This window comes from Saccopteryx bilineata, chromosome X (assembly GCF_036850765.1).
Source record: "Saccopteryx bilineata isolate mSacBil1 chromosome X, mSacBil1_pri_phased_curated, whole genome shotgun sequence".
Classification (NCBI taxonomy): domain Eukaryota; kingdom Metazoa; phylum Chordata; class Mammalia; order Chiroptera; family Emballonuridae; genus Saccopteryx; species Saccopteryx bilineata.
This window is the reverse complement of record NC_089502.1, coordinates 143,039,810-143,325,685: the sequence shown is the minus strand read 5'-3', so window position 1 is coordinate 143,325,685 and position 285,876 is coordinate 143,039,810. Positions and strand designations below refer to the sequence as shown.

Sequence of the window (285,876 nt, the reverse complement as noted above, 5' to 3'; positions counted from 1 at the left end):
GCAGGACATGCCCCCAGCAGTGCTGACCGCTCCGTCAGTCTGGTCAGTCTGGTCTGTCTGTCCATCCTCCATCCCCGGTGCAGGAGGTGCCCCCGGCAGTGCTGACCGCTCCGTCAGTCTGGTCTGTCTGTCCATCCTCCATCCCCGGTGCAGGACATGCCCCCAGCAGTGCTGACCGCTCCGTCAGTCTGGTCAGTCTGGTCTGTCTGTCCATCCTCCATCCCCGGTGCAGGGCATGCCCCCGGCAGTGCTGTCCGCTCCGTCAGTCTGGTCAGTCTGGTCTGTCTGTCCATCCTCCGTCCCCAGTGCAGGGCATGCCCCTGGCAGTGCTGACCGCTCCGTCAGTCTGGTCAGTCTGGTCTGTCTGTCCATCCTCCGTCCCCGGTGCAGGACATGCCCCTGGCAGTGCTGACCGCTCCGTCAGTACCCTTCCCTGTCCGTCCTTTAAGCCCAAGCGGCCTCGCTTTCATAATGACTATGACGGGGAAATTCTCCTAACAGGATTGTGTCTGTGCCTGTCCTGTTTGGAGTCAGCCCAGCAAACCCACCACGCCCCGCACTCCGCACCCCGCACGCCCCGCACCCCGCACTCATGCCTGAGCAGGTGCGACAGCTTAGCTCCCCGTTCCTCAGTGCATCACGCTGATTCGCCGCGCATATGGGTGGGAAGTCACAGACTGGGCCTAAACCCTCTGTCTGCCCACTGGGCTCGTCCTGGTCTCCCCAGGACGGTCTTGAACCAAAGACTGCCGGTCAGGTGTGTTTATGAGGTCACTGTGTCCGACTTCCTCTGGATGCTGTGTTCCTGGTGGGTTGTGTGTGTCTCCTCTGGGCTGGGGACACCCCCTCTCACCTCCGCTCGGCAAAGTGAACCATGACACGCTCTTTGTCAGGAGGAGAACTGGGCCTCTTGACTTGAGAGGAAGTTTTCCTTACCCCCACAAATGTGGTCCTGCCTCCCACAGGCAATTTATCAAAACAAAACACACCCTTCAGCGTGAATGTGCTTCCCACATTGGGCTGTCTTTCCTGCTGGTGTGGTGTGCTCAGCGGGCCATTTGTTCCATGAGGAACGATTTGCAAATAGGACCAAACCCAGAATTTCCATAAGTTTCTTTGGTTTTTTTGTTATAGAGACAGAGTCAGAGAGAGGGATAGATAGGGACAGACAGACAGAAATGGAGAAAGATGTTTAGCCTCAATCATCAGTTTCTCGTTGCAACACCTTAGTTGTTCATTAATTGCTTTCTCATATGTGCCTTGACCGTGGGCCTTTAGCAGACCCAGTAACCCCTTGCTCGAGCCAGCAACCTTGGGTCCAAACTAGTGAGCTTTTGCTCAAACCAGATGAGCCTGTTCTCAAGCTGGCAACCTCGGGGTCTCAAACCTGGGTCCTCCGCATCCCAGTTCGATGCTCTATCCCAGGTGTTAGGAACCTATGGCTCGTGAGCCAATTGTCACTCTTTTGATGGGGCCTCTGGCTCGCAGACAAATCTTTAATAAAAAAATAATAACATTAAAAATATAAAACATTCTCAAGTATTACAATCCATTCATTTCCTACCGCTCATGTTCATGATTGCGGGTGGCTGAAGCCAATCACAGCTGTCCTCTGGGACAACACCACATTTTTATTGGATAAAGCGTCACGTACACGGATCGTTGTATGGGTCTCACGGAATGACATTTTAAAATATGTGGCGTTCATGCCACATATTCTCAGCCCAAAAGGTTCCCGACCCCTGCTCTATCCACTGCACCACCGCCTGGTCAGGCTCCATAAGTTTCTAAACGTAACCAGGGCCGCTAAGGGGCTCTGTCAGCAGGAGCACAGGAACTCTTGGGAGTACCGTGAAAAAGCTATTTTTCTTCCCCCAGAAAGAATTCTGTAGAAAAACGTTACAGGAGAGTCAATTCTGTCTGTTTTGTGGTATCTGTGTTCAGTGTGGATTTCTTGTGTCTTTTCCACGAGCTCACTTATTTTCGTTGCTTGAAACGACTCACCCGAACCCCTGTTCGTGTGAGGGGTACGAGAAGGCCAACCTCGCCGACGTTAGTGATGCTCGGAGGAGCCAGCGACCACACGCTGGAGGGGAAAGGAGAGGGTGGCCCCCGCTGGAAGCCCAGCAGCGAGCTTTGGGGCACCATGCTTGGTGAAACAGAGCTCGACAGAAAGCTTCTGCTCTGTTGCCAACCAGTTCTTCCTCGTTTTCCTTTGTTTCTGGAAAAGACATCCGTTAAATTGCTATTTCTCAGGTTTCTAATCCTTCAGCCCTGTCTCTCAAATCTCTTCCAAACAACAGAGCAGTGACAGTGTGTGGTTCGGGGATGCAGGCATTGTCTAGAACAGGGGTCCCCAAACTATGGCCCGCGGGCCTCGTGCGGCCCCCTGAGGCCATTTATCCGGCCCCCGCCGCACTTCCGGAAGGGGCACCTCTTTCTTTGGTGGTCAGTGAGAGGAGCATAGTGCCCATTGAAATACTGGTCAGTTTGTTGATTTAAATTGACTTGTTCTTTATTTTCAATATTGTATTTGTTCCCGTTTTGTTTTTTTTTACTTTAAAATAAGATATGTGCAGTGTGCATAGGGATTTGTTCATAGTTTTTTTTATAGTCCAGCCCTCCAACGGTCTGAGGGATGGTGAACTCGCCCCCTGTGTAAAAAGTTTGGGGACCCCTGGTCTAGAACGTCATGGGCACGTTTTATCCATGCACAGTCGCTGAGCTGTGAGGATGCATGAGGTTCCTGGACACGCTGCAAGCAGAGCAGAGGGAAGGTCGCCAGGGACCCCATAACTGCCCCAGGAGAAGCAAGGGCATCTCCTGACCTGATAGGCAGAGGATAAAACGGCGCCCTTGGGCGAGAGGCTTGCTTTTCCCCGGCGTTCTTGCGTGCAGAGACACCCCTGCCCCCGCCTGCCCCCGCCCGCCCCTGACGCACACTTGGGGGCCACTGCACACCGCTCGGGGGGTGTCCCCACCGTGGTCAGATGCGTGAAGGAGGCGTCACAATTCCGAGACTGGAGGGCAGGCAGTGGTCCACTCACAGGAGCAGGGGTAGACATCTCCTCTGCCCCCGGGTAGACTGGTCTGCTCACCACCTCCCTGCTTCACGGTTCCCTCACCCGGTTCCCCCTGGGGGGGGCTCCCTCCAGGGCCCCAGATTTGGTCCCGCACCTGTTTGTGGGTCACACAGCACTCGCTGACTCACGATGATGTCACAGCGTGACACTCCTCCTCACGATGCCTGCCGGTGGTGGCTTGCTGTGTCTCCCAGGACAAAAGCCCACAGTGTGCCATGGCTGAGGGGGGGGTCTGGGTGACAGGTCCGTGTCCCCCCATCTCCGGCCTCCTCCCCTGGGACGTGCATCTTGTCACTCCGTGCAGGTACGGGCTGGCCCTTGGTAAAGGAAGTCACGTCCTGCACGCACGACGTTCATTTCAACTCCCCCCACCCGGAGCCCGCTCTGCACACGCCCACCTGACTGCCCCCCGCCTCCCGCCAGCCCCGGGCCCAGATGTTGTTGAATCAGAAAGGCCACCACGCTCTCTAAAACAGGCAATGTCTCTTCTCCACGAAGCTTGCTGTGCTCACACCTGTCATTGTTTTTCTCCTGAGTCCCTCTCACTCTGGTGCGTGTGTGTGTGTGTGTGTGTGTGTGTGTGTGTGTGTCTGGGCGAGTGTGGGTGGGTGTGTGTGCACGTTGCTCCCTGCTACAAGCCCGCAAGCTTAGAGCAAGCCCGCTCAGGACACAAGACGGCCGTAAACATGTCCGAGGGCACGAGGACATCGTTGGGTTAACACCTAGAATACAGAAGGCAGGGAGGTTCAGGGTCCGAGTAGGACAAACGTCTCTGCCCCAGGAGAACCACCTGTGTGTCCGTGGCAGGCACAGTGCAGGCGCTGGAGTTTCCGTCTAAGGACCCCCGGGACCCCGAGGAGCTGTGTGCCTCTCCCCACGTCCATATGTGGTACTCTAAGTAGTTTCCAGGTAGACTTCTTTACCTCTGTTCCAGACAGCCCCAGCTTTGAAGAGATGACAGGAGAAACAATATTCTCTGAAAGGCAACAAAATACTCTTTGAAATAATGAAACCTTCAAGACTTGCTTTGAAAACACAGCAGCCTGGAAAAAAAAAATTGCATTGATGGTCCTACGACACACAGACACACGCACGCACTCGTAAACACACTCACACTGTTAGGGGCGTGACTGTGTCCCCGAAACAGCCACATGTGGGAGACCCACCCCAGTGTCTCAGAATGTGACCATAGGAGATGGACCCTTAAGGAGGTGATTAAGGTTAAACAGGGTCGTTAGGATGGGTCTTAATCCAACATGATGGATGTCTCTTGCTTTACATTTTTATTGAGTTTCTTGGTTGATTGATTTTAGAGAAGAAGGGAGAGAGAGAGGGGGAGAGAGAGAGAGAGAGAGAGAGGCATCAATTTGTTGTTCCACTTCTTTATTCATTCCTTGGTTGATTCTCATATGTGCCCTGACCGGGGTTTGAACCTATAACCTTGGCCTACCCAGATGAGACAATGGTCAAAGCAACTGAGCTACTCGCCCAGGGCCAGGTGTCCTTTTTTGAAAAAAAAAAAAAAATGATCTGTAGCTGACATATGGTCAGTGTCCTTCTAAGCGGAGATCGGGACACAGAAAGACAGCAGGATCGTGCCCACCGAGAACACGTCAGCGCAGGAAGGAAATCTCCTTCATTCCCCTGCCTTCAACCTCGACTGCCCATCTGCCCTGCGGCCTCTTCATATCGTCCAAGGCAAAGCAAACGGGAAAGGTCAGCGGGCTTGGAGGGACAGAGTCGTGCCTGAATCTCAGCTCTGCTTGTCACACGGGCCACCTTGTCTGAAGTCCCTGCACGTGGGAAGCCCTGTGTTACCATCCGCTTCTTCTCATAGCCCAGGGTTTCTGTTAACAGATGCTTGTCCTGCACACACTGATGACACACGGGTCACCTCGTCTGAAGTCCCTGCACGTGGGAAGCCCTGTGTTACCATGTGCTTCTTCTCATAGCCCAGGGTTTCTGTTAACAGATGCTTGTCCTGCACACGCTGAGGACACACTGGCCACCTTGTCTGAAGTCCCTGCACGTGGGAAGCCCTGTGTTACCATGTGCTTCCTCTCATAGCCCAGGGTTTCTGTTAACAGATGCTTGTCCTGCACACACGGGCGCATGGGTCACCTCGTCTGAAGTCCCCGCACGTGGGAAGCCCTGTGTTACCATCTGCTTCCTCTCATAGCCCAGGGTTTCTGTTAACAGATGCTTGTCCTGCACACGCTGAGGACACACTGGCCACCTTGTCTGAAGTCCCTGCACGTGGGAAGCCCTGTGTTACCATGTGCTTCCTCTCATAGCCCAGGGTTTCTGTTAACAGGTGCTTGTCCTGCACACACGGGCGCATGGGTCACCTCGTCTGAAGTCCCCGCACGTGGGAAGCCCTGTGTTACCATCCGCTTCCTCTCATAGCCCAGGGTTTCTGGTAACAGGTGCTTGTCCTGCACACGCTGAGGACACACTGGTCACCTCGTCTGAAGTCCCTGCACGTGGGAAGCCCTGTGTTACCATGTGCTTCTTCTCATAGCCCAGGGTTTCTGTTAACAGATGCTTGTCCTGCACACGCTGAGGACACAGTGGCCACCTTGTCTGAAGTCCCTGCACGTGGGAAGCCCTGTGTTACCATGTGCTTCCTCTCATAGCCCAGGGTTTCTGTTAACAGGTGCTTGTCCTGCACACGCAGAAGGACACACAGGTCACCTCGTCTGAAGTCCCTGCACGTGGGAAGCCCTGTGTTACCATGTGCTTCCTCTCATACCAGAGGGTTTCTGTTAACACACGAGATGGTGTTTCTCAGGACAACAGCTCTGGACCGAACTTACTCCAAGTCGTTTTCACACAAAGCCTCCTGGCCGTCCCGTGGGGATTCTTAGTGGCATTGGGCATCTCTCTCCCTGGAGGCTTCGAGGCACTTAAATTTGGGTCATGTTGGGCTCTGATCGGGGACGGAAGCTTTTTCCTAAATGTCATCAGACGCCCAGGACTGGGGGGACAGGCGTAGATAGGGAGGTGAGCGTCGCCTGCCTGTTTGAAACGCAGGATTGGTGTGCCAATTCCTTCTGGCCAGAGGCCCCCCAGCCTTGCCAGTTCAGCACGTGAGGTCACGTGTGTCCCCAAAGCACCCTTTTCTTCCCAGCGGGAGCCGTGAGGTCCACGAGGAATGAAATGAGGTCAGTGAACGGCATCCTAGTGGGTGGCATTTCTTTGGAAAGGCCAGGATGGCGTGTGACCGGGCCAGTGTTTTCATGAAAGAAGATAGATTCATTTTTATGTTTCCAAGCATTACTCTGCTTGAACACCCTGGGGGCTCCTTCTTTTTCTCAGCAAAGGGCACAATGTATTTCTTCACTATTTCGCTGATACGCCGTATGTAGAAAGGGATTCTGGCTGCAAACGAATGAGGCAGAAATCGATTTTTGCCTCCTTTCTTTAAAATGCCTTTACAGCCGTTTTTTGTTACTGTTGTTGTTAAAACGGGACATCTTACGACCTCCTCGGTAATGGGGACGTTTTAGAGGATTTAATATGGCCATTGTGGGTCCTGGCTGGTTGGCTCAGTAGTAGAGCGTCGGCCTGGCGTGCGGAAGTCCTGGGTTCGATTCCCGGCCAGGGCACATAGGAGAGGCACCCATCTGCTTCTCCACCCCTCCCCCCCTCCTTCCTCTCTGTCTCTCTCTTCCCCTCCCGCAGCCGAGGCTCCATTGGAGCAAAGATGGCCCGGGCGCTGGGGATGGCTCCATGGCCTCTGCCTCAGGCGCTAGAGTGGCTCTAGTCACGACAGAGCGACGCCCCGGAGGGGCAGAGCATTGCCCCCTGGTGGGCAGAGCGTCACCCCTGGTGGGTGTGCCGGGTGGATCCGATCCTGGTCTGTCTGTCTCTCCCCGTTTCCAGCTTCAGAAAAATACAAAAAAAGAAAAAAGAAAAAAAGAAAATGATTTACAGTCCTTTCCCCCTGTAAATTGCAGTAGGAATTGAATCAGTTAAATTTGGATCACATTAGAATACGCCCGGGGAACAGAAGCTTCCCCAAATGTCATAAATAAGTTTGTTGCATAAATAGTTCCTGAGTTTTTTATTGTCTACTCTTGTGCTGTGTACTTTTTTTTTCCCTCACTTTATGTGTTTTACAAATAATGTGTCGCTGTCTGGATTACTGTGGCTTTATTGGGTGTCTTGATATTGGATAAGCTAAGCCCTTGACACTGGATCTTCTTCCAGTTACTTTGGCTAATCTAGGCCCTGTGTCTTGTCAAAGAGCTTCGGAGAAGTCAGCTCCTCCAATGAAATATTGATAGGGATTTCATTAAACTGATACATCAAGCTGGCCAGAATGGATGTCTGAAAAAGAATGAATCCTTCCACTCATAAACATGGTACAATTCTATCTTTAGGTCTTCTTTAAATTCCCTCAGCATTTTTTGGTTGTTTTCTGTGTTGAGTTTCCACATGATGCCATTATTGGTGTTGAGTGTATCTTTCGTGCGGTTGCATAGTACGTATACCCATTCATTACCTTACATTTAAAACTTTAATTCATTGTGTCCATGCCGTTGCCAGTTTAACTCAGTCATGAAAGGACCATCTGGCCCTCCCCTTTGGTCAAGCCAAAAATAACTGAAGTGATTTTTAAACTCCTCTCTCACTGCACAAACATTTATTAAGATATAGAGACAGGCCCTGGCCAGTTAGCTCAGTGGTAGAGCATAGGCCCGGTGGAAGTCCCGGGTTCGATTCCCAGTCAGAGCACACAGGAGAAGCGCCCGTCTGCTTCTCCACCCTTTCCCCACCCTTTTCTCCTCCCCTCCTGCAGCCATGGCTTAGTTGGGGCAAGTTGGTCTCAGGCGCTGAGGATGGCTCCGTGGCCTCCACCTCAGGCGCTAAAAAATAGCTCCAGTTGCAATGGAGCAACAGCCTCAGATGGGCAGAGCATCGCCCACTAGTGGGCTTGCAGGGTGGATCCCTGTTAGGGCGCATGCTGAAGTCTATCTCCTCTCCTCTCACTAAAAAATAAATTAAAAAAAAAAAACATTTATTAAGATATAGAGATAGGCCCTGGCCAGTTAGCTCAGTGGTGGAGCGTTGGCCTGGCGTGCAGGAGTCCCGGGTTCGATTCCCGGCCAGAACACACAGGAGAAGTGCCCATCTGCTTCTCCACCCGCCCCCCTCTCCTTCCTCTCTGTCTCTCTCTTCCCCTCCTGCAGCCAGGGCTCCACTGGAGCAAAGTTGACCCGGGCGCTGAGGATGGCTCCATGGCCTCTGCCTCGGGTGCTAGAATGGCTCTGGTTGCAACAGAGTGACGCCCCAGATGGGCAGAGCATCGCCCTCTGGTGGGCAGAGCATCGCCCCCTGGTGGGCGTGCCGGGTGCATCCCGGTCGGGCGCATGTGGGAGTCTGTCTGACTGCCTCCCCGTTTCCAACTTCAGAAAAATACAAAAAGGAAAAAAATTTAAAAAAAGATGGAGACAGCACTCTTCGTGCATCCTGTTTTTCACTCTCATTTCCTTTTCCCAGCTTCACAGCCACACCATTGCTCAGGAGGTTTCCGTGACGGTCCCCAGTGAGTCACACGTCAGGGGTCACACCGGTCTGACCCCACACCGCTGTTAGATGCATCGTTAGTAAGCAGGGGTCTGATCACAGCACTTTCTCATCAAATCTTCACAGCACCCTAATACTTGTCATTGTCAGTGCACCCTTTTCCCAGCTTTATCTGGTTTTTTTTTTTTTCTCTTTCTGTCGTTCAGACACCTAAGCACAGCGTCCACTCGAACACGCCTTGGGTGTGACCTTGGCTCCCGCCCCTCGGACTCTCTCTCCACACCTGTCTCTTCTGTGGCCATCGTCAGGAAATGTAGAGACCATCACACCATTTTAAATAAGCTGATTGTTAAACCACATAGAATCAAGTGCTCTGTTGAACCCAGGTGGATAGATTCTGAAATCAGACAGTGCCCACGCTCAGTGTTCACCAGGGGTCCCCAAACTACGGCCCGCGGGCCACATGCGGCCCCCTGAGGCCATTTATCAGGCCCCCGCTGCACTTCCGGAAGGGGCACCTCTTTCATTGGTGGTCAGTGAGAGGGGCATAGTTCCCATTGAAATACTGGTCAGCTTGTTGATTTAAATTGACTTGTTCTTCATTTTAAATATTGTATTTGTTCCCATTTTGTTTTCTTACTTTAAAATAAGATATGTGCAGTGTGCATAGGGATTTGTTCATAGTTTTTTTTATAGTCTGGCCCTCCAATGGTCTGAGGGACAGTGAACTGGCCCCCTGTGTAAAAAGTTTGGGGACCCCCGGTGTACACGGTAGACTGCTCGTTTGAGGAGATAGACCCCCCACACACTTCTGCCATCGTTCACTCCAACTTCCTGTCCCCAAGGGTAGTCAGCGTAGTCTTGGACTGATAATACATAATGTAGATATGTTGACTGCAACGTAGCTTCTGTAAATGCTAACAGAAAACCATCATGCACTTAAAGTCCTTTTCCGAGTCTTTCTCCCACCGTGGGCTCCTGAGCAAACCTTCTGAGGACGTAAAACAAACAAAAAAACAAAAAAAGGCCCTGGCCGGTTGGCTCAGTGGTAGAGCGTCGGCCTGGCGTGCGGAGGACCCGGGTTCGATTCCCGGCCAGGGCACACAGGAGAAGCGCCCATTTGCTTCTCCACCCCTCCGCCGCGCCTTCCTCTCTGTTTCTCTCTTCCCCTCCCGCAGCCAAGGCTCCATTGGAGCAAAGATGGCCCGGGCGCTGGGGATGGCTCTGTGGCCTCTGCCCCAGGCGCTAGAGTGGCTCTGGTCGCAACGTGGCGACGCCCAGGATGGGCAGAGCATCGTCCCCTGGTGGGCAGAGTATCGCCCCCTGGTGGGCAGAGCATCGCCCCTGGTGGGCGTGCCGGGTGGATCCCGGTTGGGCGCATGCGGGAGTCTGTCTGACTGTCTCTCCCTGTTTCCAGCTTCAGAAAAAATGCATAAAAAAAAAAAAAATAAGCCCGACTCCGTTCTGCTCTTGCTACAGTCTCATTAAAGAATGCTGAACTGGCGTTCTCTCTCTTTAAGGCATGTAATTTATGTGCATTATAAAACAACCCTTTGCTTTCACAAGTCTACATTCTTAACGCTATCCGTCAAAATGCCTTCTCAGGAACGGCTTTGATGAACAGGCCAACTGGTCCCTTTTTTTTTTTTTTTTTTTTTAAGGGAAGAGAAGAAAGAAAAAAAAAACACAACTTATGTGGCAGCAAAAAAAAAAAGAAAGAAAGTAAATAGAACAGGTCTGGACATTGCTGCATATTTTTACATCCAAGGTTGCAGATAATTTGGCTTCCCGGGCTCACGAGCCAGGACTGGGCCTGTATATTTGCAATTGAAAAGCTCTGATTTTGTCCAGAACAGGTACACAGTGCCGAGGTCAGCGTCTGTCCTGTGTCCCTGCGGACGCAGTCGCTGGCTCCCGGGTCCCAGGCAGGCACACAGGGTCGTGGTTTGAGAGCGGGCGCGCAGTCAGCAAGGCGGCGCTCAGCTCCAAGCTCGGGCCCTTGGCGGTGGCGTGGAAGTCTCCTGTTCCCGGGGACCCTACGATAAACCTCACCCCCAGCACCTCGGGGACTGGGCGTCGGGGAGTTTTGGAATGACCGTTCTACGTGCAGGCGTGGGTATAGCTCATAGAACGTAGTCACACTTTCCTGGACCATATGAAACAAAATCGTCCTCTCCCACTGGGGTGGGGGTGGGGGTTTTTGTGAAAAGGTTGGAAAATAGGGCAGCAGAGAGCTCCCTGTGCTGTCTGTCCCCTAACAGCAGCTTTTGTGGTGCATTGACATTTAGCCTTTAAAAAAAACTGCCTGAACGGCCCACCCCTCGCCACCTTGGGGACCCTCTGGATGTCACACCACTGTCCCCCAAGCCAGGGAGCCCTGTCTGTGTGGGGGAGCACTGTCCTGACAAGAGTCCAGGCTGGACGTGAGCTCTGCCCCGAGACAGTGAGCAAGCACTCACTGACGGAAGGGACGGAGGTGGACAGACGCGTGCGTCCACTGTGGGGTGGCGAGATCCCTCCCGTGGGACCTGGCCTGCAGGTGGCCCGCCGCTCCCCGGGGTGGGAGGGACGACTGTCCACCTCCCTGCTGACCCGGAGAGGCGCGGGTCTGGGGCAGGAGTGGAGAAGTCAGAGGAGAAATGTCTGGCCGGTGGCTGGGGCGTGTCCTTTCCTCTTTGGACATTACGGAATTCCGTTCTGGGAACAGAGACGTGTCCAGCTGGGCCCCTGGAGGTGACATGGGTCGGTTTTTTTGTTTGTTTGTTTTGTATTTTTCTGAAGCTGGAAACGGGGAGAGCCAGTCAGACAGACTCCCGCATGCGCCCGACCAGGATCCACCCGGCACGCCCACCAGGGGCGACGCTCTGCCCACCAGGGGGCGATGCTCTGCCCCTCCGGGGCGTCGCTCTGCTGCGACCAGAGCCACTCTAGTGCCTGGGGCAGAGGCCAAGGAGCCATCCCCAGCGCCCGGGCCATCTTTGCTCCAATGGAGCCTTGGCTGCAGGAGGGGAAGAGAGAGACAGACAGGAAGGAGGGGGGTTGGAGAAGCAAATGGGCGCTTCTCCTATGTGCCCTGGCTGGGAATCGAACCTGGGTCCCTCGCATGCCAGGCCGACGCTCTACCGCTGAGCCAACCGGCCAGGGCCTCTATTATTTTTTTATAAACTATAATTTAGGTTTAGTACTGTCCTTGCAATGTGCCCCTTAAGGAAATCCACGAAACTCGAAACTTGCTGCATCTAGACTCGTCTCACAGTCAGCGTGCAAGCACAGGTCGGTAGGTCCCAACGTTTCTGAACGTAGGCATGTGTGACCCGGGCACACTCGTCCTTAGACGTGACCTCTAATCCCAGCGGTGAGCTGACATCTCCACTCTAAGCCCCTGTCGGTGGTGGTGGATCTCACTCTGCAGAAAGCACCCCCAGAGCCCTGTGGGAACCCCCTTCAGCGGGGACACGAGGGACACCAGGAATGATGAGGTTCTGGTGAGTGAGGGGGCCCTGGGGGCAACCCACCCAGCTCTGCAGGCCTGGTTTGAGTTTCGGCGGCCTGTGTCCCTCAGTTGACATCACGGTCAAGTGGGCTAATGCTTATCCTCTTCAGGCGACGCTGGCATACTCTACATGCCTGGCACGCTCGCCTGCAGCGAGCACTTGGAACGGGCTCAGAGTTCCTGAGATTCCGGCGCGGGCCAGCAGTGTGGCAGGGGGCGGTCTGAATGCGGAGCATGTGAAGGGCTTTGCAGATTTGCAGCCGGGGCACGGTTCGAAGGCTTCACTGCTCACGGCAGACGTCTAGGGTAACAGCAAAGCTTCTGTGCTGGGTTTACCTTTTATGGACATTCAGTCGACCTCTCATGACTCAACTGAATTCCAGGGGTCTCAGATCTTCAAAATTAAAAAGGATTGCATGAGATTATCTTCAGAATTACTGCCAGGGTATAAACCCAAGATTTATTTGTGAATGGGGAGAAATCCGACATGTATCTGCTTAGGAATATAAAGTATTCACTCTTTTTTTTTTTTTTTTTTGTATTTTCTGAGGTTGGAAACAGGGAGGCAGTCAGACAGACTCCCGCATGTGCCCGACCGGGATCCACCCGGCATGCCCACCAGGGGCAATGCTCTGCCCATCTGGGGCGTTGCTCTGTTGCAACCAGAGCCATTCTAGCGTCTGAGGCAGAGGCCATGGAGCCATCCCAGCACCCGAACCATCTTTGCTCCAGCGGAGCCCCGGCTGCGGGAGGGGAAGAGAGAGACAGAGAGGAAGGAGAGGGGGAGGGGTGGAGAAGCAGATGGGCGCCTCTCCTGTGTGCCCTGGCCGGGAATCGAACCCGAGACTCTCCCGCACACCAGGCCGATGCTCTACCACTGAGCCAACCGGCCAGGGTCTAAAGTATTCACTCTTATCAGACAGTACAGCTCTCGTTCTGAACCTCATGGTTTTATGGAGGGAAAGGTGAATTTCAGCTCAATGTACCTTTAAGATACATTACTATAATAATGGCGCGTTAAAATAGAGACGTTATTACAGTAACATACTACACAGTATTAGAATGAGGTATCTTTAACCTAACATTGTTTTAATTGTTCCACTTAAAAATATTTGTTTCCCAAGTGTTTGGGTAGAGCAGCGCTATTATGTAAGTAAACACAGGCCCACAATCATCATTGTATCTTAGATATTTTTCAACCTCTTGAAAGAGGATTCATGCGAGATGAGCTATGCGCTTTGGTAAATATTCCGTCATAAACAATATATCACTGTGTCAAATGCCCCAAATTGTTTCCGTTACTCATCAGGCTCACAGTATAAACACTCCTGTGCTTGTGCCGTGGAAACAGTCCTTGCTGAGAGGCTGGAGAGTGGATTCCTGGGACGGCTCACGCCTCCCCGGGGACGGCAGACGCCATGACCTCATTTGCATGTGGTTTCGCTTGTTGTTCCAGAGTCCCGCAGCCGTGGCCCAAGGATACAACAAACGACATTTGGACACTGTTTATGTTCTTGCATGGCTGATACGAGACACCAAAGCATGCCTGCAAAAGCGGAGGACAGTAGACCATCAATTTGTTCCCTGTATGTATGAGTTTTTCTGCTTTGTGTGTTCATTTAATTTATCCTCTTAGATTCCACATAATAAGTGAAATCATATGGTATTTATCCCTGTTTGATTTATTTCACTGAGGGTACCACCCTCTGGGTCCACTCATGTCACAAATGGCAAGATTTCATTCTTTTTGCCCCGGCTGTGTAGCTCACTTGGTTAGAGCATTGTCCCAATATGCAAAGGTCGTGGGTTCGATTCCTGGTCAGTGTACATACGGAAACCGATTGATATTTCTGTCTGTCTGTCCGTCTGTCTCTCTCTCTCCTGTCTTCTCCATCTGTGGACACTGGGAAAGCCTTGCGGAAATTATTCCCTCATCGTGAAAGAGTAACAGCTGTTTTAAGCAGTCAGTATTCGCTAATTCACTTACTCACCTTACAAGGAGTATTTCTTAAGGTTCTGCTCTGTGCCTGAGCATTGCAGGGGTAAGGAAGTGATACAAAAATGTGAATTATGCATCTATTGCCTAACAGGAAGAATTAACTCGTGTGACACACACTTGGGGCTCAATGAGTCATACTGTGTGCGTGCAGCACTTGAATTGACATCAGGAGTTGCACGGTAACTTCACTGTCAGGGGAGTCGTCTAAGCGATTCCACGGCCACTCCGTGAAGGAAGTTCTCACGTGTCTGAAGGAGGCAGTGTGAGACCCAGGGCTGACAACCCAGTCGTCCAGCTCCACATCTGACTAACTGTGCCCCTCACCTCACATTTTCTCCCCAGTCATGAGATTTGAGGAAAAGGTTTCATTAAGTTGCAGTTTCTTTGGCTTAAGTTTTTGGGGATGTTCGCTTGCCTTTCTTCTGTGGAGATTTTAATTTATATGTGTGCTTAGCACTTGATGGAAGTAAATTATTTTTTAATCAAAATCAATTTGCAAATCCTTTGAATAACTCTCTAACTCCACTTGATATCCTTTAAATTCATGCTGTTAAAACAGCAAAGGAACACTGGTCCCATCCAGGAAAATGCACAGCTCAGAATGAGCTTGACCTCCCGAAACACACTTTAGCATGCTGAAATGTGTGTAGTAGCCATTTGCTTCTACTGACAGGAACAAAGACAGAATTATCTAGAGATTTATTGGCACAGCATGCTTTTGTGGCAGAGAGAGCGTGAGTCTAACCTCTGAGACGTACATAAAATAGAACAAGAAACTGCATTTAACCTATCTTTTACAAGTTAGAGATTTAAAAAGTAGTAATTAATATATAATACTAGAGACATAATCATCTCTGTAAATGTTAGACAACTCAGCATTCTTTCATGAAAGGATTTTTAGGTCTACATCAGAAATGAAAACAAAATTGAATTGTGAAGATTGGAATTCTTGAAAACAAAATTTATACTGTTGCTTTTGATCCTGATACCATCTAAACGGGACGCTCAGTTGAATTTGGGGTGTAAACAAACACGTTTGCCGTGTTAAGCTCATGTGCTCTCAGCCACAGTGGATCGGTGAGAACTAGAGAGCACTGGGTAAGCAAGGTCCTCCATTCTCTGTTTCTGTGCTGATGTTTTCTGCGGAGGGGATGGTCGTTTGCTCTGCTAGAATCGTATTGCCAACTAACACCTGCATGACAGGTCCTATCAGTATTTATTTTCAGCAGGAGTCTGTGTCCAAAGGTACCACCATAATGTTAACAATGTAGCAGTCTCAGGCTGTTCTGTGAGTGCTAGACCCCTTCTAGAACGCTATCTGTGTCCAAACTGTACCACCAGAACACTAACAATGTAGCAGTCTCAGGCTGTTGTGTGAGTGCTAGACCCCTTCTAGAACGCTATCTGTGTCCAAACTGTACCACCAGAACACTAACAATGTAGCAGTCTCAGGCTGTTCTGTGAGTGCTAGACCCCTTCTAGAACACTATCTGTGTCCAAATGTACCACCAACGTTAATGATGTAGCAGTCTCAGGCTGTTCTGTGAGTGCTAGACCCCTTCTAGAACGCTAAACCCCTTCTAGAATGCTATCTGTGTCCAAACTGTACCACCATAATGTTAACAATGTAGCAGTCTCAGGCCGTTGTGTAAGTGCTAGACCCCTTCTAGAACGCTAAACCCCTTCTAGAATGCTATCTGTGTCCAAACTGTACCACCAGAACATTAACAATGTAGCAGTCTCAGGCCGTTGTGTGAGTGCTAGACCCCTTCTAGAACGCTATCTGTGTCCAAACTGTACCACCAGAACACTAACAATGTAGCAGTCTCAGGCTGTTCTGTGAGTGCTAGACCCCTTCTAGAACGCTATCTGTGTCCAAATGTACCACCAACGTTAATGATGTAGCAGTCTCAGGCTGTTCTGTGAGTGCTAGACCCCTTCTAGAACGCTAAACCCCTTCTAGAATGCTATCTGTGTCCAAACTGTACCACCATAATGTTAACAATGTAGCAGTCTCAGGCCGTTGTGTAAGTGCTAGACCCCTTCTAGAACGCTAGACCCCTTCTAGAACGCTAGACCCCTTCTAGAACGCTATCTGTGTCCAAACTGTACCACCAGAACACTAACAATGTAGCAGTCTCAGGCTGTTGTGTGAGTGCTAGACCCCTTCTAGAACGCTATCTGTGTCCAAACTGTACCACCATAATGTTAACAATGTAGCAGTCTCAGGCCGTTGTGTAAGTGCTAGACCCCTTCTAGAACGCTATCTGTGTCCAAACTGTACCACCAGAACACTAACAATGTAGCAGTCTCAGGCTGTTCTGTGAGTGCTAGACCCCTTCTAGAACGCTATCTGTGTCCAAGTGTACCACCAACGTTAATGATGTAGCAGTCTCAGGCTGTTCTGTGAGTGCTAGACCCCTTCTAGAACGCTAAACCCCTTCTAGAATGCTATCTGTGTCCAAACTGTACCACCATAATGTTAACAATGTAGCAGTCTCAGGCCGTTGTGTAAGTGCTAGACCCCTTCTAGAACGCTAGACCCCTTCTAGAACGCTGTGTCCAAACTGTACCACCAGAACACTAACAATGTAGCAGTCTCAGGCTGTTGTGTGAGTGCTAGACCCCTTCTAGAACGCTATCTGTGTCCAAATGTATCACCATAATGTTAACAATGTAGCAGTCTCAGGCCGTTGTGTAAGTGCTAGACCCCTTCTAGAACGCTATCTGTGTCCAAACTGTACCACCAGAATATTAACAATGTAGCAGTGTCAGGCTGTTGTGTAAGTGCTAGACCCCTTCTAGAACTCTATCTGTGTCCAAACTGTACCACCAGAACCAGAACGTTAACAATGTAGCAGTCTCAGGCTGTTGTGAGTGCTATACCCCTTCTAGACACTATCTGTGTCCAAATGTACCACCAGAACGTTAACAATGTAGCAGTCTCAGGCTGTTGTGTGAGTGCTAGACCCCTTCTAGAACGCTATCTGTGTCCAAACGTACCACCAGAACATTAACAATGTAGCAGTTTCAGACTGTTGTGAGTGCTAGACCCCTTCTAGAATGCTGTGTCCAAACTGTACCACCAGAACGTTAACAATGTAGCAGTTTTCAGCTGTTGTGTGAGTTCTAGACCCCTTCTAGAACGCTAGACCCCTTCTAGACGCTATCTGTGTCCAAATGTACCACCAGAACACTAACAATGTAGCAGTCTCAGGCTGTTCTGTGAGTGCTAGACCCCTTCTAGAACGCTATCTGTGTCCAAATGTACCACCAGAACGTTAACAATGTAGCAGTCTCAGGCTGTTCTGTGAGTGCTAGACCCCTTCTAGAATGCTAGACCCCTTCTAGACACTATCTGTGTCCAAATGTACCACCAGAACGTTAACAATGTAGCAGTCTCAGGCTGTTGTGTGAGTGCTAGACCCCTTCTAGAGTCTCTAGACACTTGGTTTGCGTCCTAGAGAGGCGGTTTTTCGAGTGCTGTGCTAGGAAGCTGGAAAGGAGAGAAAGGGCTGTGGAACGTCCTTGGGCAAGGCCAGTGAGAGGATGACCTACAGACAGCCGGCTACGCGTCCTGGGTCCCGCCTGGCTTGGGCCCTCCTCACCTGCACTGGAGCGGGGAGCTCAGCCTCCCCTGATGCCCGAGCCGATCCTGATTATGCCCCGGGGGCATTTTACAAGGCCCCCTGTGGCCTGAGGTCGGTCAGGATTGGGAACTGATGTTGCTAAAGGTACCATAGGGTCTGTGGCAATCCATCCATCGGGCTTGTCTCCCAGGCCCCATAGTCCCACCAGGTCCAAAGTGGGGACTCTGATGTGAGCCCAAGAGCAGTGGGGTGAGCACAGCCCTGCTCCCCCGTGCACTGGGTCCTGGGACTCATGCATCCTCCCTCCCTCACGATGCCCAGTCATCATTCATCCTGTACGGCGGCGTGCTTAGGGACATATCCTGAGAACCCCTGATTGTTACCATTTCCAAGCCCGGAACCTGCAGGTGTCTCCTCACGTGGGCTCACAGGCGGTGGGAGGCAGGAAGGACTGGGGAGCCTCTCTCCTGCAGTCACGTGGCGTAAGCGTGTATCCAGAACAGGACGAGCACGCGCAAGGTGGCACGTGCCCCCCCCCCCCCCCGCGACGGGCTCCAGAGCCCTGGGACCCTGGGAGCGCGTGCGCTTGGGCGGAGGACAGCAGGGCGGGCGGACTTGTACAAACGACTGGCCACACCCCCTCCCCCCAGTTCTCTGCCAGACCAGGGACCAAGCATGCTGAAAACTTCATGGAGCTGCTGTTAACAGAGAATAAGGCCTAACTCTGCCTCGTTTCACGTGATGAAACCTCAAACGTTTAAGCACGGTTCTCCCATCAATCCAGAGAGGGGTGACTGATAGGACAAAACTGTGTTGAAAGGGCTCCAGCAGACCTCCTACGTAGATGGTGATGTTCACGGCAGATTTCTGGGTAGGCCCTTTTTTTTTTTTTATTTTATTTTATTTATTCATTTTAGGAAGAGGAGAGAGAGAGAGAGAGAGAGAGAGAAGGGGGGAGGAGCAGGAAGCATCAACTCCCATATGTGCCTTGACCAGGCAAGCCCGGGGTTTTGAACCAGCAACCTCAGCATTCCAGGTCAACGCTTTACCCACTGCGCCACCACAGGTCAGGCTGGGTAGGTCCCTTTAAATCAGGGGTCCCCAAACTATGGCCCGTGGGCCGCATGCAGCCCCCTGAGGCCATTTATCCGGCCCCCGGTGCACTTCCGGAAGGGGCACCTCTTTCATTGGTGGTCAATAAGAGGAGCATAGTTCCCATTGAAATATTGGTCAGTTTGTTGATTTAAATTTACTTGTTCTTCATTTTAAATATTGTATTTGTTCCCGTTTTGTTTTTTTACTTTAAAATAAGATATGTGCAGTGTGCATAGGGATTTGTTCATAGTTTTTTTTATAGTCCGGCCCTCCAACGGTCTGAGAGACAGTGAACTGGCCCCCTGTGTAAGAAGTTTGGGGACCCCTGCTTTAAATCATGTGCTTTCAGTGATCTTGGGGGCTCACGTCTCCCTATGAAGACTCCACATGGAGCGGAGGTGAATTATTCTACTTCTAGGAGGCTGTGTTACCATGCAGTCCCCACTGGGGGAGGGGCATCAGAAATCCCGACTGGACAACTGACAGATTGCCGTGGAAAGCTGGTTTCGGGGGGCGCTGCTCTGCACTGGGCTTTCTCACGCTGCACGCCTGGTACAGTGACACGTAGGTACCTGGGGACAGCGCACAGTGCTTGATCCTTTGTCTCCTGGGAGAGGAAGTGCTGCTGTCCTTCGAGGGACGTGCCCCTGGGGAGTGACACCGCTTTGGGGGAGGAAGCACACCCTGGACTGAGAGGGGAGAATACACAGAGGCGATTTCTATCTAGAGGGTTGGTGCTGGCTGGTGGCGATGTCCTGCACGGTGGGCGTTACCCCCCTGAGGGCCGGGGGAGGTACCAAAGCTAAGCAGAGAAAGCCCGCTTGTATCAAGTTCATCCATTTCATTTGGGTTTCAGGTTTGGGGGGGAAAAAAAAGAAACTTGGTCACTTTAAGAAGTTTGCAAGTAATTTAGTCCGTGGGTTTGCCTAGGTCAGGCACACTGCCGTTTCCATTGGAGAGGAGACTCGAAATGGTCTCTTGGGTACTGTAAAGCAGGGGTAGTCCACCTTTTGATACCTACCACCCACTCTTGTATCTCTGTCAGTAGTAACATTTTCTCACCGCCCACCGGTTCCACAGTCATGGTGATTTATCAAGTAGGGAAGTCACTTTACTTTATAAAATGTATAAAGCAGAGTGACAGCAAGTGAAAGCATATCATAATAATTACTTACCAAGTACTTTATGTCGGATTTTCCCTAAGTTTAGCAGAATCCATCTTTATAAAACAACTTACTCTAGTGAAATCTATCTTTTTATTTATACTTTGGTTGCTCTGTGACCACCCACCATGAAAGCTGGAACGCCCACTAGGGGGCGGTAGGGGCCAGGTTGACTACCGCTACTGTAAAGGCACAGATTTCTCAGGAAGGTAGCCTTGTTTGGAGAAGGGCTTCAAATTACAACTTAAAATTTTTTTTTGTTTGTTTTAGTGAGAGAGGAAGGGAAAGTGAGAGGGGGGGAGAGAGAGAGAGAGAGACAGACAGACAGGAACATCGATCTATTCCTGTATGTGTCCTGACCGGAGATCGAACCAGCAACTTCTGCATGATGGCTGGACGCTCTAACTAACCGAGGTATCAGGTCAGGACCTCAGATTCCAACTTTTGAAGATATTTTAAGTGTCAAAAAAAACAATCTAACAAAGATATGACAATTCACTTCATTGGGAAAAAAGAAACATGCATGAATGCAAGAAGCGAAACAAAATCTCAGCTCATAGAAACTGTTTCCTTTCTTCCAGGGTTTAGTTTCTGTAGTCAGTCTCCTGCGCGAGAGCCAGGACGACCTGGTTCAAACACAGACTTGGGGGAGGGAGGCGGGGGCGGAGGGGCGCAGGGCGGGGAAGTGGTTGTGAGCGGTGTCACTGGGGGTGCCAGCCCCTAGCGAGCCCTAGTGTCAGGTGTGGCCCGTGGGCGAGGGTGAGGGGATGGTGCAGGCGCAAGCTTGGTAACAGATGCGGCATCTGGTGGGGGGTGCTGCTGATGGGGGGGGGTGCTGTGCACGGTGGGGGAGGGGCGTGCGGGAAACCTCAGCACTGCCACCCAGTTCTGCTGTGACGTCTGCAACTGCTCTGGCACAGGAAGTGTACTTGATCTATCTGTCAGGTGCGACCACAGCCCTGTTTCTACAGCGTCGTCTGGAGGGAACGTGTGGGTTCTGTCAGGCGGCCTGGCGAGCCTGAGCCGACCCCTTGCTCAGGGCTGGGGACACGGGTTTTAGGGGCGGGGCCCTGAGGGAGGATGTAGAGGCGGGGCTACCGCAGCTGCCCACGGGGACTGGGCTGCAGGGTGCGCGGCTGTCCGGCAAGCGCAGTGCCGGTCTCAGAACGGACCCACTGCCAGGCCGGCGCGGTTTGCGTTCGTACGCTGTCAAATGTCAAAGGCAACTAGTGTGGAAACTACGCGTATTTAATTGTAACACATATATTTTAAACGGTGCGTATAAACAGACCAGAAATAGGGCGCGTTGTTTAATTTAGGGTAGACAGAAAGCCGGAGAGGCAAACGGCCCCAGAGCCAGCTTTTTCTTTGCTGCCTATAATTCTTATTGACTGAACTGGCGGACCAATGAGAAATATGAACAGGATGTAGTCTTTCGCTGTTTTTATGAAGAGTAAAAAGGTGTGCCTACCTCTTAGGTCAGTGGTTCTCAACCGTTCTAATGCCGTGACCCCGCAATACAGTTCCTCATGTTGCGGCGACCCCAAACCAAAAAATAATTTTGGTGGCTACTTCATCACTGTCATTTTGCTACAGTTATGATTCGGAATGTAAATACCTGATATGCATTATGTATTTTCCGATGGCTTTAGGCGACCCTGCTGGGGTCGCGACCCACAGGTTGAGAACCGCTGTCTTAGGTAGCCCTCCAGCTCACCTTCTCTCATCTGTCCAGTTGGGACAGAGCCCAACTAACTCTCTGAGGAGCAGAGGGAAGAAACCACGTCATCTGGCTGTGGCTGTTCAGCCCACAAAGTGGGACGCTGTGATTTTAAGTGTCAGTCCTCATTGCCAGCCGCTTAAGTCAGACGAGCTTCCATTTAATAACATAAAACTTGTTGCCCCTCAAGATGTTTTGAAGCAACATTTTTAGCCCGCGCTTTTGAAACCGAGAATGGAATGTACCTCTTTAAGCATAAGATGGAGCCTGTGAAGTAGGTGTCGGGCATGAGGGATGGAGTGTCCTCTGATTTATTGCCTGTAGTTGTTTGCTTGGGGCTTTGCCGCAGGAAGGAGTGGACCGCTGTGTTTGGCTCCCTGTGGTCTGCTGTGCAAGCCGTTCGGCCGTCCTTGTTTCTCATTCATGTGGACTGATGGCGGTTTGGGAGCCCGTCGCCTGTGGTCACCGCAAACTCAGCCGCAATTCCATCACCAGGACCGAAGGGAGTCATCTATAAACACCGCCCGCCTTCTCCGTGTCCCACAGCCAAGACAGACCCTGCTGTCAAGTTCCCTGACGGATCGGCCCGCTGCATGGAATGGCCGGAACGCCCCCTTGGCTGATGGTAGGTCTGTGAGTCACTTGCCAAAACCTGCGGTTTGAGGCCCTGGCCGGTTGGCTCAGCGGTAGAGCGTCGGCCTGGCGTGAGGGGGATCCGGGTTCGATTCCCGGCCAGGGCACATAGGAGAAGCGCCCATTTGCTTCTCCACCCCCCCTTCCTCTCTGTCTCTCTCTTCCCCTCCCGCAGCCGAAGCTCCATTGGAGCAAAGATGGCCCGGGCGCTGGGGATGGCTCCTTGGCCTCTGCCCCAGGCGCTAGAGTGGCTCTGGTCTCAGCAGAGCCACGCCCCAGAGGGGCAGAGCATCGCCCCCTGGTGGGCGTGCTGGGTGGATTCCGGTCGGGCGCATGCGGGAGTCTGTCTGACTGTCTCTCCCCGTTTCCAGCTTCGGAAAAATACAAACAAAACAAAACAAACAAAAAAAAGCCCTGCGGTTTGATTTCAACCTCGGCAGACCGGGCGGCTTCTCTGTTCTGGTGCCGGCTCACCGAGCACCATTCGTGTGTCTCCTGCCCATGGTAAGTAAGCGAAATCAATGTCACAGCACGCACGAGGCCGGCCCGGGCGTGGAATACGTGTGCGCCTGGGGGGGCAGCTTCAGAAGAAATTCCTGGCCGCCGTGAGTGTCCCAGGTGAGTGTCGGAAAAGCAAACGGTGTGGCCGTTGTGAAGTGAGATGAATTTAAGGTTGCTGTGATGAAACAAATACATACCTACTTTTATTTATTTATTTATTTATTTGTATTTTTGTATTTTTCTGAAGCTGGAAACGGGAAGAGACAGTCAGACAGACTCCCGCATGCGCCCGACCGGGATCCACCTGGCACGCCCACCAGGGGCGACGCTCTGCCCACCAGGGGGCGACGCTCTGCCCCTCCGGGGCGTCACTCTGTCGCGACCAGAGCCACTTTAGCACCTGGGGCAGAGGCCAAGGAGCCATCCCCAGCGCCCGGGCCATCTCTGCTCCAATGGAGCCTTGGCTGCGGGAGGGGAAGAGAGAGACAGAGAGGAAGGAGAGGGGGAGGGGTGGAGAAGCAGATGGGCGCTTCTCCTGTGTGCCCTGGCCGGGAATCGAACCCGGGTCCCCCCGCACGCCAGGCCGACGCTCTACCACTGAGCCAACCGGCCAGGGTACTTTTAGGCAGTTTAAACAATGTCTAGTTGGCTAGCTGTTGACAATCATTATCTTTGTACGTGGCTTTCCACAGTTATTAACATAATTGCTTTGTATGTATCAAAACACATTGATCCATTGATCGTCTTATGTTATCAGAGCCCGACCAGGGCTTTTCGTAAGGGCGTAATATCACACCTTCTGTTTTTACTGACACATGTTCTGTTGCTAGATGTTTCCTATTTTGGGGTAACATTTAGTGTTTTGGCTAAGACCCTGACAACTTTCTGATTATTTGTTGATCTTGATATTTGACATTATGGCAGCTTTTTATATTTACTATCCTAGGATTCATTTCCAGATGCGAATTTTCCAAATGAAAGGGCAAGCCCTTTATCTTAGGTACTTGACACACATTGCTGAAACGCGTACCAAACTGCCGTGTACACTCAGTAGACACACACAGCCGACTTCTGAGTTTGACCTCAAAAGTTTTGCCAGGGCCCTGGCCGGTTGGCTCAGCAGTAGAGCGTCGGCCGGGCGTGCAGGGGACCCGGGTTCGATTCCCGGCCAGGGCACATAGGAGAAGCGCCCATTTGCTTCTCCACCCCCCCCTCCTTCCTCTCTGTCTCTCTCTTCCCCTCCATTGGAGCAAAGATGGCCCGGGCGCTGGGGATGGCTCCTCGGCCTCTGCCCCAGGCGCTAGAGTGGCTCTGGTCACGGCAGAGCAACGCCCCAGAGGGGCAGAGCATCACCCCCTGGTGGGCAGAGCGTCACCCCTGGTGGGCGTGCCGGGTGGATCCTAGTCGGGCGCATGCGGGAGTCTGTCTGACTGTCTCTCCCTGTTTCCAGCTTCAGAAAAATACAAAAAACAAAACAAAAAAAAAGTTTTGCCAGGCCCTGGCCGGTTGGCTCAGTGGTAGAGCATCGGCCTGGCATGCAGGAGTCCCGGGTTCGATTCCCAGCCAGGGCACACAGGAGAAGTGCCCACCTGCTTCTCCATCCCTCCCCCTCTCCTTCCTCTCTGTCTCTCTCTTCCCCTCCCACAGCTGAGGCTCCATTGGAGCAAAGTTTGCCTGGGCGCTGGGGATGGCTCTGTGGCCTCTGCCTCAGGCGCTGGAGTGGCTCTGGTGGCAGCAGAGTGAAACCCCAGATGGGCAGAGCATTGCCCCCTGATGGGCGTGCCGGGTGGATCCCAGTCGGGCGCATGCAGGAGTCTGTCTGACAGCCTCCCTGTTTCTGGCTTCGGAAAAATACAAAAAAAGAAAAAAAAGAAAAAAAAAAAGGTTTTGCCAGTTTAACCAATCAAAAGGCTAGGATTTTTTTTTTTATGCAACATGTGCTTCTTTTAATAGTGAGGTTAAACATTTTCCTGTTTTTTAACCCACTTTATGGAGGTACAATGGATATGTTAAAAACTGCACGGTGAACATCCCCAGCTCGAGAACGTGGACAAGTGAACAGTTATAAAACCACCACCACCGTCAAGGCCAAAGATGTATTCATCACCTCCTAAAGCCCCTTCTGCCACATTACTGTTATCCTTATTGTTACTGTTGCTGTGTGGTAAGAATACTTAACACCAGCTCTGTCCTGACAGCAACGTTGTTAGTTAGCTACATGGTCTGCACTGTATGGTGGATCTCTGGGCTTACTCACGTTGACGAACTGAACCTTTATCCCCGTGAACAACAACTTATCCCCATCCCCCCTCACCCCGGCCTCTGGCAAACCCCCTTTCTGCTTCTATGAGTCTATTGTATTAGGTTCCACATGGAAGTGAGAACATGATGTATGTTTAACTGTATCCACTTAGAAGTGTGTGTGACCGATTTATTTTAGCTAACAGCACCAGCTGTCTTTGTGGTACTTGTCTTTTGGAAGCTAGACTTAGTGTATTTCCTGCCGTATGCTAGACATTTTGCAGCTTAAGAATGAGGAAATGAGTGTATTATTTTCCTCCAATGTGATAAATGAAAAGCTGTTAAACAGGGTACATTGTATATGCAAGAAAATCACAATTAATTGGACTCAGTGGCTTGAGCAAGATGTGGACTCGGGCAAGATGTTTAGTTTAGTTTGGTTTTTTTTGTATTTTTCTGAAGCTGGAAACGGGGGGGGGGAGACAGTCAGACAGACTCCCGCATGCGCCCGACCGGGATCCACCCGGCACGCCCACCAGGGGCACCGCTCTGCTCACCAGGGGGCGAAGCTCTGCCTCTCTGGGGCGTCGCTCTGCCGCGACCAGAGTCACTCCAGTGCCTGGGGCAGAGGCCAAGGAGCCATCCCCAGCGCCCGGGCCATCCTTGCTCCAAGGGAGCCTTGGCTGCGGGAGGGGAAGAGACAGAGAGGAAGGAGGGGGTGGGGGTGGAGAAGCAGATGGGCGCTTCTCCTATGTGCCCTGGCTGGGAATCAAACCCCCAGGTCCCCTGCACACCAGGCCGACGCTCTACCGCTGAGCCAAGCGGCCAGGGCCTGTTTAGTTTTTGTTATGTAATTAATTCAGTCATGCTCGGGTGAGCCGACATGTCTTGGGAATCTCACCTTAGAATTTTCTTCAAGAACTCAGACATTGCTTTAAATAAGCAGTTGAAAACAAATCTTCTTATAAAGATGGGTTGGGAGCTCTGAAAAAAGATCTTACGTTATCTGCAAACAATTCCATGGGAAGAGTGGGAAGTATTACCCGGAAAGAAATAGGGAGTCTTTAACGTCAAGAAATAGAGCTAGTTTTCACGTCATCGTTGGCAGTGAAATGTTGCCTGCACGGTCGTCATTCTGCCACCGAGTCAGCAAAGCTGGCCCACGGGGACGGGGCCTGAGTGTGAGCAGTCCACCCACAGTCACAGACTCCTCGAAAGTCAGACGGGACTAGAGATTGTGTTGGATACACGCATTCAAATTAGTGTTTGGTGTTTTGTTTTGATATAAGCCCAGAAGTGGAGTCACTGAGACACACGGCAGCTCCATTTCTAATTTTTTTTTTTTTTTTTTTGTATTTTTCCGAAGTTGGAAACGGGAAGGCAGTCAGACTCCCGCATGCGCCCGACTGGGATCCACCCGGCACGCCCACCAGAAGGCGATGCTCTGCCCATCTTGGGGCATCACTCTGCCACAATCAGAGCCATTCTAGCGCCTGAGGCAGAGGCCAAGGAGCCATCCCCAGCTCCCGGGCCATCTTTGCTCCAATGGAGCCTTGGCTGCGGGAGGGGAAGAGAGAGACAGAGAGGAAGGAGAGGGGGAGGGGTGGAGAAGCAGATGGGCGCTTCTCCTGTGTGCCCTGACTGGGAATCGAATCCGGGACTCCTGCACACCAGGCCGACGCTCCACCACTGAGCCAACTGGCCAGGGCTCTAATTTTTTGAGGAAACTCCATGCTGTTTTATACACTGGCTGCACCAGTCTGCATTCCCACCAGCAGTGCAGGAGGGTTCCCGTTTCTCCACATCCTCGCCAGCACTGGTGAGTGACTGATTAGTGATGACTGCAGAGAGGTTTCACAAAGCACACGTGCACGGGTAAAAGACTCGGACGAGTCCCGTTTAGCTGCTCTTCCTCAGAAGTAGCGGTGGCCGTAGGCGGGGCGGGCCCTGCAGGCTCCGTGTCCCCATCCCAGCTGGGTCCTGCATGTCCACATGGACCGTGTCGTGAACGCCACCGCTGCTCAACCCCGGATGACGTCCAAGATCACCTGGGACCAGAGCAGTGGTTCTCAACCTTCCTAATGCCGTGACCCTGCCATACAGTTCCTCATGTGGCGGTGACCCCAAACCAAAAAAATAATTTTGGTGGCTACTCCGTAACTGTCATTTTGCTACAGTTATGATTCGGAATGTAAATACCTGATATGCATTATGTATTTTCCGATGGCTTTATTTTCCGCGACCCACAGGTGGAGAACCGCTGGACCAGAGCAAGTTGAGAGAGAAGCTGACGGATTCCCAGGTGAGCCTGGGACATTGGGAATGCTTTTCCACCCACGTCCTGCGTGTTAAGTGAGGCTCAAATTCCAAGCTGAACTTGTTTGTTCTTGTGGGAGCCGGTGGTCAAGAGGTCAGGATGCCCACAAGTGTCTGATGTGGGTCCCAGCGGTCAGGATGCCCACAAGTGTCTGGTGTGGGTCCCGGCGGCAGCGTCCGGCACTCCAGCCCTCCTCGGGGCTCCTGCAGGGGGTCCACCTTCACAGAGGACGGGGGGTGGAGTTTCCGTTTCCTAGCAACCGCCTTCCCTTGTTTTCAATAACAGAAAACAGATGCCGTCCCTCGTCCCTCGTCCTTAGCAGTCCGTAAATTTCACAGAGAATGCGTTCCTGGTTTTCTTTTTTTTTCTTCTTTCTTCCCTTCCCCACAGAAGGCAGCCGAGGTCGGCCAGGTGTCCAAAGCCCTGGCTCCTGAGACCTACGTGACCCCTCTGCCCCGGGTGCTGCTCAGCGGGAGACCCTCCCGCCCCCCCCCAGCGGTGCACCTGTCCAGACCATCTGCAGAAGACAAACAGAATAAATTTCCCTCACACTTCATTTGCACCACAGACTTCCCTTGGGCCAAGCTGCCTTCTTCAGTCAAGACCTCCTCCGTGGGACGTAGCTAGCTAGCTCTACCCCAACTCATCGGCACGGTGAGCACCACTCACCCTGGTCTCCGTTAGAGATCTTCCCCTGACGAGCTCCTCTTGGGGAGGAAGGCGCGGCAGCACCAGACCCTCAGGTGACGGGCAGACACAGCTGTAAACATCTGCACGCTCTGTAGGTGAGCTTGCCGCCCACCCTGGATTTTCCTCTGGGAAGCACGCCCGCCCCGTGTGGAGATGGGCGTACGGGCTCCATCCACCAGGGGCACTTTGTTGGAGGATCTAAAGACCTGGGTCACACCTACAGCTGAGAATACGGGGTGAGGGTGCCCCGCTGCTGCTGCGTGAGTGTTGTTTAAGAATAACTCGCCATTCCTAATCCACTCACTTGCAACGTCAGACAGGACTTATATTCTAATGCGGACCACTTAGCTGCTAGGGTCAGCTGGCCTCCGGACTCCTCCCTGTGGATGTATTTATGTAATGATGTGGATTCTCAAGGAAAGAAGAGAGCCTTTCCTAAGGTCCTAAAGCTCGGGCAAACCTTCCCTCTCTCTCACCCCCTGGTCCCTCTGTCCGACCTCACTAAGACCTTCCCTCTCCCTCAGCCCCTGGTCCCTCTGTCCGACCTCACTAACACCTTCCCTCTCCCTCACCCCCTGGCCCCTCTGTCCGACCTCACTAAGACCTTCCCTCTCCCTCACCCCCTGGCCCCTCTGTCCGACCTCACTAAGACCTTCCCTCACCCTCACCCCCTGGCCCCTCTGTCCGACCTCACTAAGACCTTCCCTCTCCCTCAGACCCTGGTCCCTCTGTCCGACCTCACTAACACCTTCCCTCTCCCTCACCCCCTGGTCCCTCTGTCCGACCTCACTAACACCTTCCCTCTCCCTCACCCCCCGGTCCCTCTGTCCGACTTCACTAAGACCTTCCCTCTCCCTCACCCCCTGGCCCCTCTGTCCGACCTCACTAAGACCTTCCCTCTCCCTCAGGCCCTGGTCCCTCTCCTCCGACCTCACTAACACCTTCCCTCTCCCTCACCCCCTGGCCCCTCTGTCCGACCTCACTAAGACCTTCCCTCTCCCTCACCCCCTGGCCCCTCTGTCCGACCTCACTAAGACCTTCCCTCTCCCTCACCCCCCGGTCCCTCTGTCCGACCTCACTAAGACCTTCCCTCTCCCTCACCCCCTGGACCCTCTGTCCGACCTCACTAAGACCTTCCCTCTCCCTCAGCCCCTGGTCCCTCTCCTCCGACCTCACTAAGACCTTCCCTCTCCCTCACCCCCTGGACCCTCTGTCCGACCTCACTAACACCTTCCCTCTCCCTCACCCCCTGGTCCCTCTGTCCGACCTCACTAAGACCTTCCCTCTCCCTCACCCCCTGGCCCCTCTGTCCGACCTCACTAAGACCTTCCCTCTCCCTCACCCCCTGGCCCCTCTGTCCGACCTCACTAAGACCTTCCCTCTCCCTCAGCCCCTGGTCCCTCTCCTCCAACCTCACTAAGACCTTCCCTCTCCCTCACCCCCCGGTCCCTCTGTCCGACCTCACTAAGACCTCTCCTTCAGGTCCGAGGGCCCCCTGCAGCTTCTCCGGGAGGGAGGGAGCGTCCGAGGCATGCCTGACCTCTCTCACCGGGGGTGGGCTGTGTACGGCCCCACCTGACAGTGGTTTCCACCTGCTTAAGACAGAACAGAACAGAGCCCCGGCTGGTTAGCTCAATCAGTTAAGAGCATCATCCCGGTACAAGGTTGCGGGTTCAACCCCGGTCAGTGCACACATGGGAAGCCACTGGGGAGTGCACCAGTGAGGGGAATAAAGGTGGATGTTCCCTTTCCCCTCCCGTGTTCCCTTTCTCTGTCACTAAATAAATAAATAAAGAAAGAAAGCTGTGTCTGGATAGCATGTTGGAGCATTGTCCAAAGTGCAGAGGTTGCTGGTTCAATTCCCCGGTCAGGGCACACACAGGAACAGATTGATGCTCCTGTTTCTCAAGAAAGGGAGGGAGGAAAGGGGGAGGGAGGGAGGAAAGGGGGAGGGAGGGAGGGAAGGAGGGAGGAAAGGGGGAGGGAATGAGGGAGGAAAGGGGGAGAGAGGGAAGGAGGAAAGGGGGGGAGGGAGGGAGGGAGAAAGGGAGGGAGGGAGGGAAGGAAGAAGGGAAGGGGGGAGGGAGAGAGGAAGGGGGAGGGAAGAAGAGAGGGAGATGGGAGGAAGAGAGGGAGGGGGAGGGGGAGGGAGGAAGAGAGGGAGGGGGAGGGGGAGGGAGAAAGAGAGGGGGGAGGGAGGGAGGTAGGGGGGAGGGAGGGAGGGGAGAGAGGGGGGAGGGAGGGAGAGAAAGGAAAGGAGAAAAGGAAAGAAAAGTTTAAAAAAGAAAAATGAACAAAAGCAGGGATGTGCAACAAATTTCGCGTGGCCCCCGGACCCCAGAGCAAGCCCTGCCTGGCCATCCACAGAGAAACCGCTTCTCTGACTGTCACTGCACACCTGATAAAACAAAAGATGTCAGGGACACCACAAACAATAAACGTCAAATGAAACTTTGGCAAGAGGAGGATTTGAAACGCGTTAAAAAACTCAGGCTCTTTCCTACAAGAAGAAACACGCACGTGTTAGCTAGTTTAGCTTTGGTCTTGCGCAGAGGGGCTCTCAGAGGACGTGTAAGTAGCTAATACCACTCTCACTCATCGTGTATTTTTTCTGAATGTGATTTTATTAATTACAATTTATCATATTTTCTCATTTTTAAAAAAATAAGATTGTTCTACACACTGTCTGCCACTTGCCAGAACCGAGAAATAACAGTGTCAACACTTTGGGTCCTGCAGATAAGAAAATGGGTTGAGTACCCTTAAATTCCTAAGTCGTATCGGGCAGTGGCTTTGGTGTCGTGGCGACAGCCAGGGGCAGGTACACTGAGGGGCAGTCCCAGGATTCCGAGGCCGCCTGAGTACAGTGACTGTCCACTCCTGTCCTACTGAGGGCTTGGGCCGGCCAGAGCACAGAAGTGCGGAGGGGAGACCCCCAATGGGGTGTGTGACCAGGTGTTGAGCGTGATCACCTGTGAATTCTTGCTGTTATTTTATTCAAAGACTCACCTCTTCACGCGTTTGTGTCTACCGTGCGCCCAAGGCCGCCGCCAGTAGAGTCCCCAAGCCCGTGTGTGACACTAGCAGGCACGTCCCTGTCCTGTCAGAGCCGGCCCGAGCTCTGTGCTGTGCCCGCTTCCCGTGTCGGGCAGTGATCCAGAGCCCCCGCGTCAAGCCATGCTTGCGTCCTCAGACTTTTCTGAAGGGAGGGAAATACATAAACTGAGTTTTAAAAAAATTAATAATTGGTTACATCTTCTTTTTTTTTACTTGCCTTGGTGTCTGGGTTTTACCTCCCGTATGTGGAGAAACAAATTATTTCCATCAGAGCACTGCACACACTGTTTAACGTCTATATTTGTAATGACTGCATATTCATGAAGAGGCACATACCCCCAGTCAACATAGATATGACTGCGGGAGTCACCGGAAAATATAAATGTAATCCTTCTTCAAGGGACAAAACATTTTAGTTCATTGATTAACTGAGAGAGGGCTTTTTTATGTCATTGCTGTTCCTCTGTCTCTTTTTAAAATCAGCTTCTGAAAACCGTCACAGACACAGCACGAAGGTGATTACTCAAGAGAAAGGGGGAGGAGGAGGGGGGAGGGGTGACACAAGGTGACAGAGGGGAGACCTCACTTGGGGTGGTGAACACACAGTGATGATATGTGATAAAATTGCACACCTGACACCCGTATCATTTTATGATCCAGTGTCACTCCAATAAATTCGATAAAACAAAACCTGAGGCCCTGGCCGGTTGGCTCAGCGGTAGAGCATCGGCCTGGCGTGCAGGGGACCCCGGTTCGATTCCCGGCCAGGGCACATAGGAGAAGCGCCCATTTGCTTCTCCAGCCCCCCCCTTCCTCTCTGTCTCTCTCTTCCCCTCCCGCAGCCAAGGCTCCATTGGAGCAAAGATGGCCTGGGCGCTGGGGATGGCTCCTTGGCCTCTGCCCCAGGCACTAGAGTGGCTCTGGTCGCGACAGAGCGATGCCCCGGATGGACAGAGCATCGCCCCCTGGTGGGCGTGCCGGGTGGATCCCGGTCGGGCACATGCGGGAGTCTGTCTGACTGTCTCTCCCCGTTTCCAGCTTCGGAAAAATACAAAAAAAAAAAAAGTAAAAGAAAAGAAAAAAAACCTGAAAAGTATTTTAATGAAATGAAATGTCTTCTGAAGTATAAAAGCAGCACTCTGAAAACCAGGTATTAATAACGCCCACGCTGCTGCTGGGCGTCCGCGATGCAGCCGGGCGTGGGGGACGCAGGTGTGCGCACAGCGGTGTCACAGACCCAGTGATCTGACATGGATTCCCGCAGCACGGATGGCCCGTCTCCTGCTTTGCTTTGGAAACTAAAGATGCCACCGCTCTGGTTTATTTATTGACGAGCAAGGCCACCACTGGGGGGTGGTGGTGGGGGAACGACGACCTCTGACCAGGTCACAGCAGCTGGCCGAGTCCGAGGGGCCGTTAGGGCGAGCCCTGTTCCGGGTCACCAAAAGCACCTGAGCGTCGCTGTCATCGGCAGGAACTGCTGCGTTCTGACCGGCTCCCGGCCCTGCGGCTTCCGGAGGCTCAGGACGCTCCTGGCACTGCCCTGCCCTGCTCTGCTCGGTGGCTCTCCAGACACCCAGCATCCCTGGGTCACTCTAAAATGTCCTCCCCGAAGACGTGCAAGTTGGTGTGTAGGCGCACGCGCAGTGACGCCCCGCTGGGGAATTTCCGTGTGTTCTCAATGAGAAGTGAAGTCTTATCGTCAGAACAATAATGATGGTTCAGAAAGGCAAAGTGGAGATGCTTTGTAAACGAACAGAAGCGTGCAAATGTGTTCTTAGAAATGAAAATAAAATGACAACAATACTAATAGTAAAGCCTTGATTTTTTTTTTTTTTTTTTTTGTATTTTTCTGAAGCTAGAAATAGGGAGAGACAGTCAGACAGACTCCCGCATGCGCCCGACCGGGATCCACCCGGCACGCCCACCAGGGGGCGATGCTCTGCCCCTCCGGGGGGGTCGCTCTGCCAAGACCAGAGCCACTCTAGCGCCTGGGGCAGAGGCCAAGGAGCCATCCCCAGCACCCCGGGCCATCTTTGCTCCAATGGAGCCTCGGCTGCGGGAGGGGAAGAGAGAGACAGAGAGGAAGGAGAGGGGGTGGAGAAGAAAATGGGCACTTCTCCTATGTGCCCTGGCCGGGAATCGAACCCGGGTCCCCCGCACGCCAGGCTGACGCTCTACCGCTGAGCCAACCGGCCAGGGCCTTTTCTTTTTTTTTAATGAAAGAGAGAGAGGGACACAGGGACATACAGACAGGAAGGGAGAGAGATGAGAAGCATCAACTTGTAGTTGCTTCATTTTAGTTGTTCATTGATAGTTTTCTCATGTGTGCCTTGACTGGGGACTCCAGCCGAGCCAGTGACCCCTTGCTCAAAGCAGTGACCTTTGCGCTCAAGCCAGCAACCATAGGGTCATGCCTGTGATCCCACGCTCAAGCCAGCGGCCGCGCGCTCAAATTAGTGATCCCACACTCAAGCCGGATGAGCCCGCCCTTGAGCCGGTGACCTTGTGGCTCAAACCTGGGTCCTCAGCAACCCAGGCTGATACCATCCACGGCTCCACTGCCCACTGATTCACTGCAGGAAAGCCTTGATTTTTGCAAGGGGTGTATACCCTGACATCTTTACAAATGAATGAGTTTCCACAGCCTCGGGGTGACGCTTATGGGAGGCGCATTTGCCATGGAATGCAAATTCCACAGGGAAATCTATTAATCCACTGACAAGTACAGTGTGTCCGTAAAGTCATGGTGCATTTTTGACCGGTCACAGGAAAGCAACAAAAGACGATAGAAATGTGAAATCTGCACCAAATAAAAGGAAAACCCTCCCAGTTTCATACCTATGCAGTGCAGTTCCATGTGGGCTCACACACAGATTTTTGAGGGCTCCTTAGGTAGCTGTCCCGTATAGCCTCTACAGACTCGTCACTGAATGATGCCTACCAGAACGGGGTTTCTCCACCAAACTGCCGGTTTCCTTCAACTGCTTATCCCACCGAGTCATGTGATTCCTATGTGGTGGCTATATCGGCTTCATTATAAACGCGCTGATATTCATATTGCACTTTGGTCATGGATTCGAATTGAGCGAGCCACAGAACACACTGAACTTTCCTCTGTACCATCTACATCTCGACTGGCATGGCCGTGGGCTGCTCCGCTGTATACACGGTATTGCATCATCATCTGCGCATGCGCACATGCTGCCACATCATCCTACAGAAACCGGGAGGGTTTTCCTTTTATTTGGTGCAGATTTCACATTTCTATCGTCTTTTTGTTGCTTTCCTGTGACCGGTCAAAAGTGCGCCATGACTTTACGGACACCCTGTAGGTCTTGATAAAGAGGCTCGAGGTTAAGGCTGCCTCCCAAACTTATTTTAGAAGAAGTAGTGCCTTGTAGCCAGGCTGGCATGCCTTTGGAGGAGAAATCTCTCACGGCAAGGACTCTGTAGGATTCGTTTTGAAAATGTGTCTTGCTCCGCTTAACACTTTGCTGGTAATGCTAGACCAGCCCCTCGTGCTCAGAGAAGCAGAAGGGAAGCAGGAGTGGACGAGCTCACAGAAGCGGGGGGGGGGGGGGCGTGGAGCCGTCTCCCGTGGACGTCACTCACAGCCGGGGTCGTGTGCACCGGGTGGAGCGCCGCGTGTAGACAGGCGACAAGCAGAAATGACCGCAGAAGGCGGCGCCCTCGAGGTCAGAGAGAGCGCAGAAAAGGTTTCTGGGTGGTTTTAAGGGACAAAGGGATTGGTTCCCAATTGGGATCGCTTTGCAACTAACCGGAAGGCTATTTCATGTTGACTTAACTCAAGTCACGTCAGCCGTGCTTTGGCAGAAGAAAGAGGATTCGGCGAGTGAGGACGCTAGCACCCTCGGACGGAAGGGCTCGCTCACATCGCCCGTCCCCTGCGTGTCTCTGGGCTGATTCCGACAGACGGACATAGGTTTGCGCCGGGCAGGGCTTCGGTGACAGAAAATCGGGACATCCCGGGGCAGCGGCAAGGACCGTTGCGGGAAACACGAAATCCCTAAGCGAAGGGCGAGGCGCCGAGGACGTCCCACGTGTGTCTGGGACGGAGGGGCGCAGGCACCCTGGAAGCAGGCTGGGTGCAGCTGTGAGTGCGTCCGCAGGCTGTGTGTGCATCCTCTAGGGGGTCCCCAAACTTTTTTTACACAGGGGGCCAGTTCACTGTCCCTCAGACCATTGGAGGGCCGCCACATACAGTGCTCCTCTCGCTGACCACCAATGAAAGAGGTGCCCCTTCTGGAAGTGTGGCGGTGGGGGGGGGGCGGATAAATGGCCTCAGGGGGCCACATGCGGCCCGCGGGGCCGTAGTTTGGGGATGCCTGCTAGGGAAACAGAGCAGGAGGCAGGCGGGGAGGTGATGGACGTCGATTTCAATGGATCCACATCACCTAACGCCTGGATGTGGGGTTGACGATGAGGGCTTGCAGTCCCATGACTGCAGAGGCTGAGAGGCCCCCCTCCCCCACACCTGCGCCCTGCGAGCTGGCGCTGCCACTCAGTGTGAGCCCGCAGGCCCGAGAGCCATGGCGGCAGGTGAGGCGAGCCGCAGTCCGAGGGCAGGAGGAGATGAATAGGGGTCCGGGGCAGCAGGTGAGGCGAGCCACAGTCCGAGGGCAGGAGGAGATGAATAGGGGTCCGGGGCAGCAGGTGAGGCGAGCCGCAGTCCCAGGGCAGGAGGAGATGAATAGGGGTCCGGGGCAGCAGGTGAGGTGAGCCGCAGTCCCAGGGCAGGAGGAGATGAATAGGGGTCCGGGGCAGCAGGTGAGGTGAGCCGCAGTCCCAGGGCAGGAGGAGATGAATAGGGGTCCGGGGCAGCAGGTGAGGTGAGCCGCCGTCCCAGGGCAGGAGGAGATGAACAGGGGTCCGGGGCAGCAGGTGAGGTGAGCCGCAGTCCGAGGGCAGGAGGAGATGAATAGGGGTCCGGGGCAGCAGGTGAGGTGAGCCGCAGTCCCAGGGCAGGAGGAGATGAATAGGGGTCCGGGGCAGCAGGTGAGGTGAGCCGCAGTCCGAGGGCAGGAGGAGATGAATAGGGGTCCGGGGCAGCAGGTGAGGTGAGCCGCAGTCCCAGGGCAGGAGGAGATGAATAGGGGTCCGGGGCAGCAGGTGAGGCGAGCCGCAGTCCCAGGGCAGGAGGAGATGAATAGGGGTCCGGGGCAGCAGGTGAGGCGAGCCGCAGTCCAAGGGCAGGAGGAGATGAATAGGGGTCCGGGGCAGCAGGTGAGGCGAGCCGCAGTCCGAGGGCAGGAGGAGATGAATAGGGGTCCGGGGCAGCAGGTGAGGCGAGCCGCAGTCCCAGGGCAGGAGGAGATGAATAGGGGTCCGGGGCAGCAGGTGAGGCGAGCCGCAGTCCCAGGGCAGGAGGAGATGAATAGGGGTCCGGGGCAGCAGGTGAGGCGAGCCGCAGTCCGAGGGCAGGAGGAGATGAATAGGGGTCCGGGGCAGCAGGTGAGGCGAGCCGCAGTCCCAGGGCAGGAGGAGATGAATAGGGGTCCGGGGCAGCAGGTGAGGCGAGCCGCAGTCTGAGGGCAGGAGGAGATGAATAGGGGTCCGGGGCAGCAGGTGAGGCAAGCCACAGTCCGAGGGCAGGAGGAGATGAATAGGGGTCCGGGGCAGCAGGTGAGGCGAGCCGCAGTCCCAGGGCAGGAGGAGATGAATAGGGGTCCGGGGCAGCAGGTGAGGCGAGCCGCAGTCCCAGGGCAGGAGGAGATGAATAGGGGTCCGGGGCAGCAGGTGAGGCGAGCCACAGTCCGAGGGCAGGAGGAGATGAATAGGGGTCCGGGGCAGCAGGTGAGGCGAGCCACAGTCTGAGGGCAGGAGGAGATGAATAGGGGTCCAGGGCAGCAGGTGAGGTGAGCCGCCGTCCGAGGGCAGGAGGAGATGAATAGGGGTCCGGGGCAGCAGGTGAGGTGAGCCACAGTCCCAGGGCAGGAGGAGATGAATAGGGGTCCGGGGCAGCAGGTGAGGTGAGCCGCCGTCCCAGGGCAGGAGGAGATGAATAGGGGTCCGGGGCAGCAGGTGAGGCGAGCCGCAGTCCGAGGGCAGGAGGAGATGAACAGGGGTCTCGCTCAGGCAGGAGGCAGAAGGAAGAGGGGCACATCCCCCCTCCCTTGAGTCTCTGCTTCCTCCCGGCTCTCCGTGGACCAGACGGTAATGGCGGAAGGCGTTTTGCAGAAGGAGCTTGACCTGTGCCTCTGGGCTGCCCGGGGAGGGGTGACCAAGGACCGAGTCGCAGAGGCCGGACGTGCTGCACCTGGGGGCCTGCCTGGGCTCCGGGCGGTGTCGTGGACACAGACGAGGCCGACGGGGGCACGCAGGCAGGAGGAAGAAGGATGCCGTCTGGGACACGCTGAGGGAGCACAGGGCAGACTTCCGTGCACTGGTGAACGTGGTGACTTGGCCCAGCTTCAAAGGGAGGTCGGTCGGGTACGACACAAGCAGAGTGGTGTCGGCTGTGACCCCTCTGGGGAGGAACAACGTCTGGCCATAAGCTGGACACCTTCCAGCACCACGGTCGGTCACATAGCAGGAGTCACAGTCTGGAGGAGGGAGGCTGGGACTTCGGGGAGACCAAGAACAGAGCCCAGGGCTCTGCCCTATTGCAGGACACAGCCCCGGCAGAGCGAGCAGCCGTCCCGGGAAGCCAGCCGTCCAGCCATGATGCCCCCCGGGCCCTCCTGGGGTACAGAGCGCTCACAGCCAGAGCTCCTGGAAGTGAGATTTCCATGCCGTGCTGAGCACGGACCCACACTGGGAAGGGAAAAAGAGGCATTAGACCAGGGGTCCCCAAACTTTTTACACAGGGGGCCAGCTCACTGTCCCTCAGACCGTTGGAGGGCCGGACTATAAAAAAACTATGAACAAATCCCTATGCACACTGCACATATCTTATTTTAAAGTAAAAAAAACAAAACGGGAACAAATACAATATTTAAAATAAAGAACAAGTAAATTTAAATCAACCAACTGACCAGTATTTCAATGGGAACTATGCTACTCTCACTGACCACCAATGAAAGAGGTGCCCCTTTCAGAAGTGCGGCGGGGGCCGGATAAATGGCCTCAGGGGGCCGCATGCGGCCCACGGGCCGTAGTTTGGGGACCCCTGCCTTAGACAGAAGGAGGGACGGAGGCACAGAAATTATGGCCCCAAAGGTTTGTGAAGGAGACGCAGAAGGTGAGGAATCGGTTCACCCAGGGGCTCTCGCCTCTGCACTGCCCGCACGTGGGGCTGGTGGTTCTCTGCAGTGGGGGTGTCCTGTGACGTGTGGGGTGGTGAGCAGCATCTCTAGTCTCCCCCACACTGAATGGCACTCTCCCCACTTTCCCGGCCAGGACTAAAATCTCCAGACACTTCCACATGCCCCTAGGGAGGGCAGTCCGCATGGTTGAGAACTGATTCGGACTTAAACCTAAGTTTGTGAGGGAGACAAGCATGGAGTGTAAAGGGGGCAGACAGAAGGAGTTATCCGTAGCTGTCCCTGCTTTGTGAAATTCTCCGAGTCCAGCCTCCTGCTCTGGGTGGTGCACGTGGGAACACCACCCCGTGACAGCAGTGGGATGAAGTTCATAGACAGGGTTGTGTGTGCCCTTTCAACCAAGCTGGCATTTCACGGGTGTGCCCTCCCTGTCAACACGAAAAGAGCTATTCTCGGTTTGCACGCCCATGTCCCAGGCACGCATGCCCAGAGGAGTGAGTGTACTGTGGGTGTAAGGAGCATCTTGGGGAGAGGAGGACCAGAGACTGGGGTGTGAGGAGCAGCTGAGGGAGAGGAGAAGCTGCACTGTGGGTGGGAGGAGCAGCTGGGGGAGAGGAGAAGCTGCACTGTGGGTGTGAGTAGCAGCTGGAGGAGAGGAGGAGCTGTACTGTGGGTGTGAGGAGCAGCTGGGAGAGAGGAGCAGGGACTGGGGTGTGAGGAGCAGCTGGGAGAGAGGAGAAGCTGCACTATGGGTGTAAGGAGCAGCTGGGGGAAAGGAGGAGCAGTGTCTAGGGTGTGAGGAACAGCTGGGGGAGAGGAGAAGCAGGGACTGGGGTGTGAGGAGCAGCTGAGGGAGAGGAGGGGCAGGGCCTGGGGTGTGAGGAGCAGCTCGGGGAGAGGAGAAACTGCAATGTGGGTGTGAGGAACAGGTGGGAGAGAGGAGAAGCTGCACTGTGGGTGTAAGGAGCATGTGGGAGAGAGGAGAAGCTGCACTGTGGGTGTGAGGAGCAGCTGGGAGAGAGGAGAAGCTGCACTGTGCGTGTGAGGAGCAGCTGGGGGAAAGGAGGAGCAGTGTCTAGGGTGTGAGGAACAGCTGGGGGAGAGGAGAAGCAGGGACTGGGGTGTGAGGAGCAGCTGAGGGAGAGGAGGGGCAGGGCCTGGGGTGTGAGGAGCAGCTGGGGGAGAGGAGAAACTGCAATGTGGGTGTGAGGAGCATGTGGGAGAGAGGAGAAGCTGCACTGTGTGTGTGAGGAGCAGCTGGGGGAGAGGAGAAGCTGCACTGTGCGTGTGAGGAGCAGCTGGGGGAGAGAAAAAGCAGGAACTGGGGTGTGAGGAGAAGCTGGGGGAGAGGAGAAGCTGCAATGTGGGTGTGAGGAGCAGCTGGGGGAGAGGAGAAGCTGCACTGTGGGTGGGAGGAGCAGCTGAGGGAGAGGAGAAGCTGCACTGTGGGTGGGAGGAGCAGCTAGGAGAGAGGAGAAACTGCACTGTGGGTGTGAAGAGCAGCTGGGGGAGAGGAGAAGCTGCACTGTGGGTGTGAGGAGCAGCTGGAGGAGAGGAGGAGCAGGGACTGGGGTGTGAGGAGCAGCTGGGGAGGGGAGAAGCTGCACTGTGGGTGGGAGGAGCAGCTGGGGGAGAGGAGGAGCAGGGACTGGGGTGTGAGGAGCAGCTGGGGGAGAGGAGAAGCTGCCCTGTGGGTGTGAGAAGCAGCTGGGGGAGAGGAGGAGCAGGGACTGGGGTGTGAGGAGCAGCTGGAGGAGAGGAGAAGCTGCACTGTGGGTGTGAGGAGCAGCTGGGGGAGAGGAGAAGCTGCACTGTGGGTGTGAGGAGCAGCTGGAGGAGAGGAGGAGCTGCACTGTGGGTGTGAGGAGCAGCTGGGAGAGAGGAGCAGGGACTGGGGTGTGAGGAGCAGCTGGGAGAGAGGAGAAGCTGCACTATGGGTGTAAGGAGCAGCTGGGGGAAAGGAGGAGCAGTGTCTAGGGTGTGAGGAACAGCTGGGGGAGAGGAGAAGCAGGGACTGGGGTGTGAGGAGCAGCTGAGGGAGAGGAGGGGCAGGGACTGGGGTGTGAGGAGCAGCTGGGGGAGAGGAGAAACTGCAATGTGGGTGTGAGGAGCAGGTGGGAGAGAGGAGAAGCTGCACTGTGGGTGTGAGGAGCAGCTGGGAGAGAGGAGAAGCTGCACTGTGTGTGTGAGGAGCAGCTGGGGGAGAGGAGAAGCTGCACTGTGCGTGTGAGGAGCAGCTGGGGGAGAGAAAAAGCAGGAACTGGGGTGTGAGGAGCAGCTGGGGGAGAGGAGAAGCTGCAATGTGGGTGTGAGGAGCAGCTGGGGGAGAGGAGAAGCTGCACTGTGGGTGGGAGGAGCAGCTAGGAGAGAGGAGAAACTGCACTGTGGGTGTGAGGAGCAGCTGGGGGAGAGGAGAAGCTGCACTGTGGGTGTGAGGAGCAGCTGGGGAGAGGAGAAGCTGCACTGTGGGTGTGAGGAGCAGCTGGAGGAGAGGAGAAGCTGCACTGTGGGTGTGAGGAGCAGCTGGGGGAGAGGAGAAGCTGCACTGTGGGTGTGAGGAGCAGCTGGGGGAGAGGAGAAGCTGCACTGTGGGTGGGAGGAGCATCTGGGGGAGAGGAGAAGCTGCACTGTGGGTGGGAGGAGCAGCTGGGGGAGAGGAAAAGCAGGGACTGGGGTGTGAGGAACAGCTGGGGGAGAGGAGAGGCTGCACTGTGGGTGTGAGGAGCAGCTGGGGGAGAGGAGAAGCAGGGACTGCTGTGTGAGGAACAGCTGGGAAAGGCAGAGACACAAGGCTGCAGAAGCAGCGGTGCAGATAAGCAGAGGTGTGACCTGGAAAGAATCCGGCTGCTGGAATATCAGCTCCACCAGACACAAACTTTTTAAAGGTAAGGAAAGCCACACCTGTAATTCACATTCCTCTTATGTTAAAAACGAACGGTGCTCAAAATGCAAACTCCATACTCTCCTCCATACCGGCCTTCAACCCGGTAACTCACAGTGACCCTGCCGTCTGGTGACCGGCCAGCGTACAGGGCGCACCGAAGCGCCAGTCTGTTGCCCGTCAGAGGAAGCCCAGATGCAGCCGGCTGGGGCACCTGCATGGTTTCCTGCGGGCACCGCAGTGACCACGAGAGAGCTTGAATGCAGAGGCCGTGCCCCGTCACACGGACCAAAGCAGACCGACCGTGAGCCACGCCCTCTGCAGCTCACTCCAACTCTACCACCGCGCCGCACCGCGCCCTGTTGACGGACACCTCGTCCCCAGAGGAACACAGCTGGTGCCCATGTGCGGCGCGGAACACGGGGCCAACCACACGCCCAGCACAAGGTTCCAGAATAAATAACGGCCATGCTTCAGTTTCAACAAGTAGCGGCCCTGTTTCAGTCCATCCCCAGTGCCAGAGCCCTCTCCGCAGCTGCCTGATTTCTCGGTCAGGGCGCGAGGGCGCGGCTGACAGCTACCGGGTGGCACACCCACACCGGAAAGAACACAAGCACGGCTTTCAGAAACTGCCAGGGGGTCTCGCATTCAAGAGAAAAAGAAAGTTGCTTTTTCTGGCGAAGATGGATGGTTTCCAACCCTGCTGGTAAGCCGAGAGTCTGCTGTGGGCCGCGTTTCTCTGGAAATGCCCAGTGTGCACGGCAGTAAAGGCAGAGAGGTGCCCTGGGTTCACACGTCATCACGCCGGGTGTCAGGGTCTGGAAGCAATGAGAACGTGGCCAGGCTCCAGCACGAGGCTACAGTGTTGCATTTGGGCGGCGCAGGCAGACCCCACCATATGCATCTCTTTCCAAAGGTCCCTAAACCATATTGAAGGCACCACACACTTACAACGTGTGTGCGGTGTTTCCTCCCTTGACTCATTAACTTCTGTTAATTAGTAACAGAGGCTGGACAAGGAAGAAATTCTAGGAAGAAAACGAAATGGAAGACACGGTGAAGGAAATTAGGATCAGTGTATAATGTTACACCTGAAGATAAAAGAAGAATTGTTAATGATAAAAGTAACAACGTGGTGCTAGACCTACATAGGTAGCTCAGTTCTACTGCTTTCTCCTGCGATTGATTTTTTTTTTCTTTGCCACACTTTAGTTGTTCATTGATTGCTTTCTCATATGTGCCCCTGGGATTGATTTTTATCTGTGCTTATTATGAATGCATTCCAGTCATCAAAATTTTTTAAACACAAAGAGAAAGAAGGACAGAGAATGTGATAGTGAACAGGTTTTTAATATTTTGCCTCATCTGCTTTGGATGTTTTTAAAAACACGACAGACAGACTCACTCACTGGACACGGTATTGGTTCCTGTCCCCTTTCTGTCCTCCGCGTCCTGGAGGAAACTACTGACCCTGCCTGGGTTTTTTATTATCCCGATACAAATGTGTCTACCTTTGTTATACATATTATAAACAAGTCTAGTGCAGTTTGGTATGTTATGTAAAGGCCTCCATATTGTCTATATTCTTCTGTACTGTCTTCCAGACCAAATGGTGTTTGCGTCTCAGTCCTGTTGTTGGGAGTGTAACTCATTAATTTCAAGTGCAGGACAGAGTTCATTTTAAAAGACATTGCAATAGATTTATGCAATTTCCTGGCAACGCACCTCTGAGCTGCCTCCGGGTTCTCGCTGTTGCACACGGTGCTGTAATTTGTTTATACAATGCTTGGGGCCTGAATCCAGAGACGTGGGTGTGCAACATGGAATGAGTGATTTCAATTTCCCCTGCCTTGGCTGGTTGGCTCAGTGGTAGGGTGTCGGCCAAGTGTGTGGATGTCCCAGGACACACAGGAGAAGCGCCCATCTGCTTCTCCATCCCTCCCCGCCTTGCTTCTCTCTGTCTCTCTCTTCTCCCTGTGCAGCCATGGCTCGATTGGAGCAAGTTGACCCTGGGTGCTGAGGATGGCTCCCTGGCCTCCACTTCAGGTTCTAAAAATAGCTTGGTTGCTGAGCAACAGAGCAATACCCTAGATGGGCAGAGCATCACCCCCTAGTTGGCTTGCCAGGTGGATCCTGGTCACAGCGCATGCGGGATTCTGTCTCTCTGCCTCCCCTCCTCTCACTGAGTAAAAAAAATTCCTTCTCGGACAAACTACAGGGCAGCCTGATTCCCTCCCTGTAACCCCTGCAGACCGTTTGGATGGGCTTTTCTTGAGTCTGGCTTGTTATCTATGCATTTGTGGGCGGACGACTCCTTTGCTTGGCTTAAGCTCCACCAAACTGCCAGGTACTACTTCCTAAATTGTCTCTTTTCTTCTAGAACATTAAGGAGACATCCGTAGCAGCAGCGTCCCAGTGTGTTCTCCAGGCTGCTAAACCAACCCTCTCCTACTCTACCTGCCCCTGTGCTGACTCTGAGTGAATGTGTATGCACTCCCGCTCCGGGTCACAAACTCTTTATTTAATTTACACCGTCTACACAGTGTATTATTCCATTTAGTCAGGTTTCTTCCTTTTTTCTTTTTTTTGTAATTTCAGAGAGTGTTTTTCATCTTCAATATTTCGAATTCTCCTTTATTTAAACATCCATCTTTATTCCCTATGCGGCTTTCTTTTCCATTACTTTTCTTTAATTTGAACTTCCGTTTACCCTTGAGGGCAGCCGGAATAGCTATTGGAAACCTTGGTCACATTTCTTTTGGTGACGTGCGGACTCAAGCCATCTGCCGGTCCCGGGTCTCCGTGGCTTCTCCTGCTGTGTGTGTGTGTGTGTGTGTGTGTGTGTGTGTGTGTGTGTGTGCGCGCGCACGCGTGCACCTACAGGGTGCCTCAGGGGAGGAGGTGTTCTTGTCCATGGTCTGTGTCCCCAGCTTTGGTCGCCGACTCCCTCCGGTGCAAAGAGGTGTTGCCCTCGGGGGTCCCGGCCACAGTGAGACCGGGGCTGTGGCTTGTCCTCCCGTCACTAAGCCAGGGAGGCAGTGACCCTAGATCCTGGCTGCCTGTGTCTGTGTCATCTGAGCCACGTCCTTCACATACGCCAGAGCCACCAGTGGCACAAGGCAGCGGCCGCTGGGGCGGCTTCCTCCCTTGTGTCCCCGGTTCCTTCCAGGACCAGCCCCCCGACCTCAGCTGGAGGAAATCGCAGCTCTGGCTCCTGCCCTGGACCCCAACTGGCCAACCTGGGTCCCGGCCGGCAGACCCCCCCAATCAGTCAATGGAGCAACTGCTTACGCTTCTTTTCTTTTATGTACTTAACTGAGAAAACAGCTGCTGGACCAGCACCAGCTGATTCTTTTTTTCTTCTTTTTTTGCATCTTAGGTATACACTCTTAACAGTAGTATTAGATAGAATACGTGGTATTTGTATTGTCAATATTTGCAATGAACAGTGTTAAATTTCTTTCCCCCTCGGTGAAATGGTACTGCTGTTTAGTTTTCTTTTTTTTTTCCAGCAAATATTGACATTTCGGGTGCACGCCGTGACGTTTATTTGAACTCTCACAAAGGAATTCCAGGTTAATCGGAACGGAGGGCTGGGTTTCGTGTTCATTGTCCCGAAATGATCGAGGAGGAAAGACAACACTATTAAAGAAACTAAAAACCTTAAGATGGTGGGGGGGAGGGGGAGGGAGGGCGTTTTTAAAAAGAACTATGAGGAACACAGGCCACAAAAAGGCTGTGAAACCATGATGAACTCCTCAGAAAACGAAGGGTGTGTTTCTCCCACAGGCTTTGGAGGTAGAGACAGGCCCCTCCGAATGCAGAGTGGAACACGGTGTATTGTATGTAGACACCCTTTCCTCACCGGAAACCAGGAGCATTAGGAGGCTCCGCTGCCCGCCAGCAGGTGAGGCTCAGCCTCCTGTAAGATCGCTCACCCAACCCCCACGTCTGGGGGCACCTGTCTCCTGTGCCCTCCCCGCAAACCACGGTTAAAGGCAGAAACCGTAAGGCGGTGGTTCTCAACCCGTGGGCCACAACCCCGGCGGGGTCGCCTAAAGCCATCGGAAAATACATAATGCCTATCAGGTATTTACATTCCGAATCACAACTGTAGCAAAATTACAGTCATGAAGTAGCCACCAAAATTATTTTTGGGTTTGGGGGTCGCCGCCACATGAGGAACTGTATTGCGGGGTCACGGCATTAGGAAGGTTGAGAACCACTGCCTTTAAGGTGTGTCTTCTCCGAGAGGAATTTGGAGTGAAAATAAAAGTAGATTCTCTTGGGCCAATTTCTCAGGAAATAATTTAAAACAAAATGCTTTGCCTTCAAGACCAGTATTTCTGCTCTGAGTGAAGCATTCTACTTTGCTGCTTGAACCCACAAAGTTCACGCTGACCCTCCGAGCCTCTCGGGGTCTGTCCTCTTCTGGGCAATCAGCAGGACACAGAGAAGGACCGAGAAGAAGAAAAAAAATGCACCAGGGAGTGTTTACCCCTCAAATTACAAGAGGGCGCATTCCTATGATTGGAAATAATTGTACCGATGCCAAAAACCTGGTCTGGGGTGTGACGCCTCAGGAAACAAGAGGCCAGCGCATATTTTTCACGTCCACGGGCTGCTGTTGAGGGTGACCGGAGGAGCTGGCCTCATGGGAGATATTTCGGTCTCGAGCACTTTATCCAAACTCAAGAAGAGAAGGGATTTACCTGAGACGGAAAGTCGCCGACGCTTTACACAAGTGCCGACCCCGTCTCTGAGAACTCCGCGGAAGCGCTGCCACAACACACCCATCTTTTATTTCGCCTTCGTTTGCCATCCTTTCTTATTAATATTTTCTCATTTGGATGTCATCTCCCCAACAGAGGATGAATCTGTGTTTAGCCTGTCGTTTGGGATGGCTGGAAAGTTTCATTTTTTTTTTTAATTTTTCTGAAGCTTGAAATGGGGAGAGACAGTCAGACAGACTCCCACATGCGCCCGACTGGGATCCACCCAGCATGCCCACCAGGGGGCGACGCTCTGCCCACCAGGGGGCGATGCTCTGCCCCTCTGGGGCGTTGCTCTGTTGCGACCAGAGCCGCTCTAGCGCCTGGGGCAGAGGCCAAGGAGCCATCTCCAGCACCCGAGCCATCTTTGCTCCAATGGAGCCTCGGCTGCGGGAGGGGAAGAGAGAGACAGAGAGGAAGGAGAGGGGGAGGGGTGGAGAAGCAAATGGGCGCTTCTCCTATGTGCCCCGGCCGGGAATCGAACCCGGGACTCCTGCACGCTGGGCCGACGCTCTACCACTGAGCCAACATGCCAGGGCCAAGTTTCATTTTTTAAAAAGAGTGTTTCTAGATGTTCTTATAATCCCCAACTAGGTAAACCGATATCATTTATATTAATAGCATAAACACTGACGATTTTCTCCCCCCCAGGAAGGCGTTTTAAGCAGAGTCTTCCGTGATGCAAAACAGAAAGCTCGCGAGAACGGAAGCGTTCATTGCACGCATACTTGGATTCACGCTGACCTGTTTTGCAGAATGTGTAACAGGAGGCGGGGGGCACGGCGTTGTCTTGGAGGGAAGGGGGCGCGGTGTGACTTGTAACACCCCGAGAATAGGCTTGTGAATATGCTATTGCGTACAGATGTCCGACGGAGCCAGCAGACCCGGGAATGCCAGCGTCTTGTAAAATCTCCACACGTAAAATCTCGCTCAAGATTTACGGCTCTTGGATCCGAGGGCTAGGGCGGAAATCCTAGGACTCCAGTGACTCGTGCAGGCGCCGAGGGGGTGATGGGCTGAGTGTTTGACGTGCTAACGTCTGCATCCCGGCAGACGTGGAAAATCACTGAACGGACCCCGACCTGCAGGGTCTCCTGAGGAGACCTCCACCTGAGGTCAGCACAGAGGAAATGCCCCCCGAATAAAACCTGCAGATGCAGGAAGACAATCCCCCCCCCAACTAGGAACTCTGTGGTTCTTTATACACCAGGAAGACGGATTCTGCTCATTTCTGGTGTTGGGCTACAAGGTATGTGTCTCCTCGTGGGTATTACCCGCTTAAAACTAAAAATGTGCGTAGGTGTTCCGTGTCACTGAAATCCACTCCGTTCAGCGGCAGAATGGACTCTGCCGTCTGTGTTTCTCCACTGAAGTCTGGTTCCTATTTTATTTTATTTTATTTTATTTTATTTTATTTTATTTTATTTTATTTTATTTTATTTGTATTTTTCCAAAGCTGGAAACGGGGAAGCAGTCAGACAGACTCCCGTATGCGCCCGACCGGGATCCACCCGGCACGCCCACCAGGGGGCGATGCTCTGCCCATCTGGGGCGTTGCTCTGCCACAATCAGAGCCATTCTAGCGCCTGAGGCAGAGGCCACAGAGCCATCCTCAGCACCCGGGCCAACTTTGCTCCAATGGAGCCTTGGCTGCGGGAGGGGAAGAGAGAGACAGAGAGGAAGGAGAGGGGGAAGGGTGGAGAAGCAGATGGGTGCTTCTGCTGTGTGCCCTGGCCGGGAATCGAACCCAGGACTCCTGCACGCCAGGCCGATGCTCTACCAGTGATCCAACCTGGTTCCTATTTTAGATGAAAAAACAAGGTCCCAGTGACAGAGAGAACACCATGGATGCTGTGTCAGATCTTCAGTGAACACCACCCACACGAGGCTCGAGGCGTCGCCGCGATCGTCGTGGGAAACAGAAACATATCTTCCCACGACCGACCTGAGCTGTCGGTCTTCAGAATGTGGCCCTAGTTTGCAGAACGGAGGAGGGGTTTGGGACAGGGGCCGTAAGGGAGTTGGGCCAGGTGGACAGGTGACATTCCCTGGAGCGGGTGTGCATTGTATCGCGGGTGAGACTGACGCGTGGCAGTTGCCGACCTCTGCGACTGAGGATGAAAAAGAGCCTCCCCTTGGAGTGCGGGGTCCGAGCACCGTACCTTTTAGTGACCCAGTGCATGATTTATCTCCTAGGAATGGGGGCTCAGCTCTAACCTGGTGTCCATTGGAGTCAAGACACCCCCCTGACCCCCCTGTAACTTGCCTGTTTCCATCTTGGCTCCTATCATTCCAGCCCCCCCACCCCCCCACCCCGCCCTCAGCATTGCCATCGGTGGGAGCCACCATCAGCAGGACCTCTTCCGGGATGGGTTTCTGTTCTTTCCCGTCTCGAGGGGCCCCAGGTGGTGGGTTCGAGGGTCTAAGAAGAACGTGGCCACGTGCTTAAGCTGGGATCCCCTTGGCCAAGGGCTCTCTGCCCACTTGGCCATCTAAGACTTGAGGGTTTTGTTGACAAGAGCTTGTGGGCAGAAGGGTGGGCAATCATCCTTAGACTGAGTTTCACATACGATGGCCCCTTACTACTCAGCCTTGTGACTCTGGCGTGGCCAGAACTACTTCTAATATTCTTTTAAAAAAACCAACAAACAAAAAAAACCATTCAGCCTCACCAGGCGGTGGCGCAGTACATAGAGTGTTGGACTGAGATGTAGAAGGACCCAGGTTCAAGACCCCGAGGTCACCAGTTTGAGCACGGGCTCATCTGGTTTGAGCAAAGCTCACCAGCTTGGACCCAAGGTCGCTGACTCGAGCAAGGGGTCACTTGGTCAGCTGTAGCCCCACGGTCAAGGCACATATGAGAAAGCAATCAATGAACAACTACGGTGTCGCAACGAAAAACTGATGATTGATGCTTCTCATCTCTCTCCGTTCCTGTCTGTCTGTCCCTATCTATCCCTCTCTCTGACTCTCTCTCTCTCTGTAAAAAAAAAAAAAAAAAATTCAAAAAATACAAATAAGACACTCAGCAATCAGTTGTTTTTATTTAAATTTATATCCTGCTGCACTGTGCTTATCATCCCTGAGGGGAATCCTTCAGCCAAGGAGACTAACACACTCATTTTCCCCATGAGGAACGAGCTTTGGCAGTGACGATTTGGCCTTAAATTCCTCAAACGCGTCAGTGGTGTTAGTGCTGCTTTGGGAAATCGCTGGGAGCGCTGAGTGCTGCGAAACGGCTGGAGCAAATTGGATCCGTCCCGTTAAAACCGGGAGGCAGCCGCTACAAGACAAGTCTGAACGACTCTCGTGTTAACGTCTCGTTTGATAACACTACTTCCGCGAACACGTGCTGTAAAATTTGGAATGTGTGCACACCCACGACAGCTCACCATCTGGGAAGAGGCACGTTGTGAAGTGTTTGAGGAAAGTTGGACTCCGGGGGATGGCGTGACAGTTCCCAGTGTCTGCGCTGGGCTCTGGGTTTTGCAGATGTTCCGCTGGCATCGAGCGGGCTTGCAGGCGTCCCCGACGCTGTGCAGGGGCCCAGGGTGTCGTCCCAACCGGCCCGAGAAGCCTAACTGTTATGAGGTGTGTCTGTGGGTCAGCCGAGTCTTGCTGGGAAAGGTAGTCTGCTGTACTCTTTTTTTTTTTTTCCCCAAAGCTGGAAACGGGGAGGCAGTCAGACAGACTCCCGCATGCACCTGACCGGATCCACCCGGCATGCCCACCAGGGGGCGATGCTCTGCCCATCTTGGGGCGTCGCTCTGCCACAATCAGAGCCATTCTAGCGCCTAAGGCAGAGGCCACAGAGCCATCCTCAGCGCCCCGGCCAACTTTGCTCCAATGGAGCCTTGGCTGCCGGAGGGGAAGAGAGAGACAGAGAGGAAGGAGGGGGAAGGGTGGAGAAGCAGATGGCGCTTCTCCTGTGTGCCCTGGCCGGGAATCGAACCCGGGACTCCCGCACGCCAGGCCGATGCTCTACCACTGAGCCAACCGGCCAGGGCCTCTGCTATATTCTTGTTAAATGTCTGCTTTAAGTTCCTGCCGCTCATCTCTGCTCTCTGAGCACTGAGGGTTGTGTCAGGTAGCCTGGCAGGAGAGCGCAAATCACTTAGCAAACAAGATCCGCCGCCTAAGTCCGTCCATCAAGAAATTTAGTCAGAATGAACTCGTAAACGACGTTTTGGTCACCCAGAGGAGTACGTTCACTTAGATGCATTTTTCGCTTATCCCAATTTTTTATCCCACTTTCTGTTTGATTCTTTTGTTACCTTTTATTGGGATGTGTCTTCAAGCATACTGAAAATGTCGAAGTATCGTTTCAAACTGGTTGAGAAACATTGACCCAGATTGAGGGTATGTTGAAAGTTTGCCATGTTAACTTGTCTATTACGTATATATATCCATCCATCCATCCTTCCATCTACTTTCCCTCCCTCCCTTCCTTCTTTCCCTTTCTCCCTCCATCCACCCAACAACCATCAGTACATCTGTCTATGTATGTATGTATCTATCTATCTTATCTGCTTTTTACTGTTTTTCATGCACAGACACAACACACAAACAGAAACACGCCTCTATACACGAAAATACGCCCGTCATTTCCTGAGCCATCTGAAACTACAGGGCAGATACCACGTGCATATGGCCCTAAATAGTTTGCTGTGCATTTCTCACTTCTTGCCTCCCTTTCCAGAGACCTGAGGTCACCACGACTCTGCTCCTGTCTAGACAGCCCGCCCCATGTCCGTCACGGAAGGTCCAGTGCCCCACAGTTACTGCGGCTGCCCAGACGACTGCAGTCCAGGTTCTTACAGAGAGAACGCTGCCCTTGATTATTAATGTCGGCCGGGGCTGGGGGGTGGGGGCGGGGGCTGTCCACCTGTCACCCCGTATGACGAAGAGAGCCAGCCAGTGGCTGGGGTGCAGCTGGCCATGGTCTCACCAGCACCACCCTGGACGTTGTTACATGGGATGTGAAAGGATTCTCCCACTGGGCCAGGCTCTACAATCACCGCCCTCTCATCCCATTGCTCGCTTAGAAACAAACACTCCGTCTCAAACAGGACACTGACAAGTCACCCCCTATAGGAGGCGCTGAGTGAATGTGGTCAAGGACTGTCACCCGGTTGACGCCCAAACTGGCAACATCAAAAGATGTTGTCTAAGCAGAACCACATCAATACATTTATACAATACATTTATATAATGTACGAGCACCTGCCTTTGCCAGGTTTTTGTTATTTTTTTTTAGACATTTGCCATAAATGCGTACACATACACACACGCCTCTTCAGAGCCACAGGCGTTATGCAGATTAAGTAAACCCCGGGAGTTCCATTTCCTGTCACTACTGAGATGTTAAAAGTGTGAAAGAGCCTGCCCTGTGGTGGCGCAGTGGGTAAAGCGTTGACCTGGAAATGCTGAGGTCGCTGGTTCGAAACCCCGGGCTTGCCTGGTCAAGGCACATATGGGAGTTGATGCTTCCTGCTCCTCCCCTTCTCTCTCTCTCTCTCTCTCTCTCTCTCTCTCTCTCTCTCAGCTCTCCTCTCTAAAATGAATAAATAAAAATAATTTTTAAAAAACTGTGAAAGAGCTGATACTACAGCCTGATCGCTAATCTGAAAACTTTAAATAAACGTGACTGGGGAAAAGTGTGTGCGCGTCTGTGCATAGAATAGAATATTTAAGAAAAGAAGTCTGCCTCGTTTTATGTTTTTAACCACATTACACAGTTCAAACCTTACCTTCCACTCTGAGAAATCCCTGCTCACGAGTGACAAGGCGTACGAGACAGGAAAAGTCTAAACTACGCTCTCCTGAGGAACAAGGTCAGCCCGGAAACCTCACCCCACCGTGACGGGTTCCAGGCTCACAAGACCCATTTCAGACTATTCCGATTCGGAGTCACGTTCCGGAGACAGGGGCCTCCTTAGCCTTTGTCCCTGATGCTTGTGAGCCACAGCAACCTGTTCTCCGCTACATTCCATCTGAAGTCGGCAAATGTGAGCATTTTAATCCAATCGTTAACACTCACGTAGCCTTTCTACTCTCTACAGGAGACACTTCTCAAGTTCTAGTGGAACCCACTGCTAGTGGCACCAACTCCCTGGTGTTAGCGTGTCTGCGTGGGACGTGACGCTCCCTGGCGTTAGCCTGAACACGTGGAATGTGGACACTCCCTGGCGTTAGCATGTCCACGTGGGATGTGACACCCCCTGGTGACAGTCCCTGGCATTAGTGTCACCTCGGAGAGGGACCCAGGCGTCTGTCATGGCAGGAATGCTCGGAGCTCTGTCACCTCTCTGCTGGAGCTCTGTCACCTCTCTGCCGGGCTCTGTCACCTCTCTGCCAGGCTCTGTCACCTCTCTGTTGGGGCTCTGTCACCTTGGAGAGGGACCCAGGCGTCTGTCACGGCAGGAATGGTCGGAGCTCTGTCACCTCTCTGCTGGGGCTCTGTCATCTCTCTGCCGGGGCTCTGTCACCTCCGAGAGGGACCCAGGCGTCTGTCATGGCAGGAATGCTCGGAGCTCTGTCACCTCTCTGCCGGGGCTCTGTCACCTCGGAGAGGGACCCAGGCGTCTGTCACGGCAGGAATGCTCGGAGCTCTGTCACCTCTCTGCCGGGGCTCTGTCACCTCGGAGAGGGACCCAGGCGTCTGTCACGGCAGGAATGCTCGGAGCTCTGTCACCTCTCTGCTGGGGCTCTGTCATCTCTCTGCTGGGGCTCTGTCACCTCCGAGAGGGACCCAGGCATCTGTCACAGCAGGAATGCTCGGAGCTCTGTCACCTCTCTGCTGGGGCTCTGTCACCTCTCTGCCGGGCTCTGTCACCTTGGAGAGGGACCCAGGCGTCTGTCACGGCAGGAATGCTCAGAGCTCTGTCACCTCTCTGCCGGGGCTCTGTCACCTCCGAGAGGGACCCAGGCGTCTGTCACGGCAGGAATGCTCGGAGCTCTGTCACCTCTCTGCCAGGCTCTGTCACCTCAGAGAGGGACCCAGGCGTCTGTCACGGCAGGAATGCTCGGAGCTCTGTCACCTCTCTGCCAGGCTCTGTCACCTCAGAGAGGGACCCAGGCGTCTGTCACGGCAGGAATGCTCAGAGCTCTGTCACCTCTCTGCCAGGGCTCTGTCACCTCTCTGCCGGCTCTGTCACCTCGGAGAGGGACCCAGGCATCTGTCACGGCAGGAATGCTCGGAGCTCTGTCACCTCTCTGCCGGCTCTGTCACCTCGGAGAGGGACCCAGGCGTCTGTCACGGGAGGAATGCTCGGAGCTCTGTCACCTCTCTGCCGGGGCTCTGTCACCTCTCTGCCGGGGCTCTGTCACCTCCGAGAGGGACCCAGGCATCTTTCACGGCAGGAATGCTTGGAGCTTCCTCTCCGTATTTAACACTTTTGGGTGTTCGCACTAGTAAAGCCGGCGTAAATGCACTGGGGTGAATCAACGAGTGAACTTGGGTACTTTTTCCTCTCTCCTTAATTCAGAAAGACAAGCTGCAGACCAGTTATTTAAAATGGTGAATTCTAAGGAGCCGTGCCCCCCTCCCTCACAGTTCCCGAACCCCCGCACACCCTAGCACTGAACACCCTGTATGGATGGAAACCATCGGGTGTATGTCCACACGCCCGAGCAGATGCCGGGGGGGAGGGCGGGGGGAGATTCGGGGTCTCTGTGCCCAGGCACGTCATGCAGAGCCTGGCACCACCCCTCGCCATAGCAACAATGGTACCCATGACGCCTAGACCTCCAGAGACGCTGGCGTGGTGTTTTGCCCGTGGAATGTGGACACTCCCGGGTATCAGCACAGGGAGAGCCATCAGCAACGTGACACAGCAGCCTCCTCTTGACAGGCATGTGAATTAGGCTTTTCCCGGCTTTCAAATCACCAGAAAATCACCCCATTGACCTCAAACAATGGGAGACGTCTGAGAATAACGGACTTCACAGATTCTCCGCTAAGAGGCTGCCCAGCTGCAAAGGTGTTCGGATGGGATTGCCCATAGGCGGTACCGTGGAAGAACGGGGACCCACATACAGGTAGATCCATGGAGACCAGGGTTCAAGGCAGTCGCGACCCGTCTCCTTTGTTGGGGCCCCTTCCCGGCCTCAGCAGTCACGGCTGCTCATGGGTTCGAACCAGACAACTATCTGTGTTTTCAGCCAAACTGCTTTCAGAGAAGAGGTGGCCGTAGGGGCCAGCTGGGGCGATGTCACCCGTGACAGAGCAATCAGCACCACCATGGGAGAAGGAAAAGAAAAACCATCCCCAAACCCAGCCAACAAGAATCGTCTGAAAGCTCACGGTTTCCATGGGTGAGCTGAGCTGCCTGTTGCAGGCCGGAGTGCGTGTCCACTTCCGTTCCCTGCGCCCCCTCGCCCGTGTCACTGGTGACTGCGTCAGACACGCTCCCTGGGGGCCGCTCACGGAAGATAGGAAAACACAGGGTCCCCCTGAGGTCACAGTCGCGGGCTGTACGTCTGTGCTGTTACTCATTCCCACTGGGTAATCCAAGTCCCCTCACCGAGCCCACCGTCCACACGGCAGGACACACGGGTGCCACTCCCACGGACAGGTGTGATGTTAGGACAAGGACCACTTCAAGGACTGAGTTTATGATTCAGTGCTCCTCCCACGATTACAGACAGCCGTGCTCCGTAAGCCTCAGGGATACGTCTCCTTATCGCTCTGTTCTCTGCAGGTGTACGCGGTAAGAGAATATAATTACGCCTGACCTGTGGTGGCGCAGTGGATAAAGCGTCGACCTGGAAATGCTGAGGTCGCCGGTTCGAAACCCTGGGCTTGCCTGGTCAAGGCACATATGGGAGTTGATGCTTCCAGCTCCTCCCCCCCTTCTCTCTCTCTGTCTCTCCTCTCTCTCTCTTTCTCTGTCTCTCCCTCTCCTCTCTAAAATGAATAAATAAAATAAAAAGAGAATATAATTAAAAGCAGAATGAAAACAGCTCAATGATGTCAGAGAGAAAGCAAACCACTGTTCCCCGGCTTCAGAGACATACCTGGCTTTCGTTAGCCACAAGAGAAATGATCATCATTGCTTCTATCCACATATGCGCAGTGTGCGTACTGAGAAACTTGGGGGAAGTTTCTGTAACGTGACCAGGACTGCTCAGCACGGCCAGACCGAGAGTTCCTTCTGCCCACATCACCAGGAACCGAGTGGGGGACTGTTGGTTGTTACAGAAGGAGAATACTGGAACCCCTCCACGTCACATCCACATGATGCCCAATCCCGAGCCCAGCGCACAACTCAGATTGGTTCCTCGTGGCCTCGGGCGGCTGCCGTGCGTGAGTGTTTACGGGCTCGCTCTGACACGCAGGGGGGCCACGCCCCTGAAGTCGTCCCTCTGAGGCTCTGCACACCGGGAGTCTGAGAGAGGCTCCCCCTGGTTTCCAGTAGAAACCCTCTGGGGCGACTCTTTCAAAGGCCGCTTGAGAGAGACCGGGTGGAGGCACACGGGTGTCACCCCATGCGTACCTGCTCCCTCAGCTTTTAGCGTGACCGGATGGTGAGGGAGGGTGATCCGCTCAGCCGCCGCTGATGTCAGCGGGAGCCCCACACCGTTACTGAAGGGCTTGAGGAGGGGAGACAGTCCAGGAAGCCCCCAGGTTACAGCCCTGTGAACGCTGCAGAGGGGGGTCCTGTGATGGCTGAGGGGGTCCTGTGATGGCTGAGAGGGGACCTGTGATGACTGAGGGGGGTCCTGTGATGGCTGGGAGGGTCCTGTGATGGCTGAGGGGGTCCTGTGATGCAGAGGGGTCCTGTGATGGCTGAGGGGGTTCCTGTGATGGCTGAGGGGGGTCCTGTGATGGCTGAGGGGGTTCCTGTGATGGCTGAGGGGTTCCTGTGATGGCTGAGGGGGGACTTGTGATGCAGAGGGGGTCCTGTGATGGCTGAAGGGGGACCTGTGATAGCTGAGGGGGGTCCTGTGATGTCTGAGGGGGTCCTGTGATGTCTGGGGGGTCCTGTGATGGCTGAGGGGGACCTGTGATAGCTGAGGGGGGTCCTGTGATGGCTGAGGGGTTCCTGTGATGGCTGAGGGGGGACCTGTGATGCAGAGGGGGTCCTGTGATGGCTGAAGGGGTCCTGTGATGGCTGAGGGGGGTCCTGTGATGGCTGAGGGGGTCCTGTGATGGCTGGGGGGTCCTGTGATGGCTGGGGGTTCCTGTGATGGCTGAGGGGTTCCTGTGATGGCTGAGGGGGGACCTGTGATGCAGAGGGGGTCCTGTGATGGCTGAAGGGGTCCTGTGATGGCTGAGGGGGACCTGTGATAGCTGAGGGGGGTCCTGTGATGGCTGAGGGGTTCCTGTGATGGCTGAGGGGGGACCTGTGATGCAGAGGGGGTCCTGTGATGGCTGAAGGGGTCCTGTGATGGCTGGGGGGTCCTGTGATGGCTGGGGGTTCCTGTGATGGCTGAGGGGTTCCTGTGATGGCTGAGGGGGGACCTGTGATGCAGAGGGGGTCCTGTGATGGCTGAAGGGGTCCTGTGATGGCTGAGGGGGACCTGTGATAGCTGAGGGGGGTCCTGTGATGGCTGAGGGGTTCCTGTGATGGCTGAGGGGGGACCTGTGATGCAGAGGGGGTCCTGTGATGGCTGAAGGGGTCCTGTGATGGCTGAGGGGGTCCTGTGATGGCTGAGGTCCTGTGATGGCTGGGGGGGTCCTGTGATGTCTGAGGGGGTCCTGTGATGTCTGAGGGGGTCCTGTGATGTCTGGGGGGTCCTGTGATGTCTGAGGGGGGACCTGTGATGGCTGAGGGGTTCCTGTGATGGCTGAGGGGGGACCTGTGATGGCTGGGGGGGTCCTGTGATGGCTGAGGGGGTCCTGTGATGGCTGAGGGGTCCTGTGATGGATGGGGGGGTCCTGTGATGGATGGGGGGGTCCTGTGATGGCTGAGGGGGGTCCTGTGATGGCTGGGGGGACCTGTGATGGCTGAGGATGTCCTGTGATGGCTGGGGGGGTCCTGTGATGGCTGAGGGGGACCTGTGATGGCTGAGGGAACCTGCAATGGCTGGGGGGGACCTGTGATACAGAGGGGGGACCTGTGATGGCTGGGGGTGTCCTGTGATGGCTGGGGGGGTCCTGTGATGGCTGAGGGGGACCTGTGATGGCTGAGGGAACCTGCAATGGCTGGGGGGGATCTGTGATACAGAGGGGGGACCTGTGATGGCTGGGGGGTCCTGCGATGCAGAGGGGGGACACCAACACCAAATGATTACCCACTGTCACCCAGCAGGACGCAGTGGGCTGACTTACTTTGTCTGGGTGGGGACCGCTCTCCAACCAGCAAACGCACGTGGACCCCAGGCGAAGTCTCCGCCGTCCTGCGGGTGATGGACTTGTCGTGCGAATTCTCTCTTCTCCAGACAGAGGGGCTCCCACACGGACTGGGGTGGCCCCGCTCGGATTTCCGGTGCTGCCGTAGAAGTGCATGGCGTCGGCTTCCAGGCGGGTCTAACGCCTCCCCTACTCCACACTTGCAGCCCGAACACCTGCAGCCCGGGGCCTGGGAAGCGTCATCACCCTCGTTAGGAAACACCGGTGATGGATGGTGGATATTGTTCTTTGTGTTTCACAAAACAGACAGACTCTCAGACACAGAGCACAGACGGATGTTCACCAGAGGGGAAGGGTTTGGGGGTCCAGGTGACCAAGGAGAAGGGGCTGAGAAGCCCAGGTGGGCAGTCACAGGATGTCACGTCCAGCATGGGGAACAGAGGCAGTCCTACGGTCATCACTGTGAGTGGCGTCAGGTGGAGACCGGAGATATCAGGGGGACACTTCGTCAAGCATATGACGGTCTCTAATCTCTGTGCTGCACACCTGAAACTGATACCAGGTAGTACTACTGACTGTAAACTGTAATTGAAAATAACAATAATAATCATAGGCGGAGAAACACCAGTGAGAGAAAGGGGAAGTAAGACGAGCGAAGAAGCTATAATAATATCAGGTGGTTTTTGCAGCAAGCCTCCAGCGTGGGCGGCTGGGGCTCAGTTCCACCGACGGCCTCTAGGAGGCAGCAGGGAGCACATGCCCCAGCGCTGGGCTCCCAGGAGGGGAGGGGGCCGCAGCTGTCAGTCATGGAATCACCCCCATCAGACATGGGTTGAGGGCAGCTTGGCACTTCCGGCAGGCTGGTGGCCAGCGGCTCCCGGCAGAGGAGGCCAAGATGGGACAGCAGAGCAGGGCAGGGTTCACGGAAATCACAGGACGCAGAAACCCCGGGGGGCGCGAGCTGTATCCACACCTCCAGCTGCGTCAGCACCCGTGTCTCTGATTGCGTCTGTGCGTCCCCATTTCTTCCGAGAGAGGCCTGTGGGCGGGTATATTTAGCTGTGGGTATATTGTGACTCTGCTGAACAGTAAGCCCGAACCCTAAAATGTCCAGATCCTACAACACATTTGTTTTCTGCAGAATACCCTCCTGCAGCCCCGGGTGAGGAAACGTGGAGCCCACCAGGGTTAAGGGGGTGGGCAACGGGGCTATACATCTCAGTCCTCCACCCACACGGCACAGGAAATCCAGCGTGAACGCCCCTGCTCTCACTGGGCATGCATGACAGCGTGTCCCGGGAACACGGCTTGAAACAACCTTACAGACGGTGAAAATGTTACTTTCCATAAGAGTTTTAGAAATAAAAGCATGCACTCTCCCATTCGCGTGGGCCGTCACGTCATCTGTTGTGCGCGCTTCACGGCGCTGTTTACACACACGCGGGTGCAGCGGCTTTGCAAAGCGCAGCTTCTGCAGCTCTGGTGGGTGCATGTGAAAAATCTTTGTGTGAAGCCTCAAAGAAGATATAAATAAGGTATCAAAATGTATTTCTTTTTTGCGGGGTGGGGGTGGGGTGGAGGGGGGGAGAGGTGGAGTTCAAGAAGTTTCATCTCAGCTTCAGAGAACTTCCCAAAGCACAGGACTCGTGTCCCTTCTACACGGTCATGGCGAGCGTCATTCTGCTGGCTTTCGTGAGAGGGTGAGTTCAAGGTCATGGGCGTAATGTGGGCTTCCTGACACCCCCTCTGAGATAAATGTGGCATGTCCCTTGTGTTCCTATTCTCGTACGAAAGGTATATAAGGCATCAAGAATGAAATGTTTAGAGGCCCTGGCTGGTTAGCTCAACGGTAGAGTGTCGGCCTGGCGTGCAGGAGTCCCGGGTTCGATTCCCGGCCAGGGCACACAGGAGAAGCGCCCATCTGCTTCTCCACCCCTCCCCCTCTCCTTCCTCTCTGTCTCTCTCTTCCCCTCCTGCAGCCGAGGCTCCATTGGAGCAAAGTTGGCCGGGGTGCTGAGGATGACTCTGTGGCCTCTGCCTCAGGCGCTAGAATGGCTCTGATTGCGGCAGAGCAACGCCCCAGATGGGCAGAGCATCGCCCCCTGGTGCGCATGCCAGGTGGATCCCGGTCCGGCGCATGCGGGAGTCTGTCTGACTGCCTCCCTGTTTCCAACTTCAGAAAAATACAAACCAAACAAACAAACAAAAAACCAATGACATGTTTAGAAATCATAAGCACAACTTGTGTTTGGTTTGCATCTGGAGTCAGTACAGGTAGGCGCTCAGCAGGGTGCTCTCGGGCACTGAAGGGCCTGTGAAGTTTCAATTAATTCAGGGGCTGCTGACTCTAAGCACTAAGCAAGCAACAAGGGAATGGGGGGAAATTTAAGTCGATGCCAAGTTCCAAGCAAATGTCAATAATCTTCTTTGCACCTTTGCAGGATCTATAAGTAGAGAGATAGATGGTAATGGCAGGAGACGTGACTTGGGATGGGGAACACACAATACAATACACAGATGATGTCTTATAGAATTAAACGCCCGAAACCGGTATCATTTTGTTGACTGATGTCACCCCAAGAAATTCAAGAAAATTTAAAAAATAATGTTAAGTAACAAGTACATACACAAGTGAGACAATTCTTTGCTCATCGTTGTTTACATTGGACACTTATTCCAGCTCAATAAGATCCTTGTAAGGCCTGACCAGGCGGTGGCGCAGTGGATAGAGCGTCGGACTGGGATGCAGAGGACCCAGGTTCGAGACCTGAGGTCGCCAGCTTGAGTGCGGGCTCATCTGGCTTGAGCAAAGCTCACCAGCTTGGACCCAAGGTTGCTGGCTTGAGCAAGGGGTCACTCACTCTGCTGTAGCCCCCTGGTCAAGGTACACATGAGAAAGTAATCAATGAACAACTAAGGTATCACAACGAAAAACTGATGATTGATGCTTCTCATCTCTCTCCATTCCTGTCTGTCTGTCCCTGTCTATCCCTCTCTCTGACTCTCTCTGTCTTTAAAAAAAAAAAAAGAAAAGAAACTAGAGAAATGTAACTGAAAAAGCAAAATAAGGACCCACCAGTGGAGAGAAATCAACTCTTCTGGGAGCTCTCAGAGAGGAGGTGGGGACACAGGGCCCACGGCTGCCCCCGAGATCGGAGACACGGGGAATGCAGGGAGCCACGGCCTGCGGAGCAGACACTCGGGGTGGGGAGCAGCTACGGGAGCCAGTGCCCAGGGAGGAAACCCGACCAGCTATTGGAGAGTGGTGGGGAGTGCGGCGTGGACAAGTCTGAGAACGGGAAACTGCAGGGGCCCCCCGAACTGCAGGGGCCCCCCGAGTTCTGTGACTTTTCCTGCCAGGAGCTCAACCAGGTTCTCACAGTCAGCGTGGGAGGAATCATCCAATAAAAGGAAGGGAAGGAAACTCAGCATCAGGAGTCCGCTGGGTATAACCGAGGTAACCGAGGTCCGTGGGCCACGTTGCACGGCAACCGTTTCCCGGGCGCGATGTGCAGGTGAAGGCTGACAGGCCCCAGCCGTAAGCTCTCCCGGGTCACAGGAAACGCTGGACGGCTGCCTCGTTCTGTGACGGTAGCATCACCGCCGTGCCGAAACGTGCCGTGCCCGAAATTGTATGTGAGACTCCTGTGTGTCACTCCATGCAAACATCCTAAATACATTCTGGGCCAGCGTCACTGGAAATATTCTACAGGAGGTGATGTTTGTGGTCCAGGATGCAAGCATAGCCAACAGCTTCTACCGAGAACTGAAGGGAGGGAACCTTCTCTCTATGTGGCAACGAGGGAAAGATATTTGGATAAATTTAGCAGCTCTTCCTTAAAACAAAGTCTAAGGTAGAACCTTCTCATATAAGGACCGCTTACCACAATTATCATAATAAAGAACCAATGAGCAGTTTCTATTAAAATAAAATTAAAAAAAAAACCAGATGTACACCATCTCCCCCCTCTTATTCAACATTGCTTTGGGGGTTCTCGCTAAATCTGCAAGCCCCAAAATATTAAATGATCGTCATACATATTTTTTTTAAAGTTACAGAAATGGTTAGTATGCAGATGCCAACACTATACATCTAAAATTTTTGAAAAATAAAATAAAGGAAATTAAAAATTAGTGAGATTAATAAAAAATGATATGCCATATAGAACAAAATCTCTTCCGTATTGTAGCCATATGCAGTACATAATTAGAGGGAAGTACGTTTTATTCACAAAAGCAACCAAAACTATAGAATGGCTAAGTGATTCAGCCAAGCTAGATGCTTCTAAGCCCATTATAGTATATATATTAAAAATACACAAGCCTGACCAGGCGGTAGCTCAGTGCATAAAGAGTTGGACTGGGATGTAGAGGACCCCAAGGTTGCCAGCTTGAGTGCGGGCTCATCTGGTTTGAGCAAGGCTCACCAGCTTGAGCCCAAGGTCGCTGGCTTGAGCAAGGGGTCACTCGCTCTGCTGTAGCCCACCAGTCAAGGCACATATGAGAAAGCAATCAATGAACAACTAAGGAGCCACAACGAAGAATTGATGCTTCTCATCTCTCTCCCTTCCTGTCTGTCCCTCTCTCTGTCTCTTTCTCTTTTTGCAATGAAACCAGCTGTTGTTTCTCTAACAGCTGGTTAAAACATGTTAGAAATGTCAGACGTCCTTGTGAAATTCCATATATCCTGCTCACAAAAATTAGGGGATATTTTATAGCTTCCTATTCGTTTTTGACATATCCCCTAATTTTTGTGAGCAGTCTATTCACTCCCTCTAACATTGACACCTCCCCCCCCCCCAAGATTTCATATGCATTGTGTGACTTTGGGCCCAGGCCAGTGGCTCAGTAGACAAGAGCATCAGCCTGGCGTATGAACATCCCGGGTTCGATTCCCAGTCAGAGCACAGAGGAGAAGCGCCTACTGCTTCTCTCCCCCTCCTTCTCTGCCTCTCCCCCTCCCACAGCCAGTGGCCTGATTGCTTTGAGTGTTGGCTCCGGAGACTGAGAATAGATCTGAGCACGTGCTAAAAATAACTCGGTTGAGGAGAGCATCGGCCCCAGACAGGGGTTGCCGGGTGGATCCCGGTGGGGGTACATGCAGGAGTCTGCCTCACCATCTCTCCTAAAAAGAAAATAAAAACCAATACAATGGTACATAAAGACTCCACAATAATGCAAACATTTTTAAACGCCTTTGCTTTTTATAAAAACCCAGATGTGGCAATGATTTCCAATAAACTATCTATAAATATATTATATCTATCTATCTACCTATCATCTCTCTATATTTGGGTATGTAGCATCACATTTATAATTCTCTCTCTTAAGACAGAATAAAAATGGCCACCCACACAGCACACATTCAGACTGCACACCGAAGCTGTGGAAGAGGTCTTCCTGGGCCGGCCTGCTGCTCCGTGTGCCGTCTAGTGCCGATACCGCACGGCCCGTGTAACACACGTGTTCTTACGGTATAAGAGTGCTTGGTTTCAGCTCATTATGTCGTCTAGATCCCTGTCAGCCTGAGTTCCCACGCACTGCGGTTTACGTTCGGAATAAGAAGTCAGAAAGTGCGTCTGCGTGCACAGCTGACGAAAATTCAGCCCGCCCCGGGGAGAATTAGAGAGACCCTCACGGAAGGCATCAATTTCACCTTGCTGTGCAGTGGCCGGAGTTTACCGGAGACCGGCTCTGTTTTATTTACTTGATGGATGAGTGACTCGTGGCTCTCAACCAAGGGTTTCAAGACAGCCTGGCACTTGCCACAGTCCTCACCAGATCAAGGGGCTGCCGCCTGCCCAGCCCTTGGACGGGTACGGCGATGGTCTGGCATCCTCACGCCCGTCTGACGGGGGGATAGCAAGACCCGCAGGACTGAGACAGGCGGCCTAAAAATAGGAGCGTTGGAATACGCAGCCCGCCTTCCAGAGCAGGGCTTCTAACCGTCTCCGATGACAGCCCTCTCGGCACGTCCCCTGGCACGGCGCTGCGTGCTTGTCACGGCCACTCCGGTGCCATCTGATGCTGCCAGCTCACTGCAGGGCTCCAGACACCGTGCCAAGGCAGATGCGCCTGAGAAAGGGGGTGATGTGAACACAAGTCCTGTGTGGCGAGAAACTCAACCCGATTCCACAGCAGAAAAGGGTCAATGTTTAGCGTCCTCCTTGCATTAAATCTAGGGGAGGGTGGTGGGTGTTTTCTATTATTATTATTATTTTATTTATTTTTTCTGAAGCTGGAAATGGGGAGGCAGTCTGTAGACAGACTCCAGCATGTGCCCGACTGGGATCCACCCGGCACGTCCACCAGGGGGCGATGCTCTGCCCATCTTGGGGCATCACTGTGTTGCAACCAGAGCCATTCTAGCGCCTGAGGCAGAGGGCACAGAGCCATCCTCAGCGCCCGGGCCAACTTTGCTCCAATGGGGCCTCGGCTGCAGGAGGGGAAGAGAGAGACAGAGAGGAAGGAGAGGGGGAGGGGTGGAGAAGCAGATGGGTGCCTCTCCTGTGTGCCCTGGCCGGGAATCAAACCGGGGACTTCCGCACGCCAGGCCGACGCTCTACCACTGAGCCAACCGGCCAGGGCCTATTATTATTTCTTTTTTTTTTTTTTTTTCTTTCATTTTTCTGAAGCTGGAAACAGGGAGAGACAGTCAGACAGACTCCCGCATGCGCCCGACCGGGATCCACCCGGCACGCCCACCAGGGGCGGTGCTCTGCCCCCCAGGGGGCGATGCTCTGCCCATCCTGGGTGTCGCCATATTGCGACCAGAGCCACTCTAGCGCCTGAGGCAGAGGCCACAGAGCCATGCCCAGCGCCCGGGCCATCTTGGCTCCAATGGAGCCTTGGCTGCGGGAGGGGAAAAGAGAGACAGAGAGGAAAGCACGGCGGAGGGGTGGAGAAGCAAATGGGCGCTTCTCCTATGTGCCCTGGCCGGGAATCGAACCCGGGTCCTCCGCACGCTAGGCCGACGCTCTACCGCTGAGCCAACCGGCCAGGGCTCTATTATTATTTCTTGATGCTGTAAATTCACTCTGCATATCATTCCCATCTTTGTGTTTTGCTGCAGAACGGGCGTCTTAGTTAGTCACCACTTAGAAAATGAAGTGAGTCTGTTTCAACAATGAGGCGCTGAGCGGGACTAAACACCGGCCAGCATTTACGTACGTCTGCTTAGGAAACCATGTTCCAATCAACAACCGTGTCCAAAGCAGTGACAGAACTGTCCTTGGGTTCGCAGGGATCGACGGAGAAGGTTGAGTCAGCCCTTCCACGCACGGAGCAGGGGACCAACCACGCCTGTGTGTGGTTGCCGGCTTTCTCGTGGAACAGTGAGGGCCCAGGACTCGCTGAAAGTCACGGTGACACGTGAGTGGCATGCCGCTCAGAGACACAGGGCGTGTTTACTCCGGAACCGGGACTCCCCCTCTTTTTTTTTTTTTTTTTTGTATTTTTCTGAAGCTAGGATGGGGAGAGACAGTCAGACAGACTCCCGCATGCGCCCAACCAGGATCCACCCGGCACGCCCACCAGGGGACGACGCTCTGCCCACCAGGGGGCGATGCTCTGCCCCTCTGGGGTGTTGCTCTGCCGTGATCAGAGCCACTCTAGCACCTAGGGCAGAGGCCAAGGAGCCATCCCCAGCGCCCGGCCCATCTTTGCTCCAATGGAGCCTTGGCTGCGGGAGGGGAAGAGAGAGACAGAGAGGAAGGAGAGGGGGAGGGGTGGAGAAGCAGAATGGGCGCTTCTCCTGTGTGCCCTGGCCGGGAATCGAACCCGGGACTTCTGCACGCCAGGCCGACGCTCTACCACTGAGCCAACCGGCCAGGGTGGGACTCCCCCTCTTGATCGTCCTCCGCCGTCCGTTCCTCACGACCCCCCTCTGGCAAATTCAGTGTTGTTGTGGTGGTGGTTGCTGTTTCGGAAGGCTGTGTGCATGTAACGGAACGATGGCAGAAAGGGAAATGAACCCTTGCCTTTCTGAAGAAGCTCTCAGAGTTTTTCCTGCAGTTATGTCTCTAGACCAGGGGTCTCAAACTCGCGGCCCACGGGCCACAAGCGGCCCGCCGAACAATTTTGTGCGGCCCGCAGACTAATCCACGAAGTTCAAAATATTTTGGATAAAATTAAGTAAGCCTAGGGGCCTACTTGTATTTTTCATTTCTCTAGCATCCTAGCTAGATATTAGCTTAGTTAACAGCAGTTGTGATGTGAACTACAGTTTCTGGTCCTTTTGTGACACTGAGTAAACTGCATGTAGGATTGTGCTTGTTGTACTGATTTTTTTTTTGTTGTTTTCAACTGCAGTGAGAAAAGTGTTGCGTAACAGTTGCCTTTTGTAGACCTAGTGCGGCCCGCCCAACGGCTGTGATCTTGCTCTGCGGCCCACATGCTGAGTTGAGTTTGAGACCCCTGCTCTAGACTTTGGAAACATGGTGCCTCCACCTTCAGTTGTCCTCTGTCTGCATGTCTGTCCAGCTCTGTGGGGTCACAGGGAGGAAATCAGGGACCCTTCAACTGTCACTGAACACAAGGGTGTCAAGTCCACGCCGAGGAGGGAATATGGCACCAGAGAGGCCGGGCGTCCCTCTTTCCTAGTTCTTTATGAAGTGGATCTCCTTAACCACAAAGAAACACCCTTAGCAGACGTGCCATCATCGCGCAAGACAGAGGTGAACATGAAGAGAAAGACGTCCACAGAAACAGCCCTGTCTGGACACGAGGATGCTTTGTGCTACTATGTAGTTTGAGTATCCGAAGGAGGAGACCCCTGGCTGCCCACCAGCGCCACCCACGGTCTGGTCTGAGCCCAACTCTCCTCTCTGCTGGCCGCCATCTTGAATGTCGGGTGACGTGAGAATTCAAGCTAAGTGTCCTCTCTGTCTTCTTCACAAGCCATTGGTTCTTTGGTGTCACTTCTTGAATGCTTGTGTCTCCCTGGACACAACGGCTGGAGGACTGTGCGACCAGGACATGGACCGCCCCAGATAACACACATCAACACAGAGAAGAGTTGGTCTCCTATGCGGACATGGATATGCCACTGAGAGATGTTTCCTTTCATCTTGATACTCCAGGGTGTGTCCTCCTCCCACAGTGAAGTCCGCAGGACACTGAAGACTTTCCTTAAGTCCCTCCTGGGGGTCACTGCACGGGTGGTCCAGTCTGGCTCCTCTCTGGGCTGCTGGGGGTCTCCTCCAATGGTGGGGTGCGTAGGACAGCCAACCAATAGAGCTTCCATTTCTAGTTATTTCTACCAATGTGATGAAGAGAGTAATTAACATGCACGAACTCAGGACAGCGGGCTTGATGTTGACCCTCCTCATGGCAGATGGTGTGAGCCATGTCCTCGGAGGGGAACGCAGGCTGAGGGCAGAGTGGGAGTCGTCAGCACAGCACCCACCGAGGAGCCCAGAGCGAGCCTCGTACCGAACCCCAACTTGTTTGGTCAGTAATGGGACAGATGCACCCTTCGGTCGATTTGCAGATGACTTCCCCTGAATATGACTCATCTGGTCCATACGAAACGGACATGCAGCTGAACACGGCGTTGGTAAAAGAACTCAGGACCGGGAATACTTTTCTGTACGGCAAGTCCGAGAGGGGCGTCTCCTCCTCGCTGCTCCCAGTAGAGCCTCTCCATCCCCTCTCCGTGGGGTCAGCGCAAGCCCCGCCCACAAGACCAGAGGCTCTCCAAACCCTCTCCATGAGGTCAGCCCAAGCCCCGCCCACGAGACCAGAGCCTCTCCAAACCCTCTCCATGAGGTCAGCCCAAGCCCCGCCCATAAGACCAGAGGCTCTCCCTCCCCTCTCCCTGAGGTCAGCGCAAGCCCCGCCCACAAGACCAGAGCCTCTCCATCCCCTCTCCGTGGGGTCAGCGCAAGCCCTGCCCATAAGACCAGAGGCTCTCCATCCCCTCTCCCTGAGGTCAGCACAAGCCCCGCCCACGAGACCAGAGGCTCTCCATCCCCTCTCCGTGAGGTCAGCGCAAGCCCCGCCCACGAGACCAGAGGCTCTCCATCCCCTCTCCGTGAGGTCAGCACAAGCCCCGCCCACGAGACCAGAGGCTCTCCCTCCCCTCTCCCTGAGGTCAGCGCAAGCCCCGCCCACGACACCAGAGCCTCTCCCTCCCCTCTCCCTGAGGTCAGCGCAAGCCCCGCCCACGAGACCAGAGTCTCTCCAAACCCTCTCCGTGAGGTCAGCGCAAGCCCCGCCCATAAGACCAGAGGCTCTCCATCCCCTCTCCCTGAGGTCAGCACAAGCCCCGCCCACGAGACCAGAGGCTCTCCATCCCCTCTCCGTGAGGTCAGCGCAAGCCCCGCCCACGACACCAGAGGCTCTCCATTCCCTCTCCCAGAGGTCAGCGCAAGCCCCGCCCACGAGACCAGAGGCTCTCCATTCCCTCTCCGAGAGGTCAGCGCAAGCCCCGCCCACGACACCAGAGCCTCTCCAAACCCTCTCCGTGAGGTCAGCGCAAGCCCCGCCCACGACACCAGAGGCTCTCCATTCCCTCTCCCAGAGGTCAGCGCAAGCCCCGCCCACGAGACCAGAGGCTCTCCATCCCCTCTCCCTGAGGTCAGCGCAAGCCCCGCCCACAAGACCAGACAAGCAATTGCCTGCCAGATATGCAGCTCTCAAAAGCATTATTGAAAAATGCATTTACTGGCCTGACCTGTGGTGGCGCAGTGGATAAAGCGTCAACCTGGAAACGCTGAGGTTTGCCGGTTCAAAGCCCTGAGCTTGCCTGGTCTAGGCACATATGGGAGTTGATGCTTCCTGTTCCTCCCCCCTTCTCTCTCTCTCTCACTCTCTCTCCCCTCGCTATAATGAATAAATAAAAAAAAATTTAAAAAAAAAAGAAAAATTCATTTACATACAAATACACACTTGTCAGCCGCAAACCTCTCCTGAATATATATTATGCCCTGAGATCATCCCTCATTGAATTACAAATCTCAAGTGGGATGATTATGTGTCCATACCAACGGGGGCTTACACCCTGGCTTTCTCCACAACAAGTGTGGCTTGGAGCAGTGGTCCCCAACCCCTAGGCCGCGGACTGGTATCGGTCCGTGCACCATTTGGTACCGGTCCGCAGAGAAAGAATAAATAACTTACATTATTTCTGTTTTATTTATATTTAAGTTTGAACGATGTTTTATTTTTTAAAAATGACCAGATTCTCTCTGTTACATCCATCTAAGACTCACTCTTGACACTTGTCTCGTAAGTTTAACAATTATATTTAAAAATACCAGTTTTCCCTGGCCGGATGGCTCAGCGGTAGAGTGTCGGCCTGGCGTGTGGGGGACCCGGGTTCGATTCCTGGCCAGGGCACATAGGAGAAGCGCCCATTTGCTTCTCCACCCCCCCTTCTTCCTCTCTGTCTCTCTCTTCCCCTCCCGCAGCCAAGGCTCCATTGGAGCAAAGATGGCCCGGGAGCTGGGGATGGCTCCTTGGCCTCTGCCCCAGGTGCTAGAGTGGCTCTGGTTGCGGCAGAGCGACGCCCCAGAGGGGCAGAGCATCACCCCCTGGTGGGCAGAGCGTCGCCCCTGGTGGGTGTGCCGGGTGGATCCCAGTCAGGCGCATGCGGGAGTCTGTCTGACTGTCTCTCCCCGTTTCCAGCTTCAGAAAAATACAAATAATAATAATAATAAAAATAAAATAAATAAATAAATAAAAAATAAAAATACCACAGTTTTTACGCTGGTCACATAATTTTATTTTGTGCATTTATCCATCCCACCCTAAAGGCCGGTCTGTGAACATATTTTCTGACATTAAACTGGTCTGTGGCCCAAAAAAGGTTGGGGACCACTGGCTTGGAGCATAATGACTGCATTGGACCCCAAGCTCCATTTTCCCATTTACCCGTGTCCCTGAGGGCAGGACGCCTAGGTCATTTGTACGGGGACATGTCAGCATTCCCACGTGCAACTGGACCATCACCATTGAATTTCTGCACAACTGTCCTCAGATCCTCCCCCCGTGTTTCCCACGGCTTAGTCGCTGAGCAGGGTGGTCGCCCACACAGGCACCCGAAGGCTGACAAGGCCTTGTGGGGGCAGACGCACCCCTGTGCGGGCAGCGTTCACTGGCAGGCCCGTCCGGGGGGCCAGAGCCCAGCCTTTGTTCCTGTGACTGTAGCTCCGCGCCTTTGCATCCGGGACCAGCATCAAGAAAACAACCTCTGGCCAAGTCCCAGATGCTCCGTGGGGCTGAGAGTAATGGACGACGGCCCCACAGCAAACGAGCCTGGCACACGGTGGTGGTGGTGGTGGTGGGGGGGCTGGAGGCTGCTCAACGTCCGCGTAAAAGTTCGTCACGGACGGACGGACAGATGGACATTGCAGAGACCTCACAGAGAATGCCACTGTCCCCGTGAGCCCACGATCCGGGCTCTCTCTGTAAAATGTGTGTGCGTTTAAGCGGATCCCACGTTAGGCGCTGGGTGCCAAGCCCCTTGGCAGGACTTGAGTTCTGCCCCCCACCCCCGCCCTGGCCCCCGCCCCCCAGTGCAGCTCACGCAATGTTTTCTTTGGCTTCCTGCGGGTGCCAGGGCCGTTCGGTGACTGGACGCATGCCCACGTGTTGGCGCGGGGCCTTCTGTGGGGAAATGAGACTGTTCCCAGAGGACCACGGGGCCCAGCGGCGGACACGCAAACGTGCTGAGTCTGCACCGCGTGGGCGCGGTGGGCGGGGACACAGCTGCGGGGCCGGCCGCCTTGGCTCTTACTTTCTGGCCCGGCTTCGGTCCGGTGCCCCTGCTGGGAAGCGCCGAGGCCACCACGGGCAAGTCCCACGGCTGGCGTGCAGGAAGGTGACAGCCCGGTGGGGTGGGTTCCCCGCAGCCAGACTCGCCCCCTGACGTTGGGGGTGGAGGGGGCATTGTAAACGCCCTCGATAATAAGGAGGACACCACATGGCGTCGCATCGCTGCCGGTGGAAACATGGGGGCGTCTTCTATCCACCGCGCCCTCTCCCGGGAAGGCCTTCTACAAAACACGCCCTTATTAATCCTTAACCTTCGCCTGCAGTCGACTGGAAACAATCTTACCCGTCCTCACGTGGACAAACAGTGATATTGGGCCGTTCATGCACTGCTTTTTTTCTCGTTATGTGAAATAATTACTTCCTGAGCTGTTTAGCCTCTGCGGCAGCTCATTCCATAATCGCTCCTCTCTGTGTCAGTGGAGTACAAAGAAGTCGGAAAACGTCTGCCCGTATGCATTGCCCGCTGAGTGCCTCTGCAGGCTACGGTGCAGTCTGAGTTTGCAGGCCCTGGGCGCTGGGAGACGTGCGGCTGGCCCAGCTGGGCCGGGCTCACCACGTGTGCATCATCTTCCGAACCAGCACGCTTAGTCGGAGCAAACCTGCAGAAAGGGGCTTCGTTCTAATTCTCTGCTGACAGGCTCCAGCCCAGACCTCCCCATCTGCCCTCTGATGGGCCGTTGGACAGTTGGACAGGAAGTGGATGACAAGACAGAGCAAAGTTGCGAATCTTTGCCAACCCCAGGGTGGCGAGCCGTTGCCAAGAACACTGACGTCTGTCTAAACAGAGGGTACTTTTTATTCTGGTCTTTGACTGAGTCCTCACAGGCGCGTCTCCAGAAGTTTCCCAGATTTACCCAGGAACTGGAAAGCAGGGTGTAATTCTCTGTGTAAAATAACAAAACAAAGCAAGGAGAATTTGTCCCCCACTCTCGGGATAAGGGAAGGAGGAAAGAAAAAAGGAAAAGATTCCGTAAGACAATGGGGAGGTTCCCCGTCTGCATCAGCACCCCTGTGAGCGGCCACGCCCAAGCCTTCCAGGGAGACAGGTAGGGAGGTCATAGGCAAGTTGTGAAGCCTTCCGTTCTGCGCTGAGCGGGAAACCCCGGGAGGCTGGGGGCCCCTCCAGCTGCCTGTGACAGTCAACCCAGATCTTCTAACAGCATCTGCCTTCAGGAGTGTGATACAATTAGTTGGGTATAACTCAGAGAGAAAGAGAGAGAAAGAGGAAGGGAGGGAGGGAGGGGAGAGGAAGGGAGGGGAGGGGAGGGGAGAGGGGGAAGGGAGGGGAGGAGAGGGAAGGAGGGAGGGAGGGGAGGGGGGAGGGAAGGAGGGAGGGAGGGAGGGGAGTAGAGTGGAGGGGAGGGAGGAAGGAAGGAAGGAGGGAGGGAGGGAGGAAGGAAGGAAGGAGAGAGAGAAAGAAAACAAGATAAACAGCCCTGGCTGGGTAGCTCAGTTGGTTACAGTGTCGTCCCAATATGCTAAGGTTGCAAGTTCAATCCCTGGCCAGCACACATACAGGAATCAACTAATCAATGCATAAATAAGTGGAAAACAGATAAATCTCTCTCTCTCTCTCCTTCCTCCCTAAATTTTTAAAATACTTTAGGTAAACAGGCTAGACAAACAAAAACACTGCTAGAGATGAAGTCACTGATGTGAAGGTGTCCTTGCTTATGATACATAGGTAACTATCACCCACTTAGCAGCATATGCATTTGGCATCATATACATAGTACATGAACACACATTGTATCTCACACACACACATTTACACACACACAGTTACACAGGCTCACTGGCTGACTCACAGGCTCCATGGTCCCTTGTGGAAGTAGAGCTTTGGAAACACGGTCCAGCATGCCAGGAGTTGAATGGTTCACTAGCTGCCCGGATGCCGGCCTGGTGCTCCCCTGCACTCTGGGACACTCACTAGCTGCCCGGTGCTCCCCTGCACTCTGGGACACCCACTAGCTGCCTGGTCACCGGGCTGGTGCTCCCGTCCACTCTGGGACACCCACTAGCTGCCTGGTGCTCCCCTGCACTCTGGGACACTCACTAGCTGCCTGGTCACCGGGCTGGTGCTCCCCTCCACTCTGGGACACCCACTAGCTGCCCGGTGCTCTCCTCCACTCTGGGACACCCACTAGCTGCCCGGTGCTCCCCTGCACTCTGGGACACTCACTAGCTGCCCGGTGCTCCCCTGCACTCTGGGACCCTCACTAGCTGCCCGGTGCTCCCCTGCACTCTGGGACACTCACTAGCTCCCCTCCACTCTGGGACACTCACTAGCTGCACAGGGCTCCCCTCAACTCTGGGACACTCACTAGCTGCCCGGTGCTCCCCTCCACTCTGGGACACTCACTAGCTGCCCAGTGCTCCCCTCCACTCTGGGACACTCACTAGCTCCATGGTGCTCCCCTCTACTCTGGGACACCCACTAGCTGCCCGGTGCTCCCCTGCACTCTGGGACACTCACTAGCTGCCTGGTGCTCCCCTCTACTCTGAGACACTCACTAGCTCCGTGGTGCTCCCCTCCACTCTGGGACACTCACTAGCTGCCCGGTGCTCCCCTCCACTCTGGGACACTCACTAGCTGCCCGGTGCTCCCCTCCACTCTGGGACACTCACTGGCAGCCCGGTGCTCCCCTCCACTCTGGGACACTCACTAGGTGCCCGGTGCTCCCCTCCACTCTGGGACACTCACGGGCTGCCCGGTGCTCCCGTCCACTCTGGGACACTCACCAGCTGCCCGGTGCTCCCGTCCACTCTGGGACACTCACTAGCTGCCTGGTGCTCCCCTCCACTCTGGGACACTCACTAGCTGCCCGGTGCTCCCCTGCACTCTGGGACACTCACTAGCTGCCCGGTGCTCCCCTGCACTCTGGGACCCTCACTAGCTGCCCGGTGCTCCCCTGCACTCTGGGACCCTCACTAGCTGCCCGGTGCTCCCCTGCACTCTGGGACACTCACTAGCTCCCCTCCACTCTGGGACACTCACTAGCTGCACAGTGCTCCCCTCCACTCTGGGACACTCACTAGCTGCCCGGTGCTCCCCTCCACTCTGGGACACTCACTAGCTGCCCGGTGCTCCCCTCCACTCTGGGACACTCACTAGCTGCCCGGTGCTCCCCTCCACTCTGGGACACTCACTAGCTGCCTGGTGCTCCCCTCCACTCTGGGACACTCACTAGCTGAACAGTGCTCCCCTCCACTCTGGGACACTCACTAGCTGCCCGGTGCTCCCCTCCACTCTGGGACAATCACTAGCTGCCCGGTGCTCCCCTCCACTCTGGGACACTCACTAGCTGCCCGGTGCTCCCCTCCACTCTGGGACACTCACTAGCTGCCCGGTGCTCCCCTCCACTCTGGGACACTCACTAACTGCCTGGTGCTCCCCTCCACTCTGGGACACCCACTAGCTGCCTGGTGCTCCCCTCTACTCTGGGACAGTCACTAGCTCCGTGGTGCTCCCCTCTACTCTGAGACACTCACTAGCTCCGTGGTGCTCCCCTCTACTCTGGGACACTCACTAGCTGCCCGGTGCTCCCCTCCACTCTGGGACACTCACCGGCTGCCCGGTGCTCCCCTCCACTCTGAGACACTCACTAGGTGCCCGGTGCTCCCCTCCACTCTGGGACACTCACCAGCTGCCCGGTGCTCCCATCCACTCTGGGACACTCACCAGCTGCCGGGTGCTCCCCTCCACTCTGGGACACTCACTAGCTGCCCGGTGCTCCCCTCCACTCTGGGACACTCACTGGCAGCCCGGTGCTCCCCTCCACTCTGGGACACTCACTAGGTGCCCGGTGCTCCCCTCCACTCTGGGACACTCACGAGCTGCCCGGTGCTCCCGTCCACTCTGGGACACTCACCAGCTGCCCGGTGCTCCCGTCCACTCTGGGACACTCACTAGCTGCCTGGTGCTCCCCTCCACTCTGGGACCCTCACTAGCTGCCCGGTGCTCCCCTGCACTCTGGGACCCTCACTAGCTGCCCGGTGCTCCCCTGCACTCTGGGACACTCACTAGCTCCCCTCCACTCTGGGACACTCACTAGCTGCACAGTGCTCCCCTCCACTCTGGGACACTCACTAGCTGCCCGGTGCTCCCCTCCACTCTGGGACACTCACTAGCTGCCCGGTGCTCCCCTCCACTCTGGGACACTCACTAGCTGCCCGGTGCTCCCCTCCACTCTGGGACACCCACTAACTGCCTGGTGCTCCCCTCCACTCTGGGACACTCACTAGCTCCGTGGTGCTCCCCTCTACTCTGGGACACCCACTAGCTGCCCGGTGCTCCCCTGCACTCTGGGACACTCACTAGCTGCCCGGTGCTCCCCTCTACTCTGAGACACTCACTAGCTCCGTAGTGCTCCCCTCTACTCTGGGACACTCACTAGCTGCCCGGTGCTCCCCTCCACTCTGGGACACTCACCGGCTGCCCGGTGCTCCCCTCCACTCTGAGACACTCACTAGGTGCCCGGTGCTCCCCTCCACTCTGGGACACTCACCAGCTGCCCGGTGCTCCCATCCACTCTGGGACACTCACCAGCTGCCCGGTGCTCCCCTCCACTCTGGGACACTCACCAGCTGCCCGGTGCTCCCGTCCACTCTGGGACACTCACCAGCTGCCGGGTGCTCCCCTCCACTCTGGGACACTCACCAGCTGCCCGGTGCTCCCCTCCACTCTGGGACACTCACCAGCTGCCCGGTGCTCCCCTCCACTCTGGGACACTCACTAGGTGCCCGGTGCTCCCCTCCACTCTGGGACACTCACTAGGTGCCCGGTGCTCCCCTCCACTCTGGGACACTCACTAGCTGCCCGGTGCTCCCTTGCACTCTGGGACACCCACTGGCTGCCCGGTGCTCCCCTGCACTCTGGGACACTCACTAGGTGCCCGGTGCTCCCCTCCACTCTGGGACACTCACTGGCTGCCCGGTGCTCCCCTGCACTCTGGGACACTCACTAGGTGCCCGGTGCTCCCCTCCACTCTGGGACACTCACTGGCTGCCCGGTGCTCCCCTGCACTCTGGGACACTCACTAGCTGCCCGGTGCTCCCCTCCACTCTGGGACACTCACTAGCTGCCCGGTGCTCCCCTCCACTCTGGGACACTCACTAGCTGCCCGGTGCTCCCCTCCACTCTGGGACACTCACTAGCTCCCTGGTGCTCCCCTGCACTCTGGGACACTCACTAGGTGCCCGGTGCTCCCCTGCACTCTGGGACACTCACTAGGTGCCCGGTGCTCCCCTCCACTCTGGGACACTCACTAGCTGCCCGGTGCTCCCCTGCACTCTGGGACACCCACTGGCTGCCCGGTGCTCCCCTGCACTCTGGGACACTCACTAGGTGCCCGGTGCTCCCCTCCACTCTGGGACACTCACTGGCTGCCCGGTGCTCCCCTGCACTCTGGGACACTCACTAGGTGCCCGGTGTTCCCCTCCACTCTGGGACACTCACTGGCTGCCCGGTGCTCCCCTGCACTCTGGGACACTCACTGGCTGCCCGGTGCTCCCCTGCACTCTGGGACACTCACTAGCTGCCCGGTGCTCCCCTCCACTCTGGGACACTCACCAGCTGCCCGGTGCTCCCCTCCACTCTGGGACACTCACCAGCTGCCCGGTGCTCCCCTCCACTCTGGGACACTCACCGGCTGCCCGGTGCTCCCCTCCACTCTGAGACACTCACCAGTTGCCCGGTGCTCCCCTCCACTCTGGGACACTCACCAGCTGCCCGGTGCTCCCATCCACTCTGGGACACTCACCAGCTGCCCGGTGCTCCCCTCCACTCTGGGACACTCACCAGCTGCCCGGTGCTCCCGTCCACTCTGGGACACTCACCAGCTGCCGGGTGCTCCCCTCCACTCTGGGACACTCACCAGCTGCCCGGTGCTCCCCTGCACTCTGGGACACTCACTAGGTGCCCGGTGCTCCCCTGCACTCTGGGACACTCACTAGGTGCCCGGTGCTCCCCTCCACTCTGGGACACTCACTAGCTGCTCGGTGCTCCCTTGCACTCTGGGACACCCACTGGCTGCCCGGTGCTCCCCTGCACTCTGGGACACTCACTAGGTGCCCGGTGCTCCCCTCCACTCTGGGACACTCACTGGCTGCCCGGTGCTCCCCTGCACTCTGGGACACTCACTAGGTGCCCGGTGTTCCCCTCCACTCTGGGACACTCACTGGCTGCCCGGTGCTCCCCTGCACTCTGGGACACTCACTAGCTGCCCGGTGCTCCCCTGCACTCTGGGACACTCACTAGCTGCCCGGTGCTCCCCTCCACTCTGGGACACTCACCAGCTGCCCGGTGCTCCCCTCCACTCTGGGACACTCACCAGCTGCCCGGTGCTCCCCTCCACTCTGGGACACTCACCAGCTGCCGGGTGCTCCCCTCCACTCTGGGACACTCACCAGCTGCCCGGTGCTCCCCTCCACTCTGGGACACTCACTAGCTGCCCGGTGCTCCCCTCCACTCTGGGACACTCACTAGGTGCCCGGTGCTCCCCTCCACTCTGGGACACTCACTAGGTGCCCAGTGCTCCCCTGCACTCTGGGACACTCACTAGGTGCCCGGTGCTCCCCTCCACTCTGGGACACTCACTGGCTGCCCGGTGCTCCCCTGCACTCTGGGACACTCACTAGGTGCCCGGTGCTCCCCTCCACTCTGGGACACTCACTGGCTGCCCGGTGCTCCCCTGCACTCTGGGACACTCACTAGCTGCCCGGTGCTCCCCTCCACTCTGGGACACTCACTAGCTGCCCGGTGCTCCCCTGCACTCTGGGACACTCACTAGCTGCCCGGTGCTCCCCTCCGCTCTGGGACACTCACTAGCTCCCTGGTGCTCCCCTGCACTCTGGGACACTCACTAGGTGCCCGGTGCTCCCCTGCACTCTGGGACACTCACTAGGTGCCCGGTGCTCCCCTCCACTCTGGGACACTCACTAGCTGCCCGGTGCTCCCTTGCACTCTGGGACACCCACTGGCTGCCCGGTGCTCCCCTGCACTCTGGGACACTCACTAGGTGCCCGGTGCTCCCCTCCACTCTGGGACACTCACTGGCTGCCCGGTGCTCCCCTGCACTCTGGGACACTCACTAGGTGCCCGGTGTTCCCCTCCACTCTGGGACACTCACCGGCTGCCCGGTGCTCCCCTCCACTCTGGGACACTCACCGGCTGCCCGGTGCTCCCCTCCACTCTGAGACACTCACTAGGTGCCCGGTGCTCCCCTCCACTCTGGGACACTCACCAGCTGCCCGGTGCTCCCATCCACTCTGGGATACTCACCAGCTGCCCGGTGCTCCCCTCCACTCTGGGACACTCACCAGCTGCCCGGTGCTCCCGTCCACTCTGGGACACTCACCAGCTGCCGGGTGCTCCCCTCCACTCTGGGACACTCACCAGCTGCCCGGTGCTCCCCTCCACTCTGGGACACTCACTAGCTGCCCGGTGCTCCCCTCCACTCTGGGACACTCACTAGGTGCCCGGTGCTCCCCTCCACTCTGGGACACTCACTAGGTGCCCGGTGCTCCCCTCCACTCTGGGACACTCACTAGCTGCCCGGTGCTCCCTTGCACTCTGGGACACCCACTGGCTGCCCGGTGCTCCCCTGCACTCTGGGACACTCACTAGGTGCCCGGTGCTCCCCTCCACTCTGGGACACTCACTGGCTGCCCGGTGCTCCCCTGCACTCTGGGACACTCACTAGGTGCCCGGTGCTCCCCTCCACTCTGGGACACTCACTGGCTGCCCGGTGCTCCCCTGCACTCTGGGACACTCACTAGCTGCCCGGTGCTCCCCTCCACTCTGGGACACTCACTAGCTGCCCGGTGCTCCCCTCCACTCTGGGACACTCACTAGCTGCCCGGTGCTCCCCTCCACTCTGGGACACTCACTAGCTCCCTGGTGCTCCCCTGCACTCTGGGACACTCACTAGGTGCCCGGTGCTCCCCTGCACTCTGGGACACTCACTAGGTGCCCGGTGCTCCCCTCCACTCTGGGACACTCACTAGCTGCCCGGTGCTCCCTTGCACTCTGGGACACCCACTGGCTGCCCGGTGCTCCCCTGCACTCTGGGACACTCACTAGGTGCCCGGTGCTCCCCTCCACTCTGGGACACTCACTGGCTGCCCGGTGCTCCCCTGCACTCTGGGACACTCACTGGGTGCCCGGTGTTCCCCTCCACTCTGGGACACTCACTGGCTGCCCGGTGCTCCCCTGCACTCTGGGACACTCACTAGGTGCCCGGTGCTCCCCTCCACTCTGGGACACTCACTGGCTGCCCGGTGCTCCCCTGCACTCTGGGACACTCACTAGCTGCCCGGTGCTCCCCTACACTCTGGGACACTCACTAGCTGCCCGGTGCTCCCCTCCACTCTGGGACACTCACTAGCTGCCCGGTGCTCCCCTCCACTCTGGGACACTCACTAGCTCCCTGGTGCTCCCCTGCACTCTGGCACACTCACTAGGTGCCCGGTGCTCCCCTGCACTCTGGGACACTCACTAGGTGCCCGGTGCTCCCCTCCACTCTGGGACACTCACTAGGTGCCCGGTGTTCCCCTCCACTCTGGGACACTCACTAGCTGCCCGGTGCTCCCTTGCACTCTGGGACACCCACTGGCTGCCCGGTGCTCCCCTGCACTCTGGGACACTCACTAGGTGCCCGGTGCTCCCCTCCACTCTGGGACACTCACTTGCTGCCCGGTGCTCCCCTGCACTCTGGGACACTCACTAGGTGCCCGGTGCTCCCCTCCACTCTGGGACACTCACTGGCTGCCCGGTGCTCCCCTGCACTCTGGGACACTCACTAGCTGCCCGGTGCTCCCCTACACTCTGGGACACTCACTAGCTGCCCGGTGCTCCCCTCCACTCTGGGACACTCACTAGCTGCCCGGTGCTCCCCTCCACTCTGGGACACTCACTAGCTCCCTGGTGCTCCCCTGCACTCTGGGACACTCACTAGGTGCCCGGTGCTCCCCTGCACTCTGGGACACTCACTAGGTGCCCGGTGCTCCCCTCCACTCTGGGACACTCACTAGCTGCCCGGTGCTCCCCTGCACTCTGGGACACCCACTGGCTGCCCGGTGCTCCCCTGCACTCTGGGACACTCACTAGGTGCCCGGTGCTCCCCTCCACTCTGGGACACTCACTGGCTGCCCGGTGCTCCCCTGCACTCTGGGACACTCACTGGGTGCCCGGTGTTCCCCTCCACTATGGGACACTCACTGGCTGCCCGGTGCTCCCCTGCACTCTGGGACACTCACTAGGTGCCCGGTGCTCCCCTCCACTCTGGGACACTCACTGGCTGCCCGGTGCTCCCCTGCACTCTGGGACACTCACTAGGTGCCCGGTGCTCCCCTACACTCTGGGACACTCACTAGCTGCCCGGTGCTCCCCTCCACTCTGGGACACTCACTAGCTGCCCGGTGCTCCCCTCCACTCTGGGACACTCACTAGCTCCCTGGTGCTCCCCTGCACTCTGGGACACTCACTAGGTGCCCGGTGCTCCCCTGCACTCTGGGACACTCACTAGGTGCCCGGTGCTCCCCTCCACTCTGGGACACTCACTAGCTGCCCGGTGCTCCCCTCCACTCTGGGACACTCACCAGCTGCCCGGTGCTCCCCTCCACTCTGGGACACTCACCAGCTGCCCGGTGCTCCCCTCCACTCTGGGACACTCACCGGCTGCCCGGTGCTCCCCTCCACTCTGAGACACTCACCAGGTGCCCGGTGCTCCCCTCCACTCTGGGACACTCACCAGCTGCCCGGTGCTCCCATCCACTCTGGGACACTCACCAGCTGCCCGGTGCTCCCCTCCACTCTGGGACACTCACCAGCTGCCCGGTGCTCACTTCCACTCTGGGACACCCACTAGGTGCCCAGTCGCGGGCCATCGATCTCCTGTTTGTTTCTCCCCATCCTCCCTGTTGAGGTGCCACCAGCCCCCCCAGGACGGCGTTAGAAATGAATGCCAGACACCCACACGGAGCAACTTGCCTTAGAAATGCTTGGTCTTCCGTCAGCATTAGTTCTACAGGTTTGTTCTGTTTGCTGTCTGTCTGGGACGGTGTGACCGACCCTTGCGGGACCCAGCAGTCCCCTGAAGCACGGAATGAGGGGTGGTTTCCATTACACCGAATGCACCCACTGGCCTCTGATGGGCTGCCGCTACCGGGGGACGAGGAAGGAGGTGTCTGGGCTCAAGGGGTCATGGGAGCCGCATGGCCTTGCCCGTGGTGGATCCTGGAAGCAGCAGGCCAACCCTTGCCCACTGGTTGGCTTTGGTCAGGTCTGCATCCCTGCCAGCTGCCCCTCTGGGAGGTGCTGCCCAGGGCTGGGAGAACAGATGTCGTTTCTTCTAGCAAGGAGCCCTAGTGTCTGACGCAGCTCCGAGGAGCCCTGCAGTGTCTCCCACAGTCAGCTCCGCCCGAAACAAGGCTGAATGGAGACGCCAGTGTGCGCACAGCTGTCTGGGCCCGTGTCTGGCTGCGTGCACGCACACACCCCGCCAGCATCTCAGGGCACAATTTAGTCCCGGACACCGCGGGAGAGGGAGCTGCCCTGCTGTTCGCTGCGTGCGGTGAACCAGGGCAGGTCCTACGGGACCCTCTCCTTCCCCAGGTCCGCAAGCAGCACGGTTTACGACATTTATCATTTCAGAGCTCCGCGCCCCTTTGGGGACCCCTGCTCTAGACCGTCTACGTGCACCTGAACGTCTCTACTTCTGTGCAGCGGAAGGGGGTCTGCAGGCCCCCTTCGCAGGGCTGGGCACATACCTGGATTATCCGGGGACCCTTTGATACAGCCCTGATGTCCCCGCTTCACTCCAGACCTGAAGGGGCCCGAAGTCACCCCTCTTCTTCAAAGCTCCCCCTGCCCCCGGGGAACCGACAGGCCGCCGGTCTGACAGCGTCTGACCTGGGGTCAGGCTAACAACCAGAGGCCACCGCTCCCAAGTCAACCTCGAGGTGCCACGCCCATCGGAAGCCCCGGATCGGCCTCCTGCCCGGGGCAGTGATTAACTTTCTGAACGGGGATGAGTTTGCCGTTCCTTGTTTCTCTCTCAGATCAAGCTCTAGACTAGGGGTCCCCAAACTTTTTACACAGGGGGCCAGTTCACTGTCCCTCAGACCATTGGGGGGCCAGACTATAAAAAAAAACTATAAACAAATCCCTATGCACACTGCACATATCTTATTTTAAAGTAAAAAAACAAAACACGAACAAATACAATATTTAAAATAAAGAACAAGTAAATTTAAATCAATCAACTGACCAGTATTTCAATGGGAACTACAGGCCTGCTTTTGGCTAATGAGATGGTCAATGTCCGGTTCCATATTTGTCACTGCCAGATGTAACAAGTGATGTGACGTGCTTCCGGAGCCGTGAGGCGTGCATCCCACGTCACTGGAAGTAGTACTGTATGTGAGCGATGCCATGCTTTACGTCTCTCATTGATCACCAATGAAAGAGGTGCCCCTTCCAGAAGTGCGGTGGGGGGGCCGGATAAATGGCCTCAGGGGGCCGCATGTGGCCCGCGGGCCGTAGTTTGGGGACCCCTGCTCTAGACCGTCTACGTGCACCTGAACATCTCTACTTCTGTGCAGCGACTCTCCAAACTTTACTTACACAGCAGCAAACTCAGTCTCGTCGGGAAAGACAGAGTTTCGTCGGCACACTCACTTGGCACGCGGCCGCATCGCGAGAACTATCCCCTGAGCGAAATTCAGGACGGTATCGAATGGATGGTGAGTGGGCCCTCCCTATAGCAATAGCATCGCCAGATTCAGCCTAAGACAGATGCACACGGCGGCCGGGGCAGGGGCGAAAAGATGGAACACGTACTGAAATAGAATTTAAGGAACTGTGTGTCTTTTGGACGGTTCTGCTGAAATACAACGGCACGCACACCTGATCAAGTTGGATGAAAATAAAGGCAGGTGCTCACGCACACAAACAAAGTGTGTGCAGGCGCAGGCACTGAAATCTGAATGAACTCCAGGAAGATTGTGAGGTCAGTCTCCACTCCCATCTTGGATACTGGAGACAGAAGCCTTGCATGTTTGGTGTATGCAAAACAGAGAGAGGGCCCAGCAAGGTGGTGGCGCAGTGGAGAGAGTGTTGGCCTGGGTTGCAGAGGACCCAGGTTCGAAACCCTGAGGTCACCGGCTTGAGCGCGGGCTCACCAGCTTGAGCGTGGGGCTGCTGGCTTGAGCGTGGAATCATAGGCATGACCCCCCCATGGTCGCTGGCTTGAGCCCAAGGTTGCTGGCTTGAGCGAGGAGTCACTCGCTCTGCTGTAGCCCCCTGGTCAAGGCACATATGAGAAGCAATCAATGAACAACTAAGGTGCTGCAACAAAGAATTGATGCTTCTCATGTCCCTCCCTTCCTGTCTGTCCCTCTCTCTTTCTCTCTCTCCCTCCCTCCTGCATGCACGCACCCTAAAAAACAAAAAGAAAAACAGAGAGAGGGATAAATACTCGTCAGCACTCCTCTCAGATCTATGTTTTATGATTACATCCTGGGGGAGACACTTCAAAGTTTTAGACAATTGATGCCAAAAACGCCACCACACCCATCGGGACTAAACAGTTGTAGCTCTAGCTGACTCTAGCAGTCGGGGGTGTGGATTGTCAAACTCGAGAACACTCTCGGTAGGGTGGGGCATAATCCTCGGACATTTGCCAGACCTGGTATTCCCGCTCCTCTCATCCTGACACAGGAATGGAAGGGTTTGGAGTCTCCCAGGCAGCAGGCAACCTGTGTTCCTTTGTCTTCTCAAATGGCCATACACGAGTCTCATCCACCGGGCAGGTTTCAGGATACTTTATTACTGAGTCAGTATGTACAGCCTCTAACAGGAAAGGAATGAGTCATAGAATAGCCAGCTATTTACAATACTTTTTTTGTTTTTTACAACTTTTTTTTTTGTTTTTACATGATAACTTTACTAAATAACCTGGCAGACACACACGGAAACAAATCAAACGTGGGTGTTGTTTTTTTTTTTTATTGCATAAATAAATATTGACTATAAATGACCACTAAAAGGGACTTGATTCCTACAGAGGACCAGCTGGGTGGGAACGGAGTGGGTTGTTATCTGCGCGCTACCGTATCATCCCGGAAGGAAGAGACAGCTTTGCGGACAGACCTCTGGGAATCACTGTCCGTTGTAGAAGTCGCCAGTCCGGGTGAACCGCCGAGCCTGTCCATGCGAAACCACAGATAGGGGCTCGCCATCCATCTCTATACGTTTCATTGTGTCTTAAATGAATTTTAAAGGACGTGCAACAGACACTGAGTGTTTGCATTCGGGCGACCACGTGAAAGTTTGTGCGAGAAGACTCAAGAGAGGCGAGGGAAGTCCCACAGCGTGGAAAGGGCGTTAAATCCGCAAGCCGTTTTCACAAATGACCCCAATGGACACGTAGGACATGAATATGTGCATCTGCACGACGCGGACGCAAGTCAAAGCCCAATCACTGAAACAGGTTTCTCAGGGGACATAAAAGACCGTTTGGGGGTTTGAAGTCCAATTGGGTGAGCCCCCCCCACCCCCACCCCCACCCCCCGGCGGGAGCCCAGTCCGCGGCCCCTGGTACCGGATAAATTCTCATCTGGTCAGCAAAAGTAACTCCTCCGCCAAGCCGTGACTCCCAACCTGGGGTGACTGTGCCCCCCCACCCAGGGTAGCTGGCAATTGTAGAGGACTTTTTGGTGGTCACTTTGGGGGAGGTGTTGCTGGCCTCTGGTGGGTGGAGACCAAGGACCGTGGTCAACACCCTACAGCCCACAGGACGGCGCCTGCCACGGGCCATGTGCCGGCCGCCACCTGTGCAGGGCTGCGGCGAGACCCGCGTCTATGGACTTGGCCACGGCTTCTTTCCGGCTTCTGGGATGCAGGCGGACTTTCAGACATTGAGTTTGGTCGGGTAAAACATTTCAAAGAATTCCCTGACATTGTTTTATTGTCTCCGATACATGATGCGAACGGCTCGAAAGGGCAGGCGCTCCCTTACAAGCTGTCAGTCCGCAGAGCTCTGCGTAGACGGATGGGGGGGGGGGCGCACAGGTGGGCTCGTCCGCACAGGTGGACATTGTCCAGGAGAAGAATGCATACACCTGTCTACCGAGTTAGCCACCTGTGGCGGGCGTGTTTGTATTCTGACCAGTACAATTTTCCAAAGAGTTAATGTGATCACTGAAGGTATGGGGGGAGGAGGTGGCAGTAGGTTTACAGAGGTGAGTACGCAAAACACAGAGTTTATTCTTGTTAAATTATCCTTGCATGATTGCATGGTTTTCCATACGAACAACTCTAAACCTACTTTTGGCCGGTAAACTATAGTTTTGTCCTCGTATGAGAAATGCATCCAATTCCAATAAAACGTTATTAGAGATTTAGTCGCTAACCCTATGTTTGTTTATAAAAAAAAAAAAGAAAAAATAGACTTTATCCCTTTATTAGGGCAACCAAACTTTTATAATTCAAAAATTAAATGGTAATGACCGTATTTCTCGCTCCATAAGATGCACCTGACCATAAGATACACCGAGGGTTTTAAGGAGGAAAATAAGAAAAAAAAAATACTCTGAACCAAATGGTGTGTTAAAATATTTAATAAAACATCGTATTTTTCGCTCCATAAGACACATGGGCATTTCACCCTCTGCTTTTGGGGGAAAAAGGTATGTCTTATGGAGCGAAAAAATACGGTATATTTTTTCTTATTGGAATATTTATTATTGGTGATGATTGAAATTCATAAAGCGAGCTTATGTTTCTTTCATTGCCTAATAGCATTTTCTTTCAACAATACTAATAAATTAAATTACCGATTATTATAGCAAAATCAGATGCTCACATGAGCTACTTCCAAATTTTTAAGGAGGGTGTAAGCGTCAAACCTTCCTTAGGACTAAAAAAGTATATTTGGTCAATGTCTATTACCCAGACAAAAGAAACAAAATTAAACTTCTATAACAGTAATAATATTTTTTGTATCTATGTATAGACTCCTGCATTTTAAACTATACAACAGTACAAAAACGTTTACAGGCACAAATACTAGGATTTGCTCCTGACAAATGAAGGGAAAAGATCAACTTGTAACTGATAACGAGAAGTCTTCTTTTTTTTTTTCTTTTTTGAACTTTTGGGAACTGGAAATTCGGATGCCGGGAACGAGGCCTGACTGAGCTGTGGTTTCGGCGTTGGCTCGAGCGAGGGGCTGTTGGAAACACAGGCTGCGTCCTGTCCCCTCCACTCAACAGACGTCGTTCTTGGAAGCGGGGGACTTCACAACACCGGTGACACCCCAGACCACGTGGGGAGCTGCGGGAAACCTTCCAGAACCAACACGAACTCTCTTCTCAGATTCTTCCCGTTCGTGTCCCTTGCACAAAGCGGCCACACTCTGCGTGGTCACCTTGCAGGTGTTTCCACAGGAAACAGTCCTCACGGGCTTGCTTCCTAGAGCGAGGCATCAATATCACCCCTGAAACAGCCTCTCTCTCAGCCCTGCCCTGCCCTGCCCTGCCCGGGAGCGACCCGCGCCTCCCCCCCACACGCCCAGGGGATGACGGACGCCGCCCGGGGCCATGGCCAAGTCCCGCCAACCAGACCTGGGAACGACGCTCCCGAAAACATCCTCATTTTCCTTGGGTAGGTAACTGTTAGATTCAGGGAGTACTGGGGCTGCCAAAGAGTGTAACTATTACAGGAACAGTAAGTGCTGATATGGCTCCTGTGAGGCTCCTGTGAGGCTAGGAAAGAAGGTCAGAGACCCTTATCAGAAGTTTAGGTTTGAAATTCGCCACTAAGCTAAAACCGGCCCCTGTTGCTATGCCGGCCCCTGTTGCTATGCTGCGTGTGACCTCCCTAGCCAATAGCTAAACTGCCACATCTGCTTCTGTATTCTGCTTGCTCACTTAGGATATATAAGGGCCTGGCTGTAAGCTCCAGGCGCGGCTCCCATTTGCAGCTCCTTGTGGGCACGGTGTCTCCGGACATCTCGGGAGTTCGCCCCTGCGCAGGTTAAACTGGCCAATAAAGTAACATCTTAACTCCTGAAAGTCTCCGACGTTTGTTCTCATACCCGGTGGATGCAACAGTAATGACACAAGGAAGCCCTTCCTTCAAAATGTTTAGTTTTAACAAATGGCTCTTTCCTCACAGAATTAACAACTGCCGGGGAAAATGTATGATTCATGTGACATTTATGAGACATATGTCTTCCTCCACCACGGGGAGCTGTGACAACAATTTCTTTAGTGATCTGCATTCAAGGTGCATGTGTGTGTCTGTCTATATGTGCATATATAAGTGCGTGTGTTATGTGTGTATACACACACACATTTATAACTATACGGACACACACATAGATGCCTATTTCAAACCACATATGTGGCTATTCCCTTAAGAAAGTTTATGCAACTAAACAACTCTGCGTTTAAGGTTGTGCTGGCGAACACGGCAACACTCTATATGGATAACGTGTTTGGACAGGAATCCACGCTGTAAGGTGGCGGTCTGTGGCCAGGGACATTTCCCAAACGGTAACGTGTACAGAATTGGACCAATAAAGGTGAGTTTAAAGCAGGGGTCCCCAAACTACGGCCCGCGGGCCCCTGAGGCCATTCATCCGGCCCCCGCTGCACTTCCGGAAGGGGCACCTCTTTCATTGGTGGTCAGTGAGAGGAGCATATTGACCATCTCATTAGCCAAAAGCAGGCCCATAGTTCCCATTGAAATACTGGTCAGTTTGTTGATTTAAATTTACTTGTTCTTTATTTTAAATATTGTATTTGTTATTGTTTTGTTTTTTTACTTTAAAATAAGATATGTGCAGTGTGCATAGGGATTTGTTCATAGTATTTTTTATAGTCCGGCCCTCCAACAGTCTGAGGGACAGTGAACTGGCCCCCTGTGTAAAAAGTTTGGGGACCCCTGGTTTAAAGGATATCACGTCCTCTATCCATCAAAGCACCCCCCTTTTATATTACCGAAGATATTCCAGCATACAGATAGCTTACCTGGATTAAGAAAAGGCCAATGTCAGTGACAATTTGGAAATATTCAAAAGTTGGGATACTTGCACCTGAAGCAGGAGGTTTGGTGAATTCAGACACGTTAAGAGCGGTAAGCTGCACCCAGTAGCAGCTGTTCTCAGTTAGGAAAGAGGGTCATATATAAATAATACCAGGAAAAGCTCTCCTGTTAGTGGAGGGCATGGTAAAACGCAGCCCAGAAAAGACTTTTAATTACTCCAAGGGAATATCTGGGCATCGAACGCTCGCTGCTCCGGGCGCCTCTCGTAAACCGCGATTCACATCCAGCTCTCTGGTCTCCGTATGAAAGGGAGCTCACGGCTCTGAAAGTGGGGGTGTTTTTGGAGGGGTGTTACTTGGGTAGATTTCAGATTAAAATGTTTAGTTAAAAGTGCCATGTGATTAAACAAACAAACAAACACAACACACACCACCTTAGGGAAGATTTGAACAAAGAAAACCCAAACATTGTATCATCATAGCTGGCTCTGCAAATCAAAGGGATGGTTTCATTGAAACAATGTTTCGTTGATGAACTGGAGGCTTGGCTTGGTGTGCGCAGGCGAACTGGGTGTTGGTTACACGGATGTGCTTTCAGCACCTGCTGCTGAAGATTCGGGGGCACCTCAGGTGTGTGCGATCCTTCCATAGAGATTAGCAACAGTACGTGTGCAAACAGACGGTGCTGTGCAAGGGCCCAGGCGTGGCTCCCTCCACTCACTGTCCTCGCCGTCTCCGGAGGCATCGGGCGGGGGGGGGGGGAGGCTGAGAAGATGTTACCTGGGGGAGTGCGGTCCTGGGGGAGTGCCTACTGCTTCCGGGAGCCCAAGGGCGAGCCCCCAAGTTCACCCAGCCGGCAGCCCTGGCTTCTCAGAGGTCCTCGCTCTGGGCAGCTCAGTATCTTTCCGGAGAGGACTTGTAGGGATGTGGGTGGTGACGCTTCAGGTGGGGTCCTGCGAGGGGACAGAGGACATTGGCCACTTTGCTCTATACGCCCCCCCCCCCGTTTCGAGCCACAAGGTGTACCCACAGACTAGTTCTGCCTCTCGGTCTCCTGTCTCCCTGCTCAGTTGTCCCCTCCTCCCTCCTGTGTCTGGTCAAAACAGAAATCGCAAGACGACTTCTTTTCCTGAAGTTGCCAGTTATATGAGCAACCCCAAATTCCCTTTCTCAGCTCAAACATTTTTTTAAACTAACAAATACTTTTGCAGCACGGACAGACCCCAGACCCGGAGAGCATAAAGCAGTTCCGACGGTGGAACCCCGGAAGGCACTTGCTCGACCGGGACCTGTGAGACGGGCCACCGGACCCGCCCCTGGTGAGGGCTGTGGTCGTCCCTCACACTCTACACATAGGAAGTTATCGGGGCAAAAGTCAACCTGTCATTTTTTAAAATCAGAAGTTAAAATAAGGATTACTTCTCAGTTGTTTTTTTATCAACACGCGCATACCTTGAGACGTGGCTTTTTACGTTTCAGCTTCATAACAATGAACAAAATACGTATTTTAAAACCAGCAAGCTGCCTCGCCGGGCGGTGGCGCAGTGGATAGAGCGTCAGACTGGGTTGTGGAAGACCCAGGTTTGAGACCCCGAGGTCGCCAGCTTGAGCAAGGACTCATCTGGTTTGAGCAAAGTGCACCAGCTTGGACCCAAGGTCGCTGGTTCGAGCAAGGGGTTACTCGGTCTGCTGAAGGCCCATGGTCAAGGCACATATGAGAAAGCAATCAATGAACAACTAAGGTGTTGCAACGCGCAACAAAAAACTAATGATTGATGCTTCTTATCTCTCCGTTCCTGTCTGTCTGTCCCTGTCTATCCCTCTCTCTGACTCTGTCTCTGTAAAAAACAAACAAAAAAACCCAGCAAGCCGCTCGCTGTTTTGAACAGTGGGTGACACTTTTAAGTGAATGCTGTTTGATTTAGCGAGATCAATACTGGTCAGATTTTTATTTATTTTTGGTATTTTTCTGAGGTGAGAAGTGGGGAGGCAGGCAGACAGACTCCTGCATGTGCCTGACCAGGATCCACCCGGCATGCCCACCGGGGGTGATGCTCTGCCCATCTGGGGCGTTGCTCTGTTGCAGCAGGAGCCATTCTAGTGCCTGAGGCAGAGGCCACAGAGCCATCCTCAGTGCCTGGGCTAACTTTGCTCCAATGGAGCCTCGGCTGCAGGAGGGGAAGAGAGAGATAGAGAGAAAGGAGAGGTGGAGGGGTGGAGAAGCAGATGGGCGCTTCTCCTGTGTGCCCTGGCCGAGAATCGAACCTGGGACTTCCACACACCAGGCTGGCGCTCTACCTCTGAGCCAACCGGCCCGGGCCAATGCCGGTCAGATTTTAAAGAAAGCTCATGTAAGATATGACAGTAAAATGTATGTAACAAGAAAATAACCTCCTTTGGAAACTATGATCCCCTCTATTGTCATATTTGCAGATCTTAGCTCCCCCCCAAAAAAAAAATGTCCAGTTGGTAAGATTATAGAATTTTTTTTCTATATGTGGGTGTTTTAGAAGACAAAGAAAAAGGGTAAACAGGAAAAGAAGAAAAGAAAGGAAGAAAGAGAAGGTCAGAGGGGGAGATGGAGCGAGTAACCTTGCCCCGAGCAGTCTGTGCTGAAACAAACCGCAGGAGGCAGGCAGAAGTGCCGAGGAAGAACCCTCACACGAAGACAAGTCCCTCACACGAAGACGAGTCCCTCACACGAAGACGAGTCCCTCACACGAAGATAAGCCAAGCCCCTCACACAAAGACAAGTCCCTCACACGAAGAGAAGTCCCTCACACGAAGAGAAGTCCCTCACACAAAGACAAGTCAAGTCCCTCACACGAAGACAAGTCCCTCACACGAAGAGAAGTCCCTCACACGAAGACAAGTCCCTCACACGAAGAGAAGTCCCTCACACAAAGACAAGTCAAGTCCCTCACACGAAGACAAGTCCCTCACACGAAGAGAAGTCCCTCACACGAAGACGAGTCCCTCACACGAAGACGAGTCCCTCACACGAAGAGAAGTCCCTCACACGAAGACAAGTCCCTCACACGAAGAGAAACCCCTCACACGAAGACAAGTCCCTCACACAAAGACAAGTCCCTCACACGAAGAGAAGTCCCTCACACGAAGAGAAGTCCCTCACACAAAGACAAGTCAAGTCCCTCACACGAAGACAAGTCCCTCACACGAAGAGAAGTCCCTCACACGAAGACAAGTCCCTCACACGAAGAGAAGTCCCTCACACAAAGACAAGTCAAGTCCCTCACACGAAGAGAAGTCCCTCACACGAAGAGAAGTCCCTCACACGAAGACGAGTCCCTCACACGAAGACGAGTCCCTCACACGAAGAGAAGTCCCTCACACGAAGACAAGTCCCTCACACGAAGAGAAACCCCTCACACGAAGACGAGTCCCTCACACGAAGACGAGTCCCTCACACGAAGAGAAGTCCCTCACACGAAGACAAGTCCCTCACACGAAGAGAAGTCCCTCACACGAAGACAAGTCAAGTCCCTCACACGAAGACAAGTCCCTCACACGAAGAGAAGTCCCTCACACGAAGACGAGTCCCTCACACGAAGACGAGTCCCTCACACGAAGACGAGTCCCTCACACGAAGACGAGTCCCTCACACGAAGAGAAACCCCTCACACGAAGACGAGTCCCTCACACGAAGACGAGTCCCTCACACGAAGACGAGTCCCTCACACGAAGACGAGTCCCTCACACGAAGACAAGTCCCTCACACAAAGACAAGTCAAGTCCCTCACACGAAGACAAGTCCCTCACACGAAGACGAGTCCGTCACACGAAGAGAAGTCCCTCACACGAAGACGAGTCCCTCACACGAAGACGAGTCCCTCACACAAAGACAAGTCCCTCACACGAAGACGAGTCCCTCACATGAAGACGAGTCCCTCACACGAAGACGAGTCCCTCACACGAAGAGGAGTCCCTCACACGAAGACGAGTCCCTCACACGAAGAGAAGTCCCTCACACGAAGACGAGTCCCTCACACGAAGACGAGTCCCTCACACGAAGAGGAGTCCCTCACACAAAGACGAGTCCCTCACACGAAGACGAGTCCCTCACACGAAGACGAGTCCCTCACACGAAGAGAAGTCCCTCACACGAAGACGAGTCCCTCACACGAAGACGAGTCCCTCACACGAAGAGGAGTCCCTCACACAAAGACGAGTCCCTCACACGAAGACAAGTCCCTACTGCACCAGGTCGGCGGGTGCTGACACCGGCTTTTCACGAGACAGGGCTCTGTGTTGGGAAGGCAGGGCGTGGCTCTTACTGTGCGTGGGAGGCGGCAGGTCGGGGGTGCGGAAGGTCTTGATGGTGGCCGGCCCCTCCCCGCCGGCGGTCAGCACTTGGACCTCCAGTCGGTACAGGGTGGAGGGCCTCAGGTTGGGCACCGTGAGGACGAGGTGATCCTGAGGGAGGGACATCAAATGAGGGGCTCGTCAAAGACCTTTGGGAAACAGCACACAGGTGGACACATGTTCTGTGACCGTGACTGCCCCGTGTGCCATGTTCTATGACCGTGACTTCCCCATGTTCTGTGACCGTGACTACCCCATGTTCTATGATCGTGACTACCCCGTGTGCCATGTTCTGTGACTGCCCCGTGTGCCATGTTCTGAGACCGTGACTTCCCCATGTTCTATGATCGTGACTACCCCGTGTGCCATGTTCTGTGACTGCCCCGTGTGCCATGTTCTGTGATCGTGACTACCCCGTGTGCCATGTTCTGTGACTGCCCCGTGTGCCATGTTCTGTGACCATGAGTGCCCCGTGTGCCATGTTCTGTGACCGTGACTGTCCCATGTGCCATGTTCTGTGACCATAGCTGCCCCATGTGCCATGTTCTGTGACCGTGACTGCCCCGTGTGCCATGTTCTGTGACCGTGACTGTCCCCTTGTGCCATGTTCCGTGACCGTGACTGTTCCGTGTGCCATGTTCTGTGACTATTCCTTCCCATGTGCCATGTTCTGTGACTGTGACTGCCCCTTGTGCCATGTTCCGTGACCGTGACTGCTCTGTGTGCCATGTTCCGTGACCGTGACTGCCCCGTGTGCTGTTCTGTGACCGTGACTGTCCCGTGTGCCATGTTCTGTGACCGTGACTGCCCCGTGTGCCATGTTCCGTGACCGTGACTTCCCCATGTTCTATGATCGTGACTACCCCGTGTGCCATGTTCTGTGATCGTGACTACCCCGTGTGCCATGTTCTGAGACCGTGACTTCCCCATGTTCTATGATCGTGACTACCCCGTGTGCCATGTTCTGTGATCGTGACTACCCCGTGTGCCATGTTCTGTGATCGTGACTACCCCGTGTGCCATGTTCTGTGACTGCCCCGTGTGCCATGTTCTGTGACCATGAGTGCCCCGTGTGCCATGTTCTGTGACCGTGACTGTCCCATGTGCCATGTTCTGTGACCATAGCTGCCCCATGTGCCATGTTCTGTGACCGTGACTGCCCCGTGTGCCATGTTCTGTGACCGTGACTGCCCCGTGTGCCATGTTCTGTGACTATTCCTTCCCATGTGCCATGTTCTGTGACTGTGACTGCCCCTTGTGCCATGTTCCGTGACCGTGACTGCTCTGTGTGCCATGTTCCGTGACCGTGACTGCCCCGTGTGCTATGTTCTGTGACCGTGACTGCCCCGTGTGCCATGTTCTGTGACCGTGACTGCCCTGTGTGCCATGTTCTGTGACCGTGACTGCCCCCTGTGCCATGTTCTGTGACCGTGACTGCCCCGTGTGCCATGTTCTGTGACCGTGACTGCCCCGTGTGCCATGTTCTGAGACTATGACTGCCCCATGTGCCATGTTCTGTGACCATGACTGTCCCGTGTGCCATGTTCTGTGACCATAGCTGCCCCGTGTGCCATGTTCTGTGACCGTGACTGCCCCGTGTGCCATGTTCCGTGACCGTGACTGCCCCATGTGCCATGTTCTGTGACCGTGACTGTCCCATGTGCCATGTTCTGTGACCATAGCTGCCCCATGTGCCATGTTCTGTGACCGTGACTGCCCCGTGTGCCATGTTCCGTGACCGTGACTGCCCCGTGTGCCATGTTCTGTGACCATGACTGTCCCGTGTGCCATGTTCTGTGACCATGACTGCCCCGTGTGCCATGTTCTGTGACCGTGACTGCCCCGTGTGCCATGTTCTGTGACCGTGACTGCCCCGTGTGCCATGTTCTGTGACCGTGACTGCCCCGTGTGCCATGTTCTGTGACTATTCCTTCCCATGTGCCATGTTCTGTGACTGTGACTGCCCCTTGTGCCATGTTCCGTGACCGTGACTGCTCCGTGTGCCATGTTCCGTGACCGTGACTGCCCCGTTTGCTATGTTCTGTGACCGTGACTGCCCCGTGTGCCATGTTCTGTGACCGTGACTGTCCCCTGTGCCATGTTCCGTGACCGTGACTGCCCCTTGTGCCATGTTCCGTGACCGTGACTGCTCCGTGTGCCATGTTCCGTGACCGTGACTGCTCCGTGTGCCATGTTCTGTGACCGTGACTGTCCCCTGTGCCATGTTCCGTGACCGTGACTGTCCCCTGTGCCATGTTCTGTGACCGTGACTGCCCCGTGTGCCATGTTCTGTGACCGTGACTGCCCCGTGTGCCATGTTCTGAGACTATGACTGTCCCGTGTGCCATGTTCTGAGACTATGACTGCCCCGTGTGCCATGTTCTGTGACCGTGACTGTCCCGTGTGCCATGTTCTGTGACCGTGACTGCCCCGTGTGCCATGTTCTGTGACCGTGACTGCCCCGTGTGCCATGTTCTGTGACCGTGACTGTCCCGTGTGCCATGTTCTGTGACCGTGACTGCCCCGTGTGCCATGTTCTGTGACCGTGACTGCCCCGTGTGCCATGTTCTGAGACTGTGACTGCCCCATGTGCCATGTTCTGTGACCATGACTGTCCCGTGTGCCATGTTCTGAGACTATGACTGCCCCGTGTGACACATTTGGTGGTCCCGGTGCCACAGGGTAACTTGGACGCTGTGGTTCCCGTTTCTGAGACTGCTTGGCTGTGCGGTCCCCTGGGCACGGCTCAATCCCTGGCAGCCTGGGACCCCTGGCAGCGTCCAAGTGGGCGAGACGTCGGTCTCAGGGCTTGCCCTTGGACGGCACGCCTCTTTCCTTCACCTCACACTTTCCCACGGTCTCCGGTTTTCACCGGCACAGCCCGTGATGGGAATTCCTAATAACACCGGTTTCCATTAACCAGTCAACTCTTTTCCTAAAGACACACACTATCTGTCCATCGGCCCCAATGGAAAGTGTTTATTTTTATACCAACACATTCCTCGGAAAACTCAGTACAACCTGGCCCACTGACAGAGTATCTGCTTCTTGTTCCATGGAAATTTCTTTTCTGGGATTGAAGGTTTTTTCCTTTCTTTCCTTGCTGAAGCGGGACTTGATATTCTGAGGGCATGTTTAGAGAGGGTGAAAGCCCAAACACGGGTGGTTTGTTTTTTATTTTCAAGCCGCGGGATTAAGTGGCCCGGAAGACCGGCCAGCTCGCTATGGGCAGTCGCCAAATTTGACGGCGGCAAAGGAAGAGAAACAAGAAGCTTCTTTGAGCTGTTTCTCCCCCGATTCGCTCTTCCGGCGGGGCACGCGCACTTGGGGGCAGGCAGGACCTCGGTGAGCAGGGAGAGGACAGAGTGGGTGAAGGGCGAGGTCTGCGGAGGGGCCGGCTCCGGGACCAGAGCCCGGCTGACTCCACTCACCACGCCCTTGTGATGTCTGCCTCCCTGCAGACTAACACCCTCCGCAGAGGTCCGCGTGGAGAGCAGGCGGCCCACTGGCCGGCCCCGATGGCCACCTCCCACCCATGAGCGGCGGGGGGGGGGGGGGGAAGGGGGGGGGCATCGGCGGGTGGGCGGGCAGCGTAGGCGTGGCCGGGCGGGGGCGCCTACCGCGGGCAGGATCTGGGACTGGGAGATGATGCTGTTGGGCAGGCTGTTGTGCCGGCTGTGCGTCGTGACCTCGGCCCAGGTCACCTGGAAGCCCGTGGCGGGCTGGTGGGAGCCGGCCTCGGCCATCCTCCAGGAGAAGTGGCCCGTGATGTTTTCGTCCCGCGCGACGAAGGAGGCGGAGAGGTTCTCGGGCTTGGCCGTCACCTTGGGGAGGGCGGGACCTGCGGCGAGCGACACAGGGGTGGACACCAGGTCAGGGTCAGGGGGACGGAGCGCAGCGGGACCGTCTTGCGTCCCGGGCGGGGACTCTACGCAGCCTCCCTGCGGACAAGGGTGCGAGCAACACGCCCTCGGGGCGAAGCCTGGCTCTGGGACGTCGGCACTCGGACGCACGGCGAGGGCGTCTGAGCAGGACCCTACTCTCCTCCTAATGCTTCGGGGGCTGTTTTAGAATCGGGGTTTGTAGACGGAAGACAGAGAAAGCTTTCTGGAACTGGGCAGGACCTGGCCGCCGCTCGGACAGCAGGAGTCAGCGCAGTGAAGATGGCAGATAGGGACTTTGATAGAAGCTACTAGAACAGGGGTCCCCAAACTTTTTACACAGGGGGCCAGTTCACTGTCCCTCAGGCCGTTGGAGGGCCGGACTATAAAAAAAAAACTATGAACAAATCCCTATGCACACTGCACATATCTTATTTTAAAGTAAAAAAACAAAACGGGAACAAATACAATATTTAAAATGAAGAACAAGTAAATTTAAATCAACAAACTGACCAGTATTTCAATGGGAACTATGCTCCTCTCGCTGACCACCAATGAAAGAGGTGCCCCTTCCGGAAGTGCGGCGGGGGCCGGATAAATGGCCTCAGGGGGCCGCATGTGGCCCGCGGGCCGCAGTTTGGGGACCCCTGTACTAGAAGGAGCTCAGGGGCTGTATCTGAGGGGCCTGGGGTAGGTGTTCCCACTGCAGAACAGGGGCTTCGTCAGGACGAGGGGACAGAAGGGAGGGACAGACCTGGGGTGTGGACAGTGTGGAAAGGTCACCCATCCAGCAAAGGAGTGGGGTAAACACAAGATAACTTGCACAAAGCACACCCAGACAGAGGCAGCACAGACACTTGCCTACCGTCATTGCCACCATAGGATGGATTTCCAATGCGGTTACAATTATACATTAACTTATGACACTAGTATCTAGACCAGGGGTCCCCAAACTTTTTACACAGGGGGCCAGTTCACTGTCCCTCAGGCCATTGGAGGGCCAGACTATAAAAAAAAACTATGAACAAATCCCTATGCACACTGCACATATCTTATTTTAAAGTAAAAAAAACAAAACGGGAACAAATACAACATTTAAAATAAAGAACAAGTAAATTTAAATCAACCAACTGACCAGTATTTCAATGGGAACTATACTCCTCTCACTGACCACCAAGGAAAGAGGTGCCCCTTCCGGAAGTGCGGCGGGGGCCGGATAAACGGCCTCAGGGGGCCGCATGTGGCCCGCGGGCCGTAGTTTGGGGACCCCTGATCTAGACAACCTCCAAACTGCACGGTCATGTGGCAGTGTGGACAGAGGGGCTCTTATTGTGTCCAGGCTGCTGGGCAGAGGGGTTGGCAGATGCTCTGCAAGGGGCCGACGTCGGGGGCGCGCACGGGACATCCGGCCGGGCGGGCGGCACGCACCTGCCTCCCCGGGGCAGCTGACGTGCCCGTGGCTCTTCCCCTTCAGGGCGGAGCAGGGCGGCGTCCGGAAGAACACGGTCTCCGCCTTCAAGCGGCCCTTGGGCCGCGTGGGCTGCATGGTCACCTTGTACTTGCAGGAAAACGACAGATCTTGAAGAAGTATGTAATTGTCCTGGAGCAACACAGAGGGATATGGTGGCAACAAGTCTCATCAGGAATAAAAATAAAGGCAGACGATTGAGGTCATGTTGTAACAAGGGCATTTTCCTCCACACAGGGGGTGCAACGTGGGTTTTGCGACCGGTTCAGAGGGACACTGTCCACGCTCTGATGCACGACAGCTGTGGAACCCGCCCTGACGTGGAGCATAGGCTCTGCAGCTCAACAGCATCGTGGGAATCCCACGTCAAAGCAGCCTGCACCAACCTGCACAACCCTCGTGGGCGGTGGTGTAAAGCCACACCAACAAATCTAATTATTTCAAATTGAAAAAAAAAAACCCAACCAAACAGTGTGACCTCGGGCTTCTCTGAAACACCAGCTTAGTTCATTCACAAGGTTTTCTTTTTTTTTTTTTGTATTTTTCTGAAGCTGGAAACGGGGAGAGACAGTCAGAGAGACTCCCACATGCGCCCGACCGGGATCCACCCGGCATGCCCACCAGGGGCGCCGCTCTGCCCACCAGGGAGCGATGCTCTGCCCCTCCGGGGCGTCGCTCTGCTGCGACCAGAGCCACTCTAGTGCCTGGGGCAGAGGCCAAGGAGCCATCCCCAGCGCCCGGCCATCTTTGCTCCAATGGAGCCTTGGCTGCGGGAGGGGAAGAGAGAGACAGAGAGGAAGGAGGTGGGGGGTGGAGAAGCAAATGGGCGCTTCTCCTGTGTGCCCTGGCCGGGAATCGAACCCGGGTCCCCCGCATGCCAGGCCGACGCTCTACCGCTGAGCCAACCGGCCAGGGCCCACAAGGTTTTCTTAAAAATAGTAAGTGAATAGGGCCTGACCTGTGGTGGTGCAGTGGATAAAGCGTGGACCTGGAAATGCTGAGGTCGCCGGTTTGAAACCCTGGGCTTGCCTGGTCAAGGCACATATGGGAGTTGATGCTTCCAGCTCCTCTCCTCTGTCTTTCTCTCTCTTTGTCTCTCTATCTCCCTCTATCTCTCCTCTCTAAAATGAATAAATAAAAAATTAAAAAAAAAAAAAAGTAAGTGAATAAAGACGTTGTCTAAGGCTGTACTTCCCCCTTCCTGCCCTCACACTGGGATGAAACAGGAACACAGCGAAAGAACAGGGACACTGCTGAGGGCAGGGAGGCTCGGATGGAACTGCCCAGGGACGCGGACAGAGGACACCCAGGGTGGTGACAGCTCTGACGGTGATCAGGGCTGCTGTGTCAACGGGGCCAGTGGGGGCTCTCTGGGCGGGCAGCAGGGAGGCGCTGAGTGAGACACACGACCCAGGAATGCGGGCAGACACGGAGGCACTTGGGTCGGGAGTGGAAGCCACGGCTGGCGTTAGGCAGCAGAGGGGGAGAGGGGGGTGGGGGGGAGGAGGTGGTGGCCATCAAGGACACTCAGGGCACAGCGAACACCAGAGAGAGGCCAGGAAGCAGCTACAGCCTGCTGTGTGGCTCTCGGAGCCCGAGTTGCTTTTTTTTTTTTTTTTCTGAAGCTGGAAACAGGGAGAGACAGACAGACTCCCGCATGCGACTGACCGGGATCCACCCAGCACGCCCACCAGGGGGCAACGCTCTGCCCACCAGGGAGTGATGCTCTGCCCCTCCGGGGCGTTGCTCTGTCGCGACCAGAGCCACTCTAGCGCCCGGGGCAGAGGCTGAGGAGCCATCCCCAGCGCCCGGGCCATCTTTGCTCCAATGGAGCCTTGCTGAGGGAGCGGAAGAGAGAGACAGAGAGGAAGGAGAGGGGAAGGGGTGGAGAAGCAGATGGGCGCTTCTCCTGTGTGCCCTGGCCAGGAATTGAACCTGGGACTTCTGCACGCCAGGCCGACGCTCTACCACTAAGCCAACCGGCCAGGGCCCCGAGTTGCTTTTTTGGACGACCCTGTCTGCACTTTCTTTCTTTCTTCTTCTTATTTTTTTACAGAGACAGAGCGAGAGTCAGAGAGAGGGATAGATAGGGACAGACAGACAGACAGGAAGGGAGAGAGATGAGAAGCATCAATTATTAGTTTTTCGTTGCGACACCTTAGTTGTTCAGTGATTGCTTTCTCATATGTGCCTTGACCGTGGGGCTACGGCAGACCGAGCGAGTAACCCCTTGCTCAAGCCAGCGACCTTGGGTCCAAGCAGGTGAGCTTTTGCTCAAACCAGATGAGCCCGTGCTCAAGCTGGCGACCTCGGGGTCTCGAACCTGGGTCCTTCTGCATCCCAGTCTGAAGCTCTATCCATTGCGCCACTGCCTGGTCAGGCCCTGTCTGCACTTTCTATGGGAAGACACGACTCCCGGTTCGCCACCCAGGATCCCGCTTTGCGGACGCTTTGGGGGCTGCCTCTGGGGTGTGGCGGGAGATGTCTGCGGCTACAGGTGAGGTGGAGCAGGCAGGTACATTAAACGGCTCTACCCGTCATTTAACAGTGGAAACAGACAAACCCTCAGCCGTTAGCAGAGTGCTTTTTCAGGACCTTCTGATTCTTGTTTCTACCAGATATGCTATACTTGCTCAGCGAGTAGTTACTATCGCTCTCAGAGTGTCTAATGAGGCTGAGTCTAGCCTAGCGTGATGGAAACAAGACACGCGGTTGCCAGGCACACACAGGGAGATGGGCGAAGCCCCCTCATGCCCACACAACATTCAGTAAATGCTGCTTCCTTCATCTCCTTGTCTTTTTCTCCAAGTGTCTTTCTTGTCTTTTTTAAAAAGTCAGTTTCTTTCTTTATTCTTTCTCTCTCATTCTCAGTTTCTCTCTCTCTCTCTCTCCTTCCTTCTTTCTGTTTTTACTGAAGGTCACAAATTTTAGGAAGAGATTTTAAGCTCAATGAAAGGAATCACTGTGGTAGAGTGAGTCAAATTCAGTAAAAACGGCCCTGGCCGGTTAGCTCAGCGGTAGAGCGTCGGCCTGGCGTGCGGGGGACCCGGGTTCGGTTCCCGGCCAGGGCACACAGGAGAGGCGCCCATTTGCTTCTCCACACCCCCCCTCCTTCCTCTCTCTCTCTCTTCCCCTCCTGCAGCCGAGGCTCCATTGGAGCAAAGATGGCCCGGGTGCTGGGGATGGCTCCTTGGCCTCTGCCCCAGGCGCTAGAGTGGCTCTGGTTGCGGCAGAGCGACGCCCCGGAGGGGCAGAGCATTGCCCCCTGGTGGGCAGAGCGTCGCCGCTGGTGGGCGTGCTGGGTGGATCCCGGTCGGGCGCATGCGGGAGTCTGTCTGACTGTCTCTCCCCGTTTCCAGCTTCAGAAATTAAAAAAAAAAAAAAATCAGTAAAACATTAAAAAATACTGCAGTTCTGCCAAGCTCGTGATGTGTTTTATGTCACAACCTTGAAGTTACGTGATCTGATAGGATTTTTAAAAATACTGCAGTTTGCTGCTTAGTTAAAAGCCACGTGTTCTGGTTAAATATCATAGATGTCAATATATTGTGCATCTAGGGTCATGGCTTTGGGCCGTGAAACTGTCCTGCCATGTTACACAGGTGGCTGTCCTGACACCGTGTGTGACTCAGCACCCTCTTAAACATGCTGTGGGCTGTGCTGACGGTGCCTTATGACTCACATGTTAAGCCCCAAGGATTTGGAATAATTTGCTGAGTTGTGTTGATAGACACAACCCCCCAAGGATTTTTTTTTTTTTGTCGCCACCAGGGGCGACGCTCTGCCCACCAGGGGGCGATGCTCTGCCCCTCTGGGGCATCGCTCTTCTGCCACCAGAGCTACTCGAGCGCCTGGGGCAGAGGCCAAGGAGCCATCCCCAGCGCCCGGGCCATCTTTGCTCCAATGGAGCCTTGGCTGCGGGAGGGGAAGAGAGAGACAGAGAGGAAGGAGGGGGGGTGGGGTGGAGAAGCAAATGGGCGCTTCTCCTATGTGCCCTGGCCGGGAATCAAACCCGGGTCCCCCGCACGCCAGGCCAACGCTCTACCGCTGAGCCAACTGGCCAGGGCAACCCCCAAGGATTTTAATAGTCATTTAAAGTTCAGAGTCAAAACACGGTGCAGAGTGTGTGGGACAGGTCATATCGGTCACCGCCCGGTGAGTCGGCGGCAGCAGGTAGGGACACGGCACAGGGCCACCACGGTCAACCGTAAGATCGTACAGAATTTCACCGGGACATTCTTTCACTGGTGGGGCCAGGTCAGACTTCAGATCGTGATCCCAAGCTTCTGTCCACTTCGGATGCAACCGAGAGACTGAGAAACACCCCCCTTCCCCCCGGTGACCTGGGTGTTCTCTGAGGACGTCCACGTTGGCACGGGGGACCTGCTGTGTGGACAGTGGAAGAAGCCCTCGTCGTGACGTCGCGAGTGGACGCGACAGGGAGCGAACATGGACTGTTGTTGCACTTTCCACGCTGACCTGGTTGGTCCCAGGGACACACACCTGGACACCTTCCGATCCCATTTCACGCTCAGATCAAAACGAGCGGAGGATTATTCAGAGTCGCGCAGTGCGCCGCTCGGCTCACCTGGGTCGTGGCAGTTGACATCTCCGCTCCGGCGGTTCTGTTGTGGGCGCAGGCTTCCGGGAACCACTGCACGTGGTAACGGCCCACGCCGGGATCTGCAACGTCACAGGGCACACGCGGGAAGCACGGGCTGCCGGTCACGCCCCACACAGCCCCGTGTTTCTCAAAACATAGCAGGATAGGAAGGAAGGGAGTAAAATTCTGCAGGGGAAATGTGGCTTTGGGTTCCGGAGCCCCGGGTCACCTCGTGTTACCTGGCCAATCAATGTGTAATCTCATTTTACACGTTTCTGTTTAAAAAAATCTCTATATAATAATGTATACTGCTCATCAAGTCTCAAATTGTTATACCTCTTTAAAAAAAGAAAAAAGCAGCCCTGGCCGGTTGGCTCAGCGGTAGAGCGTCGGCCTAGCGTGCGGAGGACCCGGGTTCGATTCCCGGCCAGGGCACACAGGAGAAGCGCCCATTTGCTTCTCCACCCCTCCGCCGCGCTTTCCCTCTCTGTCTCTCTCTTCCCCTCCCGCAGCCAAGGCTCCATTGGAGCAAGGATGGCCCGGGCGCTGGGGATGGCTCTGTGGCCTCTGCCCCAGGCGCTAGAGTGGCTCTGGTCGCAACATGGCGACGCCCAGGATGGGCAGAGCATCGCCCCCTGGTGGGCAGAGCATCGCCCCTGGTGGGCATGCCGGGTGGATCCCGGTCGGGCGCATGCGGGAGTCTGTCTGACTGTCTCTCCCTGTTTCCAGCTTCAGAAAAATGAAAAAAAAAAAAAAAAAAAAAAAAAAAAAAAAGAAAGAAAAAAGCACCAGTTGGAAACATTTTCGTGGCTGTGGGTAGCATGACTGTCAATTTCTTTAGTTTCCCGCCTCACGTGCGCACACGCGGACACAGACACACACGTGTGCACACGCGGACACACACACATGCCACAAACAGGCAGTTTCCATGAAATGGTACTGATGAGATGGGTGACTTTTTTTTTTTTTTCTAGTTTCAAAATTGTTTTGTGTCCTGGGATTTTCTTTTTAAAAAGAAAAAAACTAACAAAAAACAGAGTGCAAAACTGTGATTATTCGGACTGCTGTGGACCCACAACTCACCTTCTAAGAAAGGCAAAGGAGGTGGGCCACCGTCCCCGGCACGGTCAAACGTAAGTAGCTGACTGCCACTGGTCTCAGAGGGGGCCAGAGGTTTCCGGGCATAGGGACCCATCTGTCCCACCCCTGGGCGGGGTGAAGCCAGCATCAACGACAGGGACCCCTCGGCATACCTTCCGTCTTTTTCCAGTAGACCTTGACCTGCAGCTGGTTGTCCTGGTAGAAGGGGGCGCCAATCTCCAGCAGGCGAGAGGGCCGCGGCCGCAGGAAAGGGGGCTGCGTCTGCTCCGCCCCCTTCCGGCTGTTCCCCGGCAGCTCTTCTGCAACAAAGCACAACACTCTCGCTGACCAGCTGAAAACAATGACGACATCGAACGGGAATCCCAGGCCTGCTCAAGCATCTGGGTTCCTCGTTCCCCGTCCGTGACGCCTTTTCAAAGTCCGAGCGGATCCTGCCAACGTCCCTGCACCCTGGGCAGGAGGCCCTACTGCTATATTAGATATAATCCCCGGAATTTCAGTGTGGAATCGGAATCGATGCATTCGCCAGCTTTAAAAGAGGCTTTCTTTTAGCCTTGGCCGGATGGCTCAGTGGTAGAGCGTCAGCCTGGCATGCATGTGCAGGAGTCCTGGGTTCGATTCCCGGCCAGGGCACACAGGAGAAGCGCCCATCTGCTTCTCCACCCCTCCCCCTCTCCTTCCTCTCTGTCTCTCTCTTCCCCTCCCGCAGCCAAGGATCCATTGGAGCAAAGTTGGCCCGGGCACTGAGGATGGCTCCATGGCCTCTGCTTCAGAAGCTAGAATGGCTCTGGTCACAACAGAGCAACACCCCAGATGGGCAGAGCATCGCCCCCTGGTGGGCATGCCGGGTGGATCCCAGTCAGGCACATGCGGGAGTCTGTCTGACTGCCTCCCTGTTTCCAACTTCAGAAAAATACAAAAAAAAAAAAAGAGGCTTTCGTTTAAACAGGACACCCACATGGTATTCCTCATTATAGATTTTGTTGTTGTTGTAGTTGTGAAGAAAGTCAACAAAAATATTCAAATGCCATTTCACAGAAATGGCAGACAGATCACTCACAGAAGCACCATCATTACAGATCGATGCCCGGGGTGGTGCAACTCGGTGAAATGAGTAGCCAAGCGTAGAAACCTTGTCAACCGAATGATTTCCAGACCGGTCACAGCGCCCAACAGCCTGTCTATGTACTGTGCCAATGCGGGACAGACATCGGAACTCTGACCAGTATGGACACAAAATAGCAAGACATGAAAAGATGGTCAAGGTCACTCACTAATCATCAGAGAGATGCATATTAGAACCACAAAGAGATACCGCCTCACACCTGCCAGCATGGCCATCATCAATACAGCAACCCACAGCAAGTGCTGGCGAGGGCGTGGAGAAAAGGGGACCCTCCTGCACTGCGGGTGGGAATGCAGACTGGTGCAGCCACTGTGGACAGCAGTGTGGCCTTAGTTCAAAGCACAGAGAGGAGTTTCGTGAGATTTTTTTCTTAGGTAACAGTTGTACTGGACCTTCCCTGGTCGGAGAGCTCAATTGGTTAGAGCATCATGTGGAAGAGCAGAGGTTACAGGTTCGATCCTCAGTGAGGGCACATACAGGGGATGTTCCTCTCTCTCTCTCTCTCTCTCTCTCTCTCTCTCTAGAATGGATAAAGTAGCCATTAAAAAGAAGTTGTACTGCACACAGAAATAGTAGAATACACACAGTATAACAGAATATAAGTATACAATACACATAGAAATAGTACACTTCTCAGACCCACCTAACCCACAGAAGGACTAATTCTCAGATCAGTAGGAAGTTCTGTTTACGGAGCTTTCTCAAAAGCGTCACTTGGGTCCACTTTCTCCCCACCCTCGGAAGGTCAGTACGAGCATGCACTGCATCTAACCCTGCCTGGCGTTCCCGGAATCCAAACAAGCTCTCAGCGAGTTCCTCTCTCCCTCCTGAACCGGGGCCACTGCAGCGGTGAGAGGCGACAGTCTGGGTTCTGCTGGCCGAGCAGGGGCTTCCCTCGGCCCGGAGTCCTGCGCCCCCCACCTTTATCCAGCCCCATTCCAGACGGCAGCCAGGAGCCTCTCCCCGGCCCCTGTAACAGTCCCCGCCTCCTGGAAGCGTCCAACTTACTTATTTCCGGCTCACGTGTGGGTAACCATGCTAGTTTAGAAGAACCAGAAACAGAGAGAATGAATACAGACTGAGTCACCACCCGATGGGGACTGGGTAGCTTTTCAAGCCTGTACCCTGTGCCAGACCAACCAGAATGGGCGTGTCCTCTTTTTGGGGAGGGAAGAGATAGTTTATTACAGTTTACCTGCACGCACTCTCCTTTTTAAGCACGGTGTGCAATGCACAAGGGCCCCAGATTCGGTGAGTCCGCACAGTTGTCAGAAAGAGGCGTGCAAAGTCCTCCTGTTAGGTGGCTATTACGGCGCCAAACTGTCGCATGTAAAATCAATTTAAAAATCAAGAGGCCTGACCAGGTGGTGTCGCAGTGGGTAGAGCGTCGGATGGGGACGCAAAGGACCCAGGTTTAAAACCCCAAGATCACTGGCTTGAAGCCCAAGGTCGCTGGCTTGAGCAAGGGGTCACTCGCTCTGCTGTAGGCCCCGGTCAAGGCACATATGAGAAAGCAATCAATGAACAAGTAAGGTGCCACAATAAAGAATTGATGCTTCTCCTCTCTAAGTGTGTCTGTCCGTATCTGTCCCTCTGTCTCTGTCTGTCTCTGTCACAAAAAATAAATAAGTAAATAAAAATCAGGAGGAAAAAAATTCAAAGGGAAACCTGAATCAGATGTCTTGTCGTTCATACACGCTTCGGGGCAGGAAGGCTGGCCCCACGCGGATAGCACAGGTCACACGCCCTGCACTGGGACCCGACTGGACCACGCGGCACGCGGGACAGGCTCTGGCGAGAGCAGAGGACACTTACTGCTACGGGCGGCGTGCGCCGAGGCGAATCGCAGGGCCACCTTGGCGCTCTTGAGCCGAGTCTGCCCCCAGTAGGACACAGCCTGCAGCTCCACGCTGTAGTCCGAGTCCGGCGGCAGCGCCTCCAGCACCACGGAGTTCCGAGCCTGTGGACAGGAGGGCGCACATGCTCTGTCACCCGCCATCCCGGCCACCTGGCTCCCCATGCAGGGGCGCCTGTCCCCATGAGGCGCGCCGAGTCCTCCTCGCGCTGGCCTGTGTGACTTTCTACCCTCACACTCATCTTCATCTTTGAGGTTTGAATATCCCGTTTAATGGGGGTCACAATGTTCCGTTATTGTCACCTGCAACGCCCGAGGCAAAGCAGCTGGCGCGGTGCCCCACCCCGTTCTCCGGCCTTGCTGGGTCATCACACAGGGACAGGGACCTTCCCTTCCGCCGCTGCTCGGCTGAGCTCCCACGGCCCACGCTGCAGACCCTCTGCCTTGCGCTCAAACACCCCCAGCGCAAGAAGACCCCACCCCCAGTGCAAGAAGACCCCACCCCCAGTGCAAGAAGACCCCGCCCCCAGCACAAGACCCCGCCCCCAGCACAAGAAGACCCCACCCCCAGTGCAAGAAGACCCCACCCCCAGCACAAGAAGACCCCACCCCCAGTGCAAGAAGACCCCGCCCCCAGTGCAAGAAGACCCCGCCCCCAGCACGAGAAGACCCCGCCCCCAGTGCGAGAAGACCCCGCCCCCAGTGCAAGAAGACCCCGCCCCCAGCGCAAGAAGACCCCGCCCCCAGCGCAAGAAGACCGCACCCCCTGCCCCCCACTTACACCGTCCGTTGTCTTCCTCCGTTTCTTCTTTGTTGGGACGAGGGACGTGCCGCGCACCGTCCAGCTCCAGAACACCTTGTAGTGGTGCACGGGGATGTCCAGTTCCTCGGGGACGTCCCACGCCAGAGTCACGGTCACCGTCCCGTCGCTGTTGGTGGTGGAGTTTGCCAGGCGGAGGTTGGCCGGGGCTGGCGGTGCGGACGGGTCTGAAGTCCCGGGAGGAAGACAGATACACCGTGTGAGTCAGGGGACGGAGGGTGGCCCAAAGGGTCCCTCTTTGTACCTGTGCCGACTGGGTGGGGGTGGGGGGTCCTGCGTGGAGCACCGCCCTTCCTACGCACAACAGCTGCAAACCAGCAGCTAGTCATGTTCCCGTGTGAACCCTCAGATCGATCTTTGGCGTATGGACCAAACACGAGGCTAGATGCATTTGGGCCAGATGGACAACCTAGAACAGGGGTCGGGAACCTTTCCGGCTGAGAGAGCCATGAACGCCACATATTTTAAAATGTATTCCGTGAGAGCCATACAACCACCCGTGTACATTACGCATTATCCAATAAAAATGTGGTGTCCCGGAGGACAGCTGTGATTGGCTCCAGCCACCTGCAACCATGAACATGAGCGGTAGGAAATGAATGGATTGTAATACATGAGAGTGCTTTATATTTTGAATGTTATTATTTTTTCTGTTAAAGATTTGTCTGTGAGCCAGATGCAGCCATCAAAAGAGCCACATCTGGCTCGCGAGCCATAGGTTCTTGACCCCTGACCTAGAAGCATCTTTCTACGCATTGGTGCAGGGCTACCACTGAGCTAATGGTTCACAGGACCAAAATGTATGTTTCTACAAAACACACTGAAATCCAACGTCAGCTGGTTGGCATTTTGTAGATGAGCAGAGTAGAACCACCCTAGAAAATTCTGAAAAGCAAAGGTTATATAAGTGACTGTTTAATCTTAGCGGATCTATGGCGGGTGAAGCTCATACGTGATGAGAGCAACTGAGAACAGCAAAAACACATTGGTTTTTTTTGTCTGTTTGCTGGCTTGTTTACCCGCACTACAAACCGGATGGCACGGGGCGAACATCCATCCTGGTACACACACCATTTCTGGTTTGTGGCGTAAACCGAAGCCTTCTCAGCCATCAAGAGAGAGACTGGATTCAGGAATTAGGATGCTACAGATCTCTTTGCTACGTGTACAGGGATGACTAAGTAAGGGGAAGCCAGACGGTCCTCCCTTCGTTTTCGGACACAGAGCCTGCAGGTGCCAACGCCGATGGCCACGAGTGGTTTACAGAGGGCCGAGTGTCAGCGTGCTGCCCTGGGAACACGCTGTCAGTCATTGCCATTACTGTGCCATCCACAGCGGCGGAGACGCAGAGACGTCACACCTGACTCGGTAGAAATGAAGGCGGCCGAGGGCAAAAACCGCAAAGTTTTACACTCACCGTCACCTGTGTTTCGGGAATGATTTTCAAAGAGTGTCTGCTCTTCTGTAAGATATGTAAGGACCGGAGTTTTGGTGGAAGGCTTCATTTTTAAAACATGAGGGCATGTCACGGTTGCTCTGTCAGGTAAGTGGGTGATCCAGGCGCATTAGGCAATACTGCTGACCAAGCAATCCTTAATCGGCATTAGGAACCTTCTGGTCGTGCCCAGGACTAATGCTGGGTACGGCCGTGCTGGTCACACAGTCTCCGTTGCAGCTCAGCTCTGCTGTGGAAGCCCGCCAGCCACCAGAGACCATCAGTAAACAAAGGGGCGTGGCTCTGCACCAATGGAACCTTATCGGGAACAACAGACAGCAGACAGCCTGACCAGGCGGTGGTGCACTGGATAGAGCATCAGACTGGGACGCGGAGGACCCAGGTTCAAAATCCCGAGGTCGCCAGCTTGAGTGCCGGCTCACCAGCTTGAGCGCAGGGTCGCTGGTTTAAGTGTGGAATCATAGACAAAACTCCATGGTCACTGGCTTGAGCCCAAAGGTTGCTGGCTTGAAGCCCAAGGTCACTGGCTTGAGGAAGGGGTCACTCGCTCTGCTGGAGCCCCCCTCTCCGGTCAAGGCACATATGAGAAAGCAATCAATGAACAACTCAGGTGCCAAAACGAGGAATTGACACTTCTCATCTCTCTCCCTTCCTGTCTATCTGTTCCTCTCTCTGTCTCTGTCTTTGTCACAAAAAAAAAACCCCCATAAACAAACAAACAAACAAAAACACAAAACGAAAACCAGACAAAATTAGGAGCATGGCCATCGATGGCCAAATCTAGTCATAGAGTCTTCCGAAAGCAGTGACCCCATTCGCTTTCTGACACTTGAAGGCGGGCGGCGTGGTGAATTCCTAGTTTTAGAAAGCATGGTTGTACTTGGCTGAGCAAACGTTGGCACACTGTGCCCATGTCACAGACGAGGAGGTGGAGGTTCCGAGGATAGAACACTCGTGTCACAGCGTAGGGTGTGAGGGTCCGGTTCAGGTTCCTAGACCAGTGCTTGCCTGCCCTGTCCGTCCGAGGCTCAGACCAGAGCGCTGCTGCCCCGGCTGACGGCCCTTCCTGCTTTACGGGACCCCTGTCACGCCCCGGGCCACTACCTGCAGAGCAGTGCAAACAGTGCTCTTCGCTCCCTCTCTTTGTACAATGTATCCACCACGCGTGGGGGAGGGGGATAAGAAAAAAGACAGCGCATGAGAAACTGTGACTTTGTACAATGTATCCACCACACGTGGGGGAGGGGGATAAGGAAAAAGACAGAGCACGAGAAACTGTGACTTTGTACAATGTATCCACCACGCGTGGGGGAGGGGGATAAGAAAAAAGAGCATGAGAAACTGTGACTTTGTACAATGTATCCACCACACGTGGGGGAGGGGGATAAGAAAAAAGAGCATGAGAAACTGTGACTTTGTACAATGTATCCACCACACGTGAGGGAGGGGGATAAGGAAAAAGCAGCATGAGAAACTGTGACTTTGTACAATGTATCCACCACGCATGGGGGAGGGGGGAAATAAGGAAAAAGACAGAGCACGAGAAACTGTGACTTTGTACAATGTATCCACCACGCGTGGGGGAGGGGGATAAGAAAAAAGAGCATGAGAAACTGTGACTTTGTACAATGTATCCACCACGTGTGGGGGAGGGGGATAAGGAAAAAGACAGCGCATGAGAATGTTTGCCTCATTCCGGCCACAGAACTGGAAGCCTTGCTGTTGTCTGAGCCACACGGACACACGGACGTCATCTCACGTAGCGGAACACGTTATCACTTCTCGGTATCAGTGCTTGGTGATTTATGTACGTATTTCCAACACGTGGCCTGTGACCGATGATCTTTTTTTATTTTTATTTTTTACCTGTTCCAGAAACATCAACGTGATGGGGAGAAGGGCCAAGGCCGGTCTCCTGAGAAAGGTGAGGACATCGTGGAGCCCAAGAGCACTGCTTCTGTGGGTCCACCTGTCACTCCCCGATGGGCAGCCACCTGCCGGACGCTCTGTCAGTTACACACCAGCAGCAGGTGCCTCGGACAGAGCGGCGGACACGACGGGATGTCTCACGGGGACGGGCGGTGGCCAGGACAGGAGGGGAGGCGTCCTCCAGACACGGAGTGAGGCCAGAGGGAAACGGCCGACCTGCTCAGGGTCCCAATCTTGTTCTTGCATCCTCTGTGATGTCCGGGGGACGTCCGCTCACCTTCTCAATGCCAGCCTCTGTCCCCGAGCCCTGGCCTGGACCCAGAGCGAGCTCCACCCTTGTGCAGAACAGGTGTGGCCAGGAACAGCCCAACACTCAACCACCTGTGTGGTTCCCCATGGGGAAGAAGGTCCCCAGGGGGCCCACCGGGGTCACCGCCCTGAGAACACGCCCTTCATTTCCATCCCTCTCTGTCCTGCGTCCCTTGTCACCCACCCTCACCCAAAGCCGTGACTTGCACGGAGTTTCCGGGAAGACTGCTGTCTACAGCAGGGGGCATCCCTGAGGGGCTACGTCCGTGCGGATACAGACCACGCCACACCTCGTGTCCCAAGGCCGCCCATCCTCTGTTCCACGCGGAAGGGAACAGGGAAGCTAGTTAGGCCTCAGGACCCGGGAGGCTTGTTAGCTAGAAACTCGCTCCACCCCGGGGGAACTTAGGAAGGTAATTCGCCACCAAAGGGCTGACTTTTCCATTTGTACGCAGAGAGGCAAGAAAGTGGGGACACGTATTATAATATATACATTAGGCTATGCAGTGATTTCTAATTTTAATTATTTTCAACGCTGAAGCCAATTTTCCTTCTCGAGTCCCAGGGGCAAAGACAAGACAGAGAATTTAAGTCAGTAAATGTAGAAATCATCGGACCTCGGGTCCTTCCCAGAGCAAAAGCTACTGATCGTGCCCATTCCATATTCACGCTTTTTTTCCTTTTCCTTTTCTTTTTTTTTTCCTAGGGAGAGGTAGGCGGTTAGCAATAAAAATACCCAAATATGGCATTAAAAAAAAAAGCATGGAACCTAGTTACCAATCTATGAATAACTGAGACGTTTCTATAAAAATGAGTATTCCGAGGGGTTGGGGAGGAGTTTGGGGAAAGTAAAAGCGTTAAAAGGAAATTAACTTCCTTGGTAGCCAGCCCGCCCTGGCAAGCCGCAGGCTAGTTTTGCGTTCAAACATAACCGTCAAGGGGAGAGCGACAAGCATTTCGGTTTTTTTTTTCCAGGCACCCCGGGATTCCAGCCCGTGCATACCAGGCAGCCAGCCTGAACGAAATGAAACCCATTTCATCGTGGGCTTTTCGCTGCTCCCGTTGAATTCGATGTTTATTTTCAGAGGTGTTCCCGGTAGATGGAAACATAAGAAATTCCTTCCCGGTTCTCGACCGAGTCTTCAGTGAGCGAGGCTGGCTCCGTACCCGGGCCCGGGCACAGGGGATCACTGCTCACCCTCTGCGCTGAGTGCTGTTCTGGACGTCACGGCTGTGCCTGAGAGCGACTGTAAACCACGGGGGGACTTACAGCCTGCAGACATCCGCCTCCGAGGCACAGCGGGAACAGAGGGCTTTTATATTAAATAGAAATGCACCAGGTTTCGTTTTTTGGGGGGAAACCTTGCTGTTGCCATGAGAAGTTGGGACACGGTTAGTCTCCTTCCTGCTCCTCCCGGCGCGCCCGGAAACCGGGACCGCACCCCTCTCTCTCTCGCTGTCAGGGGCATCTCCGGTGTGCAGTCTGGCCCCGCTGCAGGGCTGAAATCTCGGCACAGGATTCATAGCCGGTTCCCCTCAGCTTCCAGGGAAGATGCGTCTCGGAAAATGGGAGTATAGGCCCCGGCTGGCTAGCTCAGTCATTTCAGAGCTAAACGATGAGGTTGCGGGTTCAAATCCCGGTCAGGACACACACGGGAAGCAGCCAAAGAATGCAGGAGTGAGTGGGACAACAGACGAGTGCTTCCCTCCCCCCCCCCTCCCTTCCTCTCTCTGTCGCTCTAAATATCAGTAGAAATGAAGGCCTGGCTGGATAGCTCGGTTGGTTGGAGCATCGTTCCGCAGTGCGGAGATTCAATTCCCCTGTAAGGGAACATTGAGGAGAAGCTTGATGTTCCTGTCTCTCTCTCTCCCCCTCTCCCTGCCTCGGAAGGAAGGGAGGAGGGAAGGGAGGGAGGGAGGGAGGGAGGAAAAGGGGGGAGGGAAGGAAGAAGGGAGGGAGGGAAGGATGGAGGGAGGGAGGGAAGGAGGGAGAGAGGGAGGGAAGGAGGGAGAGAGGGAGGGAAGGAAGAAGGGAGGGAGGGAAGAAAGAGAAAGGAGGGAGGGAAGGAAGGAAGGAAAGGAGGGAAGGAGAGAGAGAGGGAAGAAAAAAGAAAGAAAGAATGGAGGGAGGGAGGGAGGGAAGAAAGAAAGAAAGGAGGGAGGGAGGGAGGGAAGAAAAAGAAAGGAGGGAGGGAGAGAGGGAGGGAGGGAAGAAAAAAAGAAAGAATGGAGGGAGGGAGGGAAGAAAGAAAGGAGGGAGGGAGAGAGGGAGGTAAGGAGGTAGGGAAGAAAAAAGAAAGAATGGAGGGAGGGAGGGAGGGAAGAAAGAGAAAGGAAGGAGGGAGGGAGAGAGGGAGGAAGGGAGGTAGGGAAGAAAAAAGAAAGAAAGAATGGAGGGAGGGAGGGGGGAAGAAAGAAAGAGAAAGAAAATGGCGATCTACAACCCCCAGTCAGTGGCCGAGCCTGCTCTGGGACGCGTCTGAAGGGCGCTGAGCCACCCACCGGGGCACCGCGTTCTGAGAGGGCTGACGTTCGGGAATGTGAACAGCGACAGGAGGCACTGAAGCCAGTCCCCAGGGCACTTGGTGTCTCCCTCAACCTTCCCCAGGAAGGCTCCTCCTGGGGTCATCCCGACACTGCACGGTGACGGGGTCACAAACCTCAGTGAACGCTCACGATCATCGGGCTAACGGAGCCGAGTAGATTCTGCGGTGTGTAAGTGCTACTTCAGGAAGATGCTGAGTTCTCTGTTCCCGCTATGGCTCTTTTCTGCATCCGAGGGGACTTGAGTACGATTACGAAACGTGAGCCCTACCATCCTGTAAACGGTTAGCCACGCTTTACACATGTCCTCCGGGAAATATTGATAACTTCAGCCGTTTGTCGGACCTGTGATATTATACTCCCATTTTCTGAGCTGCGTCCTCACTGAAAACAGATTAGAATCTCTTGCATATTCCGTGCAGACATTTTGGGTTGGCAAAGAGGCTAAGCGTGGCCCTGGCCGGGTAGCTCAGCTGGTTAGAGCAACAAGACACCGACGTTGCAGGTTCGAAGCCCCGTCTGGGCACGTACAAGAATCAACCAATGAGAGCCTCCAAGCGTGGAATGACAAGCTGATGTTTCTCTCCCTCTCTTCCTCAAATCAATCAAGAAGTTAAAACTTGCCCTGGCCAGTTGGCTCAGTGGTGGAGCGTTGGCCTGGCGTGCGGGAGTCCCGGGTTCGATTCCCGACCAGTACACACAGGAGAAGCGCCCATCTGCTTCTCCACCCCTCCCCTCTCCTTCCTCTCTGTCTCTCTCTTCCCCTCCCACAGCCGAGGCTCCATTGGAGCAAAGTTTGCCCGGGCGCTGAGGATGGCTCTTTGCCCTCTGCCTCAGGCGCTAGAATGGCTCTGGTTGTAACAGAGCGACGCCCCAAGATGGGCAGAGCATCGCTCCCTGGTGGGCGTGTCGGGTGGATCCGGGTCGGGCGCATGCGGGAGTCTGTCGGACTGCCTCCCCGTTTCCAACTTAGGAAAAATACAAAAAAAAAAAAAAAAAGAAAGAAAAAAAAAAGAAAGAAATTAAAACGTTTTAAAAACAAGAGCAAGAGGGAAAGTCTGACATGCTCAACGTTGGACGGATCTGTATAAGCAGGAAGTAGATAGAACATTTTAACAACGACGGCCACGCTTTCAGAAAATGACGCATTTTTATTCAATCAGAGTCTGTGTAAAGTCACAGGCTGCGTCTCCCGTCCTAGACTCTTCAGGTGCTCAGCTCTAGCAGGGAGGGCGGGGCCAGCATGGCCTGGCCATGTCCCCAGAGAGGACGGTACCTTAGCAGCTGCATGAGAAGCCCCGGGCGCCATCCAAGGGCCTCTGCCCAGACCCCACCCAACTCTTTTTCATAAATTAAATGGATTGGGGTGACATTGATCAATAAGAGTACCTAGGCTTCAGGTCAAACAGCTCGATAGCATTTGAACTGTTGATTGTGTTGTGTGCCCATCACCCAAAGTCACATCATTTTCCGTCACTTTGTATTTGTCACCCAGCTCTGAAAGGCAGTAGGCATTGCATCTGTCTCCGGAGGTGGGGGGCTGAGGACTGCTTTTTTTTTTTTTTTTGTATTTTTTTCCTGAAGCTGGAAACGGGGAGAGACAGTCAGACAGACTCCCGCATGCGCCGGACTGGGATCCACCCAGCACACCCACCAGGGGCAACGCTCTGCCCACCAGGGGGCGATGCTCTGCCCCTCTGGGGCGTCGCTCTGCGGTGACCAGAGCCACTCTAGCGCCTGGGGCAGAGGCCAAAGAGCCATCCCCAGCGCCCGGGCCATCTTTGCTCCAATGGAGCCTTGGCTGTGGGAGGGGAAGAGAGAGACAGAGAGGAAGGAGAGGGGGAGAGGTGGAGAAGCAAATGGGCGCTTCTCCTATGTGCCCTGGCCGGGAATCGAACCCGGGTCCCCCGCACGCCAGGCCGATGCTCTACCTCTGAGCCAACGGGCCAGGGTGAAGGACTGCTTTTATCTGATGCCTGAATTGCAGGCCGTGATCGGAGCCCGTGTGCCGGACCCCGCAGGCGGGCACTCCGACCGACCGTGGCCTGCCTGGCTCGCACGGGAACCGCGACCCTGCAGGCAAAGTGTTCTCAAGCCTGGTGTGGAACATTCCCTCCAAACATGCTTTTTAATTCTCTACTCGGTGGGTCTCTCCAAACCATCAGACACTGTCCCCAGACACGGGTCTGCCGTCCTGATTTCTAATTTCACCTCACTCGCAGGGGTCATCAAACTCTTTATAAAAACCGCCCACTTTGGCAGTGCTGGTCAACCAGGTCCCTACCGCGCAACCAAACGGCGCCGCGATTGGCCCACCATGAAAGCGGGAACGCCCACGAGTGGGCGGTAGGGACCAGGTCTACCCCACTGCAAAAGTGCGCGGTTTTTATAAAAAGTTTGAAGACCCCTGCAAGCTTGCTCAGGGTATTGGCCTCAGGGGTCCCAGGGGGAACGAGGAATACACCTGAACTTTTCCAAAAGGACTTTTCTGCAAAAAGAGAGAGTCAAGAATCTAGAATACACTCTGGAACAGAGCCGAAATATTAGATGATCCTGGCTGCACGTTCTCTGCCCGAGACCCATGATTAGGCAGACGGGGAAGGCCGTGTTACGCAGGAGAAGGGCGTCGAGTGGTGGAGTGGGCACCGTTTCCGAGTCGTGGCGTAAACACGGCAGCTCGCGCAGGCAGCGTGAAGCTTCCCAGGATGAAGATCTATGACCGACGGCGTGTCTTACGTTATTCGTTAATACCGCAATGCATTTTTCTTTAAAATAAACGCAAACTAGCGTCCGTGTCAGAGGCCAGCGCCCAATTAGTGAGCGAACAGCCAAATTCGTCAGTGTCAATGAAACCCGATCTTAGCACTTAGCCGAACAGGGGTGCCATTCATTTAGGGGGCCCACGGCCATCCAGCCCACATGGAGAAATGGACTTGGAGGTGCATGTAATGTCCAATCACAGACCAAACGCACCACCATGGACGTGGCCAGTATCCATACGGGAGGTTTGTCAATAGCCATTAAATTGAACCTGACCAAAATGATAACAATGGTAACGTCACTCCAGACGGGGTCTCAGTACCGGCTGTGATGGAACCGAGGAGATGAACCCAGTCTCAGCCTAACAACCGTTCCAAGGAAGCTGCGTAGCCTGGCGTAGCCGAAACTGAGCTTGTCTCTGGGAACACCAACAGAACCGTGCTCGCTGATGACTGTCGGAGGTACAGATGCAGCAGGGGTTGACAAGGGAGGTACAGACGCAGCAGGGGTTGACAAGGGAGGTACAGACGCAGCAGGGGTTGACAAGGGAGGTACAGACGCAGCAGGGGTTGACAAGGGAGGTACAGACGCAGCAGGGGTTGACTGTCGGAGGTACAGACGCAGCAGAGGTTGACGAGGGAGAACAGCCGTGTGCGAGCCGAGAAAATTCATTCTGTCACCCTCTGCTGTGTCCCACAGGCACAGCCCAGTGACAGCCTTCATTGTATATGCACAGGGACCCTACAAATATCTGTCACCCTCTGCTGTGTCCCACAGGCACAGCCCAGTGACGGCCTTCATCGTATATGCACAGGGACCCTACAAATATCTGTCACCCTCTGCTGTGTCCCAGAGGCACAGCCCAGTGATGGCCTTCATCATATAAGCACAGGGACTCTACAAATATCTGTCACCCTCTGCTGTGTCCCAGAGGCACAATCCCAGTGACGGCATCATCGTATATGCACAGGAAATCAATCTACAACTATCTGTTCCCACGCGCTGGGAACAGCAAAGCCACCTGTTGGCCACCTGTAAATCAGGACATGGACGCAGGGTGACTCTGTCCTCCCGTGTGCCCGGGAGGAGGCCGGGCATCCCGGCCGGATGCGAGACTGACCTTTGGAGGAGCGGAAGTGTTTGCTGGGCGCCGTGAAGCCGCGGGTCCCGTGCACGTTGACTGCCGCCACGCGGAACTGGTACCAGCGGCTGGGCCGGATGTCCATCAGCTGGACGCGCTCGTCTGTGGTCTGAGGGGAATTGTCACAAAGCACAGAGAACCGTCTGACTTCTGACACATCAGTTGGGTCTGTTTTTTAGAAATCCACAGCCCATCAGCCAGTGCAACTCAGCCTTGACCTCCCCTTCCCATCTGGGGTGAGTGTGCCCAGTGCCCAGTTCTGAGAAGACCAGTCAGGGGTCAAAGAACTTGTAGGGGAAGCTGCAGTTGCCCCATTCTGTGCGTAACATTTCACCCCAAGGAGGTCAAGATCTCTGCACGTCAAAACCTCTGGACAAAACCTGAGGACAGGCCCTGGCTGGTTGGCTCAGCGGTAGAGCGTCGGCCTGGCATGCGAGGGACCCGGGTTCGATTCCCGGCCAGGGCACATAGGAGAAGTGCCCATTTGCTTCTCTACCCCCCCTCCTTCCTCTCTGTCTCTCTCTTCCCCTCCCGCAGCCAAGTCTCCATTGGAGCAAAGATGGCCCGGGCGCTGGGGATGGCTCCTTGGCCTCTGCCCCAGGTGCTAGAGTGGCTCTGGTCGCGGCAGAGCGACCCCCCGGAGGGGCAGAGCATCGCCCCCTGGTGGGCAGAGCGCCCCCCCTGGTGGGCGTGCCGGGTGGATCCCAGTCGGGCACATGCGGGAGTCTGTCTGACTGTCTCTCCCCGTTTCCAGCTTCAGAAAAAATACAAAAAAAAACCCCACAAAAAAAAACAACAAAAAAAAACCTCTGGACAAATGCCAGGGCTACTTTTAAATCTGGGGAGGCTTTTAATCAATCAATTATTCCTATGTGAATATGTATATATTATATGTGTGTGTGTGTGTGTGTGTGTGTGAGAGAGAGAGAGAGAGAGAGAGCGCTAATCATTATATTATAGACAAGAAATAAAATCCTCTTTAGACTACAGAAAGAAAATGCCTAGCTTGCACACCTAATGTCACTTTGGAGGTTAGGATAAATCACGTAGGAAACATAAGGACCCAGCCGGCTTCCTGACGGGTGACGGGTGATAGTATATCTTTGTCCAATAAAAAAAAAAATCCAGAAGGTAAGAAGTGGACCATGGACAGGGTGCAGAGTCCCGAAACACCAGGTAGTGTTGACAGTCTTCCCATTTCCCTCCTTCATCAAGGTCAGGGGACATCTGCCTGCCTTCAGCCAGGTTCCCTAGGAGCTCTGAGCATTGGAATCACAAGGAATAAAGGCCCCACCTATGCCCAGGGCCAAACTCAACTCAACGTGGGGCTCGGTGGAGGACAACAGGGTGGTAGAGTTGAATTAAACCCTCCCTCGGTTTATAAAAACTTATTGGAAGGGACTGTCGCCTTCGCTTTACTGTCTAGCTCAGGGGTCTCAAACTCAACTCAGCATGTGGGCTGCAGAGCAAGATCACCGCCATTCGGCGGGCCGCACTAGGTCTACAAAAGGCAACTGTTACGCAACACTTTTCTCACTGCAGTTGAAAACAAAAAAAAAAAATCAGTACAACAAGCACAATCGTACATGCAGTTTACTCAGTGTCACAAAACGACCAGAAACTGTAGTTCGCATCACAACTGCTGTTAACTAAGCTAATATCTAGCTAGGATGCTAGAGAAATGAAAAATACAAGTAGGCCCCTAGGCTTACTTAATTTTATCCAAAATATTTTGAACTTCGTGGATTAGTCTGCGGGCCGCACAAAATTGTTCAGTGGGCCGCGAGTTTGAGACTCCTGGTGTAGCTAAACCTAAACATTTCCACAATCAAGGAAAAGATAGGAGCCCTCAAACGCAACTTTCTGTCCCATTGGGCAGAACTTGAGTCGACGCCCTCACCAACTTCATCACTTAGAGCAGTGGTTCCAAACCCCCAGGCCGGGAACCGGTACCGGTCCGTGGGCCATTTGGTACCAGTCCACAGAGAAAGAATAAATAACTTACATTATTTTCGTTTTATTTATATTTAAGTCTGAACGATGTTTTATTTTTTATTTTTTAAAAATGACCAGATTCCCTCTGTTACATCCTTCTAAGACTCACTCTTGACACTTGTCTCGGTCACGTGATACATTTATCCGTCCCACTTCCTAAAGACCGGTCCGTGAAAATATTTTCTGACATTAAACCGGTTCGTGGCCCAAAAAAAGTTGGGGACCACTGACTTAGAGGGTTAGCCTTGAATTTAAAACCCAAAGTCGGCGTGAAAGCCACCGCATTTAGGAGGCGAAGGAAGGAGGCGTGACATGTGGTCACTATCCAAAGAGAAAAAAGGCAATAGCAGTAACTCAAGTCTTAAAATAATTTAGGATATGTACAAATGATATCGTACCATCCACTAAGGGAGCACACCGTGTAAATCCAAAGGAATTTTAAGCTGAATTCTGAACATCCCCGTGTTTTATTCAAGAATTGTTGGGGGTTTTTTGTTTGTTTGTTTGTTTCACAAAATAGGTATAGAATAAAATTATTAAATTTCTTTGACCAGGTTTTTTTTTTTTTTTTTTTTTTTTTTGCATTTTTCTGAAGCTGGAAACAGGGAGAGACAGTCAGACAGACTCCCGCATGCGCCCGACCGGGATCCACCCGGCACGCCCACCAGGGGGCAACGCTCTGCCCACCAGGGGGCGATGCTCTGCCCATCCTGGGCGTCGCCATGTTGTGACCAGAGCCACTCTAGCGCCTGAGGCAGAGGCCACAGAGCCATCCCCAGCGCCCGGGCCATCTTTGCTCCAATGGAGCCTTGGCTGCGGGAGGGGAAGAGAGAGACAGAGAGGAAGGCGCGGCGGAGGGGTGGAGAAGCAAATGGGCGCTTCTCCTGTGTGCCCTGGCCGGGAATCGAACCCGGGTCCTCCGCACACTAGGCCGACGCTCTACCGCTGAGCCAACCGGCCAGGGCCTGACCAGGTTTTAATTGAAGAGGTTTCTTCTATGTCAAACCTCTCGTTCACATTGGGGTCTGTAAACTGGTTTAGTGTTTCGCCTTTCCTGGGGATACTACCATCGACCAGAAGATCGAATTCCTCTCCTCCATGCCTGAACAGGACACATTACAGCAGGGGTCCCCAAACTACGGCCGGCCCGCGGGCCACATGCGGCCCCCTGAGGCCATTTATCCGGCCCCCGCCACACTTCCAGAAGAGGCACCTCTTTCATTGGTGGTCAGTGAGAGGAGCATAGTTCCCATTGAAATACTGGTCAGTTTGTTGATTTAAATTTACTTATTCTTTATTTTCAATATTGTATTTGTTCCTTTTTTTTTTTTACTTTAAAATAAGATATGTGCAGTGTGCATAGGGATTTGTTCATAGTTTTTGTTATAGTCCGGCCCTCCAACGGTCTGAGGGACAGTGAACTGGCCCCCTGTGTAAAAAGTTTGGGGACCCCTGCATTACAGTTACAGCAAAACAAAAAACGGGCAGGTTCCCTGGGGGCGGTGGGCTCTGAGAACTTTTCCAGGTAGAGACACCAGTGAGGAACAGCATTTGAGATGTTAGGAAGCTTAAAGCAGTTTCCTGTGGAGAATGTATTCTTTTCTTGCAGAGAGAGGGTCATGCATTGAACAGCTCTTAGAAAGAAAGACAATATTTTGCTTTTCCCTGGCACAAGAGGGACAGGAAGCAGGCCGGCTAAGATAAGGGCCAGCCGAATGTTGCTCCCGGGCGCCTATCCGTTTGGCAGACGGTGGAGACGAAAAGCCGCCCGCAGAGATTAATGGGCGGCCGGCCACGTCCCACTGCGTAGCCTGCGATACAAATCTCAGCCGTGCGACTGAGGACCCTTGGTCGAATAAAGGCTTCAATGTGGGAGAAACGGGAGACAGGCCCTCCTCCGTGATCGAATGGCAGCGGTAATCAGTCTGAACTGGGCTGCGTTTCCCTGACGGCCGTGGCTTTGTCAGCTTATCTCAGAAAGGGGCGGCTTGTGGCGGAAATCGACGGGCAGGCTCAGATTAGGAAAGCGCCTCCCTTCCACCTGCACGTCGAGCCCAACAAGCCGAGAGTCGGGTTTCTAGACGGGCCGGGCTGTGTTTATCCACGGAGGGTCATCGTGTCCTCCGCAGATGGGCGGCGTGCGCACGTGGAAGTCACGTCAGGCTGCCTTGAGGACAGAGTGGCTGCTGTACAGATACTGATCGACTTACGACCCGTGCAACTTACGGCCGTTCGACTTGACGACCACAATCGCTAGCTAGCCAGGACTGCTCCGCGTCTGGCAGCGCCAGCGTGGCCCAGCTGGGCGGACAGACGACAGTGCGCAGACCAGCTTCCGGCAGCACTACCGTCTCCGCGTGCACCGTTTCAACTGTTATCCCAGACTCGGTACAGCATTTTGTGTTTTGTGTCTTGGATATTTTTCATCCAACCCCTCCCAAGATGTCTACCAAGAGGAAATTGTCTTTGCCAATATTAAACCAGTTGTACTGGTTAATGCAGTGTTTTACTTAAACCTGACAAATGTAAAAATAAGAAACAAAATGGGGCCCTGGCCGGTTGGCTCAGCGGTAGAGCATCGGCCTGGTGTGCGGGGGACCTGGGTTTGATTCCTGGCCAGGGCACATAGGAGAAGCGCCCATTTGCTTCTCCACCCCCCTCTTTCTTCTCTGTCTCTCTCTCTCTCTTCCCCTCCCGCAGCCAAAGCTCCATTGGAGCAAAGATGGCCCGGGTGCTGGGGATGGCTCCTTGGCCTCTGCCCCAGGTGCTAGAGTGGCTCTGGTCGCGGCAGAGCGACCCCCCGGAGGGGCAGAGCATCGCCCCCTGGTGGGCAGAGCGTCGCCCCTGGTGGGGGTGCTGGGTGGATCCCAGTCGGACGCATGCGGGAGTCTGTCTGACTGTCTCTCCCCGTTTCCAGCTTCAGAAAAATACAGAAGAAAAAAAAAAAAGAAAGAAACAAAATGGTGTAGAGATGATACAAATGGCATAAAATGAACAAAGAAAAAATTATGATATATAACAATAATGAAAGAAAATTAGGATAAAATACAACTTACAGATTTTTATAATATCATCTCACAGTACTGTGCATGTAGCCCACTCAGCTTATGACTGGATCATGTTATGACCGGTCTGCCGGACACAGTCGTGGTCGTAAGTCGAACACTAGCGGTACCTGTGCCTGAAGGCGGGAAGCAGACGGCACCTCCACCTCCAGGGAGGGCGTGTCTACAGCACTGACCTGGGTCACCGGGGAGGGCGTGTCTACAGCACCTCCACCTCCGGGGAGGGCGTGTCTACAGCACCTCCACCTCCGGGGAGGGCGTGTCTACAGCACCTCCACCTCCGGGGAGGGCGTGTCTACAGCACCTCCACCTCCGGGGAGGGCGTGTCTACAGCACTGACCTGGGCCCCCGGGGAGGGCGTGTCTACAGCACCTCCACCTCTGGGGAGGGCGTGTCTACAGCACCTCCACCTCCGGGGAGGGCGTGTTTACAGCACCTCCACCTCCGGGGAGGGCGTGTCCACAGCACTGACCTGGGCCCCCGGGGAGGGCGTGTCTACAGCACTGACCTGGGCCCCCGGGGAGGGCGTGTCTACAGCACCTCCACCTCCGGGGAGGGCGTGTCTACAGCACTGACCTGGGCCCCCAGGGAGGGCGTGTCTACAGCACTGACCTGGGCCCCCGTGGAGGGCGTGTCTACAGCACTGACCTGGGCCCCCGTGGAGGGCGTGTCCACAGCACTGACCTGGGCCCCCGGGGAGGGCGTGTCCACAGCACTGACCTGGGCCCCCGGGGAGGGCGTGTCCACAGCACTGACCTGGGCCCCCGGGGAGGGCGTGTCCACAGCACTGACCTGGGCCCCCGGGGAGGGCGTGTCCACAGCACTGACCTGGGCCCCCGGGGAGGGCGTGTCCACAGCACTGACCTGGGCCCCCGGGGAGGGCGTGTCTACAGCACTGACCTGGGCCCCCGGGGAGGGCGTGTCCACAGCACTGACCTGGGCCCCCGGGGAGGGCGTGTCTACAGCACTGACCTGGGCCCCCGGGGAGGGCGTGTCCACAGCACTGACCTGGGCCCCCGGGGAGGGCGTGTCTACAGCACTGACCTGGGCCCCCGGGGAGGGCGTGTCCACAGCACTGACCTGGGCCACCGTCTGCCAGTGGGTGGAGTGGTCCTCGCTGGGATGGATTCCGTAATTCCACCTCCTCTGAAGCACGTAGATCACGGGCTCGATGGAGACGTTGAACTTCGAGGACCACCTGACCTCCAGCTGCCCGGACTGCAGCTCGACAAAGCGTAACTCCTTCCGGGGCTTCAGGGGGACCCCTGCAACCACAGGACGGCAGCCACAGCGTCAAACCGGGGTGAAGGCGGGGGACGGAGGCTCCGCAGACCCAGCTTCCCCCCCCGAGGACGGCGACGGACACTCTGCTTCCTGTCGCAACGCGGCGCCCCACACCAGGATTTCACATGTGCACTCAACAGTTCAAACACTGTAGAGACATGTACCTGGACTCTCACCCATCGAGGTCACCCCGTTAAGTTTAATTTCCTAAATAAATTTTTTTTTAAAAATTTTCACATTTGAAATAGACCGTGAGGTCAGACCATCACATTTCAGAGGAGTCGTGGCTTTTCACTTTCTCTTTTTTTTTTTAAAGAAACTCAAAAGTGATTCCTGATTCTAAACAGGTTTTCTCTCCTCAGTGATCTCAAGAGCAATTTTTAGAAATTTATTGGTGAGAGAGAGAGAGGCAGAAAGAGAGACAGAGAGAGAGAGACATTAATTTGATGTTCCACTTTTCCTGCCATCACTGGTTGAGTTTTGTATGTGCCCTGACTGGGGATCAAACCCATAACTTTCCACGTAGCAGCACGACACTCTAACCAAGTGAACTACCCAGCCAGGGCATCAAGACCAGTTTATTAATGTGCGTTTTTCAAACTAGCACGTTGCAACACTTGAGGTTAGCGTGGAACTCACCCGAGGAGACAAGGCTAGAGAGCTCCAAGCCGTTTGTCCCACTCGGCATAGCACGCTTCGTTTCCTGAGCTACTGTGAGGTCACGATAGCAGGGGTTCCAAGTTCACGCCCCTTTGTAGCTCAGGGAGTTTTGGAAAACATTGTGCAGCTCAATCCTCTCAGGCGGGCAAACCTTACAAGAATGATTTGCAAAGTGTGAGTCTTGTGGACTCCCGAAATGATGGGTGGAGCTCTACCCTAAAGACCTAGACCAGGAGTGGGGAACCTTTTTGGCTGAGAGCGCCATGAATGCCACACATTTTAAAATGTCATTCCGTGAGAACCATACAACGACCCGTGTACGTGACGCATGATCCAATAAAAATGTGGTGTTGTCCTGGAGGACAGCTGTGATTGGCTCCAGCCCCCCACAACCATGAACATGAGCGGTAGGAAATGAGTGGATTGTAATCCATGAGAATGTTTTCTATTTTTAACGTTATTATTATTTTTATTAAAGATTGGTCTGCGAGCCAGATGCAGCCATCAAAAGAGCCACATCTGGCTCGCGAGCCACAGGTTCCCGACTCCTGACTTAGGGTCTAAAACTGAGAAAGAAATGGTGATCTTACAGAGTTTGCATCCAAGCCCCCTGACAGGTGCCTTGTGGCAAAGGAGTTCATCATTCTGGTTCTGGTCCTATGGCACAGGCAAATCATCTGGTGACTATAAAATTTAACAATCCCTGCTCACAATAGCAGCCACTATGGAAGACGAATTTATAGCACCAATAAGCTACAGAAAACTAACTGAGCCCTGGCTGGTAGGCTCAGCGCAGAGTGTCGGCCTAGCGTGCGGAGGACCCGGGTTCGATTCCCAGCCAGGGCACATAGGAGAAGCGCCCATTTGCTTCTCCACCCCTCCGCCGCACCTTCCTCTCTGTCTCTCTCTTCCCCTCCCGCAGCCAAGGCTCCATTGGAGCAAAGATGGCCCGGGAGCTGGGGATGGCTCTGTGGCCTCTGCCTCAGGCGCTAGAGTGGCTCTGGTCGCAACATGGCGATGCCCAGGATGGGCAGAGCATCGCCCCCTGGTGGGCGTGCCGGGTGGATCCTGGTCGGGCACATGCGGGAGTCTGTCTGACTGTCTCTCCCCGTTTCCAGCTTCGGAAAAATACAAAAAAAAAACCTAACTGAATCAGACAGAGTCTACAGCGCCTGGATGGTCAACACCGTCAGATCAAGGGCACCAGCGGCCACTCAAATCATTTTCTGTTGAGAATGAACAACAGGCCTCCTGCACGGCTACTTGTTTGAAGAAGTTGGTTCCCAGTGCTCTGTCTCTGAGGTTTACACAGAGAGAAAAACCGGAAAATCTGCAAATAGGACCTGGTGGACGTTACTGACACGAGTGAATGTCAACGCACTCCCTTTCGACGTGGATTCGGGCTAAGTCTTGCTTCGGGAAGCTTTAACGTCATCCCGCATTTCGAAGGACGGCGGTTGGATCATTCTGAAATGTCATCATCAGTAACTGCTCAAAAGGTCACCGCGCTTCTTAGGGACTACTTTCTGGAGAACACACTCCCTGGACCTCAGCAGCGTCCGTGTTGACATGCAGGTGGGTGACGAGTGCCCTTCTCTTGACCATCCACTTGGTCTCGGCACATCTCCCCCGTGGCTGCAGTCTGGCCACCGGGGAGCCGGGTCCGAGACGGACTGCGTTGCCCGGTGCTGTGAGCATCACGTCTCGTTTCTCTCTAAAGTCTCTGATTCTCTCCACATTCTGAATTAGGAAAAGCCACTCAGAAGGGGAGAGAAGAAAGCCTCCTTCTGGCTTCCCTGGGGGGGCCAACTACCGGAAGTCCTTCCATCTATCTCCCTCCCATCCCACCCCCTGCGAGTCCATCTCTTTCTCCTTATTCCCTTATTGCCATCTTTTTTTTTTTAAGACTTTATTTATTCATTTTAGACAGGACAGAGAGAATGAGAGAGAGAGAGAGAGAAGGGAGGAGCAGGAAGCATCAACTCCCATATGTGCCCTGACCAGGCAAGCCCAGGGTTTTGAACCGGCGACCTCAGCATTCCAGGTCGACGCCCTATCCACTGCACCACCACAGGTCAGGCCCTTATTGCCATCTTTTGTGGTTATTTTCCCCAAAGACGAGAGTCTCTCCCACCCTCTCAGACTCCTCCGTGGCGTCCCAGTCTCTACGGAAGGAAGACACACGTCTGTGCCTCACACTCAGGACCTCGGTCTTCACGCCCCACGACCAGCGATCTATCCATGTCCCGTGCTGTCACACCGCCCGCCTGGGAGCCCAGCTGCTGTAGAGACACACTACCACACGCTACCTCACGCTACCACGACCTGCGTTGGTTTCTTCTTTCCCCGTGGAATGTCTTTCCTTCCGTGTTCTGACCCGTGGCCACTCCCAGGCTCGGTCCTGATGTGTCATGCCGCCCCTCTGACACCTCCCAGCTGGAACGACAGGCTCTACCCTTCTTCTCCGTCTCCAATGTGTCCCCGGGCACGGCACTGCCTCTTCCGGAAGCCGGCTCCTCGGATGACCCTGTCTTCCACACTGAGTGCCAGCCCCACGGTCCCCGTCCCCTCCGGTCCCACACGTCACAGCATCCCGGGAGGAATGTGCCGCCGTAGCAAGTGTTCAGTGAGCATCTGAGGACGGGACACCCCAGCCCACTTCCCGGCCGGGCACGCAAGAACACGCCTGGGGAAGTGAGCGGGCGTCGCAACATTTACGCAGATCTTTGCACCAACAGCGGCAAAGCTCTGCTCGGGAAGTCACGTCGGGAAAAGTGGGGGTCACCACCGGTTTTCGGGAAGTCACGTCGAGAAAAGGGGGGGGTTACCACTGGTTTTCTGGGCTGTGCTCACAATCCGGCAGTCTTCCAAGCAGCTCACATCTCTCCTCTCCACGCACGTCATTACCACTCACACATTCCTGTACTCTTCCTTTGTAAAGAGCTACACGCTAAATAATAAACACATGAATATTAGCAAGCTGATAAGATAGAGTCGTTTACAACAGTGGTCCGTGTGCCATTTGGTACCGGTCCACAGAGAAAGAATAAATAACTTACATTATTTCCGTTTTATTGATATTTAAGTCTGAACAATGTTTTATTTTTTTAAAAATGACCAGATTCCCTCTGTTCCATCCGTCTAAGACTCACTCTTGACGCTTGTCTCGGTCACGTGATAGATTTATCTGTCCCACCCTAAAGGCCGGTTTGTGAAAATATTTTCTGACATTAAACCGGTCTGTGGCCCAAAAAAGGTTGGGGACCACTGGTTTACAAGATAGAATTGGGCTCTGGCCAGTTGGCTCAGTGGTAGAGCGTCGGCCTGGCGTGTGGAAATCCCAGGTTCGATTCCCGGCCAGGGCACACAAGAGAGGCGCCCATCTGCTTCTCCACCCCTCCCCCTCTCCTTCCTCTCTGTCTCTCTCTTCCCCTCCCACAGCCAAGGCTCCATTGGAGCAAAGATGGCCCGGGCGCTGGGGATGGCTCCTTGGCCTCTGCCCCAGGTGCTAGAGTGGCTCTGGTCGCGGCAGAGTGACGCCCCAGATGGGCAGAGCATCGCCCCTGGTGGGCGTGCCGGGTGGATCCCGGTCGGGCGCATGCGGGAGTCTGTCTGACTGTCTCTCCCCGTTTCCAGCTTCAGAAAAATACAAAAAAAAAAAAAAAGAATTGTTTTTGTTGATTGACAGGAGTACTTTCCCAGTTTTTAAAAAAAAGCCTGAGAATTCCTGATACGATGAAGGTCCCAAAGCTGCCGGCTGATTGGTCTGCATCCAGAAGTCGCTGTCTCGTCTTGTTAGGTCAGAACAAAAGGAAACAAAAGCAGACTGAGTCGGTCGGAGGGAAAACCAGGCAGGACAATGACCGTCTGCACCATCCTCCGATCCGGTGGGCAGGCGGGTGCCAGACAGACGTTTCGGCCGAGGAGCTGTGCAAACGTGGGGAGAGCGGGTAGCCTCTGACCCCCCCCCCCCCACGGGTTACTTGGCTCCTTTGGGAACAGCGACACGTGACCGGTGAGTTTTCTGACCTCACGCATCATTCAGCACTGTCCTCAGAGACGTCCCAACCGACCTTCCTCCCCGGCTGTCCCGGGAACAGCCCCCCACCCCAGCCTCAACGCACCCGCAGCAAAGACTCCACTGCCGGGGTGACCTGCACACGCTTCCCACGCACACCCACCCCCACGCAGCCGAGTCCCCTCGTTGGCGGGCTGGCGTCCTGGCCGCCAGCGGACTTTCCAGAGCCTCGGTCCACCGTGGCGTGCATCATTGTTGGGGCGATGTCCGTTCGAATTTCCTCGTCTGGACGTCTCTTTAATTGTGATGTACGGCAGTCTTGCGATCTGCCAGCTAAGAAGCGGCCCATCTGCTTTGCGTTAGGGTCAGCTGACCCCCTTGATTGCGAGGAGCCCCAGCGGTCAGCTGTAATCGGGTGCAGATGGGCCCCCACCCCACCGGACCCTCTGCCCGACCAGCGTCCCGATCACATAACCAGATGTGTGTGGGATACGGGCTCCTCTTGGCATGGTCTCCGTGATGCAAATGACCAGGGCCATTCTTTATTTTTAATTCCTTTTGAACAAATTTGTCATCTGAAATCTGAACCAGGGGTCCCCAAACTACGGCCCGCGGGCCACATGCGGCCCCCTGAGGCCATCTATCCGGCCCCCGCCGCACTTCCGGAAGGGGCACCTCTTTCATTGGTGGTCAGTGAGAGGAGCATAGTTCCCATTGAAATACTGGTCAGCTTGTTGATTTAAATTGACTTGTTCTTCATTTTAAATATTGTATTTGTTCCCATTTTGTTTTCTTACTTTAAAATAAGATATGTGCAGTGTACATAAGGATTTGTTCATAGTTTTTTTATAGTCTGGCCCTCCAATGGTCTGAGGGACAGTGAACTGGCCCCCTGTGTAAAAACTTTGGGGACCCCTGATCTAAACTATTCTGTTTAAAAAAAAATATTCAAGAATACCATTATATAACACCCCACAATATGTGACAATATAGATGCAATTTCTTTTCCTTTAAAGTGTCACATGAATGTTGGTAAAGTAAAAGAAATGGAAGCCCAAAGCTTTAAAAAATATATATAGAAAATGAACGGATAGGAAAAGTCAAGATGACAGACAGCCAACAGTTGCCAATCACCGTAAGACCTGACTATTTTGTATAAAAACATTTCTCTTGTGAGTCGAAATGTTGCGACAACGTGGCAACATCGGTCAATGTCCCATTGACTCAATAGTTACAACCTCCTCTCTCTCGCCGAGGTAAGCAGCACACAAGGAATTTGGATTGCACGAAGGCGTACTGGGCCACCGTGTTCCAAATATTAAAGTTTAATTTGTGAACGGTGGTAGGAGTCTGTATCTAAAGGTCTGACACTGTTTATCAAATATCCAGATATTCGTGGATCTCTTAAAGCCACTCCGCTGACCGACCTTTTTGACGCCCGATGCCTGCTTGCTGGGCGCGCGGCACGGGGAGATGGGGGCCACAGAGGGGCATGCATCCACCCGAATCTTGATGTCTGGGACACAATTTCAACTTTCCTCCTTGCCTCCCTGAGCGCAGCACCGCAGGTGTGAATCAGGAGAGACACGGCAGTCCGGGCAGTAGAATAACGAAATGCACCGTTTTCCGGGAGGCAGGAGAGTGAGCTGCCCATGGGACTTAACGTAGGAGAGGGAGCGAGTCACAGGGAAAAGACATCACCCAACGGGCGATCCTGTCTGCTTCTCCCGCGGGAGCCCCGCTTCTGAACTTCCCACGGTGACCCTGAGGCGTGCGCTGCAGAGAACGGGCAGCTCTGCGTGTGCTTCCCCCGTGCTGAGGTCCTCACGCCGTCTCAGACACCCCGTCTTCCCTGGCGCGAGCACAGGGGGCCGAGCAGGAAGCGTGCGCGCGCTTCTATGAAGTGTGATTTCAATACACGCAGTGAGCAAGGAGAGGCGAATGAGGACAGGGGCTGGGACCTACTGACTTATTGCGGAAGGTAAGGAAATTACATGTCCGCAGAAGTACGTGATGGAGGCGTGGTGACCTTGGTAAGCAGCCGCAGGAATGGATGGAGGTCGATGTCCCTCCTAAGTCGCTCTGTGCGCCCCGATTCAGGAGTCTAAAGCCAGCAATGAGTGTGTGATTTTACTAGTGTTTGACGCTGGTCAGTCTTTTAATTGACCTGTACACAGTCACAGATTGGTGCCAGGGAGCGGGAAGTTTCGGGTCCTATCACAGCAGTTGGAGAGGCTGAAAAGTATATAAAATGACAGGTGGGACCTGGCATTTGACGTCACCAAGTCCCCGGTCACCTTGGAGACCATCTGCAGCCTCCGGTCCTGCATGCCGCGTGCTCACATCAGGCTCCCGCGCTGACCAGACAAGCAGTGCCTAGACCAGCAGTTCTCAACCTGTGGGTCGCGACCCCGGCGGGGTCGCCTAAAGCCATCGGAAAATACATAATGCATATCAGGTATTTACATTCCGAATCATAACTGTAGCAAAATGACAGTTATGAAGTAGCCACCAAAGTTATTTTTTGGTTTGGGGTCACCGCAACACGAGGAACTGTATCGCGGGGTCACGGCATTAGGAAGGTTGAGAACCACTGGCCCAGACTGTGCCCAGGCGGGGGAAGAGGCCAACCTCACTCACGTGGTGGCATTGGGGCCGTGGAAGGTGACGAGGATGCTGAGGGCTGGGACAGGCCAGGGGCGTGTTTTCCTCGCACAGCCCGCCTAGCACGGGGTCAGAAAGAACCCTTCCCCAGAGAGCCGGGGCCGTGGACGCCGTCACCCTCCTCTTCAGAGGGTGAGCAAGCAGTCTGACCCTGGTTAGTAGAGTCACCGGGGGTTCAGGGGGCTCAACGGCTGAGCTCATCATCAAAAGGGTTCCAACAGGGTCTATGCTGTGCTTACATGCATGGACGTAGCCATGTGTCGGATATGCCACCAGCCTGCTGGCGGGAGCTGCTATGTCAGTCAAGGGTACTGAGGACAGCAAGCCAGGAATGCCTACGTATTGTATATGCATACACACACACTCACACACTCACACACACACACACACACATTCATTGCATATGTATTCAAAAGAACAATAGACAGGGTGTCCGTAAAGTCATGGTGCACTTTGGACCGGTCATAGGAAAGCAACAAAAGACGAGAGAAATGTGAAATCTGCACCAAATCAAAGGAAAACTCCCCCAGTTTCATACCTATTCAGCGCAGTTTGATGTGGGCTCACGCACAGTTTTTTTAGGGCCCCTTAGGTAGCTGTCCCGTGTAGCCTCTACAGACTCGTCACTGACTGATGGCCTACCAGAACGGGGTTTCTCCACCAAACTGCCGGTTTCCTTCAACTGCTTATCCCACCGAGTCATGTTATTCCTATGTGGTGGCGCTTCGTTATAAATGCGCCGATATTCACGTTGCACTTTGGTTACGGATTTGAATTGAGCGAGCCACAGAACACACTGAACTTTCCTCTGTACCATCCACATCTCGACTGGCATGGCCGTGGGCTGCTCCGCTGTAGACACGCTGTTACGTCATCATCTGCGCATGCGCACATGCTGCCACATCATCCTACAGAAACTGGGAGGGTTTTCCTTTTATTTGGTGCAGATTTTACATTTCTATCATCTTTTGTTGCTTTTTTGTGACCGGATAAAAGTGCACCCCGACTTTACGGACACGCTGTATTACCCTTACACTCGTGCAAATGTCACTGTCGGGCCGACAGTGTCCGCTGATTCTTTCTGTGGCCAGTTCTCCATGACTGACCTCTCTCCACAAAAGTCCAGCTTCAGAGCTGCTCGGACATCAGCCCCTCCAAAACCACTCTTCCCGGTCGAGTGAAGCCCAGGTTTAAGATGCAAGTATCATTTCATAAGTAGTCGTTTTACGCTGGTCCTTTCGAGACGAGTTCCCTGAGGCTCATCGGACCTGGCTCATTTGAAATGCAAACTGACTCTTCAATGCTTTTTATAGAAAAAGCGTGCTTTAATTTCTATTCCCTCTTCGAAATGGCCTACTTTTAAGACTCTTAACGGCTTTGCAAATGCGGTTTCAACCATCATCCTGAGAGCGTCCCATTTTCACGGTACAGGCTGATGCTTGAACAGCAAATGATGTAATAACCTGAAAGGTTTCCTAGTAATCGATGGAAAATGTAAATGGTGGCGGATTTCAGCAAAAGTGCTTTTATGTCGTTTGGAGCAAGAGGCCGGAAAACAATAAACCTTTAAATCCTTTACAGGGATGCCCTCGCTAGAGAGAGGAAAGCAGCCATTAGTTTGAATTTGATACAAAGTATTTAAGCCGGGATTCCATGAATTCTGGGGCCGGGGGTGGGGGGAGGTGGGGAGGACTGGATGGGTTCCATAGGGTTCAGGTGAGAGTATTTCCAAGCGAGAACGAGAGGCAAGGGGGGGTCATAGCCCGTGACTTCTGGGCGATGTGACTTAGTGGGTGGGTAGAAACAGACTCCTAAATATCGTTAATCAGTACATCATTCAGAACTGGCATTCTGGGGCAATACTGTCTTATACATGGTGGGTTTTTTTGGAAGCTGACCTGTATGAAAAATAATATATATCCGTGTGTGGATAAAGATGAGAGAGAGAGGGGGGAACAGAGACAGACAGAGAGAGGGAGATCACTTTCTTTCTACTTGTGATGAATAAGTTAAGTGGCTAACAATTGCGCCCATTCTATTCTGCAAACCACACCCGTTCCCAAAGTAGTAAAACGGCATGCCTCATGGTAGCCTTTGACGGCGACCAAAATGGTGCAGAACAGAAGACGATGGCAGCTGTCCAGCATAAAAGTCAAAGCCACGTTTGCAGAAAGGGGCAAGAAGCCCTCCGTGCGCAGGCGTGAAGGGCTCTAGAAACTACCATCCCTTCTGCGCGGGGGTTGGCGAATCCGGTCCCCGGCGCCCAGGACTTCAGGATTCTAGTCACAGTATTTCCAGTCCGCACAAGGACACCTGTGTCGTTGAACCACACCCACGGGGAAACGCCACACTGCTGGGTTCCCCGCGCGTCACTGGGGGGTGCGCCTCACTGGGGGGAGGGGCCACCCCACGCCTGTTTTCCCAGGATTTAAACCTGTTCCTTCCAGGGCACCCCAGCGGAACCGAATTCGTGCTGGGGAAAGCCACGAAAGGGGTCCTGATTGAAAGCTGTCCCTTCTCCACATGAAACGGACAAAGCGTGACCAGGAAGGGCTTGCTCTGCTCCCGCCCGAGCGCACGCAGCCCGGTTACTATGGCCACCTAACATATCGCGATGTTTGCATATGGCAGCGGTGGATTTTCTTAAGGTTTTATCCTTTTTTTTTTTTTTCCTTTTTGCAGAGGTGACCTCTCTGGTGACAGCGCACAGGAAGCCCGGGGCGGGGGGTGGGGTGGGGGGCGGGCAGTGCCCCCCGCAGGCTCTCACCTTTGTACAGCGTCTTGGGCACCTGGCAGGTGTGCCCGCACCCGTTGGAGCAGCACTTCTTGACCCCGGAGCACTCGCCGTCGCGCTCGCAGCTCTCCACGCAGGCGGCCGCGAAGCCACTGGCTCTCTCGGGGGCGGGGCAGTCTCCCTGCTTGACGGACAGCACGTAGCGCAGGAACTCGCAGCTGGTCAGGCACTCGTAGTTCTTCTTGGGGAACAGGGGCTGAGGGGGAAACAGAGCCGGGTCCGTTCACGACGGCCCACGGCAGGGGTCGGGAACCTACGGCTCGCCAGCCAGATGCGGCTCTTTGGATGGCTGCCTCTGGCTCGCAGACAAATCTTTAATAAAAAGTAATAATAACGTTAAAAATATAAAACGCTCTCATGTATTACAATCCATTCATTTCCTACCGCTCGTGTTCATGGTTGCGGGTGGCTGGAGCCAATCACAGCTATCCTCCAGGACAACACCAAATTTTTATTGGAAAATGCGTCATGTACATGGGTCGTTGTATGGCTCTCACGGAATGACATTTTAAAATATGTGGCATTCGCCTGACCACGCAGTGGCGCAGTGGATAGAGTGTCGGACTGGGATGCAGAGGACCCAGGTTCGAGACCCTGGGCTCGCCGACTTGAGCACGGGCTCATCTGATTTGAGTGAAAGCCCACCAGCTTGAATCCAAGGTCACTGGCTCCAGAAGGGGTTACTTGGTCTGCTGAAGGTCCGCGGTCAAGGCACATATGAGAAAGCAATCAATGAACAACTAAGGTGTCGCAATGCGCAACGAAAAACTAACGATTGATGCTTCTCATCTCTCTCCATTCCTGTCTGTCTGTCCCTGTCTATCCCTCTCTCTGACTCACTCTCTGTCTCTGTAAAATAAAAATAAAATAAAATAAATAAAATGTGGCATTCATGGCTCTCTCAGCCAATAAGGTTCCCAACCTCTGGCCCATGGGGTCCGGTGTCCCAGGCATGGGGCAGGCAGGGCGAAGCTCTTTCTCTGTCAACATGCCCCTCGAATGGTTTGCAAAATAAACATACCTGCTCCCTATTTCCACTAAAGAAGGGACATTCTCTGACAGTTTCCTAAAGAACTATAACTCGCGAGTTATAACTTTACATGCAACAGGTTCCTGTCATTTATATGCACACATTCACAGCTTGTTACATTTCTGTGACTTCATAGGAGTTGTCAGATAACTAAAAGTCATAAAACACGTGTCACACCTGGTAACACCTCCTACCACCTGTGTAACACCTGGCAACACCTGGCAACACCTGTCCGCGGCCCGCCTGCTGCTCTCAGTGGTGACGTCGGGTGGCTCTCTAGCATCTGGGGACAGCTGCCCGCCTGCTGCTCTCAGCGATGACGTCGGGTGGCTCCCTAGCATCTGGGGACACCTGCCCGCCTGCTGCTCTCAGCGATGACGTCGGGTGGCTCTCTAGCATCTGGGGACACCTGCCCGCCTACTGCTCTCAGCGATGACGTCGGGTGGCTCTCTAGCATCTGGGGACAGCTGCCCGCCTACTGCTCTCAGCGGTGAAGTCGGGTGGCTCCCTAGCATCTGGGGACACCTGCCCGCCTACTGCTCTCAGTGATGACGTCGGGTGGCTCCCTAGCATCTGGGGACACCGGCCCGCCTGCTGCTCTCAGTGGTGACGTCGGGTGGCTCCCTAGCATCTGGGGACACCTGCCCGCCTGCTGCTCTCAGCGGTGACGTCGGGTGGCTCTCTAGCATCTGGGGACACCTGCCCGCCTGCTGCTCTCAGCGGTGACGTCGGGTGGCTCCCTAGCATCTGGGGACACCTGCCCGCCTGCTGCTCTCAGCGATGACGTCGGGTGGCTCCCTAGCATCTGGGGACACCTGCCCGCCTGCTGCTCTCAGCGATGACGTCGGGTGGCTCTCTAGCATCTGGGGACACCTGCCCGCCTGCTGCTCTCAGCGATGACGTCGGGTGGCTCTCTAGCATCTGGGGACACCTGCCCGCCTGCTGCTCTCAGTGGTGACGTCGGGTGGCTCCCTAGCATCTGGGGACACCTGCCCGCCTACTGCTCTCAGTGGTGACGTCGGGTGGCTCCCTAGCATCTGGGGACACCTGCCCGCCTGCTGCTCTCAGTGGTGACGTCGGGTGGCTCTCTAGCATCTGGGGACAGCTGCCCGCCTGCTGCTCTCAGTGGTGACGTCGGGTGGCTCTCTAGCATCTGGGGACACCTGCCCGCCTGCTGCTCTCAGTGGTGACGTCGGGTGGCTCTCTAGCATCTGGGGACAGCTGCCCGCCTGCTGCTCTCAGTGGTGACGTCGGGTGGCTCTCTAGCATCTGGGGACACCTGCCTGCCTGCTGCTCTCAGCGATGACGTCGGGTGGCTCTCTAGCATCTGGGGACAGCTGGTAGAACCTGCCCGCAGCCCGCCTACTGCTCTCAGCGATGACGTCGGGTGGCTCTCTAGCATCTGGGGACAGCTGCCCGCCTGCTGCTCTCAGTGATGATGTCGGGTGGCTCTCTAGCATCTGGGGACACCTGCTTGCCTACTGCTCTCAGTGGTGACATCGGGTGGCTCTCTAGCATCTGGGGACACCTGCCCGCCTGCTGCTCTCAGTGGTGACGTCGGGTGGCTCTCTAGCATCTGGGGACACCTGCCCGCCTGCTGCTCTCAGTGGTGACGTCGGGTGGCTCTCTAGCATCTGGGGACACCTGCCCGCCTGCTGCTCTCAGCGATGACGTCGGGTGGCTCTCTAGCATCTGGGGACAGCTGGTAGAACCTGCCCGCAGCCCGCCTACTGCTCTCAGTGGTGACGTCGGGTGGCTCCCTAGCATCTGGGGACACCTGCCCGCGGCCCGCCTACTGCTCTCAGTGGTGACGTCGGGTGGCTCTCTAGCATCTGGGGACAGCTGCCCGCAGCCCGCCTGCTGCTCTCAGTGGTGAAGTCGGGTGGCTCTCTAGCATCTGGGGACAGCTGGTAGAACCTGCCAGCGCACTGCGTACCCCTCCTCTCTGACAATGGAGTAGGTGACCCTCCACTCAGGTAACACCTAGAAACCTGGCAGGAGGCAGGCCCGTGAATGCCTCAGACCCTCATATTCCATCGTAGTAGAGAAAGAATAACTAAAATAAGAAAAAATAAAAACCACACTATTATCAAAGTTCCTGGTTCGGGAGGTGGGGAGAAGAGAAAATAAGAAATGTCACTATCTTTTTTTTTTTTTTTCCAAAATGAGGGTGAATTATAGCTTCTTATTTCTCACGTTGACGTGGACCAGAAATGCCACAGGGAATTCACAACATAAGGATGTCGGTGAGGACAGAGCGCGGTGACCCCGGGGAACCCCAATTCCAGTGCAAACCGTCCTCCTGTGCCTCTCCCCACTCTTTCTCCAAACCATGCTGAACTCACATCACACGGGGAGGAAGGCAGTCACTGACATGTGGTGTATATTTCACCACAAATTTCTTTCCAAATTATGCAAGAGTAAGAAATGTCTATATTCCACACTGACGTGTGCAGCATCAAACAGTGCTGACAGCCGCCACAGTCCTTGTGATCACGGGGAAGTGAACGTGCATCACGGCTTCAAGGCCCAAAGACAAGTAAGCCCCAGAGAAGGACTTTGCACTCTTAGATTCAAAGAGGAAAACGATATAGAAAAGCTACCTAGAGAAACTGTAATCCCAAGGTTTGGATTAGAATGGTGGATGGATGTCAACTAGAATGGGTTATTAACAATCATGTACAAGATTTGAAAGTCGTGCAGTTAAAACAGCGTCTCCAACCCTGGCCGGTTGGCTCAGTGGTAGAGCATCGGCCTGGCGTGCAGAAGTCCCGGGTTCGATTCCCGGCCAGGGCACACAGGAGAAGCGCCCATCTGCTTCTCCACCCCTCCCCCTCTCATTCCTCTCTGTCTATCTCTTCCCCTCCTGCGGCCATGGCTCCATTGGAGCAAAAGATGGCCCGGGTGCTGGAGATGGCTCCTTCGCCTCTGCCTCAGGCGCTAGAGTAGCTCTGGTCGCGGCAGAGCAATGCCCCGGAGGGGCAGAGCATCGCCCCCTGGTGGGCGTGCCGGGTGGATCCCGGTCGGGCGCATGCGGGAGTCTGACTGCCTCCCCATTCTCAGCTTTGGAAAAATACAAAAAAAAAAAACCCAAAAACAAAAAAACAAAAAAAACAGCATCTCTGCTTCAGAACCTTCCAGGTAACACGTAAGAAGAAACTCCGTGGTTTCAGTCTTGGATTAACGCAAATTCCTAGCTACCTAATTAAAAAGAAAAAAAAAACCAAAAACTTTCATAGCCATTGAAAACACCGTCATTTCCGAAGGCGTTCCTCTCTCTTGCTCAATGGCACGCACGGTTCGTGTTTGTTAGTTTTGGAAGTTCTAAATTCAGGTCCAAACCTAAGTCAGCAATCAGAGCGGTCTGAGCCAGTTACGGAGTGTTTCCTGGCCTTTCTCTTTTCGACAAATTCTGTGCATTTTGGGTAGCGAAAGAAAAGACTCGGTTTCCAAAACTGTTGGCCCCGGACACGCGGCTGAGATTTCCAAGTAAATTATTTTATCCGCTCTGGCTTGCTGACTTGGAAGGCTCCGTGATGTAGTTTGCAACAGGGAGTGATTCCAACGGCTCAGTTGACAACTTCTTCTCAGAAGACAGGCCATGTGTGAGTCCAGCACCAGCTAACTTTACAGGCTCTCTGTTCGTGTTATTCTAATGACATCTGTATACATCGAGCCCTGCACTCTGGAACTGAGAGGCAGAGAAGGTCTCTCCCCATCTTAGTAACTCACTTACCAAGCTCCTGGGGGCCGACTTAAAAACAAACACACACCCGGAAACTGGCTCAGAAAGATCTGCAACATTTGTTGCAGAAGAAATAGTTTTTCCAGGAGCGCAGAAGAACGATGGTCCTTAGCACCATAATTTACATCTCCCAGTCGATCGGAGAGTTGTTCTGTGTGTTTGTTTATCCAACACTTTTCTTTTGGGACATGGATTCAAAAATGTGATTTTGGCCCTGGCCGGTTGGCTCAGTGGTAGAGCGTCGGCCTGGTGTGTGGAAGTCCCAGGTTCGATTCCCGGCCAGGGCACACAGGAGAAGCGCCCATCTGCTTCTCCATCCCTCCCCTTCTCCTTCCTCTCTGTCTCTCACTTCCCCTCCCGCAGCCAAGGTTCCATTGGAGCAAAGATGGCCCGGGCGCTGGGGATGGCTCCTTGGCCTCTGCCCCAGGCGCTAGAGTGGCTCTGGTCGCGGCAGAGCGGCGCCCCGGAGGGGCAGAGCATCGCCCCCTGGTGGGCAGAGCGTCGCCCCCTGGTGGGCGTACCGGGTGGATCCCGGTCAGGCGCATGTGGGAGTCTGTCTGACTGTCTCTCCCCGTTTCCAGCTTCAGAAAAATACAAAAACAAAACAAAACAAAACAAAAAAACATTATGAACAGCACATGAGCTGTGCACACACCCCGCCATGTGGAGCTGACCCAGGAGAGGTATTCAGGAAGAGCAGTCTGATTGCTGTCTCCTTTGCCCCCTACGGCTACGAGTTTACTGTCTGACATTCCTAAACTGCTCTGTTGTTCTGAGAAAATGTTATGCGATCCAACGACAGAGAATTGGCTCCGATTCGTCCGCGTTGCAACTCCGCACAAGCTTCCAACCTGCTGTTGCCACGTCCAACACTAAAATCGGCACAGAGCGAACTAGACCCTGTTGGAATTTATAAGAAAATAAAATCATCTACGCTTTTCGGCTCAGCGCCGTCATCTCACAGAGAGGAGTGCTCCTTAGCCGTCCCGTTGTTTGTCTCTCCTGAAGGCCAATTCCGATGCTTCCTACAATTATCTCGGGCAATTACCCCGAGTTAGGTTGAAGAAATCTGAGCGGTGTGCGTGTAATTGGACAGCATATGGTCTCTGCACACAGGTCTCTCCCGGTGCCTCTAATCACAGCTCAGCGAGCATTCACCAGTTCACTGGAAGAAGGAGAAGGACCAAGAGGCATGCAGGTCACAGAAAGTGAGGCGTGAATAGTGATTCTCTAGACACAAAGAAACATTGTAAAGCGGCCCCCTGGTAGCCCGTTGGAAACGCTGTGAGTGCAAGGTCAACTGGGCGTCCGAAAACAAACCTGGGACCAGGAAGCCTGTACTCTTTCCTGTGACAGTGCAAGGTCACTGCAGTACAAGGTCATGCATTACTCGTAGATGTCTCAAGGAGGATGTGAACCGTGTTGGGAAAGGTAGGAGCTACTGAAATCATTATGGAGTGTAATCCACATCCACCTTGTGCAAACAGACAGGTGCACAGCAACACCGGTGTGTGTGCAGAGTGTTAACTTTCTTGTTTATATCATCACATCCAGCCGGCTGAGGCAAATTATTAGTTATAAAATTAGTGTAACTACCATTCCATTAGAAAACTATTCAGAGGAGAGAGCATCAGCCTGGGACACTGAGGACCCAGGTTTGAAACCCTGCGGTCACTGGCTTGAGTGCAGGTTCATTGGCTTGAGCACAGGGTTGCTGGTTTGGGCGTGGCATCACTGACGTGACCCCTATGGTCGCTGGCTTGAGCCAAGGTCGCGGGCTTGAAGCCCAAAGTTGCTGGCTTGAGCCCAAGGTCGTTGGATTGACCAAGGGGGTCACTCGCTCGGCTGAAGACCCCTCCACTCCAGTCAAGGCACAGACAAGAAAGCAATCAATGAACAGCTAAGGTGCTGCAACTATGAGTTGATGCTTCTCATCTCTCTCCCTTCCTCTCTGTATGTCTGTCTTCCTCTCTCTCTAAAAATAATAATAACAGCAATAATAATAATTTTAGAAAAACCAGCAGAAGGTAGAAGGAAGGACTGGTGGAAGAAACACGTGAATGAGACTTTGAACTTAATTTTAGGACCTCAGTCAATAATAAAACAAATAAGGGATTTTAAAAAATAATTATTTCAACCTCATCATATTTTTCAAAACATTATTTCCCTGTAAAATTTGGGTGTTTCTTTCTCGTCTGTGACATTCACATCAGGTTAAGCTTTTTTTTTTTTTTTTTTTGTATTTTTCTGAAGCTGGAAACGGGGAGAGACAGTCAGACAGACTCCCGCATGCGCCCGCCCGACCGGGATCCACCCGGCACGCCCACCAGGGGCGACGCTCTGCCCATCTGGGGCATCGCTCTGCCGGGACCAGAGCCACTCTAGCACCTGGGGCAGAGGCCAAGGAGCCATCCCCAGCGCCCGGGCCATCTTTGCTCCAATGGAGCCTTGGCTGCGGGAGGGGAAGAGAGAGACAGAGAGGAAGGGGGGGGGGTGGAGAAGCAAATGTGCACTTCTCCTATGTGCCCTGGCCGGGAATCGAACCCGGGTCCCCCGCACGCCAGGCCGACGCTCTACCGCTGAGCCAACCGGCCAGGGCCCAGGTTAAGCTTTAAGCGTGACTGAAACCCAGGTTGTATAGCCCGATTGTCTGCCCCTTGGTCCCATATCAGGGCCCCCCAGGACATCGCCCAGTTCAGTCATTTGCTACGAGGACTCCCAGCACGGAACAGACAGCCGTACGCGTGTCTGTGACTTCCTACGGCGAAAAGGTGGGAGGGAACATCAGAGGGACACGGGGGGGTGGGTGGGATGTCCAAGGCAAAGCAGGTGCAGCTTGCTCCAAGAGCCGTCTCCTGGTGCGGCCAGCACCCGCACTGAGCTCCTGCAGCCGTGAGACGTGAGAACCCTTGTGACACACGGCCACCCAGAGGAGTTCAGGAGGGACGCAGCGGCCGTGTTCTCCCTGGGGGGGCTGCTCGCATCAGCACCTCCTGCCTCCCACGTCCCACACCGCCAGACTCCCAGAAAGAAGACAGGTGTTCACCGTGAACTGCCCCGGAAGAACCGCAAGCCCTCCGATCGGTTAGGGGATGCGGGGACCCTCCTGGAATCTAAGCTCCCTGACGCCAGCCAGGGGGCCAGGCCTGGGCGTGGAATTTCTAAGGGGAGCAGCTTCAGGTGGGCCGTGGTAGCCCTCACGCACAGGTAGCCGTGCCTGTTCTGGACCCAGAACTTGAGGTAATGGTTTGCTTTCACACTCCTGAGCTGCTTGTTCAACTATTTGTTTTTTTTAATGAAGTGAGAGGCAGGGAAGCAGAGAGACAGACTCCCACATGTGACCTGACCGGGATCCACCCGGCATGCCCACCAGGGGGCAATGCTCTGCCCATCTGGGGCGTTGCTCTGCTGCAACTGGAGCCACTCTAGCACCTGACACGGAGGCCATGGAGCCAGCCTTAGCATCCGGGGCCAACTTGATCCAATGGAGCCATGGCTGCGGGAGGGGAAGAGAGAGACAGAGAGGAAGGAGAGGGGGAAGGGTGGAGAAGCAGATGGGCGCTTCTCCTGTGTGCCCTGGCCAGGAATCGAACCTGGGACTTCCACATGCTGGGCCAACGTTCTATGACTGAGCAACTGGCCAGGGCCTAATTTACTTAATTTTTTTTTTGATGTGCATGTTTCATCCTTATAAAAAATAATAATAAAAGCGCTATGCTGTTTTTCTTTTAATCCTCAGTTTTATCTTTCAAAGAAAGCATCTAAATCCTAAGTCTGCCTGAAGTAGGAAAAAGCATTCTCAATTCAGATGTTTCTAACTCAGGCCTGAGAAATGCAATTATAATGTGTTTGGAAATTCAGCAACACATGCTAATTTTTTTTTTTAATTTTTTTTTTTAGATTTTATTTATTCATTATAGAGAGGAGAGAGAGAGAGAGAGAAGGGGGGAGGAGCAGGAAGCATCAACTCCCATATGCGCCTTGACCAGGCAAGCCCAGGGTTTTGAACCGGCAACCTCAGTGTTTCCAGGTTAACGCTTTATCCACTGTGCCACCACAGGTCAGGCATCACACATGCTAATTTATTAGGCGTGATTACAGTTACTCTGGTTCCCCGGGCGAAGTGTAGACCCTGGCTGTAAGAATATAAGAAATAGGAGAAAGTCAGAAACATAACTATCAGGAAGTCACTTTGCTTGCTAGGAGGACACATGTCTTTTGTTAAATTTGTCACCTTCACCTCCGCTTATCTCAGCTTTTCTGTTTCTTCTGAAAGCAAACGTATCGCCTCGTTTGGGGGCCTCTAAGGTCAGGGTCTCCGCTGGGAGCAACCGTCACTTGTCAGAGCCATTTCCACCCTTTTTTTTTTTTTTATTCATTTTAGAGAGGAGAGAGAGTTAGAGTGAGAGAGAGAGAGAGAGAAAGAGAGAAAGAAAGGAGGGAGAAGCAGGAAGCATCAACTCCCATATGTGCCTTGACCAGGCAAGCCCAGGGTTTTGAACCGGTGACCTCAGCATTCCAGGTCAACGCTTTATCCACTGCGCCACCACAGGTTAGGCCCTTTTTTTTTATTTTTTATTTTTTTATTTTTCTGAAGCTGGAAATGGGGAGAGACAGACAGATTCCCGCATGCGCCTGACTGGGATCCACCCGGCACGCCCACCAGGGGCGACGCTCTGCCCACCAGGGGGCGATGCTCTGCCCCTCCGGGGCGTCGCTCTGCCGTGACCAGAGCCACTCTAGCGCCTGGGGCAGAGGCCAAGGAGCCATCCCCAGCGTCCCGGCCATCTTTGCTCCAATGGAGCCTTGGCTGCGGGAGGGGAAGAGAGAGACAGAGAGGAAGGAGGGGGGGGGTGGAGGAGCAAATGGGAGCTTCTCCTATGTGCCCTGGCCGGGAATCGAACCAGGGTCCCCACCCTTTTATTTTCAGTCATTACCAGCCATTGTATATTTTATCTCTATCAGAAAAGCAATCCCAAGCACTTCACAGAGTTAGTAGCCAACGCAATGAGAGCACGTGGTGGGGAAACCCCAGTGAAAGAGGGGTGCTACGTGAGGGGTGATCGCTGTTCCCGTAGGACTGACCTCTTTTCTGCTGGACTTGCAGTTGTGTGCCCGCTCCCAGTCAACCAGGGTCTGCGTTTTGGCAACCACACCACCTGACCCGTGCGTACAACAGCCCACACAGAGCTGTCTGGGGTCATCCCGGGAGCCAGCGTTGTCCTCTGCAGAAGCGTGAGTCTCCCCATGGCTGCACTGAAATCCATTCATCCTTGGGGATCTGGGCTTTTCACCCAGAGTACCTCCAATTTCATTCACACTCCCGGGCAAGAGCCATGGCGCTCTTAGCACACAAGCGTGTTCAAGTCTTCCCAACGTAAAAGGACGCAAAAATCGCTTCCTCACAGCCAAAGCCCTACTGACATAGCCCTTCTCTGCCTTCGTCCGCACGCGGGCGATCAGGCAAGGAACATGAACTTTCTAGAAAGACCTGGGTGTATCTGATTGCTCCCTTACATTTTGTGTATGATCTCCGACTCCTCCATACAAACCCTTTGACCCAGGGATCAGCTCACCTCCTGAGTACAAGGTTCACGGGACCCTCTAAGTCCAGACCTTGCTGACCTATCACAGAATTCCAACGTGGGGACCCTGCCCTCGTCTTCATGAGAAACATGGCTAACAATCCCCTCATGTGTGTTATCTTCAGACACTGGTCAAGTAACTTACAGACGTGTTTTCTTTTTATATATATTGTTTTACCCAAATTTGATGGTTTTGCAATGTCCATAATACAGTGTGTCCGTAAAGTCACGGTGCACTTTTGACCGGGCACAGGAGAGCAACAAAAGACAATAGAAATGTGAAATCTGCACCAAATAAAAGGAAAACTCCCCCAGTTTCATACCTATTCAGTGCAGTTCAATGTGGGCTCACGCACAGACTTTTTAGGGCTCCTTAGGTAGCTATCCCGTATAGCCTCTACAGACTCGTCACTGACTGATGGATAACCTACCAGAACGGGGTTTCTCCACCAAACTGCCCGTTTTCTCCAACTGCTTATCCCACCGAGTCATGTTATTCCTATGTGGTGGCGCTTTGTTATAAATGCGCCAATATTCACATTGCACTTTGGTCACGGATTCTAATTTAGCGAGCCACAGAACACACTGAACTTTCCTCTGTACCGTCCCACATCTCAACTGGCTTGGCCGTGGGCTGCTCCGCTGTATACACGTTGTGACGTCATCATCTGCACATGCGCACATGCTGCCACACCATCCCACAGAAACTGGGAGGGTTTTCCTTTGATTTGGTGCAGATTTCACATTTCTATCATCTTTTCTTGCTTTCCTGTGACCTGTCAAAAGTGCACCATGACTTTACGGACACACTGTATATCCACAAACTCTTTTCAGAGAAGACAGGTCTTTTAATCATTCCGTTTCAGCCTCTTATAAATTTTCAAAACTCATCAGTTTTTCTTCTGTTGAGTCCCGTATCATACCATGCTCTGTAATGTCATATAAAAACTCAATGAAAATTGAGCCTCACTATTTAAAAAAAAAAAGGAAAGATAAGGTAAGTTCCATAGAGAACAGGTTCTAACTGGTCAATAAATTACCGCACAACCTTAAAAAGTCAGTTTATATTCTTGATATGTTCAGGAACTACATTCTCCGAAACTATAAAATTTGATGTAATGATATAAAATTTGCTATAACGGGAATCATTTCCTCTCAAAGATGACTGGTAAGGGAAATGTAACAATTATAAAAATTCACAGGCATTCCTTGAAACGTTTCGATTCCGTTACGCCCAGTAAATCCCGATTTGAAAAGAATCCATGCAGGGAGCCTGCCTTCCGCACCGCGGCCCGAGGGTCACTTTTCAGCAAGGCCGAGCTCATGGTCACGGTCATACGGACCTTGTGTGCGGTGGGGAATAAATAACGCCATGACTCATTGCGTGATGTCTGTCTCCGTGAGTGACCAGCCCTGGAGCCTGGAGTGAGCCCCACTGAGTCACACCCAGGGGCAGTTCCCTCCGTGTGTGTGTGTCTGTGTGTGTGTCTGTGTGTCTGACTGTGTGTGTCTGTGTTCTGTGTGTGTGTCTGTGTGTGTGTCTGTGAGTGTGTCTGTGTGTGTCTGTGTGTGTGTCTATGTGTCTCTGTGTGTCTGTGTGTGTGTCTGTGTGTGTGTCTGTGTGTCTGACTGTGTGTGTCTGTGTGTGTGTCTGTGTATGTCTATGTGTGTCTGTGTGTGTGTCTGTGAGTGTGTCTGTGTGTGTCTGTGTGTGTCTGTGTGTGTGTCTGTGTGTCTGTGTGTGTCTGTGTGTGTGTCTGTGTGTCTGACTGTGTGTGTCTGTGTTCTGTGTGTGTGTCTGTGTGTGTATCTGTGTGTGTGTCTGTGTGTGTCTGTGTGTGTCTGTGTGTCTGTGTGTGTGTCTGTGTGTGTGTCTGTGTGTCTGACTGTGTGTGTCTGTGTTCTGTGTGTGTGTCTGTGTGTGTATCTGTGTGTGTGTCTATGTGTGTGTCTGTGTGTCTGACTGTGTGTGTCTGTGTGTCTGTGTGTGTGTCTGTGTGTGTGTCTGTGTGTCTGACTGTGTGTGTCTGTGTGTCTGACTGTGTGTGTCTGTGTTCTGTGTGTGTGTCTGTGTGTGTGTCTGTGAGTGTGTCTGTGTGTGTCTGTGTGTGTGTCTATGTGTCTCTGTGTGTCTGTGTGTGTGTCTGTGTGTGTGTCTGTGTGTCTGACTGTGTGTGTCTGTGTGTGTGTCTGTGTGTGTCTGTGTATGTCTATGTGTGTCTGTGTGTGTGTCTGTGAGTGTGTCTGTGTGTGTCTGTGTGTGTCTGTGTGTGTGTCTGTGTGTCTGTGTGTGTCTGTGTGTGTGTCTGTGTGTCTGGCTGTGTGTGTCTGTGTTCTGTGTGTGTGTCTGTGTGTGTATCTGTGTGTGTGTCTGTGTGTGTCTGTGTGTGTCTGTGTGTCTGTGTGTGTGTCTGTGTGTGTGTCTGTGTGTCTGACTGTGTGTGTCTGTGTTCTGTGTGTGTGTCTGTGTGTGTATCTGTGTGTGTGTCTATGTGTGTGTCTGTGTGTCTGACTGTGTGTGTCTGTGTGTCTGTGTGTGTGTCTGTGTGTGTGTCTGTGTGTCTGACTGTGTGTGTCTGTGTTCTGTGTGTGTGTCTGTGTGTGTGTCTGTGAGTGTGTCTGTGTGTGTCTGTGTGTGTGTCTATGTGTCTCTGTGTGTCTGTGTGTGTGTCTGTGTGTGTGTCTGTGTGTCTGACTGTGTGTGTCTGTGTGTCTGACTGTGTGTGTCTGTGTTCTGTGTGTGTGTCTGTGTGTGTGTCTGTGTGTGTATCTGTGTGTCTGTGTGTGTCTAAGTGTGTCTCTGTGTGTGTGTCTCTGTGTGTCTGTGTGTGTGTCTATGTGCGTCTGTGTGTGTCTCCGTGTGGTGTGTGTCTGTGTCTGTGTGTGTGTCTGTGTGTGTGTCTATGTGTGTATCTGTGTGTGTGTCTGTGTGTGTCTAAGTGTGTCTCTGTGTGTGTGTCTCTGTGTGTCTGTGTGTGTGTCTATGTGTGTCTGTGTGTGTCTGTGTGTGTGTGTCTGTGTGCGTCTGTGTGTGTCTGTGTGTGTGTCTGTGTGTCTATGTATCTGTGTGTGTGTCTGTGTGTGTCTATGTGTGTCTGTGTGTGTCTGTGTGTGTGTCTGTGTATGTCTATGTTTGTCTGTGTGTGTGTCTGTGTGTGTGTCTGTGTGTGTCTGTGTGTCTATGTGTGTCTGTGTGTGTGTCTATGTATCTGTGTGTGTCTGTGTGTGTCTCTGTGTGTCTGTGTGTGTGTCTATGTGTGTCTGTGTGTGTCTGTGTGTGTGTCTGTGTATGTCTATGTTTGTCTGTGTGTGTCTCTGTGTATGTGTCTGTGTGTGTGTCTGTGTGTGTGTGTCTGTGTGTGTGTCTATGTGTGTCTATGTGTGTCTGTCTGTGTGTGTTTGTTGGAAGTGAGGAGTGACTTGCTTCTCGCCAGTAGAATTTGCAAGGGGAAGTCTCTCCCGAGATGACGCTGTAATATAAGACTTGTCCTCAGCCTCCTGGGGGTCAAGGTCCTCCTGCTGGCCTTGGACAGGTACAGAGCCATGTTGGGAGCAGCACATGAAGGGTCCACCTGCCCGGGGCCAGCGGGCAGCTCCTAGGGGCTCACAGTGGACCCCGGCCAGCAGCCACCAAGAACACGGGGCCTCGGTCCTACAACCCAAGGAAATGGTTTCTGCCGCCAACTGGAATGAGCCCAGAGGCAAGACTCTCCTGCCCTCCGGACCCCAGAGAGAAGGCCGCCCAGCGAACACCGTGAGTACAACACTGATATACCCTGAGGCCAGAAGTCCCGACCCATAGGAACGGTGAGCCAGCAAATGTGGGCACTTTGAAGCCGCTATGTTTGGGGATAACCTGGTATGCAGAAAGAGAAAACCAGCATTAGGGCACTTGCAGTTTCACGCCAGGGAAGCCCATGGGGCTAGAAAGCTTGGATTGGGTCAAACCACTTTGAAACAGCGGATGGGTAACAGGCTGGCTGCCTCAGGGCACGGCAGCAAGTGTGATTGATGCTAATCTGCGTCATCCCCGCCATCTGGGCCAGGGCCGGGCCCGGGAGATATATGAGATTCTTCTGTGTCTGGCTTCGCAGAGACTCCTTCGCGGGGCTGGGAGCATCAGCAGCGGCTCACCTTTAAACACGGCCAGTCCTACGCGGGACGTCCCTGTGACAGGGTTGGCTGGACACCACATTCCGGCCAGACCACAGAGAGAGGCGCAGAGGCGTGCCCGGAGCAGATAAAACTGAGGGAGGAGCCCTGGCCGGTTGGCTCAGTGGTGGAGTGTCGGCCTGGCGTGCAGAGGTCCCGGGTTCGATTCCCGGCCAGGGCACACAGGAGAAGCGCCCATCTGCCTCTCCACCCCTCCCCCTCTCCTTCCTCTCTGTCTCTCTCTTCCCCTCCCACAGCCGAGGCTCCATTGGAGCAAAGATGGCCCGGGCGCTGGGGATGGCTCCTTGGCCTCTGCCCCAGGCGCTAGAGTGGCTCTGGTCACGGCAGAGCGACACCCCAGAGGGGCAGAGCATCGCCCCCTGGTGGGCAGAGCGTCACCCCCTGGTGGGCGTGCCAGGTGGATCCCGGTCGGGCGCATGCGGGAGTCTGTCTGACTGTCTCTCCCCGTTTCCAGCTTCAGAAAAATACCAAAAAAAAAAACAAAAAAAACTGAGGGAGCCAGGTCACACCCTGACTGTGTTAGTGACAGTGACACACTGTCATGTTTCCAAAGCCACGCCAAACACTTTCTGGGGCGGCCACGCAACGCTGCGTCCCCCGGCCACATTCTGGGTGACGTCCGGCCACCGTAGCCCTTGGTCTCAGAGGAAACATGGTGGAAACCGCTTGGCCGGGTATCTCTACCCGGAGTCGGCGAGCCATGTGACTTGGCGAGCCCCCGTTTCCCAGGCCTCCCGGCCACACCGTCCACCTCTGGGGGCCGCCTCTGCTCCTTGCCTGCCTCCTTGTCCACCAGGAAGGAAGGGCCAACGGCATCGTGACCGTGGAGGTGTCTGACACAACATGACATGGATGACGCTGGTACGCCGAGCCCACAGTCAGGCTCTCAGAGTGGCATCTGCTGCTTCCCGGGCGGACGCGGGCCACAGGCTCTCAGAGGGACAGCCAGACCACTATGTCTGTGTGCAGGGGCTAGGCAGGGTCCCCACCCTGGGAGGGTCCCCGCCCAGCCCCCGCTCCCAGGCCTGGGAGGGCCCCCGCCCAGCTCCTGCCCAGCCCCCACTCCCCTGCAGAGAGGCCCCCTAACTGCACTTCATTCTTAAACGCAGGGCACACCCGTCCCCTGACTCTCAGGGCGGTGTCTTTGATGGCCACCATGGGCTCGTTCAGAGAGCCGTCGTAGCCTTCGCGATCCTCCCTCCTCGGAGAGGCCAGCGTGCAGGCCAGTGGGCAGCAGCCCCCTGCGTGCCCCTCAGCAGGGGCTCGGCGGCCGGCCCTGGGTCCCCGGTTCGCCCCGGGAGATAGCAGGAACGCAGCTGTCTGCTCAACACGATGGATGCTTTCAGACAGAGGTCGTGCAGGACAAGACCACCCTTTCGTGTCTAACTGGGAACACGGGGGAAGTCAGGTGTCCCCCCCCAAAAAAAAAAACCACACAGTTAACTTCTGCCCTGAAGATGAAAACGTGTGAGAAACCGTGCCACGTGGGTAATGTCACCCAAATGGCACGAAAACGTCACCTTCTTGCAGAGAATCACCCACGGAACAGGGGGTCGCAATAGTTCCCACCTCCAGAGAGTTTCTAGACATCTCCAAGCATAGGTAATGCATTTCTCTTTTTTGTTTGATTAGACAATAACGGAAGCAGCGGATGAGTAGGTTTTAAGCAGGTTTGATCCTTTTCTTTTCCATGTGTATTTACACACACACACACACACACACACAGAGTGAGGACACTGAACGCCCCAGCTGTGGAATACAAGCACACCCCCCTGACAAGCTCAGGGTCAGACAGAGGCCGAGTGGCTGGTGCCTCCCCCACCCCACCCCCCACGGGACACCTCGCTGCCTTACCTCGCAGAAGCTCTGACACCGCTCCCTCTGTGGGTCCCAGGGCGCCTTGCAGGGTTCCAGGCACTGGGAGGGGACAATAAAAAATAAACCATCACAGTCAGACACAAAGCCAAGACGACAGAAGTCCCCTGTGGCCCGTACTGTGCCGTGCTCACCTCTCCCACTGAGGAGGGTCGGGGGTCATTTTAACTACAGTGTGAGTCTGAGCAGGAACATTATGGCAAAACCCCCGACACACACACACAAATGTACATTTCAACACAATGCAATAGGAAGAGTTGCACGTGTTGAAAAACAGCAGTTCAACGGTTCACGCTCAGGCAGGACATTTCAGATAAGAAACAGTTTTTATTCAATAAGAAAGACTATTGAAAGGTTGTCATTATAGACACCTTTTTCTTTCCCCATAAACTAACACTAAGTTGCTTTTCTGTGGGCAACAGAGAGCTATTATTTGTATACTCTCCTGGAAGTGATGGAGTGAAGTTACAATGTATAAATACACACACACATTGTCCACGACTTACCAACAGAGAGCTATTATTTGTACACTTTTCTGGAAGTGATGGAGTGAAGTTACAATGTATAGATACACACACACATACACTCACACACTCACATTGTCTTATGTCTTTAGCTCAGTGAATCCAACAGCATGAATATTCATCCAGCTTAACCATTCCCATAAAATATATTGAACAAACCTGACAGGAGTTTCAGACTAGAGAATAAAGCTTGAAAAAATATATATATATATTTTATATATATATATGCATTACTATTTGCATTTTAATGAACCAAAGATCATAGCTAAGATCCATTTTTCAATAACAATTCTACTAACAAATCATATTGTTAAACAAAGTGTACATAGGTGTGTGGTTTATTTCTATATATGTACATAGTAATGGTTTATTTCTATATATAGTACTGTATATAATATTATATAGAGAGAACTATATAAATGAAATATATAGTAATAAATAGCCGACAGCAGGTAGGCCTCATAGTTGAAATGGAAATGTTATATTATAGTCATAGTAATGGAGATTTGGTTCTCAACATTATATTCTAATACAAGGTTTTTCTGGTAAAAAATTAATAGTGACGTGTAGTTAAACATGAGTCATCTAAATATTGGCACAGCCCTGGCCCCTGTAACCTCAGGATTGTCTAATCTACATGCTTTTTATTTCACTGCTGATAAATTTTCCCATTAGGACCAAATACCCAGTTACATTTCAGACGTGTATAGTGTGGGGTTCAGGATAGATACTGATAGTCCATTTTCGGTCGACTATCTAATGACCCCCGTTTTAAGATAGAGATGTAGTTTTAACAATAAACCGGAAAATCTGGGGTGAATTTTTTTTTTTTTTTGTATTTTTCTGAAGTTGGAAACGGGGAGGCAGTCAGACAGACTCCCGCATGCGCCCAACTGGGATCCACCCGGCATGCCCACCAGGGGGCGATGCTCTGCCCATCTGGGGCATTGCTCTGTTGCAACCAGAGCCATTCTAGTGCCTGAGGCAGAGGCCATGGAGCCATCCTCAGCGCCCAGGCCAACTTTGCTCCAGTGGAGCCTTGGCTGCGGGAGGGGAGGAGAGAGACAGAGAGGTAGGAGAGAGGGAGGGGTGGAGAAGCAGATGGGCGCGTCTCCTGTGTGCCCTGGCTGGGAATCGAACCCGGGACACCTGCACACCAGGCCAACGCTCTACCATCTAGGGTGAAATTTGATTTTTAAATATCCATTGCCACTTTTTCCAATTTAAATAATACACACACACACACACACACACACACACACATATATATATAAATATGTACACACACAAACCAGTGTTCATGAATCAGCTGTCCACCCAGGGTAGGAATGCTGCTCAAAGTGCGTGGGGTCAAAGCCAACAATGTGAGCATCCTCTCCGCGTTCCTTAAAGAGCACTTTTGTTTCCTAAAGATATACAAATGTGTTGTCTTCAGAACTCCCCTTTAAGACATTAGGACGCTGGCTTCCAGCCAGCAAGGTTCCGTGGTCACCGAATAAGGTGCCTGACTTGCTCCCTTCTCAGGATCTTTTGAAGTTGCACCCAGGGACACTCTTCAAAGTCACCCTGAGATTCTGTTCAGGCGAGGCGTGACCGACGACATCAGCAGGACCACGCCACAAGATCTGGGGTGACTGACGAACACAGGTTCTATACGTCTAAGGCAGCGGTTCTCAACCTGTGGGTCCCGACCCTGGCGGGGGTCGAACGACCAAAACACAGGGGTCGCCTAAAGCCATCAGACCCCTGTGTTTTGGTCGTTCGACCCCCGCAGGGGTCGCGACCCACAGGTTGAGAACCGCCGGTCTAAGGTATATCTGTCATTCCCGTCCAGACACAGCCAATAAGCATTTATTCCATATTTGAAATACACACACACACACACAGCTAACACTGTCTCAACGTAATGATGGAATTCTTGTTTTCCGCCATAGCCGAACGTGTCAGTTATGAGAACACGCCGCTACACACGTGTGCAGTTTCACCTTCACGTCTACAGACGTCCCTGGATCGAGAGGTCCCCGTCCTTTGTGGCCTGGACACCAGTCAAACACCTCCTTCGCCACAAGGCTCACGTACAAAGCGGGGCCCGTTGCTGAGCTGCTGACGGAAGCGGTACATCACGCAGGAGTCTCGTTCATCCCGGGCCTCGGGCGGCCCAGCCCCGGCGAGGCTACCTGCGTGTGATTTAGAGCCTCCGTTTCTCATGGGGCGCTCGGCCCCGTGTCCGATAACTGCGCATCGCGGGGTCTGAAAGCCACGGCTCCGAGGGTTATTTACGACGGCGGGACACGTTCACTCGGTAATCCTCGGCACGCTGCCTGACAAGCACAGCCAGAATGTAGACGGCGAGTCAATCTTGGCTGGGTGAATGTGCCAAAGCTTCATTCCTTTACAGGGAGATGATTTCAACAAAAGCCCAAGGCAGACCAGGAGGGCTGGGGTGGGCATGAGGGCTGGGGTGGGCATGACAGCCGTTTCTCTCGGACAGCAAACAAGAAGAAAACACTTCCAAGGAGTAATAGTGATTTAAAAAAAAAAAAAGACTTTATTTATTCAATTCTTTTTTCAGAGAGGAGAGAGAGAAAGTGGGAAACAAGGAGAGAGAGAGAGAGAGAGAGAGAGAGAGAGAGAAGGGGGGAGGAGCAGGAAGCATCAACTCCCATATGTGCCTTGACCAGGCGAGCCCAGGGTTTCGAACCGGCGACCTCAGCGTTCCAGGTTGACGCTTTATCCCACTGCGCCACCACAGGTCAGGCGTAATAATAATTTTTTTAAAAAATGGTTTGCCAAAAACAGACAGCCCCAAATCACTCCCCTGGAAGAGAAGGGCGGATGAGAATCTGATACCAGAGGAGAGCAGCGTTTTGGAGTTGATTACAGACCGCGATTGTCAGCGTCTCGACCCTGTTCAGCCTCGAACTACGGAAAGCAGGAATTCAACTTCATCCCAGCGGGCCTCCAGGTTTCACAAGGATCGAGTCATTCACACTGTTTCGTTCCAGACTGCTGCTTCAGGCCCGTGAAGGAAACATTCACACTTCAGATGTGTGTGTGTGTGTGTGTGTGTGTGTGTGTGTCTTCACACATCACTCCATATATATATATATATATATATATATATATATATATATATGGAGAGAGAGAGATTGAGAGAGAGAGAGAGAGAGAGAGAGAGAGAAATTGAGAGAGCTAATCTTTTCCATCTTGGCAACACAAATATCAATTCCTTTTCTTCGTCTAGAACAGGGGTCCCCAAACTTTTTACACAGGGGGCCAGTTCACTGTCCCTCAGACCATTGGAGGGCCGGACTATAAAAAAAAAAAAAACCTATGAAGAAATCCCTATTCACACTGCACATATCGTATTTTAAAGTAAAAACAAAACAAAACGGGAACAAATACAATATTTAAAATGAAGAACAAGTAAATTTAAATCAAGAAACTGACCAGTATTTCAATGGGAAGTATAGGCCTGCTTTTGGCTAATGAGATGATGGCGCCCCTTCCGGAAGTGCGGCGGGGCCGGATAAATGGCCTCAGGGGGCCTCATGTGGCCCGCGGGCCGTAGTTTGGGGACCCCTGGTCTAGAAAGATGCATTCACGGTATGGCTTGCTCACGTGGTGATTTACATGTCACATTTATCTTTCAGAATGCACAGTGAAAAACTAGTTCATGCAATATTCCGCTAGGTGTAAGATGCGAGACCCCTGAGACCCGGCTGCATTTACTTACTCCAACATTTTTTAAACTGCGTTTAGGAAATTAAACTTAACAGGGCGACCGTGATTCGGAAGAGCACCCAGGCTTCAGGTGGACGCGTCTAGAGCGTCGGAACTGTTGCCTGTGTGGTGTGCGTGTCTCCCAGAGTCGAACAGCCCCACGAAGTGATAACAGGTCAGGTTGAGCTGTTTTGTAACACAAGGACCCATCACGCCTCCTGGCAGCCGTCCAGAACCGCCCGGCACGCCGCACCCTCCAAGGAAGCCAGGGACTCGGTCTGGACGTCAACCTTTCCAACTCGTAAGCGATTTATTTACAGCATCCGATCCTGGATGAACGACTTCAATTGCTCTAACGAAGCGGTTCTGGGTGGGAGAGATACACTGTTGCCGCCGGGGACGACGTCTGGCAACATTTGGAGATGCTGTTTCTTGTCATATAAGTGAGGAGAGAGGGGCACGGGGTTCCAGTGCGCAGAGGTCAGGGGTGCTGTGTAAACATGCCACAGCATGCACAGGACAGCACCCCAATAAAAAAAAGTTACCAGCCTCCAGCTGCTCACCATGCTGGGGTGGAGAAGGCTGGGATAAAACGCAGCAGAGACGCAGTTACTTCGTGCTGAGGACAGAGCTGATCAAGACGGACAAGCGAGGGCTCCTCCAACTGTGAGCTCTAGTCACAGAATGCCTCTTTGTATTTGGGTCACATCTTTCCTTCCCAAGACGTGGCTTCGATAACGCGAGTTCCCTGGTAGCATCAGTCAATCATTATTCGATTAAGCCCACAGTAGATGGGTTTGCATTGGAAACATCTGGTCGGCGAGTCAATCCTGCCTCACCAACTTCCTCAGCCTCCTCTGAATTGCGTTGCCAACACTGCTCTCTTCTCTGTTCCCCCAGAACAATATCCCTTCTATGTCTCTTTTGTTACCATATCTCCTTCTTTTTTTTTTTTTTTTCTGAAGTTGTAAACGGGGAGGCAGTCAGACAGACTCCCGCATGCGCCCGACCGGGATCCACCCGGCACGCCCACCAGGGGGCGATGCTCTGCCCATCCTGGGGCGTCGCTCTGCCACAATCAGAGCCATTCTAGCGCCTGAGGCAGAAGCCACAGAGCCATCCTCAGCGCCCGGGCCAACTTTGCTCCAATGGAGCCTTGGCTGCGGGAGGGGAAGAGAGAGACAGAGAGGAAGGAGAGGGGGAGGGGTGGAGAAGCAGATGGGCGCTTCTCCTGTGTGCCCTGGCTGGGAATCGAACCTGGGACTCCTGCATGCCAGGCCAATGCTCTACCACTGAGCCAACCGGCCCCAGAGCTGCCCTCCTTCTTCATGGGAACGTCACCTGTTCCTCTCCACCCACGATCAGCGGCTGATCTCTGACCATCGCTGTTCACGCATCCCACACGGAGTTCTCCCTGGAGCTTACAGTTTCCCCTGAGGGTTCTCACACCTTCTTTCTGACCAGGTTGTGGAGTCCGCAGGTGGCACTGAAGTCACACAGTCCCCTGTTGACGGTGCACTGCTCCGTGGGCGGGGCCACGTCTACTGAGCGGTGTACAATCCTTCACAAGCCACGCGGGGTCGAGCACACAGAGGAGAGAACAGAGCTGTGAAGGAGGCACCCACGTGCACCACGGGTGTGCAGCGGGCACCGTACGGAGGGCTGGCAAGCCTCGGTGAGCATGCACACCCCCACATGCCTACTCTACACCTGTGCGAAAACCTCTCCGATGACTCAGCCTGTGTGCTAGTCCAGGCAGGAGAGCACAGTGGTCCGTGTTCACCTGCTGAAACATCCAGCTGTGAGTGACAGCAGGCGACCATTACAGACCTATGGGGGAAGTTTTCAAGTTCCTTGTGCACGGACCCTCGTAACAGACCCGGGGGGCATGTGACAGGGGGTACTGCTGTTCCGACCCCTCAGTCCTGTTCTGACCTCGCAGACAGAGGAACGCCGCCGCGCCGAGAGGCGAGGGCGCGAGGCGGGTGTGGAAGGCTGAGCCCGCAGCAGCCGGGAGGGGCCTCTGTTTCCATGCCGGGGCCCTGCCCTCCCTGTGCCGCCTGCCACGAGGGCTTGGCGAGGGGACGGGTAGGGACGGGAGAGCACGTTGAGATGCTCGGGGTTGCCCGATGACCACACTCCCAGAGAGCACTGCATGTGAGCGCGCCCCGGGGCTGCAGGTTCCAGGGCAGCCGTGTCGTCAGCAGCAACACATTGCCCCCCCTTCCTCTCGGACACAGGGCTGCCCTGCTGTGGGACAGGGCACGGGCACGGGCCCAGAGGGAAGTCACTGATACCGCTCTGCCGCCCTGCCACCTGGACGCAATCCCATACCCTGCATCTAACGGCTTCCATACAAGCATGGAAATATATATTTATATAGCACCGAGATAGCGATCAGAATAAACTCTGGCCAGTTGGCTCAGTGGTACAGCGTCAGTCTGGCATGTGGAAGTCCGGGGTTCGATTCCCAGTCAGGGCACACAGGAGAAGCACCCATCTGCTTCTCCACCCTTCCCCCTGCCTTTCTCTCTCTCTCTCTCTCTCTCTCTCTCTCTTCTCCTTTTTTTTTTTTTTGTATTTTTTTTTTCCAAAGCTGGAAACGGGAGAGACAGTCAGACAGACTCCCGCATGCGCCCGACCGGGATCCACCCAGCACACCCACCAGGGGCAACGCTGTGCCCACCAGGGGGTGATGCTCTGCCCCTCCGGGGCGTCACTATGTCGCAACCAGAGCCACTCTAGTGCCTGGGGCAGAGGCCAAGGAGCCATCCCCAGCGCCCGGGCCATCTTTGCTCCAATGGAGCCTTGGCCACGGGAGGGGAAGAGAGAGACAGAGAGGAAAGAGAGGAGGAGGGGTGGAGAAGCAGATGGGCGCTTCTCCTGTGTGCCGTGGCCGGGAATCGAACCTGGGACCCCTTGCACGCCAGGCCGACGCTCTACCACTGAGCCAACCGGCCAGGGCCTCTTCCCCTTCTGCAGCCATGGCTCGATTGGTTTGAGCAAAGTTGGCCCCGGGCACCGAGGATGGCTCCGTGGCCTTGCCTCAGGCACTAAAATAGCTCAGTTGCTGAGCAACAGAGCAGCAGCCCCAGATGGGCAAGCCTGGTGGATCCCGGTTGGGGTGCATGTGGGAGTCTGTCTCTGCCTCCCCTCCTCCCACTTAATTAAAAAAAATATATAAAAAATCAAAATTCAAATGTACACCCTTGTACAGAAATTAAGGAACAGGACCCCAAGTTATATCATGCGAAGAGAAAAGAAACCGCGCTAAGACAATGTCACCAGCAGCCACATACTTCAATCTGCCGAAACCAACATCTGCTAAATGCGTAAACACGGATCGGTGTTTCCGCCGTGCAAAGTGCTTTACTGAGTCACCACGCTGGGGGGAGGGGAGCGTCCGTTCTGCTATACCCGAGGTGGGTATATCCTCTCCACGGGAGAAAGGCAACATCTACAAACAAGTCTTCGGCGATAAGGGATCTAAGAAGCTGTTGAGAAAAATGTCCCGTGAGAAAGAAAAGACGTGACACATCTTCTCGCATGGGGACCGTTGGAGAGAATTCCTCAGCACTGAGGATTCGTGAAACGGGTTAGAAGGACAAGCAGGACCTGAACAGTTCACGGTGGCCAGTCACAGGAAAACACAGGACCAGGAGACGGCCCAGGGGACTCAGGGAGGAGCCGCTGACACCTTCACAGCCGAGAGCTGCTTGCTCCCACGTGTGATTAAGACCAGTGGTCCCCAACCTTTTTTGGGGCCACGGACCAGTTTAATGTCAGCAAATATTTTCACGGACCGGCTCTTTAGGGTGGGACGGATAAATGTATCGCGTGACCGAGACAAGCCTCAAGAGTGAGTCTTAGACGGATGGAACAGAGGGAATCTGGTCATTTCTTAAAAATAAAGCATTGGCCCTGGCCGGTTGGCTCAGCGGTAGAGCGTCGGCCTGGTGTGCGGGGGACCCAGGTTCGATTCCCGGCCAGGGCACATAGGAGAAGTGCCCATCTGCTTCTCCAACCCCCCTCCTTCCTCTCTGTCTCTCTCTTCCCCTCCCACAGCCAAGGCTCCATTGGAGCAAAGATGGCCCGGGTGCTGGGGATGGCTCCTTGGCCTCTGCCCCAGGCGCTAGAGTGGCTCTGGTCACGGCAGAGCAACGCCCCCGAGGGGCACAGCATCGCCCCCTGGTGGGCAGAGCGTCGCCCCTGGTGGGCGTGCCAGGTGGATCCCAGTCGGGCGCATGTGGGAGTCTGTCTGACTGTCTCTCCCGGTTTCCAGCTTCAGAAAAATACAAAAAAATAAAAAATAAAAATAAAGCATCGTTCAGACTTAAATATAAATAAAACAGAAATAATGTAAGTTATTTATTCTTTTTCTGCGGACCGGTACCAAATGGCTCACGGACCGCTACCAGTCCACGGCCCCGGGGTTGGGGACCACTGTTTAAGACGACATGATTGTTAGATTAGGCGACGGACAGCGAGGTGAGATACTACAGCAAGCGAGAAGAAGAACCCCAAAGTTTTCAGTGTCTTCCGAACCTGCTCTCCTCCGTACAGCTGGTGCGCCGTCTGAATGGTGGAGGACAAGGTTGCCGGTCTGCTTTGAGAGACGGGAAGGAGGGAGAGAGGAGTGTGGGGGAGCACGCCTCCGTTTCTACCCCAGATCCGAGAGGGACTGATGAGGAAGAGGAAGGTGGGGGGTGGGAGAGAGCCCCCTGGGGCAGGAGGTGGGATGGGGGCCTGAGGTGCGGAGTCTGGGGTGCCCAGTGAGCTGCTGGAGCTGTGGACCCAGGGTTCTGGAGGAAGGTCAGTGTGGGTGCTGAGCATTGACAGTTTCTCTTTTCTCTCTGTCTACATCATTCATTCATTCATTCATTCATTCATTCCTTTCATAGACGTGCGGAATTCTCCCACCCCAGTGCTGTGTGAAAGGTTCTCTTTGTCTATGAACTCCACACACACACACACACACACACACACACACACACATAAAAAATAAAAAAACAAAAAAACTACCCTCAAGTTCTTTACACTCTAGAAAGGTTAAAAAAAAAAAAAGGCATGGCTATTAATAAGCAAATGTCTAGAATAGTGTCCAGAAGGAAGTGTGGAAAACAGAAAGATTGGAAGGTCAAGAGTCTATCTAGGCAGTTGAAATATCTGAGACATAGAATGACAACACTGAAGAGATGTCTGAGTTCAGCAAGATGACATTTGTATCTGTCTTTTTATCTGTCTTCCTCTCTCATTGTGTCTTTGTAACTGACAAGCCTACAACAGGATGCAAGACTGAACTGTGTCTCTCGGTAGGCAGAGAGAAGGTTACAATGCAGAAAGAGAATTTCGCAAGAGTCAGCGGCTCTCTGATGGCCATTCACCCAACCTACATCTTCAAGATTCAGGAATGTCCTGACCAGGCGGTGGCACAGTGGACAGAGTGTTGAACTGGGAGGTGGAGGACCCAGGTTCGAAATTCGAGGTCGCCGGCTTGAGCATGAGGTCATCTGGCTTCAGCACAGGCTCACCAGCTTGAATGTGGGATCATAGTCATGACCCCAGGGTCACTGGCTTCAGCCCAAAGGCCACTGGCTTGAAGCCCAAGGTCACTGGCTTGAGCCAAAGGTCGCTGGACTGAGCAAGGGGTCATTCGCTCTGCTGGAGCCCAGCCTCCCCCGGTCAAGGCACATATGAGAAAGCAGTCAATGAACAACTAAGGAGCTGCAACGAAGAATTGATGCTTCTCATCTCTCTCCCTTCCTGTCTGTCTGTCCCTATCTGTCCCTCTCTCTGACTCTCTCTGTCAAAAAAAAAAAAAAAGATTCGGGAACGGAAATGTCTTTGGAGAAGCAAGGATTAGGTCGCAGGCGTTATGTCCGTGGCTCCGTCGACACCTGGACACTGGCCATCCCATTTCACAGTCTAGCTGAGAGGAACTGGGAATTTGGGGGCAGAAACACATGACAAGGGTCGTCGTGGGGGGCACGTGTTGGGTGGTCACAGTTTCCAAACACAGTGAGGAAGCACTGATGCTGAGAGGCGTGAAGTGAACCCTTCTGGCCGCAACTCGGGTGGCTGACCTTGATCTCGAGGGGACAGACAGCTCGGAGCTCAGGCGGGACTCCGAGACGGAGCCTGGGTCCCTGGACTGGACTGACCCGCAGGACAAGCCCTCGCCTACCGCTTGCTAAACCTTCTGCCCACGGAAGTTCTACCGTGACCTCTCTGCACCGTGGGTTTCTGGGACGTGAGGGTAGAAAGCACTTGCTCAAGAGGGGTCTTCTGAATTGACACTTTTCATGGTAACTTTTTTTTTTTTTTGTATTTTTCTGAAGCTGGAAACGGGGAGAGACAGTCAGACAGACTCCCACATGCGCCCGACCAGGATCCACCCGGCACGCCCACCAGGGGCGAAGCTCTGCCCACCAGGGGGCGATGCTCTGCCCCTCCGGGGCGTCGCTCTGCCGCGACCAGAGCCACTCTAGCGCCTGGGGCAGAGGCCAAGGAGCCATCCTCAGCGCCCGGGCTATCTTTGCTCCAATGGAGCCTTGGCTGCAGGAGGGGAAGAGAGAGACAGAGAGGCGGGGGGGGGGGGTGGAGAAGCAAATGGGCGCTTCTCTTATGTGCCCTGGCCGGAAATTGAACCCAGGTCCCCCGCATGCCAGGCCGACGCTCTACCACTGAGCCAACCAGCCAGGGCTCATGGTAACTTTTCAAGGTGCCTACAGGTAGCAGGTAAACGGGGAAGAGTCATTAAGAGGATCAGCAAGGAGAACGTAACTGACCTATTCCCCTTTTGTCTTTTAGGAGAAGAGGAAGATAAAAATCTCTTTTAACTGCACTGTCCCCGAGCATGTCCCAACACTTGTGTTAACAGTGCTGAATTTTTTGACAAAATTCCAGCAGCTCTGGCTGGGTGGGGCGATCATCCCTGCCTGTGTGACCAAAAGGTGGGCGTCGGAAAGAAACGCCTCGCTGCATTTTGTAGGATGTACGGTACGCTTTCAAAAAACTATTGTTGGCCCTGGCCGGTTAGCTCAGTGGTAGAGCGTTGGCCTGGCGTGTAAGAGTCCCGGGTTCAATTCCCGGCCAGGGCACACAGGAGAACCACCCATCTGCTTCTCCACCCCTCCCCCTCTCCTTCCTCTCTGTCTCTCTCTTCCCCGTCCGCAGCCGAGGCTCCACTGGAGCAAAGTCGGCCCAGGCGCTGAGGATGGCTCCATGGCCTTTGCCTCAGGCGCTAGAATGGCTCTGGTTGCAACAGAGCGATGCCCCAGATGGGTGGAGCATCTCCCCCTGGTGGGCGTGCCAGGTGGATCCCGGTCGGACGCATGCGGGAGTCTGTCTGACTGCCTCCCCGTTTCCAAACTTCAGAAAAATAAAAAAAATTAAAAAAATCAAACGATGGTTTCTATTTAAAGTTCGCCTGCATCGTTGCTTAGACACAAAGAAAAAGGTTTGGGGGCCCTGGCCGGTTGGCTCAGCGGTAGAGCGTCGGCCTAGCGTGCGGAGGACCCGGGTTCGATTCCCGGCCAGGGCACACAGGAGAAGCACCCATTTGCTTCTCCACCCCTCCGCCGCGCTTTCCTCTCTGTCTCTCTCTTCCCCTCCCGCAGCCAAGGCTCCATTGGAGCAAAGATGGCCCGGGCGCTGGGCATGGCTCTGTGGCCTCTGCCTCAGGCGCTAGAGTGGCTCTGGTTGCAATATGGCGACGCCCAGGATGGGCAGAGCATCGCCCCCTGGGGGGCAGAGCACCGCCCCTGGTGGGCGTGCCGGGTGGATCTCGGTCGGGCGCATGCGGGAGTCTGTCTGACTGTCTCTCCCTGTTTCCAGCTTCAGAAAAATGAAAAAAAAAAGAAAAAAGAAAAAGGTTTGGGCTCCACAGACTCACCCTACTATTTTGTTCAGATACGTAGATATATTGATAATAACGTGATCGACAGAAATGGCTGAAGACCACTTTCTGTTTTCTAAATTAAGGGCAGCACGTTTCTCCGGGAAACTGGAGATCTCTGAGTTGTTTGTTTTGGCTTTTTTTTAGATGGAAGTGTTTTGGGTATTTTTTCCTTTAGTAGATTTCCTAAGATATGTGCACCCCGCTGCCTTTGGAAACACGCATGGACTCTCTCCAGGTCTAACACGGTAGAGAAACTGCTACCGTCCTGTGTGTGGAAATGTGCACTGTGCCAGGCCAGAACCATGAAGCCATCAAGCGGGCCGCCCACAGCAGGGCAGGCGGACCTTCGCGGGAGCCCACCCCGGCCAACGCACTGCGCCACATCGCGTCCCACTCCCACGGTCCCCGCAACATCCGAAGGGCAATACTCTCCCGCCCGGGATGTTCAGCAAGAAATCAGAGCGTCGTTTGATCACAATTATTTTTTCACCATGAGGGAGACCCTGATATCGGTCCAGAGCCAGGGAAGGTGTCGGAAACACAGCAACGGAAGACAAGAAGAGTGGACAGGAAGGGAGGAAGGGCGTTGTCACCCTCGGAAAGCCTTACTTTGACTGGAATTCCCTCTCACGTAAGGCACGCCTTCACGCAGGTCCTCCGGTCCCCTGACACAGATGTGCAGTCTCCCGAGACAGATCTGTCTGTCACAGGCACGTGCGGAGTCGCTGCGGGCCAGGCGTGGGGTCTCAGCCTCCGGACCGCCGGCTCCGGCGTGGCAAACCCACACAGAGGTGTCCACTAATATCCCCACGGTTGTGTCTCAAACTAAAAAGACATTAGCCACGCAGAGAAACGCACTGCTGAGCAACGGAGACACCTGGTAGGGACCACGTTCCCTAAGTGCTAACGGCCACTTCTCCGGGAGAGGGGACGTGCACCCCGTGTGCCCCTGGCACGGGCGGGGCAGGACCCGGACCCGACCCGACCGCAAGGACACATCACGTGAGTCCAGAACAGGGCGCCTCCGACAAAGCCACGAACCTCCAGCCTACAAACCGTCTAAGGCAGAGGCGGACCAAAGATGGCTTCCAGACCAAAGCAGGTGCACGCGTCCCAGTCAGACGCAAACCGCAACAGCGGGCGGGCCAGGACTCGGACAGAGCAATGCGTAAGGGCCAGGGCTGCCTCAAGGCGCGAGGTTTAAACGTAGACAATATATGAGACAGGAGGGCCACGCCAGTTCTACCTTGCCTGAATTTCACTCCACAGTCCGAGATGCAGGCTGACCCACTTAAGGGTCAAGAGGCAGGATGTCTGCAACTTATTTTTAAATGGCGGGAGGGGAAAGACCATTACAAGTATACAACAATTGTTTAATATAATATACAATAGCGGCCCTGGCCGGTTGGCTCAGCGGTAGAGCGTCGGCCTGGCGTGCAGGGGACCCAGGTTCGATTCCCGGCCAGAGCACATAGGAGAAGCACCCATTTGCTTCTCCACCTCACTCCCTCCTTCCTCTCTGTCTCTCTCTTCCCCTCCCGCAGCCAAGGCTCCATTGGAGCAAAGATGGCCTGGGCGCTGGGAATGGCTCCTTGGTCTCTGCCCCAGGCGCTAGAGTGGCTCTGGTTGCGACAGAGCGACGCCCCGGAGGGGCAGAGCATCGCCCCTAGTGGGCAGAGCGTCGCCCCTGGTGGGCGTGCCGGGTGGATCCCGGTTGGGCGCATGCGGGAGTCTGACTGTCTCTCCCCGTTTCCAGCTTCAGAAAAAAAAAAAAATAAAAAAAAATGTATATATATATATACACAATAGCAATTACATGTAAGCATACATAAGATATACTTTTAACTCATTATAGTTAGAGTATTACTTAATATCAGTGTATTTAATATATTGCTATTCTATCAAGGGTATAGAATTAAATATGTGTATGGGCTAGAGAGAGAGAGAGAGAGAAAGAGAGAGAGACAGGAACATCAAACTGCTCCTGTATGTGCCCTGACCAGGGATCGAACCGGCAACCTCTGTGCTTCAGGGTGATGCTCTAACCCACCGAGCTATCCAGGCAGGGATCTGAGGCATGATTTGTTTTAGCAAATGAAACTTATCAGAACACAGCCACATCCATTCATTTCTGTATCATCTCTGGCTATCTTTGTGCCACCATCACAGAGCTGAATATGTGTGACACTTGTTAGGTCCCAGAAAGGCGAAAGTTACCTCCTCATCTAGGACAGGAAGCTTGCTGTCCCCCGGTTTAGATGAAAGGGTGTGGAAACTCTCTGTACTCTTCCTGTAACTTTTATGAAGTGCTTTAAACCGAGTGAAACGTTAGAAATACTATATACAGTCATCTTAACGTGACTTGAAATCTCAAAAACCAGAAACTGTCTTCAGTGGGCATCGTTACAAAGCGACTGTGGCCACAGACCTACGGGCCAAAGATGGTTAAAAGGTGATGATGTTGCCCTGGCCGGTTGGCTCAGTGGTAGAGCGTCGGCCTGGCGTGCAGGAGTCCCGGGTTCGATTCCCGGCCAGGGCACACAGGAGAGGCGCCCATCTGCTTCTCCACCCCTCCCCCTCTCCTTCCTCTCTGTCTCTCTCTTCCCCTCCCGCAGCCAAGGCTCCATTGGAGCAAGGATGGCCCAGGCACTGAGGATGGCTCCATGGCCTCTGCCTCAGGCGCTAGAGTGGCTCTGGTTGCAACAGAGCAATGCCCCAGATGGGCAGAGCATCACCCCCTGGTGGGCGTGCCGGGTGGATCCCGGTCGGGCGCATGCGGGAGTCTGTCTGACTGCCTCCCATTTCCAACTTCAGAAAAATACAAAAAAAAAAAAAAAAAAAAAGGTGATGATATTGATGGCTTGTACGAAGAGACGGAGATTCAGGGACCAATGCTTCAGCCGGGAGAGACCCCAGACTAAGTGGACAGCCCGTCTCTCCACAGACCGGTTTAACAACAATCCTCTAGTCTTTATAAAGCTGCGTCCGATAGGTTCTATAAAGCAGGTGGGTCAAGCTCAGACACAGGAGCCCCGTGGCTCCGGGGCCAGCGTCGTCCCCGCCCACCCGGAGGTCCCAGGTTACCACCACCGTGGCTGTGTCACGACCCCAATCATCCTGACGCCACCCCACCCCCCGCCCCAAGCGGTTGCTCATTATAACACAGGAAGCGAATTCACTCAGCCCTGTGGTCCAATTGGCCTCTGAAAATACCCTCCCCCCCACCCGCTGCTCCTTTGTAGCAAATAAACCCTCTCACACCATCAAAGCCAAACGTTCCCCACGATGGAAAGAGGAAATGAGTCTAACCTACCTGTCCGCCGTCAGGCTGCTCCGGTACATGTCCCGGCTAATCATTAGCTTGCGGTGGGGTCCGCACACCGTGCCTAAACGCATACACGTGTGTGTGTCCACGGGGAAGTCCCCAGAGCCCAGCCGTCTGCTTCACGAGTCCAGTGGGGTAAGCAGACGGTGTCTGACCCAACCCAGGGCAGAGAGGTAGAGCAGGACTCTGGACCTCTCTTCCCACGGAGCTGACATCCCAGCGGGAATGTTTCCCTGATGACACTTACAACCTGCCCCTCACTCAGTGCCCGGTGTCTAGAGACACAGTGATCCTGAGCCCAGATGTCTACAGTAGCCGGCAAGCTCATTAGTCAGCAGAGCCAAGTACCAACAGGACAATGAGTGAAATTTCTGTTGAGAGCCAAGTTTTTTACACTTATACTAGATAGGTAGGTACATTGTTATTAACTTAATTAGGGTACTCCTAAGCTGGCCTTTGCTAAAAACGTCATATGCTATTAGGTCGCATGTGGCTTGCAAGACCACTGGAGACAAGACAGCCTTTCTTTTGGGGACATAAAAAAATGTGTATTTAAACAAAGCGCTTAAAAACTAATCAAGCATGGCCTGACCAGGCGGTGGCGCAGAGGATAGAGCAGTGGTAGTCAACCTGGTCCCTACCGCCCACTAGTGGGCATTCCAGCTTTCATGGTGGGCGGTAGCAGAGCAACCAAAGTATAAATAAAAAGATAGATTTCACTATAGTATAGTTGTTTTATAAAGATTGATTCTGCCAAACGTAGCGAAAATCCAACATAAAGTACTTGGTAAGTAATTATTATTCTATGCTTTAACTTGCTGTCACTCTGCTTTATATATTTTATAAAGTAAAGTGACTTCCCTACTTTATAAATCACCATGACTGTGGAACCGGTGGGTGGTTAGAAAATGTTACTACTAACAGAGATACAAAAGTGGGTGGTAGGTATAAAAAGGTTGACTACCCCTGGGATAGAGCATCGGACTGGGATGCGGAGGACCCAGGTTCAAGACTCCGAGGTCGCTGGCTTGAGCGCGCTCATCTGGTTTGAGCAAGGCTCACCAGCTTGAGCCCAAGGTCGCTGGCTTGAGCAAGGGGTCACTCGGTCTGCTGTAGCCGCCCCCTCCTTGGGTCAAGGCACATATGAGAAAGCAATCAATGAACAACTAAGGAGCCACATCAAAGAATTGATGCTTCTCAACTCTCTTCCTTCCCGTCTGTCACTATGCGTCCCTCTCTCTGTCTCTCTCACACACAAAAAATAATAATAATAAAAAAATTTAAAAAAAAAATCAAGCATGGCTGGACAATGTTCTCTCTGTATCATCTCAAACCCAGAAAGTGTAACACACACATGAACTCATTTCTTTTATTCTAGTTTGATTATAGGCACCTGTGTCCATTGGCAGACCGGCCAATCAACCACTCAGAGAGCCCGAGGTAATCAAAATAACTCAAGGGAGGGGTCACGGCAATTAGTCAGGTTTTAGACGAAACCCACCGGGTGCACCCAGAACCCCAAACTTTCATTAGATCTCATTTTGCACACCTCAGCGGGAACCCCGGGGTCACAGCGGTCTGGGTCTGCAGGCTGACCCAGCCGGGCCCCCTCGCCCCAGGGAAAGCCAGAGTTGAACCGGCACAGGGGGCTTCCAACGCGGCTGAGCCCCCAGATTAAACAACACCTTGGCACGGGACCTACAGAACAGAGGTTGGGAGTTCCCTCACTTCACGCTGCCACGTTTAAAAGCTCGGGCAAGCCGGCACTGACCCTTAGCTCCAAACAAACGTTTTCTTCTATGTTTTCTTAGCAACGCGCTTGCTAAGCCATCGCGCAGCCGGGATTGGTGGGCAAGCCCGTCAATCATACGCGCAAGCTGGGTGGCCCGCTCTCTGTCGTCCAAGACGGCACACGTCGCCGCTGGAGGCGCTGGAGTTTCAGATCTGCCCCCCTGTGAAGTCTCACAGAGCTACTTGTGAGCCTGTCCTTGTCATGGCGTGCGCTTGTGGGTCACTGAGACTGTTATCAGCAGCCATTTATTAGAATGGCCCAGGTGGATGTAACGGACACTGCCCACTAGTTATTCCTGGATTTTAAGTCTCCCTGTGTGATGACAGTGGATCTTAAGGGGGAGACCCTAGCCCTGGCCGGTTGGCTCAGTGGTAGAGCGTCGGCCTGGCGTGCAGAAGTCCTGGTTCGATTCCCGGCCAGGGCACACAGGAGAAGCGCCCATCTGCTTCTCCACCCTCCCCCTCTCCTTCCTCTCTGTCTCTCTCTTCCCCTCCCGCAGCCGAGGCTCCATTGGAGCAAAAGATGGCCCAGGCGCTGGGGATGGCTCCTTGGCCTCTGCCCCAGGCGCTAAAGTGGCTCTGGTCGCAACAGAGCGACGCCCCGGAGGGGCAGAGCATCGCCCCCTGGTGGGTAGAGCGTCACCCCCTGGTGGGTGTGCCGGGTGGATCCCGGTCGGGCACATGCGGGAGTCTGTCTGACTGTCTCTCCCCGTTTCCGGCTTCAGAAAAATACAGAAAAAAAAAGGGGGGGCCCTAAAAGCGAAGCCAGTCTTCACAGTTAGACAGATCAGCATGGGGGTCCAACCCTAATCCTGTGAGAGAGGTGCAGCTTGCAACGCTGACCGCTTGGTCTCTGCTTGTGCTGTTTGGTCATCTGACCACGCTCCAGGGAGGCACGGCGTGCTTGTGAGAGGACCAGGCATCGCAGCCCAGGGCACGTCCCTGCTGCCTGTCTCCCCGGCCTGCTCCAAGCGGCCCAGCTCTGTCAACAAGAAAGCCCCCTCTCCCTCATTAGCGCACCCTTGAACAAACCCATTGAGCTCGGCCTGGGGCGGGAGGTCGGCTCCCGGCTGAGGAGGGGGGCGTCAGATTCATAACTTTCCAGACGCTGAAAAGGAGCCAGTGTGGTGGACGGCATCTATTAGTCATGGATGGAGGGCCCTATTGAAGAAAGACGGAGCCCGTCTAGCCCCTCACCCAAACTCAGAACTTGCACGGTCTGGCCGGGACAGCTCGTACTAAATCCTTCGCATTTTTACCCTGAAAAGAGGGACACGGAGCGTCCTGTGTTCGGTTGGGATTCCATTAAAATAAGCTAGCTGGGAAAGCTATCCGGTCCTGGCCGGTTGGCTCAGCGGTAGAGCGTCGGCCTGGTGTGCGGGGGACCCGAGTTCGATTCCCGGCCAGGGCACACAGGAGAAGCGCCCATCTGCTTCTCCACCCCTCCCCCTCTCCTTCCTCTCTGTCTCTCTCTTCCCCTCCCGCAGCCGAGGCTCCATAGGAGCAAAGATGGCCCGGGCGCTGGGGATGGCTCCTTGGCCTCTGCCCCAGGCGCTAGAGTGGCTCTGGTCGCGGCAGAGCGATGCCCCGGAGGGGCAGAGCATCGCCCCCTGGTGGGCAGAGCTTCGCCCCTGGTGGGCGTGCGGGGTGGATCCCGGTTGGGCGCATGTGGGAATCTGTCTGACTGTCTCTCTCCGTTTCCAGCTTCAGAAAAATACAAAAAAAAAAAAAAAAACAAACAAGAAAGCTACCCGTGAGCCCGTCAGAACCAGCAGCAAGCAGGTGCGAACCCGGTCCGTTCGGGTCCGAATGGGGGTTTGGGGATGCCACTCATTCTCGGGGTCTCCCTGAGCCTTGTGTACAGTGCGGGCAATACTCCCCGTCAGCCTCTCGGCTCGGGACACCTCAGGAGAACACAGCCGGGGACTCTTCTCCGGGCTGTGTGCCCTCAGCAGCCTCAGCACCGTCTGATCACCTCTCTCGACAACTCCACCCATGTATTCATGGGTTTCTCCCCTGAACCGAAAAAAAAATAATTCAGAAGAAGAAATAAAAGTTCAAGTGGTCTGGACCAGAGCCAGGCGACACCACGCAGAGAGGGGAGGCCCTACAGATGTCCAGTAGGGTGGCCATCGGCCACAGGAGGCCGCTGAGCGAGCTTGACACATCATCCGTAGGCCGCGTAAGAGAACCGAGGACGCTCACCCTGAACGGGACCCCTGCAAAGGGCACAGGGCTCGTCACGTACAGGCTGTTTCTTCCCTACGTTTTATTCTGTTCTTCCCAATTCATCTGGCTTGTTGGCCACATGGATAATGTGGTGGTGACACTCCACCCGGACGCTGCCGACAGGCGTGGTGTGGCTGCGCCCCCCTCCCCAAGAGCCTGTCCTGTCCGCCTCCTTCCCGGTGGAACGGGCCCCTCTGAGGGCCGGGTCTCCGCTACGCCTCCCCTATGCCAGAAACACCTCTAGCTGCCGGCACACGACGGCAGAAAACTGAACCCCGATCGCTCACTTTATATGCAAAAGGTTTGCCTCGCTGGCAGAGACCTGATTGCCACGGGGAAACGCCAAGCTGCACGTCACAAGCACTTCCTGTGTGCGGAAGGGCCTGCCGAGTATCCTCAGACTCGAGACGTGTCCCAGGAGGCGAGTCCTTCCCGTGATGGGACGTGGCGTGACGAGCTCCCGTCTCGCCTACACGTGAGGAATCTGGCCGCCGCTGCTTGTGAACGAGCAGTGTAACCCCTGTGGGCACAGAGGACGGCTCTGTCCCCTCTCCTGTGCGTCCCCAGCCCGAGGACAGTGCAGCCGTGACCACGAAATGCACCGGTGCCCCGGGTCCAGGACTCCTCAGGGGTTTCATAGACCACCTAGCAGTCAAAGCGGGGGGCGGGGGCAGGGGACAGGGCGCCCGCATGCCCCCGGATACTCTGCCGTTCCTCCTCCCTGGCTCCCACCTCCCTCCCGGCCCTGCCGACACCCGTCCCTGCGCGGCTGAGCGGCGGGGAAAGGGGCCTTTCACTGACGATTTCACGGCGGGACAGAGTGCAGGGCTGTTTCCCTGGGGACCCCAAAGCCCTCCTTTGTCGGCCGCTGGGGGGTCGGGCTCAGCCCGCGTGGTGGGAGCCAGGCTCTGTCTGCCTTCCTGCTCAGAGCTCCTGACAGGAGGGAGGCAGGGGACAGGGACACAGAGAGCCGCCCGTGCCCGCGAGGGGGTCTTCGCAGGGGCAAACTCTCCCCTGGAGCCATTCACGGGCGGCCACTGTCCCAGGCGGCCCCAACTGAGCCCGTGCGCTGAAGCCCGTGTGGCCAGCGACCCAGCCCTCATTCCTCCAGGCTGGGTTCCGTCTGTTGCACTTAGAGCCACAGCCACCAGAGCATCGGCTTTGCTCAGACTCTTTTTTTTTTTTTTTCTTTTGCATTTTTCTGAAGCTGGAAACAGGGAGAGATAGACAGACTCCCGCATGCGCCTGACCGGGATCCACCCGGCACGCCCACCAGGGGAGACGCTCTGCCCACCAGGAGGTGATGCTCTGCCCCTCCTGGACGTCACCATGTTGCAACCAGAGCCACTCTAGCGCCTGAGGCAGAGGCCACAGAGCCATCCCCAGCGCCCGGGCCATCTTTGCTCCAATGGAGCCTTGGCTGCGGGAGGGGAAGAGAGAGACAGAGAGGAAGGCGCGGTGGAGGGGTGGAGAAGCAGATGGGTGCCTCTCCTGTGTGCCCTGGCTGGGAATCGAACCCGGGTCCTCCGCACGCTAGGCTGACGCTCTACCGCTGAGCCAACCGGCCAGGGCTTCAGACTCTTTAATCAGGAAAAGACCTGCGAACCGTAGTGGACACACTGAAAACATCTTTCCTCGGCTGTTTTTTTTCTCCCCACTTGAAACTGAATCATGAAACTCTGAAATGACCCCTCCTCCACGCGGGGAGCTTGCTGCTTGCTGTGTTTCCGGAAGGTGTCTCTGCCTTCGGTGCCTCTTAAGGGACGGTCGCAATTATTTCGGTCAGTCCAGCTGTGATTTCCGCTCCAGGAAGCAGCCAGCGGGCACAGAGGGCCCCCTGGGACACATGTCACTGAACACGGTCGCCCCCTTGGTTCACAGCATAACCTCCCAGGTGCCCCCCAGCTCCTAACACGCGGCCCGGGCCGAGCACAGGTGGAGGCTGACCCCGACCTGCACCACAGCCCGTCCCAGGAGGCCCGAGAACCACTCTACCTGGTGGCAGCTTCAGTCCTCACCAGAACACCACGCAGCTGCCTCCACAAACGCAGGCCCAGAGGGTGGCCTCTGCAGCTGGGAGCACCTGGCTGACTTGACTCCCCCACACAGCAGCTGGTCCCTGGGGGGTCACGGCTGGTCATCACCACCAGGCGGCCTGAGGGTCAGTCCACCCACTGCCGTGCCAACAGCAATCAAGGCTCAATGACAGCAGGAGGGTGCACACAGCCCGCAGCAGGGACACCCCCAGAGCCGCCGGGTCAGGTGACCAGGCAGACCGGGCCCCGGGCCCCGGGGCCCCCCTGGACCCCTGCTGCACGAGGCCACCTTACCGAGACCGGGAGACGTCACAGCTCGGCCTGACACACAGAGAGACAAACACAGGGAGGCCGACGAGATCAGGAGACCAAGAAACACGCCCCAGATGAAAGAACGGGAGAGATCTCCAGAAAAAGGAGGCAACAAACTGACCCAAGAGTGGGCGCTGCCCCGCACCCCCCCCTGCCCCCCTACCTCCCCTTCCCGTGACGTCTGCCATCACGAGCATGAGAGGCTTGCTGACCTGGTCGTGGGGAATGCCCATCGGGGATGGGCGCACAGGTGGGCGGTCCTCCGTGGATAAACTCACCAATAACATGCCGTACATCCCCACACGGCCGAGTCCCTACAGTTCTAAGTTTCTGGCCACCAGGAGCGGTCATCCCAAGGTCTGGGTTCATGGAATGCTGCTGCAACATGTCCAGGGTCCCCCTGAGACCCCCCACCCCTGCTTGCTGTGACCTCACACCTTCGGGGGCTGAGGCAGACTTCCCCGGACACTGACCCCTTCCCTCCGCCCGAGCCTCCTCCGAGGCCCTGGGAGACGTCTCGGTGATGTGTTCTCATAAAATTTGTAACACTAACGTGTTTCCATTCATTTTTCTTTCTTTCTTTCTTTTTTTTTTTTATTGTATTTTTCTGAAGCTGGAAACGAGGAGAGACAGTCAGACAGACTCTCACATGCGCCTGACCGGGATCCACCTGGCACGCCCACCAGGGCGATGCTCTGCCCCTCCGGGGAGTCGCTCTGCCGTGACCAGAGCCACTCTAGCGCCTGGGGCAGAGGCCAAGGAGCCATCCCCAGCGCCCGGGCCATCTTTACTCCAATGGAGCCTTGGCTGCGGGAGGGGAAGAGAGACACAGAGAGGAAGGGGGGGGGGTGGAGAAGCAAATGGGCGCTTCTCCTATGTGCCCTGGCCAGGAATCAAACCCAGGTCCCCCGCACACCAGGCCGACGCTCTACCGCTGAGCCAACCGGCCAGGGCCTCATTTTTCTTAAGTTCACAGGCCTCTGTTGCACACCCCTCAATCGCAGGGTGGGCAGCCTGCACTCTTGGCAAAGGGTTGGCCGGTGTTAGCTGGGTCTGCTGCCCGTGATGGCTTCCGAGGGACTCCAGGGGGACCCGGTGCCCTCGTGAGGACCGGCAGCACCTTTGCCCGGCGACCCCAGGCGCGCAGGGTCTGCACTGGGCGGGCCCCTGGTGGCCACCGAGCCGCGTAGCCCAGGCCCCGAACCTGTCTGCCATGCATGCACCATGTGTCCCGGGCTAGACCTGCAGGCAGAGACCGCAGCAAGGAGAGAGGGGTGATGGTTCTGGAGTCTGAGAAACGGGCCGGTTCTGTGGTGACGTGCACCGCCCCGAGGAGCCTGTCCCGGGAGCCACGGGGCGGGCCGGGGGGGCCCACTGGGTTGCCACCGAGGGAGGACTCCGGGAACACCCTGGGAGAAGGGCCCCCCAGCCGACCAGAGCTGAGTTGATCCATGAAGGACTATTTCAAAGCCCCAGAAGAAAAATTACTGATGCCCACTGCTAATTAACCGTCCTGCGGATTCTCATGCAAATGTGTCCCCCGGGCGGCTTTGATCGGCGCTGACACCCAAAGAAAGAAGGCAGTGTCTCCAGCCGAGAGCGGGATGGGAAGACGGGGCCGCCCGGGACGCGCAGCAGGGGCCCGGCACCCTGGGAACTGGGGGCGGGCGGCCCAGCGGCGGGGGGCGGGCACGCTCCAGCTCACCCGAGGGACCACGCCCCACGGCCGGTCGGCCCTCGCCTCTCAGCCCGTAAACCGCGCGCCTCAGCAGAGCAGGCGGTCTTCCCGCGCCCACTCCTTGGAGACCCAATGGAAACGCCCCCCACCCCCGGGACGCTACAGCGCCACGACCCACGTGAAGCCTGCAAGAACTGGGTAGGAGACGGGGAACAACAGAGGTCGCAGACCTATCACCTCAGGGGACGGAAGAAAGGGAAAGGTAATATGGGGAGAATTCAAGGAAATCCCTTTTTGGGAGGGACCACGGTCTCCTCTCATCGGCAGCCAAGGGTCAGCAAATTCACGTTCCTCTTGCATAGGACCGGAGCAGTGTGGAAGGGTGGTGCCACGAATACCAAACTGGGTGCACACAGCGTTTAAAATGAGGTGACATCCAGAAACAATGTCTGAAACGAGTGCTGGCGAGGGAGTGGAGAAAAGGGGACCCTCCTGCACTGCTGGTGGGGGGAATGCAGACTCATGCAGCCACTGTGGAAGGCAGGACGGTATTTCCTCAGAAAAATTACAGCCGAAATTGCCTTTTTATCCAGCGACCCCCCCCCCTCCTGGGAATATTTCCTAAGAATCCAGAAACACGAATTCAGCAGAAGACATGGATACCCATGTTCACTGCAGCACTGTTTACAGTAGCCAAGATCTGCAAAGACCTTGACGAACGAGAGGATAAAAAAAAGCTGCGGTCCGTTTACACCAGGGAATAGTACGCAGTCGTGAAAAAGGAAGGGAAGCCTTGCCTTTCACCACGGTGCAGATGGACCTGCAGAGCAGTGTGCTCAGAGACATGAAAGCCAGACACAGAGAAAGACCAGGACCCTATGAGGTCACTCGTATGAGGAATCTAATGAACAAACAGAAAGAGGGGCGGGGACACAGGGACAGACGGACAGCTGCCAGAGGGGAGGGGAGGCCGGATGAAAGAAGGCGACGGGGTTAGCCAGAGGGAAGGGGGGTAGGTGGAGAGGGCACAGGGGGGGACAGGGACGGGAAGAGACTTTGCTTGGGGCGGAGGGCACACGATGAGGTAGGCAGACGGTGTTAAACCCTGTACGGTTTTGCGAGCCAATGTCAGTCACCCCAGCGCATTTCTGAACAACGAAAGGAGCAGTTTCCCAGACTGAGGTTTCTCCGCCGGCCCCCACGAGGTCACGCAACGAAACACGTAAGGGTTGGGAAATGGCGTGAGCAACAGCAAGGCAGGCTGTGGCTTCTTTCTGCCTACGGGCAGCGGAGGCGTAGTTAGCTACCGATTCACCCCCTTCCCCGGGGGGCCTCACACTCAGTGAGCAGAGGGCGCCGATGTCCGGCCCCAGGCTGACATGTCCCCGCGGGACGTGAGGGTCAGACGAGCAGCTCCAGAAAACGGGGGGTGGGGGTCCTCCCCATGGGCCAGTGTCCACGTAATCTTTGTTTGTTTGTTTTTTGTCCTTAGGAATGATTTTAAATGACACGTGCATTTATAAAATAGAAAGAAGAAAAAAAAACAAGCCTGGCCCTAAATTGGAGGTTAATGAGAAGAAACGGAGGAAAATGACACTATGGGAGGAAAACAATGGTCTTATATCAAAAGACACTCCCCAGAGCCCTAAGAGACACTGGGCAGAGACCACCGGCCTGGGTTGCAGCCGGGCCCTGGACCGGAGGAAGGGAGCCTGACCAGTCCACGCAGCTCAGGGATGCAAGTTAAAAGCAAGCAGGTAGGCTGGGAGGGACGCTGGTTTCTTGTGCGTGTACTAAAAACACTTTCTCTGATGTTCAGAAGAGCTGCAGTCTAACGACAGAGCATGCTGGAGAATGTCCTCTCCGCAGCGACATGCAGGGGTCCCACAGACGTCCTTCTCACACCCTCATCCTCGCCCTAAATCCATGGGGTGCCCACAGGGCGCCATCTCCCCAAGGCAGAGTGGATATCCTCTGTTCTACGGGGTCCGGCAAGTTGGACTCGTGGCCAGCCTTCCATCTAAGCGGGTAGATTCAGTCTTCTTTCTTATATATAGTGTGTCCGTAAAGTCACGGTGCACTTTTGACCGGTCACAGGAAAGCAACAAAAGACGATAGAAATGTGAAATCTACACCAAGTAAAAGGAAAACCCTCCCAGTTTCTGTAGGATGATGTGGCAGTATGTGCGCATGCGCAGATGATGACGTAACACTGTGTATACAACGGAGCAGCCCACGGCCATGCCAGTCGAGATGTGGACGGTACAGAGGAAAGTTCCGTGTGTTCTGTGGCTCGCTTAATTCAAATCTGTGACCAAAGTGCAACGTGAATATCGGCGCGTTTATAACGAAGCGCCACCACATAGGAATAACATGACTCGGTGGGATAAGCAGTTGAAGGAAACCGGCAGTTTGGTGGAGAGACCCCGTTCTGGTAGGCCATCAGTCAGTGACGAGTCTGTAGAGGCTACACGGGATAGCTACCTAAGGAGCCCTAAAAAATCTGTGCGTGAGCCCACATGGAACTGCACTGCATAGGTATGACACTGGGAGGGTTTTCCTTTTATTTGGTGCAGATTTCACATTTCTACCGTCTCTTGTTGCTTTCCTTTGACCGGTCCAAAGTGCACCAGGACTTGGTAATCACACACTGTAGAATACGGGGTGTGATTCCCAACAAACACAGCGAGATTCGTTTCTGTCCCCCTCGCTTTTGTCCCGGGCTCCCCTCCTCATCGGACCTGTCCTGGGTTGGGTGATTCCGAGCCCCAGGCCCCGCTCTGCGCAGACAGCTCCCCGCGCCCCAGTCCGTTCTGACCGGGGCGCTCTCCTGCACTGAGAGGGGTCCCAACGGGCAGCTGGGACCACCGGCCCCAGTCGGTGACGGGCCCCCTGCACCCGTGGAGTCTCCCTGAGCGGCTTGCTTCCTGCCACACCCCGGTCTCAATCCACGGCAGACCCTGCCAGCCCGGCTGTGAAACACTTCCGACACCCCTCACTCCCCCTGCAGGCGGCTCACACGTGCCCACACGCAAGACCGTCACCATGTGCAGGAAACACACCCTTTCCACCAGTTCCACCTGGCTCTCCTCGCCAGTGACCACACTTGAATTTGCTCCTTGGGTTTCTCGTCCAGCCTACCCCCCCTCCCCCCGGACCCCCCTGCACGAGGAGGCGGCTGTCTGAGACCCTGGGCTGCGTCCACCTGCTCCGTCAGGTATCACAGAGCCCGCAGCCGGCAGTTCAACACACCTGCCCTGCGTGAGGGACATAGGAGCCAGTGGAGCAAAAACACACACAGGGGTGTGGACAGCAAGCCACGGAAGCCACTGTCCCTGCAGCCCAGTGAAACGACGCTTGACAACCACGCACGATGCCAGGTTCTAAAAATTCCATGTTGACCCGAAACAGACGAGGCTGCTGCCCTCGGCGATTAGGATTATCCAGCTAAACCCCTTGGCTCCGACCATCCACGGAATCAGAGTCACGGCTCTGTGCTTCAGAGTGGGCCTCACGCCCGTCTCTGCCCTGATTCCAAGCCAAAGCCTCCCAGCCCCGGGGGCCGGAGCTGACCCCTGCTCGGCCAGCTCACGCCCCCGTCCGTCCGTGCAGCCGACCCGGGTCTGGCCCGCCGCTGAGCTGCGGCACGAGGCCAGAGGCTGTTGCTGAAGGATCAGCAAACTATATTTATATCCCAAGGGCATCCAGTAACACAAAACACCACCCCCCTCGCCTCCCCCTCGTAGATACTCTCCTCCAGGGAACCAGAACACGTCAAGGAAAAAGTCAGCGGCGGTCTCGCTGAGGGTCTAGCCCAGGGGTCTCAAACTCGCGGCCCGCCGAACAATTTTGTGCGGCCCGCAGACTAATCCACGAAGTTCAAAATATTTTGGATAAAATTAAGTAAGCGTAGGGGCCTACTTGTATTTTTCATTTCTCTAGCATCCTAGCTAGATATTAGCTTAGTTAACAGCAGTTGTGATGCGAACTACAGTTTCTGGTCGTTTTGTGACACTGAGTAAACTGCATGTACGATTGTGCTTGTTGTACTGATTTTTTTTGTTGTTGTTTTCAACCGCAGTGAGAAAAGTGTTGCGTAACAGTTGCCTTTTGTAGACCTAGTGCGGCCCGCCGAACGGCTGTGATCTTGCTCTGCAGCCCACATGCTGAGTTGAGTTTGAGACCCCTGGTCTAGCCCCAGCTTAGGTACACACAGAGATATAATAGTTGTCTAAGCACCAGAAAACCAGCGGCCTCCAAAGCTGACCCCGCACAGGGCTGGGCTGGGCTGGGCTGGGGGGCGGGGGGGAGCTGTTCACGACATCACAGCCCCCCCGGCCACCAGGGGAAGGTCCGGAGGTCCGGACACCAAAGAGTCTCCCATTCCTAGAAAAACACCCGGGCGGGAAGCGTGCCGAGTGTGCATATGTGAGTCTGCACTGGAATGGGGGGCGACACCGTCTCCCCACTTTCATTCTCTGCATATTCTCAGTGGGTGAGCACCGCCCCCTTCCCAAGGCAGCGTGTCCGAGGGCACGACAGCCGGTCAGGTCTGAAATGCCCCAGTGTTTCCCTCCGAAGACAACGCAGTGGGGGAGGGTGTATTTCGGGGGCTGCAGCGTTGGGGGACCCAGATCACGTGAACATTAGATAAAATTCTTGCCCTGCCCGGAGAGCTCGGCTGGTGGGAGCATCACCCTGAAGCACGGAGGTTGTGCCGTGCTTTTGATCCCCGGTCAGGGCACCCACAGGAGCAGCTCGGTGTCCCTGTTTCTCTCTCTCCTTCTCCCCCTGACTCTCTCACGAAAACAAACAATTAACTGACTAAAAATTCTGCTCTCATAGAACTCACTAGTACGGGAAAATTGAAGCGGTCACCTAATTTGACCTTCAAAACAGCAAAGCTGGTAACTTGGGCAATAGTCATGGTGTTCACTCCTGGCAAAGGGAACAACTTTTCGATGACGTTCTTTAACACAAAAAATGCCGACATTTATTTATTTATTTTATTTATTTATTTTTTTTTCTGAAGCTGGAAATGGGGAGAGACAGTCAGACAGACTCTCGCATGCGCCCGACCGGGATCCACCCGGCACGCCCACTAGGGGCGATGCTCTGCCCACCAGGGGGCGATGCTCTGCCCCTCTGGGGCGTCGCTCTGCCGTGACCAGAGCCACTCTAGCGCCTGGGGCAGAGGCCAAGAAGCCATCCCCAGCGCCCGGGCCATCTTTGCTCCAATGGAGCCTTGGCTGCGGGAGGGGAAGAGAGAGACAGAGAGGAAGGAGGGGGTGGGGGTGGAGAAGCAAATGGGCGCTTCTCCTATGTGCCCTGGCCGGGAATCGAACCCGGGTCCCCCGCACGCCAGGCCGACGCTCTACTGCTGAGCTAACCGGCCAGGGCTCAATGACGTTCTTTAACACAGAAAATGCCGACATTTATTTAAACCTACTCACACCTACCGCCCCCACACACACACACATCACCTACACAAATAATAATATTTAAAAAAAGCAAAGAGAAAGACACCAAATTTCAAGCTCGTTGTATAAGCTCACATAACATTTACGACGAGAAGGGCGTCTTTTTCATAATTAACAAATTTTAAAAATTAAAATGTGTGCGTGAAGAAGCAGGGGAAATTAAAAGGAGGTTGAAAATGTTTATTTCTCAGTATTGGCAATTCGGTGATTCCCAAACAAGTGTATCTTAGTTTCCACTTGTTTCTCGGATGCTGTTGCAGAAAACTTTTAAAATGCTGCTGCTGGCCTGACCTGTGGTGGAGCAGTGGATAAAGCGTCGACTTGGAAATGCTGAGGTCACCGGTTCAAAACCCTGGGCTTGCCTGGTCAAGGCACATATGGGAGTGGATGCTTCCAGCTCCTCCCCCTGTTCTCTCTCTCTCTCTCTCTCTCTCTCCCCTGTCTCTCTAATAAAAATGAATAAATAAAATCTAAAAAAGTAAATAAATAAAATGCTGCTGCTGTGAACTGAGGGGAAATTTGTGCATGCACATGCACACACACACACACACAGAGTGGACTAAAAAAGTGTGCCTGTGTGTGACATTCCTAAGTGTTAACTTCTAGCGTGTGGAGGCAGCGTTAGGCTTGGTGGCAGTGGGGCGTAGGAATGCAGGAATGCGTGCCACGACGTCAGGACATGGCCCCTGAGCCTCGGCGGGGACCTGGGGGGGGGGCCTGGGGGGGAGGGGGCGTGCTCGACATTCCCCCCCCCCGAGGTCCAGAAGCAGAGTGGTCAGGCAGGTTTTGTACGAGGCGGAACGGTGGCGTCCGTCCAGACCGCAGAGACCGACACCGCCTGAGATAAGGGACCTTGGGACGGTCTGTGCTTCCGCCCCGTCTCCAGACGTCTTGATAAGTGGAAAATTCAACGCTCAGCCGGCCCCGTTCACCTCGCGTGCCCGGGGGGTGGGGTGGGTGGGTGAGGTCCGGGGATGCCCGACAGTGGGCAGTGCCACCCCCGCGCTCCCCACCCCAAAGGAGCAGGCGGGTACAGCCACCTGAGGAAAACGCATCCTGCCCGGGGCCAGTGGGACTCGAGGAAAGAGAGGAAACGCAGCCAGCAGCACGGCGTTGGGGTGAACAGCCTGACGCTCCACCCGCGTTAGAAACGATCAGCTCTGTCCATATTTTTTTCACCCAGCCCTACCCACGCCCTGGGGGCTCCAAGTGGTCAGAAACTGCCCTTCAAACTCCAGCACATGCTAGAGTGGTTCTGGTCAAGTCGGGGGCGTCGGTAAATGCTGGGATGGCCTCCTGCCACGACCACATCAGAATTATTATAACTAAATCACAGAGCAGGCACCCGGCCGGCCCCGCCCGCAGACCAGCTGGGCCTCGCTGCTGTGACGACGGATGTAAACAAAGGCCAGGTGGAGGCAGGGCAGTGGAGACGGGACACCAGGTGGTGGCTGAGAACTGGGGGTGATGTCCAGGCTGCATGGGTCCCCCCCCCGAAGGGCAGGGGCTCCCAGCCTGGGGCACCAGGGCTAGAAAGGGCGTCCCCCCACATCTGGCTGATGTCCAGGCTGCAGAGGTCCCCCCCGAAGGGCAGGGGCTCCCAGCCTGGGGCACCAGGGCTAGAAAGGGCGTCCCCCCACATCTGGCTGATGTCCAGGCTGCAGAGGTCCCCCCTGAAGGGCAGGGGCTCCCAGCCTGGGGCACCAGGGCTAGAAAGGGCGTCCCCCCACATCTGGCTGATGTCCAGGCTGCAGAGGTCCCCCCCCCGAAGGGCAGGGGCTCCCAGCCTGGGGCACCAGGGCTAGAAAGGGCGTCCCCCCACATCTGGCTGATGTCCAGGCTGCAGAGGTCCCCCCCGAAGGGCAGGGGCTCCCAGCCTGGGGCACCAGTGCTGGAAAGGGCGTCCCCCCACATCTGGCTGATGTCCAGGCTGCACGGGTACCCCCCCCAAAGGGCAGGGGCTCCCAGCCTGGGGCACCAGGGCTGGAAAGGGCGTCCCCCCACATCTGGCTGATGTCCAGGCTGCACGGGTGTCCCCCCCCAAAGGGCAGGGGCTCCCAGCCTGGGGCACCAGTGCTGGAAAGGGCGTCCCCCCACATCTGGCTGATGTCCAGGCTGCAGAGGTGTCCCCCCCCAAAGGGCAGGGGCTCCCAGCCTGGGGCACCAGTGCTGGAAAGGGCGTCCCCCCACATCTGGCTGATGTCCAGGCTGCAGAGGTTCCCCCCCCCGAAGGGCAGGGGCTCCCAGCCTGGGGCACCAGTGCTAGAAAGGGCGTCCCCCCACATCTGGCTGATATCCAGGCTGCAGAGGTCCCCCCCGAAGGGCAGGGGCTCCCAGCCTGGGGCACCAGTGCTAGAAAGGGCGTCCCCCCACATCTGGCTGTGAAGTCAGCATGACAAAGGGCTCCTGAGACTCAGGTGACCTCTTAAAGAGCCCAGGCACAGAAGCTCACTGGGCAGCTGTGTCCTGGACAGAAGGGCGGGCACGGAGCCTTGTCTGTGCTGAGCCCTCCCCACACAGAGCCTCTGGGTCGAGCCAGGAGAGTCCCATCCCATGAAGATGTGGCTGGGCTCAGGCTGGGCTGGGGAGGGGGAGATGGAGGAAGCTTATGAAAAGGAACACGCTCCCAGTTATATAAGATGAGTAAGTTCTGTGACTCGAATCAACAGTGTGGTGACTGTGGAAACATAGCGTATCGTGTACTGGCAAGTTGCTAAGAGACCAGATCCTCAATGTTCTCCCCACGCGCCTGCAAGGTGACTTTGCCGGGCACAGACGTGAAAACTCACCTTATTAGGATAATTATTTCACAGTATATACGTGGATCAAACCACCAAGGTTGTTCACTTTAAATAGATACAGTGCGGGCCCTGGCTGGTTGGCTCAGTGGTAGAGCGTCGGCCTGGCGTGCAGGGGTCCCGGGTTCGATTCCCGGCCAGGGCACACAGGAGAAGCGCCCATCTGCTTCTCCACCCCTCCCCCTTTCCCTCCTCTCTCTCTCTCTCTTCCCCTCCCGCAGCCGAGGCTCCATTGGAGCAAAGATGGCCCGGGCGCTGGGGATGGCTCCTTGGCCTCTGCCTCAGGCGCTTAGAGTGGCTCTGGTCGCGGCAGAGCGACGCCCCGGAAGGGGCAGAGCATCACCCCCTGGTGGGCAGAGCTTCGCCCCTGGTGGGCGTGCCGGGTGGATCCCGGTCAGGTGCATGCGGGAGTCTGATTTTCTCTCCCTGTTTCCAGCTTCAGAAAAATAAAAAAAAAAAAAAATTAAAATTTAAAAAAAAAAATAAATGGATACAGTGCGACATGTCCATTATATCTCAATACAGCTGGGGGGGGGGTCAGCTCTGCAGATATTTTAGGAGTTTTAAACCATCCTCTTCTTCACTTTTCTCCTGGCTTATTATACGTCTCCTCCGTGTCCTGAGAGCCTCTTACCCTGGAGTTCAGCGTGGGGGCAGCCGCCTCTCATAACTGCAGGTGAAAGTGACAGGTGAGAGAGGTTTGTCACGTAGGTGACCGAGGGAAGACACGAGAGAGCAAACACTCGTCTCTGTCTGGGTCCAGAGGCTGCTCCGCTACCACAGGCGTTGGCACGATGCTCCCGCGGCTCTGTTAAACGTAGGACAGGCGTCCCCTTTGTAAACTGTGGAGAGAGACTGCTGTGCACTGAGGCAGGGTGTGTAACAGCACACGGGTCCCCAGCCCCCCGGAATCCTCAGCTCCTTCTCCCCGTGAGTGTGCGAAGCGTCGGCCCCAGCGGTGCCCACCGCGTGCTGGAAACTTCGCCCGAACCACAATTTCCTTATGTGGCTGAGACGTCACGAACTCGCAAGGTACCGTTTGGTTTTAGGATTTTTTTGGTATTTTTCCGAAGCTGGAAACGGGGAGGGACAGTCAGACAGACTCCCGCATGTGTCCGACCGGGATCCACCCGGCACGCCCACCAGGGGGCGACGCTCTGCCCCTCCAGGGCATCGCTCTGTTGTGACCAGAGCCACTCTAGCGCCTGGGGCAGAGGCCAAGGAGCCATCCCCAGCGCCCGGGCCATCTTTGCTCCAATGGAGCCTCGGCTGCGAGAGGGGAAGAGAGAGACAGAGAGGAAGGAGAGGGGGAGGGGTGGAGAAGCAGATGGGCGCTTCTTCTGTGTGCCCTGGCCGGGAATCGAACCCGGGACCCCTTGCACGCCAGGCCGACGCTCTACCACTGAGCCAACCGGCCAGGGCGGTACCATTTGGTTTTTATAACTCTCGTTTCGGGGAAGGAGAGGGTGAGGAGGTGAAGGTAGTGGGTGGGACCACACGGCAGGCGTGAAGAGTCAAAGTCGGATACCGCGTGGAGCCAGCCCGGCGGCTGGCCGTCTCTATGCCCACCACCTTATTCTCTCTCTTCCCTACAGCCGGAGTCCAGTGAGTGCCGGTCCTCAGCAGCATAACAAGACGGGCTAGATGGCTGGGCAGCCTCAAGCACTCTCCACACGTGCAAATATTGGCATTGCCCCTAGGTGTTCCCGGGAGGGCGTCTGTAAACACGGACAGCTCAGGTTGCCGTTGCTAGCCCAGACGGTGTTTCTGAGTTGGGCCAGCTGCGTACAAACCGTCCTTGAGGACCTCCGAGCTCAACATCCTCGGGTCCAGAGAGAAGTGTCAGCACGGCACTTCCTCCCCCGCCGGGAAAAGCCCAGCCCCCCCTCCCCCATAGGGGGTCCGAGTTTCTGTAGAAATGCAGGTGTCCTCTCCCTCACACCCCTACCCAAGCTTGGACAGTTCTGCCTGGACTGTCCCCAAATTCACGCCCTCCCCCCTGCCTTCGCCCTAGTCCCACATTTCCCCCTGAATTAGTGCCCGGGCTTCCGCGTGGGGCCCCAGCTTCCATTCTCAGCCTTATCAGTCTTCCCCAAATTGTAACTTGTGTCACATCACCCGCCACTGCTGTAACCCCTCATGACTTCTACCGTTGCACCTTTCATGGAATATAAAATCCTAGATCCTCAAAGGCCTGCGGAGAGCAGTCCTACTGGCTTCTTTATGTCTCTTGTCATCATAGGACAGCTGCTTAAATTTGCACAGACAGCCACAGTGCCTTTGCACGTGCCTTTGTCCTCGCCTGGGAAGCTCTGCAGCCCACCCTCAGCAATACAGAGATACATCCACCTCGGATAAACTTTTCAATAAGTCCTGTCTCCTGTCTTTCTTATTCTAATTCTTTATTTTTTTTTTCCAAAAGAATGGATAAAATGTCTATAGATATTTGAAATAGCTGTCATCTTTATCTCCTTCTGTCCCTACAATTTCAGTTCTCCCTGAACGGAAAGTCTGTGTTTATACCCCCTTGCAAAGAAGAGCCTGGCATATCATGGGCAGAAAATGAATGCTTTTCAATAAAACCTTGTCTTTTTTTTTATTTTAGAGAGAGAAGAAGGATGGGAGAGAAAGAGAGAGACAGACAGAGGTACAGAGACAGACAGAGGGTGAGAGAGACTGAGATTGATTTGTTGTTCCACTTATGCATGCATTGATTGATTATGCTCTGACTGGGGATCGAACCCACAACCTCAGTGTAACAGGATGACACTCGCAGCAACTGAGCCACCCAGCCAGGACCTGGAAAATGAGTATTTTTCAATGAATCGACGCATAAATGAATGAATTATTTTTAAGTCAACGAGAAAATGTGTTAGAAGGCGTGCCGGAACTCATTCATTCACGAGATATTTGCCATCTCTCCCTCTACTTTGTCACAAGACGGGGACAAGTGACTTCCCGTGCATTACCTGATTGTCAAGACACCTGTGACATCCCAGAAAACCTCAGCTCCAGAAGGGAGAGCTGAGACACCCCCCCCGGTTCTCACGAGGGGCTCCCCTTTTCATCTGAGGGGGCACCTAGGAAAGGCCGTGTCATTTACTTTAAGGAAAGACCTTTCTGCCTCCACGAAGTTAAACTGCTTTACTTTCTTTCACGGTTAACATCGAGCTGCGTTTTTCCAGAAACATGGGCCAAGGCCTGTAAAACTCAGATCGGAAAATATGTGCAGAAACGGGGAAACTGTCTTTCATTTATGGTTGTTCCTGGTGGGTACAGGGCCACATCCATCCTCTGAAGAGTCATTTTAAGGTGACTTCAAAAAGAAAAAAAGGAAGGCAAAGGAAACGAGCCCCCGTTAGAAGCGCCGGTGCAGAGCTGGGAGGCGAGCTGAGCCCGTGCCCAGGGCTCCTGAGACGCACCTGCTCCATGTCGTAGGCGGTGCTTGGGTGCCATTATAGAAACCAACCCCGGGTCACATAAAGCAGCATGGCTCTGTATTTTCTACCTGTGAAGTGTGTTTAAGACCAGTCACAAAAACAATCCAGTGACAGAAATGAATTTTCTTAAATTATAATAAAAAATATCCCTTCCCCCAAAGAAGTCACCGAGATAGACCCCTTCACACACATGCACACACACACACACAGGCACACACACACACCCCACTTCTGTTTACTCCACCAACATCAGAGAGGATTCCAAGTTTACCCACCCAGTCATGCCAATGACCATGAACAGTTACTTTTGCACTAAGAAAATGTTTGTTTTGGCCCTGGCCGGTTGGCTCAGTGGTAGAGCGTCGGCCTGGCGTGCAGGAGTTCTGGGTTCGATTCCCAGCCAGGGCACATAGGAGAAGTGCCCATTTGCTTCTCCTCCACCTCCCCCTCCTTCCTCTCTGTCTCTCTCTTCCCCTCCCGCAGCCAAGGCTCCATTGGAGCAAAGATGGCCCGGGCGCTGGGGATGGCTCCTTGGCCTCTGCCCCAGGCACTAGAATGGCTCTGGTCGCAACAGAGCGACGCCCCGGAGGGGCAGAGCATCACCCCCTGGTGGGCAGAGCGTTGCCCCTGGTGGGCGTGCCGGGTGGATCCCGGTAAGGCGCATGCGGGAGTCTGTCTGACTGTCTCTCCCCGTTTCCAGCTTCAGAAAAATACAAAAAAAAAAAAAAATTACAATAAAAAACATCCCTTCCCCAAAGAAGTCACCGAGATAAACCCCTTCACACACGCGCACACACACACACACACACACACACAGGCAAACATGCATGCACACACACATGCACACGCACACACCCCGCTTCTGTTTACTTCACCAACATCAGAGAGGATTCCAACTTGAACCCACCCCGTCATGCCAATGACCATATACACTTACTTTTGCACTAGGAAAATGTTTGTTTTGGGGCGGTCACCACGCCTGGAGAGCTTACGTAGAAGCTTACACCCTGCGTGCTGCTCACACTCACATCTGTGCACATAAATTCCTGGTCTGTCAGCCCCCTTCCGCATGGACGGTCGCTGCAGGCTTAGCTTGAAGCAGCGGAAGGCGGCCCACACCAGAAAGTCCCCCGTGAAGGGACCAGAGGTCCGTGCCGTCTCCTCCGTTGGGGTCAGGGCTGCCTCTGCTCCCCGCATGTGCAGGCCCTTCCCCGTTAACGAGGTCCAGTGCGTCTGAGAGCCGGGAGCAGAGGGCACGGGCGTCGTCTCCTGAACCCTGGATGAAGACTTGGGAGTGACATGCCCTCCCTCCTAACCGGCCAACAAAGACATAAACCCCTCTGTTCATTCCTCACCTGGGGCCTCCACCCCGCACACCGGTGACAGCCTGATCGGAACAGAAATACCCATCAGTTAGAGCAGGGGTCCCCAAACTACGGCCCGCGGGCCACATGCGGCCCCCTGCGGCCATTTATCCGGCCCCCGCCGCACTTCCAGAAGGGGCACCTCTTTCATTGGTGGTCAGTGACAGGAGCATACTTCCCATTGAAATACTGGTCAGTTTGTTGATTTAAATTTACTCGTTCTTTATTTTAAATATTGTATTTGTTCCCGTTTTGTTTTTTTTTACTTTAAAATAAGATATGTGCAATGTGCACAGGGATTTGTTCATATTTTTTTATAGTCTGGCCCTCCAACAGTCTGAGGGACAGTGAACTGGCCCCCTATGTAAAAAGTTTGGGGACCCCTGAGTTAGAGGGTGGCTGGCCCCAGTGAGCCGCGGGGCGGAACTAAGATGTTTTCCTTTTGGGAACAGAAAACAGGAGCTCAGGGGCTTTTGCTTGTCCACTCTAGGGAAAATGAAGCGTCTAAGGCCATGGGAGAAATGACCACTCTGCCTAGGCGGCAGCACATAATCCAATCAAGACCACCACGGATGCGCTGGACATATACTCCTTCCGGCACAATGCACAACGGTAGCAACTGTGACAGCGGCTTTGTCACATTGGCATCATTTGTCATTTTAGGCATCTTTGAAAAGAGAGATGAAGGTGCTGTAACTTGATTTTAAGATAAAACTCTTACTGTAAAATTGTTGCTGTGCCACCTTTTGGCATCAGTTGGGTGAACAGTACCTCCCACCCCCCCCCGTGTGACGTCCTGCAAGGCCCACTGCCACGCCCCCGATGTATTTTATGACTGAAAACCCGCCTTTTGCTCTTTCTCTGCCCATTGAGGTCACTGAAGAGACAGACAAGAGAACTCACAGGACACGATGGCCCTTTGAAAACATTGGGGGCCATGGAGCTCGGCAGTCTGCCCGTTTCTGTTCGCCAAGACCACAGACGTCACAGGAAGGGAAACTGAGGTGGAGAGCTTCGCCCAGACGCCATGGGAAGCCAAGCCCGGGACCCAGAGCAGCCCCCGACACGTCAGCCCGGCCGCGCCACCTGTGTCCACTCCCTCTGCCCTCTGCGTGCTGGGCAGTGCTCCGTCCTGCCGTCAGCTGGACTCCTAAGTCCTGCTGCGAAGGGATCGTGTTGGGCACGTCTCCCCAACGGCTACAAGGACATCACTCAGCTCACTGTCCAGGGTGAGTGCAGCCCACGGTCAGCCGAGACCATCGAAGGGCGAAAGGTGTGGCCGACGAGAGAGCGAGAACAGCAGGGAGGAGGGGAGGGGAGGAGGCAGGGGTGAGATGACAGCCACCGGGCAGGACCGATGGGGCCCCTTCCGCGCCCACACTGAGCTGTTTATTCCACCATCGCCAGGCTGTCTGTCGGCCCCAGGTGTCGCCCGGCATCCGACGCTGCGTCCACCACGTTTGCACGCGTCACAAGCATCTGAGAAGGGCCCCCTGGGGCCAAGCGGCTCGCTCTCCACTTTGTAACAAGATCGCACGGGCCCTTGCCGGTTGGCTCAGTGGTAGAGCCTCGGCCTGGCGTGCAGGAGTCCCGGGTTCGATTCCCGGCCAGGGCACACAGGAGAAGCGCCCATCTGCTTCTCCACCTCTCCCCCTCTCCTTCCTCTCTGTCTCTCTCTTCCCCTCCCTCAGCCAAGGCTCCATTGGAGCAAAAGATGGCCCGGGCGCTGGGGATGGCTCCTTGGCCTCTGCCCCAGGCGCTAGAGTGGCTCTGGTCGCGACAGAGTGACGCCCCAGAGGGGCAGAGCACCGCCCCCTGTTGGGCAGAGCATCGCCCCCTGGTGGGTGTGCCGGGTGGATCCCGGTGGGGCGCATGCGGGAGTCTGTCTGACTGTCTCTCCCCGTTTCCAGCTTCAGAAAAATACAAAAAAAAAAAAAAAAAAAAAAAAAAAGATCACACGACCTTGCCTTCATTTAGTTAGTTAGTCAGTCAGTGAGTTCCATGTGGGAAGAACCCGTGAGACCCCTTTGCGTGGACGGGCCAAAAAAGCAAGGCGTGGAGGCCGTGCAGATCTGTTCACTGTGCACAGGAGCGGAGGGCGCTTCCTCCAAGTGTCGGCCAAGTCACGTCTCCGAAAGTATATAAATAACTAAATAAAACAAAACGTGCCCTTGCTGATTTCTTTTTCATTTTTTAGAAATAAGGAAAAAAAAAAAAAAAAAGACTCCCGTCCCATCGGTGGTCAGTGCGGTGGATCGGGGTTGCACCTGCGTGGCCCCGTCAGGTCAGATTTATAAAGTCGGCAGGCAGGCTTCACGCGGGACACAGACAGAACCCCTTAGAAAGAGCACATGGGACGTCGGCGGCTCCACGGAGGAGGAGCGTGGAGGCCCAGGCGTGAGGATCTGTGAGTGCGAGGCCCGTGCGGCGTGCACGGGAGATGCACGCATGGCCCACGCGTGGACTGCTCAGACGCACCCCGGACACGTGGGGCCCGGGCCCAGGGGCCGGGGAGAAATCCCAGGTAGACTTTGCTCAGCCAGGCAGTCCAGGACACGATGTAACAGCACTCCTCACTGACTCCACCCCCATGGTTGCAACATCACTCCGTGCAGGGGTTCGTCAAACTTTCTATAAAAACCGCCCACTTTTGCAGTGCTGGTCGACCTGGTCCCTACCGCCCACTAGTGGGCGTTCCAGCTTTCACGATGGGCCAATCGCGGCGTGGTTTGGTTGCACGGTAGGGACCAGGTCGACCAGCCCTGCAAAAGTGGGCGGTTTTTATAAAAAGTTTGACGACCCCTGCTGGGAAGTGCAGGGATCACGCCCACCGCGGCCGCACTCCTGGACTTCCACGACAGGAAAGGCACGGGCTCCATCCACGAGCTTGGCGAGCTCATGTCCCCTCTCCAACGTGGAGTGGGAGACACGCCCGGGTGCACGGTGACAGAACGTACCCCACAGTTTCACGGGCACCCTCGTCAGGCCAGGACAGGTGGCTGAGACATAAAGACACAAGCTGAGCTCATGCTCCTGCCACGCTCAAAACGGACAAGCTTCTCCGAGGGTTTCCTTGGAAGAAGGCGTGGTAGCCAGCTCCCCGGAAATGACCCCTTCCGGGGTGCTATTCAGTCCATCCGACGTCCTGTCACGTCCTGGGGAAAAGCCTGTCAGCAGACAGCAGTCTCCCTCGGAAAGCGGAGCTGGAGGGACCCGGGCAGGGACTGAAGCTTCCGCAGAATGCGACCCTTTAAATGGAAGAAGCCCATGGCTTCTGCATGCGCTCTGTTTAATTATGCTCAGTGAAATAAGTCAAATGGAAACAGACAAGAGGCCATCTGATGTTACTCGCATGTAGGATATAAAGCAAAACAAAATCAACCCCAATGGATACACACAAGAGAAGGGTGCTCATCAGATGGGCAGGGGGTCGGCAGAGTGTAAACGGGGTCAAGTAGAGGTGATGGGGGGAGGCTAGACTTTAGGGGGTGAACACACAACACAACACACAGATGGTGCATCACAGAAATGAACGCTTGAAACTGACGTAATGCTTTTAACCAATGTCACCCCGATAAACTGAGTTAAAAAACGCACTCGACCCTACCCGCACTCTCTGTTGCTGCGTGTGTACTGGGTCTTCTCGTTCAGTTTAGAGGGCGCCATGCAACAGAACATTCCGGAGCGGAGGGTGGCAATGTCCCAGCCGTGCCGTCCAATGTCCCACGTCACAGCCTCCAGCTCGGACTGCGTGCTGCACAGCTGGAATGTGGCCCGTGCTGTCCCTTCACCTCGCTCAGTGTTAGACCCTTTTGTGGGGGGACCCAAGAACAGTTCCCTCTCGAAACGAGGGAACCGCGTTAGGTTCCTGGGCGTCCTGTGTGCCCAGCGCGGGCATCCTTGGTCTCCTGCCGATGCCCACTGTGTCCCCTCCTGCCACTCATAACAACCAAACATGTCCCCCGACACAGCCAAGGGTCCTCTGGGTGTAGCAAAGTGATTGCTACATGATTGAGGAAGTGAATTGTTCGCTGGGTTCACTTTAAAGGAATTTAACTTTAAGTAGCCAAGCTGAGCAGCGGCTACTGTATTGGAAAGCTTCTGAGATCACTCACAATGACAAACCCACTCTGGAGGTTAGCAAACACGTGGTCCTGGTTGGAAGTTACGGCTTCATCCTGAAAGGGCCCAGGGTGGTTACAATGTAACCTCTCGCTTTGTCTACTGGTAACTATGTATCTGCTGTTTTTAACCCCACTGAGAGCGGGTGTAACCTGGCCATGTGTACACATGGCAGGGAATTAGTAACAAAAGGAGCACAAACAGCCACAGGGCTCTCTGCTCCGCAGCAGACCAGCAGCCCAGGGAGGGAATAATGAGATGGACCAATATCCATCAGGAGCAAGGTCCGTGGCCAAAGGACAAGTAACAGCCGTGACCGGCCCAAGCGGCCCCCGGCGGCTCCCGGACTCACCCCACTGAGCCGCACATGGGGCAAGAGCAGGTCCGGATTGGTCTCGGGCAGCAGGGAGTGGCCCCACCCCGCGGGCTCTCCGCCGACCCGCTGTGGCCACCTCATGGCTCCACCGGCCGGCTCTGGGCCAGCGCCCACCCTTCAGAGCGGGTCACACGGCCCCACCTGACAGAGTGAAGGTGGGCAGCTCTCCCGTCCATCTGAGGAGCAAGAGCAGTTCCCTCTCGAAACGAGGGGACCGCGTTAGGTTGTAGACGCCTGGCAGCGAGTGAGAGTCCCCCAGAATGATTCCCCTGCAGAGAGAATACCGCACTAAAGAAAGAACGCTCCTGAACCCCAGCTCCGCCTCCCCCAATCTTCCCTGGCAAGAGAGGTCTGCAGATTTCTAGGAGGGAACGATGTTCAGTCGGGGGAAGCGCGCCAGTTTTATATTTCCTCTCAAATACCGGGAGGATGGGCCTCCAGACAGATTCCAAGGCCAGGAGCTGTAAGTTCAAGTTTCAAGAAAGAAGGCTTTGCAGGTCAGCCCACCCCACCCCACCTGGCCAGATCAGGGACTCTTGGAGAACCTGGGCCGTGTCCCTGGGTTATGGCAAAAACTGGAAAGAGCACCCCGCCCCGTTCAGCTTGCCTGTTTCACATCCCCAAAGCCTCGCTCCCCTTTCCGTGGCCGCGGCTGGCGCAGGAGCCCCCCCCCGAGACCCGGGCAAGGATGACAGCTCGTCCAGCCTGTCCTACAAGGAGCCCAGGGGAGCCCCAGAGCCCGTGATGAGCACAGGCTGTCTTCTCACGGGCACGCCAGCCGCACTAAGAAACAGACCCACAGAGACTGGAGCACACGAGAGACGTCCGTGGCGGAAACACGTGACCTGGCCGTCGTGGGTCACGCCGTCCGGAGAGAAAAGGCCCCCTCCGTGGACAGCCACCAGAGGAGAGCAAAATAAACAGCTCTCTCTCTGCAGCTGAGACGTGGGGACAGCCAGGCATCTGTTAGGTGCAGGGGCTTTCCCCGCGGACACGCAGCTCTGAAGCCCTGCCTTCCTACGAGCACACGTTCAGCGCGAGTCCCAGAGGTCAGAGCGCGACCCTGTCCCACCAACCCTGACCTCAACAACGGGAAGCAGTTTATAACGGAAGGGAAGCTTCCTCGCAAAGCCGTGCGTCGTGCTAAGTGGAAGAAGGTGGTCAGGAGAGGACAAGTGCCACGCAACGCCACGCAGACAGGGACCCGGGAGGGTCAGATCTGCAGACACAGAGGCAGAATGGGGGGTCTCCGGGGGCAGAAAGAGGAGAATAAGGAGGTGTGTTCAATGGGTGCGCTTAAAATGATGAAAACGGTCACTTCTAAATCTTTTTTTTTTTTTTTGTATTTTTCTGAAGCTGGAAACGGGGAGGCAGTCAGACAGACTCCCGCATGCGCCCGACCGGGATCCACCCGGCACGCCCACCAGGGGGCGATGCTCTGCCCATCTGGTGTGTCGCTCTGTCATGATCAGAGCCACTCTAGCGCCTGGGGCAGAGGCCAAGGAGCCATCCCCAGCGCCCGGGCCATCTTTTTGCTCCAATGGAGCCTCGGCTGCGGGAGGGGAAGAGAGAGACAGAGAGGAAGGAGAGGGGGAGGGTGGAGAAGCAGATGGGCGCCTCTCCTGTGTGCCCTGGCCAGGAATCGAACCTGGGACTTCCAGGCCGACGCTCTACCACTGAGCCAACCGGCCAGGGCCAACTTCTAAATCTTACCACGTGCATTTACCACGATAGAAAGAACAGCATGGCTGAGGGGCAGCAGTAGCCGTGAGGAATGCACACGGGACACGCACACACATACCACTCCTGAGTCACCTGCACCCCGAGATGGGAAACAGAGGCGCACACCTGTCCTGGTGCCCGCCATGCCTACTCCCAGAAAACCAGCTGCCCGAGCACACACCCATCGCCCGCGCTCTGCCGTTGAGCACCTGCAGAATTCGTGCTGGGGCGGGGGGGAGGGACGCTGGACAGGAGCTGACGTTTCTCCCCAGTGGACACTTTGCCGAAACTCCCTTGCCCCTGCTTCTCTGTGCCCCTGCTTCCTGTGGTGCGACAGTCCCGTGTGCCTCCTGAGGGGGTCAGAGGCGCTCTCGGATTGAGGAGCGGACTGCTCACAGCAGAAGACACTTCCGTATAAATATAAAAGACTCACATCTTAGACAGGGTATCTCTTTCTCTCTCTCTCTCTCTCTCTTTTTAAATAATGACCATGCCACTTCCTGGAACTCAGCTTGTCCGGGTGAATTTTAGGTCACAGTGAGAGAAAATGAAGCCATGGCTTGGGGCACGGAGTGATCTCTCCGAGGAAAAGAAGAGGCGCACACACACAGTGACATGGAAAGTCCACTCTCGCCCACGGCGTAGCCTTTGCCGCCGCCCGTTCATTACTCACATTGTTCCAGGGACGGAGCCGCCCCCCGGGGCTGCCACAGTCCCGGCTGAGTGGCTCCGGCCGGGCTACCCGAAGTGCGGTCCATAGACCACGGGCAGCACCCTCACCAGGAACCCTGTTGCAAATGCAAACCGTGAGCGGCGCCCGGACCCACCGAAGAGCAACCTGCACTTGGACGAAGGGTCCAGCTGATGCCCTTCAAAGCTGGAGTGGCCCCCAAAGCCGGGGTCTTCACACAAAGCGGCATTATCAGACATGTGTGATACAGTTTGGGTTTTCTGTAAGAGCAAAAACAGTTGTCCATGTGCAACAAGGACTCCTGGCAAGATCCAAGAGTCTTCGCCAAGATCACCCATCTCACCCATGGGCAGACATCTCTGTAAGATCCCTCGACTGGGACAGGAAGTGGGGGGGAGGGGGGGAGATTCGCCCCAAGCCAGAGCGCCGTCTGGGGAACCCCCGGGACCCTGCCAAGACACAAAGCAGAGTAACACGTAAAACAACGTGAACATGTAACCGACGCTGAAACAGCTTCAGCAGAGTGTTACCCATTTCATATCTTGCTTTCTGTTGGTTTTGTGTCTTGTTTGATCCTTCTCTTTCGTTTTTCTATCTTTTGTTTTTATTTGGTTGTATTCCATACATCTTTCCTCTGTTGCTATCTTTTTTTTATCTCATGTGCTTCTGTGGTGGTTTCTTCAATGGTGGTTACCTTTAAGTAATGAAAAGGGTTCCTACCCTGTTCATTGCAGTGCACTATTTTGTGAGTACTTTTGCACTCCATCGTCCTTTGCTACTATTAATCTCCATCCTCTCCCCCCCCCTTTCTTTTTGTAAAATGGCAATAGGGAACTCAGAAGTGTCAATAATTACACTAAATGTAAATGGATTAAACTCACCAATAAAAAGGCACAGAGTAGCAGAATGGATTAAAAAAGAAAATCCAACTGTATGCTGCCTACAGGAAACTCATCTAAGTAACAAGGATAAAAAAAAATTCAAAGTGAAAGCAGAGTGTTACCCATACAGGGTCTATTTCAAGACACTGCCCGCGGTTTCACCCGGAAATCAATGTCACCATTTCATTTCACCCAGTTGGGTTGCACTAACCAGTCTGACCTCAGAGTGGTTCGTGTCCACGTTAGCTAATGCCAGGGACCCTAAGGCACGGCTGGGGGTATGGCGTTCAAAACTCTTCTCCGACCTGTCTACTCTCATTTACAGTCTGAAGGCACAAGGGTTTCCTGTTCCGGCTGTCACTGTTTGCAGACCTGTAAAAACGTCTCACGATAACAGCTAGGGTTTCTCCATTCTAAGCAATGCTCCCAGTGTTTCCTGCCCGCCCTAGGAAAGCAGATGACTACAGATGCTTCTTTGCCCTGTGAGTGACGACACCCTGGGGCTGTGACGTGTTCAGCCAATGGGCTGTGAGGAGCAGCACCAGGTTGCACGCACCACATTGGGGGCGGGTCAGTACAGACAGGTGACGTGTGAAGGGGAATCATTATTGACACACATCCAAAAGAATGAATATACAGCAGGCCCTGTGGTGACAACACAGACTCCGTTCCTACAACAGTGACGTAACCCGAGTTTTGGTGTAGGTCGAAACACACCCTAGGCTAAGCCACTTACCTATCCTGACACAGCTGTGAAAGCATAATCCAGAACATAAAAACACAACAAAGCCTCAGAGAAAGAAAAAGGACATAAATGTGCTGTACTGTCACTGTACTGAAGTAACAGAAACAATGACAGAAGATGGGTGTAAAAAAATGCCTCACCTTTATTCGTGTGTTTGGCTCACGCACTGGAAGAAGCATTACGAGAGAGAGGGAGCTGTTGGGAGGAGGAAGGTGGAGAGGCAGGAGAACCTGCAGCAGGTGCTGGGGACACTGGGTCAGGTGGGTCAGGATTCCCTAAGGAACAGGCAGAAGATGCTGGAGAGGATTCCACCTGTACGACAGGTGTGTCATCTCGAGAAGCAGCTGATGGGGAGGGGACAGGATCTGCTGCAGGCCTCTCTCCCTTCTCAGAGAATTGTTCCAGGCTACTCTGGAAGGCTGATGACTTCTTCTCTTCCAAACACTCATGTATCAGGTGTTTGTTTATTTATTTATTTATTTATTTATTTGTATTTTTCTGAAGCTGGAAACGGGGAGAGACAGTCAGACAGACTCCCGCATGCGCCCGACTGGGATCTACCCGGCACGCCCACCAGGGGCGACGCTCTGCCCACCAGGGGGCGATGCTCTGCCCCTCGGGGCGTCGCTCTGTTGCGACCAGAGCCACTCTAGCGCCTGGGGCAGAGGCCAAGGAGCCATCCCCAGTGCCTGGGCCATCTTTGCTCCAAATGGAGCCTCGGCTGCGGGAGGGGAAGAGAGAGACAGAGAGGAAAGAGAGGGGGAGGGTGTGGAGAAGCAGATGGGCGCTTCTCCTGTGTGCCCTGGCCGGGAATCAAACCCGGGACTTCTGCATGCCAGGCCGACGCTCTACCACTGAGCCAACCGGCCAGGGCTCAGGTGTTTTTTTTAAGTTTTTATGGGGATGAGTGTTGTAAACTTGAAACGTTGTATGTTGAGACTGTCGTAACCCAAGGACGCCCTGTAGCTGCATCTATCGAGACATTGCCCCGCCTCTCAAAACCCTGACATCCTCTATTTTCCTTATGGCCAATCTCCCAAAGGAGAGTACATCATCACACTCACCCGTGTTTCCCCGTGTCCCTGCACGGACACGCAGTCGGGCTCCTGTCTTCTGAGCTCTCCTAGGGCACTGGGACCCGCCCTCCTGTCCTCACCTCTCCTCATTCTGAGACAGGGAGAAGGCTACCGATGTCTACACTGTATCCTGCACTGGGACCCGCCCTCCTGTCCTCACCTCTCCTCATTCTGAGACAGGGAGAAGGCTACCGATGTCTACACTGTATCCTGCACCTTAGCCAAGGGAAGCTACCGATGTCTACACTGTATCCTGCACCTTAGCCAAGGGAAGCTAATCCTTTGCATCCCTGTTTACAAAAACAAAAGCAAAAGTTCCTGAACAGGCAAATGGTATTAATTTACACCAATAAAACCCTTCGCAAACTGTAAATCTTCCACAAATGAAAGATATTAGCGCCGTGGCTGGAGACCTAGCCAGAGTCACTCTGAACACACTAGGGGAGGAGTCTAGAAGTAATAAAAATGTCAAATTACCACGAATGTGAGTTAAAAGGAAAAGGAAAGAATTATACTGATCAAAAGTTACCTCTGAGAGCCCAGAATTTAGGAATTGTAGTACAGACGAGTAATTGTATATCCAACCCACGTCCCATCCCCTCACCCCACTTAACCCTCTGCACACACTGGATCCGGCTAACAGATGTGTATAATTAAAGATGTATATAACAAAAGTCAGGTGAGCTAAGCCGGATACAGAAAGGGGCGATAAGGTCAAAGAGTTTCCTTACCTCAAGAATCCAAGGGTCCACATGCAAATACATAAAAGCAAAAACAAACAAACAAAAAAATACTACAAGACAATGGGTGTGAATTAAACACAACAGCACCTTGTCCTTGTGGGTACAACAGGCAGGACTGGTTAATTGGTCCTGGGACCAGAGAAATAGAGAGGTCAGAGAAGCCTGCACGGATGAAAGAAATAAAGTCTGGCCATTATCAGGGAAGAATCGCAGAGCAAACACATGAGCCGGGCACATCTGGACTCTAGTTCCACAAGTAAGAACTCGGAAGTCACCACCTTGTGTTAGCAGTCAATGCAGAGCTGGACAGACTGAGAAATCAAGAACTCTTCTTGGGTCCATTAGAGAAGGGAGGACAGGGACCACTCTGTGGCTCCTGAGACTGGAGAGAAAGAAAGAAACAGCCAGCAGAAATGAAGAAAGCATCTGATAGGCTTGTTGTTGGGTAAGGACACAGCTGAAGGGGAAAAAACATATCAGACACCAAACTACAAATCCAGGAAGCTCAATGAACACCAAGCAGGATGAATGCCCAAAGACTCACACCTCAGCCTATCACTTTCAAATTACAGAAAATCAGAGGTTTAAAAAAAAATCCTTAAAGAAGCAAGAGGCAACAGAATACTTTACCTCTTGAGGGAAACTCACATGCACTCAGATCAGGATCCACCCAGCTAGTCCACTAGGGTGTGATGCTCTGCCCATCTGGGGCATTGCTCCATTGCTCAGCAACCAAGCTATTTTAAGCACCTGAGGCAGAGGCCGTGGAGCCATCCTCAGCTCCCAGGGCCAACTTGCTCCAATTGAGCCATGGCTGCAGGAGGGGGGGAGAGAGAGAGAGAGAGAGGGAGAAGCAAGAGGGGGACAGGTGGAGAAGCAGATGGGTGCTTCTCCTGTGTGCCCTAATCGGGAATCGAACCCAGGACTTCCACATGCTGGGCCGCTGCTTTACCACTGAGCCAACTGCTAGCACCTGCCCTAATGAGTGTTTTAAGTATAAAAAAATGATATACCAAAAGGTAGTTTATTATTTTATGCACTCAATACTTAAGTAAGAACAATAATAGAGGTACACAAAACTTAGATTATAAGAAAGACTTTTAAAATATTAATGAAAAAATATTAAATAATACTCTTAATATCTCGAGGGAATTTTGGTCCTAACACAAAGCTGAAACAAATGACAGCTCATCACCCGCTGGTTGTCTAGCACTGTTTCTCTTTTTTTTTTTTTTTGTATTTTTGTATTTTTCTGAAGCTGGAAACGGGGAGAGACAGTCAGACAGACTCCCGCATGCGCCCGACCGGGATCCACCCAGCACGCCCACCAGGGGGCGACGCTCTGCCCACCAGGGGGCGATGCTCTGCCCCTCCGGGGGGTCGCTCCGCCGCGACCAGAGCCACTCTAGCGCCTGGGGCAGAGGCCAAGGAGCCATCCCCAGCGCCCGGGCCATCTTTGCTCCAATGGAGCCTTGGCTGTGGGAGGGGAAGAGAGAGACAGAGAGGAAGGAGGGGGGAACGGGGGTGGAGAAGCAAATGGGCGCTTCTCCTATGTGCCCTGGCCGGGAATCGAACCCGGGTCCCCCACACGCTAGGCCGACGCTCTACCGCTGAGCCAACCGGCCAGAGCTCACTGTTTCTCTTTTCGTTACATGTTTGTTTACTGAAGTAACAAACGCGAGGGAACTAGAATGTAGCATTTCATCAACGGTATAATGAGTTTTATAAAAATGAGTAAATAGCCCCGGCCGGATAGCTCGGTTGGTTGGAGTGTTTGTTCTGGAGCGTGAAGGTTGCCAGTTCAATTCCCTGGTCAGGGCACATACAGGAGTAGCTCGATGTTCCTGTTTCTCTCTCAGAAAAGACAAAGACAAAATAAAACAAACATAAAATGAGTAAATGAAAGTTACAAGCGTAGTTCTGTCAGGTTGTTTTCACCTTTGGGTGGAATGAACGTGACCGCGGGCGCTCAGAACACGCTGTTGCGCAGATGAACATTAGAAAAGAGGAAAGGAACACCTGACCTGTGGTGGCGCAGTGGATAAAGCGTCAACCTGGAAATGCTGAGGTCGCCGGTTCGAAACCCTGTGCTTGCCTGGTCAAGGCACATATGGGAGTTGATGCTTCCAGCTCCTCCCCCCTTCTCTCTCTCTGTCTCTCTCTCCTCTCTCTCCCTCTCTGTCTCTCTCCTCTCTAAAAATGAATAAATAAATAAAAAAGAGGAAAGGAACATGCATGTGTCATTCCCACACGGGGCGGCGGCCCAGGCACCCGCCTCAGACAGAACCCCCCCCCCCCACCGATGACAAGTGCCATTTGAACCACCGGCTCCCCGAACTCAACAAGACATTCAGTATCCGTTCTGCAGAACCAGTCGGTGCGAGCCGGCCCGAATCCCACCGCTGCTCTGTGTGGATTTAAGATTCCATCGGCGTTCACGCCTCCCTCTACCATAATACCCTCCATTACCAGTTGGGAAACAGAAGTCCTGAGATGTCTCATTGTGTTTTTGTCTCGGGACAACACACACACACACACACACACACACACACACACACACACACACACACACCAAAACAGGGAGACAGACGGGTGTGGCGCAGGACAAGAGCGGGCGCGCGGAGGCTGAGCGAGCAGCGTCCCGGCTCCACAGTGCAGCAGAATGCACGGATCTGCTCTGCCTGCCCCTGGCATCTGCCTGCGGCCCGTCTGTCTGCGTTTTAGGGTGACGGGGGGCCCCCCGGCTTCCCGGAGCCGACGCGATTTTGTGCAACACTTTCGAGATGGCCAGGGTCTTCCGTGGCACCAGGCTGCACACAATTCAGTCGCTTTCTCAAAAGCTTCTGGGAAGGGGATTATTCCTGTGCCCAAAGAGGCCTGGAGAATAGGCCGGGCCGGGTGGGGCTGCCCTGTGAATTCCCCGGTCTGGGTACACTGTGCTCATTGAAGCAGACGAAGCTAATTTACAGAAGCATTTAGTTCCCCCAGAATGCCGGCCTCCATCAGTATCTTTTCTGTGGCCGGGTCTGGGAGGAGGGGCGGGTTACCCTCAGTGCAGGCATTATGCCCTCGTACAGAAAGGGAAATGCAACACAGGGCGATGGAGGAAGCCGGCGCTCCGCAGGGGGACGCCCTCCCACTGTCCCCTCCCCGGGGAGACGCCGCCGCACGCACAACTCCCGGACGCCCGAGCATGAATCTTCCGCAGAGTCACGGCCTCACGCCTTTTGTGCAGTTTCTCTGGGGAAACACGGCCCATTCATCCGCAGCCACCCAAGTTCAGCCTTCCGGCTGTGAGAACCGGGAGCTGCCAGCCAGCTGCCCGTCAAAAGCTCCCCGGTCATCCGCACGCCCAAGGGGACAAGGCGCAGGGAGGAAGAGCCGGAGGGCGCCCCCTGCTCCTCTGAGCAACGCTCCTGTCCATGCACAGGACAGAAGTCTGCCAAGTCTGCAGGGTGGAGCCCCCAGACTGGCCTCAGCCTGCACCGTGCAAGGCTGGTGCTGACCTGGTGGCTTCCCCGGTTCCTGTGCACAGAGCTCCTTCTGTGACAGCGGCCCCAGGCTGAGTCCCTTGGTCTCGGCCTCCGATGCACGCTGTGTCCTCAGGCCGATGCCACAGGGTCCCACCGTGCTAACTGACCACCAGCAACGTCGTCCTGCCTGGCTCCGCTTGGTCCCGAGCGTGTCCACACACAGGAAGGCGCACGTTCCCGGGGGGTGGAGGAGGTGACCCCTTGGGACAGTGACAATCGCACTGTGACCCCAGCTCGGTCACCTGAGCGGGCAGCTAGGGCAGGGGACACCCGGTGCTCACGCCTCCTTCTCTGTGCTGCAGTGTTCAGGGCGGACTTCCCTAACCTGAGGCCCACGGAAGGGGCCCTTCCTAGAAGTCAGATAAACATTTAGTGCTGGTATTAACATCAATGGGGGGGGGGGATACAGAGAGAGAGAGAGAGAGAGCTATACACAGTGCCCCCTGCATGTCCACACACCGGAAGGCGCACGTTCCCGGGGGATGGGGTGGGTGAGCCCTCGGGACAGTGACAATCACACTGTGACCCCAGCTCAGTCACCTGAGCGGGCAGCTAGGGCAGGGGACACCTGGTGCTCACGCCTCCTTCTCTGTGCTGCAGTGTTCAGGGTGGACTTCCCTAACCTGAGGCCCATGGAAGGGGCCCTTCCTAGAAGTGAGATAAACATTTAGTGCTGATGTTAACATCAACGGGCGGGAGGGAGATAGAGATAGAGAGAGAGAGAGAGAGAGCTATACACAGTGGCCCCTGCATGTCCCACCTCCCCCGCACACACGGAAAATGAACTCAGCCACGCTGGTAGCTAACACTCTGAAAAGGCCCGGCTGAGAGGGGCCCTTTCTTCATTGTCTACTTTTAAAGACTCTTCGCTGACCTCTGCTATTTACAGCTGAAGATCTGTGAGGACCGGGGCCAAAGCCCTCCGGCTCCAAATGGCGCACGGGAACAAAAGCCCTTCACCTCTGTCCCAGTTCCCCGGACAGGCTTCCAGCACACGGCCCGGTGGCCTCGCTTCAAATCACCCTTTCCTGTCGCTTCTGTGCCGGGCCGTCCCCTGGCCGGTGCGTGGTCACCGTCGCGCCCTCCCTGTGGCGTGAGGGTGCCCACGGCCCTCTCCAGCCAGCCGCAAGGTAGCCGGTGTGAATGCAGATGTCTTAGCGCTTGCACTTGGCTAACCATGGAATTCGGGATGAGTCTCGGACACACGGCAGTAGTACCTTTTCTTTTTTTTGTATTTTTCTGAAGCTGGAAATGGGGAGAGACAGTCAGACAGACTCCCGCATGCGTCCGACCGGGATCCACCCGGCACGCCCACCAGGGGCGACGCTCTGCCCACCAGGGGGCGACGCTCTGCCCCTCCGGGGCGTCGCTCTGCCGCGACCAGAGCCACTCTAGCGCCTGGGGCAGAGGCCAAGGAGCCATCCCCAGTGCCGGGGCCATCTTTGCTCCAATGGAGCCTTGGCTGTGGGAGAGGGAGAAAGAGACAGAGAGGAAGGAGGGGGGGGGTGGAGAAGCAAATGGGAGCTTCTCCTATGTGCCCTGGCCGGGAATCGAACCCGGGTCCCCCGCACGCCAGGCCGACGCTCTACTGCTGAGCCAACCGGCCAGGGCCCCTTTTCTAGAGGTTTTTTTTTATTATTTCATGGATGTCTCCGTGGCCCCTGTGCCTCTCACAGCACGGGGGTCAAGGTCATCCACAGAGATGCATAAGACAGACCTGGTGAGAGAGATGAGAGGAAAGTCATACGGAACTAAAAGTCATACGATCTGTATCCCGGGACGACAGATCGATACGTCAAGTCGGGCGGAAAGGCCGACGGCCTTGCTGAACATAGATTGCTTCAGCTCTGACCTTCGTGACAGACAGCCCGTTCCCGGGGCTGTGGGTCACACGCGCCGCACACTGAACAGCTCACCGGGTCCCAGGGGAATCCTCGTCAGTGCCGTGACCGTGACCGGAATGAGCGTGTCTCTGTGTTTCCTCCTGAGCACGGCGTGGAGGAGCAGAGCAGCGCCCCCCGGAATGAGCGTGTCTCTGTGTTTCCTCCTGAGCACGGCGTGGAGGAGCAGAGCAGTGCCCCCCGGAATGAGCGTGTCTCTGTGTTTCCTCCTGAGCACGGCGTGGAGGAGCAGAGCAGCGCCCCCCGGAATGAGCGTGTCTCGGTGTTCCCTCCTGAGCACGGCGTGGAGGAGCAGAGCAGCGCCCCCCGGAATGAGCGTGTCTCTGTGTTTCCTCCTGAGCACGGCGTGGAGGAGCAGAGCAGCGCCCCCCCCCCCCCACAGCTAGTTCCCGAGAGGAGCCTCAGCGACACGGGGTTCAGGGAGAGCGGCTGCTCAAGGGCACGTCTCAACCGGTGACGTGTCCAGTTGAGGCTCGTCACCAAGGCAGCCATATTAGGGCGTCGAGAAATGATGTCTCCATCAGCCAGGCATAAATATCGTCCCCCTCTGGTGCCTGTTGGTACCGCAGGGATACGATATGTCCGATGATCAACTCCAAGGCAGGCTCCCACCGTGTCATAGCTTTGGGGACACGTCCTTGTCCCTTTATAGCGAGCAGAACGGCTGAGAGTGCTGACACACCCATTGTGAATGTTACAGATCCCAACGAGGACGTCTGTCTGGGGAAAGGGCCGTGTGACTTCTACCTGGACACGCATCAAAAGCAGACGGAGTGCGTGACTTCTTCCTCCTTAGAAGATAAGTCACTTTCGGCCCTGGCCGGTTTGTGCAACAGATAGAGGGTCAGCCTAGTATGCGGAAGTCCTGGGTTCGATCCCTGGTCAGGGCACACAGGAGAAGCGACCATCTGCTTTTCTTTCCCCTCCCTCTCCCCCTTCTCTCCCTCACCCCATCTCTCAGCCAGTGGCTCTGTTGGTCTGAGTATTGGCCCCAGGCACTGAGGATAGCTTGGTTGAGTCAAGCATCAGCCCCAGACGGAGGTTGCCGGGTGGATCCTGGTTGGGGTGCACGCAGGAGTCTGTCTCACAATCTCCCGTCCACTCCGTTATAAAAAGAAAATAAGAAGTCATTTACTCTCCCAACCCAGAAGACAGCAGAAGATACAACCTCAGTGGTGTCTCCCAATAACACAGCTACAATAACTTTAGAGTAAAAAAAGGAAAAAGAGTTTAAAACAAATGCTCCCCTTGACACTGAGCATGCGCATGTGGGCGGGACACACATACATGTACATTTCAAATCACCCCAAAAATGTCATGCTTTGAGCAAAGGTCCTTACTAGGTGGTTCTCTGACCCAAACACGGTAGTTGAATGTAATTGTGTATTTACAGGGTCTGAGAGGTTCTTCCAAAATCGAACAGGTATAAGGTAAGCGTCTTGAGAGAGGAAAATCATTTCTGTTCACAACCATTCCCTAGGTTCCTGGCCTCGGAGCCGTTAGCCAGCAAGAGCACACCGCTGCTCGCCCCGTAAGGACGGCTCTCTTCAAGGCACGGAGAAACCACGCTGCCAGGGCCAACCACTCACCAACACAGATGGGGCTTCTCAGGGGAGAAGTCCTCTGTCAGATACGGTACGAGGACCAGACGTGTAACCCTGACATCAAGGAAGCAGTGAGCGGCGATGTGAAAACAGAGATGGGAGCGGGGACCTCTGCTTTCCAGAGAGAGTTTCCACGGCAGGAGACAACGTTTTGGCAGGACCTACCGTGGGGGACATAGGGTCACACATAGCAGCCACCCAGGGGTCCCCAAACTTTTATTACAGGGGGCCAGTTCACTGTGCCTCAGACCGTTGGAGGGCCGGACTATAAAAAAAAACTATGAACAAATCCCTATGCACACTGCACAGATCTTATTTTAAAGTAAAAAGACAAAACTGAAATAAATACAATATTTAAAATAAAGAACAAGTCAATTTAAATCAACAAACTGACCAGTATTTCAATGGGAACTATGCTCCTCTCACTGACCACCAATGAAAGAGGTGCCCCTTCCGGAAGTGCGGCGGGGGGCCGGATAAATGGCCTCAGGGGGCCGCATGTGGCCCGCGGGCCGTAGTTTGGGGACCCCTGGCAGCCACCTGTTCAATGCCCCCCCCCCGGTGCTGCTGTGCCCGGCTGTGGACCCCCAAGCTGTCTTCACGGCAGCACAGCGGCTCCCGGCCCTCGGGGGGGTTGGGCGTGGCTGTTTTGGACCCATTAGCAGCTCAAACCCAGAATCTTCAAGACGTCGGCGCTTGTCCGTGCTCTGTGCCGTCTGCCGAACGCAGCACAGCTGCAAACAGCTGTCAGGCCGTGGTCGCACATAAGGCTCCCTGACCGAAATTCCCCCACCCCCGCCTTGCAAAAGGGGTTCCATCGAAAGCCAGCTTTCGCGGCGGGCCCTTCTTCAACTGCAAACCAATGCAGGGGCAGTGTGGGCCCGTTCTTCCCTCTGCTGCAAACGTCCACAATCCGTGAGAGCTTAGGAAACGGTGGGCAGACTCCTCCGGGGACCCAAGGTGCCTTTCTGTCCCACCGGTCTTAGCCTTGAACTCTACAGCCAGTGGACGCCTTTCACAGCCGTCAAAACCAAGGCGGGGCATTGAGAACGCACCAGGTGAGGCCCTGGATGGTTGGCTCAGTGGTAGAGCGTCGGCCTGGTGTGCAGGAGTCCCGGGTTCGATTCCCGGCCAGGGCACACAGGAGAAGCACCCACCTGCTTCTCCCCCCCTCCCCCCCTCCTTTCTCTCTGTCTCTCTCTTCCCCTCCTGCAGCCAAGGCTCCACTGGAGCAAAGTTGGCCTGGGGCGCTGAGGATGGCTCTGTGGCCTCTGCCTCAGGCACTAGAATGGCTCCTGTTGCAACGAAGCAAGCCCCCTAGTCCCCTGGTGGGCGTGCCGGGTGGATCCCGGTCGGGCATATGCGGGAATCTGTCTGACTGCCTCCCCGTTTCCAACTTCAGAAAAATACAAAAAAAATAAAATGCACCAGGCGATTAACAGGTCACAGTCTTGCATTGCAGCCTGAACAAGAATCTGTTCTCTCCCTTCGGTACTGATTGTGCAAAGAGCCTGGCAGGGAGGTGTGCACGCCCCGTCAGCAGTGAGGCCACTTCCTGGGCTCACATCCCGGGATGTTTCAGCTACCGCAGGCTGAGAAGCACCCAGAGCACAGGAAGACTGGTCACAGCTCCCGGCAGCAGGGCAGAGCACACTCACCACAGGAGTGACAGCGTGGGGCTGGGAGGAGGGGGTGACTCACAGAGAGAGGGTCAGGCTGAGCTCCCCAAGGTGCTCTGATGAGAACTGGGAGCCGGCATTCCTGGAGGCCAAAGGGGGAGGGGTGGACCTCTCATTGTTCAAATCATGAACTCGTCCACCCACTTGCTCTACCGCCACAGGGGACCGTGCTGGACGCAGGCAGCACACACTCCTTACCCACGTAACACACGCGGTTTTGAAACCAGCTGTTTACTTAGCTCTGTCATTTATATGTTCTTTTTTGGTGTGTCTGTTTCAGATTCCACCCCCCCCTTCTCCCTCTCCATCTCCGCCTTTACCATCAGAGCTGCTGTCCATTTGAACATCCTTGGAGCGCAATGAGGGTAGGAGTCCCTGACAAGGATGTCGCACACCTAAAGCCCCAGCTCAAGCTCGCCGGTCATGGGACTTTCAACTGCAGAGAGACTGTCTCCCTTAAAAGAGATGCCATCTCTGGGAAAAGCAGAAAGGACCCAGGTTAGCATACTGGTCATCGATGCCATTGTTGGACACGATGCCACAGGATAGTCAGGCACACCTGCGTCTTATTCAGCACGCTAATATCACCTTGTATGTACAAGTAACAAGTAACGTTTGGAAGAGAACACTGGCCCAACCCTCACACATGTAGCAATTCCTGCCCATAGTCAGGCGATCCGATCCGTATACGTTCTAATTCCCACCCTGGTTTAAGGGGATGATACAATGCTTCTCTTTCCCTTCCCAGATCATGATACACTGTTGACTCTCCTGGGAGACAATGCGTGATGTTTAGTAATGGAAACAATAGCACAGGCCTCCCGAATAAAGGGAATGAATCATCCCATTTGGGAAGTTTTCTCCGGGAGGCTCTCTGTTCCAGGGGCCCGGACCTACACGTCTCTGGACAACCATTGTCCCTGGTGGCTCTGCCTGGAAAGTTACCGGTAATTTCTACGAGATAGCAACAGGCGTTGGACAAGAGATGTTCAATAAACATCAACTTTGCCCTTGAAGTTGATCAGGGGAAAAAAAAAAAATCACATGAGTCTCGGCCAGTATTACCGATAGGCTTTGCACGTCTTAAAAGACATAAAACCTCTGTACTTTCGGTCTCAGACTTGCAAAGAAGTAAGTGCATGCCCATGGGCTCCTGACTTTGCATTCTTTATCCTTAAGATGTGTCTTCCTGGGGCTCTATCTATGGACTTACAGCTGTTAGCACATCAATCAGAAAGCGTTTAACACGCAACAATAAACCTTCAACAGCCCCATTTGGCTGCGTTTCAGAGGTCTGACCCTTCTCCAGTAAATTTCACAGATGTCCAAGGGAGCTGTCCAGATGTTCACACAAGCAAAACCAACCCTCCCCGCCTCTAAATTCAGCTCTGAAGACACCTAGGGAAGGAGTAAGCCCCCGGGAACGATAGCTCTCGTAAGAACCGGACCCCCACTGAGATCAAAGCCTCAAGCCTGGGCACGAAATGACAGCTTTTCAACACCAAACGGGAGACAACAGTCAAGCGAGTGAGTTATGACCCTCGATGGGGAAGGATGAGCACACAGGCCCCCAGGGACAGGCGGGCTGTCGCTGTGAGTCCCGGGCAAGGTTTGGGAGGCGGCTGGGCTTTGCACACGGGAGAAGATCAATCTTTCCCCAAAGTTCACGCGTGCCTCTCCTGCATACACCAGAGGGGGCGTGAGTCCACGATCCAGTTTAACTCATGAAACATGGCAAGAGCCAGCCAGGGGCTGCGTTTGGGTGGAAGGAGAAACGGAAGCACTAGAAATAGAGTGAAGAGCGCTGGGGTGAACTGACACGTAGCTGGGGCGGGGTGTCTTCAGGGGCTCACATCAATGGCTCTCCCCGGACACCACTCATTCGCACATCCGTGAACAAGAATCACCTGCAGCGCTATCTGCTTGCTGCCGTCAACAGAGCAGGAAGACACCCAGATAACCTAGAAGGGTGCGAGAGAGGGGACATCTCCTCGTCTCTTCAGTTGGCCTGTTTTCCATCATTTTTACTGGCTTTAACAATGGCACATGGACATTGGATTTTCAGTACTTGTCATTTATTTTGACATGGTCCCTTTTTTTTTCTTTTTTTTTTTACAGAGACAGAGAGAGAGTCAGAGAGAGGGATAGATAGGGACAGACAGACAGGAACGGAGAGAGATGAGAAGCATCAATCATCAATTTTTCGTTGCGGCACCTTAGTTGTTCATTGATTGCTTTCTCATATGTGCCTTGACTGCGGGCCTTCAGCAGACCGAGTAACCCCTTGCTCGAGCCAGCGACCTTGGGTCCAAGCTGGTGAGCTTTGCTCAAACCAGATGAGCCCGTGCTCAAGCCGGCGACCTTGGGGCCTCCAACCTGGGTCCTCCACATCCCAGTCCAACACTCTATCCACTGCGCCACCGCCTGGTCAGGCTTGACACAGTCTTACTCTCATTCACCACGCATCCACGCAACTATCCTCGCAAGATGACTAGAAATGCCCCATACAAGATGCCAGCAGCTGCCCAGGTGTCAGTCTGAGGACATCACAACCGTCTTTGTCATGACACAGACTGCAGTTGTGTAGCGTTACTGTGGTTTGGCGAGTGTGACTGCGCAGGCGTGGAAGATTGTGGAGCTGCTGCAAGTGGGCAGACCCAGCTAGCACCTGCGTTTGTACAGCCCGGGAGCTCAGAATGGCGGCAACATTGTTACATAGTTCCGGAGATGAAAAAAGCATGGCGACAAGGGAAAACCAGATGAAATTCAAATGTCCGCACCCACAAGTTAAAATCTGATGAAATTCAAATGTCAGCACTCACAAGTAGAATCTGATGGGAACACGGCCATGTTCCTTCACCCACCAGGGGGCTGCCGGCTTCCCGCCACCCACCAGTTGTGATGACAAAACATGTGCCCTACCAGAAACAGATGTCCCCTGTGGAGCAAGCGTGCCCCCTGGTTAAGAACCAGGAGCCTAAACCTTTGCTAGACAACCTGTTGCTGCTGCGTGTCAACTAGGAGGTGGGTGGAACTAATGACTCTTGAGTTCACAGTGCTGGTTTCGCGATGCAGAAATCAGCACCAGGGAAAAAGCATAGATTTTCCCAGTGAATGACAGGTAAGCACGCCAAGTTACGCAGACACACAATGGATTATATCAGGGATCCCCAAACTACAGCCCGCAGGCCGCATGCGGCCCCCTGAGGCCATTTATCTGGCTCCCGCCGCACTTCCGGAAGGGGCACCTCTTTCACTGGTGGTCAGTGAGAGGAAGCACATTGACCATCTCATTAGCCAAAAGCAGGCCCATAGTGCCCATTGAAATACTGGTCAGTTTGTTGATTTAAATTGTTCTTTATTTTAGGCCCTGGCCGGTTGGCTCAGCGGTAGAGCGTCGGCCTAGCGTGCGGAGGACCCGGGTTCGATTCCCGGCCAGGGCACACAGGAGAAGCGCCCATTTGCTTCTCCACCCCTCCGCCGCGCTTTCCTCTCTGTCTCTCTCTTCCCCTCCCGCAGCCAAGGCTCCATTGGAGCAAAGATGGCCCGGGCGCTGGGGATGGCTCTGTGGCCTCTGCCCCAGGCGCTAGAGTGGCTCTGGTCGCAACATGGCGACGCCCAGGATGGGCAGAGCATCGCCCCCTGGTGGGCAGAGCGTCGCCCCTGGTGGGCGTGCCGGGTGGATCCCGGTCGGGCGCATGCGGGAGTCTGTCTGACTGTCTCTCCCTGTTTCCAGCTTCAGAAAAATGAAAAAAAAAAAAAAAATAAAAAAATAAATAAATAAATAAATTGTTCTTTATTTTAAATATTGTATTTGTTCCCGTTTTGTTTTTTTACTTTAAAATAAGATATGTACAGTGTGCATAGGGATTTGTTCATAGTTTTTTTATATAGTCTGGCCCTCCAACGGTCTGAAGGACAGTGAACTGGGCCCCTGTGTAAAAAGTCTGGGGACCCCTGGATTATATACTACTTTACGCCCAAAGGTAATGCAGTCACGGTGGACTCTGGGAGGGGAAAAATGCGATTGTATGCAATATGTTTTCACTCATTCACTGATGACAAAAATGAGCAACAACTCTATGCTAAACAGCATGGTGGGGTCTGAGGACACCACGGGGCACAAGGGGAACACAGTCTGTGCCCCCCACCCCAGACCTGACTCTCTGCTGAAGGACGAGACGGACTCTCGGCAGACGACGGAATGAATGACTGTGCAATGTCAGGTGGCAGACTGGGATGTTCCGTGACCTTGGGAATGGGAGAAAGGTGGTCTGAGAAGGTCTGGCCAGACAGGAGGACGTCAAAACGGTAAGGTAGACAGCAGCACGCCTCAGCTCAGGCGATTCGGGCTCCTTCCAGCGCCCACGTGGGGCCGGAAGAGACGCCGGCGGCTGGCCCGGGTAGGGGGTGACGGCAGGTTGGACTGGGGCGGGCAGGGTGGTGAGCTGGGGAACAAAGGTCGTGTTTTGCAGGGACGCTGAAGGCAACAGGCCTCACAGGTGGTGGCCCGGATGGTTAGAAAGTGTGTGATTGCTGTGAACTATTAACAAGCCTTATTCTTCAACTTGTATTCAAAAAGTTACGTCAACATTATTTCTGGGGGGGGGGGGGTGTTTTCTTCCTATTCTTTCTTCTTGTTTATTTGTTCGTTTTTTACTCTTCTGTGCCATATTTTTTTTATTAAGATCTTATTTATTCATTTTAGAGCGAAGAGGGAGAGAGAGAGAAGGGAAGAGGAGCAGAAAGCATCAACTCCCACATGTGCCCTGAACAGGCAAACCCAGAGTTTTGAACCGGCGGCCTGGGCGTTCCAAGTTGATGCTTTCTCTCCACTGCGTCACCACAGGGCAGGCTGTGCCAATATTTATTCAAAATGCATTCTCAGGTTGTTGACTTCCATGCAGCGCAATGCAGGGAACAGCCTTTCAAACTTTAGGACGCCTCTACCAATTCTCTGAGTGACCCCGGGACCGTTATCGACTGTGTGTGTGTCCAAATTCCCCTCCTGGTAAGTGACATTCCCATCTCTCACTGCTTACCCCGTTCACCTGAAGATTAAGAGGAAATGCCTACAGGCTCTTCATGAATCTTAAAAAATTTAAGAAAAAGTTTAATAAATACAAAAATGTATCCATCTGCAAATGTATCCAGTGATGGTCAAAGCCAACAGGGAAGATTCCTTCCCAAGGGTTCAGTTTAAAAGCAGCCCTTAAATGGATGTCAGTTCCATAGCACGTGACTCACACATAAGGTTCCTTGTAAGATTCCTTCTGAAGGGTGCAGGCTAAACAGCCCTTGAAGTTACCTCCGCTCTGCAACATTGTCCAAAGTTTCCGCTGGAGTCAGCTGTGCCTCACCGATCAGCCCTCGTTTTCCGGCTAAGGGCTACATTTCTTCACTTGTGCAATTCGGTGCCAGGTGTCAGCCTCCATCCCTCCCTCACAAACACGGCTGCACAGTGTGCAGGCCCAGAAACCGCCAGGCGTTTTCAGTAGGATGTGTTACAAAGTAGCTCAGACTTGACAGAGGCGCTAGCGGCCTCGTGGAAGAGAGACAGAGGCCCAGGCAGGTCAGAAAGAAGGATAAATCGAACGACATGAAATCAGTTGAGGGGATCGTCTTCCATTACCGTTTGAAGCGTGTAAGGAGAATGCGTCTGGTCAGCGGAACGAGGAGAAAGAGGCGCTTCCATGACAAGTGGCACTGATTGAATGTGTAAAACCCAAGTAAGACAAAACTGGGCAGACACCCTGTTTAGGAAATCACTCAGCCTCATGGCAACAACGCCATAAGGAAATGGCCCATCGGGGAAGTGGTCGGAGAGGCAGAGATAGACAGGGACAGACAGACAGGAATGGAGAGAGATGAGAAGCATCAATCATCAGTTTCTCGTTGCGCGTTGTGACTTTTTAGTTGTTCATTGATTGCTTTCTCATATGTGCCTTGACCGCGGGCCTTCAGCAGACCGAGTAACCCCCTGCTGGAGCCAGTGACCTTGGGTCTAAGCTGGTGAGCTCTTTGCTCAAGCCAGACGAGCCCGCACTCAAGCTGGCGACCTCGGGGTCTCGAACCTGGGTCCTTCCGCATCCCAGTCCGACGCTCTATCCACTGCGCCACCACCTGGTCAGGCGAGGTTTTATTTTTGATAAGCTAAGCAGATAGTCTCTTTTGATTATGCCTTGTTACTAAAAATAACACTAGAAATAAAAAATTAATAATAAAAAAAAAGAAATGGCCCAAACGTCCAGCTGAAGGACAGGTACAGTGCCCACCACCCTGGGAGATGGCTGCACGCCCCCCCACCCCAGTGAATGCCTGATATTGGGGACAATACCAAACCCAAACCCTCTAAGCACTGTGCCTCTTCCCGTCCACACTGACCTGCGGTACCGCTGAATTTATAAACGGGCCGCCGTAAGAGATCCACCGCAGTAACTAACAACGGAAGGGAATGGCTGGGACAGAAGACTATAGTGAAAGTGATGTGAACTTGGTCCGCAGCTCTGACAACCCATCCGATCATCCGGATGGCTCCTGAGGCGCCCAGGGGCGGAGGGCGCTGGACGAAGGGACGATTCCTGGGCCCGGCCGGCCCGCCGGCAGGGAGGGAGGGAGGGAGGGAGACAGGTCGATACTTCAGCAGAATCGGGACGGCACAAAATTTAAAATGCATAAATTGTGTGTTTCTGCAATACTCTGTTTAATATGTTCAGACCCGGGTTTACGGGAGGTAACTGAAACCGTGTATGACTGACTAACTGGGTACGACAAGAATATAATAGGTACCAGAAACTGTCTTTTCAGACACGAGACCTATGATATTATGTAAAAAGGGTCATAAAGCAGACATTTCATTTCTGCCCAGGAGCTAGAGAGTCAGGGCAAAGCAAAGCTTATTTTCGCCAAATTCTTTCACGTTGATGTACACATAAAAATTCTGTCCTATTTTTCATAACATTGGCATCTATTAAATGACACAGTGCGTGCGTGAATGTGGGAATGTATCATCATAACAAAGGTATAGGGTTTAGGAATGGTATTCTGCAATCATTTACTTGCAGGAAATGTGTTTGAAAGAACTTTCAAAATAGCATGCTGTTCATAATGAGGATATTTGAGTATTGTGTACTGCTCAGATACAATTTTGGTTGTGAAATACAGAAACAATTCAATTTTAGGTGTAAAAGGAATGTCCACAAAACAAATTCCGTCAAACCCTACTACAATCCCAGAATGGCTCCAATGTTTTCAGCAAGTTGAAGCATCATTCATTTAAATAGCTAAATGTGAAAACCTACTTCTCGAGTGGGGCTGAAGTGAGTTCACATTGTGAGGTCTGGGAGCTGAGGCACAAATCTTATGCTCTTGAGAATATAAATGACAGCATTAGACTATGAGTGACCAACACGAAACACTCAAAATGGAAAAGAGACTGTTCACTTAAAGAAGCAAATTATTTAACCAGCAATGCTTACAGACAAACAAACTAAATACAAAATAATGTAGGTGCAAGTGAAATATAGTAAATCTTCTGGTCTAACAAAAAGGTGCTCATCTGTCAAAATTTTTTTTATTAAAGTTACAGAGTAAAGAGGTAGTAGATACAAATACCAATACACGTATCTTGATTGCGGTGATGGCTACGCAAATTGAAACTAAACAAGTGATAATACCCCATAGAAGTATACACACACACACACACACACACACACATTGTATCAATGTCAATTTTCTGCTTTTGATATTGTACAAAAAGCATTAAGTGTAATCATTGGCAGAAACTTGGTGCAGGGCACATGTGATTTTCCTGCACTAATTTGTGACTCCCTGTGACTCTATAATCACGCCAAAATTCAAAGGTTATTTAAAAAAAAAAAAGTATTGACACATACCTTAGAACACTGCTTGTGATTCTGACACCAAACCAAGGAACCATTGTTCTGCAGAAAGAAAAAGACACATTGACAAATTCAGTCATTTTCTCACGGCAAACTGCAAGCCCCCCTGTGTGTGCACGCACAGACTTTATAAATAGGTGTATCAACCAAGGACCCATGTGGCGTGGCCACTCGGATAGGCTTCTCTCTTCCTAAAGCAGAAAATGTGCTCGTATATAAGTCCAGCTTTGCCCTTGACTTCACGATGTAAACAAAGACAGACGAAATCATAAAGATTGCAAGCTGAGAGGGGAAAATGGGGTGGGTCCATAGAAAACCCAGTACAGGGGATTTTGACGTCCTGCTGGGAATAATTATTATCGAGCGAATGGCAGAGGGTTAAATACAATAGAGGATTGCAGCGGGGAGAAGTTCTGTGCAGGGCGCCCCTTGAATTAACTCCCCGTGAGGGTAGGTAAAAGCCCAAACTCTAACCACAGAAATGGAAGGAGACTGCCGGGCGTCTGCTCCTGCTCGCTCAGAGGAAGACCCAAATGAGAGAGGACCCAGCAGCCCATGCGTTCCCGCGGAGTCACAGAGAGGCGTTCCCTCAACCAACGTGGCTTCATCCTCAGCACAAATGTCCCCGCGCCATAAAACAAAGAGCTCGGCGGCCGTTGGAAAGAAGTATTTGGGGCCTCGCCCAGCACGCAGAAGAGAGGATTAAAACGGCGATGAATTCTTTTATTACTGAAGGGGGTTGTCTCGAAGCATGCTTGGGGAGATGAAAAGGATTAATCCAGGTAAAGTATTCAGCAAAATACTGGGAGAGTCCATTGCTGCTCCTTTGTTGGTCTGCCACCGTTACTGTATTTCAGCGAGGGGCGTGACCCTGGACGTACACTCTCCGAGGCTCCTGGCCATGACTGCTGCCCTTACTCACTCATCAGCGAGGCTCGGAAGGGGGCCCACCGGGGTCTTTCTCCCTGGGTGGCAGCAAGCCTGCCCTGTTTGCCCGTGTGACCAGGGGCCAACCTGCTAGTGTGTTACCTTCCGTTCCCTTTGGTTAGCCACTGTTGTTTCCTGTATAGAACTGTCTGCGTGTTTCACCATTGCTCTCTGAGGCTGTAGACACTTTCCTTGTCCGTTGTAGCCACGATTAGCACCCACTGGAGTGGAGCGCCACTTGTCCGTTGTAGGTGTTGGCTTTTGAATTTATTCGTGGAGTTTTTCCATGCAGAAATGTTGCATACACACACACACACACACACACATACGCTACCCCAAACATGCGTTTCCTTTCTCTTTGAGTCTGAGGTCTCTTGTTTTTCATAAAACAACGCCTCCCCCTCGCTACTCACACGTTTGCTCCATCAATCAGCGTTCCCCAATAGCATGCATGTCTACAAAGGACTTCTAAGAAGCCCGCCTAATGCCATCGAGGACGTGGATAAACCCCAGGTGAGCTCGGCCGCGGTGTTTACGGCAGGTGTGCACGTATCTGCTGCCTGTGCCGGGCTGCTTACCCGGCGTGCCCTGTGAGCAGGTGTGCAAAGGAAAAAGACAGGTCCTGTCCCACTGCAACATCCTGCCCCCGGGGGTTTAGCACTCAGTCGCGTCACAATAACCTTCACCACTTGACAACAAAAATGCAGGATCTGTGATCTGGGGTCTTGTCCTGGCTGAGAGCCCTCAGAGTGAAGAGTGGAGTCCGTCAAACAAGAGAGATATGAGCTCCTACACTCATCACTGGAAGCCCCCAGGAGGGATCAGAGGGAGGCGGCACTTTTGTTAAGTTGTAACAGCGACATCCCGTATTTTATTGGTTTTACTAGATCAAACATGAACGCCAGTCAATCCAGCGTTCAAAGAGTTGAGGTGAGTTCAATCGCCTGCCCCCAGACGGGATTTGAATGGCGTGTTCAAAGTTTCTCCATTTCCAGCCTTTTGACTTTTTTCCCCCCCCTCTTAAAGTAAAAATAATTCTTCAAAAGCTTCGAGTAAAGAAAAACACTTCATTCAGTTCAAGACAGCCCGCCAGGAGGGGATCGAGGTGAGGAGCACTGGCCGTCCAGTTGCGACCGTTTAAAACGAGAAGAGCGCATCCTGCCAGACCCCACAGTTTCTATGCTCTAACACAGGGGTCCCCAAACTTTTTACACAGGGGGCCACTTCACTGTCCCTCAGACCATTGGAGGGCCAGACTATAAAAAAAACTATGAACAAATCCCTATGCACACTGCACATATCTTATTTTAAAGTAAAAAAACAAAACAGGAACAAATACAATATTTAAAGTAAAGAACAAGTAAATTTAAATCAACAAACTGACCAGTATTTCAATGGGAACTACGGGCCTGCTTTTGGCTAATGAGATGGTCAATGTCCGGTTCCATATTTGTCACTGCCAGATGTAACAAGTGATGTGACGTGCTTCCGGAGCCGTGAAGCGTGCATCCCACGTCACTGGAAGTAGTACTGTATGTGAGCGATGCCATGCTTTGCGTCTCTCACTGACCACCAATGAAAGAGGTGCCCCTTCCAGAAGTGCGGCGGGGGCCAGATAAATGGCCTCAGGGGGCCGCATGTGGCCCGCGGGCCGTAGTTTGGGGACCCCTGCTCTAACATAAGCAGGTGTCCATGCAGAACACGAACAAGGACTCACCAATGTGCCGTTCCCGATATACACCAAGCTGTTGTCCAACGCAGGACAGAAAGAACATTTGACACTGAACTCAGAAACCCACAATAGACCGAACCTTTACCAATCAACCCTGGAAACTACAAACAATGAGCCATTACTCGCATTTTATTTCCACATGAAATGTATGTTTTTAACACATAAAAGCTGCGATGAAAATTTAAATTAACTCATTTTTTATCCAGAATGTTTTCTTTCCTATGAATATGCAACCGTGGGAGAATGTATTTGATTTCATTGTTTATTATAAAAATGTTCTTTTCTTTTTTTTTTTTGTATTTTTCTGAAGCCAGAAACTGGGAGAGACAGTCAGACAGACTCCCGCATGCGCCCGACTGGGATCCACCCGGCACGCCCACCAGGGGGCGATGCTCTGCCCATCTGGGGGGTCGCTCTGTCACGACCAGAGCCACTCTAGCGCCTGGGGCAGAGGCCATGGAGCCATCCTCAGCGCCCGGGCCAACTTTGCTCCAATGGAGCCTTGGCTGCAGGAGGGGAAGAGAGAGACAGAGAGGAAGGAGGGGGGGAGGGGTGGAGAAGCAGATGGGCACTTCTCCTGTGTGCCCTGGCTGGGAATTGAACCTGGGACTCCTGCACGCCAGGCCGACGCTCTACCACTGTGCCAACTGGCCAGGGCGTTCTTTTCTCTCATCAATAAAATCAGGCGTTTCCTATGTCTTCAACGGCAGCTAAAAGACAGAGGGAGTCAAGAGGCTAAAACTGAAACGGGCATTTCCGTGGTTCAAAATATGGTTTGGGAAAAAAACACAAAACCTTTGTTACTGATCATCTCATCTGTATGCTTTCTTCAGGATATTTCTGAAGACTCTTACATGCCCAAGCCTCAGGAGAGAGGCCAATCTGAAAAGGCCATGCAGTGTGTGATTCAAAGTCTAGGACAGGGGTCCCCAAACTTTTTACACAGGGGGCCAGTTCACTGTCCCTCAGACCGTTGGAGGGCCGCCACATACAGTGCTCCTCTTACTGACCACCAATGAAAGAGGTGCCCCTTCCAGAAGTGTGGCAGGGGGCCGGATAAATGGCCTCAGGGGGCCGCATGTGGCCCGCGGGCCGTAGTTTGGGGATGCCTGGTCTAGGACGTCCTGGAAGAGAAGAATAAACTTGGGGACACTGCGAAGATCCATAGCTGTCGGGGTGCGGGGAGAGGGGGGGCCAGCGAGGAGATTTGGGGCGGTGGAACTGCTCTGGACGATACTGTCATCCGGAATACAGGTCATGACACATTCGCCCAGAGCAGGAGAGGACACAGAAGCGAGTGTGAACCCTGATGGAAACCATGGACTGAGGGTGACTGTGATGTGGGTGTCGAATCAATGTGGGTTTGTTGCTCACGACAGCTGCACCGCTCGGAGGTGGGGAGGCTGAGTGTGGAGGGCAAGGGCGTAGAGGGGACCCCTTTGTGTTCCTGCTCAATTTAACTGTGAACCTGAGAAAGGGTGTAATGAGGGCCCAGAAAGCCTGGGGTCTCCAGGCATCGATGTGACAGGCGAAGGCACCTTTCAAGGTCGACGTAAAAGCACATTCTTAGCCCTGGCCGGTTGGCTCAGCGGTAGAGCATCGGCCTGGCGTGCGGGGGATCCGGGTTCGATTCCCGGCCAGGGCACATAGGAGAAGCGCCCATTTGCTTCTCCACCCCCCCCTTCCTCTCTGTCTCTCTCTTCCCCTCCCACAGCCAAGGCTCCATTGGAGCAAAGATGGCCAGGGCGCTGGGGATGACTCCTTGGCCTCTGCCCCAGGCGCTAGAGTGGCTCTGGTCATGGCAGAGCGACGCCCTGGAGGGGCAGAGCATCGCCCCCTGGTGGGCAGAGTGTCGCCCCTGGTGGGCGTGCCGGGTGGATCCCGGTCGGGCGCATGCAGGAGTCTGTCTGACTGTCTCTCCCCGTTTCCAGCTTCAGAAAAATACAAAAAAAAAAAAAAAAAAAAAAAGCACATTCTTGCTTTTGTCCCCAGGAGCCAGCGGCGACATGAGTGAGACCGTCTCAGGCCAAGCACAGACAAAGCCGTCGGCATGAGGACCGCCGTCAGCTGCCCGGGGCGCAGCTCAGGGGCCCCTGTCGTGGGTGTCTGAAGGTAGAGGGGGCGGTCTCTGAGGCTAGGATACTACGCTCGGTTGTCCTGGCCACCAGCAGCACTGTGCCACCCGGGATAGCGGGTCCCCGTGAACATCGGGGCAGACCAGCAGTCCACAGTGACAAGAGACGAAGAGCAGAATGGAAACTGGGTGAAAATGAGAGCGGATGATGAGTTCTCGAAACCAGAAAACACCAGGACCCACGTCCTTGGATTGACAACCTGTGCTTTGAACAAAGCTCCGCCCAGCCTTGAGCCATCAGCCACTGTTCAGGCAAAGAACCGGCCTGTGTCTGCAGTGGGGACACCTGTCACCCCCACTGGATGGACCACGGGGCAGGGTCATTGCTGGCCAGGTAGCAGACGGGACAGGGAGTGAAGCTGTGGGTCACTGCTGGCCGGGTAGCAGACGGGACAGGGAGGTGAGGCTGTGGGTCACTGCTGGCCGGGTAGCAGACGGGACAGGGAGGTGAGGCTGTGGGTCCTGCTGGCCGGGTAGCAGACGGGACAGGGAGGTGAGGCTGTGGGTCACTGCTGGCCGGGTAGCAGACGGGACAGGGAGGTGAGGCTGTGGGTCACTGCTGGCCGGGTAGCAGACGGGACAGGGAGGTGAGGCTGTGGGTCACTGCTGGCCGGGTAGCAGACGGGACAGGGAGGTGAGGCTGTGGGTCACTGCTGGCCGGGTAGCAGACGGGACAGGGAGGTGGAGCTGTGGGTCACTGCTGGCCGGGTAGCAGACGGGACACATGGTGAGGCTGTGGGTCACTGCTGGCCGGGTAGCAGACGGGACAGGGAGGTGAGGCTGTGGGTCACTGCTGGCCGGGTAGCAGACGGGACAGGGCGCTGAAGCTGTGGGTCACTGCTGGCCAGGTAGCAGACGGGACAGGGAGGTGAGGCTGTGGGTCACTGCTGGCCGGGTAGCAGACGGGACAGGGCGCTGAAGCTGTGGGTCACTGCTGGCCGGGTAGCAGACGGGACAGGGAGGTGAGGCTGTGGGTCACTGCTGGCCGGGTAGCAGACGGGACAGGGCGCTGAAGCTGTGGGTCACTGCTGGCCGGGTAGCAGACGGGACAGGGAGGTGAGGCTGTGGGTCACTGCTGGCCGGGGAGCAGACGGGACAGGGAGGTGGAGCTGTGGGTCACTGCTGGCCGGGTAGCAGACGGGACAGGGAGGTGAGGCTGTGGGTCACTGCTGGCCGGGTAGCAGACGGGACAGGGTGCTGAAGCTGTGGGTCACTGCTGGCCGGGTAGCAGACGGGACAGGGAGGTGAGGCTGTGGGTCACTGCTGGCCGGGTAGCAGACGGGACAGGGCACTGAAGCTGTGGGTCACTGCTGGCCGGGTAGCAGACGGGACAGGGAGGTGAAGCTGTGGGTCACTGCTGGCCGGGTAGCAGACGGGACAGGGAGGTGAGGCTGTGGGTCACTGCTGGCCGGGTAGCAGACGGGACAGGGAGGTGAGGCTGTGGGTCACTGCTGGCCGGGTAGCAGACGGGACAGGGAGGTGAAGCTGTGGGTCACTGCTGGCCGGGTAGCAGACGGGACAGGGAGGTGGAGCTGTGGGTCACTGCTGGCCGGGAAGCAGACGGGACAGGGAGGTGGAGCTGTGGGTCACTGCTGGCCGAGTAGCAGACGGGACAGGGAGGTGAGGCTGTGGGTCACTGCTGGCCGAGTAGCAGACGGGACAGGGAGGTGAGGCTGTGGGTCACTGCTGGCCGGGTAGCAGACGGGACAGGGAGGTGGAGCTGTGGGTCACTGCTGGCCGGGTAGCAGACGGGACAGGGAGGTGAGGCTGTGGGTCACTGCTGGCCGGGTAGCAGACGGGACAGGGAGGTGAGGCTGTGGGTCACTGCTGGCCGGGTAGCAGACGGGACAGGGAGGTGAGGCTGTGGGTCACTGCTGGCCGGGTAGCAGACGGGACAGGGAGGTGAGTCTGTGGGTCACTGCTGGCCGGGCAGCAGACGGGACAGGGAGGTGAGGCTGTGGGTCACTGCTGGCCGGGGAGCAGACGGGACAGGGAGGTGAGGCTGTGGGTCACTGCTGGCCGGGTAGCAGACGGGATGGGGAGGGGACGCTGTGGGTCACTGCTGGCCGGGTAGCAGACGGGACAGGGAGGTGAGGCTGTGGGTCACTGCTGGCCAGGTAGCAGACGGGACAGGGAGGTGAGGCTGTGGGTCACTGCTGGCCGGGTAGCAGACGGGACAGGGAGGTGAGGCTGTGGGTCACTGCTGGCCGGGAAGCAGACGGGACAGGGAGGTGGAGCTGTGGGTCACTGCTGGCCGGGAAGCAGACGGGACAGGGAGGTGGAGCTGTGGGTCACTGCTGGCCGGGTAGCAGACGGGACAGGGAGGTGAGGCTGTGGGTCACTGCTGGCCGGGCAGCAGACGGGACAGGGAGGTGAGGCTGTGGGTCACTGCTGGCCGGGTAGCAGACGGGACGGGGAGGGGACGCTGTGGGTCACTGCTGGCCGGGTAGCAGACGGGACAGGGAGGTGAGGCTGTGGGTCACTGCTGGCCGGGAAGCAGACGGGACAGGGAGGTGAGGCTGTGGGTCACTGCTGGCCGGGTAGCAGACGGGACGGGGAGGGGATGCTGTGGGTCACTGCTGGCCGGGTAGCAGACGGGACAGGGAGGTGAGGCTGTGGGTCACTGCTGGCCGGGTAGCAGACGGGACAGGGAGGTGAGGCTGTGGGTCACTGCTGGCCGTGTTGCTGACTGGACAGGGAGGTGAGGCTGTGGGTCACTGCTGGCCGGGTAGCAGACGGGACAGGGAGGTGGAGCTGTGGGTCACTGCTGGCCGGGTAGCAGACGGGACAGGGAGGTGAGGCTGTGGGTCACTGCTGGCCGGGTAGCAGACGGGACAGGGAGGTGAGGCTGTGGGTCACTGCTGGCCGGGTAGCAGACGGGACAGGGAGGTGAGGCTGTGGGTCACTGCTGGCCGGGTAGCAGACGGGACGGGGAGGGGACGCTGTGGGTCACTGCTGGCCGGGTAGCAGACGGGACAGGGAGGTGAGGCTGTGGGTCACTGCTGGCCGGGCAGCAGACGGGACAGGGAGGTGAGGCTGTGGGTCACTGCTGGCCGGGTAGCAGACGGGACGGGGAGGGGATGCTGTGGGTCACTGCTGGCCGGGTAGCAGACGGGACAGGGAGGTGAGGCTGTGGGTCACTGCTGGCCGGGTAGCAGACGGGACAGGGAGGTGAGGCTGTGGGTCACTGCTGGCCGAGTAGCAGACGGGACAGGGAGGTGAGGCTGTGGGTCACTGCTGGCCGGGTAGCAGACGGGACAGGGAGGTGGAGCTGTGGGTCACTGCTGGCCGGGTAGCAGACGGGACAGGGAGGTGAGGCTGTGGGTCACTGCTGGCCGGGTAGCAGACGGGACAGGGAGGTGAGGCTGTGGGTCACTGCTGGCCGGGTAGCAGACGGGACAGGGAGGTGAGGCTGTGGGTCACTGCTGGCCGGGTAGCAGACGGGACAGGGAGGTGAGGCTGTGGGTCACTGCTGGCCGGGCAGCAGACGGGACAGGGAGGTGAGGCTGTGGGTCACTGCTGGCCGGGCAGCAGACGGGACAGGGAGGTGAGGCTGTGGGTCACTGCTGGCCGGGGAGCAGACGGGACAGGGAGGTGAGGCTGTGGGTCACTGCTGGCCGGGTAGCAGACGGGATGGGGAGGGGACGCTGTGGGTCACTGCTGGCCGGGTAGCAGACGGGACAGGGAGGTGAGGCTGTGGGTCACTGCTGGCCAGGTAGCAGACGGGACAGGGAGGTGAGGCTGTGGGTCACTGCTGGCCGGGTAGCAGACGGGACAGGGAGGTGAGGCTGTGGGTCACTGCTGGCCGGGAAGCAGACGGGACAGGGAGGTGGAGCTGTGGGTCACTGCTGGCCGGGAAGCAGACGGGACAGGGAGGTGGAGCTGTGGGTCACTGCTGGCCGGGTAGCAGACGGGACAGGGAGGTGAGGCTGTGGGTCACTGCTGGCCGGGCAGCAGACGGGACAGGGAGGTGAGGCTGTGGGTCACTGCTGGCCGGGTAGCAGACGGGACGGGGAGGGGACGCTGTGGGTCACTGCTGGCCGGGTAGCAGACGGGACAGGGAGGTGAGGCTGTGGGTCACTGCTGGCCGGGCAGCAGACGGGACAGGGAGGTGAGGCTGTGGGTCACTGCTGGCCGGGTAGCAGACGGGACGGGGAGGGGATGCTGTGGGTCACTGCTGGCCGGGTAGCAGACGGGACAGGGAGGTGAGGCTGTGGGTCACTGCTGGCCGGGTAGCAGACGGGACAGGGAGGTGAGGCTGTGGGTCACTGCTGGCCGGGTAGCAGACGGGACAGGGAGGTGAGGCTGTGGGTCACTGCTGGCCGGGTAGCAGACGGGACAGGGAGGTGAGGCTGTGGGTCACTGCTGGCCGGGAAGCAGACGGGACACATGGTGAGGCTGTGGGTCACTGCTGGCCGGGAAGCAGACGGGACACATGGTGAGGCTGTGGGTCACTGCTGGCTGGGTAGCAGACAGGACACGCGGTGAAGCTGTCCCACATAGGACCTGAGTCTTAGCAGCACAGCTGTCACCGTTTAAACTGAGCTGTGTACACTGTTTGTTCCACGCACGTGGGTCTCTGCTGCCACTTGAAAACACGCTTAAAATACATTGATAATTAGGCTCTAATTTGGCATCGAAAGGAAACATTGTTGTTGGCACCAAAATGCAAACCAGGTGCTGGGGAGACAGACATTGGAGGAAAGGCTGGACTCCCTCATGTTCTTGCTGCTAACGACCAATTTTAGGCAAGAACTCCGCCGCCGTCGATGAAGCTGTACGTGCACAGGGGACCGAGAGAGGAGCAGAAAGACTGCCCACCTCACGAGAGAACGCAAGGGAAGGGAGAAGAGAGCCCCCCAGACCCCCTGGCCGGGTGAAAGGCGCTACGAAAACAACATGAGATGGCCGTCACCAAACGAGGCCTTCGTGAAAGACTGTCATCAAGCCATAGTCACAAGTTTATCGTCGTTGTGTTGTTTTTTTTTTAATGTCATAGGATGCCGTACAAATGGATGCGGGACGCACGGCTTCTCGCCGTCAGCGAGACCTGGCGTGCAGGTCTCTGTGGGCTCTCCACGGGTCCCCTTTCGTTTCCAGACAGACGTGTGTGCCCCTGCCCTCCGCGCCCGCTCCCAGGAAAGGGCTCTGTGCACGCATCCCGGGCGACGCGCGAAGCCGGTGAACACTTGCTCGAAAAGGACGATGAGGAGCAGGGAACAGCCGGGGGGGGGGGGGGGGGGGACAGGCAGGGAGGCCCGGGGTCAGCTCCGGTGACCTCTCTGAGCAACGCGCACACAGATCTTCCGCAGGCAGCAAGTGCGGGTGAGAGAAACTCCTTCCGTCTCCCCCCCCAGGGAAGCTAGGACAGAGGCAGTCTCCGAGGAGCAGGGAGTGCGCGGGCAGGCAGCCTCACAGGAGGAGTCAACCTCCGGATTAGCCGCCGGGGGGAAGGTGAGAGCCGGCGTGGATGGGAAGTTCACCCCGGAAGCATCGGCAGATGGCGTAGACGGCGACCTGAGGCTGAGAACTCGGGGTGCACGGAAACGCAGTGTCCCTGTGTGATAATCTGGGGGTCGGCAGCACCCACGCAGGCCGCTGTTGGGAGCTGGAGGAGGCAGAGTTGGGCATTTTTGGCTAGCAAGGAGCCACAGAGAAAAACAAACACGATCAGGGGATGATGCTTCGTGAGCTCTCTAGACAGTACCCAGCAGGAAATTAAAGGGGGGGGCCAGGCCAAGCAGGGGTCCTTCCACACTTCCCGGTATACCCAAGTCACCGGGGAGTCTGCGAGACCTCTGGGCGCCTGGGGCCGGAACGGGCGTACCGACAGCGGACCGGGAACCTGGAGAGGAGCACGGGCTGCAGGCCAGCACGGGGCCGGAACGCTGAGGGTTTGTGGGGCGAAGGCCTGAGCTGAGGGCGCAGAGCCGGGTGGGGACGTAGGGAAGGGCACTGCCACGGAGGGCGTCGGTCCCCAGAGGGCACCGCGCGGCTTTGACACCGTAAGAGCAACCGTCCAAGCTGCGCCAGCGCCTGGGAACGCATCAACCCCGCCAAGGAAGAACCGTGTCCCACAAAATAAAAGGGTAATTGTCTGTGGTAGATACGGCCGTGTGCCGCCCACAGGTCTCTGTCCCCATGACAACACGAATATTCTTACTGAGAGAGCTGAGAACGGAACAGTCACAGCCCAAGTCCCCTGTCCCCACCAGGGAATGTGCTGGGTGGGACAGAGGCACTTAGCCCGAGCCCACACACCTTGAGGGAGAAACCCATCTCCAGAGACAAAGAACGAAGCTCCCCGACCTGTTCTGGACAACTTTCAAGGTGTCCTCAGCCCCAGCGTGTGCTGTGGGGCCCACGGAGGCTGGGGGTGTGGGGGCCACGGCAGGAAAAAAGAGAAGGCCAGCCACCCCATGTGGAAATCACAAATGGACATTTCTCCCTCCATTTTTTTTTTTTTTTTTTGTATTTTTCTGAAGCTGGAAACAGGGAGAGACAGACAGACTCCCGCATGCGCCCGACCAGGATCCACCCAGCACGCCCACCAGGGGCGACGCTCTGCCCCTCCGGGGCGTCGCTCTGCCGCAACCAGAGCCACTCTAGAGCCTGGGGCAGAGGCCAAGGAGTCATCCCCAGCGCCCTGGCCATCTTTGCTCCAATGGAGCCTTGGCTGTGGGAGGGGAAGAGAGAGACAGAGAGGAAGGAGAGGGGGAGGGGTGGAGAAGCAGATGGGCGCTTCTCCTATGTGCCCTGGCCGGGAATCGAACCCAGGTCCCCCGCACACCAGGCCGACGCTCTACCGCTGAGCCAACCGGCCAGGGCCTCTCCCTCCTTTTTAACGTTCATCTGCACAACGGCGTGTTCTAAGCACCCACAGTCATGTTCATTCTGTCAAAAAAAAAAACAAAACAACTGCAAGCAGCAATTATGGAAATCAAGCAGCAATATGGAAATATCTTAAATAACAGTGTTATTGTTTCTCAGGTATTACTGAATATTTTTTTATCCACATTTTAAAACTTTCTTATAGCATAATCTAGTTTTGCGTACCTCTTTTATTGTTCAGATTTAAGTATTAAATGCATGAAATAATAAACTACTTTTCTTTTTTTTTAATTTTATGTATTCATTTTTAGAGAGGAGAGAGGGAGAGAAACAGAGAGAGAGAGAAGGGGGGAGGAGCTGGAAGCATCAACTCCCATATGTGCCTTGACCGGGCAAGCCCAGGGTTTCGAACCGGCGACCTCAGCATTTCCAGGTCGACGCTTTATCCACTGCACCAGCACAGGTCAGGCCATAAACTACTTCTCTTTATACCTAAAATGGTCACGAGGGCAGAGACCCAGTTGTTAAATGACCCAAATCCAGCGCTAGAGCAGTCCGTGGGCCATTTGGTACCGGTCCGTAGAGAAAGAATAAATAACTTACAAATTTCCGTTTTATTTATACTTAAGTCTGAACGATGTTTTATTTGTAAAAAAATGACCCGATTCCCTCTGTTACATTCATCTAAGACTCACCCTTGACGCTTGTCTCGTAAGTTCGACAATTATATTTAAAAAATACCACAGTTTTTACGCCGGTTGCACAATTTTATTTTGTGCACTTATCCGTCCCACCCTAAAGGTCGGTCCGTGGAAATATTTTCTGACATTAAACCGGTCCGTGGCCCCCCCCCAAAAAAAGGTTGGGGACCACTGGTCTAGGGGGTCTGCAGACCCCCTTCATGAAAAAAGAAATTGTTTCCCCGTGAGGATATCAGCCCAGGAACAACACACTTGTTGTTTCAAGATGTTTCAACTTGTAGGGGCTGGGCCAGCGCTGTTTCCATCTGCCTCTCTCTGAAAAGCAACTTGAAGGAGGAGGCTGTGCACCCAACAATGGAAACACTTTCTAAAAAAGCATGTCAGTGCCCTTCCCAAAGCTGCGGTGAAGAATTCACACCATTATCATAGCAGGAAAAAATGCAACAGCGGAAGAACCATTGCAAAACATCACTTGTCAGGAAGCTTAATGACACCCTTCCCTGTAATTCTCCGGAAAGATTACAATGTACCGCCCTTGAGGACTCGCTGCAGCATACTTTAAGGAACGTTTAATGACTAGTGACCTGTCGAGTCTCCTTGGAGCTTTCCTTTTCCTGAAGTGTTGTTTTGCAGCTCTATTTTTCAATGCAAGGATGTTCTGACACACAAACAAGGTAGAAAAATAATCAGGGCGAATTTTAGCAAAAACTAAAAGCGTAGACAGACAGTCAGGGAAACAAACAATGACCTCAAACCTCACAGGCTCTCTTGTAAGTCGAGATTCAATCTCGATCAACCTGTGAAGAGTGACGTAACAAAAGATGCTCTTATCCGTAAGCAATTAAAAATCTTTTTTTTTATTATGGTATCGAAGCTTATTGAGGTTCTCTTAGAATTCCGAGTTCTGCACAGGTAATCGCAGGAGACACGTAAGGACGCCAAACCGTCTGCGAACTTCTAAACTGTCAGCACCTTCTGTGTGAACTGTTTGCATTCGTGGGCACTTCTCCCCCCCCCCCCCCCCCGAAGGTATAAGATTTATTCAAATAAGGTCAGGCCCATTCCTACAACCAGGAACCAAACCCACTCAATCTGTAAACTGCAGAATCCTGGACTCGGGTGACACCGTGTCATTACAAACCCGAGAAGAAACCTTGGACGTCATCTAATCCGTCTTCTTGCTGAAAACAAGACAAATGTAACTCGCTAATGACATGTTCCTTGTCTTATGACACAAGGAACTTTCCAAGGGAAGGAGGTTACAATGTCCCAGCGGCATGGGGCCCTTTGTCACTGGCTTTTGCGTCCCCGGATTCCAACTTAAACCTCTCAGAGCCAGTAAAGAGCAAAGGGGAGAAGAGTTATTAACCTTCCCCCATTCTGCCTGCTGATGTCTTATGCTCTTGTTAACCAAATCCTCTAATACAGTGGTCCCCAACTCCCGGGCCGCGGACTGGTACCGGTCCGTGGGCCATTTGGTACTGGTCCACAGAGAAAGAATAAATAACTTACATTATTTCCGTTTTATTTATATTTAAGTCTGAACGATGTTTCCTTTGTAAAAAATGACCAGATTCCCTCTGTTACATCCGTCTGAGACTCACTCTTGACGCTTGTCTCGGTCATGAGATACATTTATCCGTCCCACCCTAAAGGCTGGTCCGTGAACATATTTTCTGACATTAAACCGGTCCATGGCCCAAAAAATGTTGGGGACCACTGCTCTAATACCTCTCTCCAAAATATAAGGTCTACCGGAACGTTCTGTCCATTTTTGGAATAAAACAAAATACAGATTTTTTTCTACCGTCAATAAACTTTATTAAATAATATAATTGCCATTATTATTAATGATTTCTTGCCAGCGTGAGGGCAGTTTGTATATCCCATTTTTGAAAAATGTTTTATCTTTTGATGCAAAAAATTGAACCAGTGCTTGTTTGATATCTTCTTCATTTTTGAAGTTTTTGCCCTTCAAAAATTCTGTAAGGACAAAAACAAGTGATAGTCCGAGGGTGCTAAGTCCAGGAAATATGGTGGATGCGACAGACATGCTTCTGTAGCATTTCTTCCTTGTTGAAATTCGTAAAAATGACAGTGGTGTCAATGAACTTCGTTCAAGACATCGTTCAAGAGAAAACCACAGCCCCACAAAATGGCCACACTTCGGCCGAAGCCCACGATACGAAACCTAGATTTACTACCTGACCCGAGCGGTTGTGAGAGCCTCTCCCAGAAACAGAACATGAACCGACCGGTCTGGAGTCTTCCGGTCAACACCAGCGCGGTCATCTCCGCAGTGGGCACCCCCACAGAGAGAATCTGCCCCATCAACACCCTTCCCATTCTCCTCCCCATAGAAGAAGACGTCCTGGTCTGGAATCAACCCTCTCTTTTCCTCTCTTAACAGCTCCCTTGACCCCCTTCTACCCGCAAAAATGTCTTCTCGGCACAACACCCAGGAGCCCCCGTCTCGTCGCCAGATGGGAGCCTGCCCGACTCATGAATCAATCGGCAAAGCCAATTAGACCTCCACAGGGACTCAGCTGGACTTTGTTCTTTTTTTTTACAGAGACAGAGAGAGAGTCAGAGAGAGGGATAGACAGGGACAGACAGACAGGATCGGAGAGAGATGAGAAGCATCAATCATCACTTTTTCATTGCGACACCTTAGTTGTTCATTATTGATTGCTTTCTCATATGAGCCTTGACCATGGGGCTATAGCAGAACGAGTAACCCCTTGCTCGAGCCAGCGACCTCGGGTCCAAGCTGGTGAGCTTTGCTCAAACCAGATGAGCCCGCGCTCAAGCTGGCGACCTCGGGGTCTCGAACCTGGGTCCTTCTGCATCCCAGTCCGACGCTCTATCCGCTGCGCCACCGCCTGGTCAGGCTGGATTTTGTTCTTTAATAACATTAACATGGGGGTTTGGAGGAGAGTGGGGGCATCATTCAACCCTCTGATGACATTAACTAAAACAAATTAAAGCCATGGGACAAACGCCATGTGGCGTCATCCATACTCCAACCTGCACGAGGGATGCTGGCCTCCATATATATATATATATATATATATATATATATATATATATATATATTTTTCCCCCCTCATGTATATATATATATATATATTTCCCCCTCATATATATATATATATATTTTCCCCCCTCATATATATATATATATTTCCCCCCTCATATATATATATATATTTCCCCCCTCATATATATATATATATATATATATATATATATATATATATATATCTCCCCCCCTCATCTGCTTCTGAAGTTACTCTCAGTGTTTAGTCCCGAACTTGGGCCTCTTCTCCACCTCCCAGCGTACACCAGAGCACACGGTCTCCTTGCAACCCCTCACACCCTCCACCTAGCTGACAACGACACGTCCCTTGCCTGTCGTTAAGTAAAGCAGTTAAACATTAAGGCATTTGTCTGTGCCGTAGGGAGACAGCTGTTAACCATAATATCAAGTCATTATGATTAACGAGACCAGGTTTTGGTTAAAAAAAAAAAAAAAAAAGAATAGTGCACTTAATTAAGCATGAAAAAGCAGAGAAAAGTGAGGCGGTTATGGGCTGGGGGGGGGTGCGATTGTGGGGGAGGGGAGTGAAGAGGGATGAATACGCAATGACAGAAAATGATCTGATGTTCGGTGATGACCACACAACGCCATCAATAGTTCAAACGCTATAGAGATGTTTGCCTGAGACTCCTGTACTCTCAGTGCCCGATGTCACCGCATTACACTTAGTTTTCTAAGTAAAACTTAGAGAAGAAAAAGAGAACACAGAAGCAGACGGCCCCAATGAGGGGCTCGGACTCAGCATAGAGTCCCTGGTGGTCAGCGCATCCCCACAGTGGTCCGGGCCCTCTCTGTGATGGTCTTGACCTGCCTCTCCCAGGTGCAGCTTGAGCACTGGCGACCTTTCCTCTCCAAGGACCTGTTAACATCCCTTTACCCGGGCATGTAGACACTCCCCCTCCCCCGGACGCATGTGGTCAGAGGAGGCAGGGACGGGCCCCCGCACACCAACAGGTTGCAACCGTAACCTATTTTTCAAAAGTGATAGCGACCAGCGGTGACTGGCCACCCTCCCCCTTGACAAATGAGGGTGCCGGAACGGAGTCCTCGGTGACATTCCTGCTGAGGAGCCACCGCTGACTCCTGTCGGAGGTGATAGATTCCACCTCGCCTCGCAGGCAGAAGGCTGCTGGGAAGAGGGATGGCAGGGGCGGAGAGTTTCACTGCCAAGCAGAGAAGAGCAGCAGAGTGTCAGCAGAGTGAATAACACGGGAGCCGCGCCTTCCCCAACCCGAGCCGTGCGGCAGAGTGGCCCGCAGAGCCTGGGAGACAGGCAAACGGAAGGGAAGGGTCTGACCGTGGGCACGCACCTCCGGGCAGCGCACTGCTGCGACATCACAGGGCCCCGATGACCGCGCCCCTCGCTCCTGCTGGGGAGCCTGCCGGAAGGGGGAAACAGTGTGTCTCTGTCACGCACAACTTTGGGAAGAATACTCCAAATGTATCTCACTCGTCTCTAGCTTCCTGGGTCTCTTGTAGCACTCCAGTTATTGAAGGAGATGATCTTCTTTGTCAAGTCATAAAAGAATCTTTGAAGGGGATGGTGCGTGATTTTCAACCAAGTGGAGTCCATTTCTGCTTCTGAATCCGCCAAGTGCACGCTCAGGAGCACAGAGAGCTCCAGGTGACAACATAACACACCAGGTGCACACTCGGGAGCACAGAGAGCTCCAGGTGACAACATAACCCACCAGGTGCACTCTCGGGAGCACAGAGATCTCCAGGTGACAATGTAACTTATCAAGTGCACTCTCGGGAGCACAGAGATCTCCAGGTGACAATGTAACTTATCAAGTGCACACTCGGGAGCACAGAGATCTCTGGGTGACTATGTAACTTATCAAGTGCACACTCAGGAGCACAGAGATCTCCAGGTGACAACGTAACTTATCAAGTGCACGCTCGGGAGCACAGAGATCTCCAGGTGACAATGTAACTTATCAAGTAAACCCTCGGGAGCACAGAGATCTCTGGGTGACTACATAACTTATCAAGTGCACTTTTGGGAGCACAGAGATCTCCAGGTGACAATGTAACTTATCAAGTGCACTTTTGGGAGCACAGAGATCTCTGGGTGACAATGTAACTTATCAAGTGCATGCTCAGGAGCACAGAGATCTCCAGGTGACAATATAACTTATCAAGTGCACTCTCGGGAGCAGAGATCTCCGGGTGACAATGTAACTTATCAAGTGCACTCTCGGGAGCACAGAGATCTCCAGGTGACAATGTAACTTATCAAGTGCACACTCGGGAGCACAGAGATCTCCAGGTGACAATGTAACTTATCAAGTGCACTCTCAGGAGCACAGAGAGCTCCAGGTGACTATGTAACTTATCAAGTGCACTCTCAGGAGCACAGAGATCTCCAGGTGACAATGTAACTTATCAAGTGCACACTCGGGAGCACAGAGATCTCCAGGTGACAATGTAACTTATCAAGTGCACTTTCGGGAGCACAGAGATCTCCAGGTGACAATGTAACTTATCAAGTGCACTCTCAGGAGCACAGAGAGCTCCAGGTGACAATGTAACTTATCAAGTGCACTCTCAGGAGCACAGAGAGCTCCAGGTGACTATGTAACTTATCAAGTGCACTTTTGGGAGCACAGAGATCTCTGGGTGACTATGTAACTTATCAAGTGCACTTTTGGGAGCACAGAGAGCTCCAGGTAACAATGTCCGGCACCGTCCAGGCCCACCTGGCCCTCCCTCTGCCTTGGCCTCACCTCAGACTATAGGCTTCTTCACGAAACAACTTGAGGAAGTTACTGCTCTGCATGGCAGTGAGGGAAAAGAAAGAGCAAAGTGGACTTCAAAGGCACTCACACAACCCCTGTGATTTTTCAAAATAGACGCCCGGCAGCTGCGGACCTTGACAGGTGTGATCTGTTGCTCATAACCAGCTATTCCCATGAGACACGGCGCGGTCTGGATCTGGGCCGGCTGACCGACCGGCTCAGGCCAAAGATTAATTCTAGGTTATCAGGCCAATTACTGACAAGCACCGAGAGCAGCCGGAAAGAACAGGACCCCAGGTAACATGATCTGAACTCTGTTGGTACTCTGATCATCCACCATGTAAAACTTTTTTCTACCTGAAAAACATCCAATACCCCATAAATAAATAAAACTATTTTTTTCTTTTTTAAAAAAAATGTGATTGAATTGATTGGGGTGACATTGGTTCATAAAACTATACAGGTTCCAGGTGCGATTCTATAACACCTCATCTGTATGTTGCACTGTGTTCTCATCACCCCAAATCAAGTGTCCCTCCATCACCAGCTGTCCCCTTCGACCCCCTCCCCCTCCCTCACCCCCTTCCCCTCCTGCTGTCCCCACACGGCTGTCTGTGTCTAGGACTTTCCTCTCCTTTGCTTAATCCCTCACCTTTGCACTTGTACAGAATGTTTGACTCACACATTTTGGAACACGCTTAATAAATCCTGTATTAAAATCACAGCCAAATGTACCACCTTGACAGACCCACGTAGGCTGGGAGATTCAAGGGTTCGGGTGAATTTCATTTGCATGGAAGAAAAATCTACGTAGGTAAAAGAATGACTAGAAATACGTGCTCTCCCCTTTTATTTTATTTTATTTTTTATTTTTTTGTATTTTTCTGAAGCTGGAAACAGGGAGAAACAGTCAGACAGACTCCCGCATGTGCCCGACCGGGATCCACCCGGCACGCCCACCAAGGGGGCAACACTCTGCCCACCAGGGGGCGATGCTCTGCCCCTCTGGGGCGTCGCTCTGTGGCGACCAGAGCCACTCTAGCGCCTGGGGCAGAGGCCAAGGAGCCATCCCCAGTGCCCGGGCCATCTTTGCTCCAATGGAGCCTTGGCTGCGGGAGGGGAAGAGAGAGACAGAGAGGAAGGAGAGGGGGAGGGGTGGAGAAGCAGATGGGCGCTTCTCCTGTGTGCCCTGGCCGGGAATCGAACCCGGGACTCCTGCACGCCAGGCCGACGCTCTACCACTGAGCCAACCGGCCAGGGCCAATGCTTCTCCCCTTTTAATCGACTTTACTAAGTGCCGGATTTTTGTCACAGTGCTGTCTTGGGACACACGTTTTTATCCCCCCCATCCACCCCTCCCCCGCCGGGCTGATTTATGTGTTATTCATTAGAGAGCACAGAATGATTAATCAAACTAAAACAGAGCACCTCCGACTCTATTATCCCCTGGCTTATATGATATTCCAGCCCATTCATCATGATTCTGAGTTATTTTTAATATGAACTTCAAAGGACAGCGTGCTTTAATGAGGGCTCACTTGAGAAAACATGATGGATTCCGTGTGATAGCAGAGAGGGCCATCACCCCAGGAGAAGAACACCACGCTTTGCAAAAAAAAAAAAAAAAAAAAATCAATTCCGAGAAAAATGTGTTACCTGCAGAATTATAAGCACCCCACACCTGGGGAGTCAGGTGTGTTTTCGTAACAGGCACGGAGGCCCTGGAATGCCAGCCGCGGTCTCTCATCCTGACACGGTCGATGTCCTACCCGGGATTTCGAATTTCAATTAAACATTCTCCTTTATCTATTTCTAGGCATCATGTGGGAATAGAATCTGGGAGTGAAAATGAGCCTCTGAGAGATCTGAATTTAATTCCCTACCTATAGAACTCAGCACTTTGTAAAGAAACTTCAAAGGGTATGTCTTTCTTAATTGAAAATTTAACTTTTTTTTTTAAGTTGCCTGTTATTTATTTATTTATTTATTTATTTATTTATTTATTTATTTAGTGAGAGGCGGGGAGGCAGAGACAGACTCCCACATGTGCCCCACCGGGATCCACCTGGTGAGACCACTTAGGGGGTGATGCTTGGCCCATCTGGGGTGTTGCTCCGTTGCTCAGCAACCGAGCCCTTCTTAGCACCTGAGGCTGAGGCCCACGGAGCCACCCTCAGTGCTGGGGGCCAACATGCTCCAATCGAGCCATGGCTTGTGGGAGGAGAAAAGAGAGAAAGAAGTGAGAGGGGGAAGGGTGGAGAAGCAGACGGTCACTTCTCCTGTGTGCCCTGACTGGGAATTGAACCCAGGACACCCACATGCTGAGCCGACGCTCTACCTCGGAGCCAACCAGCCAGGGCCAAAAACTACCTGTTTCATAAAAACAAAAATTAGAGCAACTTTAGAAAAATTGAGAAGGTACAGAGAGCTCCAATGTATCCCCTGCCCCCCACACGCAGTACCCTTCCCATCGCAACATTCCCCATCGGAGTGGGGCATTTCTTACAATGAACCTGCATTGACATCACGATCACTCAGAGCCTGTCACTGACATGAGAGGTCACGCTTCCTGTTGTAGATTCTAGACCAGTGGTTCTCAACCTTTCTAATGCCTTGACCCCACAATACAGTTCCTCCTGTTGCGGTGACCCCAAACCAAAAAAATAATTTTGGTGGCTACTTCATCACTGTCATTTTGCTACAGTTAGTTATGATTCGGAATGTAAATACCTGATATGCATTATGTATTTTCCGATGGCTTTAGGCAACCCCGCCGGGGTCGCGACCCACGGGTTGAGAACTGCTGTTCTAGAGGTAGGGACAAAATGACCTGTGTCCATCATTATAGTATCATGCAGAGAATTGTTTCAGTGCCTTAAACATCCCCCTGTGCTCTCCCCTTCATGCCTCCCTCCCCTCCCACCTCCCAACCTAATATCTTTTTCTCTCTCCTCCGTTTTGCTTTTCCCAAAATGCCAAACACTTGGAATCGCCCACTATGCAGTGTTTCTGAGCAGCTTCTTTCACTTATCCGTGGACACCTGAGGCTCCGCCCTGCCGTGCTCTCACTTGAAAGCTCTCTTTTCGGTGTCTGCGCTGCATAGAGTTCTATCACCCAGATACGCCCCAGTTGTGTTTGGTGACACATCCACCGACTGAAGGAGAGCCCCCCCCCCCAGTTTCAGCCACGGTGGATGAAGGTGTGTAGACCCCCGTGTGGGCCTTTCTTTCCACCCCGTTGGAGAAATAGCAAGGAGCTCAGGCGTTCCCCCAGGGTTGCATGGTAAGAGCGTGCTCAGGGCTATAAGACTCTACCTTCCTGTCCTCGGAAGGGGCTGCCTCTGCTGTGCCCCCCCCCCGCCCCGGGGCAGGGAGCGAGCGTGCCCATCGCCCCGCATCCCGCCGGCATTCGGTGTGGTCAGCGTCCGGGATTTGGGCTGTTCTGACAGGTGTGCGGTTTGCTAGATCTTGGCCGGTTTAACTCGCATGTCCCTGATGGCAGTGTGAGGCGTGTTAGGTATGCTAATTTGCCACCTGTCTGTGCCCCCCCGTGAGGTGTCTCCTGAGGTCTTGGGCCCATTTGTCAATCGGGTTGTTTAAACGGCCGTCTGTGGGCTCTCACCCAAGGAGGGTGCACACCATTCACGCCTGCACCGCGTGGTCCTCAGCACCAGGCGCTCACTGTTCGCCACGCCCACCTGCAGAATAACAGCTGCAGAGCAACCACACTGAGCCTCCGCCCCAGGAGGGGGGCGTGGCCTCCACGCACAACTCAGCGGGAAGGGTTCACACCACCCCTACTTACAGGCAAGGAACTGAGACAGAACCCTAATGTCTGAAGGGGAGCTCGGAGACTCAGTTTTCTGTTTTGTTTTGTTTTTTGTATTTTTCTGAAGTGAGAAGCAGGGAGGCAGACAGACTCCAGCTTGCGCCCTACCGGGATCCACCCGGCATGCCCACCAGGGGGCGATGCTCTGCCCATCTGGGGCATTGCTCTGTTGCAACTGGAGCCATTCTAGCGCCTGAGGCAGAGGCCACAGAGTCATCCTCAGCGCCTGGGCCAACCTTGCTCCAATGGAGCCTCGGCTGCAGGAGGGGAAGAGAGAGACAGAGAGGAAGGAGCGGGGGAAGGGCGGAGAAGCAGATGGGCGCTTCTCCTGTGTGCCCTGGCTGGGAATCGAACCCAGGACTTCCACACGCCGGGCCAACGCTCTACCACTGAGCCAACCGGCCAGGGCCAAGACTCAGTTTTTAAAAAGGCATAGAACTCTTCTTGCAAAGAAGTTCCAAGAGGAACACAGATTGGGGCGGAATCTCTAAATTAAAAAGAAATACTTAAATAACAAGACGCATGAGCAATGGCTAAAGACCGGGTTTTCTTAGGAGATGCTGACATCCACCGACACTCGGACCTCCCTTCTGAGCCAGCATTGTGAACGACCGAGATGCAGCCGTTCAATTCGGGAGATGATCGGCCGCAGAAGGGAAGCAGAGCGTTTTTTCCTCATTGCATTTTACAGAAACGTGTCTGATTCTTTCCCGCATTCTGGAACAGAGAGACGTGAATGAGCACCTGTCCAAACCCCCATACCGTGTGGGAAAGAGAATCCTACTTATGCAATCCACTGACTGGCTGGCATGTTAGAGGTTACTCTTTCAAAGAGCAGACCTGAATATGTAACAAGAGAGCCATATATATGTGCTTCTTGTTTATAATGTATAAGATACAATGACATGATACGGTATGATACAATTATGTGCTACAACTACATGATACTTTATAATATATTGTGTATATATATATGATATATATAATGTATACCATATATATCATATACGTATGATGCAATATAATATATTGTATCATATATTTGTATATATGATGTTTAGATACAGGTTCACATGTCTTAATACGTACACAAACATACCCAGACATACCTCGATTCAGAGACGTTATAAAGTAGAAAGAGACCTAGACCAGGGCTTTCCAACGGCGGTGCTTTGGCCTCGTGGCACATACCGCCATATCTGGAGAGACTTGCTCCTTTTTGTCATTACGAGGGGTGTGTGTGGGGGGTTGCTCCTCACATCTGGAGGGCAGAGGCCAGGCTCACTGCTAAACATCTTACAGGGCACAGGACGGCCCCAGGGCACAGAGCCTGGCCCCAAATGTCAACAGAGCTAAGACTGAGAAGCCCCAGACTAGACTCATATGGCTATGACACACATTGACATAATATACATATAAATAAAATGTTAGTGCTCATTTCACAGGGTTGTTCAAAACAGAGAGAACCCACTCTTCCCTCTCCAAATTGTAGAGAAAGAAATGGAACTACAGCGTGTAAATCTTGCCCTGCTAAACACAGGTCAGCTGCTTTGTGCAAGTCCCCGCGCCCCGAAGAGCAGGAAGGCGAACCCCCAACCAGCTGCGTCTGCCGATGGAGTCTCGCTCTCCAGCGCGCTTTCTTCCCCCCCCCCCCCCCCCCGTGGTAAATGTGAGACCTGACCCGTGAACACTGTCCCGTTTTCTCGGGCCATTTCTTGGCAGCTGTGAAGGACAGCGTCTCATCATTCCAGACACAAGCATGTGGAAACAACAGCCATAATAAAAAATAAAAAAGATGTTCCGTACATTCCCCTCGGTTCTGGCCCAGTGGGAAAACAACTTCCCAGATGCGGACGTTTCTGGAAGCATCGGCGAGGGAGTTTGGCCGTGTTTCCACCCAAACGGTGCAGCCAAATGTCGAGGTAAAAATAGAGAGAATGGGGTGGGGGAAGAGGAGGAAGGGACAGAGAATGCATTTCCGCTTAAGGTTCTGTTGAGGGCACCACCGGACCCTCTGCTGGGGGTGTACCACATCCGATGAAGAAGAAAGGCACGCTGGCGTAGATATTTTAAATTATTAAAGCAGCGTCCTTACGCTGAAGGGCGGTAATGGCCCAGAATTCAGAGCAGGAGACAGGAGAGAAAATACCGTCAGTCACACAGGGACCATTTTCAGGGGTGGCGAGGGGACACTTCCTCAGGGGCTGGAGAATCCACAGGACAGTCAGTTCCCCCAGCGTTGTCGTGGCAACCAGCCTCCTGCCTCCTCCTCATCCTTTTGGAAGGTAAGAGTTCGGCACCTTCTGTGCTGACTTGGCCGTCTGGTCCTCCACAGACTTTGTTCCCGCTCGCTCGGGAAGGCCAGCCCCACGTCTGTGCTCCGAGACCGGCTGTCACCCGCCCGGTGGCTATTTGACTCCTCCGTCTGGCAGGACTCGGGCAGAAATGGGTCAGCCCTCACGCCCCGGGCGGGCACCATCGGATGTCCATGTGGCTGGGGGCAGGGGGCGTCCTCTGTTCCTATGTCCTCACTGACGCTGCAGAGAAGCCTGCCAGCGTGGGACGTGGCCACCCGGTGACAGAGGACCCCTCAGTGAGCAGGACAAAAACGGGCAGCTTCCCAGGATGGGCAGCGTGGGAATCGGAGGGTCTCGGCAGAAAACTGTTTGCCCGGGGATTTCTCAGGAAACAGCCCCCCACTTCTGCATGTAGGGGGAGGGGGTACTGACGATGCTAATGATTTTATTATTATTATTATTATTATTATTATTATTCCACTCCTCATTTGGAAAGCAAGCTCACGGCTGCCTCCAAAACCGAAAGGCGCCTTTGCATATCTGATGATTGTAGAAGTTCCTGGGGACCCGTGCGGGTGACGGGAGGGACACGTCAGTAAAGGGAGTGTGTGTAGCGTCTCCCAAAACCTCTTCCAGTGTTTTAGGTTTGCAAAGACTTGGTCAGTTTTCTCCCCAGGCCAAACAGGATGACCCCACAGCATGAAAAGGGCGCTATGACTTTTCATGACAGAGGAATCCATCCGAGGGGGGAGAGGGGGTTGAGACGTGTCCTTCAAGCCCGGGAAGAGCCGCCTCTTTCAATCGGCACTGACAAGCGTAAGTCGTTGACAGAACAACCTGTATTCACCCAATCAGGTCACATGCACAGGTGAACTCACCTTTACTCTGAATGCTGTGTGTTGGTTTGTATTAATATTTAGACTTTCTCGGCTATTTAAAGCTTTTTAAAATAGTTTTAGGGACGCCGTTGGCTACTTCCCAGCTAAGAAAGCGGTCCGTCTGGCGTGTCTTTACAGAAGCGCGGCATTGGCGCTGGAAGGAGTGGGGAAACGCCAAAAATCATGGGATGTGTGACAAACATAAATTATTCGTGCACTAGGATACTGTCGTGGGCTGGGGGCGGGGCAGGGGGGCTTGGCCTGAAAACAATGTGTAGGAAACATCTCTGAACAGCATGTGGACACGCCTCCCTGTGGTGGCTCTTGTCCCGAGGTCCTGGGTGATCAATGGCAGTTCCGGAAGGGGGCAAGCCACTCGGGAAGAATCGCCCAGGGCACTCTCTGTTCCATGTTTTCTTTTCCAGCTTACGACAAACTTGTCAATCCTTCGGAAACTAGCTGTGAGATTTTAAACGGCGTTCGTGATGATCGGGCGCTACAGTGGGGAGAAACTCGCTTCCCCCCCCCCCCCCCCCGGTGACAGCTTCCACTCGACATGACCGTGCATGCGTTTCGGAGGTGCGGCCGAGGTGTCAGAAGACCCTGCGTTTCGCAGAGGGCTCCCCCCACCGCCTGGAGCGCCCGCCCTGTCTCACAGTGTTCCTCCATCCCCGGTATACCAATTCGGAAAAGGCATTTCCCTGAGATAAGGATGCTGGTCACCAATCCCTGTAGGACTTCTATTTTTTCAGTGGTGACCATGTAGTGGCCTTATCTTTCAAAGAAAAAGAAGAAAGGTTCAGATGAAAAATGAAATGACACATAGACATGTCAGGTCACTCTAATAGGGTCAGTCTCATAGAATATGTTCTCCAGCTGTTAGATACGGATAACTTGGCAATGGAAAAGCTCATTAAATGAAAAAAGTTACCATTTAAAACACAAGGATAGGCCCTGGCCGGTTGGCTCAGCGGTAGAGCGCCGGCCTGGCATGCGGGGGACCCAGGTTCGATTCCCAGCCAGGGCACACAGGAGAAGCGCCCATTTGCTTCTCCACCCCTACTCCCTCCTTCCTCTCTGTCTCTCTTTTCCCCTCCCGCAGCCAAGGCTCCACTGGAGCAAAGATGGCTCGGGCGCTGGGGATGGCTCCTTGGCCTCTGCCCCAGGCGCTAGAGTGGCTCTGGTCTCAGCAGAGCCACGCCCCAGAGGGGCAGAGCATCGCCCCCTGGTGGGCAGAGCGTCGCCCCTGGTGGGCGTGCCGGGTGGATCCCGGTCGGGCACATGCGGGAGTCTGTCTGACTGTCTCTCCCCGTTTCCAGCTTCAGAAAAATACAAAACAAAAACAAAAACACAAGGATAAATAGAATTGGAATGACGAGGTTTGGCTAGTTCTTTCCCCTCTCTGGGTGTGAGGACAGATGGACGTTAGCACTTTAGGGGTGAGGGAACCCCAAGTCGTCACCATCCCCTCTCCAAGGGCGGCCCTGGGAATTTCCTAAATTCTCCTTCTGTTGGAATTCCTCGTCACCCGGCTTCCATATCTTACAGGGACAGAGGCTGCAGAGGACCACGCAGAATAAACAGTCACACGCAGCCCCAAAAGCAAAGCAGGAGGTATGTCGGTGTGGAAGGCTGGACGCGGAGTTCTCGGAAGTCGCTGCCACGTGTGCACACGCCCCAGGGAACAGCAGGACGCCAGGAGGGCGGGTTGAGGGCGGGTACGGCTACTCCCCGATGAGAAACGCGTCCTCTAGGGCACCCAGGAGTCCAGCCGTTCCTCGGACAGTTCTGCTGGGACCTCAGCACAGCTGTCCTGTTTTGTCAGACAAGCGAAAATCTGGGTGGACCCAAGCAAAATCAGTGCGGAAGAGGGTGGGAAAGAAAGAAGTCTTCATCCAGAACTTACGATAACATGTCCGCTGATTCTACAGAAAACAGGGGTCGGGAACCTATGGCTGGCGAGCCAGATGTGGCTCTTTGGATGGCTGCCTCCGGCTCGCAGACAAATCTTTAATAAAAAAAATATAATACCATGAAAAATATAAAACATTCTCATGTATTACAATCCGTTCATTTCCTACCACTCATGTTCATGGTTGCGGGTGGCTGGAGCCAATCACAGCTGTCCTCCGGGGCAACACCACATTTTTATTGGATAACGCGTCACGTCCACGGGTCGTTGTATGGCTCTCAAGGAATGACATTTTAAAATATGTGGCGTTCACAGCTCTCTCAGCCCAAAGGGTTCCCGACCCCTGATATAAAGTGTTCAAAGAGGACACATGCTGAAAATAGTGTCTTTGTTCTTCTCCCACAAGTCTTTGCAATTATTTGCTTCAATGTCTGTCTCTCTCTAGTAGAAAAAAATATATATATATTTTTTCACTTTAGGGCAGGAAACACATCTCACTTAAGCTGGGTGCCCAGCACCCTACAACGCTGCAGGGCTGTGTTTGACGGAGTCTCGCAAGTTGGAAGAGGACTCCGGTGGGTGACGGGCGGCGGCAGTGCTGACGAACTGGCGCGCTGCAGGCAGGGTTCCGGGCACCGTGGCTGCCGCCTGTCCATCCACACTCCTGGGACTGTCTGCGTCAGTGGAGCCTCCGGCAGCCCACGGCAGAGGGAGGAATGCAGGGCGATTTCATCCTCTCCCCCAGGACACCAGAGCCGTTGCTCCTCTCGATCCTGCTGCACTTGGTACTTCCTCTCTGCCTCCTCTCGCTGTGAGCACCTGAGACAGCAGGGCCGTTCCGTGTAAGCGGCTGGGGCTGGGACAACCAGGGCTTGAGTTTCTGCTGGGAAGCCTTGCTTACCTCGCTGGCAGAACTTCGGTTTTCTTTTTTTTTTTTTTTTTTTTTTGTATTTTTTGTATTTTTTGTATTTTTCTGAAGTTGGAAAAAGGGAGTCAGACATACTCCCGCATGCGCCTGACTGGGATCCACCCGGCACGCCCACCAGGGGCAATGCTCTGCCCATCCAGGGTGTCGCTCTGTTGTGACCACAGCCATTCTAGCACCTGAGGCAGAGGCCACGGAGCCACCCCCAGCGCCCAGACCAACTTTGCTCCAATGGAGCCTCGGCTGCGGGAGCAGAAGAGACAGACAGAGAGGAAGGAGAGGGGGAGGGGTGGAGAAGCAGATGGGCGCTTCTCCTGTGTGTCCTGGCCAGGAATCGAACCCAGGACTCCTACACACCAGGCCTACACTCTACCACTGAGCCAACCGGCCAGGGCCAACCTTCGGTTTTCTTATCTGCTGGAGAACAAGGCTGCTGACCCACCAGAGTCACTGCAAAGGTCCCACTCAGTGGGAAGCTGCTTTGTCAACACTCAGACCTGAAGTACAATTGGAACGCCGTGGCTCAGCGGTTTGGGTGCGTTCCAGAGGGGGGCCCAGCCCCACGCATTCAGACTGGGGTCCCGCTGTAAGCCCAAGCACAGGGCAGGGGGCTGACGGGGCCAGCCCCCTCCCTTCAGCCTGTGACGCTCAGCGGGGGCTCGCTCTGTGGGCTGTGCCGGGGGTGTCCACGCCGAGGGTGTCCACGCAGGCCACGTGGAAAGCACTGGAGGTCTGTGTCCGGCAGCCTGGGGTTCAGCCAGGCCCCCCAGAACCAGGAGAATCACTGGACACACACCTCCCCCCTGTGGCGACCTGCTCTTCCCGTCAGCACAACAAAGGACTTGAGCCCCACCAAGTGACAGCCGCCACCAAGAAGTCCCCAAAGCCGGGGTCCCTGGCTGAGGGGCTGGTGCTGCTCATGTCCATCAGGACCCCCAAGGGGCCACCAACAGACAGACCAGACTGACAGAAAACCTGCCCAGGGGTCAGTTCCCTTGGAAACTTTTCCCTACAGGGCGGAGCTCCCTCCTCTGAGACCTGCCACAGACCGCTCTACCCGCACAGTGACCGCGGACCTCAGCCCCTCCCCCCGCGGACCTCAGCCCTACCCACCTGGAAGTTCCCCGCATGCGGGTTTCACAGCCTCACCACGGAGATTGCAGCAATCCATCCATCAGCATTAGCAGAAATAAATGGAAGCGATTAAAGTGGTGCTTTCTTCTTTTTTTTAAGGCAGAACCAGACCCAGCATCCAGCATGGGTGATGTCCGTGACAATGAGCCCATAAATGGTGCAATGCCCCCCTCTCCTCACTTGCTGGCTGGCGGGGACAGTGGCTCCTGTTGGACTGTCTCCATCATGAGGACAGGTGTCGGCCCACCATTTTGAAACCGCACATGACACCTTTTCGGGAGGGACGGGGGATTCTAGGTCCTGGAAGGCATGGCTCCTCTGGGTGCCTGCTGAGTCCATACAAAGGCGGGTAACACCTGAACTCACCCCTCCTCCTCACCATCGTCCTATGCCGGCCAGCCGTGCCCACAGTCCGCCTACTGACCTGCACAGGACTACCTCAAACTGGCTCTAAGGGTTTACACGCATTTCACGTTTCACTGAATTCTGCGCATAATCGAGGATCATGGTAAGCTTCTGCATTGGGCTCAGAAATCTATTTACTGAAATCACCAAGAGATAGACGCTCAACTCACATCACAGGAAACGTTCCGACGCTAAGTTGGCTCATGTAGGACTTTCCTAAAAATTTGTATAAAGAAGATGTGGTCCATATATATACAGTGTGTCCGTAAAGTCACGGTGCACTTTTGACCAGTCACAGGAAAGCAACAAGAGATGATAGAAATGTGAAATCTGCACCAAATAAAAGGAAAACTCTCCCAGTTTCATACCTATTCAGTGCAGTTCGATGTGGGCTCACGCACAGATTTTTGAGGGCTCCTTAGGTAGCTATCCCGTATAGCCTCTACAGACTCGTCACTGACTGATGGATAACCTACCAGAACGGGGCTTCTCCACCAAACTGCCGGTTTCCTTCAACTGCTTATCCCACCGAGTCATGTTATTCCTATGTTGTGGCGCTTTGTTATAAATGCGCCGATATTCACGTTGCACTTTGGTCATGGATTCGAATTGAGCGAGCCACAGAACACACTGAACTTTCCTCTGTACCGTCCCACATCTCGACTGGCATGGCCGTGGGCTGCTCCGCTGTATACACGGTGTTACGTCATCATCTGTGCATGCGCACATGCTGCCACATCATCCTGCAGAAACTGGGAGGGTTTTCCTTTTATTTGGTACAGAATTCACATTTCTATCGTCTTTTGTTGCTTTCTCGTGACCGGTCAAAAGTGCACCATGACTTTACGGACACACTGTATTATACAATGGAATACTACTCAGGCATAAGAAATGATGACATAGGGACATTTACGACAACATGGATGGACCTTGAGAACATTACACTGAGTGAAATAAGTAAATCAGGAGAAGCTAAGAAGTGAATGATTTCACACATAGACGGGATATAAAACTGAGACTCATGGACATAGATAAGAGCGCAGTGGTTACCGGGGAGAGGGTGTCGGGGAGGGGGTGTAAAGGAGGACAAATATATATATGGCGACAGAAAATAATTAGATTTTTGGTGACTATACAACCTAATCAACTGTTCAAATGCTATAGAAATGTTCACGCATGACACCTACGCAGTCTTGTTGATCAATGTCACCCTTGTTAAATTTAACTTTCTAAATAAAAAAATAAATAAATAAATATAAAAATTTGAGTACGTTCTCAAGATTTTTTTTGGTTTTTTTAAGAGAAAGTGAGAAAAGTCTGAGCCAGGAGTTGTGAAGTCGAGGCTCTGGTTTTTTCTGTTTGTCCTTCTACGTGTCGTCTGTGTGTCCTCGGACGAGTCACTCGTCCAAGCCTCACGTGGTCTAGTCTGAAACACGCAGCGTCCGATTGGATCAGCAGCCCCTGACGGAAGGTGGCTGAGGCTGGGTTTCCTGGGAGCGGAGGCTGGAAGCGGGTAGGCGTGCGCGCGCGCGCGCGCGGGCGTGTGCGCGTAAGTGTGTGGGCGTGGGCGTGGGCGTGGGCGCGCGCGCTACCCCGGGGGACGCCCCCAGGGGCGGGGGAGAGGTACGGTTGTGTGTGTGTGTGTGTGTGTGTGTGTACACGCGCACGCGCGCGCTACCCCGGGGGACGCCCCCAGGGGCAGGGGAGAGGAACAGTTAGGGGGGACCGGAGCGGGCATGTGGTGTCAGCGGCAGAACTGCATCAGCCTCGTCCCAGGCAAAGGTCTGGGGCACAGAAGAGCTGGTCCCGGGGGAGCCAGGCGCCTCTGCCCCAACGGCAGAGAGCCCACACTCAGGACCTGCCTGCAGGGAGGGAGAGCGCGCCTGGTGTTGCTGGCAACATGGCACTTCGGGCCAGAGGTTAATCTGCAAGGGGGAGCAGCTGTAAACTATTAGCAGCTGATACAGGAGCGGGGACGGGGACGGGGACGGGGGCGGGGGTTGTGGCGGGGTGAGGGACAGAAGGTCACCAGAAGCATCTACTGACAAGGAACTGCTGTCCCGGACCTGTTTTCCATACTTGGGAGAGTCCAGAAGGAACCACGCTCCTGCCTCACACGTGTGCGCAGAGGTAACGAGGACGTCAGGCACATCCGTTTTCTCAGCCTGCGCGAAAGAGGCGGGGGGCGCCCGCCGCCGGCTGACCTGGGCTCGAGAGGCTGGTGGGAATCTTTGACGGATGCGGAGAGGAAAAGTGGGTCCCACTTAACCAGCGCCACATGTGCGCGGACAACACGTGTGCTTTCAGAACACGGCGGCGTCCACGGGGCGCGAACCAGAGACATGGAGAGCCGGCCACGGAAGGGCTGTGAGCTTGGAATCAGCACCAGCAGCCCAGGTCTAGGAGTGGTTCCCACAAGCTATGGATGTGCCATTGCCCTGGCCCTATTTTTCATGTATAAAAAAAAAATCATTTTTATTTTAATTTACTGATCGCTTAGAGAGAGAGAAAAACATCGATTTGTTGCTCCACTGAATTATGCATTCATTGCATGAGTCTCGTACGTGCCCTGACCGGGGATGGAACCCACGACGTTGGTGTATTAGGACAACGCTCTAACTAACTGAGCTAGCTACCGGGCCAGGGCTTAAAAAACTAAAGTCTTTCGATAACAGGGATGTGTTTCCCTGATTGCTGTCCCAAGCCCCCGACCTCCACATTGTAGGCGAGTCAGATTTCTGGCCATCGAGGCCAAATTACACACGGGAACTTCCCACCCCTGAGTGAACACCTGCAGCTCCATTAACACACTCGTAGTTCCGCTCCCAACCCCCACGTGACTCACGCACCGAAGCCCACAACGGCGGTAGGCTATGCTGTGAAACCCAGGGAATCCAGTGAAAGTAATATTCATAGCCTCCTGATTGATGTTTGTAAGTTGTATTTTTTAAACTATGAATGCTTGCTCCAATAACATGAACTTTTCAATGTTGGCCTCCAAACACAGTTACATGTATATATTATATCTCATATATAAATAAATACACATATAAGTCCATATGTAACTATCTACAATATGTTAAGATATATAAATGAGGCCCTGGCCGGTTGGCTCAGTGGTAGAGCATTGGCCTGGTGTGTGGAAGTCCCAGGTTCGATTCCCGGCCAGGGCACACAGGAGAGGCGCCCATCTGCTTCTCCACCCCTCCCCCTCTCCTTCCTCTCTGTCTCTCTCTTTCCCTCCTGCAGCCGAGGCTCCATTGGAGCAAAGGATGGCCTGGGCGCTGGGGATGGCTCCTTGGCCTCTGCCCCAGGCGCTAGAGTGGCTCTGGTTGTGACAGAGTGGCGCCCCAGATGGGCAGAGCATGGCCCCCTGGTGGGCGTGCCGGGTGGATCCCGGTCGGGCGCATGTGGGAGTCTGTCTGACTGCCTCCTCGTTTCCAGCTTCGGAAAAATACAAAAAAAGATATATAAATGAAAACACAGTATTTCTTCTCTAACGATATGGTAAGCAAAAAATAAAATAAAAAAACCCAAAATCAAATGAAGTCAGTAAGGGTTTCCTCGTGCATTTTTCAATTTTTTTTCCCCCAATAGTCACAATAAGATGGACTTTTTAAAATCACATTCAAGGAGAAGCACTGCATTAAACACAGGAAAACAGGTCGTGACTAGCGTACTGTTTAATTTGGGTCAAATTCAGCGACTCTTAGAAACCCACGCAGAGACTCTGTGACCCAGGCCGGGGACTGTCACGGCCCCACCTGAGGGAGGGGGGGCCCCCTCAGTCACTGTCTAAACACCTGGCCATCCGCCAGAACTCACAGCAGGGCAAATGGCACACGGCACACTGGAGTTGAGGACACTCCCCACAAAAACCACTCCTCCACGACTCTGTGAGCCCAGAAGGCTGATTGTTGGCTGCCAAGGGTTTTTTGATGCTTTAATTGTTTGTTTATTTTTTCTTGAAGGAAAGGCTGGTCCTAGGAGCTAATCCTCCTCGGGGTTTAAGGTCTCCCTTTTGCCAAAACAAACAGCTTCCAATTACTGGTGAAGGTAAAACGTCTGATCTCTAACCAGCTACCTAAGCAGAGCCTATCAGTGACGCTTTATAGGGTGAATAATGTCCCATTAAGCAAGGATCTCTTAACACTCATAAAATTCTAGAACCGGCGGCAGGCCACCTGCTACTTATCTGCCCGCAAGCTCCCCTCCGCTGGGTCTGCGGCCCCGGCCCCGCCCTGAGATGCTGGCGGGGAGACATGGGTCCTTCCCCTCCTGGGTCCCCCCCAGCCCTGCCCTGCCCTATGGGGCCTCCTCTCAGGAGACAGAGGCGGGGAAGGGGCAAGCTCTGTCTCTCTGCGTTGAGGCCCCCAGATTCAGGTCACTGTCCCCACCGTGAATGGCCTTCGCTGTCAACGCCCCACCCAGTGCAAGAGAGGGAGTCCCTGTGGAGACAAAAGAGGATTCACCTAGAACAGCGGAGTGGTTCTCAACCTATGGGTCGCGACCCCAGCGGGGTCACCTAAAGCCATCGGAAAATACATTATGCATATCAAGTATTTACATTCTGAATCATAACTGTAGCAAAATGACAGTTATGAAGTAGCCACCCAAATTATTTTTTGGTTTGGGGTCACCGCCACATGAGGGACTGTATTGCGGGGTCACGGCATTAGAAAGGTTGAGAACCACTGGTCTAGAGGGACAGGCCTTGTTTTCAGGCCTGTCCCTCTGGCTGGCTTTTCCTTCTATCTACTGGTGAGGTAACAGAGCACACACGAGCACACGCGTGCAGGGCGACGGGAACCCCCTCGCGGGGGGGGGGGGTCTGACCTCTCCCGACAGCTCTGCGCCCTCAGTGTGCAAAAGCCAAACAAACCAGGCCGGTGTCACAGACGAGTGGCCCGCGCTCAGGAGGACGGGCGCCTGGGGGTTCAGGCCCCATGACCTGGCCTCCACCCTGAAACCCTCCGTGGCCCCCTCTCCGAGTCTGGGTTTTGTCTGTGACGGCTGATGAAATGTTGGGGTGGGTCTGGGGCCTCTGGCCATGCCCGAGTCACGCGGCATGCCGCTGCCCGCCGCCCGCTCGCCTCCCGGGAAAGGCTCCTGGCTCCCCACTCCCTGGCACCGTGGCGCCCCAGTCCTCACCCAACCGGTCCCTCCTCATGCCTTGCTCGGAATCGCTGTCACAGTCCGCCCCGCAGGGACCTGGGCACGGGTGTGAGGAGGAGGAGGAGGAGGAGGAGGGTGGAGAATGCATGCCCTGCAGGGTCCCAGAGCTCTGGTGACTGTCCTCACCCCTCACCCCCTGTGCTGGCACCCTGCTGTGTTTGGCGGGTGACCAGATGGAGTCCAGCAGTCCACGGAAAGCAGAGGACCGCCCGTGAGTCACGCAGCCGGTGAGGAGGCTGCCGTGCACCTGTCCGCCTTGGGTGGAGCAGAAGGCGTGGGAAGGGGCAAGCTCTCTCTCTGCGTTGAGGCCCCCAGATTCAGGTCACTGTCCCCACCGTGAATGGCACAACAGGGCACCCCCCTCCCCCACCCCCCCACCCCCGGCTCCAAGCGCAAAGCACTGGCCCACCGGCCGGCACAGCAGGGCACCAGGCAAAAGTCAAGCCTCGGCGGGACACGTGCACGCCTGAGCCCAGGCAGTGAGGAAGGTCTGTCTCCGTGTGTCCTGCAAGATGCCCTTCTCGGGCACTCGCTGGGCACACCCCACACCGGGCACTTCGGGGGGTCTGCTCTTCCCCCTCTCCGCCCTCCTGAGTCTGGGTTCTGCTTGTCCCTCCAGCCACGTCCAGACAGCCCCCAGGGCAGGACCAGGAACTCCAGACTGTCCAGGAGAAATGCTGTGATATTTGCACGTAGCGCGGACACAGCATCACGGAAGAGGAACCGTGAAACTACGCGAATAACTTCTTTGGCATTATCTCCACTGAGGACAGCACTGAACAGCCACTTTGAACACCACGGCGTGTCAAGACACAAGGGCCACAGCAGAGGGAAAACATTTCACAGTTTAGCTCGTTTCACACCTTTTCTTTTCTTTTTCTTTTTTCTTGCTCTTTGAGAAATAGACCGGGCGTCTTCATTTTGCTCTGGGTCCCCCAAATCAGCTGGTCTGTCCTGCAGTAAATTCACCAACAGACCAATAAAATCCTAAAAAAGCAAAACACACCCCCAAACGGGGAGCTGCCCTCACTGAGAACCCGGCTTCATCGTGTGTAGGCTGTGTCACTGGCCTGCTTTCTCAGCATCGATCACAGGAGGATACAATGTCTTCCTGACGTGGTTGTCAGGGAGACACAGAGGACCCGTGACCCCCAGATCACGGGCTGCTCCTCCGGAATCTCCCAGGTAGTGTCAGCGCCTGCAACACCATCACTCTCGCCATCGCCGACACGTTTATGATCGCGGGGCAGCCATTGGGCTCCCGCTGGTCACGGGAGAGGCCGAAAGGTCAGGCAGTGATGGGCTCAAGCCACCTGTCAGCCCAGTGGCAGAGCCTGGCGCACGGCCACCCCCCCTGGCCCCAGAGCCACGTCCCGGGCGCCCACGCACGCACGGCGCAAAGCTCTTCCTGACTCCCCGGGAGAAGGCGTGGCCTTTCCACCAGCTTGCCGCAGGGGTTTAACCACAAGCACGTGTGCCGTGTGAGGACGCCACGTGGCACATGCCATGTGAGAACGCCACGTGGCGCACACACGCCGTGTGAGAACGCCACGTGGCACACGCCGTCTGAGAACGCCACGCTGACGACCGTGCGGTGCTGACTGGCAGTTTCCTTTCAGGAGTGGGGGGCGGAGCTCGGTAGGGAAATGATGCCCATTCAGAGGCCGTCTCCCTTCCAGGATGAAATTCTAAGCGCCGCCCCCCCCCCCCCCCGTGTCCAGGGGCGGTGCCGAATAACGCGGGCTGTCCTGTCACCGTCCCCACCAGCACACATCGGCACGGAGTCCCTTGTGCTCTCAGGCGTGGTGGCCCGTCTCCTGGTTGACAGGTGAAGGCACCAGCTGAGTCCTGTCTACCTACAGACCACTCGCCTGGGAAACTGCGTCAAGGTGGGCTGGAGGCATGATTAGAGCCCCGCTCCTCTGGGTCCCTGCCCCCGGTGCCAGCTGCCTCTGCGTCCACACCATGGGCCCACAGGCTGGGTTCTTACTGCTGCGGGCCGGCAGCTCTCACACCCGAGGCCACACACGCGGCCGGGCCCCTAGGCTGTGGGCCAGCCTTCTCCCAGGATTCAAAAGATGTCCAGAACTGGGCCAGGCAGGGTAGATGCCCATAACTGCTCAAGAAACAGTCCCTGCTCCGGCTTCTTTGCACAAGTGGGTGGCGTGAGAGGCCCTAACAGAAAGGGGTCTTCCAAAAGCGCCCCTAGGCCATTAACAAGCCCATGTGCAGAGGAGTGAGCTGCCACCTGCCGCCTGACTCTTCCGAGCCTTCTCCATGATTTTCTTAAAAAGGGTGGGGGGAGGGACAGGAGAGCTGGACGATTTATAAGGAGAGTACGCTGCTGTCTCTTCAGGGCTCAAGAAAGCCTTAATCCCTGCAATTTAGATCAATCATAGGCGTTACAAGTTAAGGTTAAACGCCCCCCCGAGAGGGACTTTGCCATTGATTGGGAGAAAAAAAAAAAGGCGTTTATTAAGTCCTAGCTGAGTAATTTGCAGCTCACTTCTCCCCCCAGCTAATTAAAATGTAATCAGGAGTCTCTGGCACCGTGTATCCTGTCAGCGGTTTTTCTTCCGAAAGGGAAACCACGCGGACAGACCACAAGAAAGGCCTTTCACGGGGAACTGGCTTGATTTAAGCCGCGCCTTGAGCCGCTGAAACTGTAAAACAAATAAATTACAGCGGCTGACAAGTCAATAAAAAAAAGAAACAGAAAGGGGGTGGGTGGGTGGGGGGATAATGTTTCTCGGCAGGAATGGGCTGTCCGGGTTTGCTGTGCGTTCTGTGGTGGGAACCACAGCGTGCGCCGCAGCTCTGGAGGATGGCGCGCGGCGCAGGGCAGGGCAGGACAGGGCAGGGCGCCGTTGGAGCCAGGTGACTCTGGGGAGAAGCCCTCTCCCGGATGCCCGCGGAACGCCACCGCGGGGAATGGAGCCATCGGCTGTCCCTTCCCCGAGACCCAGAAGCAGGACACAGCTGCCGAGCTCTCTGACACCGCTAGACGTGGCCCCTTGCAGAACAAACAGAACCACACACTTACGCAAACTTTGCGAGCTGGTTCCATCCTCCTAAAACCCCACGATGAACACTCTCCCGCCCCCGGAGACGCATCCCAGACATCCCCGCCTCTGGCAGGCTAGTTGCCAGGCCCCTCGGGAGAGCCCCCTCTCACCTGCCCGGAGTATCGAAGGGTAGAGGGCTCAGCTTAGAGACACCGCCCCCCCCCTCCCAGGAGGCCTTCCCGCCGCACCCTGTCTCCTGACCTCCGCGCAGTGTTCCCTGAGGCGCGAGGTTGGGACCTTCAAACAGGTGAGCAGCTAAGGGTGGGAGGTGAGAAGGCCAGAGAGGGGACCGTGGCCCACTAGAGAAATAAGGTGTGGGTAAGAGTGATTTCACGGTGTGCGCGCTCGGGTCCCCTAGAGAAGACCGCTGTGCCAAGGAAGCGCCTCCGCGGAGTCCGGGAGCGGCTCCCATGCGCCCGCGCACCCCGGGTCGATACGCAGGTCCCTCCGGGGTCCCCCTCCACAGCCGCCAAGCGCGCTTTTCCTGAACCTTGTACACACACCCTCGACACCCCCACGCACACACACACACTCACAGACTGACTCACAGACACACACACACGCTCCCTTCCTCACGCTATGAGGGGTGGGCTGATACTGACCCCAGGACTCTTCTCGGAGCACTGAATCCCCCATCTCTACCCTTAATCTCCACGCTATTGATTGACAAGACCGGGAGGCTTTGGGGCTCCGAACTGGGGCGCACGGACAGCCACCACGCCCCGCCCCAACACACACACACACACACACACACACACACACACACACACACAGTCAGGAACCCACGACTGGAGCCAAGTGTCCCGCCTGGGGCTCGGAGGGTGGGTCGCGAGTTCCGGGCCCGCCGAGTGTGAAAGCTCCGCTCAACACAAACAAAAAGTATCGGCCCGCGGGCACCTGCGGCGCTGGGCACGTCGCGCGGGACCCCGGGCGCAGCCGGGCGCGCCTCCCCCGCCTCGCTGGCTCTGTCCGCGCTGCCGAGGGCCCCGGACCGCCCAGGAGTGCCCGGGGACTGGCCACCAGCCCCGAGTTCCGCGCGCCGCGGTCCCGCCGGGAAATGAACGAATCCACACACACCCACCCTTGGAATCCACCAAACTGGGCTCCCTCCCCGAAGAGATCCCCCTTCGTCTGCCGCCGGGGAAACGGGCTGCAGCCTTCTCTTTCCTTCAGGGAGCAGGGCAGACACTGGAAAGGAGGCGCGAGCGCCCGGCTGCAGAGCGCAGGCGGAGGGGCAGCGGGCCGGCCGGCCGCGCTGGGCGAGAAGTTTGGGCACGGCGGCTGGAGGCGCGCGCCCTGCAGCGCGGAGGCCCGGGCGCGCGGCGGCTCCGTACCTGGAAGTGCTGGAAGAAGGCGGAGATGCGCGTGATCTGCAGGCTGAGGCACCTGGAGGCGCAGCGGGCGCGCTGGACGCTGCGGGCCGACAGCGACTCGTCCAGCCGCCTGGCCGCCGCCGGGCCGGGGCCAGCCGCCAGGCAGCCCCCGGAGGCCGCCAGCCAGAGGCAGAGGGTCAGCGCCGCTCCGGGCGCCCCGGGCACCATGGCTGCGGATCGGGGGCGCGGGCGCGGGCGCCGGGCGCGGGCCGAGGCTCCCAGCTCCGCGCCGGGGCTGCACTGCCGGGGACCGCGCGGCCGCCGCAACTCGGCTGGAAAGTTCAATCATTCAACTCCAGCCCCCGCGCTCCGGGCCGACCTCCCTCCCGCCCCGCGCGGCCGCGAGGGGCGGGGTGAGGGTGACAGGCGGCCGCGCCATTGGCTGGGAGGAAAGTGAGTGGCAGGGGGCCGGGCGGCGGGCCGTGGGCAGGTCTAAGGGGCTGCTGCTGGCCCCGGCGCTGAAAGGGAGGGCGACAGTGACCGGGTCCCCGGCGCGCGGCCCACTCCGGGTGGTGGGTCTCCCACGCAGGCTCTCCCACCGTCTGCATTTGCTCCTTCCTGCCCTGCCACCCAGGTCGCCGTCAGGTGTGGGCACACCCGGGCCTGGGGTGTGAGGTGCTGTTTGGGGAGCAGGGTCTCGGACCCCCGTGGGCGTCAGCCCTGCGGAAGGAGGGGCTGGCTGCCTTCCCAAGTCCTACTCCGGGCCCACGCCGCGCTCATCCTTGGGCATATTTGACTTTCCCTTTTCTCAAGTAGTGGCAACGGCTGAGTAACAGCACTGAAAAATATGACGGATGAGACAGGCCGGGTGTGGAGAGCTGACGTTTTCTTCCTTCCCTCTCGTCCCCATTCTGTCTTTCCTCCCTTCTCCCTTCCTTCCGCCATTCAGTCCTTCAGTCCTTCCTTCCCCCCTTCCTTCCTTCCTTCCTCCTCCCTTCCTTCCTCCCTCCTTCCTTTCCTTCCTTCCTCTCTCCCTCCCTTTTTTCCTTCCTTCCTTCCTTCCTTCCTTTCTTCCTTCCTCTTTCCCTCCTTCTTTCCTTCCTTCCTTCCTTCCTTCCTTCCTTCCTTCCTTCCTTCCACTCTTCCTCCATTCCTTCCTTCCTTCTCTCCTTCCTTCCTCCCTCCCTCCCTCCTTCCTTTCCTTCCTTCCTCCCTCCCTCCCTTCCTTCCTCCATTCACTCCTTCAGCCCTTCCTTCCGTCCTCTCTCTCCTTCCTTCCTTCCTCTCTCCTTCCTTCCTTCCTTCCTCATTTCCTCCTTCCCTCCTTTCCTTCCTCCCTCCCTCCCTCCCTTCCTTCCTCATTTCCTCCTTCCCTCCTTTCCTTCCTCCCTCCCTCCCTCCCTTCCTTCCTCCATTCAGCCCTTCCTTCTTTCCTTCCTCTCTCTCTCCCTCCTTCCTTCTTTCCTTCCTTCCTTCCTTCCTCCTTCCTTCCTTTCTTTCTTCCTTCCTCCTTCCTTCTTTTCTTCCTTCCTTCCTCCTTCTTTTCTCCTTCCTTCCTCCTTCCTTCCTTCCTCCTTCCTTCCTTCCTTCTTCCTTTCCTTCCTTTCTCCTTCCTTCCTCCTTCTTTCCTTTCTTTTCTTTCCTTCCTTCCTTCCTTTCTTCCTTCATTCTTCCTTCTTCCTTTCCTTCCTTCCTCCTTCCTTCCTTCCTCCTTCCTTTCTTCTTCCTTCCTTCCTTCCTTCTTCCTTTCCTTCCTTCCTCCTTCCTTCCTTCCTTCCTTCCTTCCTTCCTTCCTCCCTTCCTCTTTATTTCCTGCCTCACTCCCTTTCTTTCTGCATTCAGTCCTTCCCTCCTTCACCCGCCTCCCTCCTTAGATTGCCTGGAGACGACCTCGGTCCTCAGCCAGCGACCCCTGTGACATAGACCCACAGCCCTGCACTGTCAGGTGCCTGTCACTAGCAAGCACCTCCTCCCCGTGTGCATGAGTTACTCACACCAGAACCCCCCACACGCCCTCTTCCCCTTGTTTCTGCCCCGGCCCTCATGATTCTGCCTCAAAGCAGTGAAATTGCCACCCCATAATCTGCTGTCATCTTTTCCAAGGTTTGTTGTCCTGGCCTGTTCTCCCTCCCCAGACAGGGCCGCCCAGAGGAGGGGCCCTGTGGCATTTGTCACCTACCAGCTGCAACACATGCATCCTCCCCTGAGCCTCCGCTCCCCCAGGCAGGAGGGAGACCCCGGAGGGAGCAGGGATGTGATGGTGAAGGCTGGGCTTGGGACGTGGGGGTGTTCATATAACACAGTCGAGCCAACAAGACTCGGCCCCCATGTTCGGATGCGCACCGCCTGATGGACGTCTCCACCTGCTTCCACAGGAGGGCGCTCACACCATCCGAACCCGGAACCTCTGTGAGCACGGAACCGCGTGGTCTGCGGCTTTTTTGCATTTTGCAACCCTGTTCCCTACGGTCCCGCACACTTTCCACGGTGTGACTTCGCGACCATCCTGTCTGCCTACAACGACAGCCACCTAGGGTTATCCTGTGACATCGGTGTGTCGTTTGCAAGGACATCAACGTACGTGTCCCCCTTCCCAGGGTCACGTCGGCCGGGCGGACAGCAGAAGCTGCTCAGCGTGTCCGTCGATGCATTCATTCTCTTACATCGGAGCTGTTGCATTTACAAGGTCCTCTACGCAGAGAGCGTGCGTGACCTGTACCCTCTGACGGAACCCCGCCTTTGAGGGATCCGCGCTGAGTCCCAGGTCCCTCGGTCACTATCACGACTCCAATTTCAGAAAAAGGTTCAGAGCAGGGGTCCCCAAACATTTTACACAGGGGGCCAGTTCACTGTCCCTCAGACCGTTGGAGGGCCGGACTATAAAAAAAACTATGAACAAATTCCTATGCACACTGCACATATCTTATTTTAAAGTAAAAAAAACAAAACGGGAACAAATATAACATTTAAAATAAAGAACAAGTAAATTTAAATCAACTAACTGACCAGTATTTCAATGGGAACTATGCTCCTCTCGCTGACCACCAATGAAAGAGGTGCCCCTTCGGGAAGATCGGTGGGGGCCGGATAAATGGCCTCAGGGGGCCGCATATCGCCCACGGGCCGTAGTTTGGGGACCCCTGGTTCAGAGAATGTGGCCAACCTTGTCTGTAGGTTTGGGGAGGATAGGATTGCGCGCGTGGGCTGGAAACGTAAGAAATGTAGGTGTGGGCTCACGGGAGCTCACGAGTTCACCTACAAAGACCCCAGCATTGCAGGTGGAAATCTTTCAGCGGTATTTGAAGCACATTTACTGTTCACGGAGATCGACAACACGGACCATGGTGACCGCAAACGGGAAGGCGTATAAAGCCGTGCGTTATCACTTCCGTTCGGGGGTAGACAGAAACGTTTCTGCCCTGGCTGGTTGGCTCAGTGGTAGAGCGTCGGCCTGGCGTGCGGGAGACCCGGGTTCGATTCCCAGCCAGGGCACACAGGAGAAGCACCCATCTGCTTCTCCTCCCCTCCCCCTCTCCTTCCTCTCTGTCTCTCTCTTCCCCTCCCACAGCCAAGGCTCCATTGGAGCAAAGATGGCCCTGGCGCTGGGGATGGCTCCTTGGCCTCTGCCCCAGGCGCTAGAGTGGCTCTGGTCGCAACAGAGCAACACCCCAGAAGGGCAGAGCATCACCCCCTGGTGGGCAGAATGTCGCCCCCTGGTGGGTGTGCGGGTGGATCCCGGACGGGCGCATGCGGGAGTCTGTCTGACTGTCTCTCCCTGTTTCCAGCTTCAGAAAAAAAAAAAAAAAAAGAAAGAAACGTTTCTGACAGCCACATTGGCCCCTTCCGTGGGGGCTGTTGGACTTCTCGGGTTTAGCCAGGACCCGCTTCTGGCGACGGCTGGGGCCGTATGCCTGCCCAGATTTTCTTGTGCGGTCTTTGATTTATCCCTCTGAGCGTCACGTCACGAAATTTGTGTTCTGGAAAGCAAACGCGTGAGGACAAAGATGCTGAACTTTTCAAAGCAGCTTTTCCGTGTTCAAAGTGAACCCTGTGCTTTTTTATTTGTCTGTTTTTATTTATTTGTTTATTTGTATTTTTCTGAAGTTGGAAACAGGGAGGCAGTCAGACAGACTCCCGCATGCGCCCGACTGGGATCCACCCAGCATGCCCACCAGGGGGTGATGCTCTGCCCATCTGGGGTGCCGCTCTGTTGCGACCAGAGCCATTCTAGCGCCTGAGGCAGAGGCCATGGAGCCATCCTCAGTGCCCGGGCCAACTTTGCTCCATTGGAGCCTTGGCTGCGGGAGGGGAAGAGAGAGACAGAGAGGAAGGAGAGGGAGAGGGGTGGAGAAGCAGTTGGGCGCTTCTCCTGTGTGCCCTGGCCGGGAATCAAACCCAGGACTCCTGCACACCAGGCCAACGCTCTACCACTGAGCCAACCGGCCAGGGCCTTGTTTGTTTTTAAAGCAATGTGTGTGCTACTTTAGATGAGCTCCGTGGCATAATCATTTCCATGAATAAATGCATTTTGAAATCAACCACACACAAAAAATCCCATCCAGTCGGTTGGGCAGAAAGCTTGGGATTAAATATATAGGCCCACCCTACCATGAACATGTTAAAATAATACCTGTGGTTATATTGTTTTCTTCCTTTAGAATGATCACAGCGTCCTCCATGATTACACCCGCCCTTTTTGTGTGATTTATTTTAATTGCAGTTTAAAGTAACTTTTAAAAAAATGTTGTTTGGTAAAGTCAGAATAACAGTCGAAATATAGTTTTGTTTTGTTTTTTATTCTGCTTAGATAAGCTCAATTTCTCGTGCAGTTTGCCTTGCGAGTTGACACACACGAGGGCTTGGACGCTCCGGGCAGGACCGAGAGCCACAGCCCGCGTTCGTGAGGACCAAGCGCGCGAGAGGGGACCCTTGCGGGTGTGGGAGGAATGATGGGTAAATGCACAGGCGTCCTCTGCGGGCGTGAGCAAGGACGAGCTTAGCCTGTGGCTCCCCGAGTAAGCTGCGGCCACGCGGTCTGAATTTGTCTGGAGAGGAAATGAACCGTCCGTGGACTTCAGGTTGACTTAAACACATGAAGCGCACAGTACATCCAGAGACCTTGGGTCCGTATGTCTGGGGTAGGACGCTGGAACCCTGCAGCAAGCGACCCGGGGACGCGTCTCAGAGATAAGTGATTTAGAAAGCACATACCCCACAAAAAAAAAAATGGAGCAGAAACGTTGATTTCTTTTCTTTTTTTTTCTGTATTTTTCTGAAGCCGGAAATGGGGAGAGACAGTCAGACAGACTCCCGCATGCGCCCGACCCGGATCCACCTGGCACACCCACCAGGAGGCGATGCTCTGCCCACCAGGGGGCAATGCTCTGCCCCTCCGGGGCGTCGCTCTGTTGCCAACCAGAGCCACTCAAGCGCCTGGGGCAAAGGCCGAGGAGCCATCCCCAGCGCCTGGGCCATCTTTGCTCCAGTGGAGCCTCAGCTGCGGGAGGGGAAGAGAGAGACAGAGAGGAAGGAGAGGGGGAGGGGTGGAGAAGCAGATGGGCGCTTCTCCTGTGTGCCCTGGCCGGGAATCCAACCCGGGGCTTCTGCACGCCAGGCCAACGCTCTACCACTGAGCCAACCGGCCAGGGCCAGAAACGTTGATTTCAATAACATCCACGATCTCATTTTGTTGAAAATACTTTTTTTAGGGATGTGTGTTAATGTGGATTGGACACACCGATCTATTCATTAATAATCATGTTGACATCTTTTTTCTGAAACATTTACCCTAGACACTCTTAGATTCATTTTTTTTGAGGGGGGGGCTAGCAGGTTGCCTTTTATTATTATTATTATTATTAGTTTATTGATGTTAGAGATAGAGGAAGGGAGAGAAAGAGACAGGAACATTGATCTCTTCCTGTGTGTGCCCTGACCGGGGATCGAACCAGCAACCTCTACACACCTCAGGACCACACTCTAACCAGCCAAACCATCCAACCATGGCTAGAAGTCTGTCTTTTCAAAGGCTTCCCAGCCACACGTGAGAAGGATCAGATACGAAGGGAGCAAGCATGAGCTTTCCGAGACACGCCCCTCTAGGAAAAGCAAATTGAGAGCTCGCTCTAAAACTGGAGGACCAAGCCCTAGCCGGTTGGCTCAGTGGTAGAGCGTCGGCCTGGTGTGCAGGAGTCCCGGGTTCGATTCTCACCCAGGAGAAGCACCCATCGGCTTCTCCACCCCTCCCCCTCTCCTTCCTCTCTGTCTCTCTCTTACCCTCCTGCAGCCGAGGCTCCATTGGAGCAAAGATGGCCCGGGCGCTGGGGATGGTTCTGTGGCCTCTGCCTCAGGCGCTAGAATGGCTGTGGTTGCAACAGAGCAATGCCCCAGAGGGGCAGAACATCGCCCCCTGGTGGGCGTGCCAGGTGGATCCCAGTCAGGCGCATGCGGGAGTCTGTCTGACTGCCTCCCCGTTTCCAACTTTGGAAAAATGGAAAAAACAAAACAAAAACAAAACAAAACAAAAAAAAACACCAAAACTGGAAGACCAATTTGGCTGGATGGCATTTATGAGTCTTAAGCCGGATGTGGTCCCAGGTCCCTGGTCACAGGTGTGAGAGGCGGGCGCTCACACGTGAGGTGTGCAGCTGCCCCTCAGTTGCCATCGTGGGATGGTGCAACCACACGCACCTTCTCCGAGAAGCTACAGTCAGTTTCCAGGAAAGACAATGTGAGAACGTGAAGACGTGCCCCGCTGGGGCCCGGACCCCCAGTCAGCTCCACGTCTGCAGGCCCGGTGCTCAGGACACGGCAGCCAGACTTCGGGGTGCCCCGGGAACTGTCCCGGCCACCTCCACCAGACTCAGCCCTCCGTCGGCTGTGGGTCCCCTGGCCCAGGAAATACAGAGAGAGCTGTGAACAGAGAGAAACGGAAATGAGGAAGGAGGGATGCAATACACTGAACAGATGAATATCAGCTTGGCATCTTCTGTAGTATGATTTTGGGCAAGAATGGAGTGAACCTGAAGGGGTGGTACCGATCCGGTCTTTGGCGACCCGTTTGGTCATGGTACCAGTGAGAAAATGCAGCTTGTCGCACGGGGTCACTGACGACGCTCTCCGCTCTTTGGAAAAAGAACGCCCACATCCATCTTCAATCATCTGCTTTTTTTATTATCTTGCAACGTGGGTGTCCCGCTCAGAGACAACTTGAGCGTAAGGCACCCTCTCCTCTGCAGCAAGATGACAGTAATGCAGCTGTAGCCGCAGGTCCAGAGGTGTTACTTTTATTAATCCACTTGACGTATACCAAGATCTTACTAAGGAGTATAAGAAACAGAGTGTGCACCAAAGAATATTTTAAAGAAATTTACTATATATATATATATATATATATATATATATGGTCTACCGGAAAGTTCTGTCCGTTTCTATCACAACAAGTTTTGACATGTAAGCACGTTTATTTGGCTCATGTGTACCTCTCTATTTTTATCACTTAATGTATACATACTGACATAGCAAATTAACTAAAACAAAGTTGATTCACGTTAGTCTTATGTGTGAAGCGATTGTGTACCCATGGCTACTGATAAAGTTCATTTACGTCACTGTATTGTATACGCATTTCAACAAGGAAGAAATGCTACAGAAGCATGTAGAAATTTATTGAAAGTGTTTGGTGAAGGCACAGTTTCTGATAGGACGTGCAGAAGATGGTTCGAAAAATTTGAAACAGGTGATTTCGACCTTTCTGATAAAGCCACGTTCTGGGCGACCATCTTTGATCGATGACGATGTTGTTAAGACCATGTTGGAGCAAGATCCTTTTCTGACAACATTGGAGATCACAGAAAGGCTTAATTCAGCCCCGCAAACCATTTTGGACCATATTCAGAAGATAGGATTGGTGTGGAAATATTCAGGATGGGTGCCACATGAATTAAGTCAGAAGAATTTGTATTTTGTTTTAATTTCCAAAAACGGACAGAACTTTCCGGTAGACCATATATATATATTTGCACAATGTGCAGGCAGTTGTCCAACCACGCAATGTGAAGCTCGTGCTTTTCAGGAATGTCTCCTCTCCCTTCTCCCTGCCCCCACGAAAGTCACCACCCATCCAGTGCGTGGTGCTGTGGGCTGCTGAGACCGTATTCTGGAGCCCGTCACCACTAACGTTCTGTTCTGTTCCTGCGGTCATTACCAGAAATAAAGTAACTATTGAAACATACAAAGTATCAAACTTGCACTGCTGTGTTTGCAGGGCTGTAGGGTGTTGGCGACCTGCAGGTGTGACTGTGTTGCCCCCCGGGGGTTTTAGCTTTAGCACGTTGATTGGCCTCTGTTGAGTTTAGTGTCCCAGGGACCTCACAGCGGAAGGCCCACGGGAAGGTTTTCAAAGGGCGATGCTTTCCAAGGACACTCCACGTCGGTGGCAGTGAATACTTACCCAACGACTAGACAACAAACAGCTTTCCTCTGAAGTCTGATGTTAACAATGACACCAGGAGCCGCCTTAGAAGTCAGGGTCCTCATATCTGATTTAATACATAAGCTGTCAATCTTGAAAACCATAGAAATAACAATAAAACAAAAAACCCCTGTAATAGCCCCCCCCCCCCGCCGCAAAAAAAATGCAGGAAACTACAGTATAAAAAGTAACCTGTGTGTTTCTGGTTCTCGAACAGAACCAAAATATTACTGGTTTGTCCCCACACGTTTAAGACGCATAAGCTAATTTTAATGTAAAGGATATTATGTTAATGAAACCTTACATGGTATCACTTTAAAAACCTCAGTTTTCAGTTTTGAGTGGCCTACTTTTCATGTACATAAACGTAGTTTTTCAGTAAAATTATATTTAATATTTTGTACAATGAAAACTGCAAAGGGTTTTTTTTTTAGCAAGCTGAAATAAGCATGCTTTTCTTCTGATTTTTGTTCACAGTCGTAAAAACAAGCCTTGAGGTGCTCTTCAGAAATACAAAGACGCTGTTCTGTTAAAAGACTTAAAGTGGGTTTTTCTTTGATGGTTTCAAACCCATTGAAATCTACCTTAAGCCCTTCAAACACCACAGGTTTGGAGGAAAACTTCTGAAAATTAAAAAAAGGCAGCTTTTCACAGGACACAGCGCCACCCGCTGGCCGTGTGGATAACATGTGAAGGCAACAGCGACTTCTCCATCTGGGATGACCTCTTTTTAGGGCTAAATTGTCAACGCTCCAGAATGAACCTGAGTTGAGATGATCACGCCATAGTCTTGGTTTGTGCCAAGGGGGGTCAATCTAGTGTGAACTGACACACGGGGAGGCTTTCCTGGGTAAGTACATCCGCACTGAACTGAATTAGACCAATCAGGATTGTCGTCTTCCAAGGGATTTTTTCCTAGGTTTTAACCGCTTCTCAAACGACGCACTATGAAATTCAATGACAGAAGGCAGTCTCGCCCTTTGCAAGAGCCTCGGGCCAAGTGAAATCAGCCCGTCGGACAAAGACAAATACCGTGTGCTTCCTGACTTCCTTCCCGTGTGGAATCTAATGAACAAAATGAACTAACAGGCAAAACAGAGACAGACTCACAGCCAGAGGTCAGGCTGACAGTTGGGGGAGGGAGGCTGGATGAGAAGGGTGGAGGGATTGAGTAAAAAAGAGGGGGGGGGAGGGGAAAAAACACTGACAGGCAGGGACCACAGTGTGGGGTTGTTCAGCCCATGGGGGGGGGGCGGAGGAGGCTATGAAGAGACAAATGGTGACAGTGGAGGCTTGACTTGGGGGGGGGTGAACACACAGTGCCGATGATGTGTTATAGAATTGTGCACCCGAAACGTGTATAATTTTGTTAATCAGCGTCACCCCAATAAATTCAACAGAAAGGAAAAAGATATATAAGGAACCCAAAGTGTAAAATAAATTCAACCGCCCTGGCCAGTTGGCTCAGCGGTAGAGCATCGGCCTGGCGTGCGGGGGACCAGGGTTCGATTCCCGGCCAGGGCACACAGGAGAAGCGCCCATCTGCTTCTCCACCCCTCCCCCCCTCCTTCCTCTCTGTCTCTCTCTTCCCCTCCCGCAGCCAAGGCTCCATTGGAGCAAAGATGGCCCTGGCGCTGGGGATGGCTCCTGGGCCTCTGCCCCAGGTGCTAGAGTGGCTCTGGTCGCGACAGAGCGATGCCCCGGAGGGGCAGAGCATCGCCCCCTGGTGGGCGTGCCGGGTGAATCCCGGTCGGGCGCATGCGGGAGTCTGACTGTCTCTCCCCGTTTCCAGCTTCAGAAAGAATAAATAAATAAATAAATAAATAAATGCAACCACCGCGGCAGCTGCATGTGAATTACACGCAGAGGATTCCGCGCAGAACGCCTCCCATTCGATCCCACACCGCTTGCCGCTTGAGTTCTGATGACACAGGAGAACGCAGGAGTGAAACCCAACCCCGGCGAAGGCATCAGCAGGCTGTGTCTGCGGGGTTCGCTGCAGAGAAAGAAGACCCAGAAATGACCTATTCCGCACGCACTGGCCACTCTCGAGAAGGTGAGCAGCCGGCCGAGGGAGCAGGGTGGACACCGTCCAGCCAGCCCCGGGAGGGGGCACTGGGCTGCCCGGAGACAAAGCCAGCAGACCCCTGACGGTCACGGAGGCGCAGGGTCAGGCCTTCCTAAAGGCACCGGCGCGTATTTTCAAAAGCCACCCTGAGGCTCGGACCGGGACAACAACCAACCCGAACCTTCCGCCTGACTTCCAGAACTTGTGACGGTGGCTGGCCCGAGCCACTGGAAAATGTTCCGCTCTCGGATTCAATTCTGGGTGTTTGAGAGAGCCCGAGGTCAAAGGGCATCCCCTCCCCTTCTGTCCTCCACCCAACTGCCCCCAGACCCCCTAATGCCCACCCCTTGTCCGTCCACTCGCCCTGCGTTTCACAGCGAATGCTGGCTTTGAGCTGCAGACGATGAATGCCCAACAACAGGAGCTCCCATACAAGGTTTTGGAAAGTATGACGTGGGTTTTTTTTATTTTTAATACCCTAAGAGTTGCAGAAATGAAATGGAAATGCATCAGACAATGCCTGGTCCCAGAATGCAACTGGGCTGCGTTAATGCAGCAACCTTGGCTCCAGTGGCCTGCAGGGGGCAGCACCAACGTCTGCCCCCAGAGTGAGACGGCAGGAACCGGGGTCTGAGGCTCAGTCCCCAGGGTGAAACGGCTCCCAGCTCCACGCTGCAGAAGCCAAACTGGATGCACCCTCCAGCTAGACCCAAGTGAGGCCCACGGAAGTCGAGGAGACAGCCCTCCGATCATCATCTCCGATGGCAGAAGTAATCAGGACTTAGATCACAGGCGAGTACGGGACTGGCGGAACATTTCTTTATTTCTTTTAAATGTCTATTTTATCGATTTTAGAGAGAGAGCACAGGGAACAGAGAGAGAGAAAGACAGGAACATTGATACGTTCCTGTATGTGCTGTGACCAGGGATTGAACCAGCAACCTCTGCGCTTCAAAGAGGAGCACATTGACCATCTCATTAGCCAAAAGCAGGCCCATAGTTCCCATTGAAATACTGGTCAGGCCCTGGCCGGTTGGCTCAGTGGTAGAGCGTCGGCCTGGCGTGCAGAAGTCCCGGGTTCGATTCCCGGCCAGGGCACACAGGAGAAGCGCCCATCTGCTTCTCCACTCCTCCCCCTCTCCTTCCTCTCTGTCTCTCTCTTCCCCTCCCGCAGCCAAGGCTCCATTGGAGCAAAGATGGCCTGGGCGCTGGGGATGACTCCTTGGCCTCTGCCCCAGGCGCTAGAGTGGCTCTGGTCACAACAGAGCGACACCCTGGAGGGGCAGAGCATCGCCCCCTGATGGGCAGAGCGTCGCCCCCTGGTGGGCGTGCCGGGTGGATCCCGGTCGGGCGCATGCAGGAGTCTGTCTGACTGTCTCTCCCCATTTCTAGCTTCAGAAAAATACAAAAAAAAAAAAAATACTGGTCAGTTTGTTGATTTAAATTTACTTGTTCTTTATTTTAAATATTGTCTTTGTTCCCGTTTTGTTTTGTTTTGTTTTGTTTTACTTTAAAATAAGATATGTGCCGTGTGCATAGGGATTTGTTCGTAGTTGTGTTTTTTTTTATAGTCCGGCCCTTCAACAGTCTGAGGGACAGTGAACTGGCCCCCTGTGTAAAAAGTTTGGGGACCCCTGCTGTATGCCTTAAACGGAGGCTGCGGTTTCTAAGACAGTGTTTCAAAGACTCCTCAGTCCTTCCTTCCAGCCAGTATGTATGACTGTGACGGCTTTGACAGCCCCAGCAAACTATCTTCCGATGCTGCCAGTGTGTGCGGCCCTTACCCTCACACTGACAGGCTTTCTAGCAGGTGTTTGGGAAGCAATTCCAGAACCCTCCGGCCAGCCTCGGCAATTGCACTGACGGCCGCGGTGGGTTTTAATTTTTCATGCTCCTGTGGCCGGTCGAGCAAACATGAAATTTAACTGAAACATGAATCGCTAGTTCTATGTAAAGGGATGAAGCCAAGGACATGGAAAAGTGGGTGGGCCGTTATCAGCTGGGTTTCTAGGACTAGCACGCACAGGAGCGTGACCCGCTAGGAATGCATAAATTAAAGTGCATGGTGCTTTTTATGAGATTATCGACGTGTGTGTGCTTATGGCTGCAGAAGGAGGAATCAGCCTCCATGCTTGTTGAGCACCAGGAGAGGGCTTAAGACATTCTGAGTTTTGCCAAGTGTTGCCTGTTCTCTGTGTTGAAATTCCGTCTTCCCCCACTGCTATGACCGTTTCCATCAACAGAAGTGGGTAGGGCTTTCTTTTTTTAATATATAAAGAAGATGTGGCCCTGACCGGTTGGCTCAGCGGTAGAGCGTCGGCCTGGCGTGCGGGGGACTCGGGTTCGATTCCCGGCCAGGGCACATAGGAGAAGTGCCCATTTGCTTCTCCACTCCCACCCTCTCCTTCCTCTCTGTCTCTCTCTTCCCCTCCCGCAGCCAAGGCTCCATTGGAGCAAAGATGGCCCGGGCGCTGGGGATGGCTCCTTGGCCTCTGCCCCAGGCGCTAGAGTGACTCTGGTCGCAACATGGCGACGCCCCGGAGGGGCAGAGCATCGCCCCCTGGTGGGAAGAGCGTCGCCCCATGGTGGGCGTGCCGGGTGGATCCCGGTCGGGCGCATGCGGGAGTCTGACTGTCTTTCCCCATTTCCAGCTTCAGAAAAACGCAAAAAAAACAAAAACAAAACATTCTGAGTTTTGCCAAGTGTTGCCTGTTCACTGTGTTAAAATTCACTCTTCCCCCACTGCTATGACCGTTCCATCAACAGAAGTGAGTGTTGCCTGTTCACTGTGTTGAAATTCCGTATTCCACCATTGCTATGACCGTTTCCATCAACAGAAGTGGGTAGGGCATTTTTTTTTTTTTTAATATATAAAGAAGATGTGATGCTCTGCTTTATATGTTACACTCTCAAAAGTAAGCAAGGAGTAGATGATCTCTTATTAATATATACTTACATTTTATGTGCCTTGTTTGCCCAATGTTCGTTCGTACAGGGACAAACTGAAGGCTCGCTGACATCGCCTGAAAGTATCCGAAGGAGCCGTCAAGTATCAACGGGAGATCTCGCAATCCTAGACTCGGCACTTCCCATGGGGTTCTGCCCCTTCTTGTCGGACATGAGACGTATTAAGGAGGGAATTCTGACTTGCTGTGTTGCCTCGGACTTGGGGACTGCGAGGTGATCTTTTATTGGTAAGTAGCCGGCCCAGAAACGATTAATCGTCACCTGGGTCTTGCAGATGAGGGACTACGGCTCAGAGAAGTCGTGCCATCCGCCCACAGCACAGACGGCACGGGCAGAGCGGTCACCCAGACCCCGGTCCAGCGGCTCCGAAGTCCACGCGTCCTGCGTGAGACCGCCCTTCCGGACGCCAGGAATGAACGGAGAGGACGTAGCGAGAGGGAGGAGGAGACTGAGAGAGGCAGGATGAATTCACCAATGGCTTCGCCGGCGATGGCGGGAAAGTCCAACGCAGCTGTCGAAATCGTACCAGGCAAGGAAAGGTTTGTAAATGGCAAGCCAACACCAGGAGTGATGATACTGTCCCAGGGAACTACTCAAAAGATCCCACCGGCCGGGAGGTTCAGGGGCTCTGCGGGGCAGGCATCAAGCAGGTGAGCTGACCTGCTCCGGATCATGGACCCTTTGGACACATGGGTGGCCAGGGCACGTGGCCTCATATGACCTCATGTATGGAGCAGAGATCAGGACATTTTTTTTTTTTTTTGCATTTTTCTGAACCTGGAAACGGGGAGAGACAGCCAGACAGACTCCCCCATGCGCCCGACCGGGATCCACCCGGCATGCCCACCAGGGGCAACACTCTGCCCACCAGGGGGCGATGCTCTGCCCCTCCGGGGCGTCGCCCTGCCGCGACCAGAGCCACTCCAGCGCCTGGGGCAGAGGCCAAGGAGCCATCCCCAGCGCCCGGGCCATCCCCGCTCCAGTGGAGCCCCGGCTGCAGGAGGGGAAGAGAGAGACAGAGAGGAAGGAGGGGGGGGTGGAGAAGCAAACGGGTGCCTCTCCTATGTGCCCTGGCCAGGAATCGAACCCGGGTCCCCCGCACACCAGGCCGACGCTCCACCACCGAGCCAACCAGCCAGGGCCAGAGAACAGGACATTTTACAGGTGGTCCTGCAGTCTAAAACAGGGCTCCACAAATTACAGCCCGGGGCCAAGTCCTGCCCGCCTCCTCTTTCTGTAAATAAAGTTTTATTGAAACCCAGCCAGCCACTCCCATTGACTTATGTATCGTCTATAGCTGCTTACACACAACACAGACAGAGACGAATCGTCCTAACAGGAACCTTATGAGCTGCCAAGCTTAGCATACCTCCTGGTGGCCCTTTGGAGAACACGTGTGCCAACCCCGGGGTACAAGACACCGACCAGTGAGAGGGCAACGGCCTTCTTCACGTGACAGAGCACGCGGCCTGCCTCCCGCTGGTCCTCTCACAGATTTCCCAACGACGGCACTGTCCACGCAGCCCTGATGCACTTCACTCCCGCCCGACCGTCGTCACCGCCCCGTCTGACTCGGCTCTGGTCTGTTTCCGCTGAGTGGGGCCCTCCTGGTCTGCCCCCTCCACCGCCGGCCCACCTCTTCCTGAACGCCCGTGGGTCCCGCCCTCAGGAGGTGAGCCGCAGCGCCTTCTCCTGCCAACGGCAGTCCCACCTGCGTTCGCTGCTGCAACGTCACCCCCTCCATCTTGGCCGCAGGGAAAACGAACGGCTCTGCAAATTCCAGCAGGAACACCGCTGGTCTATACGAGCATGGCGTTCTCCACCTCATTTAACAAGAAATGGCACATGTGCTCAAAATGCTCAACCCCTGAGACATGGAATAGAAGTGGATTTTTATTTCCCTAGCATCACTATTTAAAAAAAAAACAACAACAGGCCCTGGCCGGTTGGCTCAGTGGTAGAGCGTCGGCCTGGCGTGCGGGGCACCCGGGTTCGATTCCCGGCCAGGGCACACAGGAGAAGCGCCCATCTGCTTCTCCACCCCTCCCCCTCTCCTTCCTCTCTGTCTCTCTCTTCCCCTCCCGCAGCCAAGGCTCCATTGGAGCAGGAATGGCCCAGGCGCTGGGGATGGCTCTGGTCGCGGCAGAGCGACGCCCCGGAGGGGCAGAGCGTGCCCCCTGGTGGGCAGAGCATCGCCCCTGGTGGGCGTGCCGGGTGGATCCCGGTCGGGCGCATGCGGGAGTCTGTCTGACTGTCTCTCCCCGTTTCCAGCTTCAGAAAAATACAAAAAAAAAAAAAAAACCACTTAAAAAAAACAACAACTGGTAAAATGACTGGAAATACACTGAGAAAATGTTTCTGTCAAGTTCTTCTGTTTTCTGTCTGTGGTCATGGACACACCCTCCACCCTGAACCAGTCGCCACACCCAGTTTACTCTTTCTTCCTAAGACGTATCTCTGCCTGAAATTGTATCCTGTCTTCAGACGTCTATTTACTGATTCTATTTCCTTGTTCCTCTGTTACCTTTCCGATTAGAGATCAGCTCCATGACTCAAATTTCGCACGGGTGACGTGTGACAGGAACTCAGCAAGTGTGTAGGGGACACTGAGTGGCTTCTCCAGGCCGCTGAGGTTAGCTCCCTGGGGTCTGCCTCCTCTGGAAGGGCACGGACCCCATTCCTGAGGGCCCCACCCTCATGGCCTCATCACCTTCCAAAAGGCCCCTCTTCCAAATACCACCGCATCGGGGGCTAGGCTCCCGCCTGTGAGTTGGAGGGAGGACACGAACATTCCACCCACGGCACTGACCTCTCTCACTGCCCCTGATCCGTGCCAGGTGGCCCCAGGGACTCCCGTGGGCAGGGTGCCAGCGGAGATTGGAGGTGCTGGGAGGCGTCTGCTGCTAGCTTTCAGAGGATTCCAGCACCTCCGGCTGTGAGGCCAGCTTCCAGGTGGCAAGGTCCCTGGGTCTGGAAGTCCCTGCCCCCTTCCTGCATTTGTCCCCCTTGCGGGGTGGGGGTGGGCGGGGCGGCGGAGTGGCCTCTGGGGGCTGCTCCAGGCTTTGCCTGACCATCTGTCGTGTCTGTTTGGTGTCCCTGCCTTCCTCAGTTAAATCTCCTCTGTTCCAAACACGCAGGGGGGTGTCCGTCTCCCTGGTTGATCGTGCAGGATACAATTCTATTTCTTCTTCTTTTTTCTTCGGTTCTGGTTTTCGGCAAACGTCTCGGAAGTCAGGCCAGAGAAAGCGCAGGCAGGCCGTGGCCAGGCCGGACCGGCTCGCGACTCACCGCGTAATGAAACCACACAGCCTCGCAGCAAGCACACCAGGCCTGGCAGGGACGCCCTTGCTGTATAGGTTTTCTTCATTATCACGGGAGAGCTACGCCGTAAATCACCCGCGGGCGACAGGCGCTGTAACCTCGCGCCCGGGAGACAGGCGCTGTAACCTCGCGCCCGGGAGACAGGCAGTCCCGTATGGCAGAGTCATTTATCATGCGATTTTAATTACGGGAAGAGACACGCGGGGTTTATCTCCGCGTCCTTATCATCCCGCTCGGTGCCTGGAATGGAAGAGCTCGCTGATAAATGCTCATTTATTTATTATTTTTTTCCCTGTATTTTTCTGAAGCCAGAAACGGGGAGAGACAGTCAGACAGACTCCCGCATGTGCCTGACCGGGATCCACCCGGCACGCCCACCAGAGGGCGACGCTCTGCCCACCAGGGGGCGATGCTCTGCCCCTCCGGGGCGTCGTTCTGTCGTGACCAGAGCCACTCTAGCGCCTGGGGCAGAGGCCAAGGAGGCATCCCCAGCGCCCGGGCCATCTTTGCTCCAATGGAGCCTTGGCTGCGGGAGGGAAAGAGAGACAGAGAGGAAGGAGAGGGGGAGGGGTGGAGAAGCAGATGGGCACCTCTCCTGTGTGCCCTGGCCGGGAATCGAGCCAGGGACTTCCGCACGCCAGGCTGACGCTCTACCTCTGAGCCAACCGGCCAGGGCTAAATGCTCATTTAATGATGACATGAATGAACTGAAAAAAACAAAAACAAACCCAAAACATTAAATAGTACACATGCGATGCATCCCACCTGCTGGTAAGACGGGGGTGAGGACTCCGAGCTTGTGAATGGTGAAAAAAACCCTCGTTTGCAACAAGAACAACAATAAAGTGCTGAGGACGGCCGTGCCACGCCGAAGCGTGCGGGTCGCGAAAGGAGGGACCTTCCAGTGGGATCTCAGGGCAGCAGGCTGACCACACCTCCAGGGAGCACACCTCTGGGGACTTCCCTGCTCACGGTCCTCGGACACCTTGGAGGCGGCCACAGTGAGTGACTGCTCCTCCGAGGGCGAGAGAAATACTCGGAAGGTCATGGCCCCGAGGTCCAGGCATGCCCGAGGGCTCTGGTGCTCCATGGACGGACAGTGGCACCGAGGACAGAGCAGGACAGAAAGGGACACAGAACACAAAGGGATGTTTCCTCTCACTGTCCGGGGGGGGCTGTCCCCGGTAGAGTTACGAGAGCTACCGGTAGCTTCGCAGGGACCCCCGCTGGGCGGCCGAGACTGTGGAGGCCGGCTCCCTCCTCTGGCCCCGAGATCGGTGAGCTGCAGGAAGGGCCCTCCACCACGCTGCAGGCGGGAGCGGCGGTGTCTCCATCACGGCCCCAGCGCGCTCCTGTCACAGAGCCCATCTGCCGCGACCTGTCTGGGCTCTGCCATGACTGATGGGGGCCGGGCCTTTCATGCTCTGCCAACAGGGAGACGGACGGGGCGCACAGGTGTTGTGCCACCGGGCTGTCTCAGCAGGATGGGGGACCCGCCCCTGTCTTTATCACGGCGCTGCCTCAGGACCTTTCCCCGAGTCACGCGATGTCAGTGCTCAGTGCAAATGTGGTTTTATTTTGCTGTATATTTGGTTCCTGACTTCAGAAGCACAGCTTCTGACAGAAAAGAAAGGCGAGGGAGGGGGGAGGGAGGGGGGAGGGAGGGGGAGGGAGGGGGGAGGGAGGGAGAAAGGAAGGAAGGAGGGAGGGAGGGAGGGAGGCAGGGAGGAATGGGAGGAGGGAGGGAGGGAGGGAGAAGAGAGGGAGGGAGGAAGGGAGGGAGGAAGGGAGGAGGGAGGGAGGGAGGAAGGAAGGAGGAGAGAGGGAGGGAGGAAGGGAGGGAGGGAGGGAGGAGGGAGGGAGGGAGGAAGGAAGGAGGGAGAAGGGAGGAGGGAGGGACGGAGGGAGAAAGGAGGGAAGGAAGGATGGAGGGAGGGAGAAGAGAGGGAGGGAGAAAAGGAGGGGAGAGGGAGGGAGGGAGGGAGGAAGGGAGGGAGAGAGAGAGGGAGGGAGGTAGAAAGGAAGGAGGGAGGAAGAAAGGAAGGAGGGAGGGAGGGAGGGAGGAAGAAAGGAAGGAAGGAAAGAAGGAGGGAGGGAGGGAGGGAAGGAGGGAAGGTAGGAGTGACCCTTGATCCCATATATAACTCCATAATATTTACAAAAGGCTAGAAAGCTAGCTTATCATGAGCCTGCAAGTAAAATGTCATTGTCACCGTTTTGACCTTGGGGTGTTCCCTTCAAGCCGCACCCCCGCTGGTGCATGTGTGCACAGAGTGGAAGATGGTGGATTATTTGCACAGACAGCGCACGAGATCAATGTGAGATTTAAGAACGGCGTCTTCTCAGTCATTTCAATGCAGAATGTGAGTGTGGACGTCACTCCCTTCTACTGAGCCCTCCCCTGCCCTCTGGAAAGGGCTGCTTGAGCTTGCGTGGGGGGACACACCCTAGTCCAAGGGGGCCTTCCACAGCGGCCAGTCTCCGGCACACAGACACAGAAGGATGATTAGTGGTGGCTGGTGGCTGGGAGGAGGGAGGAGAGAGGAGGGAGGAGAGAAGAGGGAGGAGGGAGGAGGGAGGAGGGAGGAGGGAGGAGAGAGGAGAGAGGAGGGAGGAGGGAGGAGGGAGGAGAGAAGAGGGAGGAGGGAGGAGGGAGGAGGGAGGAGGGAGGAAGGAGGAGAGAGGAGGGAGGAGGAAGGAGAGAAGAGGGAAGAGGGAGGAGAGAGGAGGGAGGAGGGAGGAGAGAGGAGGGAGGAGAGAAGAGGGAGGAGGGAGGAGGGAGGAGAGAGGAGAGAGGAGGGAGGAGAGAAGAGGGAGGAGGGAGGAGGGAGGAGAGAGGAGAGAGGAGGGAGGAGAGAGGAGGGAGGAGAGAAGAGGGAGGAGGGAGGAGAGAGGAGGGAGGAGAGAGGAGAGAGGAGAGAGGAGAGAGGAGAGAGGAGGGAGGAGAGAGGAGGGAGGAGAGAAGAGGGAAGAGGGAGGAGAGAGGAGGGAGGAGGGAGGAGAGAGGAAGGAGGAGAGAAGAGGGAGGAGGGAGGAGGGAGGAGGGAGGAGAGAAGAGGGAGGAGGGAGGAGGGAGGAGGGAGGAGAGAGGAGGGAGGAGAGAAGAGGGAGGAGGGAGGAGGGAGGACGGAGGAGGGAGGAGGGAGGAGGGAGGAGAGAGGAGGGAGGAGAGAAGAGGGAGGAGGGAGGAGAGAGGAGGGAGGAGAGAAGAGGGAGGAGGGAGGAGGGAGGAGAGAGGAGGGAGGAGGGAGGAGAGAAGAGGGAGGAGGGAGGAGGGAGGAGAGAAGAGGGAGGAGGGAGGAGGGAGGAGAGAAGAGGGAGGGAGGAGGGAGGAGGGAGGAGGGAGGAGAGAGGAGGGAGGAGGGAGGAGAGAAGAGGGAGGAGGGAGGAGGGAGGAGGGAGGAGAGAAGAGGGAGGAGGGAGGAGGGGGGAGGGAGGAGGGAGGAGGGAGGAGCATCTGCCACCACCTGAGGGGTTCTGGGGGTGATGACGATATTCTAGAACCAACTAGTGGTGACAGTTGAGTTCTTCTGGGAATACACTAAACCCCACCAGACAGTGTGCTTTTTCAACAGTGAACTTGAAGGTACGTAAACTATGTTTCACTTAAAACAAATATAAGGCTGACGAGTGTGCTAGGATTCCTTTGCACAAGCACACACACAGATCCTGCATGGGGCAGACTCGCACCAAGGAGGTCTTTGTTCTTTATCTGAAGTTTAATTGGGTTCCCTGCCTGGGGGGGGTAGGCTTCGTTCACTTTTAGACTAGTCACAGCTTACCAGCCACACCGAGTACAAAGTACACAGAGTTCCCATACACCAGGGTCGGGAACCCATGGCTCGTGAGCCAGATGTGACTCTTTTGATGGCCGCATCTGGCTCGCAGACAAGTCTTTAATAAAAAAAATAATAAGAAGGCCCTGGCCAGTTGGGTCAGTGGTAGAGCGTCAGCCTGGCATGTAGAAGTCCCGGGGTTCGATTCCCGGCCAGGGCACACAGGAGAAGCGCCCATTTGCTTCTCCACCCCTCCCCCTCTCCTTCCTCTCTGTCTTTCTCTTCCCCTCCCGCAGCCAAGGCTCCATTGGAGCAAAGATGGCCCGGGCGCTGGGGATGGCTCCTTGGCCTCTGCCCCAGGCGCTAGAGTGGCTCTGGTCATGGCAGAGCAACGCCCAGGAGGGGCAGAGCATCGCCCCCTGGTGGGCAGAGCGTCACCCCCTGGTGGGCGTGCCGGGTGGATCCCGGTCAGGCACATGCGGGAGTCTGTCTGACTGTCTCGCCTGGTTTCTAGCTTCAGAAAAATACAAAATAATAATAATAATAAGGTTAAAAATATAAAACATTCTCATGTATTACAATCCATTCATTTCCTACCGCTCATGTTCATGGTTGCGGGTGACTACAGCCAATCACAGCTGTCCTCCGGGACAACACCACATTTTTACTGGATAATGCATAATGTACACAGGTCGTTGTGAGGTCAGGAAGTAAACTTCCCTCCTTTTAATCAAGTAGTAAGCTAGCTAATTGCAGAATCCCTTTTGATGAAGAAGATGGCTAAAAGAAAAAAAAGATGAGGAGTATCGTACTTTTCAGCAGGAATGGACAGAGGAATTCACCTTTGCGGAGAGAGCAGGTTCTGCAGTGTGTCTAATATGCAGTGATAAAATTGCATCGATGAAATGGTCAAATATAAAGCAGCACTTCGACACATGCCATACTACATTTGCATCGAAATATCCAGTGGGGGACAGCAGGAAGAAATCATGTCAAGAGCTACTGTGCAGAGTGCAAGCTAGTCAGCAGCAACTCCGTGCTTGGACCCAACAAGGTGACTGGAATTCAGCTAGCTTTGCTGGTGCTTTAGCAATTGTGAGAAACGGAAAGCCATTCACAGATGGGGCGTGTGCCAAAACATTCATGCTTGATGTTGCCAATGAACTTTTTGATGACTTTTCGGATAAAGACAAGATAATCAAACAAATAAAAGACATGCCTCTGTCAGCAAGAACTGTTCACGATCGTACCATCGTGATGGCAAATCAAATTGAGGCAACACAAGTGAAGGACATAAATGCAGCACCATTCTTTCCTCTCGCTTTGGATGAGACAACAGATGTAAGCCATTTATCCCAGTTCAGCGTGATTGCAAGGTATGCTGTCGGTGACACACTACATGAGGAAAGTCTTGCTGTTTTGCCTATGAAAGAGACAAGAGGGGAGAATTTATTCAAGTCTTTCAATGAGTTCACCAAAGAAAACAATCTACCGATGGATAAACTTATTTCGGTGTGTACTGTTGGTGCTCCGTGCATGGTGGGGAAAAACAGAAGATTCGTAGCGCTTCTTTGTGAACATGAAAAGAGACCCATCCTAAGTTTTCACTGCATCTTACATCAGGAGGCACTTTGTGCTCAGATGTGTGGCAAGCAGCTTGGTGAGGTGATGTCGCTGGTCATTCGGGTGGTCAACTTTACTGTTGCCCGAGCTTTAAATGATCGCCAGTTAAAACACTGCTGGATGAAGTTGGGAATAATTATCCCGGTCTGCTTTTGCACAGCAATGTGTGTTTGTTGTCAAGAGGAAAGGTGCTCAGCTGTTTCGCGGCTTGTCTGAGCGAAATCCGGACTTTTCTTGAAATGAAAAACGTCGAGCATCCTGAGTTAGCTAACACTGAGTGGCTCCTGAATCTCTCCTATCTCGTGGATATGACTGAACATCTGAACCAGCTCAATGTGAAAATGCAAGGCGTTGGAAATACAGTCTTATCCTTCAACAAGCAGTGTTTGCATTTGAAAACAAGCTGGAACTCTTCATCACCGACATTGAGACAGGTCGTTTACTACACTTTGAAAAACTGGGGGAATTTAAAGATGCATGCACAGCAAGTGACCCTGCTCAACATCTTGATCTCCAGCAGCTAGCGGGCTTCACATCTAATTTCCTACAGTCATTCAAAGCACGCTCTGGAGAATTTCATAAGCACACTCATCTTTTTAAGTTCATCACCCATCTACTCAAGTGCACAGTGGACAGTGCCAACCTGAGTTACATCCCCGGTGTCTCTGTCAGAGATTTTGAGCTACAAGCTGCTGACCTGAAGGCCTCAGACATGTGGGTGAATAAGTTCAAGTCACTGAATGAAGATTTGGAAAGACTTGCACGACAGCAAGCAGAGTTGGTGAGCAAACACAAGTGGGGAGAGATGAAAAAACTTCAACCCGCGGACCAGCTGATTGTCAAAACTTGGAACGCGCTTCTTGTCACATACCACACACTGCAGCGTGTGAGTATTGCTGTACTGACAATGTTTGGCTCTGCGTATGCATGTGAGCAGTCTTTCTCACATCTAAAGAACGTTAAGACCAACCTACGATCACGTTTAACAGATGGAAGTCTCAACGCCTGCACGAAGCTTAACCTCACCACATATCAACCAGACTACAAAGCCATCAGCAAAACCATGCAGCACCAGAAGTCGCCTTAATGGTAAGAAGTACTTTATTCATCATTGGTTAGCAACAGCATAACAACGTTATTAAAAAGAATTCAGAGACTTATTGTACTTTAAAAGTGTTGGTTTTACCTAAAATGCACACATTTATTTGTGTTTAGTGTTAAACATATTGTATGGCTCTCACGGAATTGCATTTTAAACTATGTGGCGTTCATGGCTCTCTCAGCCAAAAAGGTTCCCAACTGCTGCCCTATACAAACACCCCTCCCCCTAACACCGACCAGCACGGGCTCCTGGTCCGTCAACACCCCCCCCCCACCAGGGTGGCGCCTCTGTTACAACCCGTGAACCTACCCTGTGGCATCAGGGTCCCCAGTGGACAGGAGGGTTCACTCTTGCTGACCACGGACCCTCTTACTATCTCCGTAGCTCTGCCTTTTCCAGAACGCCCCAGAGCCTTTTCAGATTGCCTTCTGTCTCTTAGCAGTCAGCCGCCTGGGTTTCTCCGTATGCCTTTGCCTGGCCCGATCGCTCACTGCTCGTCATTGCTGGTTAGTATTCGAAGGTATGATGTACTGCTGTATGTGTCTGTCCACTCCCCATGGAAGGGCACGTGGCTTCTGAGCCGCGGCAACGATGAATAAAGCTCCTTAAACATTTGTACCCAGGTTGCCGTGCGGGACAACTTCATCTCCCTTCGGGGAGGCCCCAGGGCGCACCTTCCGGGCCCTGTGGTCAGTGAGAGCCTTCGGTTCTACTCGGCCTGGGGTCCCTAGAATGCCCGGTGACCTCGCACTCTGCACAGCGGGCACAGAACAGGACCTGCATCGGCCAGAGAAGGCAGCAAAGGACGTCTTTTCTTTATCTACTCACCCACACACTTATTCAGTCGATGCTTCTAGAACAAACCCGCGTGCCGGACTTTCTCACATGCATACACAGAGCCAAACATTGTCAGTACAGCAATACTCACGCTGCAGTGTGTGGTATGTGACGGGAAGCGCGTTCCAAGTTTTGACAATCAGCTGGTCCGCGGGTTGAAGGTTTTTCATCTCTCCCCACTTGTGTTTGCTCGCCAACTCTGCTTGCTGTCGTGCAAGTCTTTCCAAATCTTCATTCAGTGACTTGAACTTATTCACCCACATGTCTGAGGCCTTCAGGTCAGCAGCTTGTAGCTCAGACAGGGGATGGGGGGAGGAAAGTGTCCGTCAAGGCCTCCCGCCCGCGTGCAGGTCGTGGAAGGAGGAAAGGAGGGAGGGATTGTCCCCGCAGAAGCTGCCGCGGAGGCGCAGAAGGGGACCCCCAGGGAAAGGAGGCCTCCTCTCCCAGGCTGTGGGTCGTCCCTGCAGGGGGTGGACGGGGGGGGGGGGGGCGGCGGAGGAAGGGGTGACTTGGACGGAGGTGCAGGGGTACGGGCAAGCCATAGAGCGCACTGATTCTGTGCCTATTTCACATCTTCTATGATGCTGGGCCTCAGGGCACAGCGGCCACAAGACAAGCAGCCTTGAGCACAAGTTCTGCAGCTGAAATAGGGTGTGAGCCGCTCAGACCTGGGCACCTTCCTCAGGGACGAAACAGCAGGCGCCTCGAAGGAGTGGTCCTTTCTTCGTGGACATCTTCCCCTCTGTTGTTGGGGAGTTCTCCCTCCCACCCTGAAGGGGGAGTATGCTGTAACATCCACCGGGTACAAGAACAAACGTCGGAGACTTTCAGGAGCATAGATGTAACTTTATTGGCCAGTTTTACCTGCGCAGGGGCAAATTCCCGAGGTGTCCAGAGACACCGTGCTCACAAGGAGCTGCAGATGGGAACCGCCCCTAGCGCTCACAGCTAAATCTTTTTATAAGCTAAGCAAGCAAGCCTAATACAGAAGCAGATGTGGCGGTAACCTATTTGCTAAGGGGGCTGCACATAGCATAGCGACAGGGGCTGGGGTCTAGCTCATTGGCGAATTCCAAACCTAAACTTCTGATAAGGGTCTTTTAACCAATAGAATGCAAACGTTTGTCTCTTTTTCTTTTCTTTTTTTTTCTCTCTCAGCCTCCCAGAGTCCCTATCTGTCTCTGCTTCTTGAACGACCTTGAGCATGTTATTCCTAACAGAACAGGAGCAGGACCTGCCTGTAACCCTGAAGTTCCCTGTTCCATTAGTGCCCTGCTTATTTTCTGATCTTCTCTTGGTCTTTACATATGCCACCAGTTTCCTGAAAACGAAAGGAAAACCCAGTGGTCCGTGTCAGTAGAGGTGAGCGCCTATTAGAATTTCAAGCCTCGGTTTGGGGACTTTTCCCCCCTCTCCCCCAACTTAGAATGTCCCAAGTCAAGTGAACAGTCAGAACTTTGGGCACGACTGTCCTGTGTGAGATGTTTGTGTCTGGTGCCTGTGTGAGTCAGACAGTGTTTTTACGGGCGCTTGCTTTAAGATTTACAGGCGCTCCTGACCACGTAGCCGGAAAGACTGGAGATGTTTGCCATGGGGTCGTTTATCCCGTGTGTGCCCGGCAGCCAAACGCTAGGCTCATGGCCAGCAGAGATGATTTAGGAAGTCCAAGGAGCTCAGTCGCTGACAGGTGGAGAAAGATGGCCACCCTGGGCTTTAATGGGGACATCAACTGCCCAGAAGGGACATAGATCAGCTCAACAAGAATCGATTTTCTCTCTCAACCCTTACAACCAATCTTCTCTATCTGAAAGGCAGCCGCGTTCGCCCCGGTAATTTATTTGTTTATGGATAACGAGTCCATCTCGAGAGCCTCTCCCAGGCATCTCTGTCGGGCATATATCTCTCTCTTGATTCTGGCCGGTGGGTGGTAATGGCCACGCGAGGTGTTGAGCACGGGCCACTCAGAGGCAAGGCGGGGGAGGCGTGGCCACACGTGCGTCAGCAGACGTCACCGCACGTGCTGTGTGAGTCCCCGGGGCCCGGTGGGCGGATGCGGGGTGAACGTCACCCCTAGAAACGGGGTGGGAGGGGCACGGCCCAGCTGCAGCTGTCTTCATCTGACCGGCTTGCTTTTTGCAAAATGATACCAATCCATGGAGATTTAACTCGTTCATGAGGGAAATCTGAAGACCCAGGGCTTTCTGTGCATTCATAGAAAATGGAAAGTTGTTTTTTGTTTTTTTTTAATTTTTGTTTTGTTTTTTTCACTTTTCCGAAGCTGTAAACGGGGAGGCAACCAGACAGACTCCCGCATGTGCCCGACCGGGATCCACCCGGCATGCCCACCAGGGGGCGACGCCCCGCCCCTCTGGGGCGTCGCTCCGTTGCATCCAGAGCCACTCTAGCTCCTGAGGCAGAGGCCACAGAGCCATCCCCAGCGCCCGGGCCATCTTTGCTCCAGTGGAGCCTGGGCTGCGGGAGAGGAAGATAGAGACAGAGAGGAAGGAGAGGGGGAGGGGTGGAGAAGCAGATGGGCGCCTCTCCTGTGTGCCCTGGCCGGGAATCGTACCCGGGACCCCCACACGCCAGGCCAATGCTCCACCTCCGAGCCAACCGGCCAGGGGCCAGAAAATGGAAAGTTTGAATGAATTTCAAGGCAGCGTTTTTGACGGGGTGAATGGAGTTCATTCTCGTGCTCGCGTAGACGCTGAGAGCGAAGAATTGCGGTTTATTCGTCATTTATTATTTTTAGCTGAGCTCTCGCCCGTCTCAGAAACGTTTGTTGAGCGGCTCCTGTGAGTCTGGTTGTCCGCCAGGTTCCAGGAATAAAACTCGGGATGTGACACTTTCTCCCCTGAAGGGTAACAGGTGGGGACCAGCCACACGTGTCCTCTGAGGGGTGCGGAGGCTGGACAGAGAGAAGCAAGCGCAGTTTCGCACGCGAGAGAGTCAGAGACCACGGACTGTACACAGATGAGGTCTCAGGGGGCCTGTGACCCAGGTCTTCAGGGAACCAGTGGGCGCGTGTCATGTGTGGGTGCGAGCGTAGTGTAGACAGAGCACAGACCCGGTGTGCGTATGAGGGTCAACTAGGACCGCCTTTAGCAAGACCCGCCTTCTTCCTCAGGCAGAACACTGAGCTGGCTGTCCATTTCTCTCTCCTCACACCTGTGAAAACGCAGCTACGGAGAATACCCGATTTGCAGCCTATCAAAAGGCTCTAGTGAGTTAAGAGACCTTAAATGAGTGGCCCGTGGCCATCAAATGCCAATCCTAGGGAATGTGGCGATGAGTTGTTACCATGAGGGGTGCGTGACGGCTGTTCCGCTCCCCCCAGTCTCTCCCCCGGAAGAACTCGGGCGGCTTTGTAAGCAGCGCGGAGCGAGAGAGAGAAAGGTCTGTTCTACTCACGTATACAAAACCATGGGTAACGGCGGCAGACCAGAGACTGTTTGTGGACCTCACTTCTCTGATGTTTTCCTTCTAGAACTTGTTATCACTTAAGGATCATCTTGTTTTATCTCTCTTTTTTTAATTCCGAAGCTGGAAATAGGGATGCAGTCAGACAGACTCCCGCATGCGCCCGACCGGGATCCACCCGGCATGCCCACCAGGGGGCAATGCTCTGCCCATCTGTTGCATCCAGAGCCATTCTAGCGCCTGAGGCAGAGGCCATGGAGCCATCCTCAGCGCCCAGGCCATCTTTGCTCCAATGGAGCCTTGGCTGTGGGAGGGGAAGAGAGAGACAGAGAGGAAGGACAGGGGGAGGGGTGGAGAAGCAGATGGGCGCTTCTCCTGTGTGCCCTGGCCGGGAATCAAACCCGGGACTCCTGCACACCAGGCCGATGCTCTACCGCTGAGCCAACCGGCCAGGGCTTGTTTTATCTCTTTATTGGTAAAGGCTTTCACATTGAAGGAATATTTCCAAAACTACTGACAGTAATGTTGCAGCTCCGGCAGGCAGCGTATTCATTAAGAACCGTGTTTAATCCAAGCCATGGACTGGAGCGTTAGCGGCTGACTTACCCTGATGCTGAGAACCCGGGGCTCGGGGTGATGTCAGGCCACGACTTCCTGCCCGGACAAAAGTCACCATCTCATTACCTCGCTGGCATGAAAGTCAGTGTCCCCTTGTTTACTCCGTGGCGCTTCCAAACCGGGTGATGGTGTTGAGGCCAGAGTCTCGGCTCGCCTGCTTGTTCCATTGGTGTGGATTTCATTGAGTCGGGAGACTAATGTGATGTCATCTTCTGGCCTGAGGGGACAGACGGCCTTCTGCCCATCTGGAAGTGTCCACGTGTGGCTGGAACAAGGGTGTCCCTAGAATAGCAAGAAAGAAAGAAAGAAAAAGAGAGAGAGAGAGAAAGAGAAAGAAAGAAAGAAGGAAGGAAGGAAGGAAGAAAGGAAGGAAGGAAGGAAGGAAGGAAGGAAGGAAGGAAGGAAGGAAAGAAAGGAGGGAGGGAGGGAGGGAAGAAAGATAAAAAAACAAATCTAAAAACAAAACAAAAAAAAACAAATCTACCCCCTCCCCCACCTCATTTTCCCATACTTCTGTCAGATTCAATGTTTTCCTTTTAGTTTTCTGTGTGTCCCCATTCCTATAGATAAGGCCTGGGCCCCACAAATGCTCTCTCCATGAAGAAGGAATATATTTTACGTGACACCTTGAAAAGGTCCCCGGTGAATCAGGCCCTACAACAGCTGAAGACCTAGGTCGTTAGAGTCATTCTCTCTCCTCATGCCCAAAGAGACCTCACGATCCTTGATTTAAAAACCGAATGTCTAACGTGGTTCAACACATGCTTATGCACTAGAACAGGGGTCCCCAAACTTTTTACACAGGGGGTCAGTTCACTGTCCCTCAGACCGTTGGAGGGAGGGCCGAACTATAAAAAAAAAAAACTAGGAACAAATCCCTATGCACACTGCACATATTTTATTTTAAAGTAAAAAAAATAAAACGGGAACAAATACAATATTTAAAATAAAGAACAAGTAAATTTAAATCAACAAACTGACCAGTATTTCAATGGGAACTATGAGCCTGTTTTTGGCTAATGAGATGGTCAATGTCCGGTTCTATATTTGTCACTGCTAGCCGTAACAAGTGATATGACGCGCTTCCGGAGCCATGACGCGTGCGTCCCGCGTCACCGGAAGTAGTACTGTACGTGAGTGACGCCCTGCTTTGTGGTGGTCTCACTGACCACCAATGAAAGAGGTGCCCCTTCCGGTAGTGCGGCGGGGGCCGGATAAATGGCCTCAGGGGGCCGCATGCGGCCCGCGGGCTGTAGTTTGGGGACCCCTGCACTAGAACCTTCAAAATCTGTTCCTATACCCAGAAAAGATAAAGGCAGGAGACCACGATCGACTGCGAAGAACCCACTTTGGCCTGACACGGGAAACACGCATTTACGAGAAACAGGGGAAACGCCAACGGTCCCAAGATGGCGTCTCCAGTGTCCAGCCAGATGGGCACGAGAGGGCAGAGCCAGGCCCTGAGTGCCATCACACTGGTCAGTTCCCCGCCCCACCCCGGGCTTGACATTGTGAGTGTGTTGACCACCCTTATTATTCCTGGTTGCAGAGAAAGAAAGCCGGATCACGGCCAAAGCCCTGAATAAGCCCGACTGTGTGTTTCGGACGTTCCAGGGGTGAGCAGAGGAGGAAGGTCGGGCCCGTTTGGGCGGCGAGTCAGGCTGGCCTTGGCAGCCCCACACTTCTGTAAGACCTGACATGAGGCAGGCACAAGGCTGTAAGAGTCGGGTGGAGGAGAGAAGAGCGTGGGAAGGGAAGAGTGAGGGCGCTGTGGGTTTCGACAGTCTTTGCAAGGAATATGGCTATGAATTCATATGAAATATTCACAATTAAAAGAAGTCCATAGGCCCTGGCCGGTTGGCTCAGTGGTAGAACGTTGGCCTGGCGTGCGGGAGTCCCGGGTTCGATTCCCAGCCAGGGCACAGAGGAGAGGCGCCCATCTGCTTCTCCACCCCTCCCCCTCTCCTTCCTCTCTGTCTCTCTCTTCTCCTCCCACAGCCAAGGCTTCATTGCAGCAAAGTTGGCCCTGGCGCTGGGGATGGCTCTATGGCCTCCACCTCAGGCGCTAGAATGGCTCTGGCTGCAACAGTGGTAAAGCCCCAGATGGGCAGAGCGTTGCCCCTGGTGGGCGTGCCGGGTGGATCCCGGTCGGGCACATGCGGGAGTCTGACTGCCTCCCCGTTTCCAACTTCAGAAAAACACACACACACACACACACACACACACACAAACAACCCCAAAACAAACCCAAAAAAACTGGCTTGGTAGCCTTTTTGAGGAAGGCGTTTTCCACTAGATGGAGCCTGCAGAGCCTTGTCTGAAGCCAGTGTCACTGACCCTGGCACCCTACTCGTGATGACCCCGCTTAGCTCCTGTGGCTTGCACTAGTTGATGGCGCCTGGTGAGTCTTCCGTCCAGACTCCGTGTTCAGCCTCGGTAACCCGCAGAAGCATTCCCCATTTGCTTTCGGGACATCAAAAGGGTGCTCAAAAGGAGTATCTGTCCCCTTTCGGGGGGTCTATGAGACATCAAAGAGCATGTCTCCGGTTTTAATGGATGTCACTAAACAGGGACAGCACGGTCCCCTCTTTGTCTGCACTGCCTGCCACACGGCCCTCAGGAAAAAATGAATTTTCAAACAGGGAATAAACAGTGACGTCTATTTGATCTACCTGAGAGCTTGGATTCACATCAATCCTGGTAATAAAGGAGCTGCCCATCATATCTGTAATCCTGCACAGAAACACTTAAAAGGGAAGCGGAGCTTTCATGCCTAATTCCCCCCCTAAGTCTGAGGGAAATGCGCAAAGGCTTAAAGGTTTTTATTTGATGCCATCAGTGGGATCACCTTTGCCATTTAGCCTTCATATGAAAATAAAAGGGGGAAGGAAAAAGCCTTGGTTAAATTTGTGTGTTTTGGGCTTGAGTATGTAATTCTGTGGCTGGATTTGATGTTAATTTTGTGCGCAAAAAAGATACACCACGAGAGTAATTGAAGGATGACACGTGATCGTTACCCCACAGTTGATGTGGAGTCCAGGGGCATCTTGAATTATGCCCACTCTGTCAACGTGCTTCAAGAAGAACATTCGCCCTGGCCGGTTGGCTCAGCGGTAGAGCGTCGGCCTGGCGTGCAGGGGACCCGGGTTCGATTCCCGGCCAGGGCACATAGGAGAAGCGCCCATTTGCTTCTCCACCTTCCCCCCTCCTTCCTCTCTGTCTCTGTCTTCCCCTCCCGCAGCCAAGGCTCCATTGGAGCAAAGATGGCCCGGGCGCTGGGGATGGCTCCTTGGCCTCTGCCCCAGGTGCTAGAGTGGCTCCGGTCATGGCAGAGCATCGCCCCCTGGTGGGCAGAGCGCTGCCCCCTGGTGGGCGTGCCAGGTGGATCCCGGTGGGGCGCATGCGGGAGTCTGTCTGACTGTCTCTCCCCGTTTCCAGCTTCAGAAAAATACAAAAAAAAAAAAAAAAAAAAAGAACATTCAAGATGCCCGTGGGGTTCAACGAGACGGCATCAGGGGGACATTTCCACAGGCACTGGGGCTGTGTGAGCCACACAGGGGCCTGAGGTCTGCTTCCATCGCCTTCCCAGTCAGTGACGGAGAACAAAAGGGCGCGGGAGGAGCCTCAGCACCGTCGGGCTCCGGAAGCCGCGCAAAGCAGTGCTCAGTGTGCACGTGGGTGGCTCCGGGACCTGCCGCTTTGCAGGCAGGATGAGAAACAACCCCTTTCTCTGCAGGCGCGCTAGCGGTCCCGGCAGCTTCTTCTCTGTCAGGGCGTCCAACGTCATCGGCTGTCCTGTGGACCGTTCCCCCATTGTCCCCGCGACTACTCATGGCATGAAGGGTCAACTGGATACAGAAAAGATATTCAGAATGCAGACCGAAGAACCCTGCTCTCTAATCTTCGGGAGTCCAACGAGATCAATAACTCTTGGGAAGCTCTGACCAGAAAATGTATGACTCTCTGATACGACAATCAAATGCAGCAGGGAGAGGAGAGATTGGGGGGGGCTAGTTTTGAGTCTGCTGCTAACGAGCGCTGAGACCCTGGGGAATAAGTATACAAGCGCCTGGAGCTTCTGTTCAGTTTTTGGGTGCCCAGACTGACTAATTTACTCTCCGTAGTCTCACGGAGTTATGACGTCACGGGCTGTCTCCTTCTAGACGTCGTGAGTGAAGAACTAATTTATACTTCGTATCCGAGTGAGTGGCATTTCACCCACCCGTGTTTTTAAGAGAGCAGGGCTGAGCTCTCACGGGATTAGCTTAGGATGCGCCCCTCGTGAGACATTTACGGCATCTGCTAACCCGCTGTGCACAATGAATGCCTTCGAGTTAAACAACGGTAGACGGTTGAACGTTTTCCGACGTGGCTTTCCAGGGGATGCAAGCCATTTCCCATCTCATTTGATTGGTGATCCTGCTTTAAAAATCGCTCTCACCAAATGCCTACGTAACTCGATACGGTTAGGAGTGTAAAGGTCCTCTTTCTCTCCAGGTTTTGCCTTTGTCTTTCGGCTCGTAACAATACCAGGAAAGGTTCCACAACGAAAATCATCCCCTAGATTCAAGTGGGAAGCCTCGGCAGTATCCTTTTCAACAGCCACAGTGCATCTCTACAACGCATGATGAACTCCTGTAATCATCCCGCAATTGATACTGAAAAGCCGGAGGAGTTGAATTCCACCACAGCTGCCTCGTTTTTAAATGCTACCCGTCTTTCCTTTACGTAAGGCGTCTGAGATTGCGCAGCTGTCTTTCTTTATAGTGTGATGGAGGGGGAAGGAGGGATTTCACTCGTCAAAGATGCTATGACAAATAGACGACCCGGGGCACAGCTATTTTCTGTGACGTGGTCCACTTGGAAGCCAACGAATTGCCAAGAAATACCATTAGGACCCTTTTCGCTGCAAAGCACCAACATTCTTCTCCTTGTCCAGTTCTTCGTCGTCAAGGGGCCGTGCCAGGAGACTCTCACAGGCAAGAAGAAGAAAACGTCCATGACTTTGAATAGCACCCTCGTTATTTTTCATTAGGAAAGCTGCAGCGTTCTCAGACCTTGGCACTGGCATCCCTCAGTAATAGTGGCTGGGTGGTGGGTGGGTGGTCCTGCTGCCACAGGCTTGGGTAAGGGGGCAGGGTGTGCAGGAAAGAGGGTGGCCCTGAGCACTGGGGGGTGTGCATGGAACAGAGTCGTTCATCCACCTGCCTGCCTCTGTCTAACGGGGGTTACTCACACAGCTCCTAGAAATAGGCTGCCCAACACGAGCACTGTACAAGTTCTAGAAATCAATAAAAGTGCACGTGAAATTTCTTTTCCTACACCCAAGGATGGGATCTGTAGTTGTTTCCAAGCAAGCATGATGGACAGGTACCAATTCAGAGATCTCTGCCATTTCTTCTCAAAAGAAAAAAAAAAGAGCCTGACCAGGCGGTGGTGCAGTGGGTAGAGCATCAGACTGGGATGCGGGGGACCCAGGTTCAAGACCCTGAGGTCACCAGCTTGAGCGTGGGCTCATCTGGTTTGAGCAAAGCTCACCAGCTTGGACCCAAGCTTGCTGGCTCAAGCAAGGGGTTACTCACTGTGCTAGAGCCCCCCGGTCAAGGCACATATGAGAAAGCAATCAATGAACAACTAAGGTGCTGCAATGAAAAACTGACGATTGATGTGTCTCAT

At 54.3% G+C, this 285,876-nt stretch overlaps 1 protein-coding gene across 1 annotated transcript; it reads right to left on the bottom strand.

Moving 5' to 3' along the window:
- Positions 1-82,876: 82,876 nt before the first annotated feature.
- ANOS1 (anosmin 1) lies at positions 82,877-252,296 on the bottom strand. Its single transcript, XM_066250266.1, has 14 exons — positions 252,017-252,296; positions 212,891-212,938; positions 149,302-149,364; positions 132,888-133,110; positions 122,575-122,759; positions 116,414-116,543; positions 106,257-106,462; positions 105,436-105,580; positions 102,647-102,793; positions 101,379-101,473; positions 96,751-96,922; positions 95,062-95,282; positions 91,414-91,552; positions 82,877-88,071 (listed from the first exon to the last, which is right to left on the bottom strand). The coding sequence occupies exons 1-14, from the start codon at positions 252,221-252,223 to the stop codon at positions 88,013-88,015; spliced, it is 2,040 nt and encodes a 679-aa protein (XP_066106363.1). The 5' UTR covers positions 252,224-252,296; the 3' UTR covers positions 82,877-88,012.
- Positions 252,297-285,876: the final 33,580 nt, after the last annotated feature.

Coding starts and splice junctions, on each gene's coding strand:
- ANOS1 (XM_066250266.1), bottom strand. CDS start 252,223: ATGGTGCCCGGGGCGCCCGGAGCGGCGCTGACCCTCTGCCTCTGGCTG. Junction 133,111..149,301: donor GGTGTCAGAGCTTCTGCGAG/GTAAGGCAGCGA, acceptor TTTCCCCCTCAG/CCCCTGTTCCCCAAGAAGAA. Junction 88,072..91,413: donor CCTGCCGCCTCCCACGCACA/GTAAGAGCCACG, acceptor GTCCCCTCGCAG/GACCCCACCTGAAGCGTCAC.